The 204,063-nt window shown below is 32.7% G+C and overlaps 4 protein-coding genes across 6 annotated transcripts; 1 reads left to right on the top strand and 3 right to left on the bottom strand.

Annotated features, from left to right (window-relative positions):
* Nucleotides 1-8,223: 8,223 nt before the first annotated feature.
* Nucleotides 8,224-77,808, bottom strand: LOC114327316 (receptor-mediated endocytosis protein 6 homolog). The gene is made up of 21 exons (XM_028275901.2): nt 77,606-77,808; nt 77,226-77,521; nt 63,326-63,561; nt 55,124-55,291; nt 54,860-55,061; nt 54,464-54,799; nt 51,364-51,553; nt 51,064-51,308; nt 50,847-51,006; nt 50,150-50,341; nt 49,780-49,981; nt 46,441-46,705; nt 40,876-41,089; nt 40,315-40,563; nt 35,089-35,328; nt 32,408-32,619; nt 24,084-24,337; nt 17,446-17,657; nt 15,133-15,247; nt 11,943-12,213; nt 8,224-8,497 (listed from the first exon to the last, which is right to left on the bottom strand). The coding sequence occupies exons 2-21, from the start codon at nt 77,502-77,504 to the stop codon at nt 8,357-8,359; spliced, it is 4,383 nt and encodes a 1,460-aa protein (XP_028131702.1). The 5' UTR covers nt 77,505-77,521; nt 77,606-77,808; the 3' UTR covers nt 8,224-8,356.
* A 3,926-nt stretch (nt 77,809-81,734) lies between these two features.
* LOC114327318 (ubiquitin-40S ribosomal protein S27a) lies at nt 81,735-97,003 on the bottom strand. 2 transcript variants are annotated; one of them, XM_028275905.1, is made up of 3 exons: nt 96,872-97,003; nt 89,868-90,201; nt 81,735-81,962 (listed from the first exon to the last, which is right to left on the bottom strand). In XM_028275905.1, exons 2-3 carry the CDS (start codon nt 90,186-90,188, stop codon nt 81,810-81,812), a joined length of 474 nt encoding a protein of 157 aa, XP_028131706.1. In that variant the 5' UTR covers nt 90,189-90,201; nt 96,872-97,003; the 3' UTR covers nt 81,735-81,809. The 2 variants fall into 2 exon arrangements, with proteins under 2 accessions (XP_028131706.1, XP_050500383.1); XM_050644426.1 differs by having other exon boundaries at nt 96,784-96,877.
* On the bottom strand, nt 95,644-96,988 carry LOC114327317 (ribosome biogenesis protein NSA2 homolog). Of its 2 annotated transcripts, none has more exons than XM_028275903.2 (2): nt 96,872-96,988; nt 95,644-96,486 (listed from the first exon to the last, which is right to left on the bottom strand). In XM_028275903.2, the coding sequence occupies exon 2, from the start codon at nt 96,472-96,474 to the stop codon at nt 95,695-95,697; it is 780 nt and encodes a 259-aa protein (XP_028131704.1). In that variant the 5' UTR covers nt 96,475-96,486; nt 96,872-96,988; the 3' UTR covers nt 95,644-95,694. The 2 variants fall into 2 exon arrangements, with proteins under 2 accessions (XP_028131704.1, XP_028131705.1); XM_028275904.2 differs by lacking the exon at nt 96,872-96,988 and adding an exon at nt 96,588-96,612.
* A 4,169-nt stretch (nt 97,004-101,172) lies between the features above and the next one.
* Nucleotides 101,173-203,801, top strand: LOC114327319 (cytochrome b5). Its single transcript, XM_028275906.2, has 3 exons — nt 101,173-101,489; nt 190,111-190,316; nt 203,519-203,801. Exons 1-3 carry the CDS (start codon nt 101,382-101,384, stop codon nt 203,595-203,597), a joined length of 393 nt encoding a protein of 130 aa, XP_028131707.1. The 5' UTR covers nt 101,173-101,381; the 3' UTR covers nt 203,598-203,801.
* The last annotated feature ends 262 nt before the right edge of the window (nt 203,802-204,063 follow it).

Raw genomic sequence — 204,063 nt, 5'->3', positions numbered from 1 at the left:
TGCGCATGCGCGCAGATTAATATAAATTCACCTTCAATCTCAATCGCGCCTAAAGAAGTATAACTTCAAAAATACACTGGTGTGTCTTACAGAAAATGATCTTACATCTAGACAGTATTCATCACTTTTAGCACCACCCCACATAACAATTTCATGTTCTTAGTAGATTCATAGAACATACTTTTCAGAAAAAGTATATACTTAGAATATGCGTAATTACCATTGCGAATGTGCAGAGCATATACTGAGTATATACTACATTACAGTACTTAAACGTTCTATGTATATACTTAGAATGTACTACCGCACTTCTTTTCAGTTTATACCAAGAACATACTTTTTAGAAGATTCTAAGGAGGTGCTATAAACCTTCTATTTATATACTTAGAATGTACTATCGCACATATTTTTAGTATATGGGAAGAATATTCCAAGGAAGTGCTATATACCTTCTAGTTACATACTTAGAATGTACTAGGGCACATATTTTTAGTATATGGGAAGAATATTCCAAGGTAGTGCTATATACCTTCTATGTATATACTTAGAATGTACTATCGCACATATTTTTAGTATATGGGAAGAATATTCCAAGGATGTGCTATATTTCTCAGAAGTATGTTTTCAACATCACCCAATCTCATCCTAGGTTCTACTAATATATTATATTTACATATTCTAATTGCATATGAGAATGTATAGTTATTGCATTCTACAATATTACGTAAAAAGTAAGTATAAAATGTATAAACTTTAGTTAGTTATATAGGTACCTATGTATAATAAATATTATATGGGTAAGTAGCCTATATATAAAATATAAGTAATATATTTAGTTATTATGTGCACATCAAAATAAAAATGCTGCTTATATAATTATATAATAGCCAAATATATAATATAATATGTATGTAAATTACTAAAATTTATAGGTATCTATATACATTATACATACTTTTACTTACTAGGTATTTAGGAAATATTGAAGTACCAATATGAATTTATTATTTTCAAGCTGCTTTTTATGTTCTTAAAATGTTTTAGTCCTTGTAGCTAGAAATACAGTCGCTTCTTCCTCACAGCGTAGACATAAATGCCTTAACTGTACTGGAAACTATTTTCATATTTTGCCTTTTTGTTACCTACCCCCTTCCCTTGTGCAGGTATAAAATATGCAATGCAAGGGTCAGAATAACGTTTCCGGATTCCCGAAAATTATAAGTAAAAATATTTTTATGGTATAAACTCAAATCAAAATGGTGTATTCATTTCAATTGAAAACGAAACGAGAATTTCTCATTTTTCTTCAATAGAATTAAGTTTTAAACTTTTTTACCATACAATTAAAACGGTTTAAAAAAAATGATGAATTAGATAGTTCAGTAGTACCTACCAAAATACCTAAATTTGATTAATTATTCTTAACGCGAAGTTGATAATCTATAGGCTAACATTATTCTTCTTCCTATAGGTACATACAGTATATTCTTTTTAAGATATTTTAAAAGTATATACAAGTATGTGTTAAGCATATACTTTTGCATATACTTACGCATATACTAAGAATATTCGATTAAGGTATATTCTAAGAATAAACTTTTACGAACATTCCGAGATACTACGTACACGAATGTGCTCAGTATATTCGGTGCAAGAATATTCTTCGAAGCACATGCAAAGAACATGAAATTTAGAATGTTTTTTATGGTACATGCTATGCTTGTACTACGCATATACTAAAAAGGATATACTTCGACGAATGTTGGCAGGATATGCTTAGAACATGATGCGAACATCATTGTTATGTGGGACGTAACTATACTTCATGTTCGTAAAATAAAAAAAACGAAGTCTTAGAATAATTATGTCGTTTTGAAAGAAAAATCGGAACGTATCCAAAATTTTTCATGCTATTTTGAAGAATTCAAAAAAATTGCATTTTGAGAGAAAAAACAGCATGAAACTCGGCTTTATCAAGTTAGACAAGGGGAAAACGGTGGGTTCGTTGGAAAAAATATTTCCATGAGATTTTTTTGCATAATCACATTCGTGAGACACCTCAGAAGAAGGTTCAAGAAATCGCCCACGCAAATTTTTTTAAACAATTTTTTTAACAAATTGCAAAAATCAATATTTTCTGTCCGGACATTTTTTTTAGGTTTTTTTGACCATTCTGGACAAAAAAGTTCTCTTGTAATTTTTCTTTAAAGTTGATCGTTTTCGAGTTATAAGCAATTTAAAATTTTAAAAACGCGAAAATGGCCATTGTTATGACTTAATAACTCGGTTAAAAATTATTCTATGACTAAGCGGTTATTTTTAATTATTAACAATGAGCGGTAAGATCGTATTGACGCGGCTGTAAATGTGAGTACGAGTGAGATACGCCATTGGACTGCCGGAATGGCACCTTTTTCGCACTCACCAGGACGGCCGCCTAATACTTGCATGGCGCTCATTATTATTACTTAAAAATAATTTCTTAGTAATAAAATAATGACAAAAATTTCTTCAGGATCTTTTAGGGGGGGGCTTTAAACTTTGATTTAGTCACTTTCTGTCTTTCATAATAATAATTTTAACCGAGTTATTAAGCCTTAAAAATTGCCATTTTCCGTTTTTTTTTTCAATTTTAAATTGCTGATAACTCGAAAACGATCAACTTTAGAGAAAAATTATAAGAGAAATTGTTTGTCCAGAATGGTCCAAAAACATAAAAAAAAAATTGTGCAGGCCGAAAATATCGATTTTTGCAATTTGATTAAAAAAATTGTTCAAAAAATTTGGACCACTTTTCGCGTGGGCGACTTCTTGAACCTAATTCTGGGATGTCTCACGAATGTGATTATGCAAAAAAAATCTCATGGGAGTATTTTTTCCAACGAACCCGCCGTTTTCGCCTTCTTTAAGTGTATTTTGTGAAATAGAGACCATGTTGAAAAGGAAATTAAAAAAGACAAAAACGTATTATAAAAAGAGGTCATACTTACTTAACAAATGTGGTCTAAAGGTAATAATGCACTCTCTCCAAGATGATCCACAAATTAATTTATTAAAAACATTACAAGTTTAAAACACTGGACGCGTTTCGGCCCTACACGAACCATCATTAGCAGCCACAGGTAACAACAAATCTACAATACATTTTTTATTAAAACAAGTGAGAAATTAGAAGGGACAAGGCTCACCTCAGTCTAAAAACTTACAAAACATGAAGGAGAAAGAATCAGTTGGCCCAGTCTAGTTATACACCACAAACAATTGTTTTTAATTCAAAAATGAATATCCATTTTCAATTTCGTTACAACACGAAACTACAGCCGCATCATTATTCCAGTTCATTATTCCAGAGAGTGCAGCAAGCACCTCTACCGGTTTAGTAAAGTAAACCGGTAAAGTTCTCGTTGGAACTTTACCGCGCTGAGCAGATAAGACGTGAATTATAAATTGTAAAATTCCCTCATCTTCCTTAGTCTCAGCATCCGTTATGGCTTGCAAATTGTAGAAGCCTCGGAGGTGTTACCAGAGAAGGTTCCCTTTGTTTTCAGTCTCGTAGGATGTAGAATAACATTTTTGGATGTTGTTTTATGTGCAATTAGATTGAAAACTTAGTTTTTTGATAGCAGTTGCCGCTAGGGCATCGCTGCCATTTCGTTCGTTGCAATACGTTACTGCACGCCGGGGTTAGTCCTAGTTGGGTCAGAGAGAGCAGCATACGTGCCTCCTGACGAGAGACTAATAAGTTTCGAAACCGGTAAAGGTGCTTTTGCTGCACTCTCTGATTGAACTGGAATAATGATGCGACTGTAGTTTCGTGTTGCAACGAAATTGAAAATGGATATTCATTTTTGATTTACATGTTTACTCCGATTGGACTACGAAGGGAACCATTCTCGTTGGAACTTTACCGCGCTGAGCATATGGGACGTGAATTATAAATTGTAAAATTCCCTCATCCTCCTTAGTCTGAGCATCCGTTATGGCTTGCAAATTGTAGAAGCCTCGGAGGTGTTACCAGAGAAGGTTCCCATTGTTTTCAGTCTGGTAGGATGTAGATTTTTTTTTTAATTGTACTACTTCACATGTTATACTTCAAAAAATAATATGGATAGAAAAATGATTTAAGGAAGTACCAAGTACTCTTGTAGAAAATCTATCTTGTGAATTATTATGGAACATTATGTGTAAGAATAATGTCAAAAGTCTGACACTTCACCGTTTTTGTGGCTAATTTATTGGTCGTAGGTACAAGACATACTCAAAATCTTAATGACACAGCTGTATCTCTATTATCCTACTCTGGAGCAGCAGCTTACAATGATTTCTCCTACGTTGATAACTTTAAATGAACCAGACAATACCCACATGAGGACAACTCCTAGATTTTTCCCTATATACAGATCTGTTCGACAGTCTGTATTGAATTGTTGCCAGACTTAAGAAATAATTAATATAAAAATACAGCAGTCATCATCAATCTCTTTGCCATTGTCCCTATGAGGGGTCGGTGTCCCTAATTGCATTTCTCCTCAAGTTTCTATCTTGGGTCATATCAACATCAATCCCCTTTACCGACATGTCCTGTCTAAGCTTCTCCCTTCAGGTCTTCCTCTCATATTTCTTCCAGGAACACGCAGTTCAGCAATTCATCGTGCTGGGTGAGTAACGTCTCGACTTTTAACATAACCAAACCAGCTTAACCTATGCTCTCTCATTTTGGTATCAATTGGTGTCACCCCTAGACTTCCCCTAATAAACTTCCTAATTTATACTCATCCACCTAAGCATTCCCATTTCTGCCACATGCATTCATTGTTCCTCTTTATTTTTAATTGCTTAACATTCAGTTCCTTATATCATAGCCGGTCTTATGGCTGTTTTGAAGAATTTTCTTTCTGTCACACAATACGCTATTGGCTTTCTTCCATTTCATCCTTCTCTTCTTCTTCTTTAAGTGCCATCTCCGCAGCGGAGGTCGGCAATCATCATAGCTATTCGTATTTTAGAGATGGCTGCTCTGAAAAGTTCATTTGATGTACATCCGTACCACTCTCTCAGGTTGCGCAGCCACGATATTCTGCGTCGCCCTATGCTTCTCTTTCCTTGAATCTTTCCCTGCATAATCAATTGGAGCAAGCTGTATCTCTCTCCACGTGAAATATGTCCGAGATATTCCAATTTTCTTGTTTTGATGGTATTTAGGATTTCCATTTCTTTATTCATCCTTCTCAGAACCTCTTTGTTTGTAACGTGTTCTGTCCACGATATTTTCAGAATTCTTCTGTACACCCACAGCTCGAATGATTCTAGTTTTTTCATTGATGCAGCATTCAAGGTCCAAGCTTCCATTCCATAAAACAGAGTCGAGAAAACGTAGCACCTAGCCAACCTAACTCTTAGCTCCTACTTCAAATCTCTTGTGCAGAGCACTTTCCTCATTTTGTTAAAATTTGCTCTAGCCTTTTCTATCCTGATTTTGATTTCCTGTAAGTAATCTCCTGTGGAGTTGATCATTGTTCCAAGGTATGCATATTGATCGACTCGTTCGATATTGGATCCGTTGATGACGAGATTTTCGTTATTTCTTTGAGTTTTCGATATTCTCATAAACTTTGTCTTCTTGACATTCATTGTTAGCCCATATTCTTCTCCAAACTCTGCTATTCTGGTCACCAGCCTCTGAAGATCCCCAATATTTTCAGCTAAGATGACAGTGTCATCCGCATATCTAATGTTATATATATCTTGATTGACGTCCAGGCACCTTTGTATAAGTATGTTAAGTGAAAAAAGAGCTTCACGAGTTCCCAGGCCTTTGCGAAACCCAAATTGCGTATCATTAATGTCTATGTCTAGTTTATGATATATTCGGTTATGGATGACTTTCAGTAGCAACTTTAGCACATGGGACATCAAACTAATGGTGCGGTAGTCGCCGCATTCTCGTGCGTTTTTCTTTTTAGGGAGGCAAATAAAGATCGACGTCAACCATTCTTTGGGTAATGTGCTATAAATTTTGTTCAAGAGTACCACTAAAATATCAATATGCTGCTCATCTATAATTTTTAAAAGGTCGATAGGAAGCATGTCAGGTCCTGGGCTTTTTCTGTTCTTCATTGTTTTTAACGCATGTATTATTTCTTCCGTTGTAATATATGGACCTATTTCTCCTGAAGTAAGTTCTATGTGTTCCAGGTACCCTCTTTCATCATCGAACAGTTCAGCGATGTATTCTGCCCAACGTTGTACTTTCTCATCGGTCTCTGTTATAGCGACCCCGTGTCTATCCAGAAGTGCACCAGTTAGATTTTGCTTTCTTAGTCCAGCCATTTCTTTGACTTTCTTATGTAGGTTAAATAGATCGTATCTTTTTTGGAGATCCTCGATCTCTTTGCATTTCTCTTCAAAGTGTTTTTCTTTTGCCTGCTTTATCATCTTCCTTATCTCGTGGTTAATCTCCCTATATTTATTGTCATTTTTGTTCTTATATTGTCTCCGTTGTTCCATCATATTCAGTATCTCGTCATTCATCCATTCCTCTTTTCTCCTTGTGGAAGTCTTTAGTATATCTTTACAAGGTTCTAGTATGCAATGTTTTAGTTGCTCCCAGTGCTCGTCAATGTCATTGGTATCTATGTTCAGATCTCTACAGTTCTTATGCAGTTCGTGTTGAAGACATTCTTTTACGTTGGGTTCTTTAAGCTTGCTTATGTCTATTGTAGCTGTTCTCTCATTTCTTTTAATATTTTTAAGTGCGAGTGTAATTTTGGCGATAAGTGGGTTGTGGTCTGAGGCCACGTCTGCTCCGGGATATGCTAACCTAACCATTTCATCCATACAACACTAATTCTATTGCAAGCATCTCCTATGGATCCTAGGTACTTAAAACTTACTTTTCAGAAGCATTTCACCATCCAAAGATATCATTTTATTTATAGTAACTCGCATCTTTCAACGAATATTCCAAATACTCTGTCTTTGTCCTAAGTTTTAAACTTTTTTTTCCTCAACAACTTGTCTCCACTGTTCCAGTTTTTGTTCTAAGTCGCCTTCACTATTTCCCACCAACACCACATCATCAGCATACATTAAGCACCAGGGAATGTTATCCTGTAGTTTCACCGTTATCTGATCCAAAACTAATGAGAATAAATAACGACTAAGCACTGAGCCTTGTTGCAATCCTACTTTCATATGAAGCTTATCAGTCTCTCCCACATCTGTCCTAACACCAGTTGTTACTAACTTATACATATTTCTCACAATCTTTACATATTAACCGGGGACTTCTTTCTTATTGAGCGCCCATCACAGAATCTATCAAGGAACTGCATCATATGCTTTCTCAAGATCAATGAATGCCATATGAGCGTTTGTTTCTTTATTCTTATAATTAAAATTGCATCTGTTGATGATCTGCCCTGTATAAAGATAAATTGACTATCGGATGTTTCCGTTTCTTCACGTATCCGTCTATCAATAATTGAGCCCATCAGAATCAAAACCTGCTAAATCCTAAATTTTTCGTTTTCCCTTTTTTACACAGTTTCAAAGTTCAAGTATCTATTAATCTACAAGCATAAGGTTTCGGCTAAAAACCTTCTAAATCCTCTTCAAAACACCACAATGTCCATTGTTTTATGAACAATAAATTACTTCTTTTTCTTGTATATTTTGTATGTTTTCCTATCAAAATCGTTCAATTCCTACTTTTAGTGCATTAATTGCGCCCAAAAGCAGTTGAAAGTGAGGAATATTATGTGGACTTGGAATCAAAATCTGCTAAATCCAAACTAAAAGTACAAATATCTGAAGATGTAAGGGGTATGCAGAAAAATAACTCTATACCAAATTAGTGTGCTATTTTATGACATTTATTGATGCCACTTTGATTAAGAAATGCCGGGTACTTTTTGGGAAATTTACATTTTAATGTTTTTTAGTCTCCTGAAAATTTTCAAAAAATGGATCCATCAGGTTTTGATTCTATATGCCTCAATTATTACTCTCTCCCATATTTTCACGGAGATTTTTGTTTCTTCAGGTATTTGTCTATCAATTACTCTATCCCATATCTTCATGGTGTGACTAAGTAGTTTTCTGGACCTGTAGTTTGTGCATTGTTGTATATCTCCCTTGTTTTTGTAAACAGGTACTAATATACTGCTTCTTCATTCGTCTGGCATTTGTCCAACTTATGTCTAAGAAAAAAATACAACCGTATAAAATATAAATATTTTTATTAAAAATATAAATGCTCTATAACCTAACAGGTTAATAAAAATCATAAATAATATTTCTTTGTGGTAGGTACATGTAAAACATTTGCATAAATATTATTATATAACAACTTATGTCAATCGGAGTAATCCATGGTTTTGATGTACTCGACGGCAGCGGAGAACTGAGTCCACCAGTACTCCTCTTCTCCGAACAGTTGACTGTGGAAAAAACTGTTGACGTATTGAATGGTTGAGAGGAGAGCTTCGGGATTGACCTTTAAACATACATAAAAATGAACTCAATAGTTTTTTCACAGTGTAATGCTAAATAATCAGTTAACTCACTCTCGAATTTTGACGGTTCCAATTTTGCAATCCACTCCTGTGACAAAATTTTGAACGCGCAAAGGACTAGGAGAAAAATGCAAGCAGTTGCAAATATTCCATTTTACTGATTTACGAAAATAATATCACATTCACAATAACAAGAAAATAAAGTAGTAAAATAATCCCTAGGGCATTCTTATTTGATTCAGATAAATGAGAACTTCTGAGAGTTCATGAGAACTTCCTAAAACATAACATCAAAAAATGCATGAAAATCAGATGACGATAACGACCAATCACGGTAAACGTCGCTGTCATTCCTCTGCGCAAAGGACTAAAATTTTTGATGCGCCGCGCGCCGTCCCCACAATGGAACACGCAGAACAAAGGATTTTCGCGCAGTGACCCTACTGATTTTTTAGCATTATACTGTGGTGTCGTAGTAGTAGTCAGTGTCAATATGATCTGAATTAGTCAGAATAGAAATTAAGGACACTTGTATGTTTCTATGGTTTATTTCACGTTAAGAATACAATATTACGCTTACGGAGATCAGTGTTGCCAAACCTCTCGCGCACTGGTGGATACTCGACTGCAGATATACGATTCATTCTAGTCAGTACAGCGTGGCATCGGTGCGCTTCTATCGCTCATAAGAAATGCATGGGGCTATCTCCGCAATGTTCTATTCTTAACGTGAAATGCACATTATTAGTTCAATTGTATCACAGATTGTTCCAAATAATATGGGTCTAATCGTAAAATGTAAAATTAAAAAAACACATATAGGATTGTTTTCTCTTGAAGTAGTTAAAATATATCACGTCATAATATATCAATGAAGATGGAAGAATATGTAGATTGGAATAAAAGTAGAATAAACACTATAGTTGAGTAAAGATGTACCGAAGAAACTTAAAGACTTTATATTTGCCCCCAGTAGTTCAAATATACCACGGATGCGTCAGACAAAAGAGAGATCGAATTCAAAATTAACTGACTCCGCCAGTTATCTTTTTTCTCCAAAAATTGAATGCGAAAAAACTGTTCAAACGCGATAATAACAAGTAATTAAGAACTACTCGTATATTAGCATAATATAGACCATTATTCCTTTGCAGAGCTAGAGGTAAATTGATTATAAGAAATAGTATAAAACTTGTAGGATATATTTTTGCTTATAATACACTCACCGGCACAAAAAACGGGCACCCCAAAAATAATATTGTTGCTAGACAGGTACATTGTCATTGTATACAGGGTGTACGAATCAAACTGTGTTTTTTCTCAAACTTTGGAACACCCTGTGGAATGTTCTAGCTTTTATAAAAAACTACCCCTGTTTTTCGTCAATATAGGGTGTTTTTAAATAAGTACGGCAAACTTTAAGGGGTAATTCTGCATGATAAAATAATGACAATGTGCTTTATAAACGTATGCCCGCAAATGCTTCGTTTCCGAGATACGGGGTGTTGAAATTGTTCTTACAAACTGACGATTTATTTATTGCTCTAAAACGGTTTGTGATATGCAAATGAAATTTGGTATATTTTAAGAGGTAGTTATTGAGCATTTTTTGGCATACAATTAAGAATTTATATTCACCATTGGAGTGCATACGGGTATAAACATTTTAGATATATCCCGTATGCACTTCTTAATTGTATGCCAAAAAATGCGCAATAACTACCTCTTAAAATTTACCAAATTTAATTTGCATATCACAAACCGTTTTAGAGCAATAAATAAATCGTCAGTTTGTAAGAACAATTTCAACACCCCCTATCTCGGAAACGAAGCATTTGTGGGCATACGTTTATAAAGCAAACTGTTATTATTTTATCATGCATAATTACCCCTTAAAGTTTGCCGTACTTATTTAAAAACACCCTGTATTGACGAAAATCAGGGGTAGTTGTTAAAGTGCCTAACTTTTTCATTATCCGACATAAGCGAATGAATCAAAAAACAGAATGTTAAGAAAACCTGAGGCTATAGTTGGGTTTTAATTTCAGTATTTTATAAAAGCTAGAACATTCCACAGGGTGTTCCAAAATTTGAGAAAAAACACAGTTTGATTCGTACACCCTGTATACAATGACAATGTAACTGTCTAGCAACAATATTATTACAGCGATATTGATAAGAATAAGCCTATAACATATTAAAAAAATTACTTAAATCGGACATCACGTTTAGGAAATACAAGACATTAAAAATGACCCCTTTTTTGGGGTGCCCGTTTTTTGTGCCGGTGAGTGTAGTTTAAATTTATCACAATGTGAATGAAATAGAAGGACATTGTGCGAACAATTCAGAACTAAATAAAAAAAACTTGTTGCTCTTTTAATAGTTCAAATATACCACGACATACATAAACAACTAATAAATTGAAAAAATAAAAAAAAATGACAAAAATCCAAATCGAAAGATATGATAAAGGAATTATAGACTAATATTTGCTTGTAGTAGTTCAAATGTACCGCTGACCGTCAAACAAAAATTACAAAGTTCATCAGTATTCACCAAACAGTTGGAAATACAAATCTGCTCATGTGCCTTCAAACATCATACAAAGTTTGTGTCACAAAATGGAGGAATAAGGAGATAAAATCGAAAGAAAAGAAAAGAAAAAATTGTGGAAAGAATACCTGTAAGACAAAACGCAACAAAAGTATGAAGGTTATAAAGTACATAGATTAGAAGTTAAAAAAATAGTCAAAAATGAGAAAAATAAAAGCTGGGACAAGTTCAGGAAAAAAATGGAAGAAAACAGTAAAGAAAATGTAAAATTGTTTTATTGGATACATACCATGAAGCAACAAAGAAATAAAACTAAAAAATGACCAAAATTGGTCTTTATCAATATTAACCGATGACAAGGATGACATATAATGGAAAGATTGAGAGAACATTTCGAACAACTGTTGAACGGAGAGCAAGGAAAAGCAGAGGAAAATTAAAACAACGTAATTGGCAGATCAGAGAAAAACACAAAGAAAACAGAAGCTATCTAGGAAGGAGAACTAAATGAAACAATAGGAAAGATAAAGACTGTTACCAACTGCTAAATTTTGCTACTAACTTCACTACTGAGGAAAATAATAAATTATTTTAATTCCTCAATCCCTCAAATCAGTGGCATTTGAACTATTCTTTCGTATACGCAGAAAACCATTGGATCTTCATTACTTTGATAGTAGTTTAAGTAGAATCTGTCGTGTGTGCTTGTTTGGTTAGTGTCATATTATGTCAACTGTTGTGCATATTTGTCACCTACTGAGATTAGCCTATTGTTACGGCCGAGGATTCATGTGACCAATATTTTCCTTTATTCTGCTTATCTACCCAATTCATTCGCACCCCTAAAGAAAAACCAATTAATCGTCTTACCTTAATTATCACAAAAACTAAAACAGGCATAAAATCATCAGCTGTCGTGGACGATCCACTCTGAGACATCGCCAACAGATCCATGATACATTTGGAGCAATGAACAATGCATTTAACTTTATCTCTGGGAGTCTTGTATACATTTAACGCCCTCAAAGCGTCTTGAGCTGGTAACCAAGGACATTCGCGAAGGTACATTTTGTCAATTTCGAGATCCTTGTGGTCTGGTGTTATGATTTTTGACAATTTTTCAATGTGGTTATGTAGCACACTAAAAATTGATAAGGATATTGAAAAATCGTATACAATATAATGACGACCAAAAAAAATGCAACACCTAGAAGGACATCTTAATTTTTTAAAATATTTATTTATGGAATTAAACATTATTACACACAACATATTATTATTGCACACATTATTACACACAATATACATTATTGTACATAATTCTTATTATTTGATAATAATGATATGAGTAGCTCTTCATTGATATTCTATATTCTATACACTCAGTTACTCTATGGGACATTGATCGAATTAAGTGGTCTATATAATTCCGAAATACTCATTCAGATTCTTCTTAGGACATGCAGCAGGTCTTCTAAGTTTTTTGGAGGACGTGGCAATCGATTTAGGTTTCGACCTGCCATATCCAACATATTTTCGATGGGTGACAAACTGACAAATCAGCTAATCTTGATGGGTACTCGAAATTCTCTATACCAGATTCTTGTATGAACTCCATGACTTCACTGGCAATATGAGGTTGTCCGTTATCCTGTTGAAAGATCGCATTTGGAATGGTTTGTAGGTAGGGATGTAAAACTACTTCACCAATATATCGTCGAGCTGTCAAAGTACCGTTAATAAGAAGTAGAGGTGATCTGCTTCCCAGACATATAGCACCTCATACCACGTTTGGTTGGTTGTCTTGCTGTAAGACGTTCAAGAACCAAGTCTATATTCGTCTCTCACCTCAAACACGTCTAACCCTTATGCGCCCATCAGAGCCAACCAAACAAAACCTAGAATCATCACTGAATCAGACAAAAGTAAAAGGGCTAGGACAGTTCGACGTATTTTCCCATGAAAAAAACCCATAAGAAATCGCTAAGGTCCATTCTGCTCATGTTTGTCTCATTTTCCGCAAAGCTGACTACAGGCTGACTCGACCTGACTCGACTCAGCCTGTAGTCAGGTCGAGTCAGCCTGTAGTCAGCTTGGCGCAAAATGAGACAAAAATGAGCAGAATGGACCTTAGCGATTTCTTATGGGATTTTACACGGGAAAATACGCCGAACTATCCTAGCCCTTTTACTGACAAAATTCCATTGGCTATTTCAGTTTTGCCGTGCTCTGCACCATTATAAACCTTATGATGTAGTCATGTAGTGTCAAAGGTAAAACCAAAAGCGGATGGTAAGCTCTCAGCCCCCGTTCCATGTAAGCTTTGATAAACTGTTCTTCTTAATATTACCCTTCCTGTAGCTGCAACTTAATCATCTCTTGCTTGATGTACACTCTCCCGTCTATTTCTGAGAGCAAAAAAACTAAGATGGCGCAAATCACGGCCTTGCAATATTCTAGAACGTCCAGATTCTCTCCGACGCTTAACATCGTTGATGAATTAGCGTCAACTCTTCGTGAAATTTCCCGTAAATCAAAATCGACCTCTTTCGTGCCAACAATCAGCCCTATTCTGTAACTTTTAACAAATCGAATAGAAATGGCCAAGTCGAATCGTAATTACCCGAAATTGGAATGTTGGATATTTATCGCGTCGTTTTCGTGTTTGGATTAGCATGCTGTAACTCACATCGTAATCAGTGTAAATCGAAAACGCCAACTTCTCCTTGACGCGCTCAGGAGGAGGTGGCAACCCCGCACTGAAAAGCGAAATAAGTATTCTGTGACGTTAAGTTACTGGAAAGGCTAGTACGACGCGAAGAATTAATAAAAAAAAGAAAAAATTTTGGTGTGTTTTGGCAAAAAGTTTGACAAATTCAACACAAGAATAAACAATGGCAAGAGGAACAGCAAAGAAAAAAATATCTGCTGAGCATTTAAATTACATAGTAGACTTAGGTAAATCATGATATCTCTGAACATAAAATATGCAATATGTATGCACGGTAAAAGTAAGTTTTTTCCTAATGTTGTTCTGAAGCTATTTCCTTGTGGCATTTTTATGATTAACTATTGTGAAATAAGCCACAATTAAATTTAAAAAAATCATTTTATTAACGTTTCGAAGCCCAAATCGGGTTTCGTTGTTAAAATACAAAATACTAAAATAAACAAAAATGTTGTTGCTAAGTAAAAAAATTCTTCTAATAATTTATTTAATATGACTCATTTATATTGGCAATTCCATATATTATTGAATTTAATATGACTCATTTATATTGGCAATTCAATAATATATGGAATTGCCAATATAAATGAGTCATATTAAATAAATTATTAGAAGAATTTTTTTACTTAGCAACAACATTTTTGTTTATTTTAATAGTATTTTGAATTTTGACATCGAAACCCGATTTGGGCTTCGAAACGTTAATAAAATTATTCTTTTTTTAATTTAACTGTGGCTTATTTCCCATCTAAATAGTTAATCATAAGTTTTTTCCCTAAGAAAAATTTTGGTTTTTGGTTTGAAACACACTAGATACGTTCAAATCTACACATTCTACCAGTAAATTAATTAGAGTAGCAATTCTTAAAATGTGTAATGATTTCTATTAACCTTGATGCTGTATAATTATTGGCAAATAAAATTAAATATACAATTATCTAAATAAACGTCAAAACAACAATAATGATACCAATGCTCAAGCGTCAAGACCAATTTCGAGGTCGAAATGTAATCTCGACAGAGCTTGCCTAGTCGAAATAAATTTCTATCCAACGTTTCGATAGTAGAGGTCGAGATGAGTTACAGAATGGCGTGGTAAGAACTGTATCACATATTATATTTTTAGATAAGACTTACAAAAGAAATAGTTTTGATCCAAATAAATAACCGTATACAGTGTTGCACTTTTTGGCCATCAGTATATATTTAAAAAACTTAGCTATGTTTTTAATTGCCACTCAGTATACAAAGAGTAGTGTACGATAAGAGTGTAAGAAAATGAAGAGTTAAAAGGAAAAGATGCTCAGATCTGCTAGAATTCTACAAACTTACCGGTCTCGGTCGCGATCACCATCCCCGTTTGGATAGATGGAATTTTTGTAGGTTTTGTTCATTATAAATCTTTCTAAAGTAATTTTTAATGTCTTTTCTCTGTTGCGTACAATGCCTAGAAATGGAGTTTGAAATAAGAATAAAATAATGACGCTGTTATTGTAATACTATCTGGTTTGTTTCGACCATAAATTTATTTCTAGATGTAAACTGATAAAAGTATAAAACTTACAGTACATATTTCTGCTTCGAGTACTTTAAATATACCACAAAATGTATTAAATGGAAGGAGTTTGGACGCACAATTCAAAACCAGAGACAAAATATATTCTCAAAAGATTCTGGTTCAAAAGTACATTATACATCAAAGTTTGTTTTAGTAGTTCAAATGTACCGCTCATGCGTCAAAAAGGGATCTAAACCAACGAACTGTCAACACTGATGGAATAGCCATGAAGCGAATTTAATGGCGCCAGGATAAGATAGAAGATAATCAGGTAAAGGAGTCAGGTGTTGTAGTTATAGCAAATTTTACCTGACAAATTATCTGTCTCTCTAGAACCTCTCTCTTGTATGTTGGCGCCAATCTCGCTTCACTGTTCGAATGGGACGGGGCCATTCCATCAGTGTTGACAGTTCGTTGATCTAAATACACAATTGTAAAGAAAACAAAAACAAACATTATTTTATGGCAAAAGAACCTTAGTTGTTTAATCTTGTAGTATATAGTTAAATAGATTAGTTATTGTAGTATATAGTTAGATAGATAGAATAACAAATGTTGAGGTCCTCACAAAGATGAAAAAGGATAAGGAAATTATGAATACGATTAAGATAAGAAAGTTACAATATCTCGGCCACGTTATGAAAGCATATAAATATGTGTTGCTACAAACTATAATGAAGGGAAATATACAGGGAAAACGAAGTATTGGAAGAAGACGGATCTCCTGGCTCAACAATCTGAGAAAGTGGTATAATTGCAGTTCCATCGACTTATTCAGAGCTGCAGTCTCAAAAGTGAAAATAGCTGTGATGATTACCAACCTCCTTAGAGGAGACGGTACCTAAAGAAGAAGATATAGTTAAAATGAAGTTACTAACCAAGAATGGGCACAAATTGACAAGATAATAACAGCAACGACAGAAGAGACAATAAAGAAAGCAAATCGTAAAGATTGGTTTGATACATGACGTAAAGGGAATTAGAAGCTAGAAGGAAAGCTAAATTACAAATAAACATAAATATAACTGAATACAACAGAAACGAGGAAGAGTTATGAAGCAGAAAAGAAAACAGTAAAACAAACGTGCAGGAAAAAGAAACGACAATATTGGGAAATGAATTTACAAGATATGGAAAATTATATGGTAAACAAAAAGATTAAAAATGTTTACCAAGAGGTCAAAGTCAATAAAGCTACGGGTCCCGGAATCATATGCTTCTACTGAAGTGAAGAAGGCACGCTAACGGGTGAGTTACCAAGAAAACTAGAGAAATGGGCAGAATACTTTGAGGAACTTCCAAACCCAGAGAAAAAATCACTGACATTCAAAATCGCCGGTTGCTTCAAGTCTTGTTTCTAAGAGGACGGTTCATTTTACACAAAAAGTGTTAAGAAGCATTTTTGTTCAAAATTATCTCAGCTACATTTCTTGTCTGAAACATTTTTTTCCACGGCGTATAGATTTTTGCTGAATCGATGTTTCCCCTTACGGGGAGTTTTAGAGGGGAAGCCCGGGGATAGGAGTGGAAAACTTTTTTGCATCTTAATAATTCAGCTTGTTCGTAGTGGTCAACGAAACTTCAAGCTCATATTAGTACATTTGGTACTTCAAATGCGTTAAAATGATGACAAACCAAAGTCAAAATTAAACAAACCCGTTATGTCAACGACACACTATATCTATTTCTTCTTCTAATAACTCAACAGAAGTAAATAGGAAACAGAATTGACAAAGAACAGAAGAGCGTTATAAAATTAAGGTATGCCACATAAAACTCAAGCGCATATATCATCTTCTGGTAGTTCAAATGTACCGCGTGATGAATATTTTGTAAATCGATATATTCCTTTTTTGTGTTTATTTTGGCAAAAGTTTTTGTTTTATTTAAGATAGCTGTTTTATAATTATTATAAAACAGATTTTTGAAAATCATATTTATTTTATTGATATTTAAAACATTAAAGGTCTAAAGCAGGTTCTTAAAATGAATATCACAGTTGTTACAATACAAAAATGCCAGTGTTAAATTATTTTTCTAATTTGGCTATTACCAAATAGTTCTTGCATTAAAGTCGAGATACCTACCTTTCCAAGTCGGACTGCTCTTCATGATGAGAAATAGTTTGGTGTAAAACCTCTGCATCAAATCACACTTTTCATCCGCCAAACTTAGTTGCCTGAACTCTTCACAGAATTCAACTATGGCAGATTCCTGTTCTGATAAGAACTCTTTGACACAGATCACTGCCAAGTATCTCTCGCACTGGTATTTGTCATTGGTTATTTGTTTCTGTAGGCTGAAAGAGAGCATAAAAGAATTTCAACATTATGTTTTGTTTATTTTATGTATGCATTTATTATACGACTTTTATAATAGAAATTTCCATAAACAAAAAATAATACCAAATTAAGAAACCTAATGAAACCTAAGAAACTAAAATGTTACATACGATCCAAGCCTGTGTTTTCAGTAGTTTAAATGCACCGCTGATACACCAACCAGAAGAATACAACACAAAATTCAAAATGAAACAGTAAAACAAATGTAATTTGGGCCCAAAAACCTATATTTTTGCTTTTAGTAGTTCAAACGTATTACAAAATGTATATACCCAGCAAAACAAAACAAATATGTCTATAGAAATGTTTGGACGATTTTATGGCTAAGCTAACAATTGCACAAGCCGAAACAGAGAGTCGGAAACCATGTTAGTAAAGGTAAATGAAAACACCGCAATAATAATAAAATGTAAATGAAAACACCTATGAATACAAATTTTCGTAAGAATACTTCACAACAGAATTAGGCAGAAATACGATGATATCAATATAGTAGATGAAGATACCCAATTTAGTTTTAGAAATGCTATGAGAACTAGGGCGGCACTTTTGCGCTAACTGTCCTATTACAAAAATACCGTGATCAAAGAAAATATGTATTTGCATGCTTCGTGGCAATCGAAAAAGCATTGGATAAAGTACAGCATGTAAAATTAATGCAGATGCTAAAAAATATAGCAATAATCGACTGGTGGGAGGGCATTTAATGCCAAACTTTCCACATTTTTAAGAGAATTGCTCCAAAATATTTATTAAGGACCACTGGAGCAATTATAACACAATTAAATAGAATTCCTTCGATAGTCTATTTAATAAGTGTACTGTAATGAAATAAGGGATGATTCTGGCGAAAAATCTAATGGCGAAAAATCTAATGCCTGCAACTATAGACCTATTGCCCTACTACCGGTACTCTCCAAAATTATTGAGAGGCTCATAAAAACCCCACTTATGTCCTTTCTCTTTGATAACAATATTTTATCACAAAATCAGTTCGGCTTCTTAACTAATAAATGTACAACTGATGCCATGTTTTCTGTACTTCACGAGGTTTACCAAGCACTAAACAATAATATCTTTATACTGCCACTGTTTTCTGTGACTATTCCAAAGCTTTTGATTGTGTAAATCACAACATTTTGATTAAAAAACTTAATTACTACGGAATTCGAGGTATTTCTTTGAATTGGTTCAAATCTTACTTAGATAATAGGAAACAATTGGTTAGAGCAAATGATACTGACTATAGTCTCAAAAACATTATATGTGGAGTACCACAAGGTTCAGTATTGGGTCCTCTACTTTTCCTGATCTTTATAAATGACATCACTAATTTAAAAATCGATGGAAAAATTTTTCTTTTTGCTGATGATACCAGTATCACTTGGAGCAACTCAACTATTGCAACTCTTCATGCAACTATAACTTCTGATCTTCTTACGATAAAAACCTGGTCTGACTCTAATTTACTCTCCTTTAACGTGGATAAAACGGTAGCATTATCATATAAAGGTGCTCTTCAACCCCTGCTTGTGAATAGCAGCCAGATCTCTACCGTTGATTCTGTAAAATTTCTTGGTATTCTTTTACACAGCAACCTCAAATGGTCCCTTCATATCGATTTGTTAAGTAAGAAACTCGCCTCGGCCTGCTATGCCATAAGATCTGTTTCGAAGGAACTCAATTTAGCATCTTCTAAAATAACATATTTTTCTTTATTCGAGTCTTATCTTCGATATGGTCTTCCTTTTTGGGGGTCTAGTACAGCTGCCCAATTTGATGTTATTTTCAAATTACAAAAAAGAGCAATAAGATATCTGTTTGGCCTCAGAAGAACAACCCATTGCAGAAGTTACTTTAAAGATCACGAAATTTTAACTCTTCCATCTTTGTATATTTTAGAAACTGTTTGCTTAATTCGTAAACACATGCATGTCTTTCCAGCAAGGCCTCATCATGACTACTCCACCAGAAATTCAACTTTTGATGTCTATTTACCGATCCCGTCTTCTGAGTTAGTAAAGAAATCTATACTATATTCCGCAAAAAAACTATACAACCATCTCCCTTTACAACTCAAATCTGCAACATTCTTTCTCAAGTTCCGTAAAATGACAAAAGCTCATTTATCTAAAAGACCATATTATTCAGTAGAAGAGTTTCTTAATGACTAACTAAGAAATCACAGTAATGTACAAGTAACTAAAGTGTATTTATATATATTTGGGTGTCACATACAGCAGCTTAAACTTATTAGTTCCTTTGTTTGTGTTTTATTATATTATGTTGTATGTTCAATTTTGCAATTTATAGTAATTTTGCAATATATTGGTTTTTGTTTTTTTACTTCACTTTTTTAACTTATTACTTCACATTGTTTATATTTTTTTTTATTGACGATTTATCTAATTTTATAAAATTGTATTTGTTATTGTTATGTATATCTTTTTCGTGAATCTATGTTAAGCTTTGTCCATAAAATTGTATAATTTTCAGTGACAATAAAGCATATTTCTATTCTATTCTATTCTATTCTAACATTGATAACTTATCGCAATTCTGAATACAGAGATTTATACAAACTTTAATAATATTTATAGTGCTTCGGGGGTGTACACACACAGAGGTTTGAGTGATATCAATGCAACGTTATACTAATAGCAAAAGAGCGGTACATTTCCAAAATACGTAATTTTGCACCAGAAGCGCGAAAAAACACACTCACCTTCACCTCGGAGAAGTCATTGTAAGACCGCAGTGATTCTAAACTATCAAGGGTTCACGCGGGGAGATATGGAGGCAGAAAAACTAGTCTTAACAAATAAAGGTTCATATTAGGGGAACTGAAACTAGTTTTCGAAACGCGAATACATGCATTTACAATTCTTATATGAGTTTTTAAAATATAATATTAGTTGGATATATTTAGAATGAAATGAAATAAGTTGTTTTTACAACAATTGACAAAGATATTCGTGTCATTAAAAATCTGTACTGTTGGAAACAAACTGCTATCATAAAAGTTAGAAAAGCTACACCGAAGAAATATCCATACAACGAGGAATCAGACAAGGTTGCATTTTGTCCACAACATTGTTCTATGTTTACTCCGACCAGCTATTTAAAAGGCACTTGAGAGACAGCCATATGGAGTAAAAATCAACGGGAACTACTAAATGTAATTAAAATTAGAACGGATTATAGATACGCGGACGTAGTAGATCTATCAGAGTTTTGAAGGTCTTCAAATTCTGATGGATCGTATTCACGAAGTAGGAAAGGAAACTGTCATTAAAATAAACTAAAAAAAAAACCAAATTTTTAGTCTTTAACCTTTCCTGAACCGTGCTATAAAAACTTACGCTGCAGGCCGTGCGGGGCAACTATGTTACCCCACTAAAATACTTCAATAATTCATTTAAATTTTACATTATTGTTTGGAAAGTTATATAATAAGGCACTAGTAACTGAAATAGTTTGTTTTTATTATTAAAAAGATTTACATTTTTTTATTTTTACCTGTAATTACAATTTGATTTTATTCCTGATTTTTAAAATGTTTTAAAATGGCATAAAAATGTTTTACTTTCTTCTCGATGTATGGTACAAATTGGTTTTCTGCATATACTACATGATATTTGAGTCTTTCTATTACGTGCCCTGGCACAAAAGCTGCATCTTCGACTTGTATATTGTTGAATGTCTCTGGCAGGAGTTTCTGGCACTGTGTGCCCCGAGGAGTTAATTTCAATTTTAGTATAAAATTTAAATTACATTTGATAATTTTTATAAAAAAACGATTTAGTAATATATTTTCTAAGACTACCTAGAGGGATAAAAAAAAATAAAAATATTTTGAAAAGTTATAAAGACAAAACCGCATCTGGGGTAACCAAGTTGCCCCGCACGGCCACGGAAAGGTTAACCATAACCCACATCCAGATGCAGAGCTTCAATTATATGTCCAAGCTAAAATGTTCACACAATTACATAATTATTTGAGAACTGTCATAACGAACCAACTAGATCCAGACATAGAAATAAAACGCAGAATAGCAATGATTAAAACTCCTTTTATTAAAATGAAGTCATTTCTTTGTGATAAACATCTCAGTTTAGAACTAAGACAAAGAGTGGCCAAGTGATATATTTAGTCTGTACTTTTGTATGGTGCAGAAGTGTGGACACTTAAAGTATCGACCATGAACAGAATTGAAGCATGAGAAATTTGGATTCATAGACGGATGCTGAAGATACCTTGAACAGCCGAAACTAATCAGAAAGTACTAAGGAGTAGAGATGTTGAAAAACTATCTATTCGTTACAAAGTACTCGTTACTTACAGAGAGACAAATCGTTACTTTGATTACTCAGATTACTTCGTTATTTCGTACCAATCGTATCAGAGCGAGTAACGACGATTGTATCTACAACCAGTACACTTGATTACTTTCTACCAATCGTATCCCAGCGAGTAACGGACGGGACCGGTATTTTGCGAGTGTCATCGAATATCGTTATCGGTATGAAGTGTTTTAAGGTTGTGAGGGTGAGGAGAAGATAGAAGATGAAACAGATGGAGGTATAATGGTATACGTAAAATATGTAATGTATGTCATTAATAAAGATCGAATGCGAGAAATCTATATTTTTATCTAGATCTACAGAGTGAGTTTTATGTATGGAAACACTCAATTATCTCGAAAACGACTTGCACGATTTTTATAGGTTTTGGTAGGTAGGGGTTTTCTAATGCGTTCGATATTAAAGTGCTAATTACATTGTTGTCAAATCTTCTGTTTTTCTGCAAATCTAATGAACTTTCTTATTTCAAATAGAACACCCTATATATCTTTTGCGTTTTGAAGTCCTTAAGAAATGCTGATTATTTTTCATGTTATATTCCCTATACCTAAATGCGATAATTTCGGAGTTATGGCTATATTTATTTTTAATTTTTTTTTTAATTTAAACAGGTTATAAAAATCAAATTTCTCCGCCCAGGTGGATAATATTTTAGGTTCTTTGGATCATTGGGAACAAAAAAGGTCTTTTGTAATTTTTCTCTAAAGTTAATCGTTTTCGAGTAATCAACAATTTAAAACTGAAAAAATAAAACGAATAATGACGATTTTTATGGTTCTAAAACACAAGTAAAAAATATAATTTTTGAAATTATAAAGTACCTAAATTCAAGCCCAACTCTTCTTCTGATAGCTTGCCGTAAGATTTTTTGTCTCTTTTTATTCTAAAACATTGATTTTTAATTTTTAATGAAGTGCATATGAGAAGACGGGCGATCGGGCTGCATTAACATTTAAAATTACAATGTTTTAAAATGAAATAATCTTAAATTACTTATCGGTTGCTGATAAAATAAGGCTTGACGTTGAATTTGGGTACTTCGCAGTTTCAAAAATAAAATTGTTTATTTGTGTTCTTGAATCTTGAAAATCATCATTATTCGATTTTTTTCATTTTTGAATTGTTTATAACTCAAAACGATTAATTTTAGAGAAAAATTATAAAGGATATTTTTTGTTCCCCATGATCCAAACAACCTAAAATAGTGTTTACCCGGGTCAAAAAAATTGATTTTTATAATTTGTTTAATTTTTTTTTAAATAAATGTAGCAATAACTCCAAAATTATGGTATTTAGGTATAGGAAATATAACATGAAAAATTATCAGTATTTCTTAGGGACTTCAAAACACAAAAAATATACAGAGTAATATACATTTCAAATACCATTTGAAATACGAAAGTTCATAAGATTTCCTTAAAAACGGAAAATATGACAACAATGTAATTAGCACTATAATCTCGGCCGCATTAGAAAACTCACACCTACCAAAATCTATAAAAATCGTGTAAGCCGTTTTTGAGATAATTGAGTGTTTCCATACATAAAACTCACTCTGTATATCTATACCTATACAAAATACCTACCTACTGGGAAATACGATTCTCGATATGATTACCGGTACTCAAATACAAAAGTAACAAAAGTAATCAAAGTAACGAATACTGTAAATGATTACTTTATACAAAAGTAACGATTTGTAACGAATACTCGAATGTACCTATAGTCAACATCACTACTAAGGAGGGTTCACAAAGATAGCGAATTGCTAAAGACTGTTAAACACCGGAAAATGTCTTATCTGGGACATATAGTGAGGGGAAATCGATATAAAATATTACAACTAATCCTTAAAGGCAAAATAGAACAGCGTAAGTGTAGAAAGAAAACAAGTTTCTTGGTTAAAAAAAATTCGTGAATTCTACGGATACAAAACCAAATTCGACAGAATTAATTTTTTCAAAAAATTATTTGTAATCTGAAATCTATATATAAAATATACTATAAAAGCTACTCACCTATTTAGATAACTTTCACAAAATAGCAACTCTTGCTTTGATGTGATCAAATATTTGATATATGTAGCTCGCAGAACGATATCAGAGCGCATAGAACGTAGCAATTTAAGACAGCTGTCATCGTTTAACAGATTGACGCACCGTATTGCCTCCGATATTCTCGCCACTTCAGACCATTCTCTCAGTCTTCTCGCTTTGCCCAGTTCCAGACGTAGCATCGTTTCAATTTTATTCTTAATACTAAAGGGGTTGTTCTGCAACAAAAAGAGATTTAATTGATTGGATATTAATGGAACAGCGAGATTTTGTGAGAGTTCAACAAATCTCAACGCTTAATATTGAATGAAGTAAAGAAACACAGACTTACTCACAATCATTTAATAATACTTTGACGACCGGTTTCGATCTCTACACTATTCAGATCACCTTCAGGTCGGCGTTACAAGTAGTTAAATGCTACAATTAAAGAAAGCCAGAGTTAGAACATTGTCTGGTTGTACAAATGCTAATAGAAAGCCAAAATTTGGAAATAGGTATGCAACTGTTGACATTTCAGAACAACAAACTGATACATACATATGCACACATATGAGAAACAGATACTCATAAGCATGCATACGCACATGGATGCATGCGGTTTATGACCATTTGTTGAACGAGTTGAAATTTTAAAATTTTTTAAAAAACCATTAAAAATTATTAAAAAACCTTATTAAAAGTTTTTCTATCAAAAATAATGCTTTCAAAATTCAAAAAATAAATAATAATATCATTTTGATCTACTTACATGCCGTTACAAGGGATGCGTTGCAAGTTCATCGATAACATGTTTAAACGTCCAACTTATGCTAATAGGATAGCTAGGTGAGGGACAGGGTAAGCGGACATGCTTCGTAGGTCAAAACATAGTGAAATTTGAATGGATCCTGAAGGAAGATGTGTGTTGAGAAACAGAGAATGTTGTGTTAGTAATGAGAAAGACAACGTTCGAGTGGTAATGTTACTAATGTAGCTAAGTACGAAAAAGCTTGATTGTAGACACTTGTACTAATGTGATGGTCTTTGCTCGTAGATGTTTTGAGATATGAGCAGAGGTCAAAGTTAGGAAAATGACAAATAGGAAAGAATTTTTAAGTATGTATTGTTCCCAGTCAAAGAACTAAGGGATGTCATATATTTAATAAAATTGTAGATGCCTGACACTTTGAAATCTATGAAATGTAGAGGATTATAAGAAAACTAATTAGATAAAAAGATAGATAAAAAAGATTGTCAAAATAATCTTGGTTGAAAAACTGTAAAAATTAAAGGTGATCTGAAAAGGAAGGGGTTTTGTTTGAGCTATTGTATGATAGAGTATGTTCAGCAAGAAATATTGAATAAATAATGATAGAGTGCAGGCAATCATCATCATTATTTATCATTATTTAATCATCATTATTTATTCAATATTTCTTGCTGAACATACTCTATCATACAATAGCTCAAACAAAACCCCTTCCTTTTCAGATCACCTTTAATTTTTACAGTTTTTCAACTAATATTATTTTGACAATCTTTTTTATCTATCATTTTATCTAATTAGTTTTCTTATAATCCTCTACATTTCATAGATTTCAAAGTGTCAGACACCTACAATTTTATTAAATATATGACATCCCTTGGTCCTTTGACTGGGAACAATACATACTTAAAAATTCTTTCCTATTTGTCATTTTCCTAACTTTGACCTCTGCTCATATCGCAAAACATCTACGAGCAAAGACCATCACATTAGTACAAGTGTCTACAATCAAGCTTTTTCGTACTTAGCTACATTAGTAACATTACCACTCGAACGTTGTCTTTCTCATTACTAACATAACATTCTCTGTTTCTCAACACACATCTTCCTTCAGGGTCCATTCAAATTTCACTATGTTTTCACCTACGAAGCATGTCCGCTTGCCCTGTCCCTCACCTAGCTATCCTATTAGCATAAGTTGGACGTTTAAACATGTTATCGATGAACTCGCAACGCATCCCTTGTAACGGCATGTAAGTAGATCAAAATGATATTATTATTTATTTTTTGAAAGCATTATTTTTGATAGAAAAACTTTTAATAAGGTTTTTTAATAATTTTTAATGGTTTTTTAAAAAATTTTAAAATTTCAACTCGTTCAACAAATGGTCATAAACCGCATGCATCCATGTGCGTATGCATGCTTATGAGTATCTGTTTCTCATATGTGTGCATATGTATGTATCAGTTTGTTGTTCTGAAATGTCAACAGTTGCATACTTTTCAAATTTTGGCTTTCTATTAGCATTTGTACAACCAGACAATGTTCTAACTCTGGCTTTCTTTAACTGTAGCATTTAACTACTTGTAACGCCGACCTGAAGATGATCTGAATAGTGTAGAGATCGAAACCGGTGGTCAAAGTATTATTAAATGATTGTGAGTAAGTCTGTTTCTTTACTTCATTTAATATGGACTCACATATGCAACCCATTCAATACTTAATATTGAATTCAAATGAAAAATTTGATGATGTGAGATATGCCTTAAGGGCTAAGGGGCCTATATTATGTGTCAATTTCGAAAAAAAACCTATTTATTTTGGAATTTATTGTGTGGATTCATTAAAAATGGCGGATTTCCTGTGACTGTTCCAAAATTGACGGCGACCATAATTTTGTACTAAGGAATAATATTAAACATAAAATTCACAAAGATTTCTGTTGTAGTAACTATAGCATGGATTAAAGAAACAAGTTTTATAAAGAAATGACTGACTAAACGTGTTTAAATCACTTTTATACACATAGCGACCACAATTTTTCAAAAACTATCTGACCGATCCTTCTGAAATTTCAACTAAGTATTTGTCACACATTTGAGTATCGCGTGAACTAAAATAATATATTTTAATTTTTTCTACCTTCTTCGGCGATCAAACTTCAAACAATTGCAAAAAAAAATTCGAAAATTTTGTCTTTAAACTGCTGCCATTTGGTCATTTCTTTATAGAACTTGCTTATTTTTAGTTCATACTATAGTTACTAATATACTAAAGAGATATAAAAAATTAATGCACCACCTTAAAAATGGGTCATCTTTGATGTCTCGAATTTCCTAAATCTTTTGTCCGATTTAACTGATTTTTTTAATATGATAGCCTTATATTATTATTTAACAATATTGCTGTAATAATATTGTTGCTACACAGGTAAATTGTCATTGTATACCGGGTGTACCAATCAAACTGTGATTTTTTTCTCAAAGTTCGCAACATCCTGTGGCATATTCTAGCATTTATAAAATACTGACATTAAAACCCAACTATAGCCTCAGGTTTTTTTTAATTCTGTTTTTGATTAATTCGCTTATGCTGGATAATAAAACAGTTAGGTATTTTAACAACTATTAACTGTGTTTTTAATTAATACAGGGTGTTTTTAAATAAATATGACAAACGTTAAGGGGTAATTCCGCATGAAAAAATAATGACAGTTTGCTTTATAAACGTATGTCCGCAAATATTTTTCTTCAATTTTCTTCTTCTTTTTCAATGAAGACAACAAAAATGAAAATGGAGAACTACTTATTAACTTTTGCTCTCAGAACGAATTTCGAATAAACAATACGTTCTTCAGACACAAAGATCAACAAAAATATACATTCCAAAATACAAGAGGACACAGATCCGTTATTGATTATATATTGACAAACAGAAACATCCACCACTCTCAAGTACTAGATATACGATGTTTAAGTGCAGCTAATATTGGAAGCGATCACAACCTAGTACTTGGAAAAATCAGAATAGAGCTACAAAGAAACAGGAAAGAAGACCCTGTTGAATGTGAGACAAGAATAAAGGTAGAACAGCTACGAGACTTGTCAACACGAGATCTATACCAGAGAAGATTGCAAAAAGTACTGAATGAAAACTACATTACACTGGATGAAGACATAGAAGAAAGTTGGAGGAAGATCAGAGATAATATCAAAATGGCAGCAACGGAAGCACTTGGAGAACGTAAGATAAGTAAACATATACGAAAGGAGAACTCCATGGTTCTGTGAAGAAATAAAAATAAAATGCCAAGAAAAAAGAAAATCTACCTAGAATACAAGTCCAAAAGAACGAGACAAACATATGAAGAATATAAAAGAGTACGAAATGAATTAAACTCAATAGTAAGAAGGAAGAAAACAGAACATTGGGAAGCATTTTCAAGAGATGGAGCACGACTTTTAAGGGATGCAAAGGGAAATGTGGAAAATGATAAGAGGTCAAAGAGCAGAGATGAAGGAATTGATAGAAGTAAAACATATTGATACAAATACATGGACAACTTACCTAAAAAACCTTTCATCAAACAGCTAATCACAAAGAACTGGAAACACCACGATTAGAATCGGATGAGAAAACAGAAATTAAAGAGGAAGATATAAAGAACGCCTTAAAAAAAAGAATGTGTGTGTACTTTGTACGCACGTAAGAAGTTATACTTCTATATAATTTTAACGAAGTAATTGTATTCTATTTAAATATTAAACTAACTTTCTTATCTACCACTTTCAAAAAATTTTTATTAAAACAACTAAAAAAAAATGAATCGTAGAGGATTGGAACACGGGACGTTTCGAACTCTGACCGAACGCTCAACAACTAGACCACCGAGGTTATGTGATTGACACGTACGTTTCGGATATAATGAGTGCAGCTGATCTCACTACTACCAACTTTGTTAAATTTTGAAACAGTAATTTCACTTTTATTTAATAATGGTACGGTAAACAATCCTCATTTTTTAATATGTTATTCCTTACAAAAATACCTTTAATTTGAGCACAAATAATTAAAAATCGTAAATTTGGGTCAAAAGTTATTAACTTTTTAAGAATTCCCATAAGAGCCCATGTTAAAACTTAACTTTGACCCTTAATAGTAATTAAACGGCACAGTAAAACATTTTTTTAAAAATCAAGTCTTAGTTTTTTTAAGTAAACTATAACATACTAAAATTTCATGCAAATCCTTAATTCTTTGCCGAAGGTGTGATATTTTGAAAATTGATCAAATTATTTTAATTTTGAATTGAAATGATTTAAGTGCACTTTACATCAACAATAAATTGAACAAGAAATTGACAAAGTTATTCAAGGCCAAATTTGACGAGTACAAAATGTATGGTTTGTAAAAGAAAATGAAGGAATTTGATGAAATAGAACAATTGGATATATTTTATTTTGTCAAATTTCTTTATTTTCTTTTTATTCACGGCAAAATTGGATGTAGAATTGTGTTTTGTATAAGCCAAATTTGACCTTGAATAACTTGTTGTCAATTTCTTATTCAATTATTGTTGATGTAAAGTGGACTTTAGAATTGAAAAAAAATACAACAAAACATATAGTAAGAAAACAATATATTAGGTGAATATTGATAGTAATCAAATTATATAAATAAAAGTATTACATTATTACATACTATGTATGTATTTTGGCAGATCAAACAGGTAGGTTTATACCCATGATACATTAACAATTATTACGTACCTGTTGCTTTTAAAAACTATTTAAAAGTCACTACAATATTATAAACTGTTTTGTTTCTGTCCTCACAACAATAAAACTAATATATTATACATTTGTTTACCTTTACCTTTTCCTCCAAACCACAGCTGTCCTACAGCTGCCATATTGGATAATTTTTGACATGTCATTTGAACATCCAATCAGAACAAAGTTATATTGCGCGTATGCGCCTGGGTGATGCGTATGCGCCTGGTTTTAACATATAAAAATTCACCCTCATCGCGCGTAAAGAAGTATAACTTCAAAAAGATGAAAAATCGAAAAGCTCCTGGGAAAGATGGAATAGCTAATGAACTTTTAAAGTACGGAGGAGATAGACTTCACAAAGAACTGAATATCCTTATAAGTAAAATAATAAATACAGGAAGAATTCCAGAAGAATGGAGAACCACTCAAATGATAGCGTTATTTAAGAAAGGTGATAGGGCAGACCCCAGTAACTATAGAGGGATAAATTTACTGAGCACTATACTGAAACTCACAACAAAAATACTTATGGAGAAAATAATGGCGTGCATAAATATATCGGATGAACAACAAGGATTTAGAAGTGGAAGATCATGTAACGATGCAGTTTTTGTGATAAGGCAAATAGCGGAGAAATCATTAGAATATAACAAACCAGCCTTTTTCTGTTTCATAGACCTAGAGAAAGCGTTTGATAGAATCCAATTAAAAGATGTGATACACCTTCTATATGAGAAAAATTTACCACTGGATATCATAAAACTGATAGAAAACATATATGTAAGAAATAAAATAGAGATGAAAGTCAATGGAATAATAACAGAACCCATAGAAACAAACACAGGAATCCGGCAAGGAGATTCACTAAGCCCTCTACTGTTTAACATAATATTGGATGCAATAATAAAACAAGTGAAGAAAAAAAGAGGGTACAAAATGGACAATAGAGAGATAAAAATACTCTGTTACGCTGATGACACCGTGTTAGTAGCAGAGTGCGAAGACGACCTACAAAGATTATTGCACGAGTTCAACATTAACGCAAAAGAAATGAATATGAAAATATCAGTCCAAAAAACAAAAAGCTTAGTAATTGCCAAAGAACCAATAAGATGCAAATTGGAGTTAGACAATCAAATTATACAACAAGTAATGACTTTCAAATATCTGGGAATTAATCTATCAGCCGACAACAATATCGAAGAAGAGGTAAAAGACCAAATAATTAAAGCCAGTAGAACGGCCGGATGCCTAAACGACACAATTTGGAAAAACAAACACCTAAGATTGGAAACAAAGGCCCGAATATATAAGTCAGTTATTAGGCCAGTTACGACTGACACGGCCAAAAACAAGACCAGATACAAGCAAAACACGAAGACATCTGGAAACCAACGAAATGAAGATCTTAAGAAGGATTGCTGGAAAAGGACTACAGGATAGGGTAAGAAGTGAGGAAATCAGACGCATATGTGGAGTAGACAATATAAATACCTGGGTAAAGAACAGAAAAGAAGAGTGGAATGAGCACATAAGCAGGATGTCTGAATCAAGAATAGTAAGAATAGCCAGGGACAAGTCACCGTTAGGCAGGAGAAGTATAGGACGCCCAAGGAAAAGATGGAATGACAACTTAGGGGCAGAATGAAAGGCACCGTTGAAGAAAAACAGGCAGTACTGCCTATATAAAAGAAGAAGGAGAATAAGAAGAAATTTTTCTTAAAAACTGACGATTTATGTATTGTTTTAACACCGGTTGAGATATGCAAATGAAATTTGGTGGGTTTAAAGAGGTAGTTACTGTGCATTTTTTGACATACAATTAAAAATTTTATGTTCACCATTATAGTCATATTCCCCGTGTGCGCGCCAATGGTGAATATAAAATTCTTAATTGTATATAAAAAATGCGCAATAACTACCTCTTAAAACCCACCAAATTCCATTTGCATAGCTCAACCGGTTTTAGAGCAATAAATAAATCTTCACTTTGTAAGAAAAATTTCAACACCCCGTATTTCGAAAACGAAGCATTTGCAGACATACGTTTATAAAACAAACTGTCATTATTTTTTCATGCAGAATTACCTTTTAAAGTTTGTCATAGTTTTTAAAAACACCCTATATTGATGAAAAGCATGGCTAGTTATTAAAATACCTAACTTTTTTGTTATCCAACTAAGCCAATGAAACAAAAAACAGAATGTTAAGAAAACCCGAGTCTATAGTTAGGTGTTAATTTCAGTATTTTATAAATGCTAGAATATCCCACAGGATGTTGCGAACTTGCGAGAAAAAAAAAGTTCGATTGGTACACCCGGTATACAATGACAATTTACCTGTCTAGCAACCACATTGTTAAAGAATAAGGCTATATCATATTAAAAAAATCAGTTAAATCCGACTGCAGGTTTAGGAAATTCGAAACATCAAAAATGACCCCTTTTTAAGGTGGTGCGTTAATTTCTTGGAGCAGTGTAGAAATCTTTGTGAATTTTATGTTTTAGATAATTCCTCAGTATAAAATCATGGTCGCCGTCAATTTTGGGACAGTCACAGGAAATCGGCCATTTTGAATTTATAAGATGTTCAAAAAATCTTTTTTGCATATTTTTAGAGTGCGTTTATTAAGAGAAAAAAATGTAAAACCTTATATACCTACCACAAACGTCACATAAATTCCAAATTAAATAGTTTTTTTCGAAATTAACACATGATAAAGGCCCTTAAATGTCTAAGAAGAGGTCCATTTTGATGTTCTTACCTTAAGGTAATGTGGAATTTCCCAAGTGTTACTTAATACTAAACGTAATTTGTTCTTAATGTCATTAAAACTATTAACTTCTTCACTATTACTATTGCTTCTGTACACACTTTTTCCTTTTAGAGATTTATTCGAATCACAGTTTTCTTTAATAGTCTCATTCTCGACGAAGGGTTTTGTTCGATATTTGGCTAAAATATCATCCGATACTTCTAAAACAACAAAAAGTTACATTAGCAAATTATTTGGATTAACTTTATCAATGGAGAAGGAAGACTTGAACATTATCAGAGTATTATGGGAGATTTAAACGCTCGAATAGGCAACCAAGTAATACCCGGAATAGGGAACTTGCACATTTTTTTATTACATAATAATGTTCAGTTTTGTATAAAAATGAGATTTCCAAAATTTTACGATTCAAAAACTCTTAATAACTTAGAAGTAATGTTGTTCTGAAGCTATTTTCTTGTGGCATTTTTATAATCAATTACTTTTAATGGGAAATAAGCCACAATTTTACCAAAAAAATAATTTTATTAACGTTTCGAAGCCCAAATCGGGTTTCGTTGTCAATATACAAAATACTACTAAAATAAACAAAAATGTTGTTGCTAAGTAAAAAAATTCTTCTAATAATTTATTTAATCTGACTCATTTATATCGGCAATTCAGACATGTATTATACATTTTAAAATAGAAGACTTTAAAATGATATCGCCAATATTTATGAGTTGCGTTCCTTGGACGACTTTACTAAAAGATAGTTCATTCGATTACATGAAATCAATCCCAACTTAAAAATATCCGTCACAAAAAAAATCATAGCATGTGATCTGTCTTTAAAAAGACAACCAAATATGCAACGATGACAGTAAAATTCTCGCGTTAGAGATTTCATAGTAAATCACGAGGGAAAACCAGGAAAAACCTCGTGATACTATCCTGACATCGTAAGTATTTGCTCTTATATTTAATTTACTTTCAAAAAACTAATACCAAATTCTGACTTTAATATGTTTAAATTATAAATAATATTAATAATACATAGATATACAATAAGTAATACTAAAATATAAAATTTGTACTAACTCGACATGTTATTGACTTACTAATCGTGGTATTTTCTTTCTATTGACTTCCTCTTTCAGTATGGGTAACCACATCTTACTGCATTCTACCGAGGAATTTGCGACACAATTGGTTTCATTTAGCATAATTAGAGCCGCTTCTTTGATTTTTTTCTTTTTACTATCTGATTCTATCAGGACTATATTTGAATCTCTCCACTGAAGTACAAATTTAAAGTCTTCTTTATTTTAAAATAGTTCAAACGACCGGTGACGTCACAGAGCTTAACTATGTGGTTCCGTTTATGGTTATATTTACGTATATTCTTCTTCTTCTTCTTTAGTTTATTGGCCTTCACCTACTTGGGTATTTGCCCAGCTCGTCGTCGGGGAATAAAGGAAAAATATTTATATTCTAATGACATTTATCGTACCTATGTCGTTGTAATAATATATACCAGTTTGTTGAGATTGGAGTTTGATACAGTTTTTTAAGGAAAGGAAAGAAGGTTTACTATTGAAAATAAAACCATTTTGTAAAAGTACAAATTTTCTATGAATAGTTCAAACGATCAAAAACACTTTTAACGTCACATAACTGTATTTTTTACTGACGTTTATAATGTAATTTAAAATTATATATACAATTGGTGTAGAATGTAAACATACAACCCCGTGACGTCACGACGCGTTTTGGGGTGGCTGGTATAAGTTGAACTTTTAGTCGTCTTTAGGGGCCAAACGAAAGACAAACAAAACTTTTTTATCTTTGATACAGGTTCTAAATTATGTTCTGTTGTGATTTATACCATTTTTTTTTCGAATTTAAAATTTTATGCAAGTTCCATATTCAGCAAAAACATAACGAAAATGTTAAAAACGAAAATGGACAAAAATCTATGATAGATTATTGTTATACATTAGATTTGTTATAACCAACAGATAAACATCAGATAAACTCATCCGATGTATGTAGGTAGCAACCATAGCCTAGCAATAAGTAAATTTAATATCACGAAATACTTACACACCTAACAGAGCGGCACCAGCACAAAAAAAATCAGAGTCGAAGGACTAAATAAGCAATCCACGGAATACTTATACCGAAAAAGAATATCAAAGAAAATTGCCGACAATGAAATATTAGAACACCAAAACATAGAGGAAAGCTGGGAAAAACTCAAAAATAACATAATTAACGAAGCAACAGAATCAGAGAGAGGAAAGTAACGAACACTAACAGATCAGAAAAGAAAACCCAATGGTTTAGAGAGGAAGTGAAGATAAAATGTGAAGAAAAGAAGAAAGTCTTTTTACAGTACAGACGAACACAACATTCATACAACCTTACATACAACACAACATTCATACTTTAGTCAGACAAATAAAAAGGGGACACTGGCAGAGTTTCTCAAAGCAGATGGAACAGGACTTCCACGGAACACAAAAATAAATATGGAAAATGATTAGAGGACAAGGAAAAGAAATGAATGAACTAATAAAAACGAAAAACATTCAGAAAGAAACATGAGCAGACTAATGACTACACTAAAAGAAAAAGAAAACGAAGTTTATTAATATGATTTTGATCAAAACAATATTATTACTCACCTGTATTATTTCCTAATTTTGTCGTACTTTTACCTACGTATCCGTCGTTGTCCAAACGAAACTCTTCTTGATTTCGCAGGCTCTTTCCTCGCCTATTTTTGAAGCCCATTCTCAACTTCCCGAAGAATCCGCCGCGTTTAGATCTACCGTCGTCGTCCAATCCCTTATCAGCGCTCATGTCGAAGCTGATGCTCTTAGGTATGGCGCCAGTCGAAACGGACGGTTTCAGACCTCTACCAGCTGAAAAAAATCGATATTATATATATAATATACTCTATGACTAGGATAAAAAGGTAGAAACTGCTTATTGATCGCCAACAACACTTTCCTGAAACCAGAACTATTGCGGAATACGAGGTGGTCTCATCTATGATATAGCTTGGAGCTCGGAGCAACACAGGCAGTTGTGAACCCGAAATTCGAAGACGCATACAACTAGTAAGAGCAGCAATGACGAACTAAACTGGATAAGGCATGATCGTCTCTTCGCATTACTATGGCAAACAAGAAGAGGCTCGTTTCAACTCTGGTCTTTTCCATATTTTACTACGCATGCAAGATTTGGACAGTCAATCAGATAGAAGACGCATAGACGGAAATGTGGACATGGAAACGACTGTTTCGAATTCCATGGACAGCTTCTTGTACGACTGTCTCCGTTCTAGATGAAATTAACCCAATCAACGTCTCTCTAGTACTATTTACTCGAAAATGGTAAAGTTCTTTGATCATATCCATCAAAGCGATCACAAAATGGAGCGGTTGGTGGAACAATGAAGGCCTCAAAGTCAACGCCACCGCGGCAGATCTACACAAGCATTACGAAAAAGCTCCTCAGCAAACAGTATACTGACCAGTGGCGGCTCGTGGTCTTGGAGACAGGGTCGGCAAGGTTTTTTTGTCTTCTCGTATAGGTACACCATCAAACTAAAAGGCTTAAATCATCATAGGAGATTTTGTTGTTTTTTGTTTTTTTTTTATTTGATGTACTTGACATTCTCTCTTGTTTCATGGTGTTTCGACAATACGTGTTGATTCTTTTGAAACAAGATAAATCCCGTTTATTTGAGGCAGAAATTGGTGGTAATAAGAAAATTGATGAACAGTTTGTTGTAATGAATTGCAGTACTTACTACATAGAATTATACATACATATTTTGTAACTTATCTCACTTTCTGAAAATATTTGGATCGGCATAATTTTTAAGTACCTAACTTGTAATAATAAATATCTTGGAAATTCTTTGGCAAAGGGTACTTTTAAATTTTGAATCGTAAAAGAGGTCAAAAATTTGCAAATCTTCAAAATTCGAAAAACGACTATCTATTTGCATATAATAGTAGGTATCCAAAATTTCAAGATATACCTACTCGTTTTTCGAGATATGTATCATGTCAGTGTCTTTTTTGGGATGGTTCGGAAATATCAAGCGAATCCAAAACGTCACTGCGTATATATTGGAAACTACTATCATTACGGAAATATCTGAGATTTTGCACCAGCTTTCGTATTCTATTTTTGGAATTAATAATGTCAGTTGACTGATTTTGAACAACAATGAATATCTTGGGCCAACTCTGTCTTAAAAATATTTAACAGAATATTAAAAGAGTAATCATTTAATAAAGTTCTCAAACCGATTGCTTCACGGATCGAGGTATCGCCGCTTTCAAAATCGTCGCCTTCGATAATAAAATCAAAAACTTTCAAAAGCTGTTAAGAAAATCTGCTACAGATACTAAAACTACTAGAGATAATCTGCTTAGATAAAACTAACCGAGATTTAAAATTTCATCGCTTCTGACAAACTGTTCGCTGTTTTTTCGAAACAATTTTGTTCTAAAGCAGTAACCCGTTTAGGTGAGCTAAACTGGCAAGAAAAGACGATATTCTTTATTTTTTACACGTATCATGCAAAAATAAATTCATTATATGCGCATCATAGTTCATAGTGAGTAAAGCTTGTGATGCAATAGTTTTAACTTTTAACTGGAGACCATTCAATTCACCACACATCACAGCAACGCCGTCATAAGATTGCCACAGTTTGCCCTACCAATTTATTTTTGATATCAAAAAATTTTAATCTGTTCTTTTAAACACCAAAAATATATTCTGCCTTATTGCTTTTACTCACGTCTCTAAAACCTAAAAACCTCTCATAAATATTACCACGTAATGCGTATCGAACAACAATATAATTGTTAATTGTGAATGACATGATAATCAGAAGTTTCATCTACTTCCAGCGAAAAGCAAATGGTTTTCTAAATCTCAGATTCAATAACGTTATTCAAAATGTAACTATTTGATTATATTATGTATTAATTCATTCTGTATTACGAATACACTTCGAATCAGAAAGTAAATATTTCTAAAACAATTTTATTAATTCTCTATAATTACTTTGATTTTTAACAAATGCTTCGATCCATCATGTCCACTAAATGATAATTCCTGACAACTTAAAAAAATTACAATATCAAACGACGTAAAACCGCGTGATTATTTTTGACAATTTCTGCCGATGCGATGCGATGCTCCAAATGAAACACGGACCGGCAGATTTAAATGTGCCGTACTTGGCCGCTCAAACCCCAGTCGTCCCCAGTCCAATGCCCACGGAGAGAATGTATGTATGTTCGCTTTCGCTTGCTCATCGACTTGTTATGTCGTTGAGTTTTACGTGTCGTCAAGCGTTGGGTACGGCTAGCCGAAAAGTCGGATGAATGGCTCGGATCATTCATTTTTTGAGAAGTCGTGTTATGCGCAGGGATCACTTTTAACGTTCGGATTGATCAAATCCTTTTAAAACCCATGAATAAAATTTAGTCTGTATTATCTGACAGATTTTTTTTACTTCACAGATACAAATATTAAAAAAAATTATATCTATAAATGTGTGGGTCGGCACTGCCGACCCTACCGACCCTGACCGGCCGCCACTGATACTGACGCAGTACACATGTAACTGATGACCGCAACCAGTGGAGAAATGGTATTAATCAAACTACCCCAGCTGAGGAAGCTCAATTATGAACCCCAACACATCTGCTGATGTTAATGGTTCCTATGGTTTTGCTCAGTCGTGTCATATTAGGTAATGTCGAGAATTATGTCGTGTAATTTGAGATAAATCTAACAGTGCCAGGATTGCATTAGCCGAAGGTGCACTTGTTACGAAACTGAAGTGGTATTTGATTGCAATTTGATCTAAAAAACAAAACTTGTATTTATTTTTGTATACAATATTGTAAATTGGTTTGTTGGAAAATAAATAATAGTTTCAACTTTAATTATGCAGGGAATATCAGGAATATCAGGGAATTCCAGGTTAGCTGAACAGACAGGACATGTATTCTGCCCAGCATTATACATCTCCTGAACTGAAACTCGCCTGGAGCTTTTTTTTAAACTAATATTCATTATGTGAATAATATTATAGAATGAATAAAGGCCTTTATTATTATTATTATTATTATTATCATCTATAATGCTTTTAATTAGGCGGCTAAGACAACTTTTCCAGCAATGCTTAAATAACCATGAAATACCTGAAGAATGGAAAGAGGCACATCTGAGCACTATCCACAAAAAGGGAGATAAATCAAAACCTAAAACCTATAGAGGAATTGCAGTCACTAGTAGTGTCAGCAGAATATATGGAAAACTTATTAAAAATCGAATAGAAGAAGAATACCAAAATATGGAAGCTGAAGAACAGGCTGGTTTTCGCGCAGGTCGATCTACAATAGATCATGTTTTCTCTATTACTCAGATAATTGAAAAGAAAGTTGCTCATGGCCAAAAAGTCCATCTGATGTTTGTAGACCTTAGAAAAGCATATGATAGTGTCCCGCTGGTTAAATTATGGGAGGCACTGGAGAAAACAAATGTAAATATAGAATTGGTAAAAGCCGTAAAATCGTTGTACTACCAAGAAACAACAAGAATTAAAACGGGAAATCTCATAACACCTGGATTCACAGTAACTAAAGGACTAAGGCAAGGATGCTGTATCTCACCAACACTATTCAAAATATACTTCGAAGCAGCACTCAACAAATGGAAGAAAATATGTACGAATATGGGCATACCACTAACGGACTCAACTTTGTACATGCTGTGCTTTGCGGATGACCAAGTGATCATCGCACAGGACTCTGAAGATCTTAGTTACATGATGCCAAAACTATTAGAAGAGTTTACAGAGTGGGGCCTAGAAGTGAATATGGAAAAAACTGAATACATGAGTATCAGAGGAGACCAACATAACCTCCGAGTAGAGAAAATCAAGAAATAAAATTATGTGAAGACTACAAATACCTGGGAGTAAAGATCACTGAAGACGGAAAATTAGATGCAGCTATTAAGGAACGAAATATACAGGAAAGGAAAGGCATATCCTTACTGAACAGCGTACTGTGAGATAAAAATATTTTTAAGGAAAATAAGAGAAGAATATATAACACTACAATAAAAAGCATCACAACATATGGATGCGAAGTTTGGCCCCTAAAAGACAGAACAGAGAAAATGCTTAGAGCAACAGAAATGGACTTCTGGCGCCGTTCGGTGGGAATATCTAGACGCGACAGAATAACAAACGAGAGTCCGAGAAATCATGGGAGTTACACATACTATTGTTGACGACATCAGGACAAAACAACTCAGCTGGTACGGACACGTAAGGAGAATGCTGGAGAATAGAATACCAAGACAAATCCTCGAATGTCAACCAAGAGGGAGGCGCAAACCAGGAAGGCCTAGAAGAAGTAGGAGAGAAGGAGTTGATGGAGAAATCAGGGACAGAGAACTCGAGGACGATCTATGGAATGACAGAACGAGATGGAGATTGGAAATCGGAACAAGTCGAAGAACGTTGTAAACCGATATTATATATTATATATCATCTATAATATTACATCTTGGTGTAGAAATATAGTGAAACATCGCACCTCGCCAGGCACATCGCCCCGCAGTCCCGCACATCGCCGAAGAAACAAAACACTGCAATTAAATAGCAGTGAACATAGTGGAGCGTCGCACCTCGCCAGCCATCTCGCTATTTGTTATTTGTATTCACTATATTTCTACACTTAGGATATATGAAAGCTCAGGAAGTAGCATTTGAAGGCAGGAGCAAGAATTATGACAGTAGAATAAATCGATTTGACTTCCTGCGTCGAGTCCAGATAATCTAAATAAATGGATATCAAACTCACCAACGCCTTTCTTCCCGATACTCATCACAGACAACTCACTGGTACTTTCAGAAGGTGTCAGAGTAACGTTCAAGCTGCTGCCTGAGCTGTTTAACCACTGCTTGTTTTCCCATTGCTCGGAGGCGTTCTTGTTCTCTAAGCTGTGACTGCTGGAGCCGCTAGAGCTGGAGTTTAGGCTGCAGTTGCTCAAGAGGATCTCGTTGGGACGATTGTGGTGGTTCTTTTCGGGTTCTACCATACCACTGGGACCTACATAATAAAGGAATCACTTAGACGATAAAAATAATGAGTTACCAGGTGAATTAAAACAGACATTAGAAAATGGCGAGTATTGAGCGATCTCCTTAGGTCTCCAGATGCGAACACTAGAAAATTTAAAGTATTACTAAGCATTCGACGGTCTGAAAGTTGTTATTTTTAGTAGATCCCATAAGAAACTACAAAGTTTCTTTGGTCTACTTTGGTAGACTTGGACTTCCTTTTAAATAAAATAGTACCGTCTAAACTTATCTGTTGGAAAGAACACTATAAACGTCAAAATATTTAAAAATACAAACTTACCAGCCAAGTTGTTTAAATAAGAATCCTTAACAATTAATCCATTCTTGGCAACTGTAGCTTTGTAAATAGTGGTCTTCACCTCAGTACTCTCAGCCAACGATTCCGACTGTTCTAAAGTTAAAGCTTTAAACACTCTGTTGGCGTTATTATCTGTCTGTTCCTGATACATTTTCCCGTTAACTATTTCATTTTTGATCTCTACCTTACTGAATTCCTATAAAAAACAAAAATATTATTTATTATTATATTATTACTTATTTTAGACAGGCGACGCACACCCAAAAAGATGCATACAAAAACCAAAGAGCCCCCCAATAACTGACTACTGCCGCTGCCTGCCCCCTCTCAACCGGTTTCTCCATTCATCCCTGTCGTTCAAGCTGTCTTTTTCTAGATTTTTCCTTTCCGTAGATTGATCTACTTCCTCCCGTAACGATCTTCTGGGTTTTTACACGAGCGGGACACCCTCAAAAAAGCGCTTAGTTTTCGAGATACTGACCACGGAGGGCCGAAGGGCTAAGTTTATTCATACTTTATATTTTCAAAATCATTGTCAAAATCGCAATTTTAACCTAAAAATAAAAAAAATGAAATCACGTTTTTTTGCGTTTACCTCGCTACAACTCTGTTCCGTTTTAATATTTTTTTCGGAAATTTTTACAGTATATAGCTATAATATTTCTGAAGACAACGGTACCTGTTTCAAGCTTCTATTCTTATCCTGATAAAGGTTATGAATTTTTCAAAGGAAAAGGTGCGGATTTGTGCATTGCAAAGTTTAATTGCAAAAGTTGTGTGACGAAGTTTAAAATTTAGCTTTTTAATTACGTTTATGTTAAAATAATAACTATTTTAGTTGTATATTATTATTTATATTCACATATTTGCATGTGCATATATATACATGCACACTCCAAAAACAGTGAGGTAAGTATCAATGCATGTATATATTGCAAAACAATTATTTTTTTGGGTGGAGTTTGTTCTAGATTTTCTCAAAATGACAATAAAAAATGTCAAAGAACATGTGAAAGCAATCTCTTAGGGTTTTCTAATTAGACGCATCAGAAAGTACGGAAAATTTCCTACAAAAAATGTTGTATACATTTTTTTCCATACTCAAATCTTAACCCTGTAAACGACATTGAAAAATGTGAAGAGTCTAAAACTTCGGTGTTTATAAGAATAGACGTAAATATGACAAATTATGCTTGGAAGTATGTATTAGAAGGCTGCATTTGTCATTATGACACTTTGTGCTATACAAAGTAGTATTTGAAAGTACATAGTCTCTGAGTTTCTGTTTGCCACGTGTGTTGGAAGTTAATATTTATATTAACTATGGAGTGTTTTTGTGTCTATTTTTGAGTGTCAACCGTTTAAATTTTAAGTCGCCAAATCAAAAGTGAAACCATTCAACGAAACATTTTTAAGTAATTTTCGAACATTTTACAAAGTTAAGAAAATACTTGGTCATCAATTCAATGAGGTTCAGTTGCCAGATAATTGTGAAAGTTCTATTGAATATCATTCTTCGTGCTATAATGCTTTGCTTGATTGAAAAAGGGTACCTAAATAAATTATTACTAAAATTGTATAACGTAATTTTTCTCAACTTTCTACAAATGAAATAATAATGTAATTAATATGTCACATGGCAAGAAATAATTTGCTGCCAAAATAAATCGATTAGTTTAAATTTGAAGTTACGATTGCAATTTATTATGAATTATTGTCAAAAGTGACAGTTTTTCTTAAATGGAAATGTATTCATAGACATAAGGGTAGACAGGGCTTTTCATCGATTGTCATTTGTTTCGAGCTTCTGTCATGTGTCACATAATATTAATATATCTACGCCATACGTCTCTAGTTTGTATCATTGGTATGTACTAATAACGTATGACGTAGATATATTAATATTATGTGACACATGACAGAAGCTCGAAACAAATGACTGTGAATGAAAAGCCCTATACAGTGCAAAAAGTCGATAGGTGGTCTATCTATCTCTTTTAACCAAGCGATCCCGCGCATGTGGCAGACAAAGATAGCTAGACCACTCAATCCATAATATAATTTGCCTGATCTACTACAAATGTATTACAGTGAGGTATCTAAATGATGTTGACATAAATCGAAAGATATCGATTGTAATTGATTGCAGGTACTTTTGACATAGAATAATCACCCCTTATTGAAATTTTCAAAAATTATTTTTTTAAATTGTCCGACTACAAAATCTACCCCTTATTTTTTTCCGACAACAGTCATTCTTGGTAAGGAATAATTTACTTAATTAAATTTCGTCTTTGTCGGAAAGCTATTTATCACCAGAATTTTTGTCTATGTCTTACCTGTTTAGAATGTCCGACTACGAAAACTTCCCATTAATTTTGTAGGACAAAACTTCCAATTGATTTTTTAACCTTTCATTAAACTCTCATGCAAAAATCAGACTGCTATTCATCACCAACATAATTCCTGTGATGTGACATGTTCTACGTGTCGGACTCGTTAAAATGCCCAACATTTTTGTCGGACAAACATTTTCATGTCGGACTTGACATGAAAAACAACTTGCTATTTTTCACAATCATAAACTTGTCAGGACGACACGTTTATCATGCTCCACAGTTAAAACTTCCCCTGTCCCAGTGTTCTCGTGCATCAAAGTTTGTCCGACTAGACACCGTTAAGCGATTAACAAATTTTCAGCTTGCTATTAATCAACTTTTCTTTCTTACGCGGGATCCAGGTCTACTAGCTTGTTCTTTATATCGTCAGTAGTAGTGCCGTCTCTAGAATAGTGGAGCCTATGTACTTGAAAGTTTTGGTGCACTTGATTTTTTGGACATCTGGGATTTCGAAATTCGGGGCGTCATCTGATCCCCTTACCATGTAATCTGTCTTATTGAAGTTGATTTCTAGTCCATTCTTCTTCTGTGAGTTTTCTAATCATGTAGGAGAGGTCTTCTTCACCTTGCGTCATTACTACCTGGTCATTAGCCAAGCTTAATGTGTACAGACATTCGTCCCTGATAGGTATACCAATTTCACTGACCATTCTTTTCGAGGGTCTTAGTACCATTTCTAGAAATATTTTGAATAGCGTTGTTGACGTAGAGCAGCCTTGTAAGAGTCTTTTGGTTGTTTGAAATTTTTCAATTTTTCGCAACAGTCGCCATTTCGGCGACTTTAAAACAGCAGTTCCGGTTGCAACTCTAAAACCGGAAGTCTGAGGGTCAAATTTCTCACCTTTAGTGCCATCCTTGGGTTATAAGCTTTCATTCGACACCTCATTTGTCATTCTACCTGGTGTAATGACGTGGGAGTTGTGTTTATAAAGTGCCCGGTACAGACGGACTTGGATAATTCAACGTTTCCACTTTTTTTCAAAATGGGTGAAAATAAAAACAAATTATCTGTCATTCGTACAAAAAAAAATTATTTATAGGCCAGGAAACGAAGCTTTTTACCTCGCAATTTTTACAGAATGGACCGATTTGCTTGAAATTTTGAGAATAAGTAGTGGATACTCCAAGGATCAAAATCTATACGATTCCGAAAGGCGTTATTACCATGGGGGTGGTTGCCACCCCATCTCAATGATGGAAATTTTTTATTATATTTTGACCGCAAAAGTTAATAAAAACATTTATTCTAAGCAAAAAGTGTTCTATATATTTTTTTGATAAAATTAATAGTTTTCGATTTATTCGCTATGGAAAGTGTTAGTTTTATATAAAAAAATCAATATTTTTCGATATACAGTCGAACCCGCTTATTGGAATAGCTTTTGTGCAAATCGAAAGTATTCCTATAACCGGGATATTCTAATAACCGATCATTGGTCGCTAGTAGAAACGTTTCGGGACCTTAAATTTCTATTCCTTAAACCGGGATATTCCTTTAAGAGGTATTCTTATAAGCGGGTTTGACTGTACTCATTTACGATTCACTCAATTTTTTCCTTAGAAATTTTTTTCAAACCAAGTTCTTGGGAATTAAATAACCTACAATTTTATATTGAAACATTTTTTCGTATTTCTGGTGCTAATCTTTCTATTCTGAAGAAAATGGCATTTTTACCAAACTACAAAAATTCGTTATTCGCTTTTAACTCCAGTTTTTTTAAAACTAATCATTCTAAGCCAGTCAAACTTCTAGAATCTATTAATAATACATAAATAAATAAGAATAAATAAGGCCAATGACTAAAAACATCGCTAACTTACATTATTATGCTTCCAATTGGATTTCTCCTTTTTTTTTTCAAAAAAATATATTAATTTTTTAACCGGAACTTTTTTATTTTTCATCTTAGAAAGTTTACTAAAAAATAATTTTGTAGGCTTTTAAAAGATCTATAAGCCTATTAATATTAAATCTTTTTAAAATCCTCAGTCGCAAAAAGATGTGACTTTGAAAGGGTTGGTAAAGGTGATTTTTGCATGTTATTCCAAGTTTTAATTGTCAATAGCTCACTCAATTTTCGCCGTAGAAAAAAATTTTTGCAAACGGAGTTCTTGGTAATTAAATAAGCTACAATTTCATATTTAAACATTTTTTCGTATATCTGATGCTAATCTTGCTATTCTGAAGAAAAGGCCATTTTTTCCAAACTACAAAAATTCGTTATTCGCTTTTAACTCCATTTTTTTTTTAAACTAATCATTATAAGCCTACTAGAACCTATTAACTTCTAGAACCTATTAACAATACATAAATAAAAAAGACCAAATAAGGTTAATGACTAATTTTAATTAGGATGGTGATTAGGGGGTTGCTTGCGATCACTTTTTCGCTGAAAAAAATGAGGACTGACATTCTTTTCATTATAGGTCACTTAATTTTTGAGCTACAGACTTTTTTTATTTCTGGAGATATAGTAAGATATTTTTAAGTACTTTAAATTAGTTTGAACAAGTTGTCCTCGAAAAATGCACAGTTTTCCCGTCTTTTGACTTTGAAACTACAATATTTAGCATTTGACGAAGACGAGCCAACATATAACAAAGTATAGCTCGATTACTATTGGTCTTAAAGAAAATGTAAAAACAAGGTTTTGTTTATTTTTTCAAAAGGTACATTTTTGTTAAGTAAAGTTGTTTTGATAAAACGACAACTTTTGAGTTATTAGCAGAAAACTGATTAAAAACATTGATTTTTTCGATATAAAACTAACACATTCGATAGCGAATAACTCGAAAACTATCAATTTTAGCAAAAAAATGTATAGAACTTTTCTTGCTTAGAATGAATGATCTTACCAACTTTTGCGATCAAAATATAATAAAAAATTTTCACCCCCGAGAGGGGTGGCAACCACCCCCATGGTAAAAGCGCCTTTCGGAATCATATAGATTTTGATCCTTGGACTATCCACTACTTATTGTCAAATTTTCAAGCAAATCGATCCACTCTGTAAAAATTGCGAGGTTTTGTACTATTTTAAGCTTCATTACTTGGACTATTAGGTTTGGATCAGTAGTCTTTATTGGGGGGGCTATTTGGTTTTTTGCGCCGCTTGACTATTATTTAGTTCCAAATAAATTTACTTACTTGAAAATTCGAAGTAGATGACGCAGAAGTTACCACGTATTTGTTTTTGGCGCTCACGACAGCAGTTGGACCGTTAGCGGGTGGTAAGAAGCTCATATTCTGGACGGTAACGCTAGAGACGTAGTTCTGATTGGTTGTAATCGGAACGAAAGAGTTAGAGCACGTAGAGAGGCGTCGACTACCACAAGCGGTATCGTCAGTTTCCGATCGCGTGTCGTCGGATTGAGCGACGCTGATAGAGTCGTCGTTATCGACTTCAGTTAACCTATAAAATGTTAAGATTGGTACAGCACGACCAGATTCACTTTGTATTTGAGATTTGGATACGCATTGTTGATGACGTTCGGTTTTTCCATATTTTGTGAATTTGATACCGTGCAGGTATTTTACTAGGTGAGACGTTACCAAAATAAAATTTAAAAAATTTGAAAAAACCGAACGTCAACACCAGTTCGCATCCAAATCTCAAATACAAAGTGAAACTGATTGTGCTGTAGGTTGTAGTACAATTGTAAAGAAATATCTGAAACAGCGAAGGTCATTCAGGTAGCAAATCAAGGAGAGGGGACTTCAGTTGCAGCCGTTGATGCAAAGAGTAAACATCTATTTAGAATGCATTGTGCACGGAATCAACATATCAACATAAACGGGAAGAATCTCAATCACCTCAGATATTGCGATGATGTTGTCCTTATTACATACAACCAACCAAGAAGAACTAGCCACAATGCTGACTCAACTAGCACATGCAACGGAGAAGATTAAAAATGAACATGAGTAAAACCAAAATCATGACAAATACAAACGACAGAATAAATGTAAATATAAATAATGTCAATATTGAGGTTGTTGACGAATATATATACCTGGGTCAAATAATCAAAGCTAATAAAGAAAACCAAACAATTGAAGTACAGAGAAGAATCCGTGGGCAGCATTTGGAAAGTTAAGATGGATATTAAAAGGCACAAAGATACAACAGTACCTAAAAACCCGTGTATTTGACCAGTGCGTCCTTCCTGTTCTGACGTATGGCTCAGAAACATGGACATTAACAAAGGCCAACATAAACAAAATTGAAATACAAGACAGAAAATCAAACAAATTGATACGAGAGAAAACAAAAGTAAAAAATGTATCAATGCGAGACAGGAAGATAAAAGATGGAATGCTGAAATACAAAACTGGAGACCGTGGACAGAAAGAAGAGGAAGAGGAAGACCTCAGATGCGATGGAAGGACGATATTGTAAAAGCTGCAGAAACTCACTGGAAAAGCGCAGCCAAGGACAGACGGAAATGGAAAGATTTGGGGAAGGCCTATGTCCAAAGTTTAATAGAAATGGGCTAAAAGAAGAAGAAGAGAAGTGCACGAAATAAGAGGTTTTGCCACATTACCAGATAAAATCGTCGAATAGTTGTTTATAAACATGAATATTACAAGTGCCGTGAAAAATAGGACACTACGTGCACAATTCCGTGAAAGTATATATGTTTTAGTCAATGCCCGAATTTCAGGCAATCCTCAGGTCTGACTGACGGTCTTAGCCAAAACCCGAAATAAATTACAGTTTCGCCCTTTGACTAGTCAAACCTAGGAGAGACTACGTTGGTCAGGCAAAGGTCGAAATTTAATTTTATGAAATCGGGGTTTGACTAGTCAAACCCCGATCATGTCGTAATTTGTTAGATTAGGTTTAATAGAACGTCATTTTTTAATTGTAATGTTTACATTTTCGTAATTAAAATTAAAAAATTAGTAAAAATAAAATAAAAATTTCATCTTTTAAAAAATTTGTGTTTATTTTCTCATGTTGAGGCATTATGGCATTTAGAGTTGCACAATACGTTAGTCCTTTTAAGCGTCGTTTAAACACAACGACAAGTCACAGCAACTAGTTGTGATGACAAGTTGAAACGCTGTTTAGACGCTGCGATTCAATGCGATACCACCTTCAACCCAACTCCAACTTTGATAAGTTGTGCGATGCACCGTTTACACACAATGATAAGTTGCAACAACTCGATTGACCTTGATAAGTTGTTTGATTTATCGCTGTGTTTAAACGATCCTTTACACTTACATGGTTTTGAAGAGCACTTCTTATTGCAGTGGTATTTTATAAATCCTTGTCCTCCAAATTTAGAATCTTTTGTACTAATTTCTCTTAGAGAAACGTCTGGAACATCTTCGAAATTAGGAAAATTCTGTTTGCATTCTCTTATTTGATTTCTTGAAAAAAGTGTGTTTATTGTTCCGTATTTCGTACCAACTCTATATAAACCGTCAATTATTGTTTTATTTTGTATGGTACCCAAAATATTTCTAGCATCTCCTTGGTAAGCGTTCGAGCATGTGTTGTGCGCAGACAGAAAAGATTAAAATAAATGAAGGAAATGCGATCGAAGGTCTTCATGCCCAAGCTAATGCTATGAAACAATTAAGTGAAAAAAATGTCCTCCAATTTCAAAAGGAAAAACTGTAACAATACATATCCCCAGCTTTGATAGAGCCAAAGATGATGCTCGAAATATTTTGAGTAGAATACAAGATAAAACAATTGAAGGTTTATATAGAGTTGGTACGAAATATGGAACAATAAACACACTTTCAAGAAATCAAATAAAAGAATGCAAGGAGAAATTTCCTAATTTCGAAGATGTTCCAGACGTTAAGCTGTCTCTGTCTCTAAGAGAAATTAGTACAAAAGATTCTAAATTTGGAGGACAAGAATTTATAAAATGTTACTGCAATAAGAAATTATCTTTCAAATTACGTAAGTGTAAAAGGTCTAACGTATTCTGCAACTCTAAATGCCATAATGCCTCAACATGTGAGAATAAACATTATTTTTTTATTTTAATTACAACAATATAAAAATAATAAATATTAAAATTAAAAAATGACGTTTTATTAAACCCAATCTAACAAATTACGACATGATCGGGGTTTGACTAGTCAAACCCCGATTTCATAAAATTAAATTTCGACCTTTGCCTGACCAACGTAGTCTCTCCTAGGTTTGACTAGTCAAAGGGCGAAACTGTAATTTATTTCGGGCTTTGACTAAGACCGTCAGTCAGACCTGAGGATTACCTAGTCAAACCTAGCAGTGCCTGAAATTCGGGCTTTGACTATAACATATACAATATTTTAAAATTCACGCAAAAGGAAGCAGAAATTTTGCTGTGAAAAAAATTACAAATAAAAAACAGAAAACCTTTGAAATCCTATTGGTCTGACAACGTCGCGTATCCAAAGTTTTCGATCGATGTGACCTTGATGGTTTCAGATATTTCTGTCAACCTATACTTAGACTGACAAGAAGGCAATACTAACCTTTCAGTATCCGATGTCATCACATCAGTAGACCAAGCGCTTTCACTCTGAGTTTCGGACAAATCTAAAATATTGGACACTTCTTGGATAGATTCGGGTAACTGTAGCGGGTGTCTAGATTCTCCAGCATCCAACGTTTCGTTGTCGGAAGCCAAAACGTCGGTACTCCAAGTTTCCGAAATGATAGAAATCGTTTCGTCACCTTAAAATTTATAACAATCAATGACAGATGAAAATGCATCATCTGGTTCGTAATTACAGTTTCAGTTATCAAGGTCATGATTGGATAAGCTATAAATGGCACACCTGTATTTTTTCATTGTTCTATTTTCACTAAAAATTTTTATTTCACTCGCCAAGTAGTACTTACCTTCAAGAAGCTTTTTGATTTCGAATTTACAAAATTTATCGTCGATTTCGGAACGGATTTGCCTGTTGAGATTGAGGTTAGGTTGCGTCTGGGCTACATCGACCTGTCGGGGTTCCGCCAAGGCTCGTTCATCATTCTCGCACACTTGTGAGCTGGGGGTATCGCGACCTGATATGTTCGGTGTACCTCGGCCTGCAAGAAAAATCTTCGTAAGTAAAAATAGTATGAAATGAAATAAAAATGTATACCATTTTTATTCAGTTGCAATGCGAAGGCAAAACTGTCTTATTTTTCACTTAGAACAGAGAGCGCAAGCCAGCACTCTAAATCGACGATTTTCGACTCTATTTGGAGTCATCATCAGAGAGGCGTAGGCCTGCTGCTCTCTGTCTTAAGTGGCCAATTTCCGAGAGCTTATCCCCGCATTGCAACTGACGTTTGAGTAGGTGTCTAACGACATCTGGTAACTGAAAGTCAAAGTTTTAAAGTTTTCAACCTAATAGAAGTATTAAAAATATTGAAAAATATTCCCAAAATATATTTAATTGGAAACTTATTGGACCATTTTCCTGGTAAATGGACCAAATGGACCCTGGTAAATGGTAGGCATTAATATTTTTCAATATTTTTAATATTTCTATTAGGTTGAAAACTTTAAAACTTTGAAAAATAGTAAGTTTTAGACAAAGAAACCTACCAGATACGTTGGCGGATACCATATCTGACAGATTGTCGTTTTGATCTTCATTCTCCAGTTCAATGCTACTGTCAACGGAATGGTTGCTAGCTGCTTCCGATATGGCTTCCAAATTATCTGAAGTATTCCCGATGGATCCCTCATCGTGAAATGTAAATGACTAGAAAACAAATCAGTATAAAATTATAATAGGACTACAAATATATAAAATATTTACTTGTTTCAGGTCTCCATTTGTCGGTGGAGTTTCTGGCATCACAGCAGCATCGTCTTTCTGAAGAGTCCCATCAAAAACATCGCCATTCTTCAACGGGAGACTGGCTTCTATGATTTTCTCTTCAGATATGAGACCGATAGGTTCTATTTGAGCCTGATCTATGGGAAAAACGAGTACAGTAGTACTGTGATTGCTATGGTTCCTAGGAGAATCTGTAACCAACGAGGAAGCCTGATTTTTTGAACCTAAAATACTCAATATAAGTAAACAGTTGAAATAAAACACGTATTGTACTCTTACCTGAATTATTGTTGCCTAATGTGAAGAAATTAGTTAATTTTGAAACGTTTTCTTCATTCATTGCTCTGTTCGATTTTGGTGAATTATCGGCAGATATGCTAAGAGATGACAGTTGTTCCTCTATAGATAAATCTTTAATGAAATTGTCGCTGGACTTTTGTTTAAGCTGGATTTTTTGCAAAATCGTGACCTGAAATAAAAAAAATATAAAGAATATGAAAGAAGTCCGCAAAGAAATTTTAGTCTTTAACAAGAATTTTAATATAGAGCTATTCCAGGTCAAATCAACACTTTGAATTAATTTTTTTCCTGACCTATTTAGATTTTGTTCAAATTTTGGAGTACTCATAGTGGATGATTAGGTGAAAAAAAATACAAAATTTTAAATTTTTATCTCAAGCCGTTTCCGAAATATGGTTATGTAAAATTTTCCACAAAAATCCAAAACACCCCGACCATACTTTATTGGAATGGTTGTAGAAGCTGTCCTAATTAATCTAAAATGTTGGGAGAGGTGTCATTTTGCAGCATTTTTAAAGCTCTTTACAGTATATACAGCATGATGTTATGATAAACAAATTTTTCTCAAACAAAAAAAATATATTTTATAAGTTTTTTTCCAAAAAGTACATAATTTAAAATTTTCATAATAGTCCTACAAATACATAGTACTGTTGTTAAAAACATATAAAAATGTTATCATGGGATGGTGATGGGTTCAACATAAAAAAAAATAAATTTTACACATACAGTATGGCACAAATGAAAGAAATAAATTCGTAGTGTCGCAAGCTGGCGACTTTAAGGAAAAATCCCAAAATAGGTTGATTTTTATTTTTAAATTGTAATTTTTTGACATATATATATCATACTAGTAACGTCATCCATCTGGGCGCGATCACGTAATCGATGATTTTTTTAAAATGAGACTAGGTATCATGTGCTAGCTCATTTGAAAGGTTATTCAGGTCTCTACTCAGTAATTAATAAACAATAATATAATTATTTATACAGGGTGGCAAAAATATTTTTTTAAATTAAATTAATTGACAAAAAAAGAAGACGGTATGTAATTTATTTAATTTAAAATAGATTTTACTATTGCCAGAAACAGATAAATTACATTCATTCTTCTTTTTTGTCAATTAATTTAATAAAAAAAACTTTTTTGTCACCCTGTATAAATATTTATGTTATTGTTTATATTACAGAACAGAGAATTAAATAAACTTTCAAATGAGCTAACACACGACCTATAGTTTCATTTAAAAAAATCATCGATAACATCATCACGCCCAGATGGATGACGTCAATAGTATCATATATATGCCAAAAAATTACAATTTAAAAATTAATAAAAATCGACCTATTTCGGGATTTTTCCTTGAAGTCTCCAGCTTGCGACATTACGAATTTATTCCTTTTATTTGCACTATACTGTATGTGTAAAATTTATTTTTTTTTATGTTGAACCCATCACCATCACATGATAAATTTTTTATTAACAAAACAGTGTTATGTATTTGTAGGGATATTATAAAAATTTTGAATTATGTACTTTTTGGAAAAAAACTTAATCAAAATATATTTTTTTGTTTCAGAAAAACTTGTTTATCATAACATCATACTGTATATATCACTGTAAAGAGTTTTAAAAATGCTACAAAATGACACCTCTCCCAGCATTTTAGCTCAATTAGGACAGCTTCTACAACCATTCCAATAAAGTATGGTAGAGGTGTTTTGGATTTTTTTGGAAAACTTTACGTAACCATATTTCGGAAACAGCTTGAGATAAAAATTTAAAATTTTGTATTTTTGTTTCCCTTATTAGCCACTATGAGCATTCCAAATTATAACCAAATCTGAAGAGGGGGTGGAAATTAGGTGTGTTGAGTTGATATGTAATTACACTATATTCTCACAATTAATAACAGATATTAAAAATGTGCAAAGCAGAGAAACAGAGTAAAATTATCTATGTATGTCATCAACTTGAGAATTTTTTGTGGTCTAAATGTGTTCTTAGAGAATTCCTGATCTTGTAAAAGTGTCTAAAAACAATCATAGAGAAACCTCGAAAAATGCTAGAAACAGACCGGAATGATCTAAAATTGCATTTAACAATATAATTTGAATATTGAATGGGTTGCATGTGTGAGTCCATACTAAGTAAGTAATGAAATAAAAGACGTCTTACAATCAGTTTATCTACATTGGACGACCGGTTTCGCTGTCTATAATGTGCACAGCATCTTCATTTACTTTTAATGGTTCAATTGAGGGCAAGAGAGGCCCTGGGCGTAGACGTATATCCTGGCTGGCCAATCTTAGGAAGTGGACTGGTCTAACGTAAACTGATCTATTTCGAGCTGATGTGAATAGAATAAGATGGGTCAATGTGGTTGCCAACATCTCTAAAAGATAGGCACCTTTAAAAGAAATGATCTGAAAGTTGCACTAAAATTGGAGGATGAGATGTTCGGAAGACAGACTAAAGAATGTAATACCCTGAATAATGGACTAATAGAAATTTTGTAGAATAAAAAGAAGCACAAGAATTTAGATTCTAAATTCTTGAAATTGACAGATTCTGAAGACAGTTCCAAACGAACTTATGAGTCAATCCTATTCGATTCCAGTTACTTTAATGCCGCCTGCCCATCAGATATAATTTTTATAGATTTGTCCCAGCAGTTCACATCATTCCCTCTCCCACATTATCATTCCTCCATTAGTTCCTGCAGGCACAACACTATACAATACATTTTCGTTTGGAAGTTAGTAGAGTGATTATACAGGCTTCCACTAAGGCTCAGGCTTGATTTCCCTCCGGATACTTCAGGTCCAACTCCTTCTCAATGGCTAATTCCCAGAAAAAATAGTAAATTGAATAAAGATGTCACAAGAAAACAGCTTCAGAACAATATTAAGGGGAATTAGAGAAAGAAAAAATTAGACTACAGGAGTTAATGTTATAAACAATTGCAGGATACTCCTTATTTATGCATTTACTTACTGACAAAATGTAATAATCTAGATATATTGCATGTTATAGTGAGAAATTAATGATAGCAGGGTACATGACAACTTTACTTACCATATTGTTGAGCTCGGCTTCAGTAAACAACATTATATCCCTCGAAAGACTCGGAGGCGTATCTATGGGCGGATCTTCGCAGTCCATATCGAAAAACAACAGCTCAAGGAAATTACACACGCGGTTCTTGTCCAACAAATCGAATACATCCGAGTATCTGGCATCGATAGGTTCATATTTGCGTAAAGCTAGAGACTGAAGGATCTGGCACACCTGAATAAGGTTGTGTCTAGTGACCTCAGTTACTTGGGAGTTGCATATGCCATACTGTTCAGGATCTACTATCACTGGGCATATGTACAGGTTGAAAATGAGTTCTGTTATTATGGCGTTCGCCTAAAAAAGAATGATATTAAGCTGGAATTGTTTTTAAATGAATGTTATGTTATTAATTACCTGTTTGGCACTAAAAGATTTCTCAATGATCTTCGCTATTCGAGATACTAACCACGAAATAGACTTAGGAAAGCTATAAACATTTTCTAAAAGCGAGGATATGAAAGTATTGGTAAATTCTACTAATCTGGCTACTACTTCACTTCTATACTCATCTACATCTTTAAAAATATTGGTAACTTCGTTATCATCTTGCTTAAATCTACAAGGGAATTTGAAAAGAACGAATTAAACGAGTTTTATGCAATAAATACACGAACTCACCTCATAATTGTCTTTTCTGGATCTAGATCTAGATAATAATCAGTATATGACATCATCTGGACTATAGGTATCTCCATAGCTGCGCTCAGGAAAAATTTTGCAGATTGTAATACTTCATGGAACAAAAAGTATAGATGTTTAAAGGAGCATGTTCTTTGCTTGATGATTCTGAAAGATAAGAACAAAATTTTGAACCTGTAGTTTTTACTTCTTTATTTGTGGTATTTCTTTTGGAATTTCATCCTTCAAATGTATCAATAACGCTGTATGTATATTAATGTATAATAACTCCTATCGATTTAAAAAAATGAATGTGTGTGTACTTTGTACGCACGTAAGATGATATTCTTCTATATATAGGTAATTTCAACGAAGTAAATATACTTAACAGGTTATTTGTATTTTATTTAAAAATTAAACTAACTTTCTTATCTACCACTTTCAAAAAATTTTTATTAAAACAACCAAAAATAAAAAAAAAAGTATGAATCGCCCAGGATTCGAACCCGCGTCATTCCAATCACGGAGCTAACGCCCTTCCAACTACACCAGCGAGGTCCTTCTAATTGACATGTAAGTTTCGGTTATAATTACACAACACATAAAATGTTATGCCTACATAATATGTTATTATTTTACTACAGAGAAACACAAATCCAAAAACACAAGAATTATAATAAATAATACATTTACTAAAAACACTAATACATTCTTTTAATGACTTATTTGCACGGATACAGATACATAAATACCTATCTTGAAAGATTAGCAAGGAACTACATACTGTTTGTGTGCGCAGGCGCGCAGATTTATGTACAATTTTACCCTCAATCGAATCGCGCCTAAAGAAGAATATCTTCAAAAATCAATGAACCATCGGTATAGAGGCTATAGTCTTGCTAGCTAATATTGACACTGGTCTTAATAATAAGACACTGGAGTGAGGTGATGGATCCCTGTTTCATACATTGTCACGAATCGACCAAATTCTTATTGATTGAAACATTTGATTTATGATTTATTGTTTAACATTAGCATCTTTACATATAACATTTTGTTTAATGCATATATCTGACAAACGATTGCATTTTGTTCTAAAAAAAAAAAGAAAATTTACTATAATTGGCACTGGTAAGATATTTCATGTACAATGAGTGAGCATACCTTTTCCTCTCACATGTCAAAATTCTAAGTTAATGGGAAAACATTTAGGAAAAGTTGATATTCTGTATCTCTTCAGAAGTATAAAGCAGAAAATCCCTAATGAAAGAATTTCATAGAGGATATTAGTTAAAACATTAATATCATTGTGAGCCAATCAATCCTGCCAATTAATAGAGACCAAAAAGTTATTAAGTTCAGCGTATTTGGCATTTTTAAAATCAGAAAAAATGCCTCATAAACTAGTCTTGACAAATTAGATATATTTGAGATTGTTAAACAACGTTCATAGACTTGAGTTCAATACTTTTACAACATTCAGTTTCCTACTACTCGAAAAAACCAAATCCAATAATACATTTCTCTCATTTGATATAGAATTACATTGATAAAATTTTAAACATCCAAGTGTAGAGCAAAATCCACAGCTGGGTCTTATCCAATGAGAGAAGGTCTCCTACAATATAAGAAACTTATTATTGAACTGTATGTCTTTTTTTTTTTTCTTCAAGGAATAGTCCTAGAATATTGAATCTTAGGTTTCTCTTGGTATAATATTTATGGTCCCTATATAATTTGTATTCAAAGTTTTCTTCTTGAATCGGTCTAATTAAATTTGTATTTAATTTAACTTCTATTTATATTCTTATTACTTTCTTTCTTTTGAAAGGAAACTAGTCTTGAAATTTAATACATAAGTTTTTCGTGGTGTAAAAAAGAAACTTATTGAATTTGGGGCCCACAGAATCTTTTTTTGTAATATGCTGCCTTTTATATAGCCTTTTCCTCTTTGTTGTAAGGAAAAGGAAAGTTTTATTTCATAGGTTTCTCTTGGTATAAGTAAAAAACCTATTCTTAATATTACTAAGTATATATTTTAATTTCTATCAATTGTATTTCCTCTAGATAATAAAAAAATTGTACATAATAAAATCTAGTCTATAAACCTGTATAATTGAAATATTTCCACCTTATTTCCTTATTTATATGATTCAATTAAAATACCGTGTTTAACGACAATGCTAAAAAATGTATACTATTTATTAAGTATGTAATAAACTTTTATATACTACATGTATCATAATAGAATTTCCCATAAATTTTTGTTTGATTTAAAAACAGACCTGCTTTATCAACACCAGGAAGGTCATACAATGGATGAGTAAACAAATACCACAATATCAATTTTCGGATTGAAAGTTTAACAGTTATTTTCAAAACCATCACATTAAATAAGATAAAAAATGCCAAAGCTAATTAACGTTAATTTAATCAATTCATTACCACCATTTAAGTGATTGTCTATTTATTTTGTCACTAGTATTGTTTGTTTTTATTATGATAAACTTAAAATGAAAATTTCAAATAGAAAAACAGTACAGTAAAACCTCGATATAACAGACTTCAACAGACTTCGTATATAATGGACAAAAAATTCGGTCAAATGTTAAAAAATTAAAAACCTGTTAATATTAGGTATATACTTAACCCGTCCCATACCAAGATACACTGCGTACCAACGGGGTCCCCGTGGACCCCAAACGCTGTATTTTACAAAGAATTTCTCTGCCCTTTGTTATAACAGCTCAAATAAGGCATGGGTCACCTCAGATATTTTCAAAAATTGCTTTTTTAAAGAATTTGTACCTGTAGTGGGAACATTTCAAGAGAAGAAACTGGGAATACCGCTGGAAGAGGTGAAATGTTTATTGATTTTAGACAACGCTCCTGCTCATCCCTCTGAAAATATTCGACGTTCAGAAGATTGCAACTTTAGTTGTATGTTTTTGCCAAAAAATACAACATCGCTTATTCGACCCACGGATCAAGGAATAATTTTGACAACCAAACCAATATATCGCAGAAAGCTGTTAGATGAAGTAATAACTGTATTGCATGATAAAGACAATTTAGAAGACACAAGAGTGCAGCTAGTCCAAGTAATGAAGCTTAAAATACGACAAAACCTCGCAATTTTTACAGAATGGATCGATTTGCTTGAAAACTTGAGAATAAGTAGTGGATAGTCCAAGGATCAAAATCTATATAATGCCGAAAGGCGATTTTACCATGAGGGTGGTTGCCACCCTATCTCGGGGGTGGAAATTTTTTATTATATTTTGAACGCAAAAGTTGGTAAAAACATTCATTGTAAGTTAAAAACGTTCTATACATTTTTTTGATAAAATTAATGGTTTTCGATTTATTCGCTATCGAAAGTGTTAGTTTTATATCGAAAAAATCAATGTTTTTAATCAGTTTTCTGCTAATAACTCAAAAAGTTTTCGTTTTATCTTTGCTTAACAAAAATTTACCTTTTGAAAAAATAAACAAAATAGTTGTTTCTAATTTTCTTTAAGACCAATAGCAATCGAGCTATACTTTATTATATGGCAGCTCTTCTTCGTCAAATGCTAAATATTGTAGTTTCAAAGTCAAAAGACGGGAAAACTATGCATTTTTCAAGAATAACTTGTTTAAACTAATTGTAAAGTATTTTTAAAAAAATATCTATCTCCAGAAATAAAAAAATCTCTAGCTCAATAATTTAGTGACTTATAATGAAAAGAATGTCAGTCCCTATTTTTTTCAGCGAAGAAGTGATCCGACACAACCTCCTAATCACCACCCTAATTTAAATTAGTCACTGACCTTATTTGGTCTTCTTTATTTGTGTATGATTAATAGGTTCTAGAAGTTTGACCGGCTTAGAATGATCAGTTTTTAAAAAAATGGAGTTAAAAGCGAACAACGAATTTTTGTAGTTTGGTAAAAAATGCCCTTTACTTCAGAATAAAAAGATTAGCATCAGAGATACGAAAAAATGTTTGAACATGAAATTGTAGCTTATATGATTCCCAAGAAGACAGTTTACAAAAAAAAATTTCTACGGCAAAAATTGAGTGAGCTATTGACAAATAAAACTTGTAATAACATGCAAAAACCACCTTTATTACCAACCCTTTCGAAGTCATTTTTTTTGCGACTGAGAGCTTTAAAAGGATTTAATATTAACAGCCTTATAGACCTTGTAAAAACCTACAAAATTCTTTTTTACCAAACTTTTTAAGACGAAAAATGAAAAAGTTACGGTTAAAGAATCAATATATTTTTTGAAAAAAAAAAGGAGAAATCCAATTGGAAGCAGAATAATGTAAGTTAGCGGTGTTTTTAGTCATTAGCCTTATTTATTCTTATTTATTTATGTATTATTAATAGATTCTGGAAGTTTGACTAGCTTAGAATGATTAGTTTTTAAAACTGGAGTTAAAAACAAATAACATTTTTCAGGGTTGTTTTGTTTTAAACATTTTGTTTTAATCAACTGTTTTAAACGTGTTTTAAACGTTTGCTTATGTTTAAAACAGTTTTTGTTTAAAACACTTAAATTAAACAAGTGCTTTTTTTTTCATTTTATTTACTAATATAACATCAAAAAAATTCTCAAATACATTATATAAACTTTTTAACATATATATTATTTATTTATTAATAATCTGAACACAAAAAAAATTGGAAAACTGAAAATATTTTGCAAAGAAGAGTTAATCAATTTCTCAAAACTGTTTCAGACTCATGGTAATCTTGTAATTTAAATCAGTCACGTCATCACTGATGGAATTAAGCTCTTTAAAAATTGAAACCAACTTAGCTTTGACATTGCCTAGCCGATTACGTAGTTTGGAATGGTAAACCTTATGATCAGAAGAGTCTTCTATGTTGGCTGACGATGCAACAGCTGTGTGAAGCTGTTGAGCAAGTTTCAATGCTGTAGTATACCTATTTATATTTTTCTTAGAACGCCACCATGCCAATGGTTTTACATTCTCAATATAGGTGTTTAGAAAACATATGGAGTAAAGGGTACACACTTTGCCTGGTAATAATAATAATCTAAAATGCTTCTGGATGATAATTTATAATGGATGGATGATAAGTTTATTTTCAATAAAGCGATGATCAAGCAAATTTGCCAAAAAATGAGCTGGGGTCACCAAATCATTTGCATGTTTAAAAAAAACATTAAGCACCACCAGAAACAGCACAAAATAACTGACAATAGACGTTATTGCAATAGCCAACTTGTAATGCGGATTTATAAATAGTAAATAGTCTGGGGTTCCCCAGGCAATAGCTCCTAATTCTGCAATTGGTTTTCTTATCTATTATTTAGTAGAATAATAATAATAGATCAAACACTTTCAATTAATATTATGTTTAGGAAAATATGATTTAAACAATGTTTTCTTCTAAGTTTTATTTGTTTAAAATATAAAATTTAAAAACAAAAACATTTTTAAAGCAAAAAAAAACGTTTAAAACAAAAAACATGTGTTTTAAACAAGTTTTATTTGTTTAAAACATGCAATTTAAATACAAAAAAAAACAGGTTTAAAACAAAAAAAAACGTTTAAAACAAAAAAAAAACGTTTGTTTTGTTTAAAATTAAAAAAACATGTTTTTTTGCAACCCTGACATTTTTGTAGTTTGGTAAAAAATGCAATATTCTTCAAAATAGAAATATTAGCATCAGAGATACGAAAAAATGTTTAAATATATGAAATTGTAGGTTATTTAATTTCCAAGAACATGTTCGAAAAAATCTTTTCTACGGCAAAAATTGAGTGAATCTTAAATGAGTATAATATCGACAAACATTGATTTTTTCAATATAAAACTAACACTTTCGACAGCGAATAAATCGAAAACCGGTGATTTTATCAAAAAAATGTATAAAACATTTCTTGCTTAGAATGAACGTTTTTATCAAGTTTTGAGATCAAAATATAATAAAAAATTTCCACCCCCGAGATGGGGTGGCAACCACCCCCATGGTAAAAGCGCCCTTCGGTATCATATAGATTTTGATCCTTAGACTATCCACTACTTATTCTCAAATTTTCAAGCAAATCGATCCATTCTGTAAAAATTGCGAGGTGAAAAGCTTCGGTTCCTGTACTAAGCGTACCTTGCAAAACTTAGTGTTAAAATTTTTAATTTTGCTGCAGCATGGAATGAGATGAAAGAGCAAACATTAAAAAATGGTTGGAAAAATTTGTTTGATGGCCAAGATGTAGAAATAGGTTTAGAAGGGTTGGGAGTTTCTGATTTCTGTAGGACAATACATAATAATGCCGGAGACGAAGTAGCTGAGGAAGATGTTTTACAATGGCTAGAAGTAGATGAAGGTCACCCTGGGTATAACATCATGACTGAAAGTGAAATAGCAGATGAAGTTATGAACCTAAAAATGAGGATGGAAGTGAAGATAGCAAAGAAAACAAAGCAACACTGCCAAAAATGAAGTTATCAAAGGTAAGATCCCATCTCGACGATATAATAACATTTATTGATTATTATTCGCCAAATAATAAAGTTCAACCGTATTATACATATTTTCGTAATTTTAGAGAGTTGATTATAAAAAATAAACAGCAAACTTCAAAAGTGCAAACAAAGCTTGAGTCCTTTTTCAAAGCAGGATTACTGAAAGCAAGTGCTTTGATATCAAACAGCAACGTCCGAAGACAATTAACACATTCAGTGCCCATCTTGAACAATCGCCACTGACTTGGCTGGTACCACATACTTATTTGTTCATTTAATTACACAGTACTACTGAAGCAAATGCATCATTTGTACCTTTGGTAAAACCTTTGTGACGCTACTCATGCGTCATGGGCACCAATGTGTTAAAGATAATTTGGTCTGTGCTTTGTATTTTTTATATATATCTAAATACAGTTTACATATTTAAAAAAAAGTTTTTTGATTTATTTTAAAGCTATTTTTATACAGTGTGTCCCGAAAAGATTGCTCATAAATTATACCACACATTCTAGGGTCAAGAATAGGTTGACTGAACCTCACTTACCTATATACAATAGTGCACACACAAAAAGTTACAGCCCTTTGAAGTTACAAAATGAAAATCGATTTTTTTTCATATATCGAAAACTCTTAGAGGTTTTTTATTGAAAATGGACATGTGTCATTCTTATGGTAGGAACATCTTAAAAAAACTTTCCCAAAAAAAAGTTTCTTAAAAAAAACAAAACATCTTTGTACACCCCATAAAAATTTTATGGGGTTTTGTACCCTTTAGCCCCCCCCCCCCAACTTTCGTTACGTTTCAATTAAATTTATTGTGGTACCATTAGTTAACCACAATATTTTTAAAACTTTTTTGCCTCTTAGTATTTTTTCGATAAGCCAATTTTTATCGAAATGCGGCTTCTTTTTTGATATGTTTACATAAAAATTTTATGGGAGTTTCATTCCTTTAAACCTCCAAATGTTTGTGTACGTTCCAATTAAACTATTAGTGCGGTACCATTAGTTAAACACAGTGTTTTTAAAACTTTTTTGCCTCTTAGTATTTTTCGATAAGGCACCTTTTATCGATATGTGGCTTCTTCTTTAAGTAATATGGTTCAAAATATACCTACCTAAAAATTTAAATTATAAATAAATTTTGATATTATTACCAGGTCTCTATAACCGTACCTACCATATACAAATATGTGGTGGATTTGACAAATATTCAAAATATCTCGTAAAAACTTGCTTTTCGAGAAAGTACTAAGAGACAAAAAAGTTTTAAAAACATTGTGTTTAACTAATAGTACTACAATAATTTAATAGGAACATACACAAAAGTTTAGGGGCTTTAAAGGAACAAAACCCCCATAAAATTTTTATGGGGTGCACAAATTTCACTATAATTTTTTTAAGATGTTCCTGCCATAAGAATGCCACATGTCCATTTTCAATAAAAAATCTCTAATAGTTTTCGATATATTGGAAAAAATTGATTTGCATTTTGTAACTTCAAAGGGCTGTAACTTTTTTTGTGTGCACTATTGTATATAGGTAAGTGAGGTTCAATCAACCTATTTTTGACCCCAGAATCTCTGGTATAATTTATGACCAATCTTTTCTGGACACCCTGTAACAGACTTTCGGCGTTAATGAACGCCCTCTCCCACCAATTAGTCCATTATATCATCGAGGTTTTACTATATTTTTAAATCTACTTACCTTCTGGGATCTTCACAGTTCAATAACTGCAGTTTGGCGACCTCATAAAGCAAAGACAACATGTACTTTATGTCCTCAGAAAACAAGAGACAGCCATACAAGCCTACTATAATATTCTCTAGAAAAAATGAGTATGTCTGTGCTTCATCCAACTGTTCTCCTGCTATTAACCATTTAGCTAACTGCACAGGTTGAGATCTCAAAACTTGCAATAGATTTCCTAATTTTATGGTGGTCTAAAAATAAAGTCATCGTATGTACTAACATAAACAAAAAAGACAAAAACACTCATACATTAGGGGTGATACACACGCGAGTAAGTACGCGAACTTATGGCTTGCGACCTTTTTCGCGCGTGTATCACCGCAAGTACGCGTACTTATAAGTCCGCCGAGTAAGTACGCTGTCGATCCAACAAGTTTGAAATCTTACTCGTAACCCGTACGTGTATCACTGCCACGAGCCACGAGCCTCGAGCCATTATGTTATTGCGTTTAAAGTTACACTTATATTTTCACTAATTAAGCAAATTGCCTAGAAATAATTCAATCGTTTATTATTGAAAGGAGACAAGTTACATTTTATAAGTTTTGAGAAAACCGTAAAACACTATTTTAAGCTATACTAAAGTATTTTGATTATTTGTTTTTGAGTAAACCTAATTATTTATAGGCTGCTTTATCCTCCTGATGAAAATATTACCATCTTATCTATGATATTTTGTTTGTTTATGCCTACCTTGTATTAAATTAAAATAGATCAAAAACAAGTGCTATACTTCACATCATGATTTTGACAGCTTACCACACTTATAAAAAATCAAATTATTCTTCTATTTAACAAAACCTGATCAAAAAAATAATCAAACTCTACTAAAAAACATAAGATTTCAGCAAAATTAGGTACACAGAAAATAAAAAATTTAACCACGAGGACAGTTTCTAAATTTTTTGCTACCGACGGCGACCGCGATCTTTAAAACCGCGTACTTTAAGTCTGCCGTGTATCACCGACGGCGAGCCGAGTAAGTCCGCGATCTTTAAACCCGCGTACTTAAAGATTGCGTGTGTATCACGCGCTTAAGACATATTAATCCAGGGAAATAAGCAAAAAAGTAAACCTTTATAGCCCGGCTACACGCACCGTCTTGTCTGAAAGCAATGCCTGCACAGTCTGGTTTGTGCAGGTAAGAGCGTGCGTATGGACGGCAAGACTGTATCGCGCACAGGCCTCCAAGCGCGGACTGTATCCTGTATCCTCCTCGACATGCTGAAGATTTTACCTGTGTAGTTTTTGGTTCTACAGTTTTACTTGCACGTGTGGACGGTAGTTCAGTCCGTTCTTCAGTCCCGCAAAAGTTTTCGAGGTGGATAGACCAAGATGAGCGACAGGGCCGTCTTAAGCATACACGGCGCCGGGGTGAAAGACTCATCTTTGCGCCCCATCTAGTCAGAAGATTATATAGGTTATAGGTACGCTAAAATTAAAACTAATTGTGTTTGCTTTCTTTATTTATAATATTTTAAAAAAACATGGTTTCAGTATTCAAAAAAGATCAATCTTATAACAATATACTTATATCAAAAGTCTACTTTTCTAGCTTTTTAAGTTGGCAAAGGTTTTTATTACTAGGGTGTCTTGACCCATTGTTGAGCGCAGATAATTTTTTGATCAATTTAAGTTTAGAAAAAGACTTTCGCTCGTTCGGCTACTGTTACTGGAAGTGTTTAATATATCCTGCCTGATACATGTAAAACGATTTGGGAAAACGAAGAGTAGTTTATTAGAAATATAACTCAAAATATCGAGTGGAGTTGTGTCTTTATTTATAAAAAATATTGGAAACAATTCTAACTCATGGAATAGATCTTCACCATGTATATCAGATCTATTTCTATGCGCTAATTTTTTTTTTGTAAATTTAAACATTGCGGGTTTTTTAAGTTTTCTTAGGAGTTTCTCCAACTCAATATATTTTCCAAGAAAGAAAAAATATCCTAACTATAGTGTTCCCTCAACATTTCAAATATTTTGCTTAATTTTTCAATGGCAATGTTTAATAAATAATAAGATTAGTTGATTTTAAAATTTGTTTTTTGGTCTAAAAGAGGCTCGTTTGCAGCCTCGTAAATGAAAAGTTTTTTTCGGGGACATGGACGAACAGTACAAAAAATGTCAGTACGGTTGTTGGATAAATCTTTACTAACTTGATCCAGCACCAAACAGCTTCCGAAATAATAATATCGCTCGTTTGCAAAGTTTTGCTGACAATATTAACCTTTGCTAAAATATTGTACCATGTCACGACAGAGCAGATAAATTTAAAGTTCTTAATTTTGTTATCAATGAGCTTGCAATGTTTCTTGTGTCATTGTCGTATTTGTTGTTGTCAAAAATTGAGTATAATGCACTATAAATATTCCTCATATTAAAACGAAGTATTTTTAATCAGTCAATTCTACTCTTCCATCGCGTATTTAAAAGCGGTTTTAATGTAATAGAATAGTGGGTATCTCATTCATTATGATTTTGACATTCCACCGTAATACTGAGGCGCAAAAAAAACATAAATTCAGGCTGTAAACCACACAAGGAACACAAAATGCACGAGGATTCATGTTTAAATTTTTTTTTGAAGGCCAATATTTTTCCTCTCATATTTGCTCCATTATCATACCCTTGTCCTCGTAAATTATCTAAATCAATGTTCATTAATTTCAAAAATTCTAACAAATAATAATAAATATGCTACTTGTCCGGTAGTATCAGTAACCGGTAAAAAACCTAGAAAATGCTTTCTAACTTCGGCAAGCTTTGTTGACGAATTGAGATAAACAAACCTAACAACAATAGTAAGTTGTTTTAAAAGATCAACAATTGTGCATTTAATTTTTTAATTTTGATTATGTCCACGATAATGAGGAATATGATGCTGAACACTTTGAATTCGTGCAATGTGTTCTGATAGCGCATTATCAAAATTGGAAATACATTAGATTAATTTTAAAAAGTTACCGTTATCCGCTTCATACAAACGTTTACTGGTTCCTCTTAATGGTAAATTTTGTCCTGCTGAAAATCGCCCCCTAATTAGCATCCTACATGAAATTAATCATTACCGCTTCAGAAGTTACTTTACTTACTTATATATTGTTTAAATGATCTGTAAATTTCGCCGGTTCTAAGTGTTTATTCGTGAAAGGGCTGTAGTTGAAAGGACTTAAACGAGTCTCTAATCACGAGTGTACGCAAATTTTGAACAGCTATATCTTAACCAATTTTTGTCCTACAGAAAAAGAAAAAAGTTCATTGTCACTCGACATTCAAAATAGTGTAAGCGTCACCTTCTGGAAATTATTGTCGGAATAATCTAAATGGGTTTCAGATTTCATTTCCATATCGTAGGTGCATTAATAGCCTTTGTAAAAAATACCGAAAGTGCACTTGTACTTGTATATGTTTGGTATTTGTAGTTTTTTTAAGGACAAGAAGCCCAAGTTTGAGCCTAGCAAGTGTTTGGCTTGCGCCCTTTGGACTTGGCGCCCGGGTGCCTCGCACCCCTTGCACCCCCGGGTTGAGACGGCCCTGATGAGCGACATAAGAAGTGTTACGAAACAGTTTTTAACTGAATTTATAGAGTTATACAAATCTTTGCCAGCATTATGGAAGGTGAAGAGTAGAGAATATTCCGACAGGAATAAAAAAAATGAAGCATACGCTTTTATTTATTACGTAATATTTTATTTTTTTATTTTTAATTGATTCTAAAATAGGGAATTCTTTAAAATCATATAATTTTTTTACCGTTTTTTAAAGAATAACTATTTTTTTTTCCAATATTGGTATACTACCGCTGAAAAACGTTTATATACTTATATAATATACTGAAAGTGTTTTCTTGTGGCATGTTTAATGTAGTATTATCATTGTTTAACTGTCTAGTTATACAATGGTATTATGTTTGTATGGGATTGGGCCATAATAATTGTAGGTGTAATGAAAATTACATTTCTTATACCTGGTTGCACCAACAGATCTTAAGCTCCAGCTTAGCTAAGCTCTACTTACAGATAGGGCCTCCTTGAGTATCACTTACGTTGCACCATAATTTTAGATTCTTACCTTATTATCAATTATATCTATTAATACAGTGTGTCAATTTTAAAACTTACAATGGCTATATCCCACGAACAAAAGCTGATATCGAAAAATGCTTGAAACCGTTTCTAGGATAGTAAGGGGGAACTAAAATGACATGAAAAAGAACTCACCCCCACCAACCCCCTAGGCCCCACCCATCACAACCAAAAAAGTTTAAATTGCAAACCCCTACTTGTGATACATCATTGAAAAGGCTATAAAAAATGCTATACAATGGTATAAATAATAATTATACAGGGTGAAGCAATAATTGTGAAACTTTGGCTTAAATGAAAAATTTAATAAGGTTTTGTTGAATTACAAATTTATTAAAAATGTCAATTAAGTAAATATTTAATGTGAATTACGTTGTTTGGTAAACAATAATACAGCCTATTTTCAAATTCTGCACGAAATTTAGCAAATGTTCTAGTAATAGGGCGACATGCTTGAGTAATTCTTTCTCGCAATTCCCCAAGTGAAGCAAGTTGAGTTGTATAAACAACTAATTTAGGGTAACGCCATAGAAAAAAGTAATATACTATCCTACTATAAAAAGTACTATCCAATGGTATAAATAATAATTATACAGGGTGTTAATATCAGCTGGCTTACTATGACTTTTGTATTTGTAATGCTATCTCCCGGACTATTATTTTAAATGGTAAGTGTCCGCTCGTACTTTTTTTTGTTAATTAAAACTTAATTTGCCATTTTTGCCTTAAATCAGTTGTTTATAAAACTTAACTTGCGTCACTTGGGAAATTGCGAGAAATAATTACTCAAGCATGTCGCCCTATTACTAGAAAATCATTTGTCAAATTTCGTACAGAATTTGAAAATAGACTGTATTATTGTTTACAAAACAATGGAACCCACTTTGAACATTTACTTAATTGACATTTTTATCAAATTTGTAGTTCAACAAAACCTCATTAAATTTTTCATTTAAGCCAAAGTTTCACAATTATTTCTTCGCCCTGTATAATTATTATTTATACCATTGGATAGCATTTTTTATAGCCTTTTCAATGATGTATCACAAGTAGGGGTTTGCAATTTAAACTTTTTTGGTTGTGATGGGTGGGGCCTAGGGGGTTGGTGGGGGTGAGTTCTCTTTCATGTCATTTTAGTTCCCCCTTACTATCCTAGAAACGGTTTCAAGCATTTTTCGATATCAGCTTTTGTTCGTGAGATATAGCCATTGTAAGTTTTAAAATTGACACACTGTATATTATGGTATTCTTATTTATATTATAATTATATTATATTAATTCTTATGATATTCTCGACTTAAGCCTAAGATCTGTTGGTGCAACCAGGCATTAATTAACTACTGTTTGACGTTTCGATTTCCACTCTGGAAATCGTCCTCAGAAAAAATTAAAGAAAATTAAATATGAGAAATTTTCCTAGAATTTTCAAACCTAATTTTCTTTTAATTTTTTTGGCGGACAATTTCCAGAGTGCAAATCGACACGTCAAACAGTAGTTAATTAAGAAATTCTCCGCAGGAGCCACTTTTTACTCCACTTAGTTCTACAGCGTCGTTGCTTGTTTGTTTGTTGCTTTTTTATTAATAAACAATACAATAACGCTTCCATTAAAAAAACCTCTTCCGTGCTGCTCATCTTGTCGAATTCTCTGAAAGACTAGAGAGATATTGCTGAGTCTTTTTTGCACTTGCTGTATTACAGCACGCGTTATTTTGACAGTAGAGCATGCGCAGATGTGATATCTGGCTTACGCTGCGTTATTGGAAATACGGCCTGCCGTTATTACAGGAGTCGTTACGCTGTGCGGTATTCGTTGCGCTATTTTGTTTTCAGGTTATGTTTGTTGTTTATCTTTCATTTAAACCAAATTTATTCGTAATAATTTGCTAAAATGGGTACCTCAGACAGTAGCAAACGAATTAGATTTACGTCTGATGACGATTAATGTTTATTAAAACAAGTTTTATGTCAAAATCCATTGACTTCTCCAGAAAATTTGACGTTAGTTCAGGAAAACATGAAGAGTGCAACAGGAAAATCTTTTATTTATAAGAACATTCAAGGATCATTTGTTTCTCTTACTCGATATTTGGAAGAAAATACAAACCTTTCTTCCATCTAAATTAAATTCTGGATTTTGAGGACAAATTAGATAAATAACTAATCTTAATTGAGCCGTAAAATACCGCAACCAAAATGTTGAGCAATATCTGCATTTATGAAACGTCTGAGAAATGTCAATTCTGTCAAAATAGCGCGGTGTAAATAGCGCAACGTAGGCTGTGTTAAATTTGCAATATCTCTCTATTGAAGTTTGCGCAGTCCAATTTTTTACGTGGCCTGCACGTGTGGACAACGTACGGTGTACAGTTATTTTGTTCCGTCATGCCTGCACAGTTTTGGACTGCACAGGCAAGACGGTGCGTGTAGCCGGGCTATTAGGTTTACCTAGGCAAACGAATGTTATTTTGAGAAGTATGGACCTCTATACTGCCATACTGCTTAGCCAAAACGCCGTATCTACAGTGATCCATTTGAGTAAAATCGATTTTTGTTCGAAGTATTCGTATACATTTACACAGGATACGGCATAAAATGTGGTGTGTTTAATGTGTTTTGGCTTAACTTACGTCATTTTTAGTAAGCAAATAAGATAGATATGCACATTTGGGTTAAAAAGAAGTAAAAATTTAATTTTTTCAGATTTTCGCAGATACAGCGTTTTCGCTAAGCACGGCAGTATACAAGAACCTATGTTTCCTGCAGTTGATTTTTTGGACTCATTTGTTATTAAGGGGCTATCTTTGTGTAAAAGTACTAAATTCATATATTTTTTTAGGAATTTCTAAAATAAAAAGTACTGTACCAATTGCTTTGAAAATCTGTACAAGCATTTACTATAAAAAGAAGTATATGCAAAAAAATTTACATATAAAAATATTGAAAATTAAATGATTTATTATGAATGTTGGTTTACATGTATTTGGCACATTAAAATTTTACAGTAGGTTCTTTCGATCTCATAATTGTTATAAACAATGCTGCAGTGTTTTTTTAAAGGAACTAACTTTGTCCCAAAATGTCCTAGGATTCTTTTTTCTTTTTAAACTAAAAGTGCAAGCTTTCCAAATATGTGTAAGAAATGTTTAAAAAGTTATTTTAAACTGTTTAAACAAAATGTAATAAGTAAAAAAATTGACATGTTTTTGCAAAATGAAAAATGCAGAAGGACAGGGATCGAATCGAATCCTAGTGCCAGCAAGAACATCTATAGCGTATTTCAAAAATGCTATTCAGTGTAACCTTTTTCTTATATGCATCTTTCAGTGCGTCACAGTTTTTCGATTTCTTTCTAACGCATTAAATTGTAAGTGGCAGAAAAAAGGCACGTCCGTGATTACAAACATTTATTCTAGTTGTCGATAGATGGCGATATAATTGAAAAAAATTATTTACGAATTATATGATATACCTACGAATATAATCTGTACAATTTATAAGATTATACAAATCAAAGAAAATACCATTTTATAAATGCAATAAACACAATTGATTTGTTTTTATGCCAAATTGCAAATAAAATGTGACAACTGTCAGATTTAACTAAAATGTCATGTTAGAATAAATGCTATAAATGTTTATTATCACGGACTTACCTTTTTTTCTATCATTTGTGACGCACTGAAAAATGACAATGAAAAGGACCATACAAGGATAGCCCCATGAGAATTTTCTGACAACGTTGCCGCTCTTCACTACAGAGGCAGTGAAAGGTAGTATGTATTAGGCAGGTACTTGTAGAGCACTGTTAACTGCTGCGGAATACTAAAGGAGGATTTATTTATAATAATTCACAGAATGGCAAACCCGATTGCAATATACAACCATACTGATTCTAACGTTTGAAACGGAGAATAGATATTTTTTTAAATGTCTAGAGGTCCCGATTTGACTCAGCCTGAATAAAATAAGTACCTTGGGTAAAAACAGGGGTAATAATAGGCGGTTGAAGCATAACACTGGCCCTATTACCTTCCTTGTATACTCTAAGCCCTAGACTCTAGACCTAGAGCAGACTACCCTGCTATAATCTCAAAACTGCTTTAGCAGTATAGAAGGGAGACTATTTATTATTTTATTTTGCAAAATTTAAAATTGTTTTTCTTCATTTTTTTCTAGGCTACCCATACAATTATTGTAAATTCATTATATTCTGACTTATTACAAAAAAATTTAATTTGGTATACACAAATAAAATAATGTAAACTATTTAACAGATCACTTCATCTAATGCCATCCCCTCTTTGTGAACACACACACACACACACACACACTTAGTTCATTTTTAAAAAAAGGTTATAACGTTTATAAAAAACCCCGAAATTTTTAACTTAGGTATATTGAATTTTCTAAACAAAAAATAAGGATAGCAACATTTAAAAAAACCCATTTTGAAGGTTTTCATATGACATAAGTTTCTTACTATCAAATTTCTTTCAAATGCTACACTTTTTGCTGATAGACCAATTGAAGTGAAAATTGACTGTTTTCAACTTTAAAACACAAAGACACAATGCTGTGTCTTTAGTTGTTTTCAATAACAGCCACGTAACACACCATAGTTGTCTCATTAGTCTACAAATATGAATCTCTTGGCTGTAGGGACAACATTAGGGTAGCCAACATGTTAACACATCCATCTGCATAATATGCAGACACTTATAAAGGTACAGCTGGTTCCTAAAAAAACTGATACGACTCTTAGTAAGATTTGATTAGTTGAGCAGTGTATTTACATTTTGACATTATATTGACATTATATTGACATTATAAAATCCCGTGGTGTAAATAATAAAATTCCAACAGAGGTCTCTTATAGGGGTGTGGACATAAGTGGCTGTCAGGATATTGCCAATGTTTTTGCAGAATATTTTGGCTCTGTATTTCAAAGATCAAATAGTCTAAACAGTACACTGAATCAGGGGGCTTTTCACTTTTCAAAAGTAACAGTTGAGAATGTTCTCCAAAGCATCAAAAGACTAAAACCAAAAAAAGCCACAGGTAAGGACAGTATACCAGCATACATTTTTAAAGGTTGTGCAGAGGCTCTTTCTGTCCCTCTTACACTAATTTTTAATTTGTCCCTAAAGCAAAGTAAATTTCCAGATAGCTTAAAGCATGCAGTTATAACACCTATTTTTAAATCAGGTAATGCTGGTAACATTGAGAACTATAGGCCTATATCTGTCATCAATTCAATTGCTAAGATATTCGAGAATGTGCTTTATAACAATATTTTGAATTACTTTGGAGATAGGTTCTGTCCAGAACAACATGGTTTCTTACCAGGGAAGTCCACTGTGTCAAATTTGTGTGTTTTTACAAGTTTTGCAGCAGAGGCCATAAATAATAAAACTCAGCTGGATGTAATTTTTACCGACTGCACCAAAGCTTTTGATAAGATTGATCACTCTATACTTATTGAAAAGCTAAGCAAATTTGATTTTGATTCAGAAGCATGTATGTTTCTGAGGTCATACCTTTCTGATAGGTTAAATCAAGTCAAAGTAGGGAATAGTTTATCTAAGCCATTTATGTCGACATCAGGGGTACCACAAGGTAGCAACTTGGGTCCTCTTCTGTTCGCTATATTTATTAATGATTTGCCTCACTGTGTGAAGTTTTCGACAAGCCTGCTACTTGCAGATGATTTTAAGATTTTTCGAGAAATTTCAACTCTACAGGACTCTGAGATGCTGCAATGTGATCTGAACTCAGTAAGTCAATGGTTTGATGACAACAAAATGTTTCTAAACACTTCTAAATGTCATGTTTTTACTATCACTCGAAAAACACAATACGTAGAGAACCAATACAAAATTTCTAACACTGTACTTGAAAGAAAGAACACTTGCAAAGATCTTGGAGTAATGTTTCAGCAAAATTTGAGATTTAGTGAACATTATCGGATCATCATTGGAAAGGCATACAGAACTCTTGGCTTCATAATTCGTAATTCAAAATTTTTTAAAAGAACTGAAACTCTAATATCATTATACAATGCACTGGTAAGACCTCACTTGGAGTATGCCTCTATTATATGGGCACCACAAGCCGAATTCAATGTTGACCTGATTGAAAAGGTTCAAAAACGATTCTTGAGGTTTCTTTATGTCAGAAAGTTTGGTATCTATCCCTACATGATTTCCTATAATGCTATGCTAACTTGTTTTAAAGTTCAGCGACTGGATAATAGAAGACATTTTCATTCAGCCCTTTTTATATACTATGTTGTAAATCACATTAAATATAAAGATTGCTTTTTTATAAATAGTATTAAATTTCATGTTCCAAAAACACATTTAAGAATTAATAACAAACGACTGTTCTCAACTAATAAGACTGATTGTTCACCCATAAATAAGATGTTAGAAGAATGTAACCATATGATAATTAACTGTGATATAGACTTTTTAAATTCTTCTGTGAAACAAATAAAAGTTGCTTCTGAAACAAATTTCTAGTATACAAAAGTTGTCCTAAAATTTTATTTAGATGTATTTATTTGTATTTAGATGTATTTATTTGTATTTAGATGTAATTATTTGTCTAGATGTATTTGTAGTGTTTTTTTTTTACTTGTTCTATTCTGTTTAGGTTTAGTACTTAATATAGGAATGAGTTTTTAGCAGTAGTAAGCACTCTTTTAATGTAATAACAATTATTTTGTGTATTAAAGGAGGTTAAATAAATAAATAAATAAATAAATAAAATATTATATTTATTATGACAGACTCTCAAAGTCAGTTAAAATAAACAAACTAACAATTGATTACATATTTTAATTCATAAATGTAATAATTATTAAGGCCTAAATTTTTATATTATTTTGAATTTCTGCATTTTATAAAGATAAGTGATACTTTTTACATAAAACAGAGTTGTTGTTATCATTTTTATTATTATTAAGGAATAAAACTACGAACGACTTAACCCAACAATATGTACATTAAAGCAAGAATTATAACCAAATTAAAAGATAACTGGGTACTACCAGAGGCAGCAAAACATAAGCAGAAACACAGTTTTTCTATTACATAATAAAAAATGGAGGGAACAAGAAACTCTCGAAAGAAAGCGAGGGTCTGGAAGACCAAAACTATAATAAATTTAGGTATGTAAAAATAAAATGAATATTTTGTAATATCTCCATCAGCAGTGATAACAGCTTGTAGTCTTTGGTCCATTTACGTGAAAGGAACTATGAGATTGTCTTCTTCAGAGAGTTCTTCCCAAACCTTGCTTTCTTTCAAGAGTTTCTTGTTCTCTCCATCTTATATTAATATTAAAAACGGTTGTTCTGCTTACGTTCAAATAGTTCGCTACGGAAGATAGTGAGCAACCATCTTCTAATTCCATTACAATTCTTGATTTTGGTTCTTTGCCAGCATGTGGAGCCATTTTTTGAGGTTGAACAGAATAAGTCAATAAGTTATCTGACAAATTTTAAGATTTGGCAGTGACAGTGACAGTATGTAAATAATAAGTATTTATCCTTCAAAATACACTGCTCAATTTTCTACAAAATACGCTTTAAGAGTCGTATCAGTTTTTTTGGAACCAGCTGTACATCAATGTACAATAACTAAAGTTAGTATTAGTAAATAGAAACAATTGACTGCACGAAACATAGGTTCGTATTATATAAAGGAAACATAGGTTTGTATAGGTCCATACTGCTCAAAACAATAGGGAACTTGCATAAATTTTTAAATTCGAAAAAAATGTTATAAATCACAACACAACATAATTTAAAACATGTATCAAAGATAAAAAAGATTTGTTTGTCTTTCGTTTGGCCCCTAAAGATGATTAAAAATTCAAATTACAACAGGTGGTCCAAAACGCGTTGTGACGTCACTTGGTTTTACATTTACATTTTTCCAATAAAGTAAATAGACGTTATAAACGTCAGTAGAAAATACATTTATGTGACATTACAAGTGTTTTTGATCGTTTGAACTATTCATAGAAAAATTCGTACTTTTACAAAATGGTTTTATTTTCAATAGTAAACCTTCCTTCCTTTCCTTCAAAAACAGTATAAAACTACAATTTTAACAAACTGGTATATATTATTACAATGACATAGGATAAATGTCATTAGAATATAAATATTTTTGACTTATTCCACGACGATGAGCTTGCCAAATACCCAAGTAGGTGGAGGCCAATAAACTAAAGAAGGAGAAGAAGAATATACCTAAATATAAGGTTGTGTCTAGGTATACGTTACCGTGTACGCAAATAAAAAAGTTAGAGTGTCATTGATTTCTTATTTTTTATTTGTTTAGTGTTTGTTTTTAAATTAACTACGGAGTGTGGACAATTATTTAGTTCTTTTAATGGGTTTAAGAACATTTTAAAACAGTACAAAAAAGATAAGAGACTATAAATTAGTATATATATTTTTTTAGTTATAAATGAAATAGTATGTATTACCGTAAAAGATTAAAATAAAAAGAAGACCTAAAGCTTTCACAATAATAATTAACTTGTTCTGAAGCTATTATCCTTGTGGCATTTTTGTAATCAACTATTCTAAATGGGAACTAAGCCACAATTTAACCAAAAAATGATTTTATTAACGTTTCGACGTCTAAATCGGACGTCGTTATCAAAATACAAAATATTATTAAATTAAACAAAAATGGTGTTGCTTAGTAAAAAATTTTTCTAATAATTTATTTAATCTGACTAATTTTTGTATTTTGACAATGACATCCGATTTGGACGTCGAAACGTTAATAAAATCATTCTTTTAGTTAAATTGTGGCTTATTTCCCATTTAGAATAGTTGATTATAATAATTAACTTACATATAAAAATTATTTTAACAATATTTTTTACGTGTTATGTCAACTAAATACATATATTTATTTTGCTAACCTAAATATATACTTTAATATATACATTGATTTATTACAATTAAGTCTGAAACATCTGAATAGTTCTGCTTCCCTTCCTTTAACAAATATTTTTCTATCAAACACACGCTAAACATATCAAAATAGCATGTACCAAAATATACAGTCACTGCGCACGCTAAATAATAACGTCACTGGCTTGATGAAGTTTAATTCGCGTGTACATACCTACCTTTTTTATTTGCGTATACGTTAGCGTGTACCTAGACACAGCGAAATATAACCATAATAATAACTAATGTAAAACTATATGACGTCACGGGTCGTTTGAACTATTTTATACCGCTGAAGACTTTAAATACGTATTTCTAAGTTATTACGAGTTTTTGAAGCGTGAAATTTTGGAAATATCATTTTTAAACAAGACTGAACATTATTATGTAATAAAAAAAATTGTGCAAGTTACCTATTATTGTCATGTGCCTGATGTCAGTATCATGAAAAAAATCTTATTTCACTGGACTATATAACAGAACAATAATTACTTATTTTCAGTATCAAATGAGAAACAATTGAATAGACACTACAATATTAGAAAAAACACATATGGAAATAAAAAAATATGTTTGCAAGCTACAAAAAAAACAACAGAAACAAAAAATGGGGAGGATACAGGAGAAAAATAAAAAAATGAATTATCTGAAAAAATAATTAAACATCTGGAAAGGCATAACAACATTAAAAATAGAAATAAAACATAATATGTTTTAAGTCCTTAAATATATTATATTTAGGGGCTTAAATTAGGATGTTATATTTATCTGGGGGAGTACTTACTTGAAATCCTATCCTTTGTTTAGCATCAATGAATTCAGATTTAAGCAGATGATCAACTTTTTGGTAATTGTGAATAGTACTTTCCCTTTGGTACAAAAGTAAGCGCTGCTTCGTTGTAATCCATGAGTCCCTTATGATTTCATGTGTTTTCTCACTAAGTATCCTATTTAAATCTTCAATTTTGCGTTTCTCCGTCCTAACAAGTAGTGTTTCATGCCTTAATTTTAGAATGAGTTGATATACATCGACATCTTCATCTTCTACTGTATCGTTTTTCATCTTAATTTTATTTTGACCTATATAAATAAATTGAAAAATTATTGCAGTTGGATGCAGTGAAAGGCTTCATGGCGAAAAGTGTAAATAAAGATCACACTCACCTTATTTTATTGAGACTATTCGTAATTCCTATGTTTCAACTACCTAATTACGTATTTTGCTTGACTCTAATGCTTATTGCTACTTTGTATCACTATAGCGATCATTAATAAATTAACATTACAAAAACTGTTATTTGATTTTTGATTATCGCAAATCAGGCTGCAGGATGTCGATTTAGTTTAGACGAATTTTGACATTTAACCATGGGAATATTGGATTGTCTGTTCAAGGTTGACAGACGACAGAAATGACAAATGTCAATAAATTAATTGAAAACCGGTGTTGCCAAAGGTAGTAAAATTTCGTTTTTGTAAAAATTTTTACAAAAGGGAGGGAAAATGTTAAGAGGGGATATGGTCAGGGCTGGATTTACATATTTAAGGGCTGAATGGCATAGATAAATAATATAGTATTACCGGAATGGGCTATTGGGATGGCGGCGGCAAATTTTGGTAAAAAAATGAAAAATAGTGTGGGGGAAAGCGGCAAATTTTGGATAGCCCAGGGGTGGCAAATCTTCAAATCCGCTTCTGGTTATGGTTTGAAATCAACATTTCAAGCATATTTTTGTAAATTATTTTTAAACTATGGAAGAATTATTTTATTTTTAAATTAAATAAATATACCTATTCAGTATAATTCAAATATTAAAAAAAATCAGGGTTAGATAAATATTGAAAAATAAGCCAACGGTGGTCAATTTTTATAGAACTCGTCATTGGGTCACGTGAAAAAAATTTTCAAAAATATTGTAATTATTTATAATATTCTATAATAATATTGGATAAGTAGTTTTTGAGTTACAATGTCTCAGCATTGCGTTTAGTTCTGAGAAAAACGCGTTTTAAGTTTTATCAACTTTTATTTTCAATTTATTTTTTTTCTGCCAAATCGTAAAGTGATGCACATCGAAATAGGTTTTTGAATCGCAGAGTAATTTTCAAAAGAGAAGAGGAACAGCTCTTGAACATTTTTCACCTTGCTCAAGCGCGCTGGAAACACGCTGCAGTAGGGGTATTCTTGAAGTTATGTACTTTAATTAAAAATAATAAAAATATCGAAATTTTCAAACTATTTTAACATTTTAAATTTTCAATAGTCCAAATTTTTTTGGACATTTTGACACCAGTCCAAATTGTAAAATATTTTTTTAAAAAATTGAAAAGAATTAAACGTATCGTCTCCCTCTATAGTCTGTTTTTAAACCAGGAGGAGTAATTCAAATTTCCCGTGCCGTAAAGCTTGCTTGTAATTCCTCAGGCAAGTTTACTCCACTGTTATCAAATTTTGACACTTTGGCATTTCATAGATTAATGAAGCTATACTAGTGACTTTTTGTATTTTCTGCGTTATTCCTTTAATTTTTAGATTTTTAGGGCCGGTACTTTGTATCGATTAAACCTCGGTTAGTTAAGCGAGGTTTTTAATCGGGACCTCTTTAGGGTCTCTTGCGTTGTAATAAATGCAATTACAATTATTATTATAATTATAAATAAGCATAATGATAATTATAATTGCATTTATTATAATGCAAGAGACCCTAAAGAGGTCCCGGTTTAATTAACCGGGGTTTAATCGAGACAATTACCGGGCCTTAGTCGGTTTTTATATATAAAAACAGTTGCTTTTAGGACTCTTTAGCGACGTATTAGTATAATATAATATTTTTTATGGATTACCGTCAAAGGCTCAACGAAAAAAGATGTATTGGCTGATATTTCTAGTGACTTTCTTGGGTGTGAATCTGTCTTTTTAGTTTACTCCTCTTGGTTTAAAAACGATGCTGAAATAATCAAACTGATCGAAGTTATTTCTTTCTCTTTCTGCTCGAGTTTGATGAGCGGATGCCATGAAATTCAATAATCTTTTTCAATAATTTTTAGGCGTTATTTGACCCAAGAAAGGTATTCTTTATTCATAAGCTGTTTAATTCTCCAGAAAAATTATTTAAACAAATTTTTAGTATGTAGTAATTTTTTAAAACCAGAAGTTTGCGCAGCTAATTGTAAACTTGGCGAAATTAATGTAAAGCATTTTTATATTTTCAACACTTGAAAAATATAAATTTGGGTATTGAATGTCAAGAATTTATTGGTAACATAGGGCTTTTCTTTTCATTCAGTCATTAATTTGTTTCTAGCTTTTGTCATATAATCCGTGTATATATAGTCCAGTCGAGTTAGACGAATAACAGGCCTAACCTTGCATTAGGAGCTGCCCCAAATTTTATTTTTTTAATCTTTAGGGGGGATCAATAGTAGTGTAAATTTAAAATCTCGACTGAATTCCGCCATCTTGATTTTAAACGAGAACCGTTTTTGCTCAATATCTCCGCCATTTTCAACTTTTCGACAAAAAGTATAACAACCAAAATTGTTGAAAATGTGATTTTCTATCATTTCTATTTTTACAATTTTATCGTGCCATCGATATTTTCCGAGTGATAGCGGAAAATAGTGACAGTAATATATAGAGCATAATTATTGAATTATCTCGTTTATTGTTAGTTTTATGACAAAAATGTTCCTATACAAAATTAGAGAGAATTGAATTCTACACAATTTTAGTTTCTTTCGTTTTTTTGCTAAAGTTAATATTTAAGGTAGTATGTATGCGATAATGGCGCGAGCGTAAGACCTGATTGATTTTGTTCAATATCTACGCCATTTTCAACTTAAATTGTAGCAATAAAAACCAGAGGTGGCCGGGGTGAGTGTGAGATAGGCATATATTTACCCAACCATTCATGTTCTTTCTCCCTCTGTCAATGCTAACCGGTAGAGAATTTCATTTTGTGTCCATATCATTCAAAATCACAATTAACACACATTTTGAGTTGAGCCCTTATATTACTGAGGGTGCGATATGTATTTTGTTTTATTTTATGTTGTAGACACAACATTTTCTTATTTTTTATTTATATCTCTTCCAATCCGTTTGTAATCTATTTGCTTTCTGATTTATTTAGGCCACATATGCCAAATTTCTTTACCAAAAGTTAAATTGATCATAAAAGAACGGAATCGCTCTTTAAGGCCATCAGTACATAATTCGCAAATATTTTACGGCTATCCCTACTTTTTCTGTCTTTACACGGCAAATTACGTGTAGTAAAATTCTCACTGGTATGGGTATGTAAACATTACTACTTGACAATGTCATCATTAACTTTAAAGATTGCAAAAATTCACCATACCTACCTTGCCAACGGCCATTAGCTAGATTAAAAAAAATATTCTATTCGACTGAGTGCGTTGTATGCAATGTATGACAAAAATAGATTTGGAAAATATTACCACCAACATTGTGTTCATTTTTTTTAAATCCTGAAAAAATCAATATTTTTGAAAATTTTAAACGCAGAATGAAAGACTAAATTATTACCGAGGGCCGAAAGTCCCTTAGAATAAATAAAAAGTTTATTTTGAATGAGATATTTGAGGTTGTTCTGAAGCTATTTCCTTGTGGCATTTTTATGATTAACTATTTATATGGGAAATAAGCCACAATTAAATTGAAAAAATAATTTTATTAGCGTTTCAACGCCCAAATCGTAGTATTTTATATTTTGACGACACCCGATTTGGGCGTCGAAACGATAATAAAATTATTTTTTCAATTTAATTGTGACTTATTTCCCATATAAATAGTTAATCAGAGATATTTGAAATTAAAAGTCACACTAAATTTTCTCTTAGTTTTTCACCCCTGTAACTTATTAAAATAAACATAGAAGTTCTCAGGGACTTTCGGCCCTCGCTAATAACGTAATCTTTCATTCTGCGTTTAAATTTTTCAAAAATACTTATTAGTTTTCTCTTCTCATGATTCGAAAAAAATGAATCCCATTTGAATAGCATTGGAGTAGAAACTATGTAGCGATCCCCTTAAAGATGTTCTTAACTATCTGTGACCTATGACAACAGAAAAAAAAGATCAACTCTAATAGCTAATATTTATACATTTTTGTCAGCTCTATTGCCTATTTTAATAATACTGGAAGTTTTGTTATTATTTTGTTATTTCATTATTTTCAACACCTGCGACACACTAGTATATTTAAACTCTTTAAAGTTACAGTTACTTAGTCCCAACAGTATGAAGTTATAACAGTAATAAACAACAAAGTCTTCCTCGAATATTTTATTCAAATAAACAAAGGTTTTTCTATTTTTTTCTTAAACAATATACAAGGACATATATCTATTTCTCATCTCCTGGTTTGGAGAAGACAAGAGTGTAACCGCACTTGCCACAGTAATGCCTGTCTTCCATGGCTGCCATGAAGACACCAGCTCCACATTGTTCAGCGGGGCATTCACGTCTCAATCGGTGGATTTTACCATTTTCGTCAACCTGAAACCAATATAAAATACTCTGTTAGAAATTTGATGAATCAAAAGATTTTCACACAAAAAACCATTTATAGCATGGAAGGTAAGATGTTAAATAACTGGGTGAGGTAAAATGTAGGTTTATGTGGTATAATCATCCTACTTTAACAAAGAAAAATGTGTAGCAAACCCATCAGCAGACTTTGGTTGCCAATATTATAAGAAGAAGTTACCAAAAGAATATACAAACAATAGCAGAGTAATAAGAAATTAGACTAAGAGCCGCTATAGGTGAAATTTCTTAATCATTTTAGGCACGACGGGACCCTATAACTTAAATAGTAGAACCTAAAAGAAAACATTTGAGCACTGTGCCGTCACTTTTCAGTGGCACATGCGTCTACAGTGGCGCATCAAACTTTCCACTTATGGACGGGATACATAAATTAAAAAATACCCTCCCTCATTACCAGAATTTAATTTTTTTCATTTTTTTAAGTTCTATGTGATTAAGACATAAGATTCATCGTAATTTTAACCCACCACCCCCTTCTCCCTGCCCCCACCATCAAAAACTTTATTTTTCGATTTTATTTTTTTTTGGTGGGATGCAAATCAATTTTAAAATTTCAAAAAATTCACACACATAGTTAAGGCTTTTATAAAACACGTCTATTTTTTATAGACCTGTAGGTTGAGTGTACATAACCTCAAAAAAATTTTAATGTTTTTTTTTTGGAAAAAAGTATATAACTTTTTTTTGGGGATAGCTGCAGATCTAATTTTTTCTTAGTCTTGTGTATTTTATCGAACACTATATTTCTAATTTTTTTCAGATTTTTCTGTAACGCTGGTCACCTTGAAAAATCCAAAAAACTGTTTTTTAAGGGGGTTTTGGGGGGGTTTGAACGTGTTTTTCTGATTTTTAAATATTCTAAAGAACTCAGTTACTTCAAGTTACATATAACCTATAAATACAAAATTGATTTGATATATTATGAAGTCTATCAAATAGGGAAAATCCCCCAAAACCCCCCAAAAAACAGTTTTTCGGATTTTTGAAGGTGGGGAGCCTTACGGAAAAATCTGAAAAAAATAAAAAATATAGTGTTTGATAAAACACATACGATTAAGAAAAAATTAGACCTGCAGCTATCCCTCAAAAAAAGTTATACGCTTTTTTGAAAAAAAAAATTCCTTTTAATTTTTTGAGGTTATGTACACTCTACCTATGGGTCTGTAAAAAATAGGCATGTTTTATAAAAGCCTCAGCTATGCGTGTGAATTTTTTGAAATTTTAAAATTGATTGCATCCCACCAAAAAAAATAAAAACGAAAAATGAAGTTTTTGATGGTGGGGGCAGGGGGAAGGGGGTGGTGGGTTAAAATTACGCTGAATCCTATGTGTTAATCACATAAAACTTAAAAAAATAAAAAAAATTGAATTCTGTTAGTAAGGGAGGGTAACTTTTAATTTATTTATCCCGTCCATAAGTGGAAAGTTTGATGCGCCACTGTCGACGCATGTGCCACTGAAAAGTGACGGCATAGTGTTCAAACCTTTTCTTTTAGGTTCTACTATTTAAGTTATAGGGTCCCATCGTGCCTAAAATGATTAAGAAATTTCACCTATAGCGGCTCTTAGTCTAAATCTGAGAAAAGTCATCTGCAATCATATACACAATACATATGGAACACACAATACACAAATAATATGTTACTTAACTTAAAACACAGCTACAATACATACAGAGCAGTGACAATTTGATATTCCTAGTGTAAAAAACACCACTCTCAGATGTTTACAACCATACACATGCTGTGGCCTACAAGATCAAGGTGAAGTATGTCGCTTTTTAAAAGACAACCTAATAATAACTTGTGATATAATCCTTCCAAGATTTTTTAAAAATAAAATCTTTTTTGAGAACAATTTTCGCAGTGGAAATTGAAACATCAAATATTAGTTATTTAAAAACGTAATTTTCATTATATCAATAATTGTGGCTCAATCCCACATAAACATAATATTTAAATTAGAAATGCAACAAGAAAGCAATTTCAAAAGTTAAGGTAAGGTAAAATGTACATACAGTCAAACCCGCTTATTGGAATAGCCTTCGTGCCAAGCAAAAATATTCTTATAACCGGGATATTCTAATAACCAATCATTGGTGGCCAGCCGTAATAAGTATACTGAATATACGTAATAATAGTACATACTATGTTAATAATATGTATGATATGGTTTTAGCTCTTTTTATGTCAATAATACAATAGCGTAACGTATTTATTAAAAAAGCAAATTACATTATATTATGTGGATGCATACAGTAATCAATATGAAATGTATGCATTATATATGAAATGTATGAAAATATTGACTGTTTAACAAAGAACTTTAGGTCTGATGACTATGTAATTATTTCAGCAGGTTATAATGATTTTGTTTCATATAGAAATCCTAGTATAAAACATGTTAATATGAAACTAAGACAATGTACTAACATGAACATAATGTTTCTCTCTGTTCCTACGGGAAATGATCCTAATGCCAAATATATTTCAAAATTTAATAACAAATTAAGTGACTTCTTAAGTGTTTTTAATTCATATTATGAGCACTCAATCTCATTCCTAAATGTAAATAATTCATATGGGCATACACTGAGGAACTATAGAATTTCATACCTGTTGGAGAATCAAATAAAACATTTTAAAAATAATAAAAATTTGATATTTATTCAGTTAAAAAATACAAAACCACCCAATGAACATAATTCAGAAAGCATAATTGTTTTAGATGATATTGGTGAAAATTGTTGCACTTTTACAAGACCAGAAAAAGATTTGGATTTTCAGTTAACGCCAATAATACAACTTCAGACTTAGAAACTGACAAGTCAGAATCTTCTTTTAATTTAACTTTTCTCTTATTTAATACTCAGTCAGCTAGAAATAAAATTGATGATTTATTTTTAATGTTAGAATATAATGACTTTCCCAGTGTTCTGTTATTGACTGAACACTGGCTAGAAGAAAATGAATACTTGTATATTCCCGAGTATTCCATGATTTCACATTTTTGTAGAACAAACTTTATACATGGGGGTACTGCTATTTTAGTACACAACTCTCTATTGCAAGAACTGGCTTTTGTTCAGATAAATTATGAGGATCTTATTGAAGAAAAACAATTTGAATTTTCAGTTGCACAAATAACAAATTTTGATATCTATATTATTTGCATCTACAGATCTCCAGCAACCAGTGTCCAGATTTTTTTGGAAAGGCTGGAGAACTTGTTGTTGAGGATTCCAAAGTTTAGTCAAATAATCCTGACGGGTGATTTTAATATTGACTTTCTGAACTATGATTGCAATGAAGTAAAGAAAATAAAAAACTTACTCACTTGTTTTAATTTAAAAATGCATGTTAATGAAGCAACACGTGTCACTAAATTGTCTAAAACTCTAATAGATTATTTCTGTTCTAACTTTGAGAAGGATTATGTTCAATGTATTGTATTTGACCCCAATCTGACAGACCATAAGGCAGTTGTTGCTTCTATCAAAATTAAGAAATTTAGTAAAGGTAAAGATAGTGTAAATAAATTTAAAATTGGTTGCCTGTATAGTAAATCTAACTTTGGTAAATTTAGATTAAAGTGCGAGAGTCTTGACTGGTATTCTCTCCTATCACAATCGTCTGAGCCATTTAAATCATTTCATAATACAATATGTGAATTTTTTGAAAGGTCTTTTCCTAAACAAAAGATTAAAATTAAAAATAGAAAACCTTGGATTATAAATGGCATTAAAAATTCCTGCAAAACCATGAGATCGCTCCATTATATCAAAAAATATTACCAAGATGAATGGTTTGTTACCTATTATAATCAATATAAAAAGATATACAGAAATGTTAGTAAAACTGCAAAAGAAAACTGCTACAAGCATAGAATAGAAAACTCCTCAAATGTAACTAGGGAAACTTGGTCTATAATAAATGAATTAAGGGGTAAACACAGATCAGGTAATAGTCATCACACTCCACTTCCAAATGACTGTAATGAATTTTACTGTAGCATAGCCGAAACTTTAACAGCACAGTTGAGACATGGTACAGATCCTTTGTCATATCTGAAGAAAACAGAAGTTATGTGTCCCTTCATAATTTATGATACTAATGTTGAGGAATTGAAAGAGATATTTAAATCAATCAGAAACAAAAACTCTTCGGGTTATGATGACATCTCTATAAGATTTTTCAATAATCTACCAAACTCTGCTTTGGATGTTTTATGTATTTTAATTAATGATAGTTTTAATGCTGGCACATTTCCCGATTTCCTGAAGATAAATGTTGTAATTCCATTGCACAAGGGTGGAGATCACATAAACCCTTCCAATTACAGGCCAATTTCTCTGATACCTACGTTGGCAAAAATAATAGAGAAAATTGTTAAAGCAAGATTAATACAATTTTTAGAGGTTAACCAACTACTAAGTCCGAAACAGTTTGGTTTCCGTGGTAACACTGGCACGACCGACGCGATTTTCAGTTTTTTAGAGATAGCTTACAATAATATTAATTTAGGCGAGATGGTTGCGGCAGTGTTCTGTGATTTAACGAAGGCTTTTGACTGTGTCAATCATGGTTTGCTGCTGCAGAAGCTTAAACACTACGGAATTAAAGATAAGTCACTGAGTTGGATGGAGTCATATTTGTCGGGTAGGAGTCAGTTTGTTAGAACAGACTGTGACTCTGACTTGATGAATGTAACTTGGGGAGTGCCCCAAGGCTCGGTATTGGGACCAGTTCTGTTTTTGGTATATATAAACGATTTAGCCTACCTTGATGTATCTGCTCATTTCACCCTTTATGCAGATGATACCACTCTTATATGGCATGCTAAAGATTTGAATGTCTTACGCCAATCTGTAGGTAGGGAACTCTTTAATGATTGGAAATTGGTGCACGGCGAACTTTTTGACATTAAACACTTCTAAAACCAAGCTTCTGTGTTTTAAACATGTTATGCCTGAATTACATCTGGAACTTGAACCTCAGCTGTCCGTCAGGTTTCTTGGCCTGAATATTGATCCTGACCTTAAATTTAAATCGCATATCGAAGCCTTGAATTCAAAACTTGCATCTGGATGCTATGCAATACGGTCGACTAGAAGGGAGCTTGGTTTTGCCCAAGCAAGAACTGTGTACTTTGCACTAGTAGAGTCACATCTTAGATTCGCAATTCAGTTTTGGGGAGCGTGTAGTCAGGAGCTTTTCAGTAGTGTGTTTTTGCTTCAAAAAAAGGCAGTACGCCTGTTGTGCCAGGTAAATTCTAGAGAAACGTGTAAACCTTTATTTATTAAACACAGTATCCTTACACTTGTATCTCTTTTCATTTTGGAAACGGCAAGCATTATTTTTAAGAATAAACATCTATATGAAAATAATAATCGATCTGGACGATTTGCTAGCAATTTAGCTTTGATTACACCTAGAAGCACACTAGTCAAAGACTCATTTCCTAGTGGATTCACTAAATAGTGAAATAAAAAATTTGGAAACTATTAGAAAGTTTAGAAATTCATTAGATAGACTGCTCGCTAAGAGGGCCTATTATGATCTGACAGAATTTTTTGAGGACCATTGGAGCTGATGTATTTGTGATCTTGTGTATATTTTTTTACAGCTTGTAGTTTGTTTGTTTTTTATTTTTGACAATACTACATATTTTGTAGTTGTTATATAATGTAAATGTGTTATGTGTTATATTTTATATTTAGTCATATTTTGATTTGATTTGTTTGTTTAAAACTCTTAAACAGTGTTTGTCAACAAGATTTTTTCTTGGACAATAAACATATATTCTCTCTCTCTCTCTCTCTATAGATTATGTAAATATTTTCGTATTAAAATACATAATACAGTAATCCCTCTTCAACCGCGGGGGTTACGTTCCGAAGAGAAAAGTGTGGTTGGTGAAACCGTGGTTGGCGAGGGATCCACGATCCAAAGAAGAATATGACATATAATCCCAATTTGGATACGTATATTAGTACATAGAAAGAAATGTGATGAAATTATGTACATTATATATAAATGAAACCATAAAATAAGCAGTTAGTCATATCAACAAAAATAAAGACGCACAGATCAGCGTCTACATTCGCCGCTATTTTAAACCTTCCGAACTATAAACTAATTGCCGTAGTATTACTACTAAAAACAAGCGCAAGTAGCGTATCATAAGTAATTTAACGCGACTGGTCAAATTATAAAAATAATAAAATATTCTCATTAAAGATTCAACAAATATCGCAACCGCGGATAAGCGAAACCGCGGTTGATGAGTCCGCGGATAACGAGGTATTACTGTATACTTTTATTTATTTAGTCTTGAAAAATAATCAGTAATTGTAGCTTGTTTTTTTGTTACATAAAATACTAGTCACTTTTGTTGCTCTGAATTATAAAAATTAGAAAAATTTACAATGGTTTGGCCATCCAGAAAACGTTTTATAACTTTACAAGCGAATAGGATGGGCGAACTGTTTCTTAAAAATTTTATAACAGGCAACTGGTGGCAATATGTATAGTTTGTAGACAAAGGAAATTATTTAACGACTGTAGACGATTGTCAGTAAACGATTGAATTGGTACTCATAACAACGCAATAAAATATTTATTACCTATCTGACAAACCCAAATAATATAAATAAAGCAGCACTACAGGTCTTCGAAGCCCTTGACGAGAAACCATAGTACAAGACATAATTTAAATTTTTATGAAATTCGAAATCGTAGGTAAAAATGTATTCGTTGGCCTGAAAAATATTCTAATAAGCTGTATTGATTTATTAATACGTATTCCAATAAACAGATAAATTTATTAAGGAGTAAATGGAAACATTTCGGGATCTCGAATTTATATTCCATAAACCGGGATATTCCTATAACACTGGTACTCTAATAAGCTGGCTCAACTGTATTATATGTAATGTTGATATCTCTACTTTTGGTAATGTGAGGTAGTAACCTTTTAGAGGTACCTCTACTGTTTTATATCATCTTAAGATGTAACAAGTGTAACATTAACAATATTGATCTGTATGATAATGAACAGATATATCAATAAAACATACAACCCATCGTAGAATGGGCCATAGAACCAAAAAGGGAGAAACAACAGTGTTTCAACCAGGAATGTGAACAAAACTCACAACGGAAAGCCAATAAAATATTGGGGATACTAAGAAAACCCACTAGAAGAGAGCAGCAAAGAACACAAATAAACTTTGACAAACGAAAAGCTCTTAAAAAAAAAACAGTATTTATAAACAAGAATATAGCAACTTGAGTAAAAACAGTCAAAAACTTCATATTGATAAATTTCAAATCGCTCTCCTGAAAAACTGATATTTTGGACATAGGACGTAGTACACATTTATCCTGGGATAAAAATATGGAAGCTAGACATGAATGCCAAGTCAGCGAAGTCACCGGTATTGAAAGGACTATCTTTAGGCCTTGTAGAAAAGAAGACAACAGGGGAATGGAAAAGACAGAATCAGAAACTGCAGACACTATGGAGATAAGAAATTTGCAACAAGATAAATCAAATAAAATATACTAAGGGCATGTACTAAGATCTAGTGAGGAAAGACCCCTTCAATAAATTTTGGGAAATGACATGACAGATAAGTTGGTCACTCAAGTAAAAGATGAAAGAATACAGTAACAGCTGGTCTATGCAAAATAGGAGTACAATAATTGGAGATAACTGTACAAGACCTGTAACAAAAAATAGTAAACTGATTAAGATGATTGTTAATGTATGTAGATAATGTAATGTTTTTTAAAAATAAAATCATTTTTTAAATATTTTATTACATAAAAATCTCATTTAAGTATTTACCTTATAAAATTTCAATACAGCTAACTTAACCTTCTTCTTCTTGTGCTTGATTTTCTTGGGGGTGGAGTAATTCTTCTTCTTACGTTTCTTAGCACCTCCTCTCAATCTCAACACCAAGTGAAGGGTTGATTCTTTTTGAATATTATAGTCAGACAAGGTACGACCATCTTCGAGTTGTTTTCCAGCGAAGATGAGACGTTGCTGGTCTGGGGGAATTCCTTCTTTATCCTGGATTTTAGCTTTCACATTTTCGATAGTATCTGAGGGCTCGACCTCAAGAGTGATGGTCTTACCCGTTAAGGTTTTAACGAAGATCTGCATTTTGGGGAGTCAACTATAAGAAAAAAAAAGTACAGATTAATAAAATCATATGGTCCATAAACACAATACAGTTTTCAAAAAGCAAATTATAATTTCTGAACAGTAATTTACTGTTTTATCCAAATCAAAGAAATGCCAATTTTTACAATCATGGTACCTAGAATTTCATACCAGGGTTTGGTGAATAAAAAATACATTTTTTTCTTTACTAAGGGGTCGCATAGTGAAGGAATAATTTCTCTGAAAAACCACACCTTGATCTGTGACATTATTGGCCCTCTCAATCAAAATACTATTAAGTTGTAATTAAACACCATAGTCTCAAGAGATTTGTCATCTGCATATGCTACGACTTCACAGTCAATCAAGAATCTGATAAAATCAACAACAAAAACTGCAAACTGAAGGCATTTTGGGGCACCACAGAGCTAAAAACACATTCTGTTAGAAGTAGAGTCCTTCAGTTTGACACACAAAGTTCAGTCTTGCATATAACTCTTCAACTAGTAAGAAGTTTGCCTCACTCCAAAAAATTCCAATTTATGCAGTAAAAAACAATGATCTACCCAAAGTAGAAGTCGGTATAAATATAATCCACCAGAGAACTGTTTTCCAATGCATTTATATTGCAATCAGTTTAAGCTAGTAGATTAGTAGAAGAACTACCAGCTAGGAAGGCAAGCTAAGCTGTATGCAGCTGATCCTTCAGATTAACAGTCAAAAAATCAGTCCCTGAAACCTCGAAAATTTTAGGAATACCAGAAAGAATTGTTATGGAATGATAATTAGAAATCAATTATTTATCACCAGATTTGTGTATGGGGTTAACCAAGACTCTCTTAACACATTCCCTGCCTATTGAAGAGGATGAAACTCAGTTAGGAGCCATTTTGTTAAACAGTACTTGACGGAACTCACTGTATCACTCTGGAGTGTGAACTGCACTTGACTGAAGTAACCAGATCATGTGCCGGTTCGGCTGCTGATGGGTTAAGTGACCCTTGGTCAGAAATTTATCAACAATAAGTCACTAGGTCTACATAAAGAGAATGCACAATTCGTTAAAAACAGGTTAGATATTCTATCTGTACCAGGACCTTTATTGGTATAAGACCCTATGTATAATGTCACCATAAACTAAAAAACAATTTGAGAAAAAAATTTATAAAAGTAACATAACTGTTGAAAAAACAATGGGAACAACAGTATAACACTTACAAAATTACTCAATAGATAAAAAGAATTCAAAACTGAAGAAAACACAAACACTATCACAATATGTAGTTATTTAACACAACATTATTTAACACAACAATGAATTACTGAATAAAAATGAGTAGAACAGTACAATATGATTTGTAATTGAACAGTTATTTTATCATCCATTAAACAAAGAATACATCAAACTGTGTCATCGTTAAATGTTCTCTTTCAAATCAAAAGCTTTTGTCACAATATTATTGTTACCTAATTCTAGGCTGGTGTTTGTTGCAAAAGCTGAAATATTTAATAGATGTTTATTTTTTTTATTGTGGTATTGATCTATCAAAAAAAAAGTAAAAAGCTTCAGACCAACTGAAAATTATTAACCTTTAAACGCCCAACCTTTTTTAGGTTTCATGTATGCCCAAGGGTGGGTAAAAAATGTCCACCTAGAAAATGGCTAATATATTTATTAAGAGTTGTTGGAAATGGATTAAACTTAAGAATCTTATACTTAATAAACACAGCATCTTCTAAAATATCAATATAAACAATTTACAAACCTTACAATAAAATTACAATGTACATCAAAATTAACATACCAGTAAAAGGCAGTAATTCAGATTTGTCGATTTTCTCCACATTCTTCCTTTCAGTCTCCTCATTGGCGGATAGTTATGTCGATTATGTAAATATACATCGATAATTATATGGATTATGCTCCTACCAACGAGAAATTATATAGAAACCTTTAGTAACAAGTTTTACCAAGGGTGTACTTTTTGTACACACCCATATTTAACTGATATTACTTTTATTTTCAAAAATATCGGTAGAACCAAATTAACATTCGATAAAGGGCTGTCTTTTTAACAATAAATAATTTTTGAAAAAATTTTAAACACGTAATAAATATGTTACAAGGGAATACGCATTAGGTGGACATTTTTTACCCACCCTTGGGCGTTTAAGGGTTAATACTTAGTTCCATAGTTGCCAAAAGGTAGAAGAAAAGTGTATTACTCATCTCATATCAGGACATATAGAGGGCCGGACGCAGACTCTTAATACTTTATGGTAGGAGCGAGAATAAAATAGATTATTCTGAAGAACTTAAACACAGAAAAACTAAGAATGAATAGAGCTATAAGGTTAACACATTCACGGACATATCTTCATATAGTCATGTCCCTTTATAAGTGTCTGCATATGCAGTCTTTTCCGTGAATGTGTTAATGAAAGAAAGTAATTACACATAAGCATTAAGGCTATGGGTACATAATTCGCAAATATTTTACGTGTATCCCTACTTTTTCTGTCTTTACACGGCAAATTACGTGTAGTAAAATTCACACTGGTGTGGATATGTAAACATTACTAGAATGTCATTCTACTTGAAAATGTCATAATTAATTTAAAGAGATGGCTTTTGAATGTTCTTGGATAACTGTTATTTTTATAATTGCAAATTATTAATTCAGTTAATAAATGTGATAATTTTTTCACTAACTATGTTTTCAGTGATTGTAATAATTTATTTGTACAACAAAAACTAATAATCAATCGAGAAAAGAGGAAAAGTGTTAAAGTGATTTTTTAATAATATGTTGTTATTTTGGAACGCTTACAATTTTGAACATCTCTAACAACAAAATACTTGGATCACAGAATATATCTGATGTATTCTCTGCTTGGATCTTTCACAAATAATACACAATAAATAACTTTTTATTAAGTTCACGTCTTAAATCAATTGTTTATCAAATACACTATATATCAATAATATTTAATCAATTTCTCAAAATATTCCCGATGCAATGTCAAATATTTAAAATTGTCACTGATTGTCAGTGTCTGACTGACAATATATGCTGACAATATTATATTCGGTTGAGTGCGTTGTAAGACAAAGACAGATTTGGAAAATATTACCACGGCATTGTGTTCATTTTTTTCAAATCCTGAAAAAACCAATATAATATTTTTGAAAAATTTAAACGCAGAATGAAAGACTAAATTATTACCGAGGGCCGAAAGTCCCTTAGAATAAATAAAAAGTTTATTTTGAATGAGATATTTGAATTTAAAAATCACACTAAATTTTCTCTTAGTTTTTTCACCCCTGTAACTTATTAAAATAAACATTGTAGAAGTTCTCAGGGACTTTCGGCCCTCGCTAATAACGTAATCTTTCATTCTGCGTTTAAATTTTTCCAAAATACTTATTAGTTTTCTCAGGATTTGAAAAAAATGAATCCCCATTTGAATAGCATTGCAGCCGAAAATACGTTCCGATCCTCTTAAACGAGGAAAATGAAGAACAGTGTTGAATCAGATGGACAAATCTGAGTTATATGCAGAGCCCAGCATAAGGAGGCATAGGCTGGAAGCTACAAGTTATAAGAACCCAATGACTACAATGGCCAGGACACATCCAGAAGATCTACTACCAAAAATACTATTATCACATACAATAGGACATTAACCTAGAATAAGGTGGAAAATGGTTGTACAAGATATTCCACTCAACATCACAAATTGAGGGTCTAGGACATTTCGCCGTTGCCATTTCGTTGTTAGCATTCGTACTTATAATTTCGGGATGATCATTACCTGTATATAAGTTTTGAATGGTTTTCGAACGATTATATACTATCACTTTTGCAAAATGAAGTTTTTTATTTTTGATACAGTAAAAACAATTGAAATTGATATCAATTTTCTCAATATTGTTTATTTCCGGGAATCTGAAAGTAGTCATATTTATCTATTTAATGATATATTCTAATTATACTCTTGTTTATTGTCCCTAATTTGTACTGAAGTATTTCCCTGACATTTAGTATAAAAAAGGCTAGTATGTTATCACATTCTTGTAAACTTAACCAATGCCGGGATGGCGATGGCGAACTGGCTCGACGCTGAAACGGCCGATGGCGATGTGGCTCAACGGCGACGGCGAAACGTCCCAGTCCGCAAATTGAAGGATGAAAGCAATAGAGAAAAAAAAAATGAAAATGAATCGTCCAGGATTTGAACCCGCGATCTCTGGTCCTATGCTATACCAACCGAGCTATCAAGCCCCGTGCTATTGATGAGTCGGATATAATTACACATCACGGTGACAAATACATCAAAGTGAAGAATAAAAATAGATATTTTATTATCTTACGCCCGTGGAAGACAAAGCCAAAGACACAAAAATTATAATAAATAATACATTTACTAAGAACACTAATATATTCTTTTAATGACTTATTTGCGCTGATACATACATAATTTGAAAGATTAGCAATGAACTACATACTGTCTGTCTGCGCATGCGCCAGGAAATTATAAAATTTTACCCTTGATTGTAAAGAAGTTCAAAAATATTTCAAAAAACATATTTAACAAATTACTCAAAGATGCAAATTTTTTTAAGGTTACAATAATTGATAGTTCAAACAGAAACGAAATCAAACTGACTCCAGTATGTGTTCATTATTTTAAGCAAAATGAAGGTGTCAACGAGAAACTTTTATTTTTTGATGAACTTCCGGGTGAAACATCTGATCTTTTAGTAGAACATGTTTTAAAATGTATTAAAAAGTACTCTATTGATTCAAAAGTACAGTAGAGCGTCGATAATCCGAACCCTGGTAATCCGAACGCAAAAAAAAATTATAAAATTAAAAAATATGACAATATGGGCAAAACATGACTGCGGATTTTTGTTTTGTTTATGCAGAAATACATACAATACATTTGTTTATTATGCAGGTGTTTTATTCCTTGTAACTAAAACTTATGTACGTACTATGTTTATGAGCTTTGTATGTATTTTGAACATATGTTCGATAACGAAACAATTTGATAATCCGAACTACCCCTGTACCAATTAGTTCAGATTATCAACGCTCTACTGTAGTTTGCCTTTGTGCTGATAATACTAATACTAACTTTGGGGGTGTCAAAAGGCAAGGATATGTTTTTTTTACTTGGACTACCCCTGTCCGGATTTGGCCTTAATAAATTATGGTAACCCTAGCTATGGGCCTACTAGGCTAGACATACTAATTATTATTAGATATGAAAAATATAAGAGAATTGAAATAAAGCAGAAAATAAAAAAATTTCCGAAGATGGAACAGGCGCGAGCCTATTAAGGAAGCAGGAAGAAGAAATAAAGCATAGACATACTTTATACTTACTTTTGCTTTAAGACAATCAACATTTTTGCTGTAATAAGGCTCAAATGAAATAAAATAAGTCAAAAATATAAATTTTTATTATAAAGAACACCTAACCTACAAGAACAGACTTAAACTAACAGTACAGCATTAATACATCCATCATTTTCTGGATTATTGGTAACCTGGGCGTATTTTCCCCAAACTACTTTACCAGCTTGCGTAACCAAACCCAATTCCGAAATATTGACTTCGATAACTGTACCCTTAGTAATAACACCTAAACTTGTAAACATCGGCGAACTAGGATTCTTCTTGACATCAATGATAGGTAAACAGAAGGTTGCTTTAAGTTCTGGATGGGTGACATGGGCCTTCTTGAATCTAAGTGCCATTGGTCTGATGAATCTTTCAAATTTCGGAGGCTTCCTCGTGAATCCTTCTCCGACAAACGTAACTTTGGTTACCATTCTCTTCCAAGCTTTCCTTTTAGTTTTTCCTGATTTGACGACTTTTAGCACCTCAGCATCGGCTTGAGCTCTCACTTTTGGAATTGGCACATCCCATTTACCAGCTTTTTCTTTACGTTTTTGTTTAATCATATTAGACAAAACCTTAGCTCTAGATTGTACATCACGATCCAACAGATAAACAGGCAAGGCACCCTCCGAAACCTTTTCTGTTGTTTTCTTGATTTTCTTCTCTTCATGAGCCTTGATTTTCTTTTTCATCTGAATCTTTTCATTTCTGCGTTCTTTGTTAAAGATCTTGGCTTTAATACCGCGAAGGCTTCGGGCTACTTGCGCTCTTTTGTGGGGCTCTCTGGCCTCCTTCTTTCTTTTTCTTTCTTCATAATCAAGTCTGCGACCATACAACTTGCGATGGCGCTCAATATACTCGTTCTGCGGCATTATGGAGAGAATCTGCAACCAAAAGAAATACAGAGTTGATCAATCAGGAATTATAGCCATATTCACTCTCTGAATATGACTATAACCAAAAATATTTAAGATATCTAACTTACCTCAAAACTATAGGTTATGATTGACTACAATAGTCATATTCATAGAGTTTATAACAATTTCACTAAATATAGGTGCGTTATTTCGAAAACTCAAAACACGAAAATGTTCATATTGTGAAACCATGTGCAAATTTACTAAGCACTTTTTAGAAGCAAAAGGCTTTAAAACGAATACAGAAATCTAATAAATAATTACCTAATGGTAAAATATATAACAACTTCTAACTATAGTTTAATATTTAACTACTAATATTAAACAAATTAAGATAAATTCAAATACATACCGACTACTCCACCATAACACGCTGTAAAAAGAACTACTTGACAATTGACAAAGGGAAATGACGAGTTGACAGATATACTACTTCCTTTTGATGACAATTGGTATGTGAATGTTGAAACCACATACATATTTTAGTGCTCTTAAAAGACAACAGAATTTGTTATTTTGTCTGGAAAATCATTGGAATGCATTGGACTATAAAAGCCTATCATAAAATGCTTTAATAATGCTCACATAAAACAAATTAACGGTTTAGTTGAACAATTTCAAGTTTCAGTACCAACCTAAACATTTAAAAAACACCTGTAGCCATGATACTAAATAAAGTATGGTTTGTGTATGTATGCATGTATCACATGTATGTACAATATGTATGGTTTGTGCCTGTAGCCGTACAGTACAACAACGTACAACCACCGGTGTTCGGTGCATAAAATGGTTATACAACCATTGTACAACAGATGTTACACCTTAGGCCGGCTTTACATTTAGGTGTACTTGGATCTGAGTACTCGGAGTGAATCTCGGAAGTAACGACTTCTCGGAACCTTTTGCTAAGTAGTTGGATACAAGTACGGATCGAAGTAGGATGCAATCCATGATACTATAAACACCTATAAATAACAAATAATGTTATTTGTAGTATCACGATGCAATCCAAGTAGCAATATGAGAGCATGTAAATCATTGAGTTAAAGTTGATTTCATGTAATTGAGTCATGTAATCGAATGAACTATCTTTTAATAAAGTCGTCCCAGGAACGCAACTCATAAATATTGGCAATATAATTTTAAAGTCTTCTACTTTAAAATGTGTAATATATGTCTGAATTGTCGATATGAATGAGTCAGATTAAATTAAATTATTAGAAGAATGTTTTTTACTACGCTGTGTCTAGGTACACGCTAACGTGTACGCAAATAAAAAAGTTAGGTACACGCTTAAACGTCATTAAGTCAGTGACGTCATTATTTAGCGTGTACTATGACTGGGTTTTTTGGTACACGCTAATTTGAGCCGCGTCTATGCTGTGGTATTAAGTATCTGTACGTATTGCGAGTGTCAAGGCCGCGTCCCACGATCAAATAATTTGATCAAACTCGTTTGAGCAAACTGAAAGTGACAGTTAGTGACGTCACATCCTGAGTGTTCATTGTGGATAGTAATGAAAAATTTTAATTTTAAATAAAGTACAAACAAGTTAGACAACTCAATACAAAAAATTTGATCAAGCTAGACTGATAGTGAGAGCACAGATTTTTAGAATTTCAAAAAAACTGCAATTATGACGTCACTTTGACGTACTTCCTCAAGTACGTCAAGTTTGCTCAAACTGTTTGATCAAATTATTTAATGGTGAGACGCGGCCTTCAGAGTGTGGTTAGAATTTGTCTAATCGCGTTATGTTTACACTTTAATATTGATTTATAAAGAGTTTCCTTATTTTTTACTTGTTTATTGTTTTTTTTTTAAATTAACTATGGAGTGTGGACAATTATTTAGTTCTTTTAATGAGTTAAACAACATTCTAAAACAGTATGAAAAAGATAAGAGACAAAAATTCGTGATTAAGGGTAGCAGAAGTAATAAGATAAAATATACGGGGCAATTGATTAGTGTGATAAAACTCAGTAGATCCGCTAGCGCTAGAGTAATAGATAGCAATAAAAGGTCTCTGAGGGCTATGGTGTTAAGCGTATAGAGCTCAAAGTACATCCCAATGGGGGGGGTTACAACCCCCAAAACCCCCCCCCTGGTTACGCCTATGTGAATACAGTTGAGTCCGCGAGTCTTTACCCGTGCGTCATCACTTATTAAAGCATACGAAATAAGTCGGAAATCTATTTCACACAACAACAACTGACAGAAAGTGGCTACTGTTCCGATTAGGGGTTTTATTATAAAATTTGACGTTATCAAATATATAGAATGTCAAATGTAAGTTTTGCTTCAAAATTTTTGCGCAGAATTACAGCTACATTTGAAGTAGCTTAATAAATTCTTTTATTATTATTGATTAATAAATAATTAAACAATTTATAAAAAAATCCAATACCATATTTTATTTTTGTTATTTTATTCACTTTGACGGAAATCTAAACACAGTCATTTCTTTACTGTGTGAATGACGTTAGCTTTGTATGTTTTAAATATTAATTGCCTAAATATAATTATTTACCTTAAAATTTCAAAGCCCAATATAAAATTAGTTGTGAAAACAACTGTTTGTGTAATATAAAGAAACTTCAAAACGCAAAAATTCGACAAAAACCGCAAAAAGTTCAACTGACTGACAGCCACAAAATTAAACAAATCAGAAACGTCAAACAAATTGTGCTTAAAAATGAAAACATACCGAATCGTCTTTTTTTGTACCTATCTCTTTTCAATGCACTGAGTCTAGATGGTTCATAAAAATTAACATGTGTTGTTACTTAATAACAAACGGCAGCTGGTTTGTCATGAGTTTCATGCATGGAAGAGAATGATGCTAGATAAAAAGTATGTGTTTTATCTCGCCAGGTATTAATGACGCACGGGTAAAGACTCGCGGACTCAACTGTATATAGTTTTGCTCATGTTTTGCTTTCCTTCCCCCCTCCCTTAATAAAAATATTTTCTATCAAACAAACAACAAACACTAAACATATCAAAATAGCGTGTACCAAAATATAAAGTCACTGGCCACGCTAAATAATGACGTCACTGGCTTGATGAAGTTTAATTCGCGTGTACCTAACTTTTTTATTTGCGTACACGTTAGCGTGTACCTAGACACAGCGTTTTTACTAAGCAACATTTTTGATTAATTTTTTAATATCTTTGTATTTTGACAACGACGTCCGAATTGGAAGTCGAAACGTTAATAAAATTATTTTTTTTAAGTAAAATTTTGACTTATTTCCCAAAGAATAGTTAATTTTTGTTTTTGTTATTTAAGTTTGCAAACAATTTTGTTACCTTTTGTTAATAAACAAAAAACGTTCAAGATATTTTATTATTCTTAAAATTAATCAAAAACCATAAAAAACTATGTTATAATTTCTTCTTTTAATTCTGGTCAACAAATGTTTCTGAAGTTGTTGAGATAAATAAAAATTTTTGTGTCGATTTCAGAATATTGTCAAATATTTTATTTAAATAAATGGATGCCGTTTTAGCAAATTCTAAAATAATAAAATGAATCTATCCATAGGGCTTTTCATTCACAATAATTTGTTTCGAGCTTCTGTCAGGTGTCGTCTAAAATTAATATATCTACGTCATACGTCTTTGGTTTGTATGGGTGCGTTCGGACGACCATAGCGGCTGGCTGTCAGCAGAAATCGGCTGAGTGGTTGTATCCAGCCGTGATAGGGAAAGCTTAGTAAATCTCTCAGCGGCTGACTTCCAGCGGTGACGTCTGACAGCTACAGCTGGCTCAGCTGTCCAGCCGCTGTGGTCGTCCGAACGCACCCATTTGGTATGTACCATAGGGTGCGTTCAGCAGACGCAATCGCTAACTAATCGATGATCGATTAGTGATTTTCTGCTGAATGCTAACAATTTATATGTAGCATTCAGCAGAAAATCGCTAATCGATTAGTTAGCGATTGCATCTGCTGAATGCACCCAATAACGTATGGCGTTGATATATTAATATTAGATGACACATAACAGAAGCTCGAAACAAATAATGACAATCGATGAAAAGCCCTATAAGGGTTTCGAGCACCTGTCATATGTTGTATAAATCTGTGTAATATACACGGTTATATGACATATGACTATCTCTGTATCTGTGTATATTATTACTACACACAGATATGACAGATACTACACAAATATGACAGAAGCTCGAAACGAATGAATTTGTTGTTGAAAAGCCCTATGAAAAATTTGTAAGTACCGAAAAACGATTGGGCCGAAAAAATTGGTCAGAACCGAATCAAAATATTTTAACAAAACCGGAACCTGACCGGACCTAAAATTTTGAATTTTACTATAACCGGAACCAGACCGGACCTAATATTTTAAATTTTACTAGAACCGGAACCTTTTATTTACTTTTGGTCCGAATCCCTGCTTTAAACTCGCTTTAACTGTAGATTAAAATTTTCTTATGCGTTGCAATTTAATTTTTAAATATTTTTTGGTATTACATAGTTAAATTAATTAAAATTAATTAAAAATTTTATGTTTCTTTCTTGTATCGTCAAAATTTGTTTATTATTTTTCGAAAAATACCATCTCTATTCGTGTGGAACGCCCTTACGATTTTCAAATTTCATGTTGGTAAACCTGACACGACAGACTGACAGACGAAAAGCGCAAAGCGCAAGGCAAGGCGCAAAGTCGCAAAGGTTGATTGATGGCTGATCGGTGATCCTAGAAAAACGTCGTCATCGGTCATAGATCAAGGTTCCTTTCCGACTTATCATAAAATTAAATCCATTGATTTGTTTAAGCATTTTATCAACTTAGGTGTTGGCGGTACGGTGCGTTCTAGTATTAAAATTTAAAAAGAAACATGACCACATTATACTCTTTGGCCGACGTTAAAAAACACAATGATAATAAAAGTACATGGATAGTAATACACAACAATGTTTATGATGTGACTCCGTTCTTAAATGAGGTAAGTAATATATTATTTAATAATACCGTTTAATTACTTTACTAAATCTGCAACATCATTGTGATATCTCCAAAAATTCAGACAATCTTCTACCTACTTCAATTTGTAATTAATGTTCTACCCATTCTTATATTAACACAATTCTTTAATATGTTCAAGTTTTTATCAGTATTACGTACCAGTTTAAAAGTTAATTATAGTCTTTGCCTTCAGTATTTCTTAAATTATATATGATAAGCGGATATTGTTAATGTAAATGATTAAAATAGCAACTACATTCAAGTATATTTTGTGATTGTCATTGTACTGCTTTTTGACAAGTCTAAATTTTCCAAGGTGATAAAATAGTCAAAAAAATTCCATACTAATAGTCAAATTAGGTTTTAGTACATAATTCTGAATTTAAAATAGGAATTGTTAAAGTGTTAAATTTAATATATGTCAAATGTAAAGGAATTCATTATCTACAATGATTTGTTAATTTAAATTTGTAATAGTTCACTGCATACAAGGTGGTCGCTTTTATAGTTTGGTAGGATTTTAACCTTATTTTTAAGTCTTCTTTAAATCAATTTCTATTTTTAAACCTCTTATCACATTCGAAAATTGGGATATCTTCAAAAATTGTATGTCATGCTGAATAAGTAAGGATAGGTACATAATATGTAACGAAATGTTTTTAAATAATATGTAAGAATAATGTTTTTAAAGCAATGGGCTTGGGCCTGTTGTAGTATCATCTTCCATCCCTTGATATCCTTGTTGGTTTTCCAATATCGTACTCACACAAACACTCAAAAGTCGTCTTTCACATGATCCTTAAATCGTGCTCTGTGCCTGTCTCTCCTCCTCAAATTTGAATTTGTTATAAATGTGTTTCGATGGCTCCATCTTGTTCATTCTCTCTAAGTGGCGTTCATGTTGTGGACCGCTTGATGTTTATTTTAATAGACCTACCAATGCTAGGTTCACTAAGTTACTAGTTTCACAGGCAGAAAAGCTCAACTTTATAGTGCCTACACCATAATCCATTTTCTTCCATTCCTTTATAATTTGAGGCGCTCAGAGCAACAGTGGCCTAACCCCAAAAACAAAGTTTTGAGATAAGTGCAATATTTGCATTTGTATTTCTGTACGTTAGAATTGAAAGGGCGGAAGTCACTTTCAGTTTGTTTTGCAGTAGATCAAAATTAGTGCTCTTAATTTGTACACCATAATTTTAAATGCCTTTCAAATTATCAAATTATGTTGCAGCTTTATGATTTAAAGGAAAGTGGTAAAGCATGCTTTGTATTTTATTTTACAGTAACATAATCGGCGTTAAGTTGTTTTGTATTGAAATTATAAATAATTTAGGACAACAGCCTTTTTTGTTCTGTGGTACTATATCAATAAAAAAACAGGACAGCCGCCCTTTTGGTATCATTTTATTAGGAAAAGAACGTTATAATCGGAACTTAGCATTACAAAAATAATATAAAGCTTAAATTAAAAAGCATTTAATCATCTTCAGAACATAAAGAATTATTTTTGTTAACGACAACTTTATTTTTTGTTGTTCTTAAAGATTTATAGTAGGAATGGTAAATAGAAGGTACCCATTCTAGCAATTCCATTAGGTGGTTATATTTTGAACTATCAATTGGAATTGAATTTTCATTATTTATTTGCTCCAATGTTTTTGGTAGGAGACCATCGAGAGAACTTCTCATTTTCCTTTTAAAATTGACAAATTTTCCTGGGAAAATGTTGTTTTATAAAACATAATGCCAGGGTGGTCTCTTTCAACTTTCAAGTGCACAATTTTAGAGGATAGAAAGGGTTCATTGTCTGCGTTCCGTTTCCAATTCACAAACGGGCTTGTCGATTCTTTGCCCATTTTTTCAAAGTTAAAAAAGTCACTTGTTTTCATCTCATAAACAATAAGTGGTTTTAACGAACTGCAGGTCCTTATAAACTGGGCCCATTCATGAGGTACAGAAATATTCATAGTAGGCAGTCTTTTCTTCTTCCTTTCAATTAGTGCATGTATTGTGTCTGCTTCGTTGTGTGTATGCCCCTTGAGTAAATATTTATGATGAATTCTAACTACTGAGGTGTTATAGACCCACATATACAGGGTGTAACAAAAATACAGGTCAGAAATTAAATCACCTATCCTAGGACCAAAAATAGTTCGAATGAACCTAACTTACCTTAGTACAAATATGCACATAAAAAAAGTTACAGCCCTTTGAAGTTACAAAATGAAAATCGATTTTTTCCAATATATCGAAAACTATTAGAGATTTTTTATTGAAAATGGACATGTGTCATTTTTATGGCAGGAATAACTTAAAGAAAAATTATAGTGAAATTTGTGCACCCCATAAAAATGTTATGGGGGTTTTGTTCCCTTAAACCCACCCAAACTTTTGTGTACGTTCCAATTAAATTATTATTGTGATACTATTAGTTAAATTCAATATTTTTAAAACTTTTTTGGTTCTTAGTATTTTTTCGACAAGGCAGTTTTTATCGAGTTGCGGCTTCTTTTCTAATATGTTTACGTAGAGATTTTATGGGGGTTTTGTTCCTTTAAACCTCCCAAATGGTTGTGTACGTTCCAATTAAACTATTACTGCGATACCATTAGTTAAACACAGTGTTTTTAAAACTTTTTTGCTTCTTTGTATTTTTTCGGTAAGGCACATTTTATCGAGATGTGACTTCATTTTTAATATGGTTCAAAATATACCTAAAAATGTAAATCATAAATAAATTTTCCTATTATTGTCAAGTCTCCATAATCGTACTTAGCCATATACAAATACGTGGTGGATTTGACAAATAATATTCAAAATATCTCGACAAATACTAACTTTTCGAAAAAGTTCCAAGAGGCAAAGAAGTTTTTAAAGCATTGTGTTTAACTAATAGTACTACAATAATAATCAAAATTGAAACATACACAAATGTTTGGGGGGTTTAAAGGAACCAAACCCCCATAAAATTTTTATGGGGTGTCTAAATTTCACTATAATTTTTTCTTAAGATACTACTGCCATAAGAATGCCACAAGTTCATTTTCAATAAAAAATCTCCAATAGTTTTCGATATATTGGAAAAAATCGATTTTCATTTTGTAACTTTGTAAAGTGCTGTAACTTTTTTTATGTGCACATTTGTACTAAGGTAAGTTAGATTCAATCGAACTATTTTTGGTCCCAGAATATGTGATTAAATTTATGACCTGTATTTTTGTTACACCCTGTACATACAAAATAAAAAAAAAAATCGGTTTTGGTCAGAGCAGTTGTCTGACCAAAATGTTACCTCTTCTGTTGTAGAAGGTAAATTTTTTAACCACATTATTACAGCGGAAGCTATCTCGTTGCCACCCCTTTTTGCAATAGACTCGTCCCACATGAAGCATGAACCTTCGGCAGTACTATCATTATAGACGGTAAAATTAAATGTCCATAACTGCTTTAAATAAAACAATTTTCCATTAGTTAACATAGGTGTAGGCAGTGGCGTAGCGTAGTAGGGGCGGTCCGACCCGGGCGGCACTTTTTAGGGGCGGCAAAATTTAACAATAAATAATAAAAATATTTTGTAAATATTTGAAATATTTTATATTTTTATCGCAACTACAAATTTGGACCGATTGAAAGAAGCACGGAATTTTTCATTACTTATTTTGTGACGAATTCGGGGAATTCCTTTTCTTGAATGATATTTTGTAGCGACTGGCAACAACGCACATAGGAGTATTTGGGTAACAAAACCGGACAAAACTATAATAACGTAAATTTAATTTATTCTACCTGCCATTTCGTACATTTAGACTAATTGCTGGGTTTGGGTCAGGTAAATACTTTATATATAATGACCTGTTTAATATGCTTTGAATTTTGAACTTATTTAATTGTTTATGCAAATAATCGGATTAAGTGTTGATAGCATAATGCATTCTAGGGATTAAGTGTTACTAAGAACGAGTTACTGAAATAAGTCTAATAAGACTGTAACACAACAAATAGTCATAATTAAAGTGTATTTAGACTTTGCATACATTATAATATATTTTAAATATTTGTTTAGCTAATATTAATCGTCTTCTTCTTCGCTTTTATTTTCTTCCTGATCTGTATTATCGTCGCTATCCTCTTCATGAGATGTAGTTGGAGTAAACAAAATGGCGGAAGTAGGCGGATGATTTAACAACGTTGTTTGTTAGCCAACAAGTTTATTAGTACTACTATGCATAAATTGTAGCCCGACAAGACCCGACACATTAACAAAAACACTGCTGTTTGATAAATTTAAGTAAAAATATATACCAAAATAATTACTTTTATTATATGACTATTAAATATGAAAAATAATTAATTATTCATTCAATTGTAATTTTAAAATAGAGTACATATCTTCTTCTGCCATATTCACAAAGATTTTCCACTAAACTTCTCTACAGAAAAACACAGTATTAAATTTAAAATTCACAGAAACTAAAAACGCCGAGATCAAAAGCAATCGATTTCGCTAAGAACTAAGTTCCAACTGACCTAGCTGAGAGGTGCACACCAGGAGGTTGATTTATACCTACCATTAGATGGGTCGGTTACTTAGGTAGTGGAAAATGAGGTTTAGCCAGGGTTTTATTTAAGTTGCCGATTTCGACTTTTGTCCGGTTTTATTAAATAAATACCCCTATGTGCAACGTCTATAATGTCTTGTGGAAATTCCCCGTTTATGACTAACAATCAGCACAACTTCTTTCAGTACTTTAGAACGTTCCTATTCTTTTTCTTTTCTCATCGACACATCGTTGGGAAGTTCTGCTGATAGCAGCTACAGGCAAAAGAAGGATTCAAGACACACGGTGGAGTGCAAGAGGCGATGCCATAAATGTGACATGGCATCATTACAAAGACATTCTCGTCACTTTGGAAAAACTGACAGAGGCAGGTGAAAGTTTAAACACTAGGACAGATGCAGGTGTTTTACTAGTTTCGATGCAGTCATTTTCCTTTCTTTGTTTTTTGGGCCTGTGGCAACCTGTGCTACATATGAAGTGAATGATGCACAAAAATATTTCAAACAAGGGGACTTGACATAAGATTGTGCGCTCAGAAAGTAAATGTTTTGCAGATGATTTTGACAGAGAAAACAGAGGAATGGGCAAATGGCGCTGTAGGTTATGCAAAAATATGTGTGAAGAACTTGGAATTTCCATAAAACCTCGGAGGCGCATAACAAGAAAACATATTTTTGATGACGGAACTAGAGGTGCTAATTTATCTTGTGAAAATGAGTTGAGACGAAAGCTGTTTTCTTCGTTAGATAGAGTTATTGTAGAAATTCGTGAGCATTCTCAACAGCTACAGAATTCAATGGATAAGTTTGTTTATCTAATGCCAGCTATATTATCAGATCCAGACAACGCTGAATGTAATCTAGACCTAGACTACGCATCTGACGAAACTGACGAGTAGGGTTTCAAGCTGGAAAAACTTCGACTGTGGACATTCGTTGCTGCTACAGGCAACGAAATTGAATAATGCAGACTCACTTGAATTATTTAAATTTATAGTTAAATCCAAGCTGGAAGATACTCTGCCCAATATTTTAATAATGTTCCGAATATTTTTCACAGTTGCTATAAGCAATGCCAGCTGTGAGATGGGTTTTTCAAAATTGAAATTGATTAAAAAATATTTAAGATCGACAATGCACTAACTAATTTGGCCATTTTGTCTATTGAGCAAGAGGTGTGTGATTCTATAGACATTGACGGTGCAATAAAAGACTTTGCTCTTAAAAAAAGTAGACATATACATTTTTAATTAAAGACGGAGGTTTTGTTTTTAATTCTAAACTTTTTTATTCATATTAATTATTAAATTATTTTCTTAATTATTAATTTTTTAATTATTAATTATTTAATATTTAATTAATTATTTAATTTTATTAAACTATTTTAATTCATATTACTTTCAATAAAAATAAAAATATAACAGTATCGTCAAGGTGTACCTACCTAATCTTAAGTAATAGGTACCTAAGTTATATCAATGTATCTAATTGGTTAAAGTAAAAGAATTTTTGTATTAATAAACGTGATTGTAAAACTTAGATAAACTTTTTTATTTAATCCAACCTGTATAATGCAAAATATTGATGGCTGTTCTCGCCGAAAAGTTCTCTATAACTAATGTATGTAATGTATAGTATACAATAAATTAAAATACCTAAATAAGAGGGCGGCAAAATTGTCTTCCGCCCCGGGCGGCCGACACTCACGCTACGCCACTGGGTGTAGGGAGGCATTTTTGCAACTCTATCATTGCTACGACTTCCTTTAAATTTTGCTTGCATCTTATCTTATCCTGCCTTTTTAACTTGTATCTGTTATCTGCGTCATTCAAATGATCTGCTTTTTTCTTTAAAATATCTTCAACATTAGGATCTGCCTCTTTTCGCTTATTTTCAAAACTGTCACAGGTGTCACATGTATCAATGTTAGGGGGCTTGAAATGAAGATTGAACTCAGTAAAACCATCTTCTTTGCTCTTGATTCAGACATTTTTGGTTATTTATTATCAGATTAATCTCGATTATAAAGAAAAAGTTACTTTTATCTATAAACCATGCAAAAACAGCTTATAACATAAATTTTTACACAGCTGACAGGCGGTTGTCCATAGAGATTGGACTGCCGTCTTTTTAACAATCATTGTGCCATGCAAAAAAGTCCGGTGTACCACATAGGGCTTTTTGCAACAAATTTCACAGTGGACATCCGACTTGCAATTTTAGTAGTATTGCCGGTACAACTACGTATTAACCACCATTCGAAAGATAACACCTTTAAATGTATTATTGGCTGCATATCTCCATTTACTGTAAAAATGGACTACCGCCCTTTCAATTCTAACGTACAGATTTCCATTATGTTTATGGGATGGCGCTACAAATTATGTGGCGCCATTTAGCCAAATATAGAGGTAGGTTGTGTAGACCCTCGTTGTTTAATGTTGCTGCTTTTATTGATATATTAATCTAAAAATGCTCAATTTGTGGCTTGGCCACTGTTGCTCTGAGCGCCTCATGTATACGTTGATATGATCCTATCCTATTTTTCATGTCTTCTTTAAATCAATTTTTATTTTTAAACCTCATCACATTTCAAAATTGCGATATCTTCAAAAATTGTATGTCATGCTGAATAAGTATACATAAGTAATATGTACTGAGAATATTTTTGAAGCAATTTTTTGGAGCCAATCACTGAAATTATATTTTAAAATTATAGTTTTATCAGTTTAACACAAAAACCTCATCCTCAGTGGCGTTAAAACTCTTCGTGAGTCTGTGCTGTTGGTCTTTGTTTGTTGGTCCTGTGCCACTATTTCCCATTGTCTCACTCCCATTTTCTCCAGATCCTCTATTACTGCATCTTTCCATCTTTTTCTAGGCTGTCATATAGATCTTCTCCCATCTGATCTTTCGCCAAACACATTGTTTAAGGCGATTGTTATTACTGTATATCACATGTTCTTCCCAGCTTAGTTTATATATTTCTCTAGATTTTTCTTTCCGTTCCGAATAGAGCCTCTAACTCATTATTGTGTCTGTGCCTCCATTCGTTTGTGACACTATCTCTGCAGGGGACTATATTATATCACTCAAAGAATTTTACTTTCCTGCTAGTCGTATTATGGTCTTATATATCTAGGCTTTTGCACCTCGTGAGACAAGCTTTGACTTCATTAGATGTTGCATTGCAAAGAAAGATCTACTTCCAACCATTATTTGCGTTTCAACTACTTGTTCTATTTTGTTGTCATTGGTGACTTTTGCTTCTGGTTTTGAAACGACCTTGTATTTTGTTTTGTCTGCATTAAATTTTTTCTTCTTCTTGTGCCATCTCCGTGACGGAGGTGGGCTACTGCATCTACGTCATCAAAAAAGGCGAGTATGATTTTTGCTCTCCTAGCAGCTATGTCTGGTTTTGATTTTTGGATAAATTTTTCGCATGATTATTCTAAGGCCAGATTAAACAAGAATGGGGACAACGGATCTCCCTGTCTCAGTCCAGAATTTATGCCGAAAGCATTTGATGTTTTTACTCCTATTCTAACTTGTGCAAAGGAGTTACTTAGACAAATTTGTGGTACCACAGCTAGTTTCTTGGGTATGCCCAGCTCAACAATTGCATGTCATAGTCTTGGACCATTAATTGAATCATAAGCCTGTTTGAAATCTATAAAGATCTAATGTACATCTTGTTTATATGTACTACCAATTCTTTTCAAGCATATTGCTAATACAGTCAAACCTGCCATATCCGGATCAATGTGGCGACAGACCGATCCGGATATGAAAAAATCCGGATATCAAGACCACTAATTCTTTTACAGCCTCTGAAAAGTTTTCTCCTTCGTACATTCCAGTAATCAACGCCGTCAATAACTTTCGTCGATAGACACGTTTTATAGATTCTATAGTACATTATTTCGGCATCTTTTAGTTCTTCTTTTAGTGCGTTGTCCAACAGCAGGACTGCCTTTCTCGGTAGATTTCGGTAGATCCGGACGGCGCAGAACCGTCCGGATATGGGGAGGTCTGGATATGACAGGTCCGGATATAGCAGGTTGTACTGTAGTAAATATTTGATCAATAGTCGATCTTGAAGCTCAGAAAGCAAATTGGTAGTCCCCAACTATTTCTTCAGCATATGGTAGTAAACTTTATAGCAATAATGAAGCAAATATTTTGTCAGTAGCATTGATTAGTGAAATTCCTCTATAGTTCATAAATGATTCCTTTTTTGAATGAATGAATAAGTTTATGACTGCCTTTTATAATTAACTCAGCATTTATTGTCCAGACCAGGGGATTTATTCTTTTGAAGTGTTTTTATAGCATTTCTAATTTCTTCTATACTCTGGGCTAATTAGCAAAATTCATAAAAAAGTTATTTTCCAGCAATTTTATTGCTGGAATCGAATTTTAAGATCCTATATATTAATAATATAGGTATGCAAAGTCCGCAGATAGTGTGCTACTTTTTTTATAAACAAAATGGCGGCGACAAATCGTATTTTTTTCAATTATTGCTCTATAACTTCGAAGATTTTAACTTTACAACAAAAACACCCAAATAAAAATTCACCGCATTTAAATTCTGCATAGAGATGTTTTTCCCGATTTGCTCCGACGAAAATTTTCCTCGGAAAATGCGGGTTTTCCCAACAAAAACTCTAATTTTCAAATAAAGTTTTAGGTAAGTAATTATTGTTCTGAAGCTATTTTCTTGTGGCATTTTTATAATCAAGTATATTTGATGTTTTGCAGAATTGCGTGGATGTTAATTAAACACCGAAGTACTTCTAGTCAGTTTTATTTTAAAAGAAAACTCAATAATTCTACAAATAACTTAAACATCAAAATCAACATTTATTTTTCCTTGACACTTATTTTTGCTTACAGTTGACATCTGACACTTATATAACATTGTTTCCAACTACATCATACAATAACAAAAATCCCCTAGATTTGCCGTTGCTTATTTTTACTGGGTATTCAACACCCCCCCTCAACGGTAAATCTCCTAGATCTAAATTAATTTTTTTTATTCTAAACCTAGCAACTCTCTAAATTTTTTAAACAGAGTTAAACCTAATGGTTTTGTACATATGTCAGCCTGTTGGTCACTTGTATTAAGATATTTTAATACAACAATATTTTCCTTAATTTTATCTCGTACAAAATGAAATCTAATATCAACATGTTTTAGTCTCTTATGAAATTCCGGATTTCTACTAACCCTTATAGCGCTTTGATTGTCTGCATGAATTAGAACCGCTACATAATCAGGTTTTATTTTTAAATCATACATTAAGTATCTTAGCCAACATGCTTCACTCACACATACACTTAGTGCAACATATTCAGCTTCAGTAGAGGACAAACTGACTGTAGACTGTTTCCGTGATGCCCATGACACCGTGCAATTAAAAACTTTGAATACATATCCTGATGTAGATTTTCTATCAGTACGGTCACCTGCCCAATCTGAATCTGAGTACCCTACTATCAAATTTTCCTGTTTATATTTATGTTTATAGTATATCAAACTCATAGTAACTGTGCTTTGAATATATCTTAATACTCTTTTTATTGCTACCCACAAATCGTTACTTGCACATGTTTGATACCTGCTTAATATACCTATAGCTATACACAAATCTGGTCTTGAGCATAACATTGCATACATCAAACATCCTATAGCAACTCTACATTTCTTTTCTATCTCTATGCTCTCAGATTTTTTTCGTTTGAGAAAATCGTGGTGAAAATTATTATCCATTGGTGTTGTTGATGGTTTGCAGCTTGACATGTCAAATTTCTTCAAAACATTTTTTAAGTAAACAGTTTGATTAATTTTTATTTTGCCTTCAGACAAATTTTGAGTTATGCACATACCCAAAAAATGTTTTATTTGACCTAAGTCGTTCATTTTGAAGTTTTTGTTTAAAATGTATTTTATTTTCTCAACTTCTTGATCATTTGTACCTGCCAACAGCAAATCATCAACATACAGCAAAATGTATATCCTACCTTTTTCATTTACTTTAATATAAAGACAATATTCATATTCAGATCTTGAAAAACTCAAATTTTGCATCAAATTATGAAATTTGTCATTCCAATTTTTAGGTGAACTTTTCAAACCATATAAGGATTTTCTTAATTTGCAAATAGTGCCCTCTTTTTCTTTAAATCCCTTTGGGAGTGAAATAAAAACATTTTCTTTAATATCCCCATTTAGAAATGCACTACAAACATCTACTTGATGAATTTTCATATCAAAAGTATTACACATGGCTAAGAAAATCCTTATTGATGGTAATTTTGCTACTGGACTATAAATATCATTAAAAAACATACCAATTTGTTGAAAAACTCTAGCTACCACACGAGCTTTATATTTCACTACTTTACCATTTTCATTTTTCTTTTTCTTGAACACCCACTTGCACTCAATGACTTTTTGACCATCACTACTTTGCACAAACTCCCATGTTTCATTTTCTAGCAACGCATTTATTTCTGATTGCATAGCTTTCTTCCAATTTTTACACTCACTACTGGCCACTGCATCATCATACGTCTGGGGTTCTTCATCATCACTAAAAGTCAACAAACTCATTTCGTCATCATCCAGAACATAATCATCATATCTTGAGGGTCTTTTTATATGTCTTCTCAGGTCATATCCATGCTCCTGCTCTATTTCATTCACATCTTCAACACTGCTATCAGTTTCGAGGTCACTCTCACTGCTTTCTTCTCTATTATTTTGAGGTTCTTCTGCTTCACTGTCATCTTCTTCTGACTTTATCTCCTCACATATCATCTGTATGTTTTTATTCATGTCTGTCTCCCCATTTTTTATTTCTATGGTTTTCTCGGGCAAAAATATGACATCTCGATGAATTTCAACTTTATTTTTGTCTGGGACAAATATTTTGTAACCTTTTACATCCTCACTGTAGCCAATAAAGAAACCAAGCATATTTTTTGCATCCCATTTTAATCTCTTCTCTTTTGGGACATGCACTGATACTCTAGAACCAAAACTCTTGAGTGTAGAAATATTATTGACTTTCTTTTTGTACCATAATTCATAAGGTGTCACATTTTTTATGCTACTAGGGCCTGTTCGGTTTAAAACATACACTGCTGTATGTATGGCCTCTGCCCACAAGTTTTTATTCAACTTTTGCCCTTGTATCATAGTTCGGGCTGATTCAACTAGGGTTCTATTTTCCCTCTCAGCCCTACCGTTCTGCTGAGGCGTATACACTACTGATCTCTGATGTTTTATGCCTTGATAGTCAAGCATCTCCTTTATTTCTTGGTTCATAAACTCTAAACCGTTATCTGATCGTAAATTTTTCATCTTGCAGCCTGTCTCTCTCTCGGCTAATGATATAAAATTTTTAAGGTGTTTCTTAACTTCTGATTTATTTTTCATGAAATACGCGTACCTATAATTTGTATAGTCATCCTTTAACAACAGGAAATACCTATTTTCCCCTAAAGACTCTTCTTCCATAGGGCCACATACGTCTGTATGCACTAATTGTAATGGCTCACTTGCTCTTGATTCACTTAACTTGAATGGTATTCTGTGTTGTTTACCTGTTAAACACTGTTCACACACGAATTTTTCGTCTATAAAATCAATGTTATTTTGCCTTAAAAAGTTTCTCACATATGTAGTATTTTGATGTGCTAGTCTGCAGTGCCAAACTCTCAAACTTTCTGTTGTTTTTGCAGAATTACACTCTGATAAAAATACATCTACTAAACAGCTGTTTTCTTGAACTTGACCGTCAGACAAGTTTTCGTTAGGGGTGCGTTCCGAAATTAAAATATTTGCAAAGGTTTCAGTGTTTTGTTCTTGTGAGAATAACATTTTGTATAATTTGTTATCCCGTGTTGCCAATGCTCTTATTTCTCCTTTGTCATTATAAAATTCACATTTTTCATTGTTTGAAAACATCTTATAACCTTTATCTAAGGCACATCCAGCTGAGAATAAATTAAATTGTAAATCTGGCACAAATAATACATCTGACAGGGTTGACTTTATAAATTTCTTACCATTAAATGCCCATAGAGTTATTTTTCCAATACCTTTAACTGGTAATTTTTCTCCATTTCCGACTTTTACTTGTTTTTTATAGCTTATCTCTATCAATTCTTCAAACAGATCTTAATTCCAGCACATATGTTCGCTAGCTCCTGTGTCCAAGCACCATTCATTTTTATTTTTCTTACTCCCAGTATATACCATGAATGCATTACTGTCAATTTTATTTTCTTCTCTGCTTGTCTGTTGTTTTTCATTTTTATTTTTATTAAACCAACACTCTTGTAAGTTGTGTCCTCGTCTTTTACATTGACTGCATACTTTTATGTCTTTCTGGCTATTATTATCTCTCTCTTTCTTCTTGAAAAAGCAATTTTTCGCAATATGGCCACCTCTGCCACAAAAATGGCACTTTAATCTGGTTTTCTTTTGCCCTTTAAATTCTCTGCTTGTATCACTTTTCATCGCCAATGCTGTGCTGCCCTGTGCTGACTTACTTCTTTCTTCTTCGATAAGTAGTCTTGATGTAAGTTCATCTAGGGTTTGTTTATCAGATGGTACGGATTCCCATGCGGATCGAAAATGCTTATATTCCTCTGGCAATGCCATAAGTATTTTTGTCATGATCATTTTATCGGACAGCTCTTCACCAGCTTGCTTTAGCTTATTTTTTATCTCTTCAAGCTGTGATATGAATGAGGCAACATTTTTACCTGATGAAAACTCCAAGAGAAAAAACTTTTGTTGCATTAAATGAATGCTCACCTCTGACTCTTTGTCGTAGACAGACTTCAACTTTGTCCACATATCTTTCGAGGTCTCACAGGATAAAATGTGTGTCATAGGGCCTTGCTCTATTCTGGTTACTATAAATTCTTGTGCTTTTGAATCACTAGCATCCCATTTCTTTTGGTCATCTCCAGTAGTGCTCGGTCTCACAGACTTTCCTATTACTATGTCATAATAACCACGCCTTTTTAGCACTACCCTTGTTTGAAATTTCCAGGCTACCTAGTTGTCACCACCACTAAGTTTCAACGCAGCCGATGAATTTTCCATTTTTCGGATTTATGTTTTTCTTTTTTTATGTATATATACTCGAGCTTCTTTTTCACCTTTTTTTCAGCTTTTCTTTTTTTTATTTTCGTTGGCCGCGGCAAACTACCGACACAGGCTCTTCAACACTGACTTTTTTACTGGCGAAATACTCACGAAACAAGTGATCTGGGCCATAACCTGATGTTTTGCAGAATTGCGTGGATGTTAATTAAACACCGAAGTACTTCTAGTCAGTTTTATTTTAAAAGAAAACTCAATAATTCTACAAATAACTTAAACATCAAAATCAACATTTATTTTTCCTTGACACTTATTTTTGCTTACAGTTGACATCTGACACTTATATAACATTGTTTCCAACTACATCATACAATAACAAAAATCCCCTAGATTTGCCGTTGCTTATTTTTACTGGGTATTCAACAATATTCAAATGGGAAAAGCCACAATTTTACCTAAAAATGATTTTATTAACGTTTCGACGCCCAAGTCGGGTGTCGTTGTCAAAATACAAAATAATACTAAATAAATAAAAATGTTGTTGCTTAGTAAAAAATTCTTCTAATAATTTATTTAATCTGACTCATTTATATCGGCAATTCAGACACGTATTATACATTTTAAAGTAGACGACTTTAAAATGATATTGCCAATATTGATGAGTTGCGTTCCTGGGACGACTTTACTAAAAGATAGTTCATTCGATTACATGAAATCAATCCCAACTCAAGAATATCCGCCACAAAAAATCATAGCATGTGATCTGTCTTTAAAAAGACAACCAAATGCAACGGTGGTACTGAAATTCTCGCGTTAGAGATTTTTTGTGGCGGATATTCTTGAGTTGGGATTGATTTCATGTAATCGAATGAACTATATTTTAGTAAAGTCGTCCCAGGAACGCAACTCATCAATATTGGCAATATCATTTTAAAGTCGTCTACTTTAAAATGTATAATACGTGTCTGAATTGCCGATATAAATGAGTCAGATTAAATAAATCATTAGAAGAATTTTTTACTAAGCAACAACATTTTTATTTATTTAGTATTATTTTGTATTTTGACAACGACACCCGACTAGGGCGTCGAAACGTTAATAAAATCATTTTTAGGTAAAATTGTGGCTTATTTCCCATTTGAATATACTTGATTATAAGTAATTATTAATCAATAATTAAATAACTTAGTGACATCAAAGCTTTCTTGGTATAAATTGTAATTCCAGAAGCCGGTAAAAATTAAACGAATATTTTAGCAACAATTCAATTGTTAATTAACAATTTACAATCGCAATAATAACCAAAATAATCATGATACATTGATCAAACTTATAAAGATTATAAAGATGAGATGCTTATTTAATATTTTATCGACAAAATATAAATTTTTCGTTTTTTTGCATAATTATTAAATTTAAAGTAAGTAAAGAAAGTACAAAGAAAGGTTATTTACCAGCAATTTTATTGCTGGAATCGAATATTATGATCCTATATATTAATAATATAGGTATGCAAAGTCCGCAGATAGTGTGCTACTTTTTTTATGAACAAAATGGCGCTCCCAAATCGTGTTTTTTTAATTATTGGTCTATTCTATAACTCCGAAGATTTTAACTTTACACCAAAAACACTCAAATAAAAATTTACCAAAATTTAATTCTACATAGAGGCATGTTTTTCCCGATTTGCTCCGACGAAATTTTCCTCGGAAAATGTGGGTTTTCCCAACAAAATCTCGAATTTTTAAATACATTTTTTGGGCAAGTAATTATTTATCAATAATTAAATAACTTGGTGAAATAAAAGCTTTCTTAGTATAGATTATAACTGCAGAAGCCGGTGAAAATTAAACGAATATTTTAGCAACAATTCAATTGTTAATTAACAATTTACAGTCGCAATAACAACCAAAATAATCATGAGACATTGATCAAACTTATAAAGATTATAAAGATGTGATGCCTATTTAATATTTTGTCCACAAAATATAAATTCTTCATTTTTTGCATAATCTTTAAATGTTAAAAAAAATAGTTATAAACAAATTAACATTTCTCAGAAATTGTTTATTATATTCTAATTTTAAAAAAATACTTAAAATGCGTATTTCAAAGGTCTTGAAAATGAATGCTTTAAAAAAATATTCCAACCATTGGCAAAAAAGTTATGAAACAGCAAAGTAAATATACGATTGTTCCGTTGTTTATAATTTGTTTTAATTGTTTCAAAGCTTAAAAGTGAGTCTGTGGTACAATCTAATTACTCACAAAGAATATCAAATATTAGTTCAATGGTTATATGTTAATCAAAGATTAAAAATACTTTTTTTGTAATTTTTAGCGCGAAAGTAGGCTTGATACAGAGCCGGAGCTAAAATGTTCACTCGGAGCGACTGACACGCAGCATACATGTAATACTATAATTTTTATTATTAAGTGTACGTCGCGAGGCGGTGGTCGCTTCGAAATTTTAGCTACAGTACTGTATTAGTCTACTTTCGCGCGTGTAAATTACAAAAAATATATTTATAATATTTAATTAAAATATAACCATTAAACTAATAATCGATATTTTTTGTAAATAATTAGCTTGTACTTTAAACTCACTTTTACGCTTTGAAAGAATTAAAAAAATGTATAAACAGCGTAGTAATCGTATGTTTACTTTGCTGTTTCATAACTTTTTGCAAATGGTTGCAAAAAAGTTTTAAAGCAGTCATTTTCAAGATATTCGAAATATGCATTTTGACTATTTTTTAAAATTAGAATATTATAAAAACTTTTTGAGAAACGTTAATTTGTTTATAATAATTTTTTTAAACATTTAAAGATTATGCAAAAAAATAAAAAATTTATATTTTGTCGACAAAATGTTAAATAGGCATCTCATCTTTATAAGATTTCAAAGTTTGATCAGTGTATGATAATTATTTTGGTTATTATTGCAACCGTAAATTATTAATTAACAATTGAATTGTTGCTAAAATATTCGTTCAATTTTCACCAGCTTCTGGAACTATAATCTAAACCATGAAGGCTTTTAAGTCACCAAATTATTTAATTATTGATAGATAATTACTTATCTAAAACTTTATTTGAAAATTAAAGATTTTGTTGGGAAAACCCGCATTTTCCGAGGAAAATTTTCATCAGAGCATTTCGGGAAAAGCATATCTCTATGCAGAATTTAATTGCGGTGAATTTTTATTTGAGTGTTTTTGTTGTAAAGTTAAAATCTTCAGAGTTATAGAGCAATAATTGAAAAAAACACGATTTTCGGGCGCCATTTTGTTTATAAAAAAAGTAGCACACTATCTGCAGACTTTGCATACGGGTCATTCCATTTCAAATCACTCAATTTTGGAGCAAAAAAAATTTTGGACCTCCGATTTGTCTGAAAATTGGTATATAGCTTCTGCGGGACGTAAAAATAAGATATTTAAGGTCAAAAAATCTTCTTCTTCTTTTTGTCTCAAAATGTTATTTTATACGATTTTACAGTGATTTGGTGTTTATTTATACAAATTTGCATTTTCTATCGTAAAGTGTCAATGGAAAACATAATATTTTAATAGAAGGGACTCAAAAATGTCATTATATGGCATTATAACAAGTTACTTTGATTCAAAACAAGCTTTTGATCAAATTTTATAGTGTAGAAAACGTTAAAATACCGTTTTTTACATTTTTCTCCATTCCCAAAATACATCATAATCGATTTGGCTGAAAATTTGCCCACAGATAGACAAAACATAGGACTTTAAGTGGTGAGAAGGATTTGAATTATATTACAATACCAAAAAAGTTACATGCAATATTATAGTCAAAAATATAGGCGTCTACTGTAAGTACAATTAACTCGAAAATATCGACCTCGCGACAAAAATTGTTAAAAGAAATTGTAATAATTGTAAATACGATTTATTTGGAAATACGATTTATTTGGAACAATTTCAGTTCCTACCATTTTTGTCGAAAAGTTAAAAATGGCGGAGATATTGAGCAAAACAGGTTCTCCTTTAAAATCAAGATGGCAGCTAACGTAACGGAGGAATTCATTCGTGATTTTAAATTTAGGCTACTATTGACTCCCCTAAAGATCAGAAAAATAAAATTTTGGGCAGCTCGGCATTCAAGGTCAAATGCTATCCCGACTGGACTAATATATACTTTTGAGTCTGATATTACTGCATGTAACTTTTTTGGTATTGTAATATAATTCAAATCCTTCTAACCACTTAAAGTCCTATCTTTTGGCTATCTGTGGGCAAATTTTCAGCCAAATCGATGATGATGTATTTTGGGAATGGAGGAAAATGAAAAAACGGTATTTTAACGTTTTTTACACTATAAAATTTGACCAAAAATTTGTTTTGATTCAAAATAACTTGTTATAATGCCATATAATGACATTTTTGAGTCCTTTCTATTAAAATATTATGTTTTTCATTGATACTTTACGACAGAAAATGCAAATTTGCTTAAATAAACACCAAATCACTGTAAAATCGCATAAAATAACATTTTGAGAAAAAAAGAAGAAGATTTTTTGACTTTAAATATCTTATTTTTACGTCCCGCAGAAGCTATATACCAATTTTCAGACAAATCGGAGATCCAAAATTTTTTGCCTGAGTGATTTGACATGGAATGTACCATGCCTATATTATTAATATACAGTCGAACCCGCTTATTAGAGTACCGCTTATAGGAATATCCCGGTTTAAGGAATAGAATTTTGAGATCCCGGAACATTTCCATTTACTCCTTAATAAATTTAACCGTTTATAGTGATACGTTTTAGTAAAAGAATCCCGCTTTATCTAATAATCCTAAGTTACCAAAAACTTTTTAGGTACAATTTCCCACGAATTTTTATGTTTTCTGGTTTTTTAGGACCTGTCGATAATATTTTATTACTTACTTTATTATGGGTACCAATTCTACCTTCCGCCAAACATTTACCGATCGTAAAGTAGGTACCTAATTTTTCAGTTGTGTAAATAAACATTCTTATTGCTCACTCACCGCCACGTCACAGTATAAAGAGGTTCCACAGTAGAACCACTCTCCGAAAAATTGGAAGTAAAATCTTTCAACGCGCAGAGCGACTGCGCATATTTCCTAGTCGCCCCAGAACCATTCTTCGATTGCCACTCGCGTAGAAACGTACGGGTTAACAGTGCCGTATTCGGCTTAAACTGAGTTAGTTTTGTGAATAATCGGTAGTATTGTGAAGTTGAACATGAGTAAAATTTGAAGTGGTATTAGTCGGTGTTCAGCGAAAATGTGCCAGAACAATTCAAAAAATTGTAACTACAGTTTTTTTCCGGTTTCCCAAGGGAGCTGATAGGTACGTATATAATTTTGAATTAGCTTATTTAACCACCTTAACAGAATAGCATCAATTATTATTGGAAATAGTAAAATGTTACGTGCAGTTTTTTAAATACTTCAGATACAATAATTATGCTTACAACGAGGAAATATTTTCTAAAGATTTTTTGAGATATATTATATGTTTATATACATAAATTCGGGTTCAAAACGTCCTCCGACGTTGTCCGATGCCTTGTTGCCAATCTTCTATCACTACAATTTTCATCTTCTAATCCTCGTACACTCATTGATCGTCTTACTCCTTGTATCCACGTCGTTCTTGGCCTTCTTCTTTTCCTGTTGTCTGTAGGTATCCATTTCATAATTTTCTTTAGCAGTCTCTCCTGCCCCATTCTCTGAACATGTCCGTACCACGTTAATTGTTTCTTCTCAATGCATCTATGACCGTTTCCTGTAAATTAATTCTTCGCTTTACTTACGCATTTCTAACCCGGTCCAATCTCGATGGTCTACTTGATCTTTTTAGGGCGTCCATCTCGGTAGTTTCTATTTTACTTTTTTGGTGTTCCTTTATTTTCCATGTTTCGGATCCGTATATTGGTGTTGTATATTTTCATTTTTCTTTGTTTCCCTATCTCGGTACTCCACAAAACTCCGTTCAATGATTTAATTATATTTCTAATTATCGTTCTTTCTTTATTTATTCTGCTCTTAATTTCTGCATCGTCTGTATCTTCTTTGTTGAAATTAATTCCCAAATACTTATATTTATCACAGCTAGTTATTTTCTGATTATCGTCCAATATCATATCAGTTGAATCTCCACCTGGGCATAAATATTGTGTTTTTTCTACATTCACCTGCATATTATATTATATATTTATGAAAGTTAATAATAGCCGGAAAATTTAGTGTTGTCTAAATAGTAAGTAAATTTAATTTATTTTCAGAGCACGAAATTGGGCAATGTTGTGCCAGAGAGAAGATTTGTTAAACAAGAAAACATACATAAATTTGAACAGATAATGCAGTGTGCATTTTGAAAATAGTATGTTTAAAAAAAAAACTCGGAACAGCTTGTGTAAAAACGCAGTACCACGTTTATTTCCTTCAATAGAAGACAGTCCAAACCAACATTTGAATGTTGATCAAGGTGAGTTTATATGTTTGAAAGCTGAAATTTCCATGTAAACCTAAGAATCTTCTGCTATTTATATTGTTGACGAACAGATTTGTTGCATTGTAGTATTGCAATAAATTATAGCTTGTTTACTATGTAAACAACTTTTTTATCTTTATATTTATCTTTAAATAACTTTTTGATCTGTAAATACCAAGCTGCCCCTTGAAATCTATCTGCTCTATATAAAAATATTTAAGCGGAATTTTGACGTGGAAATACCACAGTAAACTGTGGAAATGGAAATACCATATATTGTCGAAATAAAAGACGGTATGCAACTTTCTAAGAAATTATAATCCATTTCCTGCTATTCTCTTTTCTATTTCTATTGTTGGAATACAAATTTGTTGGATTTACATTTGTTGAATATTTTTGATTTCAAAATAACAAAAGGCTTCCTTGTACTTTAAAAAAATAATTCAGCTTGGTAATAAAAATTAAATGTTGTAGATTGTAGATATTTTATGTGCAATATGACACTTTCTTCATATAAGGCAACCTATAAACTTCTGATGTAGATGATGAAAATAGTTTTGATCCAATAAATTAGGAACAACGGGAAGAATAAGCTACCGTACCGCTAGGTGGAGAGGCCAGCGAAGTTGTTCTACAAAAAAATCAACAAACTCAAACTTTGGAAAGTGTATCGACCTATAGCACTAAAAAACAAGCTAAGAAAGACTATAAAGCAATTGCCAAACAAGAATTTTCGATTAAAAAACAATTGCAAAAACTACAAGATTCTGGAAAACCCGATTATCGTAAAAACGTTACATTGGAAAATTATAAATCACTAAACGGATAAATTTTGTTCTGCCAATAAAAATTTAGCTAATTTTATTAATATTCAATATATGTACAATATATTAAAAACCATTGAGATTTAAAACTTGCGCAATACCGTTGAAATATAAACATTGAATTGTAATATTGTTTTTCATTTATTAAACCCTTTGTTTTTGTAATATTAACATTTAGTAAGAACATCTGGACAGTTAAATATAGGAAGCCGCATTTTTTATTTTAATAAAGAATACTAGTAGGCCCAGAAAGTTTTAGTACGGCTCTGTAAGGTTAACCAAAGGAGCGTGCGGCCTCCGCCTGCATCACCACTGGTGAATTACCAATTTCGTACTTTGCCGGTGTTACTTCTTAAAATCAAAGCGCCGACAGATGAGTGGTTTTACTGTGGAACCTCTATATACTGTGGCCACGTCGTTGTCTGTCTAGATTTTTAACAGTTGGAAGTCATAAATAACCCCTTGTAATATAATAACCGCTGAAATTTTCTGGAGGGTAAAACCAATGTCAATTTTTTATTTATTATAATTTTAGAGCAACAAGTGACTAATATCGTTGATTGAGGTATTGGACCCATATTAATATTTCAATCAACGCTAATATCTTATGTAACAAAACAAATAGTCTCAGATTACCGATTATTTTTCCAGAAAAAAAGTAAGTCTGTTGGATATAATAATATGTTAATAAGAAAATATATATGTATACGTATATCTACATTATGCATGCACAGATAATGTAGTTTGGTGTTTTAATAAAATAAGTAATAGTTACACTAGGTACTGTATTATTGACATAAAAAGAAATAGAACCATATACATAATATATGTACATAACGTATGTATGTACATGTATACTATGTACATGTACATACAGTATGTACCTCTACAAAGTGTGTTGTACTATTACGACGTATATTCGGTACATATATTTCTGCTAGCCACCACGATCGGTTATTAGAATATCCCGGTTATAAGAATATTTTTGCTTGGCATGAAGGCTATTCTAATAAGCGGGTTCGACTGTATATATAATCATAAGCTTCGATTCCAGCAATAAAATTGCTGGTAAATGACTTTTCAGAAAAATGGCCTATTCTCCGATAATCAGCCCAGACTACTAGGCTTTGTGGGAGTATTGCTAATTCAACCATTTGATATTCATTTTTCCGTTACTTCCATTATTTTTATTGTTTTCATTGTTTCTTCAGTGAAATTTTGGAATTGTTTTACAGAATACAGTATGTATGCCACTCTCTTGTGACTTTGTAAACAATGAAATACGCAGCTGCTCAGGCCTTGCAAAAACTTTACCTTTACCATTTTTGTATATTTCCCCACAATTCGGAGCTCTTTTTGTGAGGCAATATCAATTTTGCGGCCTTGGATTCCTCTACGCCTCTACCTACATGAAATCGTTTTGTTACGCCACTTATTTAATGAACAATTTTGTAATTAAATTGTTTCCATTAAGTCATGAACATACCTGACATAAATGTATATATTATTATTTGTAAGTGTTTTTGTGCGTCCACAAAAAGTGGATAAGAAATTTAAAAAATTTACATTCACATAAGTATTTAGTAAAATGCAAAACCATTTACGTAAATATATTTAATATTGTATATAAATAAATCGAAAACCTTGAAAAATCAGTTCACTGTTATCTTGTTTTTTTTTAATATTTTCCTTCAATCTCTCAGTTTTTGGGCATATTTTATGTCTTTATATGATTGATTCTAGTTTATCCTTCAATGCTTCTAAGATTTATTTTTTTATGTTCTGCAGCTGTTTCTGTGTTGCTATCCAACAATAGTTTTTTTTTATTTTCTTAATGTGTGAGGTTCCTATTGCTCAATATTGACATTTTTGTAAATGAAATTCACTTGATATTCACATTGATAATACTCAGTGACATTATTACCAATTATTTTATCTATATGTTATATATCCATAATATCTAAATAGGGCTTTTCATCAATTGTCATTTGTTTCGAGCCTCTGTCATGTGTCATCTAATATTAATATATCTACGTCCAGTGGCGGCTCGTGATTTTTTTAATAAGGGAGGCTATACCTAACTGTAAATTATCTAGACAAATTTGCACTAGCAAAAAAAAAATCCGCCAAGAAAATCTAATTTAAGGCCCCATTTTTTTGACCATATTTTATTTACATTTTATAATATCATCATAATTCATAATTATTTCATAATATCATCATTTTAAAAATAGTTAGTATAATTGTAAAAGTGTATTACCAAAGTTTGTCGTTTATTTGTTAACAATTCTATCTCTGTAAGTAGATACGCATATCAAAATAAATACAGATTTGAAGTTTTGCAGTCCATACAGGTTGAAGGTTTACATTGTTTAAGATACTCAACTGAATTTTTTTAATTCTAAAAGCGGCTTACTCTGCGAATGCAAAAACACGGTAAATTACCGATATTTTGCTTTGCATTACAGATATCGGAAAAAGTTATTTAAACAAGTTTTTGCAAATATTATTCTAATCCCACATACCAAATTTCATCACAAAATTCGCACTTTTAGTTTTTTCATTATTTGTAGTCAGGATTCTAAAATCCGCAGAGGAGGCTGCTGGCCGAAAAATCTCACTTGCCCGATCTCCGGGCAGCGTGTGCGTTAAGCGATGTGCAGCTCTAAGGAGACCGGGTCTCCTTAAACCATCCTTAAACGCGGCTGGGCTACGCGGAGCATTAGCAAGTGAGATTTTCCGGCCAGCAGCCTCCTCTGCGATTTTAGGATCCTGACTACAAATAATGAAAAAACTAAAAGTGCGAATTTTGTGCTGAAATTTGGTATGTGGGGTTAGAATATTATTTGGAACAACTTGTTCAAATAACTTTTTGCGATATCTCTAACGCGAAGCAAAGTAGCAAAGTAAACAAAACAGTGTAGCGTGTGTAAAAAATTTATGGGGAGGCTAAGCCTCCCTTGCCTCCTCTGACCAGCCGCCACTGTCTACGTCATACCTTATTGGTATATAACAATGATACAAACCAAACACGTATGACATAGATATGTTAATGCTATACGACACATGTCGCTGATATACTTTAATTGGCTGAAGCTCGAAACAAATGATTTGAATGAAAAGCCCTATTGATGGCAAACATGCTACAGGAACAGAAATATTTTTTTGACATTTTTGACATGAAAAATCCAGTCACGATGCTTCAAAATGTTGACCAAATAGGTAAACAGGTGACTTTTCCGGTAGTAAAAGTATTTAATTGGTCATTCCTAATTTTTTTTTATTCTCGCTTAGGATTGTAACTTGCGGAGTCTTTATTTCTCCTTTTATCTTTGAAAAATTCTATTTTATCTCTTTACAAATTGATAAATCGATTTTTAAAACTACTTACTAGTTCTTAAAGAAAAAAAGTTGATATTTATGGAGATCATCTTGAAATAAAAACTCAATTGCAATGATACACATATATTTCTACTTGTTTATCTCAGTTTTGGTAGATCATCTTGTAGGATAAATTACATAAATGTTGATACTCAAGTTAGCGATAATAGATAAGAAAATATAGTAATAAAATATAGTATTATATAATACTTATATAAAAAGTAGATTATCATTGTAGTCTAGCAATGCACCTGGCACCTTTGATACCAGCAAGTGTGCTGATAAAATACTAGATCATCTGATAAGAAACCTTCTTTGAAATGAATAACTTTTTCCAGCAAATTATTTTATTTTATTCGATATAGTCTCCTTTTAGCTCAATACAACGGTACCAGTCATTTTCTAACTTTTTTATACCCTCTGAATAATATGATTCTGGAATCTTTGCAAAATCGGTATTTGTTTCATCAATTATCTCTTCGTTTGAGCTATTTTTTTTATTTGCGAGCCATCTCTTCAGATTTGTAAACGCATAATTATCGGATGGGGCCAAATCAGGACAATAAGCAGCATGAGAAAACAATTTGAACTCATATCATGACTTTTTGCCATTTTGATAATACTCTTGTTGGTAGTTAGTGCATTGTCTTGGAGAAACAACACTGTTTTCTTCTGTATATGGGGCCGTTTCCCACCAAGTTCTTGCTTCAGTTTGTCCATTAATGTACAATGATATTGTCTATTGGTTTGGCTACATGCAAAGAAGAGGAGTGGATGAACTAATTTGGCAGATAACAAATTGGACGCCAGTAATAAACAGACCTAGAGGAAGACCGAAAATAAGATGGGAAGATCAACTTCGAGAGGATATATCCAATATGGAAATTACAGGCTGGAGAAAAAAAATACAGAATAGGAAAGAATGGAAACAGATCACAGAGAAAGCAAAAAAACACGAAAATCTATAAAGGATAATGAAGAGGGCTTATGCGGACCAATCCACCACATGAAATGGATTAAAAGAGCTCATGAACCTGAGCGACCTATACTCTACTAGAGTGACCGGTCTATAATTAATATTGTCTATTGATAGTTTTATCTTTTCAAGATAGTCAACTAAAATTATGCCTTTGCAATCTCAAAATACAGTGGCCATGACCTTTCCAAACCATTGTTCAACTCAAAGCCACTTTGGAGCACTTTTGCCAGAGCATTTTCCTGCGTAATGTATCAGTGGGCCATCCAATACATGGTCCAACCAATGTCGTATGTCATATGGAAAATTCAATCGATCTGAAGAGGCATACTTAGAAGAGACTACTTAGTCTCATATTTATCCAGCTTTTCTTTTGTTTCCTTCGCCGTTTTACTTCTCAAATAATAATGTTTAATGAGAGATGAAAAATTGTTTTTTTCCATATGCGTTATTTTCCAAAAAAGTCAAATTTATGCTGCTGTCAAAAATATACTAATGGCTGTTTCACGCTAAAATTTGACATGTATGCCTAAAAGAGGTTAGACTTTCTAGAACTACTTATCAGAGCACCAGATATAACAGAGATCAACAATTACAAAAAATGCAAGTCACGAAATTACGAGATAATTTAAAATAACTCGAGCCAGGTTTACTGGTTTTGTTTGTTCTAAAACCTCATAAAATGAAATAGAATTCAAGTTTTTCAAAATCTGCTCCATATTATAGTTAACTTTGTCTAGAAAGAAATAAAAGCATAATATGAAATATTTATTAAATAATAATTAAAATTATTTATAAAGTTATAATACAGCTGTACAAAAATATTAATGTGTGCGTGTCACTGTCGCTATCATCTATAATTAATTACAATACTTTCTTTAAAGGATTGTAATTATCTATATGAAGATAGGAATCTTCAACTTTGCTTATATATGTGCAATTGCATTTTGCCAGCTGCTGCAAAATATTAATATTTTGTACTTCCTATTAATTAGTTTAATAATAATAAGAATCAAAAACCGCTAAGCACCGTAAAAATGAGTGGCGCATACAATAGTCCAGCTACAAAAGATCTGATATGAATATTACGTGGCGCGAAAATGTATTTTCATTTTGATGCAAAATGAAATTGTAGTTTTATTTTAAAAGATTTATTCATAATATTTGCTAAATTTGAAGTAAAACCACAAAAGAGTAAAGTCGACTTTACACTACATGATTTATCATGTGATTTGTCATATGATTTTTCCCATGACGAGCCGCATGACAATGCTTATGACAAAACGAGCCGTATAAACAATGCAAAATCATATGACAAATCACACAGTGTAAACATGTAAATTTCACTCCATGATCAAATCATATGACAAATCACATGATAAATCATGTAATGTAAATTCGACTTAACTTTGATACAGTTTGAATTTTGAAGCTCTTTTGTGGCGCGTTTACTACAAATTTAGCAAATATGAAAAAATCTTTTAAAATAAAACTAGAATTTTATTTTGCATCAAAATGAAAATACATTTTCGCGCCACGTCATATTCATATCAGATCTTTTGTAGCTGGACTATTGTATGGGCCACTCATTTTTAGCGGTTTTTTGTTCTTGTATCAGGAGTTTTTCAAAAGTAATTATATATTAAATGTATAAAGTTGAATGCAATGTTTCTCGATTACACGTTAAGCTTTATAAATGGTCGCCTTTGTCGCATTATCTCCCAAACGATCTAGTGTCCATCGAACGTACACTAGATTTTTTTTTCTATTCGAAATAGATTGAAAAAAAATATTGGGATGGCCGGTAAATGAACTCGGATTGTCCGTTGCCAGATCAAATTTAGCGTCGTAACCACTACAACTACATAAACTATTTCGGGAATAATCGTTAATTGGATTATACTTTTGTAGCTTAATAACTTCTAAACGGCTTAACCGATTTTGATCACCAAACATGAGTTTGAAACGTATTGACAAGTAGTATGATGCATCTAAGGTCAAGTATGATAACTGAAGCTATTACAGGAATTATTGAGCTTGAAAAACCATTTTGCCCATAGGAAATAGATTTGATCATACTTATGAAGTCTATAACTTAAAAATTCGAATTTTCCCGGATATGAGGTATACACCGTTAGATGCGCCTAGAGCCCTTCTACAAATGCTCACTTATTGGCGCAATTCGTAGGTTGAAATTTTGAGTAATTGTCGAAAAACCAAAATTTTCAAAGTTTAGTTTTTCAGTTTTTTGGCTATACTGAGCGGTGTGTATGTCTGATCCTGACGGCTTAGACACCATTTGAAAGCTTAACTCAACACTATTGATTTGGTGTATTTGCGGTTCTCTTGGCTCTTCTTGAACCGAAGATATATACCACCAAAAATATGCCGTTTTGTACCTACCAAGTCCTATAGCTGGCTTACGGGTGGTCAAAAGTTGCAAACTACACCGGTTCTGAATCGGCCCTGACACCCTCTTCAAACACAGAAAAAAAGAATGTGTGTGTACTTTGTAAGCACGTAAGAAGTTATACTTCTATTATATGATTTCAACGAAATTAATATACTTCAAACAGTTTATTTATATTTTATTTAAATATTAAACTAATTTTAATACTTACTACTTTTCAAAAATTTTTATTAAAACAGTGCCACAAATGATTTCTAAACAATGTAGGAAAATTTTTTAACTAAATACGTATTTTCTGAAAAAAAAAATTATATAATAAATAAACTTACGATCATAAAATGTATAAAAAAAATATTTAAAAAAATAAAAGTTTCCATTGGGGTTCGAACCCGCTTATCAGCGTAGTTAGTATTGAAATTCATTCACCTTAAACTTTTACCCACGGAGACCATGTGTCATCATGTGCGAAGATCAACTAACTAAACGGATTAAACTTTTGACGGTTCTGAATTTAACCAAATTATTTTGATTTTGAATTGAAATTTTCCTTTTTTTTTTAATAGAAATTGAGTCATATTTCTGAGCTCGGTAACTTTTGAATGGTATAACCGATTCTCAAAATTAGACATGCGTTGGAAAGGTAATGATCAGTATTATCACAAGCCGCAAAGGTCGGACTTAAATTTTCGAAATTTTTGGGAGTTTTGGGGACGAGAACGAAAAACAGACCCTAAATAGGAAGGGCCGTAAAATCCATACCCTTGGACCAAAATGGATGGGTGACATATGGATGGGTAAGTCTTTTCCTGAACTTTAAGGTGGGATTTGGCCCAATTTTCAATTCAGTCAGATTTAGAAAATCGAAAAATTTCGTGTATATATAGTGTCGCGTGTAGGGGGGTTGTGCGCCACTGGCGAGAACTGCCGTTCTCTTGGGATATTGTATGGCATTTTTACCGGGGAGATTCTTTCAGACAGGCCCGGCGCCACTTGCATCTTTAACCCTGTTTGAAGTAGCTAGTGTCACTAGTAGTAGTAGATGCTCACACTAGCCCAGGGAAACCGACGGCTTAACGTACCCTCCGAACCACGGTGAACGGCTCGTATCATTTTTAGAAATGAATATGTCGTCGTTAGTGCCGGGAATCGAACCCGTGCGTTCTGGCGTATGAAGCCAGTATCTAGTCGCTGAGCTACGGCCGTTGATAATAAGTTGAATTGTACAGTTGTACAGGATCAAAAGTACAATAAATATGGTGGCAGTCTTAAAATTGTATGGCCCATAGATACTTTCTGCATACTTATCACAAACATATTCTTTTTTTATAGATAAGGTCTCAATATATTATAATATAGTAAAATATACATTTTTATCTTTTTCTAGATAACATTTGCAATAAATCTTTTTCTTCAAAATTCATGTTATCCAACATATAATTTTGAATAGTAGGTAACTTTTGTATCGTTGGCACATTGATCTTTACTTAATTGTCTACTATGATGTGATACATTGTCTATAACAATAATTATAATTTGACCTAGGCTGTCTGTCTGTCCGTCTGACCGCGAATATAATTCCTTCGTCACTATACCAAGTAGAATAACAAACGAGGTGTCAAATGAAAGTTTATAATCCAAGGTTGGTACTAAAGGCTGTCTGTCCGTCTGCCCGTCCGACCGCGAATATAATTCCTCCGTTACTATACAAGGTAGAATGCCAAAAGATGAGAAATTTGACATCGGACTTCCGGTTTTAGATTTGCAACCGTAAGTACTGTTTTAAAGTCACCGAAATAGTATAAGCGATATATCATTCGAGAGTGTTACCAAGATGAGAACAAATGTAGAATTTTGGTTTTTATATCATTTCCGGTTAAAAGGTTCTAACCGGAAGTGCCATATTATAGCAGAAATACATGTAATACATCAATCGAAGCGTATTGAAAAGTCGAGTTTGAATCTTTAATTTCGATTTTGAAGTCATTTCTGGTTAAACAATTATGACCCACAGTTTAGTAAATATGACTCAAAATTAGTAAAATCGTATATCAATAGACGCAAAGTTACGGGAAGGGTTCAAATATCGACTTCCAGTTCTACTTTCGATTACTTTGGGTGAAAACCTTGGACTTAGTTGTCCAATTACGACTTCGTCTAATAGTACGAAATCCAATTACTTGTTTTTTACAAACAGCTCAAAAGAGGTATTTTAAATCAAAGTTACCTTAAAATTGTTATAAAAAAGAAGATCAACTGATAAATAAAAGAGGCCAATGAAGATAAACTGTAAAAATGTTTTTAAATCGAAGTTAATTTAAATGGTTATAAAAAAGTAGATAAATCAAACAGATGATATTATAATAAATTAAAAAAGAGTTTTGAAACACCATTAAAGTAAAGTTTTTTGTTTTCATTTGACACCTCATTTGTCATTCTACCTGGTATAATGACGGAGAAGTAAACGTTCTTAAAAATTATTGTATTGTTCTTGTAGGTACAGGGTTATTCACTATATTTTGAACCCCCTGTAAACTGCTTTATTTACAGAATTAGAAAAAAAATGTGAAATACAAAAGTTATGCGATTTTTAAATTATGATTTTTTGACATATTATATATCGTACTAGTGACGTCATCCATTTGGGCGTGATGACGTAATCGACTACTTTTTTAAATGAGAATAGGGGTCGAGTGCTAGCTCATTTGAAAGGTTATTCAATTCCTTATTCAGTAATATAAACTAACGTGATTAATTATACAGAGTGTCCAAAAACAATTTTTTTGAATTAAATTAATTGACACAAAAAGAAGAGTGTGTGTAGTTTATTTAATTTAAAATACATTTAACTGCTGTTAGAAAACAAAAATAAAAGTTTATTGCATAAATAAACATTGATTTTTGCTTAAATTCAATGTTCAAACTGCCAAGAGGCAGATGGGTGGCAGCTTGAACATTGAATTTAAGTGAAAAGTAATGTTTATTTGTTCAATAAACATTTATATCTGTTTTCTGACAGCAGTAGAATGTATTTTGAATTAACGACGTTCTACACCTTCGGCAAAGAATTAACGATTTGCATGAAATTTTAGTATGTTATAGTTTACTTTAAAAAACTAAGATTTGATTTTTTTAAAATTGTTTTACCGTGCCGTTTAATTACTATTAAGGGTCAAAGTTAAGTTTTAACATGGGCTCTTATGGGAATTCTTAAGAAGTTAATAACATTTGACCCAAATTTACGATTTTTAATTATTTGTGCTTAAATTAAAGGTTTTTTTTGTAAGGAATAACATATTAAAAAATGAAGATTGTTTACCGTACCATTTATTTTTAATTTATTTATTATAATTTATTTCGTAATTTCCGTAATTTATTATAATATATTTTTATAAAGTATTCAATACTGAAACATATGATTTGAGTATTCTGCTATAAATGCATTGTTACCAACTTTCGCTTGCATATAAGTTTCCCCCCTCTCCTCCGAGAGGCATACCCCGCAACGAAGGTGTAGAACGTCGTTAAATAAATTACATACATTCTTCCTTTTGTGTCAATTAATTTAATTTAAAAAATTTTTTTGGACACCCTGTATAATTAATCATGTTAATATTTATATTACTGAATAGGGAACTGAATAACCTTTCAAATTAGCTAGAACTCGACCCCTATTCCCATTTAAAAAATAGTCGATTGCGTCATCACGCCCAAGTGGATGACGTCACTATTACGATATATATATGTCAAAAAATCATAATTTAAAAATCGAATAACTTTTGTATTTTACATTTTTTTCTAATTCTGTAAATAAAGCAGTTAACAGGGGGGGGTCAAAATATAATGAATAACCCTGTACATCTAACATTGATTGAAATTATGAAACAAATAAAGAAAACAGTATGGCAACACTGTGACGCACAAGCATAAGATTCAGCTGTGGGTTAGATAGGGTGCACTAATATTCAAGCTGTCCCAATAATTATACTGTTTCGTGGTCTTCAAAGACCAGTCTTCAAATACCTCCGCGGTTGTGTCTTTGTAATAATCGACGCAAGATTCATTAATGATTTTAGCGGATAAAGTTAGAGCGTGTACTGGTCCAGGGTATATCGCACCCGTTTTTGAGTATTGTCGTATTTGAGTACTGGTAATCATATGGAGAATCGCATTTCTCAGTACATATTTTGTATTAGTAGGATACTTTGATTACTATGATTACTTTTGTATTTGAGTACCGGTAATCATATCGAGAGTCGCATTTTTCAGTACTTCGTATAATTATCCGGTCAAAATAGACATTGAAGGTTACATTAATTCGCACCTTCCTAAAAATTGGCATGATTGTTGGGAACCCTATTATACACAATTTGTCAATTATCCACATCAATCCGGAGTGTGGAAAAAAATTTATTCAAGGTCAAATGTTGCAAAAATCGGTTTTTTGAGTTTTTCAGCTAAACGGTAAGTTTTATAATAAAAATAGGTGAGACAAAAATGATTCATCATGCAATTATCTATAAAAATTGTTGGGAACCCTATTATACACAATTTGTCAATTATCCACATCAATCCGGAGTGTGGAAAAAAATTTATTCAAGGTCAAATGTTGCAAAAATCGGTTTTTTGAGTTTTTCAGCTAAACGGTAAGTTTTATAATAAAAATAGGTGAGACAAAAATGATTCATCATGCAATTATCTATAAAAATTGTTCCTACACATTTTTTCCTAAGAATCACCATTTCGAAGATACAGCGATGCAAAATGTTGAAAAAGTTGTATTCTTCATAATATGCACACGTTTCCGCGCCACCCGTGAGGTAGTGTACATGGCGCGTTTTTTTTTACGTGGTTTCCCCGGTAGGCCTATTCCACGATCTATTGTGCTTCGGTTAAGTTAAAAAGCTATTATATTAAATTGAAAATGGTACTATTGTAAATAACAAGAGCGGTGTAAGTAATGTGTAAATTAAGAAAATTATTCGTCTGATAGATACTCTTCTAATGGAACATAATCCAGACTGTCTTGCTCTTCTTCTTCTTTTTCTTCTTGCTGGGTACAAATAAATTGTTCAAAGAGCGATGCATCAGATGTCTCCCCGTCTATATCGTAAGAATCCTCTTCTACTGGCGATTCAACATTGGAGCACGATTGGCCTCGACAACTGATACATGCTAATGAACAAAACAAACCAACTTTTTTACAGCCGCATTTAGCATTACATCCCTTTTTACAATTGCAAAAAATTGAATTGAGGAGTTTTTCTGGTGCAGGAGGGAGTAAAGTCTGAACTGGTTCCAATATATTGTCAATTAACTTCCAACCCCAGTCTTCTGGGTTTAGTTTATTACCAAGCCATACTTGAACTTGATAATATACCCGAAATAGATGTTGATGAGCAGAAGCAGAGGTTGGAGGAAGACAAGCTAATTGTACTTGTTTCTTTTTATATGTTTCTTTTGCAAAAGATAAGTATCGAAACTTATCTAAGCATGTAATTTTTTTTGGAGCTCCGTACATTGAAAGAAGAAAGCGAATTCCGTTGGTCATTACATCTTGTGGAGTAGAGGTACTTTCTTTGAAAACTTCAGCACAATCAACTAAATCCTATCTCTCAAACAATTTCAAAACTGATCTTTTACCTCTCCTGAAAAATGCTGATGTCGTGTCGCAACCAGTTACTGCATGTAGAAATAAGATATGATTTTGGCATTTTGAAAAAGCAGATAAACCCTTGGATGAATATATTTTTGATTGTTGTTGACTCTTCCCAGGTTTCAAAAAATAAATAATTTTTTCAGTTGGTGTTCGAGCAGTAAGTAATACCAACAAATCAACATCTTCACCAACAAGAATAGTTGGATTTGTCGAGTTAAAATGTTCTATTGCTGTTTCAACTATCAGGACATCAGCATCATTATCAGCTTGCTTTACAGAGATATTCTCAGACGTAAATTTTTCTTTCAACATTGAAATAAACCGAGACTTGTTGTGTGTATTTGCGAGAAATTTCTGTTGGCTTGTGGTAACTGTCATAAATTCATCAAAAATGACGTCCGAAGATGAAGATGTTGTTGTAGTTCGACGACGTTGTTCTGCAGCTTTAATATTTTTTGTAGAATCAGCATAGCCATCAAATACCACAGTCACTCTATGGTCAAAATGTCTATGTACATACTGCACGTATTTATCTAAAATATGGTTAAATGTTTCTTCGTGATCCCACACTACACGATGTAATAGATATCCTCCGTCGATTATGTACGTAGCATTTATGTTGTCAATATCTATGTTTACTGTTTCAAAACAATCGTAAATAGCTGACTTTTGTGATTTACGCATTCCAGAATCATCGAACAGTGACAACGGATACGGAGCCAATTCATATTCGAAATATTTCTCAATTTCATCTTCGAAAGCGCTAGTAATACTCATGCGTTGAAATAATAATACAGGGTCGACAGGAACTTTCTGATCGTGAACTTTTACGGTGCTACTCATAGCTAAGAGAGGTACTACTTTATCAGCGCGTTTTAATTTTATGTTATTAAATGTCATTCCTGTCATTTTGGACATGGCGGCAATTCCAACTATCATCACCAACGACTCCATTAGCAATAGATACAATTTTTTTAACTTCCGGAAACGGATCATGCAATGAAAACCACCGCAGAAGGTTTTGTAAGTCTTTTGAATCTTTCTTAACTCTTGAATCACTTGCATCTACATGCTGATCCGTTGTATCCATTCTAACATTAGCGAGATCTTCCAATCCTTCACAAACAGTATTCATTGCATGCATACCATAAACCCATTTACTTATTACACTGTCTTTTGTACTTCTCCCTCGAGCAATACCCCCATCTGTCTTCATAGCTTTCATCATTGACTACTCGATCACCATATCTGTTGAAGTTCCGCAACTTAATTTATCTGAACGTCGAACAGTGAAACATCCTTCTGTAAACAGTTTGTAAGCACTAGGATTCATACAGTTCTCTAATTGTAACATATCTTGTAAATATAAGTGTGCGGACTTAGCATACGGAAAATGTCCCGAAGCGTGGAAGTAAGGAAGCATTTCTTTAACGCTGTTCAAATGAGCTTGCCAATCTCCCATGCGCTCAGCCCTTAGAAACTCCTTCACAATTGATACCATATAAAAATATTGAATCCAAAGTTTTGCGGTAGGTCCACGTTCTTCATATTCTCTTAGTTTTTCATTGAATCGATCGAGTAATGCTCCAGATATTTCGTCGTTATTTTCAACATCATTATATGAAATAGTGTTGTCTAGTATGTTTTCAGCAGTAATGATAAGATTTGCGTCCATGACGTCATCAATATCAAGCTCTTTCAATATTATTATTGCTAATGTTAATTGAAGTATTGTATGAGCTCGAACAGCTCTCGCATAAGCATGACCATTGAGCATTTTTTCTAATGACCCAGGTGCATAAATCAAAGAAAATATGTCTTTTATGCCGCTTCCTTGCATAATGTAACCAATTGCACCAAGAAACGACATGAGTAGATGAAATCCTCCGAGCCTAATTATGATCTTCGATAATTCAGACCCTTCAGGTGCGGCTGATACGATTTCTCGAGCTTTTGCATACAGAGGCTGGTCAAAAGTAACAATGCATACATCATGACCATAGCGTTTTGCATTTTCTAATGCACAAAGTAAAGTCGTGTATATAGTATTGTAATTACTAGCCGGCTGGTGAATAAATGGTAAAAATAAAATTTTGGATGTTGAAAAATTCGTAACATTAGTTGTTAATTGTTCAATAAAACCATTCCAACCGGGTATTGAAAAATTCTTCCATTTACCATAGAACCATATCGCATCGACTTTTTTAAGTACAGATACTATTACTTCACTATCATAAGCAAAATCATGGACAATTATTTTACTATAACCTACTATACCATCATTTTGGTATATCTGCAGTGGCACATGAGCTATTGCCGCGAAATCTGTTGCTGAATGAGCTTTTTTTATCCGTTGTATCGGCTCTTCTAGTAAAACTGAACTTTTTGGAGTAACAACTTGAATGATACCCATTATGTGAAGTGTGTTATGACCGTCCAGCGTATTTACATTTATATCAGCATTGTCTGCAACATACTGAATGAATGTGCCAGTTTCTGGTGGTAAAATGTGAGGTGGACGGTGAAAAACTGCTGCTGCTTCGTACAATATAGTATCATTATAAGATGCGCACAAACCGAAAGACGAAAAAATTTGTATAAGACGTTTTGACCCAAATCGCCGATGGAAAAAAACAGAGAGACCCAATTGTAACTTTGATTTGAAAGATCTTGGTCGAACAGCAGTCATAATACTATGGCTAATATTTGTGCATACTAATTTCAAATGTTGTAAATTAAATCGCTTTTTTTTCAAAATAACTTTTTCCAAAAAATAAGTCAGTAGTGACTCTGGAATTTGACTGTTAATATCTTCGAACATACGACCTGGCGGGGGGTAATGAGAATTGTCAAAAGCTGCAGATTGGATATCTTCTCGAATGATTGCTGCCGCAGCCTTCACGATGTTAAATCGTTCTTCTTTTTCATTTGTTGTTTTTTTTTTCGTAACTAGCTCGATTTAAAATGTCATAATGATTATCAACAAAACATATTAATGTTGATGCTCCTGACTTTTCTGTTATAATAATTTTATCGCCATACTTCAACTTTAATCGTAACTTAATGGTTCTATTATCTAACGAATTGTTGCAAATATTTTGTAATTCGTCCAATGAAAATTGACAATCATCACTATTTTCGATGTGTGCAAATATTTCTTCCATTAAAAGATTCGTACTTTCAGATTGAGGACGACCGGCTTGACCCCCCGTAGTCGGTCTCAAGAAGGCATTATGACAGTCTTTATGATATTTAGCTTCGGCAGCAACTAAATCATGTTCGAACCCAATTCGAGTAATAACTGCCTTTGCTACATGATCAGAACGAGTCTGGGCTATATTCAGGATTGTTTCTTTGAATGAAAGCGTTGTTACATGAAAAATTTTACGCCGATACTTCAGTGCTTTTCTGTTCTCTAGCTCTTCATTCAATTCATTGCCACAAAATAAGCAACACTTTTTAAAACAAAAAAATGATTCACTTACGCGAGCTCTAGTACGAGGTGGACTTATTTTTGATGTACTAGCTTGTTCTTCATCCTGTTTTCTTTTCAATGCAGCGATTGTACCCTTCCGAGTATAGTTTTTCCGACACTGCACATGAACTGTCACAGAAGTCTGACCTTTCAGGTATTCCGAGTATTCCGAGAATTCATCACCTCTTTCAATACTTGCATTAATTAATGTCTGTAGGCCACGATCAACAGTAACTGTTTCACTTTCGGTCAAATGTTTATTACAAATAAAGCACAACTCCGACATTTCTATTACAAACACAAAACTGCACAAATTGTTTGAAAATACAAGCGATAACTACGTGTTCTTACTACGAAGGAATGCTTGAGACTAATACTATTCTATCTAGCAAGGCCCTTCAAAAAGGAGCAGGTATACGAACGTCGCCACGTGGACAATGGAATAGCAGACAGATGTTGCTCAAGGCCGTACGGTCATATAAAATGAGGGACTGGTTCTTTTTCGAGTTTATATTTTTATAACTGTATAATATGTATGTATACGCTACGAAAATAAACATTTTTTACTTATATTATCGCTCTGTAAAGTATATTACGGTAATTGACATGCATATTATGAAGAATACAACTTTTTCAACATTTTGCATCGCTGTATCTTCGAAATGGTGATTCTTAGGAAAAAATGTGTAGGAACAATTTTTATAGATAATTGCATGATGAATCATTTTTGTCTCACCTATTTTTATTATAAAACTTACCGTTTAGCTGAAAAACTCAAAAAACCGATTTTTGCAACATTTGACCTTGAATAAATTTTTTTCCACACTCCGGATTGATGTGGATAATTGACAAATTGTGTATAATAGGGTTCCCAACAACCATGCCAATTTTTAGGAAGGTGCGAATTAATGTAACCTTACCCCTATTTTTGATGCTAACTTGACCGGATAAATAAGTACACGATCCGATATAACAACGACCTTCACCGATCTATTTAATGGATAGAAATTAAATGATATGTAATGGATTATGTTAAAAATTATTAAAACAAGGGGTGCCCGACATAATTTTGTCCAGACTAATTATACTGGTCAACAAAAAAAATTGAAAAAAAATGAACAGACACTCTGATGGGTGTTCTTAACTAATTTTGGGTCGCTGAACTCGAATATGACCTCCGTTTTTTTCCATCACCCTCCATTTTTCCGCTCCCCCCTTTTCTTGCCAAAATAGTGGTGAAATAGGTAAATTTCGTTTAATTTGCTCATTTCGCCGCGATAAATGCCAACTTATAGATTAAAATTACAGTAAAATAATGATTAAGATTATGCCCAACGATAAACATAATTGGGGATCCGAGGGGGCGAAAAAAGGGGAAGAAAGGGGTATTTTTCTGAAAAAAACGTAAAAAATCAGCATTTTTCAGTATTTTTTTTTGGAAAAAAAGCGACATTACAGGCCTTTTGCCATTTTTTACACCTTCCCAATACCCCCCTTGAACCGCCTTGCATCATCATATCTCTCTTTTTCACCCTCCCCCCCTTAAAGCCCCCTCGTTCTTCAACAAGAAAAAAAAACATAAATATGGATGTACAAAAAAAAAGAAGTTACCTATTTATTTGAAACAAACTCTTATGTGGTTTTGATTGTATCTAAGAATTATGACAAAAATATGATTAGACAAGGTGGAGGGGGAGAAAAAGTATTGAAACTAATCATAAGGCTAAGCAATCAAAAAGTCTGAAAAAAAAACATACCTGCATCTACTTGAAAATTTTTCTCCTTTTGTAAGCGTCCTCCGGTGTTTCTCGAATTTGAGTCCAACAGTAGTCCGCCAACATACTAGGGTTCCATTTTCCAGCGTATCTCTTCTCCATTTGGGCAATCTGCTGATGAAATCTTTCGCCATGCTCGTCCGAAACGGCTCCACAATTTTCCGGGAAAAAACTCAGGTGGGAGTGGAGAAAATGGACTTTCAATGACATATTGCAACCTGAAGCCTTGTAAGATTTAAGTAGCTCATCAATTCGTTGTTGATAGTCATCTGACCTTTTGTTTCCAAGAAAATTGCGACAAACAAAAACAAAAGATTCCCAGGCTCTTTTCTTGACAAACTGTTGGAGAAAGCATCGTCATCAAATAACTGTTTAATCTGGGGTCCCACAAATACGCCTTCTTTGATTTTGGCATCACTTATATGCGGAAATTTTTGCTTCAGGTATAAGAATCCTTTACCATCCCTATTTAGAGCCTTAACGAATTGTTTAAAAAGGCCCAGCTTAATGTGAAGTGGAGGCATAATGATTTTTTTTTGTACTAAGGCACCAAAAGCGATGTTTTTACAACCGGGAATATCATTCACGCGCAAGGGCCAGTCTTTTCGCACATAATGTTGATCTTTAGCACGGCTGTCCCATTCACAAAGAAAGCAACAAAATTTAGTGTATCCAGCTTGCAATCCAGTTAATATTGCCACTACTTTGAGGTCAGCACAAACATTCCATTGATGATGATCGTAACTAATTTTTTCCAAAATGTTTCTTAGATTGTCATATGTTTCCTTCATACTGGTTGCATAGGCAACAGGGACCGATGGTAGATCATTTCCATTATTAAATAAAACCGCTTTTAAACTAGTTTTTGAGGAATCAATGAAAAGTCTCCAGTTTTCAGATACGTATGGTATTTTTAGCTCAGTCATTAGTCCTGCAATGTTGTTACAGCTAATTAAATCTTCATCATCATTATCTCGCGAGAAAAAAGAAATGAAGGCGGAATTTCTTTTTCTGAAAAACGTAATATTGACATCTTTCTGCAGGAGATTTTTCTGCTGAAGTCGTGAACCAAGAAGCTCAGCTTTTATTTTAGGCAGGTCTAAATCGCGAACTAAGTCGTTCAATTCCTCCTGAGTAAAAAAGTTGTGGTTCGTTCGAACCGTTAGGCGTGTAATCTCCATCTTGGCTCCCATGTGAGGTCTTCTCTTCCAGTGGTGACGCATTCTGTTCAATTGCTGATTCTTCATCATCTAGGGTGTAGTTTACGGGTGGTATGGGAACAGGCAGCATATTACTATGTTCCACGGGTCTAATTGCCGAAGGGATATTCGGATAAGTGATGGTACGTTTCGATTTTCGCGAAAATCCAGATATTTTCGTCATACAAAAATAACAGTCCTCGGCATGAGAAGTGGGCTCACGCCAGACCATTGGTACAGCGAAGGACATCGGACGTGATTTCCCACGTAACCACGAACTTAAATTAGTGTAACAACTATTGCAACATAATTTTGGGGCCCATGGCTTGTCTTGATCCCCGACTTTGCAACCGAAATAATGCTCATAAGCTTTTCGAACCATCTTATTTAAAGGTCTTCTTTGATTCTTAAAAGTTACTTCTCCACAAATATAACAGAAAGAATTCACATCATTCTTACAAAAACGCGGCATTGTAACTCCAAAAACTTTACAAAGAAATGTACTTGAAGCACAGAAAAAAAACACGTGTGCTAAACGCAAACACCTCACTTTTAAAAACTTCGAGACAGTCTGTCTCGAACAACACGCTCACTGCAACTGACAGGTGCTTGCTTGCGAATTCAAGTAGTGTAAAAGAGAGAAGGGGGGGGGGTGAAAAAGAGAGATAGGAAGGTGCAAAGGGGTAGTGGGAAGGTGTTAAAAATGGCAAAAGGCCTGTAATGTCGCTTTTTTTCCAAAAAAAATACTGAAAAATGCTGATTTTTTACGTTTTTTTCAGAAAAATACCCCTTTCTTCCCCTTTTTTCGCCCCCTCGGATCCCAAATTATGTTTATCGTTGGGCATAATCTTAATCATTATTTTACTGTAATTTTAATCTATAAGTTGGCATTTATCGCGGCGAAATGAGCAAATTAAACGAAATTTACCTATTTCACCACTATTTTGGCAAGAATAGGGGGGAGCGGGAAAATGGAGGGTGATGGAAAAAAACGGAGGTCATATTCGAGTTCAGCGACCCAAAATTAGTTAAGAACACCCATCAGAGTGTCTGTTCATTTTTCCATGTTGACCAGTGATAGATAATTAAAAATGATTTTTTTTATAAATTCTACTAATTTTTTTGACCCGGGCAGATATTATTTTAGATTTTTGGATCATAACAATAAAATACACATAGACCAAGGCATTTAGGAAAAAATAAAATATTTTTAGGGAAATAGTGAAACAGGAAAAGTTTTCAATAGAAAAATGGGTGGAAATGCATAATATTGCGGTAGCATCCAAAAGTACATAAACATTCATCCATGATTAAATTGAAGAGCATAGGACTCAATGAGTCTCCCTGTCTTATTCCGCTGCCTATATTTATAGATTCTGTAAGTTGTCTATCTATTCTGACTTCCATTTTGTTGTTATGGTAGATTTTTTCAATAGTTTTTATATCTAAGGGAAATTCTCTATTATACAGAAGATGGATTACATCTGTGCGTCTTACTCTGTCAAATGCTTTCTTCAAGTCAATCAGACATAGAAATGCTGGTCTATTATACTAGTGATTTCTAAGTAATTTGCTTTATGACGAATATTGTATCGTTATACGATCTTCCAGTAGGTACGAAAATCCTGTTGTTCATCTGTTAAACTTATCCTCTGATTCATTAGGTCTTGTAAAAATTGATTTGTAAGTTTCAGGGTAGTATTTAACAAGTTGATACCTCTGTAGTTTTCTGGCTGCTTTTTATCTCCTTTTTGAATAGTAGAATTAGTTTGCTCGTTCTCCATTCTTCCGGTATTTTATTGTGTTTTATGATTTTGTTAATTTAATGTTGTTAATTGTTCTGTTATTGCTGCTCCACAATATCACTAATCTCGAGTAATCTGTTTGCATCAATTAAGTGCCAAAAACAAACCCTCGAAACTCTAGATGACGTACCTTAGCAGTAACCTTGGGCACACAGGTGCTTCGGAGGTCGGTTCTGATTGCATATTCGTGTTCAGTGACCCCAAATACCCCGAAATAAGAAAATCTGGCCCTTAATATACTGATTTTAACATGTTTATGAATTTTTCGATGCGTTTTATACACTTTAAAATGTAATAATTCATTTGCACCTATTTTTCTATTGTAGACTTTTTTCCAGACGTCATCCTAATCCTAAATACAATGCAAAACGTGGCAAGTCTCTAGGTACCTACTATATTTAAAAATAAATTTATTCCTGTGTTTTTAGCGTTAATGCCTTAATCAACCGATTGTAGATTAATAGATATCAACCGATTGTAGATACATTACTTAAATAGGTACTCGCTCTGATACGATTGGTACGAAGTAACAAAATAATCAGAGTAATCAAAGTAACGATTTGCCTCTCTGTATAGTAATCGTTACTTTCGGTATTCGTAAGTAACAAGTACTTTGTAACGAATAATATACTTTTTCAACATCACTACCATATACGTAGACGATGGGATTCCATTATCTGCTTTTTGTTTATTTTGTTAAAACTAAGTCCTATGTGCTGCAAACACTTCCACAAACTTGTTCTGTGGTACCTAATTCCAGTATCATCTGTATTGAGTTTATTAATATTATCTAATGTCGGCACCAATTATTGTTCTTTATACGTAATGTACACTTAATGGCGAATTATGCTTTCATCCGCACTATCAAACTTCCTAGAAACACTACTGTAACTTCTTTTACTTTTTGGAAGTATTGGATTATTAAGTAACTTTTCGAACGGTTCAAATTGGTGATACATTAGTTTTATCTATGATAGAAATTTATCAAATCCTCGCCACGCTACAACATGCTATAAAATCGTAAAATTACCATATTCGCAACGGGGTTGAATGAAAAAAGGGGTAGATTTTTCTTCGCGCATTCGCTACATCGCTTAAAACCTGTCTTTCAATAATTATGTAATTAATATAAGTAAAAACCATATTTCTTATCGTTATGGTAATGTATCTTGATTTGAAATCGTATTTACTAGGTATTGATAATAATTCAAATATTCTATGAGATTGTCTACACTTCTAAAAATATGTCATGGCTGGAAACGCAAAAATGGTTAATTATACAAATTAAAAACACGCATACATGATTTGTGTTTGTACATTACGTGTGTATCGAGTGCTTGCAATGATATGTATAAGAACAATTTAAGTATTTTTCAGAATTGTTAATAATTTTTTCTACTCTCATACTTTAACATCAATTATGATTTCAAATACCTGTATCATAATGGACTTCATTATGATACAGGCTTTCATTACAATAAGTACAGAGTTTCAACCAATATAGTCGCGAGATGACGTTCTGCCTTGAAGGTGGTACATGAGCATGAGCATTGTCAAGCTTAATGGATACATTTGACAAATAAATAAATTTGAATATATTTTTGTTTTTTGAATGATTATAGAAAAAAATTATGTATACAACTTTAATTTAATTGTCATTATGATGCTCGTATTCTATGCGGCACTCACCGCTTCGCAGCTCGTGTCGTATCCATCCATATTCGCATCATAATGACTATCATTAAACGCTCTTTGCATAATATACTATATTTTGCTTCTCATTACGTTCTACGAAATAATAAACAACAAAGCTACGCCTGTTCGAATTAATTGGGACAAACAAAAAAAAAATTCTTCTAAAGCCTTAGCTTTTAATCATTACATACCATAACTAGACTGAAAAACTATATGTTAGTGCGAAGTAGCACATCATTTAGCAGAAAAGAACCTCTCCCAATATGTCCTTGCATTGATTCCACTAGTTTAGCGCAAATGTTCTTGACTTCCTCATTGTCAAATCACACTTGTAAGCACTTGCTATACGTTTTTCTTTTGTAGTGCAATTCATCTTAAACTATCTTCAATAACTATCTGAAACTATTATCTCAGCTAAACGCTTCTTAAGGTGAAACAGTAGCGATCAACAGGTAGCGAAAACGCGTTCCAAGATTGCGGCTGTAATTTTGAATATTTTTTCGAGATATTTGGCACACGTATTCGTAATTTAATAAAGAATGGCGGTACAGAGCCCAATTTGAAAAATATATTAATATGTGGAAATTACTCTGTAATTAAATACAATATTAAAAAAACGAGCCTGTACCGCCATTAAGAAGAACAAAAAAATACACTTTCTTCAAATAAACTTTTTTATCCGATGCCTAGATTTTGTGTCATTTTGGAACTACTAAAAATTTTTATTTCATTAGTAGTTCCAAAATGACACAAAATCTAGGCATCGGATAAAAAAGTTTATTTGAAGAAAGTGTATTTTTTTGTTCTTCTTAATGGCGGTACAGGCTCGTTTTTTTTTAAATTGTATTTAATTACTGAGTAATTTCCACATATTAATATATTTTTCAAATTGGGCTCTGTACCGCCATTCTTTATTATATTACGAATACGTGTGCCAAATATCTCGAAAAAATATTCAAAATTACAGCCGCAATCTTGGAACGCGTTTTCGCTACCTGTTGATCGCTACTGTTTCACCTTAAGAATATGCTTTAAGTTCTCAATGGGATTTAGGTCTGGTGAATTATCAGGACAATCAACCGCTTTTACTTTATTTTCCCTCATAAAAGTCTGGATAAATTTGAAATTATGACAAGGAGCCAAATCCTGTTGAAATGTATTTGGCAGGATGCATCATGCCTTTAAAACCAAGCTTCCAGTGCCATTTGTTATGAAAAAAACCCAAAACATCTGTTTAGAACGGCATTTTACAGTATCGTAGCAGAGGTTCACCTTCACTTTGTATAACAAAACTTGATTTATATCCCTACACAACTATATGTGACTCATCACTGAAAATCATCTTTTTCCCGTCGTCAACAATCCATGGTCGGTACTTTTTGGCCTATGCTTAGTGTTTTTTCATAATTTTCTTTGTTAGAAATTGTTTTTTCTTCACTTTTCTTACCTTCCGGTCAACTTCCAGAAGTCTCTTCAACACTAACTTTACACCACAGTCCTTCTAGAATTTGGTCACCATTTAACCAGTTTTTAAATAATCTGCGAAACATTTCAACTAGTTGTAGTAAACCATAACCCTAATCAGCTCTGTACCTTGCTCATGTAAACGGGCTTACTATCCTAGATTAGATTAGAGTACTATCCTAGAACTACTAATAATGTAAGGAAAGATAAAGGGGAAGCACAGGGTTCAAAGAAGAATTTCATTGGCTTAGAAAGAGCCCCCAATTTTTCAATTTTTTACTGCATCAAATCCTAAATTATTACTTAATCCAATCCTTAATAATAATTCCTACTCCTCACTCTGCCTTACTCCTTTAGAAATACAGATATTTTTGAACAAAGTGAACGAAAAATAACTTTCTGGTTTTGACTTTTGAAGAGAACATACGGTTTTCTACTCTATTAGTAATAACCACTAGTTAACTCTTTCACTGCTGACAACCTTATAGTATCTTCGTACAGAAACTGACGATACACTAAAGTAATTTATGTGACCGTGCCGATCATGCGCCTGTGACTTAAGAAGCGAACGACGCCTTTCTTTGTCATTCGCATGGAAAGGGTTAACACGCGAAAATCTAGGGAGTCTCTCTTGTTTTTACTTTCGAAGAGAACATACGTTCTGTTCTGTCCTCTGTTAGTGAAAACCATTAGTTACCAGGCGGTGAAAATTACCGCGAATCTCCCTGATACCGCCTCTCGTATTGAACAGACGTTTTTTCGCTCTCTCGTAGGTATTTGTTCCCGTATAGAATATACGTGCTTTTTCGGTCTCTCTTAGTACTACTCAAAAAGAAACAGTAAAGTGAAAAAATACCTTTCTTCTTAAAGTTCCCTCTCCTATCGGAGGTTGGATATCATAATGGCTATGGTCACTTTGTTGGCTGCTGCTCTGAACAGTTGTAATGAACTACAGTTAAACCATTCTCTAAGTTTCCTCAGCCAGGAGGTGCGTCTTCTTCCTATGCTTCTTCTTCCTTGGATCCTTCCTTGCATAATAATTCTCAGCAACTCGTATTTTTCTCCTCTGGTAATGTGACCCAAATATTCCAGTTTTCTAGTTTTTATACTCTTCATAATTTCTAACTCCTTATTTAAACGTCGTAGCACTTCAACATTGGTAATCCTTTGAACCCACTGAATTTTCAATATTCTTCTGTAACACCACATTTCGAACGCTTCTATTCTTCTTATGTGTTGTCTCTTCAATGTCCAAGCTTCCATTCCGTATAGCAATATAGAAAATATGTAGCATCCTAGAGCCATCAATCTGAGAGGCAACTGAAGGTCTTTGTTTGTAAGCAGTGTCTTCATTTTTATAAATGCTTGCCTTGCAGTTTCAATTCGGACTTTAATTTCTTTGCTTTAGTCATTTTTGTCATCGACCCCAGGTTCCCAGATATTTGTATGTCTTTACTTTTTCTATTTGGGTTTGCTCTATCATTAACCTTTCATTTCCATGTTCTGTTTTTGAGACGATCATAAATTTAGTTTTTTTCTTGTTTATTTTTAGTCCGTATCGAATGCAATAATCGTTAATTCTATTTAGCAATTCTTGTAGCGATTCCAGGGTGTCTGCCATTATAACGGTGTCATTAGCGAATCTTATGCTATTTACTATTCTTCCGTTTATAGATTCCATCACTTAGCTCCGCTATCGCTTCCTGAAGTATGGCTTCACTGTATAGGTTAAACAGTAGCGGCGACAGAACGCAACCCTGTCTTACCCCTCTCTTTATATCAATATTCTCGGATTCTTGTTGTTCTATCTTTACATTGGCCTTTTGATTCCAATACAGATTTATGATAATTCGTAAATTTCGTCTGTCTATATCTCTGTTTTTCAATAATTCTATTAGTTTTTCATGTCGGACCCTGTCGAACGCTTTTTCCGAAGTCGATGAAACAGGAATAAATATCCAGGTTCATATCTAAGCATCTTTGAGAGAGGACATTAAACGCAAACAATGCCTCTCTTGTTCTAAGTCCTTTGCGGAACCCAAATTGGGTATCATCCATATCATATTCTAGCTTTCTGTATAATCTTCCATGAATCACCTTTAGAAATATTTTGAGGGTATGGCTTATTCATGATATTGTCCTATAGTCCGAACAATCTTTGGCATATATTGTTTTTGGTATTGTTACAAAGGTGGACACCAACCATTCCTGAGGGATTTTTCCGGTTTTATATACTTCATTAAACAGATCCAGTAGTACAGAGTACAGGTAGAGTTTCATCGTCTAGACATTTAAGTAATTCCGCAGGTATTTCGTCTAAATCTACAGTTTTTCCGTTTTTTGCGTTTCGTATTGCTTGTTCGATTTCCTCCATTATGATCTCTGGTCCCGTTTCGCTGTCGATTTCTTCCGGTTCTTTTCTGTTATCCTCAAACAGATCTGTTATGTATGTCTTCCACTTTTTTAATTTCTCCGTGACTTCTATAATAATTTTTCCATTTATGTCTTTAAGAAGGCCATCTTTCTTTTTTCGCTGTGTATTTGTGATTTCCTTTATTTTCTTGTGCATGTTAAAGCTATCATACTTTTTAGAATATTCTTCTATTTCACTACATTGATTTGCCAGCCAGGTAGTCCTGTCGCCAGTGGGGTACAACGGCCTCCTTAATTCAGATGGACTTACTTAAGTTTTTTTTATGTATTTTGACCCGTAGAACACGAATTTTTTGGGTAACAGTCGATCCGGATGTCGATAAGATTGTTATAAACAAAGAACTTGAGCAATCACATAACAGCGATTGTTTGCAAAACAAAACATTTTTTTGTATTTTTCTGGTCATTCTAAGCAAAAACTGTTTTTACAAGTTTTTTCGTAGGATGCATAGTTTTCGACATAAACGCGGTTGAACTTTCAAAAAATCGAAAAATTGCAATTTTTGAACCCGAATAACTTTTGATTGAAAAATAAAATAGCAATTCTGCTTACCGCATTTGAAAGTTCAAGTCAAATTCTATCGGTTTTGATTTCTTTCATTGCTAAAAATTAATTTTTTTATTGTTAAACAAAGCTATAAACACATAGTGATTTAATGATGTTTTCAATGCATTTCTTATTTGAAATCGAACGAGTAGGCGCGCATACAGACGATTTCTACGTAGATTACGTACATTAAAACGCATGCATTGGGCACGGGAAACACCATGTGTTTATGGCTTTGTTTAACAAATAAAAACTTAATTTTTAGCAATGCAAATAATCAAAACCGATAGAATTTGACTTGAACTTTCAAATGCAGTAAGCAGAATTGCTATTTTCTTTTTTAATCAAAAGTTATTCGGGTTCAAAAATTGCACTTTTTAGATTTTTTGAAAGTTAAACCGCGTTTATCTCGAAAACTATGCATCCTACAAAAAAAATTGTAAGACCATTTTTTGCTGAGAATCACCCAAAAAATACAAAAAATGTTTTGTTTTGCGAAAAGTCGCTGTTATGTAATTCCTTAAGTTCTTTGTTTATAACAATCTTATCGACATCCGGATCAACTGTTACCCAAAAAATTCGTGTTCTACGGGTCAAAATACATAAAAAACTTGGGTAAGTCCATCTGAATTAAGGAGGCCGTTGTACCCCCCTTGGCGACAGGACTAAGGTGGATTTGGCCTCTTTTATTCTCTTTCCTATTAATCTCTGTATTTCCTTGTATTTTGCCTTACTCCTGCCTTTATGTTTCCTTCTTTTCTCCATTAGCTCTAGGATTTCTGAAGTCATCCATCTCTGTTTTTTTATTACCGAAAAAATACCGCTAATCTGTTATAGACAAGAACCGCTAATCCGCTGAAGATAATGAAACCTCATTTCGCATATACAGGGTGTCCCGAAAATATTGGTCATAAATTATACCACAGATTCTGGGGTCAAAAATAGGTTGATTGAACCTGACTTACCTATATACAATAGTGCACACAAAAAAAGTTACAGCCCTTTGAAGTTACAAAATGAAAATCGATTTTTTCCAATATATCGAAAACTATTAGAGATTTTTTATTGAAAATGGACATGTAGAATTGTTATGGCAGCAAAATATTAAAAAAAAATTAAAGTGAAATTTGTGCACCCCATAGAAATTTTATGGGAGGTTTTGTTCCCTTAAATCCCCCAAACTAGGATCTTAAATCCCCCGAGATATTTTGAATATTTGTGGAATCCACCACATATTTCTATATCGTTAAGTACGATTATAGAAACCTGTTAATAATCTGAAAATTTATTTATAATTTATATTTTTAGCTATATTTTGAAAAAGAAGCCACATCTCGATAAAAGGTGACTTATCAAAAAAAGGCTAAGAGGCAAAAAGGTTTTAAAAACACTGTTTAACTAATGGTACCGCAATAATAGTTTAATTGGAACGTACACAAACATTTGGGGGGATTAAAATAACACAACCCCCATAAATTTTTTATGTAAACATATTAAAAAAGAAGGTGCATCTCGATAAAAACTGGCTTATCGAAAAAATACTAAGAGGCAAAAAAGTTTTTAAAGCGTGTTTAACTAATGGTACCGCAATAATGAATTAATTGGAACGTACACAAAAGTTTGGGGGGTTTAAGAGAACAAAAGCCCCATAAAATTTTTATAGGGTGGACAAATTTCACTATAATTTTGTTTTGAGATTTTCCTGCCATAAGAATGATACATGTCCATTTTCAATAAAATATCTTTAATAGTTTTCGATATATTGAACAAAATCGATTTTCATTTTGTAACTTCAAGGAGCTGTAACTTTTTTTGTGAGCACATTTGTACTAAGGTAAGTTAGGTTCAATCGAACTAATTTTGAGCCCAGAATGTGTGGTATAATTTATGACCAATCTTTTCGGGACACCCTGTATACATGCCCTAATTATTATCCATCAATTATTCAGATCATCTGTGAATAAATCATAAAGGTAATATATTTACCAAACTACACGTTTTTTAATTATCATGCCGATAGTGGCTTCGATTGAAATGCGATGAAGGTTTTAGATAAATCAGTTGGTTTTCAGACCAAACAATAATTAAATTAGACATTATTAGATCTGGCAGAACCGAGAAAAAACCGGATGTGCAGTTTGACTTTACTTAATAAACGATTTAGATATTTATTTATCAAATCATATATTTTATTTTTATCTAGTTATGTTTACCATAACAATTATTAACGATTATATAGGTTCTGAACCTATTTTCTTGTGGCATGTTTAAGTTAAATATTGTATTTATTAATATGGAACTACATAGACTACAATTAATTTGTAATGAGAACTAATTATTATGATAATAATATTATCTCTAAGAATTTTTCAACTTTCTAATAGATATTTAATTTGTTTATTACGTACTCGATGTGTGTACAGTTAGTCATCATCACCATCATCATCATCAATGGACAGGGACAGTCAGGTCTATCCATTGCCAACCGTTGTCAGTTTGCTGCGCCTATTTTTGCCCCATCCTTATCTACACCATCCTTCCATCTGAGTTTTGGCCTACCCCTATTTCTACTTCCCACAGGTTGTGACATAAGGATTCTTCTAGGAGGGTTGTTCTGCTGTGATCTTGCTAGATGTCCTGCCCATCTTAGTCTTCCTATTCTTATAAGAGAAGCTACGTCCTTAATATCAAATATATGTTTATATCTGTGGTATACCTCATAGTTGTACCTCCTCCTCCAAACACCATTTCCACAGATACCACCGAATATTCCTCTCAGGATCCTTCGTTCAAATATAAGCAGGAGGTTTTCATCTGCCTTAGAGATGGTCCATGTCTCCGATCCATATGTCAACACTGGTTGTATAAGGGTTTTGGATATGGTTTTTTTGTACAGTCAGTATTGGTACGCAAATAGTACAAATACCACAAGAAGCGCCCACGTTGTTGTCAACTATGAAATACGTATCACCAATGAAATACATCAACATCTCAACAGTATACTGGAAGTATTCATTATTCCTTCGAAGTCCTTTGTTATATTTTGATGTGGATTAGTCTTCTTTCTTTCTGTTTTGGTTACAATTTATTATATACCCGGGCTGATTTCGTTATCTGCATTCCCTCCCAATTCCTGCGTTTCTATTTACATTGCTTTATTTTATGATTTTTATTTCGTTTTCTCTGTCATCGTACTATCTTGTTCTCGGCCTCTCTTGGCTACTTCGTTCGATCGGGGTCCATCCCGTAACTTTTTTTGATCTTCTCCTTTGCTGGTCTTCTGATGATATGTCATGTCCGTTCCAAGGGTTGTGATTTAGTGTTGCCCAAATGCAAGACCAAGACGAGACTTAGACAGTCTTGGTCTTGCAACAGTACACCTGGTCTTGGTATTGCGCTCCAGGTCTTGGTCTTGCAGCAAGAGTCTTGCAAGTCTCGCAGGTCTCGCAGTTGCGTATTAGCCTAATACATATCTTAGAACAACGTAACAGAGTAGGTAAATTTTAAGCTTGAATATCATAGCCAAAGTAAAGACCAACAAAATTAATAAATATCTAAACAACTGACACCGGGTGGGGTTTGAATCCACGATCTAAGCGATCCGTGCCTATGTTCCAACTAACTTAGTTTATTAGAAACTTACGTATTTTTTCGAGTATTTGCCATTGACTATGTGTGATTTGAAAAGCATTCAACTCGGTGACAGATGTGCACAATATGTTAATGCCAGTTCTCACTTTTAAACCATATCATATCATGGTGTGAAATTCCATCTCGTGCAGAGTAATTAACCCTTATAGTTTGCCATACTTATTTACAAACACCCTGTATTGATGAAAAACATAGCTAGCTTAAAAAAGTACCTAACTTTTTATTATCCAACAAGCGAATGAATCAAAAAACAAAATGTTAAGAAAATATGAGGCTATAGTTGGGTTTTAATTTCAATATTTTATAAGCTAGAATATTTCATAAGGTGATGCGAACTTTGAGAAAAAAAAACACAGGATATTGTTAAAGAATAAGGCTATAACATTATAAGTTTAGGAAATTCAAGACATCAAAAATTACCCGTTTTTAAGGTGATGCGTTAATTTCTTGGAGTAGTGTATATCACCAAAGACAAAGAGTAACAAAAGAACAGTCGATTGATAAAACAAAATCTACAGAAAAAACTGGTATAAATGGGCTTTTGTTTTCCATATTTATATTTCACTGTAAATATTTCTTTGTTCAATGCCTCGTTAGACAGTATATCGTTATTAAATATTTCGTTATTTTGTTTATACGGTATGTATATCCGGCATTATCTGCATTAATGTGTCTCGTTATTAATACTTTCAAATATTAGCCGCACTCTTTAACCAAATTTTGTCTAATCGAATGAGGCCACTGCACACTCAACAGAAAAAACATTGGTGAAACAGAAAAAAATAACTCTTACTATATTTTCGTTTTCTAACTTGTTATGTATGTCTTTGTTTCTTTCTAATGAGCTTTCTCCATATAAGGTTATATTAGTTTAGTTTTCTCTGTTTCTTCCGAAATGTTCATTTCTCTTTGCAATTATTTCTTGAATTCTTTCTTTTCACGTTTTTTTCATGGTCACAAAGAAAATTGAATGTTACTACTGTTTCTTTGTGTCTTTTTTGCGTTTATTTGTAAACCATATTTCTTGGCTTCGGCTTCTGTTTTGTTAATTGCGGTGGTCACGCTAGTTTTTCCCCTTCTCGTATTCCTTATGCTTTATAAGAGCTCTTTTACTCATTTCTTCTACGTCTCCCGGTCTCTTGCCATTCCCTTCATTTGTTGCATTACTTTCCCTTTCTTGGTCCCGATTACCTGGATTTGTTTCATCCACTCCTTATGTCTACCCTTTCTTCTTCTTTCGTTTATTTTGGTCTCTCTAATTATGTGTCCATACCAGTTCAGATTTCTTTTTTCTATTTTTTCTCTATTAGTTCCTGTTTTAGCTCATTTCTGGTTGATTTTCTTTTTTTTTTCAATATCGTATTATTTATTTCATAGTATATTCTTGATGCTTTTTTTGTATTATTTGCAATTTCTAGGCCTAGCTTTCCATCGTTTGATATAATCGTACCCAAGTACTCGTAGGCTGTCAAGTGGGTTCCTACAAGTGATAGCCTACAGGTGGGTTGGATGCCTACGAGGGTTCGAGGTGAATATTTCACATTTTTGCACGGGATTTAAGCATGGACGCTAAAGCTTAACAGGCATTTGTAATGTGGGTATAACGACTAATACTGCGACGAGTTTTGCTTGGAATGGTATCTAGGGTAAATTATGGTAAAATATTTTTGCCACTGAAAAAGTTGAAGCGTGAAGAAGAGTTGTACGAGACAGGAAAGAATGGCGGATTGTTCTAAAAAAGACTGACTGATAACAAGGTATAATGCCATTGATGATGAAATATTTGATATTGTTTGTATAGCCCAATAAATGACCGTTTTGGAGTGTAATTTTCAGGGGCAACTCCGAATTACATGAAAATTTGGATTTAGGTTCTACTTACCCTGCACTTCAAAGTTGAATTTGTGTCGTTGGTTGCTTTTACTTGGGGGGTGACAGTCACCCCTTCTCGTGGGGTGAAAAACGCTTGTTTAAAATAAGCCCGAAAATGGATAAGCCCTGAGATTATAAGCAACTTTTGTTCTATAAAGTTTTTACGCAAGTCAATACTTGAGTTATTCGCGATTGAAAATGTTGATATTTCGACAAAAAAAAACTACGTTTTCAGACTGTTTTTCGCAAATAACTCAAAAAATAAATATTTTATCGAAAAAATATTCTTAACAAAAGTGTAGCTTATCAAAAAACGAAAAAAATGGTGTATCAGTAAAGTCTATAAATTGAGTAAAAGCAAAGTTGTAGCTCATGAAAAATACTTTCTTATTCGTCTAATTCCAAATCGAATAATGCAACGCGAAATCACTGGAAAATTAAGCACTTTTCGGGAAAAGCTTATTAACATTTTTAAAGTATTTAAAAAAAGCTTTATATTTGTTTTTTTACAAAATTTCTAGCATCAAAAATAAACGAGTTACAGTGAAAAAAAAGTTGGCTCCTTTTTTTGGTAAAAAAAACGTGAAAACCTCCCTCTATTTAGCACCCTAATTAAAATTAATCATTACCACTTACGATTCATTTTAACTGTTTAATAATAAAAAAATTATAATAAAAAAAAATTCTAAAATTTTTTAAAAAATTTCCTTTTTTCAAAATAACTTAAAAAGTATTAGTGATAAGAAAAATCTTAAAGAGTAAAAAAATGTAGGTTTTGCTATTATAAATATGCCAGTTCCATTTTGTATTTCCGTAAGACAAAAATTGGTTAAAATATGGCTGTTCAAAATTTGCATACACTCGTAGTCCAGGGTAATAAGGTTTTTTCCATGACACTTGAACAGCCAGAGTACTGAAGCGTTTTTTCGACAGGTAATACCTATAAGAGCAAATTGTAACTATTTCCTGCGTAGGATCTGGCGGCCATTTTTATTTATAAACAATTAAGTGTCAAAAAATGGCATTTTTAACTTTTTTTTCAAATCAATGGAAAACAGGAAAACTTATGGTTTTTTTTTAGTACAAATATCTTCGAGATTATGGAAAAAGCTTTAAAATGACGTTTTACAAAGTTTGATATACTCATTTATTGTTAATATAATTGCGAAAAAAGTTCGGAATTGCAAAAAAAATTATTTTCGCAATAACTGTTGTAAAAATTAGTGTACAGCTTTGAAAGTTTTGTCAAATAAGGGTTCTTTGGTGCTTAATATGTGATAAAAATTTCAAAGCGATTCATTCAATTGTTTAAATTTTATTCAAATTGTTTATTCCAGAGAGCATTTTTTTTGCAATAACATAAGTCAGAAGAAAATAACGTTAGAACCATTCCACAGATGTCAAATGAAAGAGCATGAGCTATATTTTCAACTTGGTTTAAAAAAGTGAATAATAAATGCATTTATTAGTAATAAATAATTATGCAAAAGTATCGTAAATCTTTCCTTATAAACTTTTTATTTTGTTATATAAGAAATTATACATATTTATTACAATTTTTTATCAATTATGAAATAGATAACATTACTTGGTAGTTGTGCAGTTAAATCAGGGTAAAAAAGTTAATTTTTTGGAAAAAGTTATTCAAAAACTTTATAAAGGAAATTGACAATACTTTTGCATAATTATTTATTACTAATAAATGCATTTTTTATTCACTTTTTTAAACCATGTTGAAAATGTAGCTCATGCTCTTTCATTTGACACCTGTGGAATGGTTCTAAGGTCATTTTTTCCGACTTATGTTATTGCAAAAAAAAATGCTCTCTGGGATAAACAATTTAAATAAAATTTAAACAATTGAATGAATCGCTTTAAAATTGTTATCACATATTAAGAACCCTCACTTGACAGAAATTTCAAAGCTGTACACTAATTTTTACAACAGTTATTGAGAAAATATTTTTTTTTGCAATTCTGACCTTTTTCGCAATTATATTAACAATAAATGCGTATATCAAACGTTGTAATACGTCATTTTAAAGCTTTTTCCATAATCTCGGAAGATATTTGTACTTAAAAAATGATAAGCTTCACTGTTTTCCGTTGATTTGAAAAAAAAGGGGAAAATGCCATTTTTTGACAGTTAATTGTTTATAAATAAAAATGGCCGCCAGATCCTACGCAGGAAATAGTTATAATTTGTTCCTGTAGGTATTACCTGTCGAAAAAACGCTTCAGTACCCTGGCTGCTGAAGTGTCACGAACAGGGTATATTTTTGTCTTATTACCCTGGCCTATCGTGATTAGTGACCCGTTCAAGCTTTTTCAACTATAACCCTTTCAAAAATAAGTACTTTAAACCGATGAGACTGACAGATCATATAAAAAATAGATAACTAAGTAAATTTTTTGTGAAGCGGTAGCGATTAATTTCATGTGGGGTGCTAAAGACGGGGAGATTTTCATGATTTTTTTACCAAAAAAAGAGGGCCAACTTTATTTTGAGCGTAACTCGCTTATTTTTAATGCTAAAAACTTTTATAAATATTTAAAATAAAGCTTTTTATAAACACTTTTAAAAAGGTTGAATGTGTTTTTCCCGAAAAGTGCTTAATTTTTCGGCGATTTCACCTGGAAATATTCGATTTGGAATTAGACGAATAAGAACGTATTTTTCATGAGCTACAACTTTGTTTTTACTCGATTAATAGACTTTACTGATACACCATTTTTTTCGGTTTTTTATAAGCTACACTTTTGCTAAAGATATTTCTTTTGATCAAATATTTACTTTTTGAGTTATTTGCAAACAACCGTCTGAAAACGTAGTTTTTTTTGTCGAAAAATAAACATTTTCAATCGCAAGTAACTCGAAAAGTATTGACTTACATAAAAAACTCTATAGAACAAAAGTTGCTTAAAACCAGTGAATTTATCCATTTCCGGTCTTATCTTGAACTTATGTTTTTTCACCCCCGAGAAGGGGTGACTGTCACCCCCCAATTAAAAGCAACGAACAGCACAAATTCAACTTTTAAGTGAAGGGTAAATAGAAAATTACACGGTATCGTCGTATTAGAATAGAATAGAATAGAAATATGCTTTGTCATGAAAAATTTAACAATTTTATAGACAAAGCTTACAAGAATCATAAATAAAAACAATAACAAATACAATTTACTAAAATTATACAAATCGTCAATATACATAAATAAAACATAATAAAGTCAAATAAAAATCAGTAACAATCTATTGCAAAATTAAAAAAAATGCAAATTGCGTAATCTACCTTAAGAAATTTAATAAGTAATTTAATAAGTAATTTAATAAGTTATGCTGCTGCATATGACACTCAAATATAGATTAAGATTCTACTTATACATAACAATACTGTAATTTCTTAGTTATTGGTTAAGAAACTCTGCTATTGAATAATATGATCTTTCAGATAAATAGGCTTTAGTCATGTTACGGAACTTGGGGAAAGATGTTGCAGATTTAAGTTGTAGAGGGAGATGGTTGTATAGTTTTTTTGCAGAATATAATATAGATTTCTTTACTAACTCACTGGACGGGATCGGTAAATAGATGTCAAAAGTAGAATTTCTGGTGGAATAGTCATGCCTAGGTCTTTCTGGAAAAACATGTAGATGTTTACGAATTAAGCAAACAGTTTCTAAAATATATAAAGAAGGTAATGTTAGAATTCTGTGATCTTTGAAGTAGCTTCTGCAATGTGTTGTTCTTCTGAGGCCAAACAGATATCTGATTGCTCTTTTTTGCAATTTAAAAATAACATCGGATTGGGCAGCTGTACCAAAACCCCAAAAAGGCAGACCATATCGAAGATGGGACTCGAACAATGAAAAGTATGTTATTTTGGAAGAGGCTAAATCCATTTCCTTAGAGACAGATCTTATTGCAAAGCAAGCTGAGGATAGTTTCTTGCTTAACACATCGATATGAAGGGACCATTTAAGGTTGCTATCTAAAAAAATACCAAGAAACTTTACAGAATCAACGATACTGATCTGGCTGTTATGAAGAGGTAAGGGTTGAAGAGTTCCTTTATTGGGTAATGCTACTGTTTTATCTACGTTAAAAGAGAGTAAATTAGAATCTGACCAGGATTTTATTGTGAGTAGATCAGAAGTTATAGTAGCATGAAGAGTTGCGATATTTGAGTTGCTCCAAGTGATACTGGTATCGTCAGCAAAAAGAAAAACTTTTCCATCGATTTTTAAACTAGTGATATCATTAATAAAGATAAGGAAAAAAAGAGGACCCAATACTGAACCTTGCGGCACCCCACATACAACATTTTTGAGACTAGAGTTTGTATCATTTGCTCTAACCAGTTGTTTCCTATTTTCCAAGTAAGATTGAAACCAGTTCAAAGAAATACCTCGAATTCCATAGAAATCTAGTTTTTTTATCAAAATGTCGTGATTTACACAATCAAAAGCTTTAGCATAATCACAAAAAACAGTGGCAGTGTGGAGATTATTGTTTAATGCTTGATAAACCTCATGTAGTACAGAAAACATGGCATCGGTGGTACATTTATTATTTAAAAATCCAAACTGATTTTGTGATAAAATCTTGTTATCAACGAGAAAGGACATAAGTCGGGCTTTTAGGAGTATTTCAATAATTTTGGAGAGTACCGGTAGTAATGCAATAGGTCTATAATTGCAGGCAATAGATTTTTCACCACCCTTATGAAGAGGAATAATGATGGCCTTCTTTAGGCACTCTGGAAATTTACCTTTCTCAAAAGAATCATTTATTAGAGAGATGAGGACTCCCAACACATTGTCTGGGAGATTTGAGAACATTTTTATGGATAGTCCATCGGTACTACAGGAAGATTTGCTTTTGATACTATTGATTGTTTGGATCAGTTCAGATTTACCAACCGGTCTTATAAAGAATGAATTCGAAACCTTTCTTGAATTAGGGAGATAGGAAATGGGATCTTGTTGTGACACAATAGTTGATGTTATATTTTTACTCACATTAACAAAATATTCATTTAGATTTTCTGGGTCTGGAAGGGAAAATGTTTGAGCTGTGTGAGTTTTATTTCGAAGATCGTTTATTATGGACCAAGTTTCTTTTGCAACACTTTTGGAGCTTCTGAGACGATTTTGATAATACAATATTTCCCGTTCCTTTACTGGACTAGTAGCTATTGAAGGTAATGTAGCGGGTAAAATATGCACAGGGAGGTCTCCAGCACGGTGGTCCGAGCAAATTTGGGACATGACTGGTTACTCATTCTCAGAAGCAAAACAACGTGCACAAGAGAGAGATAATTGGACATAAATAGTCAAACGAATTATATTATGACATTACTATATCCTTACTAGTTCATTTACTCTTTTTTTTCTCTCTCTCTCTTTTGTTTTTATTCTCTGGATAAATTGTGAACTAATTCCCTCCACTCTCTTCTATCTTTTGCTCTCTTTTTGACTTCGCCCCATCTTAGTCCAATTTTTTCGTGTTCTCTCGTTGTTGTTCTTTTCCAGCTGTTGTCTGGTCTGCCTCTCTTTCTTTTCCCCTCTGGTTGGTATTCAAGTGCTTGTCTTGCTATGTTGTTTGGTCTTTCCTCAAAGTGTGGCCGATCCATTTCCATTTTTTTTCCTTGACTGTAGTAGATATGTTAGTTTGCTTTGTCCTTTCCCATAGTTCTGTATTAGTTATTTTGTTTGGCCAGTATATTTTCAGGATTTTTCTTAGAGATTTGTTTACAAATGTTTGTAGTTTTTTAGTTGTATTTTCGTCCTGTTTCCATGTTTCTGCTCCATACAGCAGTATACTTTTCAGTCATTTACTATCTATATCCTATTTACTATGTAATTTCATTCGAGAACACGTTTTAAGATAGAACTACATAGAAAATAATTGAATAATAATTGTAATGACATTATTGTCGTTCCTTTGAAAACAAATCGTTCCGAAAGTTACTGACTAATTTTCATTGCGAACAATGTAAAATTTATAATTTTTTAATTACGGATCGATGTCCAAAATCGCAGCGATTGAATACAAAACAAGAAATACATGCGTCAAGGTCGACTACAAAATTTGATTTCACTTTTTAAGTTTGAGGCTGATTTGAAGGAATTGGTGTCGCGTCGCATAATTTTCGAAATGGTTTTTTTTTGTAATAAGCGAATGTATTTACAGGAAATTTGCGTATTTTAATTAGACATTGTCGTCGCGTGTATCTTAATTTGGGGAATGCAAAAATTTTATCAATTTCTAAACAGTCTAGTGGAGCGCTTGAAGATAGTACCTAGTACCTACACATACCACATACCCAAACTTATATCGCACCTTGAAAACCATAGGGCAGTAACTGCAAAAATCATAATATTGAGTTATGAGCATTTTAAGTTTTTGTAAAGTTAATTTTATTTACTGTAATTCCAAAAATTAAGCTGCAAACCTGGTATTTGGCACAATTGTATTTAATTTTACATATTTTTATATGAATTAAAAAGTACGTAAAATTTCCCCCAGGAAATAGGTATTTTAGCACATACGGCCATATGGTTTTAAAAAATATATCAATTTTCGCACATGATACAGTAAAAATTCATATAAAATAACAGTTTTTTTATTGATTGTACTTATGTATTACAAATTTTTAGTGTTAACACTTAATAAAAGTCTTGCATATTATAATCTGTCGCTTATATAATGTCTGTCGGTTATAATTCGCTTTTCTTTTGGGATAAACCCATCTGCAGTAGGACGTTGTATATCAATTTGTTATAGGCTTGTCGCTTATTTCCAGTGTTGCAATCAAATCTCTATGCAGCACTCTATGTTTTGTTGCATTCAAAGGATGTTTCCTTAGTAGATCTTGCTTTCATTTTACGAGCGTGGGTCACATTTTGCACATACTGCCATATAGATCTGGGGTTTTGTTCCAATTTTAGAACCGTAGAGCATCAACTACTGCAGATAATGCCTGATGGTATAAAAAGAAGAATCGATTTTTGACAAAAGCCATAGAGATGTATCTTTCTGGTGCCGAACTTAAAATTTTTTGCAGACGCTGCTATATAGCATTCAAAAATAGATTTTTTTTCCTATTAGACTGCATTCAAAGGTCATTTCATGAAAAAATTGCAGATATTGCCATATGGTTTTCAAGGTGCGATATGGAATCATCTGATATTTTTTATTATTTCGTGCGGATTTAAAAAAACGAACACACGAAGTCAAACAATATTTATTTTAACGCAATTTAATAACAAATACATAACAATTAAATAAAATAAAGTATTTAAACAACAAATTGGAACTTAGTTGTTTTAGTCAATAGTTTTAATTTTTTTTTTGTTTTTTTTTTGGTAGTCCGTGTTATCACCTCTAGTCTGTATGCAAGCTTCAGTTTGCGTGGGCATGCTTCTAATCAAATTATCGACATTTTGTTGTGGTAGATTGCTCCATTCTTCAATAGCAGCTTGTACTAGCTGTGCGGTGTTATGTGGATTTTCCCGGCGAGCTCTAATTTTTCTTTTAAGCATAGCCCACAAATACTCTATAGCAGCGTTTCCCAAATAGTGGGTCGCGACCCGGTACCGGGCCACGAAAGCAAAATGCCGGGTCGCCTCACCTCTCCGTTTCACATCTTGCTTTTTAAGAACTGACTGACAAAACTACAAAAAACCTCACCTTAATTTATTGCTGGATGAGATTTCAGAAGCTTTCAAGGAACATCTGCTAGGACTGGAGGCAAACCTGAAGGAATATTTTCCCCCATCCACAGCAACAAAGCATGGATAAGGAATCAATTTACAATAAACGTAGAATCAGAGACAGGACTTGCGGATTCAGATATTGGCACTCAAAGACATATTTGACAAAATACCAGCAATAGATCTTTGGCAGTCTTGCCGCCAGGAGTAAGTACCCAATTTCAGCCAAAAAAGCGATAAAGTTTCTAATTCCTTTTGTTACGACTTATAAGTGTGAGGCAGAGTTTTCAACACTAGTTTTCCTCAAAAATAGATACAGTGGCCGTTTGGAAGTCGAACCGGACCTGAGAATAGAATTAACATCTTTTCCTCCAAACGCGAAGTTTTTAGTTAACCAGAAACAACTGCATACTTCTCATTAATAAACTATTTGATTTTTATTTTGTTTTAATATATTTTTGTTTGAGCTAATGATTCTTTATTAAAATATCTAAAACTATATGTTTTCTTGTACACACACACAGATACCAGGGTATGAAAAAAAAATTAGTGGGTCACGAAGGATAAGCACAAAAATGACCGGGCCACAGAAAAATAAGTTTGGGAAACGCTGCTCTATAGGGTTAAGCTCGGGTGAGCAAGCAGGCCACTCCAAACAAGGGATACCTTCTGCTTCAATGATGTCTCTAGTCACTCTAATGGTATGTGGGGGTCCATTATCATGCATGAAAATTAAATTTTTTCCTGTTGCCCCTCTCCAGAGCCTAACTACTGGTTATCAACATACTTGTGAGCAGTTAAAGTTGATTGGATGAAAATTAAAGGAGTTTTTTTAGGGATCACAATTCCCCTCCAGAACATTACACTTCCCCTTGTATATTTGTGAACAGATCTGACAGTTTTCGTTCTTGTTTGTCTTCCTCGACCACTAAGTACACGATTTCATGGGTCATCTGATTTTACACAAATTCTGACTTAAAAAAAGCACATTTTGTCAATTCCCAATGTTCCAGTTTTGGTGATGAAGACACCAATTTAGGGGATCAATCTTGTGCTGCCTGGATAACTCGGGAACCCATAACTGTCTCCTGCTTAGTGATGTGAGTCGAGAATATTTCCAAGCGAATATTCGCGAACATTGGAAAGTTTCCGAGAATATTCGCCTATAAAAAATGGAAATATTCTCCTGACTGCGAATATTCCCGGAAACTTTCAATGCAAAATTCTCGAGAATATTTCCGAGAACTTTCAAGAATGTTTCCGAGAACTTTCTATAATATTTCCGAGAACTTTTGAGAATATTTCCAAGAACTTTTGAGAGTATGTATTTCCAAGAGCCTTTTGGACATAAGAGTCAGTGACTTAATTAGAATTTACAGGGAAGTAGCGCCATTTCAAACGCATTTCAAACAGAGAAGTCTTAAACAGAGTAGGTCAAGGCGAAGGTGACTTAATGAAGATGATAAAAAAGAGAAAACTTGAATATCTGGGGCATATAATGAGAGGTAGCAGATACAGGATGCTGCAGTTAATACTCAATGGAAAGATCGACGGAAAAAGAGGAATTGGTCGAAAGAAATATTCATGGCTCCGAAACCTTCGTCAATGGACTGGCTTATCAGCAGATCAATTGTTACATGCCGCACAAGATCGAGAACGATATCAGCAAATTGTTATGGAAGCTACCCACGCCTAAAAATTTGGGCACGGTACTTAAAGAAGAAGAAGCGCTATTTAATTCACACGGCCGGGCCGGCGAACCTATACCACTGCCAAGTACAAAAGGAACATTGTTCTGAACATTACCTCTATTATTTTTATAAAATATGCACTAGAAATAAACAAACCAAGATATGTTGAATGTTAAGAGGAGTAGGTACTCCCGAATCATGATTTAAAATGTATAAACTTTGTAAATCATGATTTGGGATTTACAATGTAATGTATATACATTGTAAATCATGATTTGGTAGTGCTCCTCGAACATTCAATGTGTCTTGGTTTGTTTATTTCTAGTGCATCTATAAAGTTATATCATCAAAACTTCCTATAAAAACTAGATGTGGTTCAATCCTTAATTGTATAAATAACCTTATTGCATCTAAAAGTGCTTTACCGATGCTTATGGTCATAGAGGGAGTAAATTTAAAATGTTCACGGAATGTTAAACAGTATGTCTGAATGATGAAATATTTTGGATAAAGTTGCAAAAAGTAGCAATTGTGTTAACACCAATTGTGAAATGGATTAGGTACTTATTGGAAGGCAATATGTTTAAAATATCCCAGGTTGTCGAGGCATTTAAGGATACAGAAAATATTTTTACCGAGAATATTCCATTACTTCCAATCAGTAACTGAGGAAAAGGAATGTTTATCTAAATTAGAAAATAGAAAAAAATGGCAGTGAAACTTGTGCACTATGCTGCAAACTTACTTGATTCTTATTTAACAGGACAAAGACTCACTGGTGAAAGGCATAATATTAGCTATGCAGTGTATAGACAAGTTATTAACCAATCATCCCAATTTTATTGACAAAAAGAAACAGAACTGACAAATTTCTGTGCAAAAGCAGACATTTGGTCAATGGATTTTATTTGACTTTCAGCACTATCAGTAGATTGTATAAGCCGGTGACAAGGAATGTGCACCAAAACTTCTTTAACAGATTTGGCAATTACAATACTTGGGTTACCAGCTTCCTACGCCGAAACAGAGCGTAGTTATAGCACATACTCTTTCATGCATAATAAAATGAGAAATATATCGACTATAGATAGAGCAGGGAAGTTAATAGCTCATAATGAAAAACTCCTAAAAGACCATAAACATGGAAAAATGGTATGTGATGAGAGTCTTTCTATAACTCATCTGTTGGAACCAGGGCAAGACTCTAAATCCATATCAGAATCCGTATACCGGAATACCACAACAATAAGTAAAGCTTAAACTACTGATTTGTATAATTTATTATAATAATTTTAGTAAAAATGCAATATTTCCATAAGTTTCCGAAAGTTCGAATCTTTCCGGAAATTTTACATCACTACTCCTGCTGTATACTTCTTGGCACGAACTCTTCTTATCGTTTCAACTGAAAGAGTTACACCTATAGCTTCCAAAAGCTGCCTTTGGAGCTGCTGGGGAGAAATAGTTTTGTGTGTTCCAGCTGATTGGACAATTAAACGATCGTGGCGAGCCGGTTTTACTTTTTGGAGACTTTCCCTTGCTTTATATTTGAGCTTTCCTAGCTCCTGTTACCTAGCACAGGTTTTGGACACAACGCCCTGTGTTACGCCTATCTCTGCAGCTATGTCCCTCTGAGAACATTACTTGCTCCATAAGACCAATAATCTTTCCCCGTTGTAAGTTCTGCAACCCCATATGATGCATATTTTCGTCTTTGGACGCAAAGTTTATTTATTATTAAATACAGTGGAACCCCGATAAGTCTGCCCCCGATAACCCGGAAGTCCGGCTAACCCAGACCGATTTTTATCACACAAACATTTCAACAATAAAAACGTATGTATTATGTTAACACATTTTATCTGTAGCCGCTTCTGGAATGTCTTAAAAATATCGAATTTCATTGATAAAATGCGCATATCCCACCAATCTTCGCTTCGACCATAATATAATATTTCAGAGATAATGGGTATTTGTGTAATTTGAACTATACGATAGTAAAAATGACTCATGGCACACGGCGGCGGCAGAGCGACGCTCATTCAGTCCTGTGATGGATGACCGAAGTTAAGTTTAACGTTTGTGTTAAAGTTAAGATAACTCTCAGGAATAACGTGCCCATAACTGTATAGGTAAAATTTGGTGTGATGTATCGCTCGCAGTTATGAGATAGTTATATCATCAACGTTATATTAGAAAGAAGTTTTGAGGAACAAATTTTGAAGTAACAAAGAGAACCTTATGTACAAATAGTACAAGTTGGAGTGAGCGCGAGAGATTGTTCCGAACATACCCGTCGTCGGCTACCGCCGATGACCGAACAGCAAACAGCTGTTTGGGTTCCTTGGTGTTTCTAAGTTGCTTTCAAACGGTAGATAGAAACAGGGTTGCCAGATTGGTGTATTTTCCCAAAATTTTGGGTTAATTTGAAAGCGTCTATTGAAATTTTTCTAAGCAGAAATTGAAAATTATGGATGATTTTAAGGGGTCATGGTAAATTAAATTTGCGAATGTACATAGAACTGTATATTATACTCCCATATAATCGAAGACGATAGGAACTATGAATTATTTCCATGGCCCTCGTTGATATTGTAGTATGCATTTTGCTTTTGTTCTCTTCATTTGACTAATAATTTATTAAAATGCGGCAACAATTTAAATTTGGGGACTTTGGGGTATTTGAGCTTCAATTTCAGGGAATTTCAGTTTCTAAGTGGGGGATTTATAAAATATCATCTGGCAACTCTGGATAGAAAGCTCAGTAGGTACTTAAAATAAAATTTCAACTTATATCGCTCGATTTGATTTTTGTATAATTTTTAAAATTGTATTACCCTTCTATTCTTAATTATTAAATTACTAGCTTCTAAATTCACTTGATTTCTGTCTAAAAACAAGTCAAAAGATGAACCTAACCTTGCATAACTACAGAGTTATCTCATAACTTGAGGTTTAACGTCGCGTTATAAAGTGACCAGATAACTCAAGAACTGTCAAGAAATAACGCAAATAGTTAAGTATGATACATCACACCAATTCGATGGTTATAACATAACTACAGGATAACTTTACGTTAGCGATAACTTCGGTCATCCATCACAGGGCTGATTATCTCGGGCTATCCGAAACAACAGACACCTGTTATTCCTTTATTTATTTCCAACTGTCTTAGCATTGTTTAAAAAAAAGACTAAAAGAATATTTAAAAAACTGTTTTTTAAACAATGGTCTTTTAAACAATGAAAGAGCCACTGTTCTTAACGACGTTCTACACCTTCGGCAAAGAATTAAGGATTTGCATGAAATTTTAGTATGTTATAGTTTACTTAAAAAAACTAAGACTTGATTTTTTAAAAATTGTTTTACCATGCCGTTTAATTACTATTAAGGGCCAAAGTTAAGTTTTAACATGGGCTCTTATGGGAATTTTTAAAAAGTTAATAACTTTTGACCCAAATTTACGATTTTTAATTATTTGTACTTAAATTGAAGGTTTTTTTGTAAGGAATAACATATTAAAAAATGAGGATTGTTTACCGTAACATTTATTTTTAATTAATTTATTATAATTAATTCCGTAATTTCCGTAATTTATTATAATTTATTTTTATAAAGTATTCAATACTGAAACATATGATTTGAGTATTCTGCTATAAATGCATTGTTACCAACTTTCGCTTGCATATAAGTTTCCCCCCTTTCCTCTGAGAGGCATACCCCGCAACGAAGGTGTAGAACGTCGTTAAATAACATAACATCGATCCGATTGCAGACGAAACTGACTGAGTTTTTTTTACCTAGAAATGAACAATAATAGAACTATAGTTAAGTTAGATGTGTACTGTGCATATATATTTCATGTTATTTCAATTATAACGGACTTTATCTATAAGTATACCGTATTTTATTAATTTTTACCATGCTCTCCGGTTAACCCGGATTTTCGAAAACCCGGATCGGCCGCGGTCCCGATTAATCCGAGTTATCGAGGTTCCACTGTACCTTTATTCTTCACGACAATAACAACTTTTTTCAAAAGAAATAAATATTATTTTGAAATACATGGTGATTCCATATAAGTTTGGGCGTGTGTATTTACCGACCAGTCAAAGTTTAATTTTTTTTTCTATGTATGTATGTTTCTTTAGCTGAGATCCAACAAAAGGTGGCGTGAGACATCTCTCACCAATCCTGACCACTCGGAGGGAGTCTACTGGTCGACGTGATGTTGTGTATTGTCCGTCTCCAAAGATCTCTATCTCTGGTCATTTCTTTTAACTCATGCATAGATCTTTTGCATATTCCTGTAATTTGATCGATCCAACTTGTTGGGGATCTTCCTCGTGATCTTCGGCCTTCCACCTTTCCTTGTATAATGAGCCTTTCCATGTTTTCTGTGTTTGCTCTCATAACATATCAAAAGTATTTTAATTGTTGGAGATGGACTTTATGGAGTGTCGTTGGCTAACTTTAAGCTCTCTTAAAAATTTAGTTATTTGTCGTACTGCCATATTTTCTTTCCGATTGTCTCAGGGTCCAAGATTCACATCCGTAAGTCAGTATTGAGAATATTAAGCAGTTGATCAACCTCAGCTTTAACGCTCTTGAAATTTGACAGTCCTTCCATATCGTGGTCATTTTTGTTGTGGCAACTTTTGCTAGGCTAGATCACATCCATGTTTTATTTCTTTCTGCGGTGACCCTGTGTTTGAGATCAATGGTCCCAGATATAACTATGAACTAACAACTTCAAACCGGTCGATTGTAGTTTGATATTTTGATGTGTTTAATTGTAGACCAAATATTTAACTTTCATTTTCGACCAGTCGTATAGAATCAATCAGCTCTGTTTGACTATTTGCAAGGAACGTTTGTCATCTGCGAAACGTAGGTTGTTTATTATTTTATGACCATTTATTGAGATGTCCTTTTCCCATCCTTCAAGTGCTCTTCACATAATATGCTCCCCCCTATTAACTAATTGTGGAGATAGTATACATCCTTGTCTAACACCCCGTTCTGGATGAAATTCGTTTGAAAGTGTGTCAAGCACTTTAGCTGACCCAGTAGTGTGTGCGTATAATAATAGTCGGCCGGAGTGATGACGTAGAAGTGTCAATTTTTATTGACATATATGTCAGATTTTTTCCAAACCTTTCCAAACAAACGTTGCGTTGTTTAGTGTGGCAAATTTGTATTTTTTATTGTTTTTTCAGTTTTTACAGAGAGTATTTCCGTTTGTTGCAATATGTAAGTATTGTTATAGTTATTACAACAATTTTACAACGTTGTGTAAATAATAAAGCATGATGTTTTAGGGTCATTCCATTTCAAATCACTCAATTTTGGAGCAAAAAAAATTTGGACCTCCGATTTGTCTGAAAATTTGTATATAGCTTCTGCGGGACGTAAAAATAAGATATTTAAGGTCAAAAAATCTTCTTCTTTTTTCTCAAAATGTTATTTTATGCGATTTTACAGTGATTTGGTGTTTATTTATACAAATTTGCATTTTCTATCGTAAAGTATCAATGGAAAACATAATATTTTAATAGAAGGGACTCAAAAATGTCATTATATGGCATTATAACAAGTTACTTTGATTCAAAACAAGCTTTTGATCAAATTTTATAGTGCAGAAACGTAAAATACCGTTTTTTACATTTTTCTCCATTCCCAAAATACATCATAATCGATTTGGCTGAAAATTTGCCCACAGATAGACAAAACATAGGACTTTAAGTGGTGAGAAGGATTTGAATTATATTACAATACCAAAAAAGTTACATGCAATATTATAGTCAAACATATAGGCGTCTACTGTAAGTACAATTTAACTCAAAAATATCGACCTCACGACAAAAATTGTTAAAAAGAAATTGTAATAATTGTAAATACGATTTATTTGGAACAATTTCAGTTCCTACCATTTTTGTCGAAAAGTTAAAAATGGTGGAGATATTGAGCAAAACAGGTTCTCCTTTAAAACCAAGATGGAGGCTAACGTAACGGAGGAATTCATTCGTGATTTTAAATTTAGGCTACTATTGACTCCCCTAAAGATCAGAAAAATAAAATTTTGGGCAGCTCGGCATTCAAGGTCTAATGCTATCCCGACTGGACTAATATATACTTTTGAGTCTGATATTACTGCATGTAACTTTTTTGGTATTGTAATATAATTCAAATCCTTCTAACCACTTAAAGTCCTATCTTTTGGCTATCTGTGGGCAAATTTTCAGCCAAATCGATGATGATGTATTTTGGGAACGGAGGAAAATGTAAAAAACGGTATTTTAACGTTTTTTACACTATAAAATTTGATCAAAAACTTGTTTTGATTCAAAATAACTTGTTATAATGCCATATAATGACATTTTTGAGTCCTTTCTATTAAAATATTATGTTTTTCATCGATACTTTACGACAGAAAATGCAAATTTGTTTAAATAAACACCAAATCACTGTAAAATCGCATAAAATCACATTTTGAGAAAAAAAGAAGGAGATTTTTTGACCTTAAATATCCTATTTTTACGTCCCGCAGAAGCTATACACCAATTTTCAGACAAATCGGAGATCCAAAATTTTTTGCCTGAGTGATTTGACATGGAATGTACCTTTATATAAATAGCAATAAAATGTATGTATGGCTGAAGTAAGGCTTAGGAGACCGAATTAAGATAGTGAAATTAAATAAACACTATAATTAAACATAAAAAATGGCACAGGAAGAAAAATTTTAACTTTATACTAATTAAAAAGTCTTGAGATTCGGTAAACCCTATCTTTTCAACGTGTTTACAATGTTTGTTTGGAAAGTGATCATAACACTGAATATAGCCGCAGTTAGCAGTGACGTCACACTCCGGCCGTCTATTCAGTTATAAGCGAAATAAGGATTTGTGTTGTGGTACGCCTACTTCTTTTAGTATTCGCCATAGTCACGTATCTCAGCTTGACCCTGTCGAACGCTTTACGATAATCTATATGTTATAGTCAAAGCCCGAATTTCAGGCACTCCTAGGTTTGACTAGGCAATCCTCAGGTCTGACTGACGGTCTTAGTCAAAGCCCGAAATAAATTACAGTTTCGGCCTTTGACTAGTCAAACCTAGGAGAGACTAAGTTGGTCAGGCAAAGGTCGAAATTTAATTTTATGAAATCGGGGTTTGACTAGTCAAACCCCGATCAGCTATTAAAATGTCGTAATTTGTAATTTAATTAAAATGTCGTAATTAGGTTTAATAAAACGTCATTTTTTAATTTTAATGTTTAATTTTATTCTTATATTGTCGAAATAATTTTTTTTATATTAGTGTTTATTCTCACATGTTGATGTTGACGCATTATGGCATTTAGAGTTACACAATACATTAGACCTTTTACACATAATTTTGAAGAGCATTTCTTATTGCAGTAGCATTTTATAAAGTCTTGTCCTCCAAATTTAGAATCTTTTGTACTAATTTTTCTTAGAGACAATTAAGAAAATTCTCATTGCATTCTCTTATTCGATTTCTTGAAAAAAGTGTGTTTATTGTTCCTTATTTCGTACCAACTCTATATGAACCGTCAATTGTTTTATCTTTTAGATACCCAAAATATTTCGAGCACCTTCTTTGGCTCTATCAAAGCTAAGGATAGGTATTGTTACAGTTTTTCCATTCGAAATTGCAGGAAATTTTTTTCACTTAATTGTTTCATAACATTAAGGCGGGTTACGCTTACGTATTTTGCCCGTGCTATTGTCAGATATTTTATTATCTATTTTCAAACTCAAGCAGTAGGTACATTTGTATCTATGCATTGCATAAAAGTAATACACTCGTAATGTCAACCCACCTGTAGGCTGAGCACTATCAAAAGTAAGGATCACCATAGTACTAACGAAGGCCCTGAACCGTCGTCACTAGTGGAGGAAGAAAATTGTCAAACAATTCAGATTACTTCTTCAGGTGTGGTTTGTTGTACAGTCGAACCCGCTTATTGGAATAGCCTTCGTGCTAATCAAAAGTATTCCTATAACCGGGATATTCTAATAACCGATCATTGGTTGCTTTTAGAAACGTTTCGGTACCTCAAATTTCTATTCCTTAAACCGGGATATTCCTTTAAGATGTATTCTAATAAGCGGGTTTGACTGTATTTGCCAAAAAGAGAGCTCTGACGCATATTCGAGCATAGTTTGTAATCAGATGGTATAGACACGCGTTGTGCAAAGACAGAAAAGATTAAAATAAATAAAGGGAAAGGCGATTGAAGGTCTTTATGCCCAGGCCAATGCTACGAAACAATTAAGTGAAAAAAAATTCCTCCAATTTCGATCAGATAAACTTTAACCATACCTATTCCCAGCTTTGATAGAGCTAAAGGAGATACTCTAAATATTTTGGGTATCATACAAGATAAAACAGTTGACGGTTTATGTAGAATTGGTACGAAATACGGAACAATAAACACACTTTTTTCAACAAATAAGAGAATGCAAAGAAAATTTTCTTAATTTCGAAGACGTTCTGTCTCTAAGAGAAATTAGTACAAAAGATCTAAATTTGGGGGACAAGGCTTTATAAAATGCTACTGCAATAAGAATTGCTCTTCAAAATTATGTAAGTGTAAAAGGTCTAACGCAGGGCTTCTCAATCTGTGGTACATGTACCAATGGTGGTACATATCATTGTGTGCAGTGGTACACAAAACGCAAAACAGCAAAAATTTATCATATTTATAGTTAATTAGATTAACTACCGCCATAGGTATTTTAGTTAGGTGGTACCAAAAATAATTATAAGAATTTTGTGGTAGGTACATCACTCAAAAAAATTGAAAGCCACCTGTCTAACCTATTGTGTAACTCTAAATCCCATAATGCCTCAACATCATGCCTCAAACTCTTATTTTTTTATTTTAATTACGACAGTATAAAAATAATAAATATTACAATTAAAAAATGACGTTTTATTAAACCTAATCTAACAAATTACGACATTTTAATAGCTGATCGGGGTTTGACTAGTCAAACCCCGATTTCATAAAATTAAATTTCGACCTTTGCCTGACCAACTTAGTCTCTCCTAGGTTTGACTAGTCAAAGGCCGAAACTGTAATTTATTTCAGGCTTTGACTAAGACCGTCAGTCAGACCTGAGGATTGCCTAGTCAAACCTAGGAGTGCCTGAAATTCGGGCTTTGACTATAACATATAAACCATATTATATGTACAGTGGAATATTGAATTCCATAGATTTTTCGATTATCTGTCTTATATTCAAAAAGTGTTCTCGAGTACCTCTACCTTTGGTAAAACCAGTTTGCTATTGTGGAATTTCTCTTTGAAGGAATATTTTAGTCTCTCCTTGATTATATGTAGCATTACTTTACCTTGAGATTATACCTTTACCTTGAGAAATAGAAAGTATGTATTCTTTTTCTCATGAGCATCTTTCAGTGCGTCACAGTTTTTCGATTTCTTTTTAACGCATTAAATTGTATGAAAAAAAAGGCACGTCGGTGATTACAGACATTTATAACATTTATTCTAGTTGTCGATAGATGGCGCTATAATTGGAAAAAAAATTATTTAAGAATTATATAATATATCTACGAATATAATCTGTACAATTTATGACTATACAAATCAAAGAAAATACAATTTTATAAATGCAATAAACACAATTGATTTGTTTTTATGCCAAGCCAAATTGCAAATAAAACGTGACAACTGTCAGATTTAACTAAAATGTCATGTTAGAATAAATGTTATAAATGTGTATTATCACGGACTTGCCTTTTTTTTTTTCTATCATTTGTGACGCACTAAAAAATGCTCATGAAATGGACCATAATAGAAAAAAATAAAAACTAGAGACGGCAATCAATCAATACAATTCGATAAAAATATCGATATTGTATTGATATCGTATCGAAAACCAATACGATACCGATACAATACATACCTTAGCAATATTAATGTCGATACGATACTCATTATCTGAAATCAATACAATACTCTTGTATTGTCTATACGCTTGCCTCGATATTATTGAAAATATCGATATCGAGAAAAAAAGTTAAACGCCACAGTTGTTTGATTATATTTTGTGGAATAGGTATTTAGATCATAATTATTTATTACATAAAAGGATAAAAGTATAAGTGATCTGCAACCCAAGCATCAGCTGTTATAATATTTTACACTTGAGTGCCTGAACTTGGAACTTTTGAGAGTGAGTAAATGACTGTTACTGAATTACTGAATTGTGAGTTATTCCGCATCTCCGGGGATTTCCCTATATTTTCAAAAGTAGTTTTTAAACAATACAGAATTAGTAAGTATTTGTCGACTTTCAAAGAAGCATTCAGCAATATTCAATCTTTATAAGAATATACATATAAGTTATAAGAAATATTCGTAATATTTTTAGACTAATGTCCATTTGCCAAGCATGCAAAAGTGGGCATAAAGGGCCTACACAGCTCAGATGTATAATCCTTTTTATGTCGATATTTTATCGAGTACTGTATCGATATCGTATCGAAATCAATATCAATACGATATTTTTATAAGAAAGTATTGCCGATATCGATACTCGATACGATACTTCATTGGCATAACCAATACAATACTCAATACTTAAAAAGTATCTATATTGTATCGTATCTTGAAGCTCTACTATTTATAGCCGTCGCGGAGTGGCTTGAGCTCTCCCGTCGTTTGTCGGTAAACGAACACGGTTCAAGGGAAGTCAGCAGCTGATACAGATCCTTCCAACACGACTAGGAACTGGTACCGTCAGTGCTTGGTAATTTTACTATGGGCTGGCCTAACGACGTTGTGTTGGAATCTTTATCAATATATGAATTAAATAACTTACTGTTCCAGAAACATAATATTAATTTTAAAATATATAAAATAATAAGAATATTTAATTTTAATTTACATTCATCTTTTTCTTAGTGTAAAATCATTATTTGCTCTAATTTCTTGTAAGCTCGTCAGCCTCCGGCTAATAAAAAATATATGTAAAAAAACGTAGTAGTAATTCTTACTCACACCAGACTAGATCGTCTCTCGCGGTCCGCGATAGTTTTCACTTATAAACGCGGGCATTTTCACTAATTCTATTTTCAAATGATCACGAAAGAAAAGGTTTTCTGATTCATCATAAATCATAGTGCAAAAGGCCATGTTGAGCCTCACGTTTTAAATCTAATTATAATATAACAATCGCAAATAAAAAAGTTGTGTAATCTTTCTTTGCTCTAAATTCTGTGACCTCATCCATTCTTCAGCCTGTAAGAACCATCGCTATTGGAAACACAGTCCTCAAGTCCTTTGCAGTAAGGCCTGAAATAACAATTCAGCTCTTTAATGTGGGTAGCGCAGCAAAAAGGCTACCCCATTAGTGGTCCTTTCGATCCCGCATTCTTTGATAAACAGGACTGAAGAAAGAAGGAGGAGGTACCAAAGAAGCAAAAAATCACCGCCGAAGAGGCACAGGAACTGCAAAAGCCGGTATCCCGTTAACCGTTACCCCATATAAAAAAATGGACTCTCCAGGAAATATTTCATAAACACAGCCATTAAAGTTAGCGTTCGGCCTTCGCTTTGCTCCAGATAAGACACACGTGTTTGTAAAAAGTGCGCGGTACGCGGTACTGTAGACCCAGAAACTTTAACGCGAACCGAAAGTGAAGTGCAATTGGATACACTTTTGGTGAGGTCATAACTCTTTTTAATTTACGCATTATATAAACGCTCCATATTGGTGTATTTAGTCACGTATTTATGTAGTAAATATTCGGCATTTATTTATGTATTTTCAGATTTTTATGAACTAATGGCTCTCTGATTTGACACAGATCTTTCTCAGTATTTATTATAGCTAAAGATAGCTGACACTGAAAAGTATTGTATTTACCCGCATTTGATTATTACTATACCGATTGTCTCGCGTAACGCTCTCTATGAAAAACATTATTTGTTTATTAAATTTTGTTTTAAAATATTCTCTTAAATTAAATACAAATTTAGAATCACGTCTTAGTTAAAAAAGACAATTACACTGAACAAAATTGTTCACTCTCTTGGTATTTATTTCGGAATAAATTCACTTTAAATAAAAAATGGAAGGTTTAAAGAAAACGCGAAAATCACTTAAATCCTCAATTACACGTATCTCAAAATGGCTTACAGCCAAAAAAGACACAGAAAACGACATACTGGATTTCGAAAATAGGAAAGAAAAACTTTGCAATCTTTTCACACAATATGAAGAGATTCAATTACAAATTGAACAGATTGATGACAGCGAACAGCAAGCAACTGATCGAGCAAATGTGGAAGAAAAATACTTTAACGCACTCAAAGGTTTACAAAGAAAAATAATAGAATTAAACTCAACAGAAAATGAAGCACGTAGTTCAAACAATAATGCTGTTTCCAGTGCTAAGCTGCCTGAAATAAGCATAAAAAATTTTACCGGCAATTTTTCTCAATTTAATGAATTTTTTCAACTATTCGAAACTCTAATTTTAAATAACTCAAGTTTAAATAATATACAAAGATTTATATACTTAAAATCATTTCTCAAAGGAGAACCTTTAAACTTAATTAGCAGTTTAGAGGTAATAGACGCTAATCTTGCTATCGCTATAAAAACTCTAAAAGAGAGATATGATGACAAATCACGAGTCATTAGTACTCTTATAAAAAAGTTGCTAAAGTCTCCATCTCTAGTCAAATGCACTCCACAAGTACTAAGAGATTTTCTTGTACAAACGAAGCAAACGCTTCAAGCTCTTGGTAACCTCGAAGTTCCAATTGAACATTGGGACTCGCTCTTAATAGAAATATTTTTAGAAAAAATAGATTTTGCTTCTCACAAGGCTTTCGAATATGAAGTAGGTTCTAGGAATGTTCCAACACTTAAACAATTCTTTGACTTTTTAGAAAAAAGATGCGATGTTTTAGAAAAACTTAATTACTCTGACACTCAGTCAAAGTCCAATAATAAAACCACTCAAAAAACTGCTCATATATCCACTATAAATGATAATAAATCTAGATATGAAAATTGCATATTTTGTAAACAAACTGGTCATAAAATATATCAGTGTAACTTATTTAAAGACTCAAATTCTCGAGAAAGATTTAATTTTGTAAAGCAAGCACAGCTTTGCAGAAACTGTTTTGGCACTAAGCATTTTACTAATCAATGTATATCTAAATACACATGTAAAATTTGCAATAAAAAACACAATACACTCCTCCATGATGAAAACAATTTTCTCGCACTCATGAAAATAATTCATTCTCTCCCACTCGAAACAATCAAACTGCTTCAAATTCACATGACGATAATCAAAGTCACCCCAATAGGCAACAAACACGCTTTAATGCACCACAAACCTCTCAATCACCCTCAAGTATACAGGGTGATTCACAAACTCGCCATAGTACACCACATAACTCTCAAAATTATTTAAATGCTCCTCAAGGGAATAATAATGCCCAAGTCACTCAAAGAAACAATACTCCACATTCATATAATGAATCACCAAACACTTCTACCCACTTAAGCACTCAGACAAATGAAAATTGTCAACTCTCAAACTCACCAAGTCAAAATTCATCTTGCATCTCTTCTCTCTCAACTTTCACTCCAAAAACCGAAGTTTTGCTAGCCACAGCGCTGGTAACAATTTACTCTAAAAGTGGACAACCTGTACACGCGAGATGTCTTCTCGATAATGGATCTCAGTCGAGCTTTGTAACAAAAGATTTAGTAAATAAACTAAATTACACTACTACTAATAAAAAATTACAAATATCCACAATCTCTCAAAATTGTTCCATCTCAAATGAAATGGTAAATATTGAATTTTTCCCATATAAAAACAAAGATATGAAATTTAAAGTATCATGTGCAGTTTTGGATGAAATCACGTGCAAAATACCACAGGTACCTCTAGATCGTAGCAAAATAAAAATACCAGCTGACATAAAGCTCAGTGACCCCTCTTACTCCTCACCAGGTAGAATCGACCTCTTATTAGGTGCAGAAATCTACTGTGATTTATTAAAAGATGGCTTAATTCATATTGGAGCAGGTCTTCCAGTGCTTCAAAACACTCATTTAGGATATGTCCTTTTTGGCAACCTATCTACACAAAATTCATCCAAGAAAAACGTGCATTCTCACTCAAATTGCAATTATTCACTCTCGAATAATATTTCCCTATTTATTCAATCTCACACTGAAGAAGACAACGTAAATAATCTTCTCCAAAAATTTTGGGACATTGAAGAAGTTCCCGAAATAAAACGCTTAACCCCTGACGATGAAAAGGCTGAGGAAATATTTAAAGACACCACACAAGTCCTACCGAATGGACAGTTTCAAGTAGATTTACCCCTATGCACGCCTAATGAAAATAATAAATTGGGTGACTCTTTCCAAATGGCTCGAAAGCGATTTCTAAATTTGGAAAACAAATTTTCAAAAAATAATTCTCTATATAAACAATATAAATCTTTTATAGATGAATATGTTGAATTAGGACATGCAAATTATGTTCCTTTGTCTCTGCAAAATATACACTCAGAAAACAAATATTTCTTACCCCACCACAGTGTAGAAAAGGACACTTCTCTCACAACTCGTTTGCGTGTAGTTTTTGACGCATCGATGAAAACCACTTCTGGTTTTAGCCTTAATGACATTATGTTAAAGGGTTATACCACACAACCAGAACTATTTGACACTTTAGTCAATTTTAGACTTTTCAAGTATGTATTTACATCTGATATAAAAAAGATGTTTAGACAAATCAGAATTAACCCCAACCAAACTTTCTTGTTGAACATTTTGTGGCGTAACTCTCCCTCGGAGCCATTAAAATGTATACAATTAGAAACGGTTACCTATGGAACGAAACCAGCTACCTTTCTCAGTACACGATGTTTAATTGAACTCGCCAACATGCATAAGGAAGAATATCCTCTCGCTCATGATATGCTCATAAATTCGTGCTATATTGATGACATATTATATGGTACAAATAGTATTGAAACACTCACACTTGCGCATGAGCAAATCACTGCACTGCTACAAAAGGCAGGCATATCTCTTCACAAATGGTGTTCAAATTCTCAACAATTTTTGGAAAATATTTCACAATTTTCAACTGACAATACATATGTTATATCTCCAGAAAATCATTTTAATAAAATATTAGGTCTTTGTTGGGACTCTAAATTAGATAGCTTCTCTATTTCAGTACCAGAAATTGGAATAAAAGATTCCTACACTAAGAGACAAGTGCTCTCAATAATCGCAAGCTTTTTCGACCCCAAGGGATTAATTAATCCTGTAATAGTGACTGCAAAAATAATAATGCAAAAAATTTGGCTTTCAAAAATTCAGTGGAATGAAAGCTTAGATCCAACACTCTTAAATGAATGGTTAAATTTTCTCAAAGATATTTCAGCTCTAAAACACTTAAACATTCATAGACCTTTCTTTATTGAAGATAATATATGTAGTATTCAAATACACGCATTTTCCGACGCTAGTGAAAAGGCATACGCTAGCTGCATATATATTAGAGTAACTTATAGCTCTAGAAACGTCTCTTCCACACTAATCACCTCTAAAAGTAGGGTATCTCCACTAAAAACATTGACTTTACCTAAGTTAGAACTTATGGGTGCTGTTTTATGCAGCAAGCTTACTAAAAGAATAATTGAAATTTTTAATAATAAATTAACTCACATAGATTCAATAAACTGTTGGACGGACTCAGAAATTGTACTTGCTTGGTTAGGCTCACATAGCTCGAGATGGTCACAGTTTGTTGCAAACAGGGTTTCTGAAATACAAGGAAACTCACAGTTTAAATGGAGATATATAAAGTCAAAACAAAACCCCGCAGATATTGCGTCAAGAGGCTTATCAGCTCCTGAACTTGTAAATTCAACATTTTGGTTTCAAGGTCCCTCATTTCTACTTAATTATGACTTAGATTTATCTAGTTATGACTCAAAACCAAAGGTAAGTAAAATACCTGAGGAAAAGAAAATGGTTCATGTAGCACAAGAAAACACTACAAGTTTCATTGAAAATGTATCTCTCAAATTTTCAAATTTCTCAAAATTTCAACGCAGTATCGCACTTATTCTCAGGTACATTCACAATTTCAAGTTTCCAAATGAAAAATGTTTTGGACCCTTCTCTGTTTCAGAATTAAAAAATGCTGAAAATTTAATAATAAAACTTTTGCAGAAAGCACATTTTTCTCGAGAATTTTCTTGTCTGGAAAATAAGGAAATAATTTCAAATAAGACAATTTTAAAACTTAACCCCTTCATAGATAATCAGCAAATGATTCGTGTAGGTGGTCGTCTAAGATACTCAGACGTCCCATATGACCAGAAGTATCCATTACTTCTACCCTCTCATAATCACATAGTAAAATTAATGCTGCATAGAGAACATATAAGATTATGTCATGCAGGCCCTCAAAATACACTTTCTAATTTTCGCTTGAGATATTGGTGTCTAAATGGTCTTAAGGAAACAAAAAGAATAATTAACAAATGTCACGATTGTTTTAAATTTAAGGCAAAGACAGCCACACAGTTAATGGCTGACTTACCACGGGAACGTTCATGTTTCTCCCCTCCATTTACCAATGTTGGACTAGACTTCGGTGGTCCATTTCTTATAAAAAGTTCTAATTTAAGAAAGGCCCCAAAAATAAAATCTTACATAGCGTTGTTCGTATGTATGGTTACTCGTGCAGTGCACATTGAATTAGTCACAGGTCTCTCTACTGAAAGTTTCTTACTTGCTTTAAAAAGATTCATTAGTAGGAGAGGCTGCCCACAAATTATCTACTCAGATAACGCCACTAATTTTCTAGGAGCTAGAAATCAGTTGAAGGAAGTAGCACTATTTCTTAAACAAAAAGAAACTTCTGAGTCTATACTAAATTTTCTCTCCTCTTCTGAAATCCAATGGAAATTCATTGTAGCCCATTCTCCGCATCAAGGTGGAATTTGGGAAGCGGCCATAAAAAGCGCCAAATATCACATTTTGAGACTTTTAGGCAATACCACTTTAACTTTTGAAGCCTTTAGCACAGTTCTCGCACAAATAGAGGCAGTACTAAACTCACGCCCTCTTTGTGCTATGTCAAATGATCCGAATGACTTTGACACATTATCTCCAGGACATTTCCTAATATTAAAACCAGTTACGTCATTCCCTGAAGAGGAAGTGACAGAAATACCTGACAATAGATTAACGATTTGGCAAAACTACACTAAGATTCAACAATCATTTGCCAAACGCTGGAAAATTGATTATCTAAATCAACTTCAGAATCGCCCCAAGTGGTTAACACCACAGAAAAACCTTGAAGTAAACGACTTAGTTCTGTTAAAAGAAGATAAAGTTCCACCCCTTCACTGGCCATTAGCAAGAGTTGTAGAATTGTTTACTGGTAAAGACGGTAAGGTCCGTAGTGTTAGAATAAAGACTAGGGATGGATATTTTAACAGACCTATTACAAAACTCTGTCCTCTTCCTGTGGACAAAGTAGAAACTTAAAATTTTAATTGTTGTTAAGTACATCTTTATATGTATTGCTCTAGTTTAAGAATATGTAATTATTTCTTGTATCACTTTAAAGTTAAGTTTACTTATTTTCTCAGATCACTTTTTCTTTCATTTTGAAGTAAATACTTCAACGCGGGCAGTCTATGTTCCAGAAACATAATATTAATTTTAAAATATATAAAATAATAAGAATATTTAATTTTAATTTACATTCATCTTTTTCTTAGTGTAAAATCATTATTTGCTCTAATTTCTTGTAAGCTCGTCAGCCTCCGGCTAATAAAAAATATATGTAAAACAACGTAGTAGTAATTCTTACTCACACCAGACTAGATCGTCTCTCGCGGTCCGCGATAGTTTTCACTTATAAACGCGGGCATTTTCACTAATTCTATTTTCAAATGATCACGAAAGAAAAGGTTTTCTGATTCATCATAAATCATAGTGCAAAAGGCCATGTTGAGCCTCACGTTTTAAATCTAATTATAATATAACAATCGCAAATAAAAAAGTTGTGTAATCTTTCTTTGCTCTAAATTCTGTGACCTCATCCATTCTTCAGCCTGTAAGAACCATCGCTATTGGAAACACAGTCCTCAAGTCCTTTGCAGTAAGGCCTGAAATAACAATTCAGCTCTTTAATGTGGGTAGCGCAGCAAAAAGGCTACCCCACTTACTAAAATTACTACCGCCAACACTGGTGGTGTATCCTCGATAATGAGGTACTTCGGCGCATGAAGAAACAAAATGAATTACTAAAAATAATCAAAGAAAAAAAAATACAATACTTGGGCCGTGTGTTGAGAGGGGAAATATATGAACTACTTCAAATCATATTAGAAGGTAAAGTACAGGGCAAAAGATCAGTAGGGAGACGCCAGAACTCGGGGCTGAAAGACCTAAGAAGATGGTTTTACCGCTTATCTGCAGAAATTTTTCGTGCGGCAGTTTCCAAAACTAAAATTGCCATTTGGATCGCCAACCTTCGAGAGGAGACGGGGTAATAATCAGCCCTATTCTGTATGTTTGATATCTATCGCGTCATATGTTTGGACTGGTATACTGTAACTCACATCGTAAGCAGGTTAAATCGAAATCGGCAATTTCTATTTCACGCGGTCAAGAGGGGGTGGCAACCCCGCATTGTCAAGCGAAATTAGTGTTCTGTGACCTGTTTGTTACTGGTTCTAAAATTGAACTACGACACCGTTGCCATATCTTCAATTTTTCATACTATCACACATACAGTTGCATTTTTAAAAATAGTTTCGAAATAACAAAAAGCAAAGTTTTGAAAAGTAAACAATAAAATATTAGTGTAAATATTGGACACAAAAACCTCAAAAGATGATAAATGGTTTTAAATCAAAGTTAATTAAAATTGTTATAAAAAAGAAGATAAACTGATAAATAAAAAAGATAGATGAAGATCAGATGTTTGATGTAAGATATTACTAATAATATACAATCTTAAGATTTGATTCCAGCTAAAATAACTAATAAACAACTTTTCCCAAAAACAACGTCTTTTCTATAATTATTTGCTTTTGTATAAGCGTTGATTGATACAAATACAAGTAAACTGTCAACGCTATAAGTCTATCTTTATATTTTAAACGTTCTTGTGCAATATATTCTTGTACATTATGCCATTGATTGAAATTGTACAAGAAATAAACAAAAAAAGTTTGGCAACACTGTGACTGGCAAACATTCAGCATTCAGATGCCAAATAAATTTTAAGGTTAGGTTCAATGCATACTCGTACAATATGTCTAAATTAAATATACAATTCCCTAAGTAAATTGTACCAACACAGACTAAAAATTAAGCAGATACAAAAGGTAAAAATACTAAGTACATAATGATAAATAAGTAGTAATAAATTATTTTTAGTAGATATAAAATATAAACGTCAAAACAAAATACAATGCGCTTGCGTCAAGCATAATTATTCCGATATCGAAATCTAATTTCGACAGGGTAAATGTTGTCGGAAGTCATTTCTATTCACTATTCCGATTGTAGAGATTCCGAGGGAGTTATGGAATACCGATTTTGACTATTTCTATTCGACTTGGCCACTTCTATTCGATTTTCCTGACTTCTATCATCGAAATGAGTTACAGAATAGGCATGAATAAGAGGAAGAAGATTTAAAATATACTAAATTTAATGTATGTGATATCTAACAAACTCCCAACACTTTTCTTTAACGAAAAAAAGGCTTTTTTAATGCTGCATTTACAGTATATGTACATTTCCAAAGCATTGTTTACTGCATTTGAAGATAAGAACTGGTTTAACGTTGACCTCATGACAGCCAAAGGTTAAAAATTAATACAACTCTCTGTACTTAGCATACGAATAAAAAAAATAAAAAGGTTTTACGATTTTATTACATAATAGCGGCTTCTCGTCTAAAATCTCAATCAAAAACGCGTTTCATTACAATCAGAGAGGTAGGGAGATCAACATAATTGGTCTGGGGCGCTTATTGTTCCGTTAGGTTGGATCACACTGCAACAAATTGACGGTGCCTCACGTATCATCTACATGTTTGGCCTTTGTCGTCGACCTTGGGATTCGTATTAACTACGACACTGACCATCAAATCATTGCTTAAAAAAACTTGGTTGCTTCAAATTGAACGTATTTCATCATTTCATGTATATTATATCTGTGTACCGTTTACAGGAAACAATGAAGAATATAGTCTAGGCGCCAGAGGGGTCACCGTGTCCTTTTCAATTCTGATGGACAAACTCTACGGTTTCTTATGGATTTTGGGCTGCTGATTACGAATTTCGAGGGTGGATTTCGATCCGAGTGGTCAAAAAATTGTTATAAACAATTTAATTGTTTATAAGGGTCTGGCTCATAAACTAAAAGAGATACAAAAAAATATTTCAAATAAAATTGAAGACCTATTTACAAAAACAACATAACTGTATTTTTAAGATTTCTGTAATTTTTTAGTGTAAAAATACAATTTCTATGAAAGAATTGGAAATTTTAATGATATTATTTATAGATATTATATCTATAATACTTATAAATAATGTCATTAAAATTTCCAATTCTTTCATAGAAATTAGGTTTTACACTAACAAATTACAGAAATCTTAAAAATACAGTTATGTTGTTTTTGTAAATAGGTCTTCAATTTATTCCTTAATAAAAAACGAAGAAAAAAACGTTTACTAAACATAAATGCAATAATTAGAACTCAAGATATTGTAAAATTAGTGCACAATGCAAATTGCAAAATAAGTATTTTTCGAAGCTTATCTATCGATCGTAGCTCGGCTTCTGCGCATGCAAATGAGCGTTAGAAGATCTCATTTTAAAGCTTAATTAATAGGCTTCGCGTTAAAAGAAGGTCAAGGCAATTACAGTCAATAATAGGGTACAGGAATTTAGTACCAGTGAGAATGGAGGGATTACTATATGCAGATGACTTACTACTAATAGCAGACAATAAAGGGAAAATGCAAAAATTAATACTATATGCAGATGACTTACTACTAATAGCAGACAATAAAGAGAAAATGCAAAAATTAATCGATATCTGGGTGGAGGACATAGAAAATTTGAAAATGGAGGTAAATGTAAAGAAAACGAAGACCATGATAGTAACCCAAAAGAAAAGGGAAGAAATAAACCAAACGATATTTAGGTGCAAAAACGAAATAATAGAAACAGTCTCGACGTTTGAATACCTTGGAGTAATAATATCAGAGGATGGAAAGATAGATCAAGAAATCTCATACAGAGCGAAAAAAGCAAATAAGATCTACTATGCACTAAATAAAACAATATTTGGAAAGGAAGAAATAGATAAAGAAATAAAACTGAAGGTATACAACGCAATCTCTGTACCAACTTTAATATATGCAAGTGAGACATGGGTAAACAATGCAAAAATAGACAGTACAATAAACGCAGCGGAGATGAAGCAGTTAAGAAAAATAGCAGGAAAAACGAAATTGGACAGAATAAGAAATGAAGATATTAGACAAAGACTGAAACAGGAATCGATAATAACCAAGATACAAAAAAGAAAATTAAAATGGTATGGACACATTAACAGAATGGACCAGGGAAGACTACCAAAGTAGGTGATGGAATCGAAAAGATAGGTAAAAGAAGGAAAGGGAGGCCAAGGAAGAGATGGATCGATCAGATTATAGATATTAGACAGGAAAAAGGAAAAACACATCAACAAATGAAAGAGTTAGCAAAGGACCGCAAGAAATGGAAGAGATGGATAGAAGATGAATAAAACCTCCGACGCCCCTGAGGGGCATAAGGAGTTTCGAGAAAGAAGAAGAATTAATAGGCTTCCAAACAAAGTTTGTTAAATTATTTTGACTATTTGTTTTTAAGTTATACCAGTTTGAAGTTGTAATTTTTTTTTAAAAATTGTACATTAATTTGTTTATAAGGGTTTCAAGCAAATTTGAACTATAAACATTTATATTTTAATTAATAATAATGATAACAGAACTCAAAAGGAACAATTTGAGCTTATGGAAATGTTCGTAAGTTTATTTGTGGCCAATATATCGATATTTTAATGGCGCGCTATGAGGCGCAAGATCGGCCCACAGTCAAGTAAGTATTTTTCGACGCTTTATTAAACTCGTCTTCTACACATATAAATGAGCTTTTCAAGGTCTCATTTTAAAGCTTAGTTAATAGACTTTTAAAAAAAGTTTGTCAAATTACTCTATCTTCATTTTTAAAGTTATACTCGTTTGAAGTTATAATTTTCTTTAAAAAAATTTGTACAATAATTTGATTATAAGGGTGTTTAGTAAATTTGAGCAATAAACATTTATACTTTAATTAGCATTAATAATAGAAGAACTCAAAAGGAATATTTTGAGCTTAGGAAAGTGTTCGTAGGTTTATTTTTGTCCAAGATATTGATAAATTAATAGCACGCTCTGAGGCTCAAGATCGGCGCACAGTCAAATAATATCACGGTAAAAACACCGATCGACTGCTGTCTTGTTAGACTATTTTGCTCAGGAGGCCTTGCCTATTCTTAATAAATAATATCAACTTACTTTTTAGTTATATTATTTCTGAAATATTAGTTTTTAATGTTTTTTTTCTCATTTAGTACAAAAAATAGAAGACAAAGTAAATAGACTGAAAGGTTATACGAGGTACAGTATGATGATTTAATTATAAGAATTATATGATAAAATTTTATTAGGATCTTCAAAAATGAAAAATGAAGATAACGTATATATACATAGAAATTATAATTTTCATCGAGAAGTTAGCGCGTGAACCTTTACGCTCTGAGCCGATCTTGCGCCTCAGAGCGCGCTATTAAAATATCGATATCTTGGCAAAAAATAAACTTGCTAACATTTTCGTAAGCTCAAAATGTTCCTTTTGAGTTCTTCTATCATTATTGTTAATTAAAGTATGAATGTTAATAGCTTAAATTTGCTTGAAACCCTTATAAACAAATTAATGTACAATTTTATTAAGAAAATTACAACTTCAAACAGGTATAACTTTAAAACAAATGAAGATAAAATAATTTAACAAACCCTATTAATTAAATTAATTTGTTTCAAAGCGTATTAATTAAGCTTTAAAATGAGACTTTATAAGGCTTATTTGCATGCGCAGAAGCCGAGTTACGATCGATAAAGCTTCGAATAATACTTATTTTGCAATTTGCATCGTGCACTAATTTTACAATATCTTGAGTTCTAATTGTTGGATTTGAGTTTAGTAAACGTTTTTTTCTTAGTTTTTTTTATTAAGGAACAAATTTTATTTGAAACATTTTTTTGTATCTCTTTTAGTTTATGAGCCAGAGCCAGAACAATTAAATTGTTTATAACAATTTTTTGACCACTCGGATCGAAAGCCACCCTCGAAATTCGTAATCAGCAGCCAAAAATCCATAAGAAACCGTTGAGTTGTCCATCAGAATTGAAAAGGACACTGAAAGTTTTTACCTCCGATTTCGTTGAACCTCCATCGATTTTCATGAAAATTGGTGAGTAATTAGAGGATACCTCAAGGAACAAAGGTGACATGATGCCAACTTGCGCTTTTACCCTGGGGGCCACCCCTTCTCGGGGGTGAAACTTATTTTATTAAAAATAATACCACAAGTCGATAGAGGGACAAATTATAAGCAAAATTTGTTATATAAAGTTATTAAAATAAATCAACACTTTTTGAGTTATTAAAGACCAGATTTTATTTTTTCGTAAAAAAATGCATGTTTTAAATCGGTTTTTCACGTATAAATCAAAAACTAGTAAGCTTTTACAAAAAAGTTATTATTACTGAAATTGAAGATAATAAAAAATTGAATACATTCCGCACATAAAGAACTAAACTAATGTTAGTTCAAAGTGAGTTATTGGCAATTGAATGTGTATTTTTTTCGACGAGTACTCAAATCTAAGTATTCAAGCTTAAATAACGGGAAAACGATGCAATGTATAAAATATTCCTTCTAAACGTTTGCCAAAGTACTTCGGAATACCTATCAGATGAGCTTCAGAACAAGGTAATAGCGTCAAAATTAAGCAAGTTATAATGAAAATAAAATAACTGTTTCGAATTTTTTAGGAAAAAGTGAAAAATTAAACATACGCCATTTCCACAAAAATTAAAATTTATAGTAATCCTTACAAGAACTTCTTTATATTAGCATAATTAATGTTTTCGATAATTTTGACCGGTTTAGAATGCATATTTTTGAAAAAAAGATTTAATTTAACAAAATCATAATTTTTAAAATTATTGTAATTCTCATATTCTTTTGATAATAACTCCAAAAATACTCAATATACGTAAAAAATTATATATAACCAAATTTTAGTTTTTTCTATTGCAAATATTTTACCTGTTTTACCATTTCTATAGGGTAAAGAATAACCGAGATAGAAACGTTTAAATCTTAAATTTTGCTGTGGGAACCATGCAACCGGGGTCATTGAACCTTTTATTTTTAAAAAAGTAAGGGGTTTAAAAGATTAGGTTCAACGTGCTTAAGTAGCACCTGGAATTATCTTTCAAACAGTTCTTAGATGAACCTGATATCGTAAACACGAACGGGTTTATTAAAAAAAAACAATAAAATTTTTGGAAAAATTTTTAAAAGATAAATTTTGAAAAAATTTTGAAGCATAAATTTTAACGCTATCAACATGTTCGGGGGCTCATTTAATAGATATTTTTAAGTACTTTGACAAATGTTTAATAAGTTTATGTTATAAAATGCATCAATTTCTCGTTATTTCAGCTTGAATACTTAGAGTTTTTTACTCGCCGAAAAAAAAATATATTCAATTACCTATAATTCACTTCTAGTTAACACAAAAAGGTGTTTGTAGTAAGGGCTTTGTTTAATTTTTTATTAGCCTCAATTTTGATAATTATAACTTTTTTGTAAAAACTTACACTTTTTGAGTTATTGATGAAAAATTGGTTAAAAACATGCATTTTTCTCAAGAAAAATTAAAATTTTTGATCTTTAATAACTCAAAAAGTTTTGATTTATTGTAATAACTTTATATAACAAATTTTGCTTGAAATTTGTCCCTCTATCGAATTATGGGATTATTTTTAATAAAATAATTTTCACCCCCGAGAAGGGGTGGCATCCACCCCCATGGTAAAAGCGCAAGTTAGCACCATGTCACCTTTGTTCCTTGAGATATTCTCTAATAACTCACCAATTCTCATGCATATCATGCAAATCGGAGGTAATAGCTCATATCCACCTTCAGTGACTCCACTATAGACTAAATAGGGGGATTAGATGTAACAGTTTTGAACGTGTTGTTCGGGGTAATCAGAAAGACGCGAAGTTTAAGACGTATTATGACAAAGCCGGCCATATCGATAGTACATAGACGCGATTATTTCCAAAGGCATTCTTTTGTAAGAACACGTAAAGTGTGGTCGCAATTACGAAAACACTTTTACATTTCGTCAACTTATCAGTATCTATAATCTAGTTGTCTATTTTATTAATTAAAACTGTTAAGCATCATACGGACTTTTATTGCGAGTGTCTTTAACGAATCCTACACTTATATATTTTTACTTCAAACTATTTTGTTTTCTTTTAAACAAATTATACTTATTCAAATTATATATTTTTACTGCAAATTATTGTTTTAAACAAGTTTCACTAACATGATATAATTTTGTTTGCAGCACCCAGGTGGTGAAGAAGTTCTGCTAGAACAGGCTGGTAAAGAAGCTAGCGAGGCATTCGAAGATGTCGGCCACTCCAGCGACGCCAGAGAGCTGATGGTCAAATACAAAGTAGGGGAGGTCGTCGAAGAAGAACGTACTGCCGTTAAAGCCAAAAATGTCGACTGGGGAGTATCGAGTAACAACGAGAGTTCATCGTCGCAGAAGTAAGCCTATTATGATTTTCTATTTTTGACAATTTTGACTACTTTACTTTCTACACTTACCGGCATAATTAACCTAGTCCAGGGTAATAAGGATTTTCTCGGGACAATCAAAGATCCAGGTAGCTGACTACTTTTTTAGTTACTGTCCTATAGGAAGAAAACCTACCTGTTTCCTGCCTAGAGTTCGTGTCCATTTTTTAATTATTAACAATTTAATGCAAAAATCGCGATTTTTTCGATTTTTTGCACTCCATTCAAAAACTGAATAGTTGACATAAAATTACAAAATTCAGTTTTTTAGAACATTGAAAAACGTTCAAAATGCCGATTTTTTAAAGTTAAAAAGGTAATTTGTTGCTACGCAAAGTTATTCTATTTGTTTATCCCAGAGACCTGTTTTGCAATAAGATAAGACAGAAAATAATGAAGATAGAGCAATTCTGAGTATGCCAAATGAAAGTAGAAGAGTGATAGTATCAAAATGTATTAAAAAAAGATACAAAAATTAATTAACATCAAAAATCCTAATGCCAAATTTTTAAAATTTTGTAGTTTATAAACATTTAGAATAACTTTAAAAATGTTGTCCGTAGAAACAATATTTTTATATATTCGAAAAGATAGTATTTTAACACGAATTTTCAAATAAAAAAATTTAGCCTGGGCTCATTTGGGACAAAGTTAGCCATATGTTTTTTTAATTCACAGCTAATTTGTTTATAATAATTAAGGAATCTCATTAATGCCATTTTAAAGAATGGGATTTGTATTTTTTCTTAAAAAAATTGCACAAACCTTATACCTTCACAGCACCCTCTACGATTTTTCAAAAATGTAGTGCAAACGATTACTAGGGGGAACCTACAAATCCAGCGAGTTAAAATACAGAAAAAGCAATTTCAAGCGAATATTTTTTTAATTGGTATGTAATTTTTACGTACATTACAAATATGCAATTTGTTTATAAATTTATTAATTAATAAACAGTCTAATTTGTTTAAACAATTCTTGAAAAAGTATTTTTTTTACAAAAATATATTTTTTTAATCATAGTATCATTAATGATCACAGAAAAAGTTAAATACACTTTAATAAATAAATGATTTTTATTAGATAATTATTTATTGAAGATAATTTATTTATTAAAGTATACCTTAACTTTTTCTATGATTAATAGGGATAGTATGATTAAAAACATGGATTTTTGGGAAAAAATTATTTTTTCAAAAATTGTTTAAACAAATTAGACTGTTTATTAAATAATACATGTCTAGACAAATTGCTTATTTGTAATGTACAGAAAAATTACATACAAATTAAAAAAAGAACGATCAAAATATATTCAGTAGATCCCGAGATATAGAAAATGATAGTAGTTTTAAGTTGCTTTTTTTAGTTTCTGAACTCGTGCATTTGTCGGCTCCCAGCTCCCCCTTCACTTATCACGACTAGTCACCAATTGAACTACATTTTTAAAAATTCGTGTAAAATACCAGCTTTTCTAATATGTAAAATGACTTTTTCTACGGACAATATTTTTAAAGTTATTCTAAATTTTTTTAAACTACAAAATTTCACAAATTTGGCATTAGGATTTTTCACTATATTAGATAATTTTTTTATCGTTTTTTAGTACATTTTGATAGTATCAGTTTTCTACTTTCATTTGGGATACGCAAATTGCCCTATCTTCATTATTTTCTGTCTTATGTTATTGCAAAATAAAGGTCTCTGGGATAAACAATTAGAATAACTCTTAAACTAATTAATGGATCGGTCTCAAACTTTGAGGGTTTGTTAAGTACCCCAATACCCAACTTTGGGTGAAACACTAAAGTTCTAAGGTAGTTTTAGTAAAAGTTATTAACAAATAACGATTTTCACTTATTTTGCAGTTTGCGTAGCAACAAATTAACTTTTTAACTTTCAAAAATCGGCATTTTGAAGGTTTTTTAATGTTCTAAAAAATTAAATTTTGTAATTTTATGTCAACTATTTAGCTTTTGAATGGGGTGCAAAAAATCGAAAAAATCGCGATTTTGGCACTAAATTGTTAATAATTAAAAAACGGACGCGAACTCTAGGCAGGAAACAGATAGGTTTTCATCCTATAGGTATACAATAACTAAAAAAGTAGTCAGCTACCTGGATCTTTGAGTGTCCCGAACATGGTCTATTTTTAGCTTATTACCCTGGTCTAACCGCCCACCTTGTATTTCTTTCATACATACATAACATACATAATGGATGTTCCTCTTATACCGGAAGGTGTCGAGGTGTCTTTACTCGTTATTTCCTGCGAAAATACGCCACTTTCTTCTATCCCTAGCTAATTTTTTGGCTTCCTTCCACGATTTTCCTCTATTCTTCGATTTTTTCATCACACTTGTATTCCAGGTTTTCCTTGGTCGGCCTCTCCTGTTTTTCCCTATCGCCCTCGCTTTCCATATCATTTTAACTTCTCTGTTGTCATTCATTGCACTTAGAACTTTCGTAGTTCGCTTAGAAAATTCTAACAACATACTTAAATCGTTCACCAAATTTCATTAAAGTCGACCTGATAGATTTTGCAGAATAATTTTGCAATCTAATGTTTTTTAAAATAGTTCAAATTTTTTAATAACTTTCTGAAGAAAAAGTAGACCGTTTAGAAGTTTGCTAATTTTTTTCATATAACGAGGTTCTCTACCTATCTAATATACTTTACATAATTAAAATCGGATTTTTGAAGGGCTCGGGGCAATAAGGGACCTAAGCCTAATTTGAAAAGTTTTGAGTAAATCACGTTTAAAGTTTTTGACTAAATCCTGAAATCATATTTTTATATTTTATAATGTTTACCTTAATTCCTTACATGCATAATTAATTATTAAATATATTTTTTTCAAAGAAACATACAAAATGAAACTGCACTTGTTAAAAAAAAATTTATTAAACAAATAAATGTGGCTTATGACCTTTTTGAAAATACCAAAATGAATCATTCTAAAATCAAGAATACACCTACAATATTATTTTTTATTAAAAAAAATCGGTTTTATCATCCTTGTCTACTTCCTCTGCTTCATCAACTTGGTTATAGTCTTGTTCAATGTTACTTGTACCGATTCCAATAATACTGAGATTAAACTGCTGGTTTACGAGAGGAATATATTGTAAAAGTTTCTTTATCTTGAATTTTTTTGATGCTCAGTACTATTGGTCCTCCATATATATGTTTTTGAAACTTTTTGTTGTCACCAAATTTTACAACACTCTTACCAACATTTACTTCATCAAACGCTCCATTTAGGGTATGTTTAATGAATATGGAATTTGGGTGTTCGCTATCGAACCAAAAAGGGACCAAGCCAAATACTAAATAAAATACTTTTTTGGTCTTAAAACGTGTTATTGACAACCGAATTTAAATAGAATATTAGTCTTAATGGCTCTTTATCAATAAAAAATTTAAAACAGGTTACTTATGGCTACGTTTTACTAAAAAAGTAAATTTATTGTTATTATAACTTATTAAGACACAAGCCACATATCCTACAGCAAGAAGGTCTCAAGCCACTAAAATGTTTTCTTACCTTTTTCGGAGAAGATTCAACACTTTCACTGGAACTCTTGTGCGGAGAATATTCTCGATCCTTTACAGAATCGTCAGAGTCAAAATCCGAACCTGAACTACTGTATTTTTCCTTATAAAATAATTGTTTTTCTTTCAACACTCTTCGACACCGTGTCGCCATATTGATTTTACTGTGGCTTATAACGTTCTTGCTTAAAAATTTTCCATGATTTTGCAAGTCGGCAACAAGGTCGTTATAGCCTGGTGGCCACATCTATTGCCCAATAGCCGTAAAACTTCGCTGGTGGCTTGAGATCATTGTTACAGAGCCAGTTTTACTAAAATCTTCAAATTTCAAAAAATGTGGCTTAGGTCCCTTATTGCCCCGAGCCCTTCATTTAACCGGCCCCTAGTACTGTTTTAAAGTTATAAACAAATTTTTGGCTTATAAACAAATACAGTGAAGACGTTTAAGTTGACATAAATTCATTTTCTCGAGAATAGGCGTCTCTGGAGATAAATCCCGAAAAAGGTCGACTTTTATTTTTAAATTCCAATTTTTTCGTATATATATCACTAGTGACGTCATACATCTGAGCGTGATGACGTAATCGATGTTTTTTTAAACGAGAATAGGTGCGGTGTGATAGCTCAATCAAAAGGCTATTCAATCTTGTATTTACTAATTTAAACATTAACATAATTATTTATACAGGGTATGAATTATACATCATCACACCCAGATGGATGACGTCAATAGCATGATATTTATGCCAAAACATTATAATTTAAAAATAAAATCAATCTGTTTCGGGATTTATCCCTAGAGTCGCCCATTCTCAAGAAAATGAATTTATTCCAACTCAAACATCCTCACTGTATTTGTTTATAAGCCAAAACATTGTTTATAACTTTAAAACAGTGTTGAGGCCGCTTAAATAATCCGATTTTAATTCTGTAAAGCGTATTAGATAGGTAAAGAACCTCTTTATGTGTAAAAAAATTAGCAAACTTCTTAATGATCTACTTTTTGTTCAGAAAGTTTTTAAAAAACTTTAACTTAAAAAAAATGTAGATTGCAAAATTATTATGCAAAATCTATTAGATCGATTTTAATTAAATTTGGTGGACGGTTTAAGTATGTTATAATGTATGGTCTAAGCGAATTACGAAAGTTCTAAGTGCAACCAATGAACCATGAAGGTTCTATGTTCAACCAAAGTGGTTGAAAAACATTGAATAAAATCAGTCATTTTTTGCTCCCTTATTTTCTATTTATTGCTATTTTGCAGAAAGGGTAATAATTTAAAACATTTTAAACCAATCGTATATTAAACAAAATTCAATTATCTTTATTTTCTTTCCCTACGACTTTGTTCCAAAATGAATCGTGCTAAAGTTATAAGCAATGAAATAGAAAAAAATCGATATTTTTCAAAATTTTTAAATATTTAAATTTTTTTATTAATGTACCAGGCATATTTGAGAAGGAGCATAAGTCAATTATAATTATTGAAGTTGTCACCTAACTTTATCTGCAAAAATCCGAATGCCACCTCACATCATCATCATCATCATTGGCTCGACAGCCCTTTCTGGGTCTTGGCCTGTTCCAGGATTCTTCTCCACTCTGATCTGTTTCGTGCTTTTTTTCTCCAGTTTTTTATTTTTAAGGTTTTTATATCATTTTCTATTTGTTCTAAATATCTCAGCTTCGGTCTTCCTCTTGTTCTTTTTCCTACTGGCATCTGTTTGAATATGTTGTTTGGTATTTCGCCTTCTTCCATTCTTTCTATATGTCCCATCCAACGCAGCCGTCCTATTTTAATGAATGTTATGATATCTGGATCCTGGTATATTTCGTATAGTTCAAAGTTGTACCTTCTTCGCCAAATTCCATTTTCTTTTGTGCCCTTATATATGTGTCGCAAGATTTTTCTTTCAAAGGTGGCTAGCAATGTTTCCTCTCTTTTAGTGAGTGTCCAGGTTTCTGAGCCGTATGTGAGTACCGGTCTTATTAGGGTTTTGTATATTTGGCATTTTGTTTTCCTTGCGACGTTGTCTGATCTTAGTTGCCGAATTAAGCCATGATAACTTTTATTGGCAATAAATATTCGCCTCTTCACTTCCTCTGCTACGTTATTATCAGATGTGACTAGGGATCCCAAGTATGTAAAGTTTTTTACCCCCTCAATGTTGTATTCTCCTATTGTTATATTTTGTGGCTGCCTTATTTCTGTGTTTTTACTTACCTGCATATATTTTGTTTTGTTCTGGTTGATTTTCAGGCCACTATTTTGTGCAGCTCGTTCTATTTGATTGAATGCCTCTATCATTTCTCTTCTTGATCTTGCGATTATGTCAACATCATCTGCAAATGCTAGTATTTGCACGCTTTTATTAATTATTGTTCCTCGAGTATTGACTGTTGTGTCCCTCATTATTTTCTCGAGTACAATGTTGAACAAGATGCATGATAGAGCGTCTCCCTGGCGTAGTCCCTTTTTCACATCTATTGTTTCCGTTAGTTCGTTTTGTATCCGGATTTTACTTTCTACTTTTAGAGATTCTTTTATCAGTTCTATTAGTTGTGTTGGTATATTAAATTCTTTCATTGCTTTTATTAAGAATTCTCGGTTTATATTGTCATATGCGCTTTCGAATTCTATGAAGAGAATGACGTTGGACATTATTTTGTATGCTGCATTCAGCAGCGTGATTCCACAGTAGTTTCCACATTCTAACTGATTCCCTTTTTTATGTAATGGTACAATAATACCACTATTCCACTCCGCTGGTAGCTGTTTATTTGACCATATCTTTGTTATCAATACATGTATTGTTTTCTGTAGTGCGTCTCCTCCTTCCTTCAGTAATTCCGATGCTACTTGATCCGATCCCGGTGATTTATTGTTCTTTAATTTGTCTACTGCTGTTCTAATCTCGGCTATTGTTGGTGGACTCTTTTCTCTGTTGTCTGCTTGGTCTAATGGTATATCAGGGTTCGTCTCACTCCCATCTCCTTCAAGCTTTTCCGTAAAATGTTCTGTCCATCTTCTTATCCACCTCACATCCACCTCAAAACAGATCCGCCCTGGTCTACGATTCAAATGTACAAAATCGTAATACGACCAGCAGTGACATAAGGAAGTGAAACATAGACGTTGAGAAAGAAAGAATTTAATAAACTTTTAGTATGGGAACGCAAAATCCTGCGAGTTATATAAATATGGTCCTTGCAGGGACAGTTTGACAAATGGAGGAGCAAATACAGCAATGAATTAGAGACTCTTTTCTGGCGGGGAAACATCGTGAGATACATAAAAGCCAATAGACTAAGACGTGGTCACGTGGTACGGAGTGGTACGACAGAATGATTAGCAATGCGTTTTGGGAAAGGCCAGACGTTAGAAGACCGGCATGATGGTCTAGAATTCTAGAAAAAGGTGTTTTACAAATGTTACTAAACTGACTTTACTTTTCTATGATCTTTTAGGCACTAATGTTTAGTTTTAGTTGACTTTATTTATTTTTAATAACTTACTTCTAAACAAATGAAAAACACTGAATTTATATCTTTTATTTTACAAACTACGATATTTAATTTATTTATTACACCAAATCTACTAATTTATCTAATTATAAATTAAAAAATACCGCGCCTGTTACATATCAAAGTACACCGACGATTTCAAATTCACAACTGACTTACTAATTCCAAAAAACCCCTATTTATACATTATTACAATGTTCCAGAATAAGAAAGATTATTACGGAAGAATTCGTCTTATTCTAGAATAATAATCGAAGGGTTATTTACATAAATATCAAATAAGCATTTTCTAGAATGAAAAAGAAATATCGAGGTGTGTACCCGTTAAAAAGGTCCCCCTTTTAAATGCATTCACAAACACATAAATCAAATTCGGTAAACAAAAAGGGGTCTGTTAAATTATAATAAATAGGCAAGGAGCTGAAAACAGTCGGGTGAGAAAATTATGTCACAGGTGGAAAGATGCAGTCAGAGAAGACTTGGAGAAGATGGAAGTTAGATCATGGGAAATAGTAGCACAGGACCGGAACCAATGGAAGACAATAGTAAACGCGGCAAAGACTCACGACGAGTTGTAAATGCCAAAGATGATGAAGACAAGAGTGAAGAATTATTGGATTCCATTATTACAGGCGACGAAACATAGTGTTTCACTTTACCCTCGAAACCAGGCAGAAATCACGTGAATGGCGTCACTAAATTTCGCCGAAGCCGAAGAATTGTAAACAATTACAGCCTGCTGGGAAAGTCATGGCAACCGTCTTTTGGAACAGGAAGGGCCTATTGTTAATCGACTTTTTGTCTCATGGAACAACAGGTAACTCAAGGCAGATATCGCGAGACATTAAAAAGACTGCGACGTGCGATCTCAAATCGCCGGCGAGGATGATTGTCCTGTGGTGTGAGGCTTCTCCATGACAACGCTCGACCTCATGTCTCACATCAAACTGAACAAATTGTGAGAGATTGTGGCTAGACCATCCTCATATACATTCCGGACCTAGCACCAAGTGATTATCACGTATTCCCAAAATGAAAGTAACACTTGGGTGGCTTACACTTAAGTGCTGATGATGAAGTCAAGGAAAAGGTTACACCAGTCCTCAAAAGATTGGCGGTAGAATTCTATAACATGGGGATAGAAAAGATGGAGCATCATCTGCAAAAGTGTTTGGACAGAAACGGCGATTATGTAGAAAAATAACGTAAGTTTTGACTTTTAAAATGATGCATTAAGGACAAAAATAAAGATGTATATTTTTAAAAATCATGGGAACATTCTTTTACGAATACCCCTCGTAGGATTTGCATAGTCATCCTAGATTTGACAAAGTGTAAAAAATATCCTTGAGAATAAAAATAAAATAGAGAGTCATCTGATGTAGAATATTATGATATAATTAACCTTCATCAAATTGTTTATCATGCATTTATTGAATAAATTGAAAATAATTTCGAAATGTATTTTTATCTACTCTATCACATATTATGCATAAGTTTTTAATTTTTGAAAACTGTCATTGTAGATAGCAGTGCGTGAAAGATTTAAAGTGTGCGTGAAGTAACAATGTATTTTAAATGGGATTTACTTTTTCGCACTGTTTTTTGGCACACTTTCATATAATCAAATATCCTTAACTTTCGCGTTGTCATGGTGATAACATAACGAGCAATAAAGTACGACAAAAGTTTTGACAATTTTGTGGTTTGAAAGAAGTTTAAATGTCAAAGTTCTAAAAATTGTTGAATAGAAATTAATTCCAGTGACGAAGAGTTACAGTTTTTTTATTTGTTTATCGTAGATAAAATATTGTATGGAACTGTGCGTGAAGTACTTTTTGCGAACTTACGCGATGTATAAACATCGCGTGCGTTCGCAAAAAGCATACTTCACGAATTGTTTCATAAATAACTATTTTATGGTAACATAATCTTTGATCGTTCTAATAGTTTGTCAAGAAGCAACCTAGTTCATCTTTAAATTTGAAAAAAAAGCTTCATTATTCAGTATTAATTTGTTATAGTCTTATAATAGTCCATATTAAAGAATAAACATTAGATTTTCATTATGTAATTTTTCTACTTATTTTCTACTCTCTATTTAAAACAACAATACATTTGTATTATTCTATTATCCAGAGCTGACGGAAGAGAATATTAGATGTTGTTTAAATAATATACGAGGGCAAGGCAAAAAGATGTCGGACGCATTACTTCAAATAAAATTTGATGCATTTGATGGATTGTCGCTAATAGAAACTCATGAAAAATCGGTTTGAATCAGCCTTGAATAGGTAATTGATCTTTCGGTCCGATTGAAAACGGAGGAACAATTTATTAGGAATTCTGTCCGAGACAAAATAATATAAAACAACACGGAATAAGTAACGGAAAAGAAACAATAAGAAAACAAGTAACACGGAATAAGAAAAAATGAAAATCAGTAGAATATGGCAACAAACAAGATAGGCTGTTGGTTATGTTCAAAAGAAGAGAGAAAAGAAACTATGACGTTAACGGGATTTTATTATCTCATATGGTCAATGGACCTCTAAATTTGAAAAAACCGCGGAGTGCTACCATTTAAATTGGTGCGTTTTTGAGAAAGGGGTGAATTAGTCCCTAGGCACAGGGTGAATTAGGGTGAGTTCTATGAACTTTTGGTACAAACACGTCTACAGGAAAAGTGTTCCTGGTTAAATTTACTATCGAAATATCACATTTTAAAGTCAAAAATATTTTTTTTACAAAAATATATTCAAAAGAAAAGCGAGAAACAAACACGAAAGAAAGCAATTTTGTTTATTGCCCCATAACTTTTTTCTACGGGGATATAGGTATAGGCATTGCTTCAGCGAAAAATAACTTCCCTCCTTCCTCTTTAAAACGAAGTTTCGTAAAAGTCTCTAGGATTTACATTTTCCGAAATAGATTTTTTCAAAATTCGCCACACAGCATTTTTGAGAAATTTTCCCCATTATTTCGCAAACATTGTTCTGTAACTTATTTCTAGGTATACTCAATGGTACACTTTATAGAAAGAGAAGTCAATTACCTTTAAAATGGTCAATCGTATAAGATTCTACGGCTCTTTTTAAGCAAGTTATGCTTTTTCAAGGTTTTATACTTTTACTGATTTTTCACATTTTTAATGATTATTTTTTAAATTTCTCATTATGACTTTTTTTTGTACATTTAGGTATATATATTGTGGAGTAGAAAAAAGGTTGTTTTCTTTACTTTAAAATGGTGTACTGACTATTTTCAAAACAAAATATCCGTAGGATATCCAAGGGTATCCGTAATTTGAGAAAAATTTAATTTTTTTTTCAATTAGAAGAATATAATTGCATATTATAACATAGTTTTTAATTCCAAATAACTTTTCTTTATAACACTTTTCGATATTGTGAAAAATAACGGTACTTTACTCTTGAGCAAAATTCATATTTTTTAACATACCTCGTACACTATTAATAAAATTTTATATCTGATGATTGCATCTTAGGTTATAAGCTATTCAGAACATTTTATAAAGAATATTTTTTTTTCATAAAGATAATATGTAATAAAAAAGTTTTCCATATGGTTCCAACTTCGTGGGACCTATTGCATGTGTAAATATATTTTTTTACGATACACCATTTTAAAGTAAAGAAAATAAGCTTTATTTTCTATTGCACAATGTATATACCTAAATATACAATAAAAAAAGTTATGAGAAATTTAAAAATAATCGTAAAATATATCAAAAATCATTAAAAGTATAAAATTTTGAACAACCATATCTTGCTTAAAAATAGTCATACACCCTTTTACAATAGACCATTTTAAAGATTATTAACTTTTCTTCCTACTAAATGCAACATTACATACACATAGTTTCAAAAGTTATGCATCACCCCTCATATTCACGATGTTTACGTTTTTATAAATCCGTATTTTTATCACATATTTAATGGGCCTTTTTTATAAAAAATAGACCTTTTCTGGTTTTTTATTTTATTTGAATACCCATTTAATTGACCTGGTTTTGCCAAGGTGTAAACATTTGAAAAATTTATTCTGGTGAAATTTTTGAAAACGTGAATGAATGATTGAATGAGTGAATGAATGAGTGAAATGAATCATACTTTAATTTCTGAGTTGGACCATATTATAATTATCGATTTAGTTAAAGATGCCCATTCACAGCGGTTCGTGGCGGAAAGAGTGGGTGTTTCTCAGAGTGATGTCTCACGGATGTGGAATAGGTTCCTGGAGACAAACTCGATACGGAATAGAGCTCGGTCTGGTAGACCCCGAGTTACCAATGATCGACAGAATAGATATATCAGAATTTCCATCCGTAGAAATTCTTCTATGTCTGTACCAGCCCTCCAAAGAGAATTCAGGCATGCTACAGGAGTCAGAGCATCGTTGGCTACAATAAGAAGAAGAATTTTGGACTCAGGTTTGAGAAGTTGTCGACCAATAAGAGTTTCTCAGCTACAACCTAGACATTTTTTGGACCGCCTCCAGTGGCCTTAAGAACACACAGCTCCCCCAACTGTTTTGGAATTTCGTGCTTTTTTCAGGCGAGACCGGAATCTGTTTAAATAGTGATAACCGGCGAATTCGTGTGTGGCTAGTTGTGCAGCTCTTGTTGACTCTCGCCACACACGAATTTGCCGGTTATCACTATTTAAGCAGATTCTAGTCTCGTCTGAAAAAAGCACAAAATTCCAAAACTGTTGGGGGAGCTGTATGTGTTCTTAAGCCCACTATAGGCGGTCCAAAACATGTCTAGGTTGTAGCTGAGGAACTCTTATTGGTCGACGACTCCTCAAATATGAGTCTAAAATTATTCTTCTTGTGATACAGACAGAACAATGTCTACGGATGGAAATTCTAATATATCCATTATGTCGATCACTGGTAACTCGGGGTCTACCAGACCGAGCTCTATTCCGTATCGAGTTTGTCTCCAGGAACCTATTCCATATCCGTGAGACATCACTCCGAGAAACACCCACTCTTTCTGCCACGAACCGCTGTGAATGGCCTTCTTCAACTAAATCGATAATTCTTATACGGTCCAACTCAGAAATTAAAGTACGAATTTTTAATCACGTTTTCAAAAATTTCACCAGAATAAATTTTTCAAATGTTTACGCCTTGGCAAAACCATTTCAATTAAATGGGTATTCAAATAAAATAAAAAACCAAAGAAGGTATGTTTTTTATAAAAAAGGCCCATTAAATATGTAATAAAGATACGGATTTATAAAAGCGTAAACATCGTGAATACGAGGGATGATGCATAACTTTTGAAACTATGTGTATACCTACGTAGCTACGTAGAAAAAAAGTTACAGAACAATGTTTGAGAAGTAACAAGAAAAATGGGCCAAAATCTCTGAGTGGATATTCTTGAGTTAAAGTTGATTTCATGTAATCTTTCAATAAAGTCGTCCCAGGAACGCAACTCATAAATATTGGCAATATCATTTTAAAGGCTTCTACTTGAAGATGTATAATATAATGTCTGAATTGCCGATATAAATGAGTCAGATTAAATTAAATTATTAGAGAATTTTTTACTAAGCAACAACATTTTTGTTTAAGTTATTAATATTTTGTATTTTGGCAACGACGTCCGATGTGGAAGTCGAATATTTTTCAAGTTAAATTGTGGCTTATTTCCCAATTAGAATACGAGTATTTAATATTTACTTGAGATTTAATCCGTAAAACGCAAAACATTTACATTAACATTTATTCTAGTTGTCGATAGATGGCGCTATAATCGAAAAAAAAATTATTTACGAATTATATAATATATTATCTACGAATATAATCTGTACAATTTATAAGACTATACAAATCAAAGAAAATGTGACAACTGTCAGATTTAACTAAAATGTCATGTTAGAATAAATGTTATAAATTTATATTATCACGGACTTACCTTTTTTTCTATCATTTGTGACGCACTGAAAAATGCACATGAAAAGAAGCATACAATAGGCTATTCATCTAATTTTTAATATACGATTTTAATGCAATATTCGTTTCTAGTGCTATATTGATATAAAATATTTTTTGTTTCAGTTCCTTCAAATCCTGGTTGATCCCAATCGCTTTGGGAGTGCTCGCCACCATCTTGTACCGTGCCTATTTTCAATCCTGAGGAAAGTAGATTTAATTGAATTGTCAAAGAACTCCGATGAAAGCATTTATGGTTCTAGGGACTATTATTCATATAATATAGCTTATTTTCTATTTGATAACTATCAACTTAGATTTATTATCCAATTGTAGCTAGGACTTTGGTCTTAAATTTGTTTTAAAATAATACAAGTTAAATATAATTAATTTTACAATTAAGTGAAAACTGTGTTTTATTTTGTATTTCTTTCATGTTTTGATGTAAAATCCCGCTTTATAATAAGTGTTGAGTTTAAATTGTGCTGATTTCAAGTTGCAGTATAATAAGCAGCACATTTTGATTTCTGGATTGAAACGTTTAAAGTGAATGTAGTAAAGTTTTATTTTCCATTAGAAAAGGTTTTTGTTTTGTCATCTCAGTATCGTATTTTTTTTAATTTCTTTAAGATTTTATTTGGCCCAATGGAGAAAAAAAAACATCAAAGGCA

The sequence above is a fragment of the Diabrotica virgifera genome, chromosome 2 (genome assembly GCF_917563875.1).
Source record: "Diabrotica virgifera virgifera chromosome 2, PGI_DIABVI_V3a".
Taxonomy (NCBI): domain Eukaryota; kingdom Metazoa; phylum Arthropoda; class Insecta; order Coleoptera; family Chrysomelidae; genus Diabrotica; species Diabrotica virgifera.
This window is presented reverse-complemented; position numbering and strand designations above follow the sequence as displayed.

What these genes read in the sequence shown, in the direction of transcription:
- LOC114327316 (XM_028275901.2), bottom strand. Translation starts at nt 77,504, where the DNA reads ATGAAAAACGATACAGTAGAAGATGAAGATGTCGATGTATATCAACTC. An exon ending in AATCAAAAAGCTTCTTGAAG is followed by an intron (nt 49,982 to 50,149) that starts GTAAGTACTACT and finishes ATAAATTTTAAG; the next exon opens with GTGACGAAACGATTTCTATC. An exon ending in ATGACATCGGATACTGAAAG is followed by an intron (nt 46,706 to 49,779) that starts GTTAGTATTGCC and finishes AACATTTTATAG; the next exon opens with GTTAACTGAAGTCGATAACG.
- LOC114327318 (XM_028275905.1), bottom strand. Translation starts at nt 90,188, where the DNA reads ATGCAGATCTTCGTTAAAACCTTAACGGGTAAGACCATCACTCTTGAG. An exon ending in CTGTATTGAAATTTTATAAG is followed by an intron (nt 81,963 to 89,867) that starts GTAAATACTTAA and finishes TATTGGTTTCAG; the next exon opens with GTTGACGAAAATGGTAAAAT.
- LOC114327317 (XM_028275903.2), bottom strand. Translation starts at nt 96,474, where the DNA reads ATGCCGCAGAACGAGTATATTGAGCGCCATCGCAAGTTGTATGGTCGC.
- LOC114327319 (XM_028275906.2), top strand. Translation starts at nt 101,382, where the DNA reads ATGACCACATTATACTCTTTGGCCGACGTTAAAAAACACAATGATAAT. An exon ending in TGACTCCGTTCTTAAATGAG is followed by an intron (nt 101,490 to 190,110) that starts GTAAGTAATATA and finishes TTTTGTTTGCAG; the next exon opens with CACCCAGGTGGTGAAGAAGT. An exon ending in GAGAGTTCATCGTCGCAGAA is followed by an intron (nt 190,317 to 203,518) that starts GTAAGCCTATTA and finishes TTTTTGTTTCAG; the next exon opens with TTCCTTCAAATCCTGGTTGA.